At 42.9% G+C, this 243088-nt stretch overlaps 1 protein-coding gene across 2 annotated transcripts; it reads right to left on the reverse strand.

Moving 5' to 3' along the window:
• Nucleotides 1-23829: 23829 nt before the first annotated feature.
• Nucleotides 23830-233586, reverse strand: BCL2 (BCL2 apoptosis regulator). 2 transcript variants are annotated; one of them, XM_049900478.1, is made up of 3 exons: nucleotides 232790-233585; nucleotides 231764-232574; nucleotides 23830-30567 (listed from the first exon to the last, which is right to left on the reverse strand). In XM_049900478.1, the coding sequence occupies exons 2-3, from the start codon at nucleotides 232316-232318 to the stop codon at nucleotides 30433-30435; spliced, it is 690 nt and encodes a 229-aa protein (XP_049756435.1). In that variant the 5' UTR covers nucleotides 232319-232574; nucleotides 232790-233585; the 3' UTR covers nucleotides 23830-30432. The 2 variants fall into 2 exon arrangements, 1 of the variants encoding a protein (XP_049756435.1); XR_007519229.1 differs by having other exon boundaries at nucleotides 30485-30567; nucleotides 231162-233586.
• Nucleotides 233587-243088: the final 9502 nt, after the last annotated feature.

A 243088-nucleotide genomic window follows, 5' to 3' on the forward strand; every position in this document is an offset into this window, starting at 1 on the left:
CATCTCTTCCAGAGATCCCTGCTCCCAAAGCCTGACCTGGAAACAGTAAGGTCACCTGCCTTCATGAGATCACTGGGCTTGGGCAAATGGTGTCAGTGGTGACCACGTTGAAGTCGAGAATTTGGCTTACTGTCCATTTCTAGGCAAGAAACTCTTGGATTCTCCTGTCCTTGGGAATGGGAGCAATCCCTCTGCTAATCCAGAATGAGATTAAGTTTTCTTCAGTCCAGTAGGTGGAAGCCTCAGAGTCTCATTTAATTTGACTTAAAGCAAATAAAAATACATGTTATTTCTTACATATCCAAGTTTGAGGAATGATACTCATATACACTGCACAAGTGATCTCTATACTTCAGTGGAATTTAAGGAAGAATTTTCTCCATTTATACCTGAGGTGGTTGTCTGAGGGATGATCTGGTATATCCTGGAATGTTCTATGCAGAAACAAGGTGTGCTTGCCCCACAGAAGGGAAATTCTAGGTCTTCTGTGAGTTAGCTGCAAGAGGGGCTGTTCTTACCTTTGTATTTGGTATTCAGGAAATTGTAAAGCTGACGAGGAAGCCAAGGATTAGGAAGAAAATTCATAAGATGGTAAGAAGATCAAAACACCAACTCATGGGCAAAGTGTAGCCCATCTGTGAGCTACTTCCAAGCACTAGTTGTAGAAGGAATTTTGTTCCACAACAGGATTGAAGAGAGAGCCTCAGTATTTCATTTCATTCTTAGAAACAAGAGTAGAAATCAAGCCACTAGGTCTTGTTTTTTTAATGTTCAATTGACTTAAGATGTTTAGGGATATTTGATTCAATTTCAATGGCTCTGACTTTATCATTGTTAGAGAATCATTGACAGCAGTAATTTTATCCCAAAGCAATTCTGTCTTGGCAGGATCTAGGTGATTATACCTATTTATTTTCATTCAGACTCTTCCTGGTTGAGAGAGAGCTCTTTACTTATACTTGATAAGAAGAATTCCTACTCAGAAACAGATAGGTTACTTGCTTGGGAAAAGAAAGTTTCAGAAAATCAAATACTTGGAGTTTTTTGTTTTTTACTTGTTTGTCTATTTTCTAGCATACCTAAGCAGGGTTTTTCAAGGAGCCCTGGTAGCATGACGGTTAAGCTATTGGCTGCTAACAGAAAGGTTGACAGTTTGAATTCACCCAGCAGCTCTGCAGGAGAAAGAGTTGGCAATCCGTTTCTGTAAAGATTGCAACCAAGAAAACTCTATGGGGCAGTTTTACCCTTGCATATGGGGTTACTGTGAATAGGACTTGACTCAATGACACACAACAACAACAAGCAGGGTTTTCACACTTCTTCTATTGTAAGCTTATTTTTCTTGATGGGAAAAAGATGCTGGGAGTTAAAAAAAAAAAAAAGATTCAAACATTCCAATGATCATGAAGATGGCACAGGACTGGGCGAGGTTTCGTTCTGTATGTGAAGTTGCCAGGAGTTAGAGCGGACTCGACGACAACTAACAACAACAATAACAAAAGAGAAACTAAAAGGACATAATAAAGGATATGTCCATGTATCTCTACCTCCAAGAGTTGAAGAGTGAAAAAATCGGTAAATGAGCCACAAATTCCATGCAGTTTTAGCCAGTTGTCCCCTTTTGAATGGGCACCTGGACCTCTGTTTTGGTGCTATATAGACAGAGCAAGAAGCTCTTGGTTTACCTTCAATGCCAGTGATTCGTTCTAGGAATTTACTCCGGGTATTTCAGTGATGTCTTGAACTAGACCATCAAAAACAAACATTTTACAGTATTTTCCTGCAAGGGGGCACTGATGGACTGAAAACAAAGCATCCTTGGCAGCCAGTGTGAATCAAAGCTCCTGCCTCCAGCCCCCGGTGCCAATTAATAAACTGCCGATAGCATCATACCTACAACCTTTGTGGTTTCCATCTCTCACCTAGACTAATAAATGGATCTCTTGGAAATGAGCTGTGAGCACAGTTTTAAATTTAAATATTGTGTCACCCAGATTGAAAGTGCTTTCTGTCATGATATTAGCTCAATTGAAGGACATACTGAATTGGAGATCTGGATATGTTGGCAGAGGCCTTTAGCCTAATCAGGAAATTTATGGGCAGACAGCTCTGCTAGGAAGCCAGACATCTTCCCTAAATCTAGACATCACAAGTCATTTAGCGGCTGATCTATAGTGTCCCTGAGCTTCCTCGAGGTCAATTGGAGGACCTTATCCATTTAGTTTGGCTTTATGACTTTAACAAATGACTTACTTTTTTTCCTTTCCTTTGTTTCTTTCTTGGTTACCAGAAGCTAATAAAAACTTCATGGAGATTTAGAGACACCTAATGAAAGCAGGAGCTTTGGGTTCCATGCTTACCTGTTCCAGTTGTTTGGAAATTTCACATGCCCGGTTTTGAAAAGCAGAATGAAAACCCATCAAGGAATTGGGAGTATTAATGTCTAGCCTACATGGATAGAGGAAACATGGACAAGGATGAAGAGAAACACCATGGAATGTTTAATGTTTTCTAGTCTACACAGAGCCAGTTACAGATGCTATAACTTTTCTGACTTCTGCCTCTGAAAACATTCAGTAAAAATTGGTTGCTCGATTGGTTTTTCAGACAAAGAAATGAGGGCTTTGAGGCTGTAAGAGTGGCAGCTTTCTGTCAAAATTCCAACAAAAATAGTTATCAGCTCTTTTTTTTTTTTTTATAGAGTGTAGGAGAACTCAAAATTCTGAGTAATCCCACTCAACTAAGACTCTAACGATAGCAAGCCATTCTATAACACAGTTTATGTTATTCTTGGCAAGACTCAGATCTCAGGTGACATCAAAGATGACTATATGGCTATATATACAATGAAGTCAGCTTATAATTAATTCCTGTTAGATTTACAAATTCAATTTCATATAGGTTAAAAGCTTCTGTGCTACAGGGAACACCGTGAACAAGTAGATGGCATGTGACACATGTGAGACAAAAAGTTCTGATTTCCTTAATATACAAAGAGCTCTTAAAAATAAATAAAAAGACAAATAACCTAATAGAAAAAATGGGCTCTCACAGAGGTTACAAAAGTTTTAATCTGGTGTAATATTTGCCTTTGATCTTATTATTTTTGTGATTTTAACAGGTTTGTATTTTACATGGTAGAATCTCTATATTGTTTTCTTTATGAGTATTTCTATCATTTTAATGCTTAGAAAGACGTTCCTCAGTCTGAAATACATATATTTGATTTTGGATTTGGGGAGAACATTATTTTCTGAACCAGCTGTAAATGTTTTATCTTGCGCTTAGAAATAAAAATAGACTCACATTTTCCTAAATCATTAACCAGTTGTTCTAGCTCAGTTTATTGAGTGGGCCTTTCTTTCCCCACTAACGTGTAGTGTAAACTTCATCATATATTAAATACTTATGTGGGCTAAATATAAGAAGTAATTTCAGCCGAGTGCTGTGGATTAGTCCGAGGCCTCTACAGAAGGGTGTTCACAACATGTGAATGTCCTTCCCTTTCCCTCTGCCCCCACCACTTCCTCCCCAGAGATTGAAACCAGAGGGAAGGAAGCCAGGGCAGCATTAAACAAGGCTGCTGCTCTGGATAATGTCTATGGAGAAAAAGAGCAGGCTGAGATTTTATGATTTAAAAACGATTATATGCTTAAAGCAGAGCCCTGGTGGAGCAGTGGTTAAGAGTTACGGCTGCTAACCAAAAGGTCAGCAGTTCGAATCCACCAGCCACTCCTTGGAAACCCTGTGGGACAGTTCCACTCTGTTCTATGAGTCGGAATCGACTGGATGGCAAGGGGTTTGGTTCGGTATATGTTTAAAGAACCCTGGGAGGGTACCAAGGGTTGCCATGTGCTGACCACTCATGCTATGCCAGGCACTGTTGTGATGACATCACTTCATCCTTAGAATCACCCTTGAGGTGCGTGCTGTTATCATCACCCTGATTCTAGAAATGAAGAAACAGCCCCAGAGGGGTCACAGCATTTTCCCCAAAGTCATTCAGAAGGATCAAACCAAAAAACCAAACCCACTGTCATCGAGTTGTTTCCAATTCATGCAGTCTGATATGTCACAGAATAGAGCTGCCCCCTTGGGTTTTTTTTTTTTTTTTTTTTTTTTTTTGGCTATAACTTTACGAGAGCAGATCACCAGGCCTTTATTCCACAGAGCCACTGGGTGGGTTCAAACCACCAACGTTTCTGTTAGTAGTAGAGTGCAAACTGCTTGTGCCACCTAGAAGCCCCATTTAGGAGGACAACCACCCAAAATGTCGCTAAACCTGCCCATTAACGAGGGTGCCTGGATCGTTCGCTTCTTCAAAACAATTAATCTCAGTAAGGACGTCAAACATCAACAAACACACCAAGGAAGGTCCTTATGGTTGGAAAGTGGTCAAACCCAGAAACATGGGCCACTGTCAAGTTCTAGGTATTCATTTAACGCCTCACAGCAACCCTATATGAAAGAGTAGAACTGCCCCGTAGGATTTCCAAGGAGCACCTGATGGATTCAAACTGCCAATCTTTTGGTTAGCAGCCATAGGTCTTAACCGCTACACCACCAGGGTCCTATAGGGTCGCTGTGAGTCAGAATCAACTTACGGCAACAGGTTTGGGGTTTTTATTTAACTCCAAGAAGTCCCTGAGTGGTGCAAACGGTAAATGTGCCTGGTTGCTCACTGAAAGGTTGGCGGTTCAAGTCCACCTAGAAGTGCCTTGGAAGAAAGGCCTGGTGAGCTACTTCCAAAAACTCCAGACATTGAGAACTCTATGGAGCACTGTTCTATTCCGTCACACATGAGGTTGCCATGAGTATGAACTGACTCAAGAGCAACTGGTTTTTACAGATCTCTTTACAAGCATCAAGTGCGTGTGAAAGTTTCTTGAAGTGCCTAAGCTGCTAGATGCAAAGTTTTATTACTGAAAAGTAAGAAATACTGCTAATTAATTTTTTTTTTTTTTTAATTTTTTACCATCTTGGCCCTGAGTGACTGATCTGGCTGGTCCAGCTTTAACTGGCCAGTTGGATCCAAGTCAGACAGACAGTCTCTCTCTGCCATCTTGCCATCAGGTCGAACCCCCTAATGGGGAGTGGGCTGCCTCATTTTGTCAGTTCAAACCACATCCTGCCCATTTCCACTTTCCACACGACAGCTCATGACACCGGTGGTTTCAAGACACAGCAGGCTTCTTGGTGAAGCGATAGCAGAGGTCTTTTTCACAGAAGCAGAAACAATTCATTCTGTGGTTAACATGTCAGTTCTGAGCATTGAGTTTAACCCCCCTCCCCGCCAAACTTGATCCAGAACCCTGATTGGGGGGGGGGTGAATTCCTATTCAGCCTCCTATCATTTTCTTGACTACTTCCAGGTAAGAAATAAGTGTGAAGGCAGGGACCACATGCTGTCAGGCACAGGCATGAATCCAACTGAAGGCAAAGTCTTAGATGCAGTCCTTGGAAGGACCTCAGAGAGCTTCTGGTCCCTTTATACCAGTACCAGTAGCTGTCAAGCTGACCCTGACTCGTTGGGACCCCATGTGTGTCAGAGTAGAACTATGCTCCAGAGGATTTTCAATAGCTGATGTTTCAGGAGTAGATCACCAGGGCCTTTCTTACGAGGCTCCTCTGGGTGAACTCAAACCACCAAGCTTTTGATTAGCAGCCAATCGTATTAACCATTTACACCACCTAAGGACTCCTATTCGCTTTACAGACTAGAAACATCCTTATTTCACCACTGAGGAAACTGAGTCCAGAGAGGGCCGTGCTTCGTCTGAAGAAGACAGTCTATTAGAGCCAGGGCCTGGACTGGTATCTTCGCTTTCGGTTCCTGATCCATGTTTGTTCTAACACCAGTTGCAGTTATTTATCTGTGATTTAATGAACTTATTGGCACCACTGGAATTGGGATCTTGAGTTCTGGGTGAATGAATTCCATCCTAGTGACCAAGGGGCACAGTTGTAGTGGGAAGCTGTCTGCTAAGAGCAAAGGTGGGGCCAGACCTGGGTTATCGAACATCAGATTAAGTCCAAGTTTGGGTACCATCAAACAGGACACCCGGGGTGGGTTAACCAATAAGCACAGTATGCACTGGCTTATAGTAAGCAAGGTATGCACAGGCTTAATTGTGCTTACTTACTAATCTGTAGTGCATAACTTCACATGAATGCCTTGTTTATTGGGTAATCTATCCCTGGGGACACCAAATAAAGCAGATTTTTAAAAAGAATTTGACATGAAGAAGAAGAAGGGGAAGGAGAAAAGGAGAAGAAGAGGAAGCAATAGCAGCATTAAAATAGTCATCATGGGAAAATCAGAACTTTTTTGGAATTCTTGAATTTAATTTATGGTTTGGGATTATTTTTATTGTTTCAATTAAACAGTGGAGGATACCACAATCATCTGAATGTCTGTGGGGAGCTGGGAATGTAATAAGGAGAGCCTCAGCCTCAACCAGGTCTGCAGCAGAACCAGACTTGGGCTGTCAGAGTCCAGGAGAACGTCCCAGTCCAGTCTGATAGGCAAGTGTCCACACCATGTCCAATGGGCAGCCTGTCAGCACACGGATGCCTCTGTCTTCGTGCTTCCTCCTGGGAGGGTCTGGAAGGCTGAGGTGGCCCTAATCACAGACAACTTCTTTTTCCAAAGACATCTCCCCCAAGACGCCGACCTTGAACAATGTTTATCACCAGGCTGAGGGCTCGCCTTATCTTCCAAGGGTACAAAGCGGCTTGTAAATGCATAACTTATTAACTTGGCTTTGATTCTCATTGGGAAGCCAGGACTGCATGAAACCCTCCTGTGGGTGTGTGCACAAGGATGGAGCCCATCCTCCAGCATGGTGCCTTAGCCCACACTCTGCTGCACAGCGCTGTCCTGTGGCCTCCAGGAGCCGTGCCAGTCCCCAGCCTGGGCCAGGCAGGAACACAAAGTAGAGAGGGCTGCTCTTGTAACAGGTCCCTTTGAGCAAATAGCCAGCCCCTGGAGTGCCCGCTCCAGGCCTGTCCAGCTCAGCATTGACGCTCAGTGCAGGTCTGTTGCATGGAGACTCGTCCGTGTCAGTTTAACTGACAGCCCAGATAAGAGGCGCTGGGCTGAGCATCGAAGGTTGCACAATAAACCACTGAGCCAACTGAGGGGAGAGACAAACCTTCTCTAGCTCCTATGGTCAGAAATGAATTTCCTATGACTGTTTTCTCCACCGGCTCTTCTCCATCCCCTATTTTTAGTTTTCAAGCTGGCCTGAATTAGTTTTGCGTGTGTGTGTGTGGAGGGTGGTGGCTGATTTCCCCTCTTACCCAGTCAAGCACCAGCCAGTCTCTGGCCTATGGCTTCTTTTCACAGCTTACTGTGCCTAGAGCTGTCGTTCATCATTGACCATGAGTGTCCAGAGGATCAAGGCCACATGTCTCTCTTGTGGTGAGCAGATCAGCTCGGCAGTCTGCGGTGAAGTTGGTGTTGCAGCAAGTTCAGTAGATTCATGAAGTCTTCTGCTCTCTCAAGAAGGCATATTCTCGAGAGCCTTTACACGAACAGATGTACGCACACCCATGTTCATGGCAACACTACAATAACAAAAAATCGAAGCAACCAAGATGCCCATCAATGGATGAATGCATAAATAAATTATGGTATATTCACACAATGGAATACTATGCATTGATAAAGAACAATGATGAATCGGTGAAACATTTCATAACATGGAGGAATCTGGAAGGCATTATGCTGACTGAAATTAGTCAGTTGCAAAAGGACAAATATTGTATGAGACCACTATTATAAGAACTATTATAAGAACTCGAGAAATAGTTTAAACAGAGAAGAAAATATTCTTTGATGGTTACAAGAGGAGGGTGGGAGGGAGAGGGGTTTTCACTAACTAGATAGTAAGTAAGAATTATTTTGGGTGACGGGAAGGACAACACAATACAGGCAAGGTCAGCACAACTGGACTAAACTAAAAGTGAAGAAGTTTTCTGAATAAACCAAACACTTCGAAGGCCAGCGTAGCAGGGGCGGAGGTTTGGGGACCATGGTTTCAGGGACATCTAAGTCAATTGGCATAATAAAATCTGTTAAGAAAACATTCTGCGTCCCACTTTGGAGAGTGGCATCTGGGGTCCTAAACACTAGCACGTGGCCATCTAACATGCATCAATTGGTCTCAACACACCTGGAGCAAAGCAGAATGAAGAATACCAAAGACACAAGGTAGTTATGAGCCCAAGGAACAGAAAGGGGTACATAAACCAGAGACTACACCAGCCTGAGACAAGAAGAACTAGATGGTGCCCAGCTACAACCAATGACTGCCCTGAAAGGGAACACAACAGAGAACCCCTGAGGGAGCAGGAGAGCAGTAGGATGCAGACCTCAAATTCTCGTAAAAAGACCAGACTTAATGGTCTGACTGAGACTAGAAGGACCCCAGTGGTCATGGCCCCCAGACCTTCTGTTGGCCCAGGACAGGAACCATTCCCAAAGCCAACTCTTCAGACAGAGATTGGACTGGGCTATGGGATAGAAAATAATACTGGTGAAGAGTGAGCTTCTTGGATCAAGTAGACACATGAGACTATGTGGGCACCTCCTGTCTGGAAGGGAGATGAGAGGGTAGAGTGGGTAGAAGCTGGCTGAATGGACATGAAAATAGAGAGTGGAGGGAGGGAGTGTGCTGTCTCATCAGGAGGAGAGCAACTAGGAGTATATAGCAAGGTGTATATAAATTTTTGTATGAGAGACTGACTTGATTTGTAAACTTCCACTTAAAGCACAATAAAAAAAAAAAAAAGCATTTTCTCTCTGACAGCTGCAATCCCATACTCACACCCCAACACCTAGCCAATCAGGCCCCTCATCGTGCCACAAAGTACTCCCCATAGAACAGCAACAGCTACCCCCCACAATGAACTCTGCCTGCACCCCTTGCCAACATTGTCTGGTGTTGCTCCTCTCTGGGCAAGTGGACAGGTGCCATCCCCAGCCCAGGGGTGCTCTCCTGGGACAGACCAGGAAGCCAGTCAGCAGCACAGCCAGCCACGGGGTGGCTCTCAAGACCGACTGCTCTTCAGATCTGGGCCTAGACACTGCCAGTGTTGTCCCTGGACCAAGAGCAGGGGAGTGACCTGCTCAGAGGCCCCTGGCTCCTTGCTCCCTGCTCCTCTAGGCTTGGCTATACCTGCAGATGCTTCCAGGAGACAAAGGCTTTCACCAGGGATGGCAAGGCCTGAGCCCTGGGCAATCCTATCATTACTCTCAGATGTCACCGTGAGGCTCCACAGAGCACCAACTCTGTCACAAAACACGATCTGGCAGATTCTGTGGCCGTTCAAAGATGTTGAAGCTTCAGTCTGAATAAATGCAGTGTGGATCAAACCCTGCTTTAAATCAGCCTCTGAAGAGCACCTGTGTGTGTGATTGAACCCTGAATTCCCAACTCCCCCGTCACAGTGGGGAGACTACATGCATACCGCGTCCCACCTGGTGGGCACAGGTGAGCTGTCCAGTGTCCTGGCTCTGTGGGTTCAGGCCTCCCTCCACCTGGCCACAGCCCCTCTGTGGGCCACCTCTGCCCCCGTCCTGCACTGAGCCTGCGGCTAGGGAGGGGCTAGCCCTCTCTCTATCACAGTGAGGACAGCTTTCCCCAAGTGCCAGCGGCTACCATTGCAGAATTTAACCAGATGTGGCGGCCGAGGATGGCAGGGTCCCCAGCTGACCTCCCAGCTCCGCTATGCGTGTCTAATCCCCAGCTCCCCAATCGATCATTCCTGTGGCTGCCCACCTTCTCCCTCCTAAATGAACGGCCTCCAGTTGCTTACCAATAATTGGAAACTGTCTTTTGTGACAGAGACTGTAAGTGCTGGCAGTTTATCTGCTGTGCACACTTCTAAGAACTAAAGTTAAAAACATTAATCAAGAGAGCGAGCATGGATAATGCAAGAGTTCACCGGTAAGCTGCAAAAGGCTTCCTGGAATCCCTCTTCAGCCTGGGACTGGCTGGTGAGAACAACAACGTCTTCACCGTGCCTGGTTTCCTGTCCCATCTCTGGGTCTGTTTCTGGTTGGTGTTTCCCATTCCTCTTCAGGCTTCCCCAGCTTCTCCACTGCCACCGCCCCTCCCGGTGCTTCCCACCTGTGCCCCCTGGGAAGTCACGGCCCCTCACCGGTGCGCTGTGGGCAAGGAGATGAACATCTGTGGCACCAAAAGATCCTCCTCAGGCACAGCGGGTGGGAGGCAAGAAGCGCCCCACCTCAAACGAGCTCCACCATAATGAAGAGGTGCTGACAGACCAATGAGGAAACTCCAGCCTTCTCGGTCTTCCTGTGCGAAGGTGTCTACACCTGGGGTGGGAGGCTGGAGGGAGGACGGGTCACAGACAGAAACGGGGACTTGGTGAGCGACAGTGCATGTGTGTTGTGTGTATGCTTGCGTACGCATGTGTGTGTATGGCTGTATGTATGTGTGTGCACTTGGGTGCTTGTGCATGTGTGTATGGACTCAAACATACCAATGATCATGAGGATGACACAGAACCAGGCAATGTTTAGTTCTGTTGTACATAAGGTTGCCATGAATCAGAGCTGACACGACAGCAGCTAACAACAACCTGTGTGTATACATGTGTATGTGTATGCATGTGCATATGTAGGCATGTAGGCATGTATGCATGTGTGTGTGTGTGTAATAACTGCAGAAGAGAAGTGAGGTAGAAAAGTCCTGGCGTGGGCTGGAGCAAATTATTTCCAAGAGCTTGGCTAGTGATCAGAAGGAGACAGGGAGATGGAGAGGGACACAGGGCTGTGCAGCAGGAGCAGAGGGCTGCCAAGACAGTGGAGGAGCCGGAGGACAGAAGCTTCTTTGCTCTGAATAGAGCTCTTCTCAGGAGTGCTCACCGGGATTCCAACCATGTTAGGAAAGACCCGCTTTGTAAATAGAGGTTAGAAGGGTGGGAAGAGCCAGGAGCACCAAGAAGGCAGTCAGCCCAGGCCCACATCAGCAGAAACACTGCAGCTACTCAGAAGACCTCTTGCCAGGGACAGGCGGCCGAATCCATTTTTCTCGGGGCAGGGTTGGGGGCAGGAGGCCCAAGGGGAGCCCTTTAAATGATGAGAAACAGGACATCTTCCTCCAGGGTGTGACCCTGTCTGATATCAACTGGGAAGCATGTTTCTAAATGAAAAACCCTGGAAAAAGACAGGAGGCACCTGAGGTCTTTGTCCTGCTGCAGAGAGGAAACTCCTTGGCCTTTAGTCTTTGCTGCGCCTCCGAGACATGACCAGTAGGTGGCAGCACCAACGATGCCGTGTTTCCTAGGACTCAGTGATACTGTGTGTGGGTCAGACACAGCCTGGATGTGGGATTCCCCCACCCCATAGCTGTCCAGTCAATTCGGACTCATATAGGACAGAGTAGAACTGCCCCACAGGGTTTCCAACTCTGTAATCTTTACAGAAGCAGACTGCCATGTCTTTCTCCTGTGGGTTTGAACCGCGGACCTTTCAGTTAGCTGCTGAGAATTTAACCATTGCATCACCAGAGCCTAAGAAGAATGGTTAACACCTGTTGAGCTTCTCATGTGCCAGGCCACCTAAGGAGCCCTGGCAGCATAACCATTCTCCCCAGTCCCTGGTAACCTCTAATCTACTTTCTGTATCTATGAATTTGCCTATTCTAGATATTTCAAGGAGCCCTGGTGGCACAGTGGTTAAGTGTTTGGCTGCTAACCAAAAGGTCAGCAGTCCAAATCCACCAGCTGCTCCTCAGAAACCCTGTCTCTATAAATTTGCCTATTCTGGGTATTTCATAAGGAGCCTTGGTGGTGCAAACGGTTAAACGGTTGGCTGCTAACTGAAAGGCTGGCAGTTCAACTAACACTGGAGCTCCTCGGAAGAAAGACCTGGCGACCTGCTTCCATAAAGATTGCAGACAAGAAAATCCTATGGGGCAGTTCTATTCCGTCACATGGAGTCGTTACCAGTCACCCAACAACAACATGTGCTGGGCCACATATTGACTTGTATTGTCTCCCCCCATCATTTCAACAACCCCAAGGGTTAGGTATTATTACATTAATTTTGCAGATGAGAAAACTAATATCCAAAGAGGCTTGAACCATATGGTTAATAAGAGAAAGAAATGGGATTCAAATCCATATCTGTGTCTGAGGCCTTTGCTCTTAATCACAACCCCTCATGGGACCCACCTGGTGGGAGGTGAGAGTACAGAGTTGAGTGGGAGGATATGGTTGAGTAGAGAGGGTATTGATGTTGGAGATGGAGACGAAGGCAGAAGACTTCAGTCTTCCTGCAGACAGCAGTAGAGAGTCATGGTAGGTCTTTAATCATGAGATGGACATAGAGGAAGCATGTTCAGAAAAAAAAAAAAAGAGCTGAATGCAGCTTGCCAGAAGATAGCAGAGGGCAAGGAGACCACTTGGACATTGTGGACCTGGACCAAGGTGGAGGAGGCAGCAATGGAGAGGAAAGGACAATAGATAGAAGGAGACAAGACTTTGCCATTAAAGAGATCTAGGGGACACAGGGAAGTGGGGTAGTGACAGGAAAGGTAACACCATTAGCAGAAATGAGTCTTTTGAGAAGGGGAGACCACCCAGGGATGAGAAGATGGTGTCAGACACAGAGACCATGGCTGTGTCTCCCAAAGTGTGTTCAGTAGTAGAAAGGATACATAAATGATTGAGGGAGTCCCTGAGTGGCATAAACAGTTAAGTACTCAACTACTAGGTTGGCAGTTCAAAGTCACCTAGAGGTGCTTCAAAAACAAAGCCTGGTAACCTGCTTCTAAAATGTCACAGCCATGAAAATCATAGGGAGCACTCTGTTACACACTGCAACACATGGGTTGCCATGAGTAGGAATTGATTTTACAGCAAACGTAAGGAAGGAAGGGCAACAGATTGAATTTGGGGAGCATTGGGTTCAACAAAGAAAGGGTTCTTTATTGAGGAACTTCTTATAGCCTTTGATATGCCAACGTGACTCTACAAGAGGGAAACGTAATATGTGGTGTTTCTCAAACTTACTTGACAATGAGACACTATTTCTGCAATGCACCTCCTGGAGCTGGGGCCCTACAGAACCCTATTTGGGAAACCCGGTGGTAGGGCATCATAAACCATGGTGCCCAGTCCCCCTGTTCGTGTCACAGGGAATAAGGGTCATGTGCCAAACGGGTGCAAAGCAGAAGCTCTTGTTGCCCTGACCTCTAGGGTTTATTTTGTTTGGTTTGTTTTCTTAATCTTGCTTTATTTCTCTCTAGAAACTGGAATCTCTTCCTGGGTCTTCCATCGAGCGGAGCCTTGGGGTGATTGATGGATTGCCTTCATTGTGACTGGCCTATGGGTAGGAGTGGGCTCAGCCTGACAGTGGCCCTTCTCCGGCCTCCCAAACATAGTGATGAGCTTACCCTGCTTGCAATTCTGTGCCAACCCTGGGACGCAGCTCTCCCCAGTTGATGTAGGAGAGCCGCTCTCTGTCTGAATAACATTCTGCATTGGGGAAGACAACCACGGGGACTTCAGAACAGCCTGGGGGAATGGCCTGACAGAAGTGAAAATAATAACATGGCTTCTTTGCTATGGTGAGTCCCTGGGTGGCGCAAAAGGTCAAGGTTGGACTAACAAAAGGTTGGCGGTTGGAACTCATCCAGAGGTACTTCGGAAGGCAGATCTGGCAATCTGCTTCTGAAAGGTCACAGCCATTGAAAACCCTGTGGCGTGGGGTCGCCATGAGTCAGAATCCACTTGATGGAAACTGATTTGGGTTTTTTTTTTTTTTTTTTTTGCTCTAGAAGAGAATTCAGAATAAGAAGGGTCTTGGAATCCATCCAGGGGTGTTAGTTACAAAGGAACCAAAAGAACTGCTTTAATGGGGCTCACTGGCGTGGCAGTCTTGAGCCCTCAGGGGCTGGTACGTGGTGAAACTGGGGCGCACTTAAGGAGAAGGACGTGTCTGTCGACATAGTTACCAGTCACACAGCACCTCTCAGCAAGTCTCCACTGAGGACGCCAGCGTTGGGCTCTAGGGACAGATGGGCAGGTTGGCAGTCCAGAGACCAGAACTTCTAGCCCTGGACCAGCCACGCTTTGTGTGGTTTACTCATTTGGAAAAAAATAAAAAAGAGAGAGATAAAATCTGATCTCCCTCTGAGAGGTTGGTGGTGGTTTCTGTGTTGCTTTTTGTGAAGAGCAACTAATAAAAATGATACCAAACCCCTCTGAAAATAAATACAGGCTCTATGCATTTCTGGCAATAATAGCAAGTATTCTCATTGGGATTGTGGCTCAATTTACCAACGATAAAATCACTGGTAAATTTCTAAGAAGTTACCCCTTTGTGTTCATACTTTCTCAGAAGAAAATGGTTTTCTGTTCAAGGGGAGTTTGAGGACACTCCAAGTCAGTCATTTGGGGGTTTATGTACTTCCTTCCCCCAGGTGAATAGCGCTTTCTCTCCAGGATTCCATTTTGGTCATATTTCAGAAATGGCTGAACATCAGAGCCTGAACTCTTTCTTACTGACAAGGAGTTTAGAAAAAATGATGAGATTAGCAGATAAGTAAACAAACATTTTAATTGAGGTTCAAACTGTAGAATACTTCGGGCAGTATGGAATTACGTCTTTCCATAGCCTTTATTGGTCTGGATGAAACCAAAACCCAGGCGGTTACATTAAACATAATCACCAAACTCCACAGGGCTGCAGAAAGATTTTTTCATGTGGCAACTTAAAGGCATGGGATTGTGCAAAACACAATGGCATGGATGAATATTTCTGTTGCTTTTGTTTCTTTCAGAAAGGAAATTAGCTCCGGGGGAGCATAGAAGAGTACCAAATTTTGGATCCTCTTCACCTTCCCCCCGAAAAGGAAAAGACCCTGATGAGGTCCTCACTGATTCCTTAGGTAGGTGGACTTGAGTCCAACCTGGAATGAGAGCTTAATGCAGGTTGTATGTTGTTAGAACCTGAACCCTGGCGCTTGGGAGTGCTTCTAAGTTGGAAACTTCCCTGCATTAGTTTTTTTTTTTAATTTTATTTTGTATTTAATACGTAGGCTCCCATCTTAAAAGCTTTCTGATTGGTTGACTGCAGGGAGCCAGCTCCCTTATCTAACTGGACTGAGTTCCCACTTTTTCCCAGCTGTTGAGTTTTTGGTGCCCGCAGCTGCCCTGGAAATTAGAAAGAGAACATTCTGAAAGGCCAAACTGCACACTAGAAGAGGTCGCTTTGTTCTTTCATGTCTGATGTCATACGTTATTTAGTTGTAACTGAAAATCGTTCACCCAATTCTTCACCCTCTTCTCCTTTTGCTTCTCAGTGGTCTTATTAATTAGAAAGCAGGCATACAGTTCCTGGGCCCTACAGCCTCCCCTTCCTCACCCAGTGCTAAGTGTCTGAGTGTACACTTTTAGGAAAAGGAGTAGTTCACCCTAGTAGGCTAATTATAGACTTGGATCTCAAGGCCCATTCAGTCCTGAGACATCAACTCCCACTCTCCCTTTTAATTTTTCTTACATCAAGAAGGAAGGCCTTAGAGCTGCCCTGTGCAATACAGAGTTGCACGTGGCTATTTAAATTACATAACACTTAAAATTTAGTTCCTCAGTAACACGAACCACATTCCAAATGCTCAACAACCACATGAGGCTGGTGGCTACCATATTGGACAGCGCAGATGTAGAACATGTCTATCATGGCAGAAAGTTCTAGCCTCGTCCTTCATTTTTACAGGAAACTGAGACCCATAAAGCTTCAATGACTTTTCCAAGGATATCCAGGGACTTACAACCTCCTGGCCATTTTGGATTCCTTCATTTCACCCTTGATTTTTGAAAGAAATTTTCTATATCAAATGCATATTTGATTTTTGCAAGTAAAATGTAATATAAGGATGATCTTGAAAGACAAAATACTGGACCCTTTTTGGAGATTCTCAACACAGCTAATTCTGTCTAAATCAGTTTCCTATCCTTAGTGGGCTGTAGGAACTCACAAGAAAAAAGAAATCTGGATTAATTTTTGGACACCAAGAAAAATTGCTGTATGTATTTCCTATCTGGGCTTCTGCTAGTAATAATCTCAGGTTCCTAAAGACACTTTGAAAACTGGGGTCAGTTACGTGAGAAGGCCAGCAGGTCCACTGCCCCCAGAGTTACACTTTTCACTAGTAGAACATTCACAAATGGTCAACATAGTGTGTCAGACTCAGGGTGGGAGGGAAGACAGTGGAACTGGCTTATGGCAACACATGTGTCCCAAACATAATTTGTGCACACTCGACCTCACATCCAAGACAGACAAGAAACATCCCCCTTACTCAACCATGTCTGGGACTTATGCAGGTCACATGCAAGTTCTCACAGGGGACTGGAATTCACAGTAGGTGGGTGGGTTGGTGACTCCCCCACTTGCAGAAATCAAACACAAATAGCCATCAAGTATTAATAATGGGGAAGTCAGAAATTGGGGACTCTTGAAAAAGGCCCTCCCGTAGCTTGTTGTATTAGGTGGTTCGAGTTGATTTTCAACTCATAGCAACTCAATGTGACAGAGCGGAACTGCCCCATAGGGTTTCCAAGGTCGTAATCTTTACGGGAGGAGATAGCTAGGCCTTTTCTCCCGTGGAGCTGCTGGGTGAGTTTGAACTGCCAACCTTTATGTTAGCAGCCAAGCACTTAATCATTGTGCCACCAGTGCTCTTTATCCTCCCATAGAAGGGGACCAGAAACTTCCTCTGAGAGTCGTCTTTCCTGCTAGGCTTCTTTGTGTATGATCTGTCCCTATGGAGACCAAAGGGAACTCTGGGCAATTGTTATTAATTAAACAGATTTGATCAGCAATTATTATAACAGAGAACAGAAGAGAGAATCCTGGATGATCTGGGTGGGTGGGATGTAATCACAAGGGTCCTTACAAGATGTACAGTCAGGTCAGAGTGAGAGGAAGAGAGGAGGTGAGATGATGGAAGCAGAGATTGGAGTGATGTGAGGAAAGGGCCACAAGCCAAGGAATGCTCTAGAAGCTGAAAAAGCCAAGGAAATGGATTCTCCCCTAGAGATTCCAGAAGGAGCATAGCCCTGCCGGCCCCTTGATTTTAGCCCAGTGAGATCTATAAAACTCAACAATAATGGCACCCACCTCATAGGGGTATTGTGACAAATTAAGACAATGTATGGAAAGCACTTGACATACTGTCTGCCACACACTGAACCAAAAAACCAAACCCTTTGCTGTTGAGTCAATTCCGACTCATAGCGACCCCATAGGACAAAGTAGAACTGCCATAGGGTTTCCTAGGAGCGCCTGGTGCATTCGAACCACCAAACTTTTGGTTAACCACTAGGCTACCAGGGTTTCCTTGCCACACACTAGATGCCAAATAAATGGTAGATTATTTTATCATGTGGCTTTTTAGTTGTATTATTAGGGTCAGGGCTGGATCTCAAGTCTGACTTGAAGCGTGTCCACTATGCTACACTAAAGGCCACCTCCCAGAAAGATGCTTCCACATCTTTTGTCTCAGAAAAGACTTGTTTGGGACCCCCAGACTGGCCCCTGGGATAAACTGTTGCATCCTCCAGTCCACAGATATGTGAGTGAATTCCTGTGTCCTGGTGGCGAAATGGCTAAGCACCTGGCTGCTGACTGAAAGATTAGCAGTTCAAACCCACCCAGTGCTTCCAAGGGAGAAAGACTTGGCGATCTACTTCCATAAAGATTAAAACCCCTTGCCATCGAGTTGATTCTGACGCACAGTGACCCTGTAATACAGAGTAGCACTGTCCCATAGGATTTCCCAGGCTGTTTTTTTTAACCTTTACATAAGCAGACTGCCACATCTTTCTCCCACAGAGTGGCTGGTGGGTTTGAACCGCCGACCTTTTGGTTATCAGCTGAGCATTTAACCACTACACCACCAGGGCTCCTTTCATAAAGATTACAGCCTAGAAAAAGCTATGAGGCTGTTCTACTCTGTCACATGGGCCACTGTGAGTCAAAATCAACTAGACGGCACCTAACAAAAACAAGCTCCCCACACCCATGTCCTCGATAGTGGAGGTGGCACTGCACATGCACTTGAGACATCCTTTCAGATACTGTGGCAACAGAGACCGAAATGTCATAAAGCTGAGTGGCTGTGAAGAGGGGGAGAAGGACTCAAAGGATATCATTAACAAATCGCTGGGTGGCTTCCAGTGTGTTGTGTAACTCTGGTGACGTCATTTGATAATTTCCTGATCATTTATGTTTATCCCTTTCTAGGTTCTTGACATCCTGTTTTTTTTTTTTTTAAATACCACAAACCGTTGAGTGTGGATTTGGGGTGAGAACTTGATCTATGTTCTTGGACTCAGACAAATTTGGTCTTAGCTGATTGGTCAGTGACAACAACTGTGGCTTCTTTGTATTTGACTATGTGTGACTTTCCCTAGGAGTTGGAGGTAAGTGTGATTAAACAGTGACTACGTTTTATTTGAACTTGAATTCATTACGGTACGAATTGGGTGGAAAATAAAGGAAGAAATTAGTAAAGGCAAATGGGAAAAGCCCAAAACTGGAGTTTTACTTTTAAGTAATCCTTGGGAGAGGACAATTTAGGAAAGAAGACAACGTGTCTCTATTCCCTTGCACACAGATCTCATTTTAAAGAAAACAATGAGAAGGTAAGTTTAAGTGGTGTCATAGGGAATGTAAGAAGCTAATGTTACTCATCTGAAAGCTATCAGTGCAAGGAAATAGCCAGGTGGGTACAGGGCAGAGATATTGCAAAAACTCTCTGTAGACATCTTGGAAAATAAGATCCACGTGCCATGCTCTCGGCAGTGTCATTGTCAAGATCATTGCTATGTTTATTGCTAGGCATTATTAAGATGCGTCCCCCTGGTGTGTACCTGGCTCCAAGGCCCACAGTCAATTATTACTCCAGGGGTCATTTATCATTTTTTCTCTCTCTCTAAAAAATTAAAAGGCAAGGTTTGGTAGTGGTTAAGAAAATCGACATTGTGGGTAATTACAGGAATTTGCCTCTTTGACTCAGCTTCTTAGTTTAAATCCTTACTCTGTCTTTGTAGATATTGTGGATTTATTGTTTTCTGTGGCTGCACAGCTTTAAATGGTTTGGAATAATAGGTAATATTATTTTCCTTTTTCTGTGGCATCGCAGCCCTTCGCATTCACCATTTCAATCTTCCTCACCCACCATTCCATGAGGCTAACAGGACAGACGGTAGGATAAACGTGACACCCCCACTGAACTGATGAGAAACCTAAGACTCAAAGAGTATGCAGGCTTTGCCCAAGATCATCTGTGAGCATGCTGAGATTCAAACCTGGATCTGATACCCAGAGCTCACTGTCTACCAATAAAAACTAAAAACCAAACCAGTTGCCGTCAAGTCAGTTCCAACTTATGGCAATTCCGTGTGTGCAGAGTAGAACTACACTCCACAGGATTTTCAAGGCTATGATTGTTCAGAAGCAGATAGCCAGATTTTTCTTCTGAGGTACCCCTGAGTGGATTCGAACTGCCAACCTTTTGGTTAGTAGTCAAAGGGCTTAATGGTTGGCTCTACCAAGGAACTCCTTTTGAATTGACACAAATGTTTCAAGGATTCTTTTAGATAAGACTGGAAAAGAGGAGAGAAAAATGCTTTCCATCCTTAGGAACTCTATTAGCAAGTAGGGGAAGGGGGCATGCAAAGAAGGCCTCTTAGGGATACATTGTGAGCATGTGAACTATAAAAACTCTAAACAGAGTCTAGGCTCACGCCATCCAACCTGGTAGCTACCAGCCACACGTGGCTACTGAGCACTTGAAATGTGACCAGTCCAGATTGAGATAGGCGCCAGTTGCCATCAAGTCGATTCCGACTCATAGTGATTCCATAGGACAGAGTAGAACTGCCCCATAGGGTTTCCAAGGCTGTAATCTTCATGGAAGCAGACTGCCACATCTTTCTTTCAAAGGGTGGCTGGTGGGTTTGAACCACCGACCTTTCAGTTAGCAGCCAAGTTCTTAACCACAGTGTAAAATCCACATAGGTTTCAAAGACTTAGTATGAAAAAAGGATATAGACTACTTCCATAATTGTCATATTTATTTTGTTGATCGGACATATTGGGTTAAATAAAATATTAAAATTAATTTCGTGTGATTATCTTTGGATTTTTAATGTGACTACTAGAAAATTAAAAATTATATATGTAGTTCACATAATATTTCTATGGGATGGTGCTGGCCCAAGGTTTTTCTTTTGGATAAGACCGTCACTTGGTAGGTCAGGGTAAGTAGCACCAGGAGTCCAGTGGTGGCTCAAGGAGGACAGAGACTCTCTGAGCAGTTGTTATGTGCCATTGAGTCAATTCTGACTTATAGAGACGCTATAGAACAGAATAGAACTGCCCCATAAGGTTTCCTAGGCTGTAATCTTTATGGGAGCCGATTGCCAGGTCTTTTCTCCATCAGAGCTTCTGGTAGGTTCAAACCACCAAGCTTTCGGTTAGCCACAGAGTGCTTAACCATTGTGCCACCAACGCTCCTTCTCATAGTGGCCCTATAGAACAGGGTAGAACTGCCCCATAGGGTTTCCAAGGCTGTAATCTTTATGGAAGCAGATTGCCACACCTTTCTCCCACAGAGTGGCTGGTAGGTTTGAACTGCTGACCTTTTGGTTACTAGCCACGTGCTTAACCACTGCACCTCCAGGGCTCTTCTGAGAGAGGGGCCAGGAAAGCCATAGCCTGGTCCCTGGGAATGGGTCCCCTATTACGCAAGAACATTAAAGAAAGCAGCAAGAGCGCCATGTGGCAATTTCAATGGAAACACTTCATTTCTGAAACTTCATTTCTTTCTGAAACTCCACCCAAGGCAAAAAGGATTATTGCTTCCTGGAAACTGAACCAATGCACTTAAAAGTGTTTCATATTAAAAACAGAAAAACCCAAGAAGGAGAAAAATAATTATATTTCTAACAGCTTTTAGAACAAATGCTTACTTGTGAGAACTACTTTTCCTGTAAATATTTTATTCCTCTTTTTCTTTCTTTTGTTCCTCAGCTGAGGGGTTCCACATGGACCTAGGGGTGGTGTTTCGCTTGGGAGCCAAGATCAAAGCCACCGAGTCTGCTCGCTGCTCAAAGCTTTATTCACAGTCTTTGCAGTGTCTACCCCCACCCACCTGCAGGATTCTGCGATAAAGTAGGTTCGGAACTGTAGGCAAACAGACAAATGATGCCGGGGATAATCCATAGCTATGTAGCGTCCAAGCTGGCTCTGGGTTTGAACTGTATATGGATGTACATATATGTTGCTGTCAAGTCAATTTCGACTCAGGACAATCCCATGACTGTCAGGCTAGGGCTGTGCTCCATCAGGTTTTCAATGGCTGTGACCTTTCTGAAGAAGACTGCCAGACTTTTCTTCTAAGATGTCTCTGGGTACATTTGAACAAACAACCTTTTGATTAGTAGATGAGGACTTAACCATTTTCACCACCCAGGGACTCCTTTTAAGTTAGCAACTGAGTGAAAACTGTCCGGAAAAAAAAAACAAAAAACCTCAGTTAGTCTAAAGTCACTGTCTTCTCTCCTTCTCCCCTGAATGCAGGGTAGGAATACCAAACTTCCTTGGTGCTGGTAGGAAGATTTGTCTAAATAAAAACGCTTACGCCCTGCTCAGTCCACAGAGGAGGATGTGTATCTGCCGCTTCACCTGCTGATCTATCTGCCCTTAAGCCCAAAGTAAAACCAGAGGAGCCCAGAGGGAGCTCCCAGGGCAGTGGTCATCAAACAAGCTTGCTGGTCTGCCACCTAAAGGGAGCTTGAAAGATGTGTACCTGTCTTCCATATGTTTAAATTGACATTTAATTTTTTTTTAATTTGAAATGTAAATAGTTGCCCAGGATGTAATTTCCAATGCATTGTGAATAGTATGAGAAAGAAGATTGTCCCAAAACTTGTCTGTGACCGAGCTTTTTTGTAGGATATAATTTACAGCTCCTTCTGTGGTGTAATCACGATTTCTGACCAAATTCGGGATAGATTTAATGGGATTAAGAACTCTTGAAAAGTTAGGATTCCTCACCCAACCACCTTAATATACTTTAGCCATTCCTTTGTTAGGGCACCATTTCTTTTTCTCTATATCTGTCTCTCCTAAGAGAAAACCCCTGAACTGGCGTGCTAGGGGCAGCCTCTTCCCTCAAAGCCAGTTTGGAATGAGATTTTGACACATGCTAATCACGTTTGTCTGAGAAGTTACTTCAGCCATCGACATTTTAAAATAAATCTGTTACATCACTTTTTAAATGTATACAATGGAAGGGAAAGACCATAATGATTTGATATTCAACATCAACTACATGAAAAATGCAGGAAGGCACCCTCTATGCTTGGAAATCTTACATTGTTCCTTTTTCTCCTTAAATGTATATTTCACCTCCCCTGCCCCCATTTTATCCTAATGTGATATTTCTTACAGTTGGAAATTTAAAACTGATTAGTGTCTCATACTTTTCTAATACAAAAGTAAGTCCATGCATTTAAATAACACTTTGTGACCATAAGGCTTTATATTTTGTTCTTGGATTGAGTAATTATTCTAATTATTATTATTATCCAGTTGATAAAAATGCACAAGTGTTACAATTTTGATAAATAATATTTAACATAAAATTTAAATTTTATTGGAAATACATCTCTCAATGATATGAACAGGGCTGGTTTACCCCTCTTCCAACGCCCTCCTCCCCGCCATCCAGAAAGGATATTATCCATGAATAGAAATTATGTATTTCTAGGAAGAGTTAGGGTTCACTATCAATGCTAGTCTTACTTTTTGTTTTTATGGCTGAAAGCTCTGAGGGTTATACACATAAACAGGTACACAGGAGTGAAAGTTTTATTACAGCAATGTAACTCAACTCCTTGAACTTCTGAGTTATATTTAAAAATCACATAAAAAAAGCTTGATCAGCTGACTTTTTAATTTTGTTGAAAGCAAAGATTGGGAAAACCAATTTGCAAAATTCATTACAGTCTAATACTCTAGTATTTCAAATCATTGCTTTTGTAATCCAAGGGTTTTAACTCCACTGGGACTTACTGCAGACTTGAGTACATATAGGCATGGTAGGTGGGTAAGCTGGCTTTCTGGGGAAAAAAAAAAAAGTTTAAAGTTCTGATTTGTAGCATTCATTGACTACTGTAGTGTAAATACTTCCACCACGGCCAATTTCAAACTACCAACTTCACTCTACTGAATGTAGAGCTAGGAAGAGATAACGTACAGTTGGCTCTCCTGATGGTACGAGCTTGCTCCAGCACACCACAGCAGCACCCACAGCAAGATTCTGAATGGGTGAAATGGGACAGATGATTGTGAAAGGGGAGGTAGGAGAGAAGTGGCCTGACCTCAGGGAGGGTTCTAAAGGAGACCAGTTATGAAAAGTACCCACGGGCAGTGAGGACGTTGATGCCTTTAAATGTCCCATGCCTGTGTACTCCTGGGAAGGGCTGTGTCCCATGGTTACACGCGCACCAGTTTGAAGACTAATGGCCTTGAAGTCAGCCAGACCAGGGCTCAAATCCTGCCTCTGTCACTCACAATGTTTGAGATCTTGGGTATATCATCTAACATCTGAGTCTCAGTCTTCTCCAGAAAAGGAGAAGCCGACGCTTACCTTCCAAGGTCGTGAGAAGTGCTGGTGGAGTGCGTACAGTGCTGGCATGTAGCAGATGCTCAACAAATGGTATTATCAAAGTCCTTTTAATAGAGTCTCAGTTTGCTAGTGCTGCTGTAACACAAAACATAATTAGTGGGTGGTTTTAAAGAACAGAAATTTGTTTTTTCACAGTTCTGGAAGCTAAAAGTCCAAATCAGGATCTCAGAGGTGTGGACTCCTTCGCTGTTGGTAGCCCCAGATGTTCCCTCATTCCTTGGCAACCCTCACATGGTATCTGTCTTCCCACATGTATGTGAATCTGTCGTATCTGCTCTTTTTATAACTCAGGAGTGATTAGATTTAGAACCCACCCTACTCAGGTATACTCTAATCAACATACCAAACAAAAACCTACATCCAAACAGAATTACACTCACTGGTATAGGGGTTAGGATTTCAACACATATTCTGAGGGGAAAAATTTTAATCTGCAACAGAGTTTAAGAGAGGAGAGTTGGGGAGTTGAGGCTTAGGTCTCTGCAGCCAAACATAAGGGTTTACCTGCTCCAAAGCAAGTGGCTGCTTTGGTTATCATAAACTGTTAACTTCAAAAATAGAATTTCGGCTTGTTTCTCTCCTTTTCATACAATCCATCATCTTATGGAATGCAGAGGCTGGGAGCGCCATTCCACAAGGTGGAGAACACACCCAATTGCAACAATGGCTCTCTAGAGGTGTGGAACTCAAGGTGGTCCATCTTGGACCTAATCAGGAGGGTTAGTTACCAAGAAACAAAAGGCTTCCTTCTAAGGTGGTTTCACCTGTAAAGCAATCCCTCAGCCTGGTCCCTGAGGACTTCATTAGAGTGGGGTTGCTGGTGGTTATACAGGATTGGGTTGTTAAGAAAGCTTTTTAAAGTCTTGTTTAATGACGATGAATGGCAGGGCAAAATCATGGGAACACATTATAAACAATTACAGGGCAGAATCAATAATATCTCACACTGTGCTTTATTTTTCTTCACAATATTAGCTGGACAGACAAGAAAAATTTAGTGGCAATGTGACTTTTTCCAACACAAGAAAAATGCCATTGTATTTAACGGTGGCCAAGTGGAAATCACTTCAACATCCAAGGTAGGTTTAGCTTGTATTCATTTTTATGTTCAGTGTTGCAGATATTAAAAAAAAAACACAACTCTTTGCTATTGATCCTGACACTGCAACTCCACATGTTACAGAGTAGAAAGGGCCCAAAGGGCTTTCTTGGCTTTAATCTTTATGGAGGCAGTTCACCAGGCCTTTGTTCCTCAGAGCCGCTGGGTGGGTTCGAACTGTCAACCTTTAGGTTAGCAGTCAAGTGCTAACCACCAAGATATCAGCTACCCCTAAAAGGTATTAATCTGAAAAATAGCCTCATGAACACAAAAGTATAAAAATCTTGATTACAAAAGCTTTCAATACAAAACATTTTTAATACACTTATTTTATTTAAAATACAAATAACCCCAGTAAGTCAAAACAAAAGCAAAACTTGATTGCTTTGAAGACTTAAGACATTATAATAAACACAACCACCAAAGCTTCCACAAGAGAAATCTAATTGGCTATCACTCCTTCAGATGCTACCCTGTGGGGCGGGGAGGACTTAATAAAATGAGCTAGATGGAAAGCCCACTGCAGAATCCCCAAAAGGTTCAGGCACATGGCATTAGTAAGTATCTACACTACAGGACTTTTTCTATTTTCCACCCTTAGGATGTAACCTAACAAATTGTACCTTCTCACACATGACTGCTATACTCATCAGTTACCAGTCTTTTCAATTTTAGCCATTCTGGTGAGTGGTTATGCCAAACTTGTTTTTGTCTGTGGAGTCAATGCTGTGCTGACCTAGGTACACAAAACCACCTTGTCATCAATAGGATATTGACTGTAAGTTATTTTCTGGGGCAGTGGTGATGAATTGAGGCCGTACCACTCACACTCCATCTGGTTTTCTTTGTGCCCAGAGGGATGCATATTTCATGGTTGTCCAAGTCTATCCTGTGAGTACAGACGTAGCACAGAATGATTCTTTGGGTAAGGCTAAGGGACTTGAGTTATCATGTACCCAATTCAGTTTCACAATGTTATTTTTTAGATCTTATTTTGTTATTGTGCATAATATTTAAAAACACATGTCCTTACCAACCAGAACATTGCTATTAAATACCCTGTTGGTTAAAATAACAAGCTTTAATTGTTTAAATACCCATTAGTTATATCCAGGGTTGAAGTTTATAAAATTGATGGCAAATGTTTAAAAAAGCTTTGGGCCATTGGCACCGCCAAACTGAGCTGTGCTGGTATTTCTAGAATCTATATGTACCACGGAATTAAAAATGGTTCTCATTTCTTGCACAAGACTTTTCACTGACGCATCATGCTGACCTGGGCTTTCATTTCATACCCCACAGTGCTGGCTATTCTGAGAAACCTCCACTCTCTGACCCAATCTTGGGAATGTTTTAATCATTTAAAAATTCTTCCTCCCTCTCACCCCCGCAACAAATGTCCTTTGCCTCATAATAATTAAAAACAAAACAAAACCCTAAAAGATCCAAATTGACTAACAATAGAGATCTGATTGGAACCCTCATAAGCCTGACAATGAAGAATTGTATTTCTTAAAAAGTGTGTAACCACATTTGTCTGGGCAGCAAAAGACACCACAGAATAAGATCAGAATAGAATTTCAACTGACTCCCTAATTTCCTTAGAATGGCTTATATTTCAAGCCCTTCCTGTTATTTTTTTTTTCTCTCTGATAGAGTAGGTGTACATTACTAACTATAAGTGATAAGAAAGTATAAAAACAGCCACTGCCTTAGAAATACGATTGAAATTAGAATTTAAATTCAAATTTATAAATTACCTGTTTTAGCACCAGTCTAATTACAAACAGGAAACCCTGGCGGCGTAGTGGTTAAGTGCTACAGCTGCTCACCAAAGGGTCGGCAGTTCAAATCCGCCAGGCGCTCCTTGGAAACTCTATGGGGCAGTTCTACTCTGTTCTATTGGGTCGCTATGAGCAGGAATCAACTGACCGCACTGGGTTTGGTTTGGTTTAGTTTGAATTACAAACACAGACTATTTGCAATTCTGTTCATTCACTCGATCCTTGACATGAAAATTGGACACGTGTTGGGATGGTCCTAATGATTTACAATAATCTTGATTATTGTAACACCTTTTGATTTATAGTCACTTCCTTATTTTTTGTACTGGGCCAGGGCTAGGCCTTTAGATGATAAACAACCAACATTTACTAATGAAATAAAAGTCACATCTAAATGGAAGACCATATTTGAATATGCAGAGATAAATGGGCTAGGATGTTGATGTTTTGCTTGAACTGTTTGGAGGTGCTTCCTTCATTCTAAATGTGACTTTCATGGGAATCTTAAGCCTCCAAGAATTTTCAGGCCCTGTCAAATCCTCTAGGATGAGCTGTTTGCTAGAGGGTATGTCTGTTGTCTTTTGGTTTCCCTTTCAGAGTGCTTATGCAGTGAGGGCTTGAGAGGACTGAGAAGGTTCTTGAGTGCTTTTTACTTTGTAGACTCTTTTTTAGAGCTCTTGAACCCAATCTGGAAAGTGCTTGTGTTCTATTTAACCCTGGCCCTGGCCAACATATTCAGCATGCTTGTGGTAAAGAAGAGTTAATATTCAGATGGGAGTCCCTTCTCCATATGAAACAGGTAGAAATGGTTCTCTGTGTGCCGCAAAACAATTCAGACAATGAAAAGAGAGGAGGAGGGAAAAAATGACTAGTTGAGGTTTTTATACACATTCATTGCTTCTAACGTGTTTTTAACAACAAAAATGTAATATCAGCTACTCTTAGAGTGAGGGCAGCCACAATACTGTACAGTTACGGGGTCAGGTGGTCCAGTACATTTACGGTTAAAACCAGATAGTAAACCCCCACAGCAAAAGGAAACCAGCCAGAAGTTAACCACCATGACCTTTTTTTTATATATACATTTTTCAAATACTCTGCAAATCTCAGTTTAAAAAATAACAACAACAGTAACAAAAGACAACCAGGCTTTATATTAAAAATGTCCTTGCTCTTCATTGTTACTTCTAAAGCAGCTTGGAGGATCTCACCATTTGGAGTGTACTGCAAACTGACTCCATTGAAATGATCTTGGCAGGATAGCAGCACAGGATTTGATATTCCATATTTATCACTTTTGACAATGTAAACCTTTCATAAAATATTACTTTGCCAAAAAACTAGGATCATTCAAAGGTCTGATCATCCTGTTCCCTGAGGCCCGCCAGGAGGACTGACTTTATACCATGGGTATCCTGTTCTCTCTGTGGGTAACGTAAATGCCATTACATTTCAGGAAGGATCTGCAGGATGGCCATGGACAAGGACCCTGTGGAAGGTGGGCAGCAGGGCTCTATATGGGGGGTCTATGTTTAAACAGGCCACCTAAAGCAACTCTCTTAAAGGTCAAACCACTCATAGCCAGATTTTAATCCTCTGGTAACCTCCCATCTGGGTTTTCAACTGAACGAACTTCATGGGTTTAACTAAACATGCACCTGATCCTAAATAACTTTGAGTTAAATTCTGAATTGCCCAGGGATAGACAAGTCAACTTTCAAAGAATAGGTCAAAGGGACAACAGATATATCCCTCACAATAAACAATTGTGTTCAAATGGAAATGCACATAACTTGATTGAAGCAGTGTGCCTCAGTGGCCAATGTGCTCCAGGTTTCTCAGTTTCCTGAGCTGAGACCCGGGGCTTCTCACCTTCTTGGAAATGCTTTTGAAGAATTAGAGAGACAAAAATTTCAAATGGAAAATGATCATTTCTGCTAACAAATAGCGTGGAGGCCGTAACTAAATACAATTAGGAAAAATGATGAGATGCATGTATTTTCTTAAAGCAGCTTTTGAAATAACCATAGCATTAAACATTGAACATAATACATTCCGAAGTTAATACAGATAAATGGTATACAATGCAATAATGCCACAAAGTTATTCCATATGTCTCAAGGCTGAATCTAAACTTAAAAAAATAGTTGGCTAGTATATTAACTGGAGATTTTTACTTCTTTCGCTACACTGATTTTTTTTTTTTTTTAATTGCCCCAAGATGTACAGATAATCCCCAAATTCCACACCTGGAGCCTTTTTTTTTTCTGTCAGGTTTTCAAATAAAACCAAAAGACAATGACAAGATAATGTTTTACATCGTAATTCCACGGACTAATCCATGACACCTCGTTTCAACACTTCCTTTAGGATTTATGATCCTCCTCAGTCACTCCAAACCTTTCTTGAAACTGCAGCCCACAGGCCGCTCGGGGGCCCGCGCCGCTGGGGGCCCACCGTGCACTCCGTCATCTCCCTTCCACTAGTTTCGGTGGTGGCCTTCCCAGCATGCATCACGCCACTGCTGCCCCTCCAGGATCTGGGCCACACTTTCCCTCCACAGTGATACACTTGTCTGATACAACTTTACAGGTTGCTCCTTCAGAGTCAGTCTTAAGAAGTGGCAGAAACAAAGAACACATGGCGCCCAGGTTTCGCTCTGGGGGAAAATGGGCCCGATTTGAGGGCCAGCCCCATGGCCAGCAGGCCCAGGCGGAGTCCTGCTATTGCTATTACTTGTCAGTGGCGCGCTGAACTCGTCGGCTTGCAAACACTGGGAGACCATAGTGCTCTGTTTAAAAGCCCTCTCAGAGGCCAGCCAGTACCCAGGTTCAGTTCTAGGACGAGGCCCTCCTATTGGGCCGCGAGACAGGCCTGCAGGCTGTGGCCTCACTACTGAAAAGCAGGCACTTGTGGCTGCCTGATGCTTCTGGAAACTCTTGCCGTCTCCATGCTGAAGAAGTCATCGACAAGTTCATTTCCTCGCATGCCAAAGGATCCTGTTTCTTACTCAGATGGAGCCAGTATTCAGAGGGGCAGATCCGAGATAATAGGAATATACACATCAGGGCTTAAGGTACTGGATGATATTGTATTAATTGCTAAAATGCTTCTCGGCACAATTGGTAGCTTAAAAAAATACTTTCCTATAGTTTAAGGGCATTTTTTTCCCATCGCTGACCTTCGGCGTGGAAATCTCAGTGGACGCCATGTCCATCCAAAGCTCCCAGTGTTTTTCCTTCAACTGGGTTTGTACCATGTGAATCAAATGCGAAGGGTCTGCTCTTCCCGCAGGGAAGCATCTACTTCTCTCCAAGCACCCTGCCTCCATTAACGGCACAGCCCGAGGGCAAATCAATGCAAGTAGAATGAACACCTTCTTCCCAGCCTGGAGCAGTCAGACTCTGGCTTCTCTAACCATCAAGTCCTTTGCCAGTTTGTTTGCTCTTCAGATGAAGAATTAGTGCAGCCAACATTGAAAACAAATCCGTGTTTACAGGCACAGGAGATCCAGGTGGGGCCGCCGGAAGTGGGGCTTATCAATGAGGGGCGGTTTCCAAAGAAAGGAGGTTTGATGGGACTGTCTTAAATAAATAAATCTTTTTCTTAATAATGTAAAAAATAAATGATATTTCCCTTTGGCAGTAAAGAGCTGATTTGACCTTGAACCTGAAAGTCATTTTTTTGTTTGTTTTTTGATTTTTGTTTTAAAAGACCACAGCTTTGTTTCTTGGTACCTCACTGACGATGCATACTATTCCTACTGCTTTCGTGAACCTTTTGCATAACTGCAGCAGGCTGAGTGACTTCACTTGTGCCCCAGGTAAGCACCCAGGGTGATGCAAGCTCCCACCAGGGCCAGACTGAGCAGTGTCTTCAGAGACAGCCAGGAGAAATCAAACAGAGGTCGCATGTTGGGGCCATACAGTTCCACAAAGGCATCCTGGTGGGGGGAGAAGAGGGAAAAGAAAAAATAGTGTTAGAGTACAGAATGTCATCTTACAGAGACGGGGCACCGAGCAGCAAGGCCACTGTTAGAAGGGCAAGGGGAGAAAAAAAAAAAATGTTGCTGTCAAGTAGATTCCAACTCATAGCGACCCTATAGGACAGAGTAAAACTGCCCCATAGGGTTTCCAAGGAACCGCTGGTGGATTTGAACTGCCAACCTTTTGGTTAGCAGCCATAGCTCTTAAGCACCAGGGCTCCCAGGAAGGCAAGAGGAAAGGTAAAACAGGCACCCTCAGAAGGGTCAAAGGGAAGAGAAAATGCTTGTTGGGGCAAAGATTCAAGACCCTCTGTCATTTGTTCGAGAAATATTTATCGATCGTGTGGGGTTGGTAACCAATGGCACAGAATAGTATCTGTACTAGTTGTTTAATGAGAAGCTAGTTTGTTCTGTAAACCTGCATCTAAAGTATAATAAAATACTGATCAAGAAATTGCTTAATGGGTACAGAGCTTCTATTTGGGATGATGACAAAGTTTTAGAAGTAGATATTGGTGATGGTTACACAACATTGTGAATGTAATTAATACCAACGAATTATACACCTAAAAAATTGTTAAAATGGCATACTTTATGTTATATATATCTTACCACGATTCATTTTTTAAAGAGCATTAAAAAATATTTGTTGAGAACCTGTTTACGTGCTGGGCAGTAAATAAAAGAGACTAAAAGTTCCTATCTCAGGGAGCTTTTATTCTAGTGCAGTGGGATGGATAATAAACAAAATAAATAAACCATATGGTATATGAGAGTAGTAAGTGGTAAGGCGAGTCCCTTCATGGTACAAATGGTTCATGTGCTCAGCTGCTAACTGAAAGGTGGAAAGATCAATTCCACCCAGAGGTACCTCAGAAAAAAGGCCTGGTGGTGATCTGCTTCAGAAAATTCTGTCATTGGAAACCCTGTGGAGCACAGTTCTACTCTGACACACATGGGATCACTACGAGTCTCGAGTCGACTCAATGGCAACTGGTTGGTTAAATGTTAAGGAGAAAATGAAACAGGAAAGACAGTCAGGAAATACCATAGGTTTTGCAATTTTAGCTAGCCTGGACTTTAATAAAAATAATAAAACCTAAACAACTATTACTACTCTCCTTTATTGAGTGCTTACCATAGGCCAGGCACTGTGCCAAGTACCTGCTGTTGTATGCCATCGAGTTGATGCCAACTTCTGGCAACCCTATGTGACAAGAGTAGAACAGCCCCATAGGATTTTCTAGGTTGTAATCTTTACAGAAGCACATCAGCAGGTCTTTTCTCCCGAGGAACTGGTGGTGGGTTCAAACTGCCAACCTTTCAGTTAGCACCTGAGCACTTAACCATTGTGCCATCGGGACTCCTTACCAAGTGCCAAAACCAAACCAAACCTATTGCCATCAAGTTGACTCTGACTCATTGTAATCCTATAAGGACGGAGCAGAACTGCCCCATAGGGTTTCCAAGGAACGCCTGGTGGATTTGAACTGCCGACCTTTTGGTTAGCAGCCGTAGCTCTTAACCACTGTGCCACCAGGGTTCCTTACCAAGTACCTATCATGCATTATATTATTTATTCTTCATACCAATCTTATGGGTTCTTCTTATTTGTCCCTCTTCTGTAGATGAAAAACCCTTAGACTCAGAGAGGGTAAGGGAGTCGCCTAGTAAGTGGCAGAGTCAGGCCTTGAGCCCAGATCCACCCCATGCCTTAGCATGGTGGACAGAGATGTGTGCCTTTACAGGTAGGATGTTCAGCCTCTGAAGTCAAGATCAGAGTTCTCCCTGGGAAAGGAAGTTGCCAGAGGGTTCTGGGTTCTCTCCGCAGCAGCTAGACTGGACAACCTCAACGCTCAAGTTGTGAAGTTCATAAAATATGCAGCCAGTTACTGTCGTAGGAGACACAGATCTCTGAAGGAGGAAAGGGCTGTCCTCCATTTCTATCGTTGCATCTGAAAGTCAGGACTGTATCGTGCTTTAGCAGAGTTTCCCCTTGGATGGTCCCATACTGAAGCAATCACTTAACACTCATTTCCTACATTTTTTTGAAGAGGATTAGGCTTCATATTTGGACAGCCTCCTGAATGAGTATCTGAATACAGGAATCAGTAAATGAAATTCTTTTCACTTGGTGTGACTTTTTCAGGCATGAAAAGGAAAACAGGACATAGTTCCACACTACTCCCAACAGCTTTGAATCAAAGTACACGATTTTATCACAGGAGACAGTAACGTATGTGACTTCTGGCGTTGCTGCGAGGAGGAGGTTCTAACAATGTTCACTATGTTTTTGTCTATTTGGGGCAAGTATTGGCAGTAAGTATTGGCAGGAGCCCTGGTGGCACAGTGGTTAAGCATTCAGCTGCTAACCAAAAGGTCAGCAGTTCAAACCCTCCAGCTGCTCCTTGAAAGAAAGACCTGGATATCTGCTTCCATGAAGATTACAGTCTTGGAAACACTCTGGGGCAGTTCTACTCTGTCCTATAGGGTCACTGGGAGTTGGAATTGACTTGATGACCACGGGTTTCTAGTTTGGATTGGCAGTAGAGGGACCAGATACCATCTCTGTCTCCCTAGAGCTGAGCATGCCCCTTGGTACACTGTAGGAACTTAATAAATGTTTGTTCAATTAATGGTTAAATTTTTCTAAATTCCATCATAGGATTGAATTCTACCTTTGCCCTAAGGCTTCACCCAGATGCTTAATCTGCCTGTTTATCATTCCTTCTTTATTTAGCAACCTCTAGGAATCCTGGAGTAGTCTTGAAGATGAGAGCTTCAGGCATTGCTAGGGGAACTTTCCATACCAATATATACAGATTTATACAATTATTTTTCATGACTGCATAGTATTCCATTGAATGGAGATAGATAATTTACTTAACCAATTCCTTATTTAGGTTGTTTTAAAAAACTTCTGCTGCTATAAACAATATTATGATTCATTTTTGTACATTAATTCTTATCTACCTGCTCAGTTTTTTTTTTTTTGAGATAAATTCCTAAAAGTGAACTCACATTGCTTCCTGAATTCATGAAGGATTTGTGCTGACTCAGTCTCACTCTCCATTGTGACCAATGGCAACCGTTTACAAAAGGCAGGCAAGGGTTTATGGCAGTAGCTTTCAACCGGGGGTGATTTTTGCCCCCCAGGTGACATTTGGCAATGTCAGGGAACATTTTTGGTAGTCATGATCTGGTGGGGAGGGTGCTACTGGCATCGAGTAGGTAGAAGCCAGTGATGTTGTTCTTTAACATACAGGATGACTCCCACAGCAAAGAATTATCCAGCTTGTAATACCAATTGCGCTGGGATTAGGAGACTCTAGGGGAAACTCTGTGATCATGGGCCACAGATGACCAAATGGTCCACCTAGTGTGTCAGCAGCTAAATTTGGTCAAATTAGCACAAGGTTAATCAGTTAGCTGAGCCAAGTAACTGGTCACTAACAAGTAGGCTCTTTGTTCCTTTAGATTAACTTTTTATTACTATTATTATTAATATTTTATTGTGTTTTAAGTGAAAATTTACACAGCAAATTAGTTTCCCCTTTAACAATTTTTATACAAATTGTTCCATGCCATTGGTTACAATTTTTACAATGTATCAGCATTCTTTTTATTTCCATTCTATTTGCTCTGTTTCCACTGATCTGGCTTCCTTTTTCCTCCCTGTCTTCTCATCTTTGCTTTTGGGTAAATGTTTACCATTTGGTCTCACATAGTTAATTGTTTAAGGGAGCACATTACTCACAGGTGATATTGTTTATTTTATAAGTCAATCTATTATTTGACTGAAAAGTGACCTGCAGAAATAGCTTCAGCTCCATACGTAAAGCGTATCTGAGGGCGATAGTCTTGGGGGTTCTCTAGTCTCTATTGTCCAGTAGGTTGGGCCTTTTTTAGGAATTTGAGTTTTGTTCTACATTTTTCTCCTATTCTATCCAATTCCTTCTATTATGTCCCTTTTAGAACCGTTCGTAGTGGTAGCTGGGCACCATCTAGTTCTTCTGGTCTCAATTTAGAAGAGACTGTAGTTTGTATGGGCTATTGGTCCTGTGGACTAGTTTCTTCTTTGAGCCTTTGATTTCCTTCATTCTATTTTGCTCCGTAACAGTAAAGACCAATAGTTGTGTCTTAGATGGCCACTCGCAAACTCTTAAGACCCCAGACTCTACTCACCAAACTAGGATGTAGAACATCATCTTTGTGAACTATGTTATGCCAACTGACTAAGTTGTCCCCTGAGACTATGGTCCCAAGCGTTTTAACCCAGTAAACCAAAACCTTGAGTTGCCTGGATGTGTCTAGGAAGCCTCCTTAACTGTGCCCCTCTGTGGTTTGTTATATATGTGGACACATACGCAGTGCACACAAATGTGTATATACATATGCTTACAGACACACCTATACATGCACATGCATTTACTTGCATATGCCTTCCTATACACACATATGCATCCATATCTACTTATATAACTACACATATATTTTTTCATTGTACTGTTCATGCAAAATTGTATATGTTATAGCATTTACTGAAGGTGTCCCTTTTTCTCATGTACTTCTTAAAAAAAAAAAGTGTCTTTATTTACCTTGGTCAAGTTGTGTTGACTTCACCCATATTTGGGATTGCCTTTCCCATCACCAAAAGTAACAAGTGTCTACTATCTAGAAGGTGATTCCCCATCTCTCCTCCTCCCATCCCTGGTAACCATCAAAAACTTGGCTTTCTATGTGTGTATTTTTTCTGGACTTTTTATGACGTTGTTGTTGTTAAGTGCCGTCGAGTTGGTTCTGACTCATAGCGACCCTATGTACAACATAACGAAACACTGCCTGGTCCTGCGCCATCCTTACAATCGTTGTTACACTTGCCCTCATTGTTGCAGCCACTGTGTTAATCCACCTCGTTGAGGGTCTTCCTTTTTTCCACTGACCCTGTACTCTGCCAAGCATGATGTCCTTCTCCAGGGACTGATCCCTCCTGATAACATGTCCAAAGTATGTAAGACGCAGTCTCGCCATCCTTGCCTCTAAGGAGCATTCTGGCCGCGCTTCCTCCAAGGCAGATCTGTTCGTTCTTTTGGCAGTCCATGGTATAGTCAATATTCTTCGCCAACACCACAATTCAAAGGCGTCAATTCTTCTTCGGTCTTCCATATTCATTGTCCAGCTTTCACATGCATATGATGTGATTGAAAATACCATGGCTTGGGTCAGGTGCACCTTAGTCTTCAGGGTGACATCTTTCTCTTCAACACTTTGAAGAGGTCCTTTGCAGCAGATCTGTCCAAGGCAATGCGTCTTTTGATTTCTTGACTGTTGTTTCTATGGCTGTTGATTGTGGACCCAAGTAAAATGAAATCCTTGACAACTTCAATCTTTTCTCTGTTTATCATAATGTTGCTCATTGGTCCGGTTGTGAGGATTTTTGTTTTCTTTATGTTGAGGTACAATCCATACTGAAGGCTATGGTCTTTGATCTTCATCAGTAAGTGCTTCTCTTCACTTTCAGCAAGCAAGGTTGTGTCATCTGCATAACGCAGGTTGTTAATGAGTCTTCCTCCAATCCTGATGCCCCGTTCTTCTTCATATAGTCTAGCTTCTCATATTACTTGCTCAGCATACAGAATAAATAGGTATAGTGAAGGAATACAACCCTGATGCACACCTTTCCTGACTTTAAACCAATCAGTATCCCCTTGTTCTGTCCGAACAACTGCCTCTTGATCTATGTAAAGGTTCCTCAGGAGCACAATTAAGTGTTCTGGAATTCCCATTCTTCCCAGTGTTATCCATAGTTTGTTATGATCCACAGAGTCGAATGCCTTTGCATAGTCAATAAAACACAGGTAAACATCCTTCTGGCATTCTCTGCTTTCAGCCAGGATCCATCTGACATCAGCAATGATATCCCTGGTTCCATGTCCTCTTCTGAAACCGGCCTGAATTTCTGGCAGTTCCCTGTCGATATACTGCTGCAGCCGTTTTTGAATGATCTTCAGCAAAATTTTGCTTGCGTGTGATATTAATGATAATGTTCTATAATTTCCACATTCTGTTGGATCACCTTTCTTGGAAATAGGCATAAATATGGATCTCTTCCAGTCAGTTGGCTAGGAAGCTGTCTTCCATATTTCTTGGCATAGACGAGTGAGTGCCTCCAGCGCTGCATACGTTTGTTGAAACATCTCAATTGATATGCCATCAATTCCTGGAGCCTTGTTTTTCGCCAATGCCTTCAGAGCCGCTTGGACTTCTTCCTTTGGTACCATCAGTTCCTGATCATATGCCACCTCTTGAAATGGTTGAATATTGACTAATTCTTTTTGGTATAATGACTCTGTGTATTCCTTCCATTTATTTTGATGCTTCCTGCATCATTTAATATTTTCCCCATGGAATCCTTCACTATTGCAACTCAATTGCAACTCAACTCTTTCACTATTGCTTGAATTTTTCCTTCAGTTCTTTCAGCTTGAGAAACACCGAGCGTGTTCTTCTCTTTTGGTTTTCCATCTCCAGCTGTTTGCGTATGTCATTATAATACTTTACTTGGTCTTCTCTAGAGGCCCTTTGAAATCCCTCTGTTCAGTTCTTTTACTTCATCAATTCTTCCTTTTGCTTTAGCTGCTCAACGCTCAAGAGCAAGTTTCAGAGTCTCCTCTGACATCCATCTTGGTCTTTTCTTTCTTTCCTGTCTTTTCAGTGACCTCTTGCTTTCTTCATGGATGATGTCCTTGATGTCATTCCATAACTCGTCTGGTCTTCTGTCACTAGTGTTCAATGCGTCAAATCTATTCTTGAGATGGCCTCTAAATTCAGGTGGGATATACTCAAAGTCATATTTTGGCTCTCGTGGATTTGTTCTGATTTTCTTCAGTTTCAGCTTGAACTTGCATATGAGCAATTGATGGTCTGTTCCACAGTCGGCCCCTGGCCTGGTTCTGACTGATGATATTGAGCTTTTCCATCATCTCTTTCCACAGATGTAGTCAATTTGATTTCTGTGTGTTCCATCTGGTGAGGTCCATGTGTATTGTCGCCATTTATGTTGGTGAAAGAAGGTATTTGCAATGAAGTAGTTGGTCTTGCAAAATTCTATCATCTGATCTCCGGCATTGTTTCTATTACCAAGGCCATATTTTCCAACTACTGATCCTTCTTCTTGGTTTCCAACTTTTGCATTCCAATCGCCAGTAATTATCAATGCATCTTGATTGCATGTTCGATCAATTTCAGACTGCAGCAGCTGATAAGAATCTTCTATTTCTTCATCTTTGGCCCTAGTGGTTGGTGCGTAAATTTGAATAATAGTCGTATTAACTGGTCTTACTTGTAGGCGTATGAATATTATCCTATCACTGACAGCATTGTACTTCAGGATACATCTTGAAACATTCCTTTTGATGATGAATGCAACACCATTCCTCTTCGAGTTGTCATTCCCAGCATAGTAGACTATATGATTGTCTGATTCGAAATGGCCAATGCCAGTCCATTTCAGCTCACTAATGCCTAGGATATCGATGTTTATGAGTTCCATTTCATTTTTGACGATTTCCAATTTTCCTAGATTCATACTTCATACATTCCAGGTTCCTATGTTTCCAGGATGTTTGCAGCTGTTTCTTTTCATTTTGAGTCATGCCACATGAGCAGATGAAGGTCCCAAAAGCTTTACTCCATCCACGTCATTAAGGTCGACTCTACTCTGAGGAGGCAGCTCTTCCCCAGTCATCTTTTGAGTGCCTTCCAACCTGGGGGGCTCATCTTCCAGCAGTACATCAGACAATGTTCTGCTACTATTCATAAGGTTTTCACTGACTAATCCTTTTCAGAAGTAGACTACCGGGTCCTTCTTCCTAGTCTGTCTTAGTCTGGAAGCTCAGCTGAAACCTGTCCTCCATGGGTGACCCTGCAGGTATCTGAATACCAGTGGCATAGCTTCCAGCATCACAGCAACACACAAGCCCCCACAGTACGACAAACTGACAGACACGTGGGGGTTTTTATGATAGTGGGACCACACAACGTTTGTCTTTTTGTGGTTGAGTTATTTCACTCAGTATAATGTCCTCTAGGATTCATCCATGTTATATTTCACGGGACTCCTCACATTATTCTTTATAGTTATATGTATATGTATATACCACAATTTATTCATCCATTGATGGATATTTAAGTTGTTTACATCTTTTGCTATTGTGAATAATGCTGCAAGGAACATAGGTGTGTATATGTCTATTCATGTCACTGCTCTTATATCTCTAGGATATATGCCTAGGAGCAGGATTGCTGAATCATAAGGTATTTCTATTTCTAGCTTTTTGACAAAGTACCCTACTGTTTTCCATAGTGGTTGTACCATTTTACAATCCCACCAGCAATGTATAAGTGCTCTAATCACCCCACAACCTCACTAGCATTTGTTGTTTTTTGTTTTTCACACAGGCGAGATGGTATCTTGTTATAGGTTTGATTTGCATCTCTCTAATGGCTCTATGGCTCTATGAGTTGGAATCGACTCGACGGCAGCGGGTTTTTTGGTTTTAATGGCCCACCCAGGCATGCTCACTGGTAGCACAGTGGTTAAGAGCTCAATTTCTAACCAAAAGGTCAGCAGTTCAAATCCACCAGCTGCTCCTTGGAAAGTCTATGGGGCAGCTCTGCTCTGTCCTATAGGGTTGCTATGACTTGGAACCGACTCAACAGCAGCAGGTTTGGTTTTTTTTTTTTGTTTGTTTTAATGGCTAATGATCGTGAACATCTTTTCATTTATTCGTTGGCTGCCTGAATGTCCTCTTTGGTGAAGTGTCTGTTCATGTCCTTTGCCCAGGTTTTGATTGGATTGTCTTTTTGTTGTTGAGTTGCCAAAGTGTTCTATGTATTTTGGAAATTAGACCCTTATCAGGTATGTCATTGCCAAAGATTTTTTCCCAGTCTGTAGGTTCTCTCTTTACTCTCTTGGTAAAGTCTTTGGATGAGCATAAGTATTTAATTTTTAGGAGGTCCCAGTTATCTAATTTATCTTCTGTTGTTCGTACATTTTTAGTTTTGTTTGCTAAACTATGCTGGAAATTAGGTCCCCTAATTTTGACCCTGTGTTATCTTCCAGGAACTGTATAATTTTAGCTTTAACATTTAGGTCTGTGATCCATTTTGAGTTAGTTATTGTGCATGCTGTGAGATATGGAACCTGATTCATTCTTCTGCATATGGATACCTACTTTTGCCAGCACCATTTGTTAAAGAGACTGTTTCTTCCCCATTGAATGGACTTTGACGCTTTGTCAAAGGTCAGCTGCCTGTAGATGGATGGATTTACTTGTTGGCTTTCGATTCTATTCCATTGGTCTATGTATCTGCATTTGAACCAGTACCAGATTGTTTTGATTATTGTGGTTGTATATAATATATTAAGTTTTGAGATTGAAAAATCTGATGCCTCCTACTTTGTTCTTCTTCAACATTACTTTAGCTATTTGGGGCCTTCTTCCTTTCCATATAAAGTTGGAGATTAGTTTTTCTATTTCATTACAGAATGTTGTTGGGATTTGGATCAGGATTATATTTTATCTATATATCACTTTTGGTAGTATTAACATTTTCACAATATTAGGTCTTCCGTTCCATGAACATGGAATACTTTTCCATTTATGTAGACCTCTTTTAGTTTCTTGCAGTAGTGTTTTATAGTTTTTCTTGTATAAGTCTTTTACGTCCCTGGTTAGGTTTATTCCTGAGTATTTTATCTTTTGGGGCTATTGTAAATGGTATTGTTTTCTTGATTTCCTTTGCAGAGTCCTCCTTGTTAGTGCTGAGGAACCCACCTGATTTTTATGTGTTGATTTTGTACCCTGTCACTTTGCTGAATACTTCTATTAGTTCCAGTAACATTCTTGTGGAGTCTCTGGGATTTTCTATGTATAGAATCATGTCATCTGCAAATAAGATAGTTTTACTTCTTCCTTTCCAATTTGGATACCCTTTATTTCCCTTTCTTGCGTTATTGCTCTAGCTAGGCCTTCTGGTAAAGTATTAAGTAAGGACAGTGATAAAGGGCATCCTTGTCTTGTTCCTGTTCTCAAGAGGAATTAGGTTAATTTTTACCAGGAGAGGGCGCAAGGGTTTTCTTATTTTAATCTATTGTTAAAAATGTCTAAATTTGAGTCTTAGAAAAGACTGAAAACATAAATGAAATATATGTCTAGCACTCTCAGCACAAAGCTGAGGTGGCAATCGTGACTCAAGAAACACACTTTCTCTCTATATAATCAGGATAAGGGGCTCAGGAGTGAGCAGGACATATTTATGAGCAGGAGCAACTTGGCCTCTTGCAAAGTACACCTCAGGACCCCACAGACAGAGCTGCAAGTGTTAATAGCCCTCCCTTCCTCTGAGGGATGGGAGGGTGACACCCCGAACAGCCCCACCACAGGACAGCCCAATTCTCCAGGCTCTGGCATTGGTCTGAATGCCACTCAACTTGACAAATTAAAAAAAAAAAAATTTTTTTTGACAAATTAGAGACCCTGAAATCCTTTGGTTATCCAGGGCGTTTTCTGTAGCCAAGTCAGAACTGGACTAATATTTGCCTTCTGAGCTAAGCCCTTTCTGGACATGGAGCCATTCTGGGAAAGTAGAGGTAAGAAGGGACAAGTTGAGTTGGCACTACCTTCCGGTTTGCCTGGTGCAGAGTACTGGGGAGGGTGGGGCAGAGAATTGCCTCCCCAAACATCCTTTTTCCCCAGGGCTGATGGAATTCCCTCCCTGGCCCCCACCCTCTCCTGAAAATGACTATGCTTCTAAGGACCTAATGAGCCGTTTCTGGTGTGCATTATAAAGAAAAGGATGATTTGTAGAGTTGGATTGGCTAAGGTAGCAGCTAGTGACCTGAAGAATGGGCACTGCGGTCTGGAAAGGGTGCTGGACTTGTGGCAGAAGGTCTGCGTGAAATTCCTCTCTGATATTTTATTAGCTTATGACCTTGAACAAATTACCCAACCCTGAGCCTCATGTACTTCACCCATAAAATTGGTTGTTGAGAAGACTGAAGTCAGTGACTCAAAAACATTTGTCAGTGTGGCTTAGAACATGAAATAGTGGAAGAATGAACAACTCATCTCAAGCTCTACCCTCTTACAGACCTGCTACATACCTACTAAACCTGCCCTTCCCCCTTCCAGATGTTCCACTGAGCCTGATGTTTTACAGAAGCAATTTCCTAGCTCCCTTGAAGGAGGCAGCTTTTGGTTCTGAAATTGGTCAGTGGTTCCTATAGAAATTGTGAATTAAAATGTATATGTTACACATCCTGGCTGGAGACTGGAAGTGATAATACAGTGCCCGCCACGAAATACTACACTTCTCCACCAATTCTTAGTCTGTGGGATTGGGGATGGGATGAACCCCCATGAGTCTCAGGTTCCTTTTTGATTAAAAGAGGGAGGTTGAAAATGGTCCCTAAGCTTTGCCCACCTACGATCCCAAAGTGCAAAGTAAATTCTGTTGTCTGAGGACTGAACATCCTCCAAAGCTACTTTCATGGAGACTCTTCTTGCTTTTTCAAACATCCTGATTAGGGCGATTTCTGAAGACTGTTTGAACAGTCTGTCGTTATTTGTTTAAGTTTGAAAGCTGTTTTAAATAAACACATGCTCATTTTATGTATTAAAAGCAACAAAGAGGGGAAAAGAAAACCTGGGACACGGTCATGTGATTTGAACAAAAATCCCGGGCTATATATCTAGGAGGCACCACCTCCTTGCTCATGTCAGAACTGGCAAGGAGTGGAACCTGTTTCGGTGATATGCACAGGTTCAGGGAGGAGGTTTGTTTGTTCCCTTTCCTGGCCCCTCACATCAGGGGGGAGGCGGGCAGAGTCCTAGCACTGGATACTGGTTTGCAGAGAGCTTCTCCACAAACCTCCAAATTCACAGGCCACAGATGGTGCTTGTGCAACCCAGGGTGGGCACAAGGTCACAGGATGGACAAACTCCCAACCTCACAGCCTTGCTGCAGGGTAGTGTGAGCTGAAACGGACCGGAGTCAGGACTCCTAAGCAGATGTGTCATCAGAGTGTCCTCATCCCTCCTGCATTACGACCAGTGGTGGGACCACTCTCACTCGCTTCTCTTTATATATATATATATATCTGTCTGTCTGTCTGTCTGTCTCTCTCACACACATATACACACACACACACCCCTCCTGCTCTTCAGGCTGCCCACCCTCCAAAATTTTTCTTTTCCACTTCAGAACCTTTAAGATGTTTCCTTTAAACCTGATTCCAAGTAAGATGAGATTAAAAAACAGATGGGTCAGATTGGCAAACACTGAAGAGGATGTTAATACTGAGTGCTGAAGAGGATTGAAGGGGGCAAGAAGGAGGGGCTCCAGGACACCCTTATACAACTGAGGGACTCCCAGGTCTAGGCAAAGATAGACTTTCTGTTTGGCAATGTGTATCCAAGGCCTCAAAAATATTATCCTCTTATTGGTAATTCCATTTCTCGCTATTTACCTTGAAAAAATAATTAATAAAAGGCACATGTTTATAATTGCAAAAACCTGCAAACAACCTCAAGGGCTGAAAATACAGTAGATTGAACAATTTATAGTACATCCATACAATGGAGTACTATTCGGCCATTAAAAAATGTACCCCATATTTACTGGCAATATAAGATTTTCCTAACATACTGTTCAGTGAAGCAGGTGACAAAACAGTAAGCAAAACATGATTCCGTTTTCTGTGAAAACCTAATGTGTATGTGTACACACAGGAGAAAAGAATACAAGGCAACACACCAAGCTGTTGGGGGTGTTGCCTGCCCATCCTTCAGAGGAAGGGAGGGCTGTGAATGCTTGCAGTGATTATCTCTGATAACAGAAGTGGAGTGAGGAGATGGCAAGTACAGGTTACTCTTTTTCTGTCTTTGGTTATACATTAATATTTACTAAACAAAATTTAAAATATACTATATACATGCCCAGTGTTTACTGAATCTGAAAAAAACCAAACTCCATAATTTGACAGACAAAGATGTTGGGGGGTGGCCAGCCTGGAGGAGCGGGTGGGCTCCCAGGCAGCAGGGAGTGGCCATATATGGCCCCAAGTCCATGCAAGATCCCCAGGGTAATGGAATCCTCCTTAGACCTGGCCCCAGAAGAGCTGTCAGGGTTCCTGTACTAAGAGGCTCATGCCCTTGAGCTCACTTTTGGTCCTCAGATCACTTTATACATGGGAGACACTCAGCAGGGCTTGGCTGGCTGCAAACAAGCTGACTTGCAGTTATGATCCATAGCTTGTGGATTCAGGCACTATACAAGCCAGGGGAGGTATTAAGGGGAAAAAGCCATTCTGCCCTCAAAGAGCTTATAATCTAGAGAGAGATAATACCTCTCCGTGTATTTTAGTTAAAGTAAATGTGTGCCATCATTTTGAATTCTGCACCCAGCAGTAAAAAGAAAGTAAAGAGGAAAATTAGACAGTAGCAACAAGAAATCAAACACTGCTATCAAATACCTTTGATATTTCCTATTTTTCAAGACTCTGTAATTTTGTATCCATGGGGATCTTCCCCCTCAAGGTTAGAGAAAGGAAAGGACAAACTCATAGTCACACAAAACTTTGAGGTGGGAGAAACCTCAAAGCAAGCTCAGATTTCAGGCATGGGGACAATAATACCTAATAAAGATACTGTCCCTTTTACGGGGTGGGGGGCAGGGTGGCAAACAAAACCTAGATAGGTTAAGGAGATTACTTGCAGTAAGTACTAGTAAGCAAATACATGTTGTGTGCAAGTGTCTGTTGTGGGCGTGGGCAGCATAGAGCCTGAGTTTTATGTCTCCTGCCTCCTGCTCTTAAAGGTTAAGAGTATGGGCAAGCGGTTGGTTTACTGATCTCCCTGTGAAGCTCCTCCTGTCTACCTCAACTTGCTTCCTTCCCTCCCCCTCTACCTTCTGTGCCCCAACTCTGACTCCATCCCACATGGGCTCCATCTGGGCTCCCAAGTGCTGCTTGAGAAAATCGCCCAACCGTGCAGACTGGAGCTGCTCTAAATGCATGGTCTCCAAACTCAGGGAGTTCTTGAAACCACTCAGCAATCCTTCATCCTTGGCCAGATCTTTTCTCTGTTCCTTTCAGTGGCTGTTCCCAACAACCAACACTTTTCTCAAGTGTCCTGCTCACCTTTTATCAGACGGCGTCTCTCCTTTCTTTCTGAAGAAAACTAGGGCCACTGAGCAAGATTACCACAGGTTTCTATCCTTGCCCACCGATTAACTTATATCTCTATCTGCCTTTCCCTGTTCTTCTCCACCCTGTACCCTTATTCCACAATTTTCCATCACTTCTGGAACCTTCCTTTATCAATAGTCCCTGCTCAACTACAATCTGAACTTCATCTTTCTTTCTATCTCTTTCCTTGGCATATAAACATTCAGATTTCCTCAAAATGTCAGCTCTGATGCTGTGTTCCATCCTAACCATTATCCTCTCTCTCTTTCCCTCCCAGACAAACTGTTAACCCATGCTCACTGGGACTGGCTCACTTCCCACCCACATTTAACCCGCTTGGTCTGGCTTTTTTCTCTGGTGTGCCTCTGAAACCACCCCCACAAAGACCACCAGTACCCTCCATGTTGCTAAATTGGATGCTTTTAAGGTTGCATCTTGCTAGAAGCTTTGATGCATTATACATCAAGATCACTGAGAGTCTTCCGTGACTCTGTTCTCTTCAGGTTTTCCTCCTGCCTCCTGAGGAAATTTTTCTCTGGAATCTCTCCTTCACGTTTATGGTCTTAATTAAATACCATCCCACTAGGATGATGTCTCTGAAATCTTTATATCCTCACCCTCTTTGACTGCCAGATTACTATATCCACTTGCTTTCTGCAATAGACAATGCAATTTGTCCAAAACTAAAGTTATCATCACCACCCCCGCCCCCCACCTCACCAAACCAGCCTCTCTTCCTGCATTAAGTCCATGTGGTCAAGTAGCCCTAAAACCTGAGAGTCTCCTAGACAATTTCCTCTCCCTTCCCCCATACTCAGTCATCGGTAAATTCTACTGTCTTAGGTTAGGCTCCCCCAGAAGCAGACCCTAAAACAAAGATTTGAGTGCCATTAGTTTATTTGGGAAACGATCCCAAGAAATACTAACAGGGAAGTGGGGAACTGAGGTAACAGCAGCCATGGAGTACCTTATCAATAAAGTTACTCCAGCTGGCAACTGGAGCTTAATCCTGCAGGGGAAATCTGGGAGCCAGTGTAGAACATGTGCCTCATGATATACTACTGCGGGGCTAGGGAGCTGGCATCAATACCCCAGCACTCCCAGCCCATCACGCACACAGGCAGAGTGGGCTCCCAAGGCCAGAGATGCATGTGCTGATAGCTGGAGGGGAAGCTCGTACGCACTGAAATGGGAAGGGCTGGTGGCGCAGTGGTTAAGGGTTCGACTGCTAACCAAAAGATTGGCAGTTCAAATCTACCAGCCGCTCCTTGGAAACCCTATGGGGCAGTCCTACTTTGTCCTATAGGGTCGGAATCGACTCAACAGCAATGGGTTTGGCTTTGGTAGGGGATACGGTCAGGGCAGTAACCATATCTGCCCCACTGATTTTACCACCTCTTTTTCTTCCCATTACCTTCTCTCCCCAGGATTACTACTATGGTTTCCTATCTGATCTCTCCACCTTCAGTCCTGTGCCCTGTATGCAAGTCTCCCTGCCCAGCGCAGCCAGAGCAAGAGATTCTGAGTTAAGTCTGTACTTCCATGCTCAAGTCCCAATTCTCCAACATGGCTCCCAAGGCTCCCAATGCTCTGGCCTCACTTCCGCTCAGCTTTGGCCACTTTCATGCCAACTCTGTTCCTCCAGAGATTGAGGGCAATCATTTTCTCCAGGGACTTTCTTCAAACTGCTAGGTTAAGCGAGAGAGTCCTCAGCTGTACCCTGTGTACAGTATTATGTGAAGATCATCTGTTTACATGTCTGTCTCCCATAAACTACTAGCACCTGGAGGCACAGGGACCGCTTTATTTGTCTTGATGTCCCTGAAGCATGTGGCAGTCACATATGAGGCGTTCAGTCAATGTCCGTGGAACTGATTTAAAAAAAAAAACAAAAAACTGTAAGCAGGTTTTCCCAACATAACTTAATAGAGGCAATTTTGTGCCCAAAAGGCCAAATAAATGAGTGGATTAAACAAAATTCAATGGTTTTTTTTTGCAGTATCCCGTCTCACTGGCCAGGGTCCAAGCCATGCTGATTGTCAAATATTTTGGCTATCACCTGGCCTGTGATGCACTGTGAATCTTCACGAGGGGTATTGGTGGGGCAGCATTTGCCTGCCTCATCTGACCATTCCCCCTCTGCTGGGGAGACTCCTGCTACACTGCGAGTGTTATGATGTCTTCCTGTGAAACACATTGCCTACAGGTTCAAGAGCACCCATCCTCAGCATGAGCATGAGGGGCTGCTGGTGCCAGCTGAGCAGGATGGGAGCCGCCCATTGGGCAAAATCTGTTTTGAGACATCCCTGCAAACAGAAAGTGTCAGATAGTTTCTCGTCCTAGACGCGATTCCACTGAGGGGAGAAGGAAGGCGACATGACATTCCCAGTACTACCTATGACTCCTGCCAACTGTCAGGTGAAGAGAATGTCAGGAGCAGGAGGGGAAGGAGGGAGACATGCACAGTGGGATGAGAGAGCTCTATGAAGCCCAGGAAGCAAACCAGCCTCCACAAAAAGGGGAAGCCAGCCGCCTGGGCTGCTCTGAGCACTGGCCAGCCCAGCACACTCGAGGAAGTGAGACCTTTTTCTACCTGAATAAAGCAGCTGGTGAGGAAGTGACTCCATTTCCCCCTGGTCATTGGCTTGGTTGGATTTCCTCCGCAGTCACATTGTGCTGAATGAGGCCCGAGGGCTCCGTCTGCAGAGCAGGATGGCTGGGCCAGTTGCAAGCATCTGTCCGCTCGGGACTCTTCCTCCCTCACCCTCCCTTTGCTCCCAAAATATTGATTCCGGGTGTAGGGGAAAAGGAAAGGGGGAACAACATCCCTTGTGCCTGGAGCTGAAGGACACACAGCTGTCCGGCCTGCAGGATGTGCAGGGACCCGCCAAGCATGAGAAGCGGAATGATGGGGCGGGGGGGGGGGGAGGTACTCTTCTCCCAGGGACCTTCTCTGGTAATGGTGGCTGATCATGGGACACTTCGGGCCCCAGGGGGAGGGGTTAGTTGAATCACAGGCCAACCAACGACATAAAATGAAACCTAATCTAAGCATCATTTGGATGTAACAAGAGACCTGCTAGAAAAATGGCAAGAGATGAAAAACCCAAACAAAACAAAAACAAAGCTTCCCTGCCTACTACAGTTGGTCCAGGGGAGTTTGGGTGTATTTTGTTATGCAAATCTCACTGAGAATGCAAATAAGCCAGGGGGCCCCAGGAACTAGGGAGGCAGAAAAAATGAGAAGTCCAAAAGGTTCCTTCCTTTCCTGAATGAGGCATGGTTTGCAAGAGTCTGATGCTCAGGTGAGCCTGCAGCTGTGGGGTCAGGTCAAAAGATGCTCTGCCAAGTCCCGCTGCAGGAGGAGGCTTGAGCCAGAGAGCTGGCCATCTCCCAGGGCAGGGTCTGGAGGATTCTGTTAGTCTAATCACCATCAGGGCTGGGACTGGAGGTGCTGTCTGGAGGGAAGCCCAGAGACGAATTCCCCCTGCACTAGGTATGCAAATGTCGCAGGCAGAGGCTCCCAAGGCCACCTGCAGGCTCCGTCCCACCAGCAAGGAGCTGCTACTAGTCCAGTGCTTTGAAAGACCCACGTGGAAATGGGCAGGACATACATTTATGGCAACACATGCTACACTATATCAGTACTTACCCTGTTTGATATATCAGGTTTATAAAATAAACCAAAAGAAGAAACACCAAAGGCTTCGTGTCAGCCAGCCAGTTGCTGTTGAGTAAATTCTGACTCGTGGCAACCCCATGTGTGACAGAGTAGAACTGTGTGTCATATGGTTTTCAAGATTGTGACCTTTCAGGAACAGACTGCCAGGCTTTTCTGCTGGGGTGCCTCTGGGTGGTTTTAAACTTCAGTTTGTAGTCAAGCGCTTAACCATTTGCGCCACCCAGGGACTCCCTATCCATATTAGACCCTGAAATCTCATCTTCAGCTCTCTTATTCATTTAGGGGTCAAACAACATTTTGTAAAGAGCAGATGAGTCTCTAAAGCTAAACAAGACGCAAGTCCTGCCCTATTGTAATTGCTAGATGATATTCGGACACATCCACAGCAGCTTTAACTGGCACAAGACCAATTCTCAACACTTTCAAAGCACTCGGTGCATTTATCCTGCAGTGCTCTGGTGGGGGAGAAGAGACTGCTGTCCCCATCCAACACCATGCACCCTAAGCGGCGAGTTCCTCTTAGGATCCCAAATGTGGACAGGCCAGGCTAACCTGCTTTGTTTTGGCTTCAAAACAAAGCTTCTTCATTTTCTTTCTTACCTTCCTCATTCCACTACGTTCTTTTGGCTCTAAGCCTTGCAGTACCCTGTATTTCCTGGAGCTCAGCCCTTTCTTGCTTTGAGCTATTGCTATTTTCACTGCTTTAGAAGAAGTGCGGAGCCCTGGTGGGTCAGTGGTTAAGAACCTGGCTGCTAACCAAAAGATCAGCAGTTCGAATCCACCAGCTACTCTTTGGAAACCCTCTGGGGCAGTTCTACTCGGGTCGCTGTAAGTTGGAATCGACTCAACGGCAACAGGCTGGTTATGGTTAGAGAAAGTTTCATTTATTTATGATATTTTGTTGGACATGAAAGTAATTATTTATATTGAGCAAAAAAAATTATTATAACTCAACACTAAAAAGACTAACCCAATTCAAGTACAGGTAAAGAATTTGGATAGATGTTTCACCAAAGGAGATATACGAAGATCCAATGAACACATGAAAAGATGCTCAACATCATTAGTCATTCCAAACCAAAAAAACACAGTGCCGTTGAGTCAATTCCAACTCACAGCAACCCTACAGGACAGAGTAGAACTGTCTCATAGGGTTTCCAAGGAGTGCCTGGTGGATTCAAACTGCCAACCTTTTGGTTAACAGCTGTAGCTCTTAAGCACCAGTTTCCTCATTAGTTTAGGGAAATGCAAATCAAAACCACAATAAGATACCACTTCAGACCCACTAGCGTGGCTAAGATGAAAAAAATAGACAATAACAAGTGTCGACAAAAATGTGCAGAAACTGGAACCCTCATACATTGCTGATGAGAATGTGAGATTGTGCTGGCATCATGGAATACAGTGTGGCAGTTCCTCGAAAAGTTAAACATAGAGTGATCACATGACTTAGCAATTCCACTCCTAAGTATATACCCTAGAGAACTGAAAACATGTCCACACAAAACCTGTATGCCAATTTTCATAACAGCAGTATTCACAATACCCAAAAGGTATTCACAATACCCAAAAGGTGGAAACAACGCAAGTGCCCATCAACAGATGACTGGATAAACAAAATGTGGTTTGCCCATCCAATGGGGTATTATTCAGCCAAAAAAAAAAAAAAAAAAGGAATGAAGCACTGAAACATGCTATAACATGAATGAACCTTCAAAACATGCTCAGTGAGAGAAGGCAGGCTCAAACGGTAACTACTGTCAGCTGCTCTCCCCGTTCCTCTCCACATGGTCCAACTGGGCCATACTCCTGCTTCTACACCCCACCTGTCCTCCAAATCCACACCTGTCCTCAGAAACTCCCCATGTGAAATTCATCCTCTGGGCCTTCCAATCTGAGGTGCTCCTCTGACAGCATGGCAGCAGACCACCACAGCCTCTGATGTGCCTCTGTGCTCTTTCTCTTTCCTTTTAGGACCATGTCCCACAGGCCCTCCCCAGAACCTAGTGTGGAGGGAGCGCCTGGTGTGCCTCAGCGTGGGGAGTGGGTGGGGCTTTGCTTATCCTCAGTATAAACCTGAGTATAAAGGCTCAGTATAAAGGCTCCCCATTACCTGTGTGGGCTGGGAAGTCCACGGGCACATTAGTGTTTGGAATATAGCATTTGGGATCTGGTGCTACTGGTGGGATACCTTCCTGCCCCTCCCCAGGGTCCACACCTGTCCAGGTGCTTTGAGCATGAGCACAATCATTGTGAGCTCTGCGGGGGCGGGCAGGTGTGTGTGCTGTGCCTGTAGGTCACCCTTTGGCCCTTCCATGCAGCCTGTGCGGGCATGGCACCATGGCTACCAATGCCTCTCCCCGCTGCTGCAAGAGTTAATTCATGAAAATATGCCAAAAATGGGAACTGAAAGCAGATGCTTGCAAAGTTCTACAGCTTGGCCTAATCACTGTCATCGGGGGTGCTGCTCCCTGGGACTGGGAGGGGGAGGTCCTTCATTTATTAAACATGGAGGGCCATAGTTGGGGGCCTCCAGCTTGATTCTCACTTGTTTAAATCAGCAAGTGTTGACTGAGGTTGGTGGGGTGGGGAGGACAAAGAACCTGCATTTCCAAATAGGAACTTGCTGAAAGTGGCCTCAGGCCCAGAGAGGGGGACGTCAGAGTGAAAATAGCAAAGAAGAACGTGCTAGAGCAGGAGGCATCCTCACTGGGCATCACCAGCTGCCGCTACACCTCCCCGACACTTGTTTTCCAGGCCTAGCTCAGAAACCAGCTCGTGTCCCTGGATGGCTCCATGCCTTCCCTTCCTGGTGACCTACGCCAGGCACAGATGACATGGGTGGGAACGGACCTGGCCCCACGGGGCTGGTCTGGTTTTTTTCCATCTGGAGCAAGTCACTCATGAGCCCTGATTAAACTTCATAGCCCACTAATACCCCACTCAAAAGCAGCCGGAGATTAAAAAAAAAACCAGTTGTATGGCCCCACTTACATGAAAAATCTAGAAACATATACAGACCAAAGTAAACTGGTGGTGACCAGGGGCTGAGGGGGTGACGGAAAATGGGGAGTTATTGCTTAAGGGGCACTGAGTTTGTTTGGGGTGATGAAACTTTTGGGACTACATAGTGGTGGTGGTTGTACAACATGGTAAATGGAACTAATGTTACTGCATCGTACACTTAAAAATGGTGGAAATGGCCAATGTTTTGTTACATATACTTTACCACAAGTAAATATTTCAGAAAGCACCCAAGATCTAACCGGCCTTACCCTGTTCCCAGCCCCCAGTGCTGCAGCCCAGTGAGTTACTCTGTGGCAGTCAAGATGATGGAGAAGGTCCACAGAGAGGACCATGGGAGAAGCCTCCTGTCCACACCATCAATCTCCCACCAGGAAGAGGAGAACAGTATATGCTCTGTGGTCTGGGAGGCAGGGCTTTTAACTGGTTCATTCTAGTTCTACATAAGAGTCACCTGGGGGATCTTGTTGAACTGTAGATTCTGATTCAGTATATCTGGGGTGGAAATGCAAATTCTCAGCAGGGAATTTGTTAGAAATGCCAATTCTCTGCAGGGGTTCAAACTAGAAGTGGTTCGAAACCCTCCTGAAGGGGGCTAGAGGGATGCTGGTGATCTCTCGGAGCATGCTGCAGGTGGGTATGTTAGGAAAACCTGTTCTCATTTTGTAGTTTATGATTGAGCTCGGTTCACCTGGAAAGACTCAACAGGAGTAAAAACAGATGCATTTCCAGTTGCACTGCCGGGGTCTCTGACAATCCTCTTCATCTCAGACAGTTGCCCTGTGACCAGGGAGGGCAGCACACCTCTCCATCGCCAGGGAAAGGCAAAGGCAAAGGCTGTCAATGGCAGCAGTGCGAGTCCTGGTTCATGCCATACTGGGCAAGCTCAGAGCTTGAGATGTTTACTATGAAGGGCATCTGGCAGCATGTTTTCTGCTGTCAGAACAATTCAGCCACACACACGCACATGCACACACACACAAGAGGTCCTGACAGCAATCATGGGTAAGCTTCAAATGGGTGGAGTAGCTGAACAATTTTCCACCAGCAAACCCTCCAGGGGGACAACTGACAGCTGGATGACCTGCTGCATGGACCCCCTTGCAGGCAAGTGAGTACTTCTGGATATCAGCAAGGTCAGACGTCTCCATGTGCAACGCCCAGGCCTGTCAGTGCTGCTGGCAGTGGGCACTTCCTGAGCAGAGCGTTCCCCCTGGGAGCTCCACTTCCACAGCAACCACTGCTTCCTGGGCATCTGCTCAGCACAGGCCAGACATGCACAGCCGTGTGGTGGAGAGGCAGAAGAGGATCCACGGTATTTGCTGAATCTGAGATGGGATGTGCAGCTCACCCTTGGCCCTTCACACACAAACTGCTCCTCGGCAAAGGGAAGGGCCAGAACTTCACAGGTGGGACTGGCGGTTCAGTGGCCAATGCCCTTGCTGAAACCTCAGAGTGGATCGGCTCAAGGTGAATTCCAGGATGCAGACATTTACTTCATGCTCAGCATTGTGCCGTGTGTTGTAGGGGACACACAGGTGACATGTGTGCATTCTCCAGGGCAGGGATGATGTCACGCTTATCCCCAAACCCAGTGCAGGGCCTTACCCATACCAATGACTCCAGAAACACTCTTCCAATGGAGCCACTCAGAGCTGGCAGCGTCTCACTGGTGATACAAACAGCTCACTCCTCATGTCAGAGAAGAAGCTCAAGTTTGGGGGCAAAGGCTTCAGGAGGGACTTCAGGCCAAGCAAATTGTTATTTCCCCTCGAGGGAACCCCTATGGCAATCTTGAACCCACATACAACATGTGTCTCTTAATAACACTGGTGACAACTTTGGGTGGCTCTTCCTCACACCGCATGGCCCTTCTGTCGTAAGTCTGGTCCAGATACCTCTTGCTTTGGTCTAGAGTTTGGACATATCTGAATCAAGCAACCCATCCGCAGTCAGACCACCCATGGGAGTGTTTACTCAGTGTCTACTTCTGGCCCCAAATCTGGCATGAGGTGCAAGAACTAGCAGTGTTCGTTACCTTCTAAGTACCAGGCACCTGCACTGTCCCATCTAGTGGTCCACCGAACCCTACAAGGTAGCCATCGTAAAGGACATTCTACAGAAGAGCCTGTGGTCAGAGAGGCTACACACCTTGCCCAAGGTCACACAGCTCCTCGAAGCAAGGCTAGGATCTGAAGCTGGGACCGTGAGACTGCAATGCCTGTATTCTTTAAACCACACTTTGCTCCCCACTGGGAGACAAAAGCAATACGTGATCCAGTCCTTGGTGAGATGAACAGTATGCATGAGAGGCTGAATCAGTGGTCCTGGTGAGTGACAACTGGAAGGCTCAATAATCGCGCGAAGAGGTTTGAAGATGGGCTGGAGGGGACCAAAGGGAAGACATGGGCTGAGCCTTAAAGAATGTGAATAAGGGAAGAACACTTATTCAGGGCACGGAGTGGGCATTTGGGGCCGTACTGCGGCAGGTCCTAAAGCTGGCTGTTGTACACAGGCAGGGGGAGTGAGAATAAACAGGGCTAAAAAAAAAAAAAATTTTTTTTTTTTTTTTAATGTAACAGAAGAAGACCCTGGGACCAAGGAGAAACCACAAGTCACAGTACTCCCTGCCTCCGCCCCAGGCACTCCACATAACCTGATTCCACAGGGAGGCATGCGGCACACTCTGGAATCCCCTCTGTCTGCGGTTTAGCCCTGTTGGCTGATGCCACAAGTGCCACCTCAGAAGGATTTAAAAATGTTTTATAGATATAGACATGAATCCCAAAGGAGAAATTCTTTCCATATCATTCAAGAAAAGCTCTTCAATTTATAGGGCTGCTTCATGGGGAATTCTAGAATATGAAAGAGAGCCACATTTCCTTGAGTCACAAAAACAAATGCTGCTTGAGGACTTTTTATAATATTAAAATATGTGGCCCCAAAACCTCTACAGTGGCAACTGGACTTCAATCCTTTCAGGGGCTTGACTTAACTGTTCCTGTTGAATCAAAGCCTGTGTGTCCACACAGGCATGGGTGGGCACAGTTCCCACACCACATACAAAACATGCTCCAGGGGTAGACGAGTGGGGATGGGGGAGACATCTGTGCCACCCAGCCCCTGTCCTACTCCTGCTCAGGAGACGTAGGCCAGCCAGCAACCGTGTGGCTTTCTTCTTCCTGTAGGCATCATCCGGTACTTTTCCTTTCTAGCAACGGTTTCTCTGCTGACTTAAATTTTTTCATAATTTAACCAAGGCAGACCTTTAAATTAACAGGGACCTGCCCACAGTGCATTTTATAAGAACTTAATCTGTGCTCACTGACTATGTAATCCTTTAATGTCAGGTTTGTTTGTGGAAGGCTGCAAGTTGGTGGGGCAAGTTTGTGATTGTTGTCGTCAAACCAAACAAGTCAGAAACACTTTCTTTAAACCTTTAAGGAGTTGCATGATGAGGGAAAATGTGTTTAGTACAATGGCTCTAATACTTCAAATTGAAGATGAATAAATGAAAGCAGAATTACAGAGTCTACCATGCGTAATCATACATACGTTGGCTATAAGCCCAGCTCGATCCTCAGCACACCAGTTACCAGTTACTGTCGAGTTGGCTCAGACTCATGGTGACCCCATGTGTGTCACATTGGAACTGTGCTTCATAGGGTTTTCAATGGCTGAGTTTTTGGAAGTAGATGGCCAAGCCTTTCTTCTAAGGTGCCTCTGGGTGGACTGGAACCTCCAACCTTTGGGTTAGCAGCTGAACATGTTAACCACTTGCACCACCCAGGGATGCCCCTTAGCGCACAGGAGACCTCAAACCCCACCTCCTTGATTTACTGAACAGCAAGGTGCTGGTGTGGCTGCAAAAATGGGCTCAAACATAGCAATGATTGTGAGGATGGTGCAAGACCAGGCAGTGTTTTGTTCTGTTGTGCATAGGGTCACTATGAGTCAGAACTGACGGCACCTAACAACAAACAAGTTGCTGGTAGAAGAGGAAAAAGGCTGGACATGATGCAGGTTCTCCAAATTCTCACAACCTGGCTCCCTGTGACTTCACTGCAGCTCAGACCTGATGCGTTTATTACATTCCAAATCCCTTTCCTCCTGAGAGTCCCTTTTTTTTTTCTCCTTTGTTTCTTTTGCTTTCTCCTTGTCTCCCATTTTGTCAGCTGAAGTTTGGTCCTTGGTTCTGACTTTTTTTTCCCTAGTCTCTATTCGCCTGTCCTTTCCTAGGACAGGCCTGCCCTCAGTTTTTTGGAAGATAGCATTTCTCCATCCTCTCAGAGACGTAAAGGAATAAACTTTGGCTAAGTGGAAAGACCAACTGCTAGAAAAGGACATCATGTTTGGTGAAGTAGAGGGCCAACGAAAATGAGGGAAACCCTCAATGAAATGGATTAACACAATAGCCACAACAATGTATTCAAACATATCAATGGTCACCAAGACAGCATAGACCAGGCAACGTTTCCTTCTGTTATACATAAGGTCGCCATGACTTGGCCACAACAAACAAGTGGGAAAAGCAAGGCCTCTGCAGACACCAGAAGGGTTTGGGTATAGTTGTGTTTGGACCTTCCAGTGCTCCTCCTGGGGAAAAGACCCTGGTTGTGGGCACAGACGGGAGACTTTGAGCAGTGCCTGACCGTCCCAGGAAGTGGTGCGATACAATGCAGGCACCACTGTTACCTCTGATCCTGGAGGGCCAGGACACCAGCCCAGCAACCCTCTGGTGTCTGAGCCAGATGCCTCTTCTACAAGCCTCCCTAACCCTTGCAGGGGTGAACACCACCATCTTAGTTATGGGACAACTGGAGAGGGGTTTGTTCAGATAAATGAGCAGAGACAAAACATCTAAATTTTATGTCTTCTCTGTGTGTTCTCACCTCTGCCAAATTCTTGAAATTCTTCAGTCTTAAAATCTTACGTGCTTTTCATTTCCGTTTGAATCTGAAACATCCTAGGTTAGGTTATCCTAACCTTCTGAAACACCATGGAAAACTTCGAAAAAATACTAGGGTTGTTTCATACATACCAAGGGTTTTTGAGTGATTCTTGACTCAGAGCCTAAGTTCATGGTTGATGGGTTACAGATTCTAACAGGTATGTTTTACTACTTGGAAAAGACAATTTTATGACGGGTAGTTTTAAATGGTAAAAAATTATAATTTCACTGCCACATCGTCTACAATACCTTTTAGAACTTTTACTGTGGTAAAATATATATATAACAAAACATTTGCCGTTTTAGCCGTTTTTAAGCGTACAATTCAGTCACATAAATTATATTCACCATGTTGTGCTACCATCACCACTATCCATTTCCAAATGTTTTCCTTCACTCTACAATACCTTTTAATGAGAGAGTAAGAATTCTCCCCAAATACAATAATACAATCATGCTGGCTTCTGTACTTACCTATGTAGTTCCTTGTGCCCAGTTTTTTAGTTCCTTCATATGGCTTTGAGTTACAGTCTAGTGTAACACGTTACTGCCCCAGTCTTAACGTTTGAGAATGGAACACACCCTTTCAAAGGCAAGGGTGGGTATCCTGGCTCAGAAGCTCATCACGTTACGCAGATTTGCAGTGGTCTAACCGTCCTGGTCAGATGCGCTTGGTTCTATCACAACCCATGTGATGGGAGCTGTGGGACATGAGTGTTGACTGCTGGCTGCCCCTGTTTCAGGTCTTCTGCTTCCCATCCAGTGACTGACCTCTCCCAGTTTCAGGGGTCTCATTTGTAACGCAGGGAGATCACCCCAAGTATCCTCCTAAAGGCCCTTTTCTGGTTCTAATGTCATATCATATTTAGATTCTGGGACTCCATTTTGTGCTTGTGGATAAAAAGTGCAAGGATGAATAGGATTAAGCAATTGGGAGACTGGGAGAAACGGGCTGCGATGGCTTTTTTAGGAGCCCTAGTTTTTAGTGGCATAATGGTGAAGTGCTTGGCTACTAACTGAAAGCTTCGCGGTTTGAACCCACCCAGTGGCTCCATAGGAGAAAACATCTGGCAATCTGCTCCCATAAAGATTTTAGCCTATGAAAAAACCCTATGGGGCAGGTTCTATTCTGTCCTATAGGGTTGGTATGAGTCAGAATCGACCTGATGGCAAACAATAACAACAACAAGGCCTTTTTAGTTCTTATTAAAAGAGAGTTTATGGCCATAGAGTTGTGATCAGGTCTATACCTGAGGTCTAAGTTCTTGAGGTAGTTTTATTACAGGAAACCCAGATGTTACCTGTCCTAATACAGAGGCTAGTATTCTAGACAGCAGAAGAAACACGTGCCACAAGCCTTCATGGGACCAGAAATTAGAATTCTCCAAGGGACCCGAAATTAGAATTCTAGGGAGGGTTTATAAAGTCCCAACTATCTATTTCTGCTTAAGAATCCGTGTAATAGCTACGTAAGACCACAGTGGAGACAGAATGAAACCCATATTTCAGTAACATTGAGATTATCTTATTGAAAATTAAGGGATGCCTTCTCAAGATGTGTACTCCTTATCAGTTATAAAAATATTCATTAGGGATACCTTTAGATGATAAGTTAATACAGCAGCCAAAGAGGTTTTATGGTTTTCATCCCTGTTCCTAAGGTAACAGAACAATTTGTTACTCAGATGACCATGTTATTTCTCTTCCGTCCCTCCAGCATTTCTTGTATCTCCCACAGTATTCCCCTTGCACTGAAATTTTCCATCCTTAAGTCTTTTCCAGAGGGTTTCCTCCCCTCCTACTGCCCCTCCCCGCCCCCGGAAATTGCAACGAAAATCCATTCAGTTATTTTGAGTTACCAGACTGTAGAAAATTTGTTTTTCAAGCTTCAGAAGACAGTTGAACTGCTTGCCTCTTTTCTTGTTTTTTCTTAGTTCAGATAACTCAAGACTGGTTTGGATCGATTACATCAACCTTGGCATGGATGAAGAACGAGGAATGAGTACTTTGCCTTGTTTGGAACCAAAAGAGAGGAATAGCCACGTTCTCTCTCTCTCTTTTCTACTCTTATGAAGACAGTATTTTTTCCTTTTAGCTGGATGATGTATACTCTTAACATTCCAGGGAAGAAGTGTCAGTGATATGCAAGTCATAATAAAAGAAAATCAAAAGAAATGTAATTACAAGGAACAGGGAAGTTCATCATTTTTAGTAAGAAGTGCCCAGAGGAAAATCTAATTGCAAAAATTACCAGAGCCATATAAATGAGAAGAGAATATAAGAAGAGATTTGTTATTTTAAGAATTAGCTTAATCCTTAATCTTCCAAGCGTGCTTCAACATTTATCCTTATTTTTAAAGGCCAACAACTATAATTTGGTCATGGATAGGATGTGAACCTCATGCTAACGCAGTACAATATTATGGAGTGGCAATGGGTCTTTTTTGATCTCTGGCCCCGCTGCCTGGCACATAGTAGGATGCAACAAATGGTTGTTAAATGAAAGGAGTGAACACACATTAAGGGCAAAACAACAACCTTCTGCTTCCATTATTATAAAGGTGCCTTTTATAACCCAAAGCAAATCTTCCCACTGCACACTGTGATTTGTAAAGTGCTTCCACAGCTACCATCTGGCTTGACCCATGACAACCCATAGGTAAGTTATTACTCTGTCACCCCCATTATACAGATGACAGAGAACACGTAATTTTCCTAAGGATTCATAGTTAAATCAGTGGTGGAACCAGGGCTCAAAGCCAGAATTCTGACATTAAGTACCTCGCCTTTCCCCTGTGGCATGGCCTCCCCAAATGTAGTTACGACTCCCAGGTAAATGGATTTGCACAGGACCGGGATGTCATAAGCTTGAATACAGTGGTGACATCTTTATTTACAATATCTTTCTCTCTTTGAAAAAGTTTAAATTATGAGAAAAATTAAGCTTATTTATATACGTTGGCTGACATTAGAGGACTGTGGCTTGTTGCTTCCTATGTTAACTATTCTAGTCCAAGCAAGATTCAGTTCAGCTGCCCTCAGCCACACTCAAAGAAATGAAAATCATCTATTTAGAGTGAGAATCTAAATGATACTGCAATAACACACAGTCTTCTTTAAAAGCCTTTTTTGAAAGAATCTCCAATTTGTCTTCAGACATGAAATTATAGCAGACTGGTCAGCAGTGGGCAGGAGAAGAGAGGTCACTAATGATACTGATTTTGATCCCTGTCTCTTGTTTTTGTTTGCAGTCAAACACAGTGCTGAACAATTTGCCTCTCCACAGAAACAGCTCTCTTGATTTAAGGATTTTATATTCCGGGAAAGGATTCCTTTGTCCAGAAGCCATTTCTCCCCAACTTATTTGGGTCAGCCTGAAAAACTTCCAGCAATAGTTGTGTGCCCTACAGGGCCCAAAGAAAACTGGAAAATTCACTCTTCTTTACATCAGATATTGCCATGATTCTTCTTCTTTTACTGCTATGTATGTCTACTCTTTTGTCCCTACCTTATCCCTCTTGGAGCCTTGGTGGCGCAGTGGTTAAGAGCTTGCCTACTAACCAAAAGGTTGGCAGTTCAAATCCACCAGCCACTCCTTGGAAACCCTATGAGACAGTTATACTGTCCTGTAGGGTTGCTATGAGTCAGAATTGACTGGAGGGCAACGGGGGTTACCCCTCTTAATTTGCCACTCCCACTTTCTCTTAGCATTTTGCCTTGCTCCCACTGTCTTCTCTTGAGTTACATTCTCTCTATCCTGCAAAACTGCTGTCATGACTCCTTCTCTGTACCCCACACGCTCGGTACAAATTCTAGGACTAGCCTCTTCCTGTTCAGCCTTCTAGTGAGCTGTTTGAGTCCGATCCACCAGTCTCCACAGGGATAGAAAGGGAGATATAAATACGAATTCCTAAATACACTGAAGCTTAGCTAACACATTTTGGAGACTTTCTGGCAGAAAAATTTCTAGGAATGTTGGACTGCACCATAAAATTTGTTTAAGAAAGAATTACCCGGGTTGGGGTGGAGAGGAGGGTCTCGAAGCTTACTGAGTGATTCCTGCCATATTCCAGCTTGGTAGGCAACTGTCTTCAGAGATTACTAAGCCGCATCCCCACCAAGTAGGCAAATGGGCCTCTTCATCCTAACTGCACTGAACTCTCAACAAATTACCTCTTAAGTCATCTTAGTTTCCTCTTCTCTAATGCAATCGGGGCAGTCCCTGCTTCTTGCTCATCTCGCTAATTGCTAACAGGGAATTTTCCCCTGTCTTTTGCTTTTTCTATAAATTAGCCTTATAAATTGGCCAGATTAATCTGTTGAAATTTCCCCTGAAATTCCCTTCCCCACCCTGGACAGTGTCTGTGGTAACCCTAAGCTACGTTCACTTAGGGCCCAACTGTCTCCCACCCCGTTCATCCACCCTCCAGTGAACCATCCATCCCAGCAGGATTTCCCGGGCATCTGCTCTGTGACTAGCAGGCTCCAAGCTACTCAAGAGAAATGCAGCCCATTGCTCTCCCTCTGGCTGGAGACAAATAAGTGTGAAGCCAGTAGGGAGTAATGTGAGATGGAACGTCATGACATGGCACAATGTGTGGCACAGACACACTGACCATGAGGGCTCAGAGAAGGAGGAGATCACTCAGGCCAGGAGGTGATGGCTGAGGAGGGCATGGGGAAGGGTGGGCTTCACCAAAGCTGGGGGTGGAAACATGTGTACAGGGAATGAACACTAAGAGCCTGGCCTGCCTGGCGTGGGCTTCAAAACCAAATCTCATGAAAAAGATAATGGAAATGAAAGTCAGAGCTTATTAAATTTCTGTAGGGCCAACCCAATTTCTCATAGTTCTCAGTCATGTGGATACACGCTAATTTCCTTGGCAGCCTTAGATAAAGACTTTAATGTGATTTGAGTTCCTTAGAGATTAGCATTATTATAAATATAAATGTTCAAACACAAGCAAGTTGAAACCAAATGCCCCCCAAAACACTGGCTTTCTGTTATCTGAAGGTTTTCAGTGGTGTATTGAGTCCTTGGATAAATGAGCTAGAAAACAGAGTTAAATGGTCCCACTGGCTAATTTTCAAGGCCAGGGGAGCTCTGCAGAAAGGAACAAATGCAGTTGCTGCTCTTGATGTGAATAACCTACTATGCAAGATGGGGGCAGCTTTGGGTGAAATTCAGAGAAATACTGATTCAGAACTTCAAGAAGGGGCTTGGGTAGGAGATACTGCGACATTCATCAAGACAAACAGTTGTTACTCAACAGCGAACCTGTAAAAAACTTCTCTGTCATGTTCTTACTGCGTACACAGCTTACAAAAGAAAGGCTCACTAACAAACAGTTTAGACATCAGGGAGTTTGTTTATCTAACTAAGAGAAAACCCTTTTAAGGTCCTTTAGAAACATACATTTGACACCGAGCAATGTAACTGCAATGGGTGCCGACGTGGAGCTCCCCTCACTGGGGCTGGCACTTTGATGTGGTCCTTAGTCACTAAGCAGAGCTACCCTTTGGCAGCACCTTGTTTGTGCAATTCTAGGTACTTGAAAACGTAAAAACATGTCTCTTTAAAGAAAATTCTAAACGTGTTTTTCATTAATTTGTATAAACCTCCCCCCAAGTTAGTTGAAATGCCTGAAATTATACTGGACCATTCCTAAGTCAAGTCAAGAGAGAACAAAAGGGATCGCAATGACCAGATCTATTCTTTAATTTTCTAACATCTGTGCATACTGCTTTTGCCAGATTAACCAGCCAACGTATCTCAGAGCGCTACTCCTCCATGTTCTTACTACTAATGAATAAAGTGCAAAATATTCCTAGGAGGCAAAAAAAATCATAAGTCATGTGACTGTCCTCAGCACATACCAGGGGTTCCTTTCTTCTTGGAAGGTGTAATTACTTGGGTTTGGTGAAACTGTATGAGACCCATCATAATGGGATGGTGGACTGGTCAGACGATAACTCTCTGCTATCTCTTCTAGTATTTTCTACCTATTTGACAGCAAAAACTGGGCAATGAAAAAGGGAGACAGAAGAAGAATTGGTACATTCAAATTGCACTGTTGGCCAAGAATACTGAATATACCGTGGCCTGCCAGAACAAAGAACAAATCAGTCTTAGAAGAAATACAACCAGAATGCTCCTTAGAAGTGACGACGGTGAGACTTTGGCTCACTTACTTTGGACACATCATCAGGAAAGAGCAATAAAAAGGACATCATGTTTGGTAGAGCAGAGCATCAGGAAAAACGAGAGATACCCTTAATGGGATGGATTGAAACAATAGCTGCAAGAGTAGACTCAAACATACCAATGATCATGAAGATGGTGCAGGACCAGGCAACGTTTTATTCTGCTATACATAAGGCTGCTGTGAATCAGAGCTGACTCGATGGCAAGCAGCAACAACCACCTATTTGATAATGACTCCTTTGGGAGAGAATACATGAGACTTGTACTCCCAAATGCCTTTAGCTCTGATCTCAGGTAGGATCGATCAGCTTGCAAGCATCTCCTACCAGTAGACTCTCACCTGAGAAACTACCTCACTCAGCCTTCAACTCTGCAGCTCCTCCTGCCACCATTTTCTTCTCTGCCCCTCCATCTCTGTCAGCCGTTGAACTCACTGCTGCACATCTGTCTCCTCCTGGAGGGCAGTGACTGTGTTTTATTTATCTCTGTCTTCTCAGGTTCTGACAGTGCCTGGCACCTAGTCAAAACTGTGTATGTGTTTGCTGAATAAATTAATGGAAGTTAAAACAATTTAAACAGGTATACAAAGATGGTGTTATACTCAAGGAAGATGGTCCCATCACACATTTTTGAAGAACCTCAGGGTTGTCTGGGCCTGGGATTGCGAAGAGTATAGAATGCTGGGTTAGAAAGACTAGTTTGCAAGTCCAAGTCTACTGCTTCCTAGCTTTAAGCTCTTCGAGGAGATATCTAACTCCTCTGATCCTCAGTTTGTTCATCTGTAAGGAGAAGAGGATGATAGTGTCTACTGCTAGTGTGAGGATAATCTGAGATCCTGTTAAGTCATGGGGTCCAGAGAAGGCTGGCACAGAGGGGATGGGCTGTAAACGGCGGTGCCCCTTCATCAAATCAACACAACGAATTGAACATGGACTTGGTGAAAGGCACTGGGCCATTGTAACTCCTGCCCTCTAGGAGTGGGCAGGGAACATTAGGAGGCAAATATCCTCACTTGAGAAGGCAAGAACCCTACAGGAAGTCAAGACTATCTCGTGTCATGGGGTAGCACCCGATCAACAGCTGGTCAGTGTGAGGAAGAGCTCTGGGGTGGGGGGCTGCAGGAGGAGGGTCTCAGAAGGTGGTCTGTTGAGGTGGGAGGCATAGGGTTCCTAGATCATGGGCGAGGGCCTTGTTAAAAGATTGGCGTTGTTGCATTGTCTGCTGCTCTCTGCTGCCCCCTATTGGTGCAGAGAGGGAAGTGTGGCACCACTAGCTGAGCGGGAGACAGGGAAGGGGAAGCAGGTGAGGAAAATGAAATGCTGCCAACAGGAGCAGGTAGTGAAGGTGGGAAAAGAGGAAGCCTGCTCTGCCAGATGCTGTGTTTTCCCGGGAATGCTTGCCACACCCTCATGCTCCCTTCACTTCCTCTTTGCACATCCATGTCCCAGGACCATGGCCCAGGATGATTCCGGACAAATGCCAGGCTGGTGTGGAATCATGGTGTGACCGAGGTCAGGGGTACGTGCATTCCCGGGTCTCCTGTCCCTACTCTTCTTCTTGCCTGAGGGTGTGTCCCAAGTGAGGTCAGAACCATTTTAGCCCGGAATGCCTCATGTTTGTTGAGAAGCAAAAAAAAAAAAAAAAAAGGCTGAGGGGAGAAGCCTTAGTCAGGGAGAAGCAAAGATGCAAGAGTTAAAGCAAAGTCTTAAGTGATCAGCAGCCTCTTATCCAGCAATAGGCTGTCCCTTGAGGTAAGAAAAACAACTTGCAAGTAACTTTTCTCATTTGTGTCAGCTCAGTGCTTTCAACTCACAAAATATGACCCAGCTTTAGGACTGTGACCAGGGTTTCTCAACCTTGGCACAACTGACATTTTGGGCAGGACAATTCTTTGCTAGGGGTCCAGAGGAGGGCTGTCCTGTGCATTGCAGAATGTTTTGCCGCATCCCTGGCCTCTACCCACTAGATGCCAGTAGCAACCCTTACCTAGTTGTGACAACCAAGAATGCCTCCAGATATTGTCACTGTCCCCCGGGAGACAAAAAACTGCCCCATTGAGAACCACTGCCTTAGATGATTTTTAAACTCAGGATCCATTGATCCGGACTCATAGCAACCCTACAGGACACAGTAGACCTGCCCCATATGGGTTCCAAGGCTGTAATCTTTATGGAAGCAGACTGCCACATTGTTCTTCCATGGGGTGGTGCGTAGGTTTGACAAGCCAAGCTTTCAGTTAGCAGCCGAGCACTTAACCACTGCGCCACCAAGCTGTGCTTCCCCTCCTCACGCCTTACCTGAGCAAGAGTGACACAGCTTGGTGTCCACCTGTCTGTCCCTTTCACCCATGAATGGAAATAGAGGCTTCTTCCAGAGGTCCAGAAATCTCTTCCCAAGTCCCGATTTGCGAGTTTTCTCCCTCGCTCTGCTCAAGTGACTGCAAACCAGGGGGCTTTGTAACCGCCAAGGGGGGCTCTGCACCTAAAGCCCTAATTTCCTGGCAAACATACTCAGGTAGAAGCTCTTGCCCAGAGGTGGCGGGTAGAGGGTGAGCCAGGAACACTGCTCCACTTTCGGCCCTCCCCTCTCTACATACCATCGTAGGACGCTGGCACTGAGAAAATGCCACAGCAACTACTCATGTGAAGACGAATCTGGGGCCACCCTCCTTCAAATTCAGATAGCACCATCTTAAAGCTAAATACAAAGCCTTTGCACAAATAAACAATTAAGCTAATTGTGGGTCTGACAAATATTTCTTTTTTCCTGTGGAAGTAAGCACCCATCTGGGGTTAGACCTCCAGACTGAGCCTATATAAGAAACACCGGAATGTTCGAAGAAGAAGGAATATGGTCAAACTCTTTCATTTTTTAAGTGAGGAAACTGAATCCCAGAGAAGTGAAATGCCAGCCTGCAGCAAAGCCAGGGCCAGCCACATCATGCTTTCTCATTCTAAACGAGCCCCTACCACTCCCTTCCCACCTGTGGGGATGCAGAGCATATAGCCTGGGAGGGCAGCCTGCAGGGGGTCCCCAAAGTATTCATTACCCAGTATTTCTCTACCCCTGGAGATGGCTTGAGGGCAGTGGTGCTTCAAGGGTAGAATTCTCACCTTCTATACTTTCTTGGCTTGAATGCACCTCATGTGTTGCCATCACCTTTCTGTCAGTGAGGCTTGTATGTCGCTATGAGGTTGATGAGATTTCAGCAGAGCTCCCAGACTAAGAAGGACTAGGAAGAAAGGCCTGGTGATCTACTTTCAAAAATCAGCCACCTATGGATCACGACAGTCTGAGCCGAAATCGATCATGGGAACGGTGCATCATTCAGTTGTGGGTGGGGTCGCCGTGAGTCGGGTTCATGCAGCTAACAATAACAAAGATGGCTTATTTCATGGAAACCCTTCACCCGAGGCTGGTTCAGGAAACCACGGAAGTAGCAAATGAAATCCATCCCCTAGAGAGAGGGGCACCTATGGCTTGCTCTGTGACGTGGCTTTCAGTAAAAATTAGTTGTAGCTGTTTTCAGCTTTAACTTTATACTCCAGCTGATTTTATCATCTCCCATTTATTGAACTTACAACATGGAACACCGTGTAACAGTCACACCTGTGTTTTTATGCTACATGCCATCAAAACTCCCTGAAGAGAGCACTACGTGGTCTCCATCAGATCAGAGAAGCAGCGAGAGTCTGGCCTTCCTCCCAGCTACTCAGGACTCCCAGTCCTGTCTAAGGACTTAAAACATAAATCCAAGCCACATTCACCACTGCCACTTACGTCTGGACCAAGCACAATCTGCTTATTGACAGAGAAACAAACACACCTCAGCACCTGTCTGCTTTCAGGGGGACTAGGGAGTTTCCAATCTGTATATGAGAAAGCTTTTTACACTGTACCCAAACATTCTTTTTTTTTTTTTTTTAAAGCCAAAATTAGAACAAAAACAAACACATACAGGGCTCGACGTAGCAGGAAAAAGAAACTCAAAAGTCAAGAAATTTCATAAGAAAAGCTCCGGCTGGGTCTACACTCACCTGGCCTAGAGCCCCGGGGCTCCTCTGGTGGGGGAGGGAAGCAGGCACTCCCTCAGAGGCCTGGGAGGCCAGATGCTGTTCCCAGGGGAGCTGTCAGGTGGGAAGTCCCTCCTGTTTCCCCAGCAGGAAGAGTGGGTCTGGGTGGTAAGGACGTTGGGAGAGAGGATGCCTTAGGGAGAGTGGCCCAAGAAGGTATTTTTCTTGTCTAACCTACTGGTTGGTGCCTGAGGTACAATTAATAAGTAACTGCCAAGAACTACTCCACAGTGAAGACACTGACCCCACAGCCTCCCTCTGCCAACGCAGAAGAACCTGATACTGTTTACCTGGCTGGTGAGTGACCCGACCCAAGCAGGGATTTGACTAATTAGCATACTCCCTTGCCCAGCAGGGGCTGGCTGTCACCTGCTCTCCTACATTCCAGCTGCCAGTCTGAGGTGGGACCCAGGAGAACTCTAGGCAGCCTCCCTCCAGTGGCCTCTGCCCCAACTGTGCCGACCTGTCTACCTGCGAGCATCAGACACCTGCCAGTCCTGGTACAAGAATCCAAGGCCTACCGCCATCTTCAAATATGTCGTCTTGTCAAGCTGCATGGGGGAGGGGAGAAAAAAAAAGCTTTTCCTTTAAAATAGCCTGGCCTGGAACTGACCTGAAAACAGGGCTGCCAGCTTCAATCAAAGCCAGGCTGTACCCAGAATTGATACTATACGTTCACACACAAGATGCCAATAGAAATGTATCATCTGCCTGCCCATTCACCACTCAGCCAGTGGTGAGTCATTAACTCATATTGAGATTTACCAGCTTTTATAAGATACTAGATACATAATCATTTAAAATCATGTGAGCCCCTGGGTGTGGCGCAGTGGTTAAGTGTTCAGCTGCTAACCAAAAGGTCAGCAGTTTGAATCCACAAGCCGCTTCTTGGAAACCCTATGGGGCAGTTCTACTCTGTCCTATAGCGTCACTACGAGTTGGCATCGACTCGACATCAACGGATTTGGTTTGATTTGGGTAGTGCAAGTGGTTATGTTGGACTACTAACCTAAAGGTCAGTAGTTGTAATCGACTTGGCGTCAAGGGTCTTGGTTTTTTGGTTTTGAGTACAGATTCATACTCAGATTACCGACTTAAAAAAAAAAAAGCATTGATATTGGGTCCTCTTCTCCCAAGGAGTACAAATCATGTTATCCTCCTGTCGGCCCCAGCCCCATGCCCGGAAGGGAGCTGGGATCACACTTAAGTCAACAGGGGCCTAGCCAGAGGTAGGGCTGATCAGAGTGATCTTCACCTAAATCACAAAAACACAACTGAAAGAGAACTATTATTAAGAAAGACCCATGTACCATAAAGGGGAATTTCCAGAAGCCTCTGATATTAGCAATTCGACCTTCTATTCCCTTCCTCTCGAGTTTCAAGATGAGATGATGACAAGAAGACTGATTTGTCAGAAAAAACACAAAACTGCCTATATAAACAGGTAAATGGACCCAGGGCAATCAGTGGGAAATTCCACACCTGCGCTCCTCATTTGCCGCTGAGAGGAGGAGAGAGAGAGAGAGAGAAAGGGAAGGGTACCCTTGCCCCCGTTCACCCACATGAAGACATAATCATTAACTCTACTTTCTTACTCAAAAAAAAAAAAAAAAAAAAAGCTACTACTTATTGAGTGTGTGCTTTATTTTTCCTGTAAGGCCAAAAAAAAGAAAAAAAAAAGTTTTTCCAAAGTAAAAGTTCTGAAGTGGATTTTTAGAAGCAGAGATAGCTGGGAATTTTCTCAAAACTAGAGCAGATATGGATGTCTCCCCTTTCACTTTCCATTTTTATGTATGCATTTAAGGCCAATATGCACTGGCTAATTTCAACAGAATGTTCCAGAGAGAAGGGAGGCACTTCATCTCAGTGGGAGTGGACATTTATTGGGCACTCACTTTTTACAGGGACAGGGTGTTTGGGGTACTGTGGGGGAGTCGTACAAAGGAAATAGAAGACAAGCCCAAACAAATGGGGGAAATGAGCCCAACAAAAATGGACAGAAAGATAGAAAAAACACAGACGCTTACACATAACCGGCTGTGGTTCTATGAGCCACAGGTTGAACCTGCTCACCTTGCAAAGATCTCCCTGTACAATGGGGGCTGCCCACACACATATTTCTTAGTTTCTGCTGGCCAAGTTTTATTTTCGAGTCTCTTTAAATGGGGTCATCTACATCATGTCCACTTTTTATGTTTCCAAACTCCAGCTACTTTATTAATTTTTTTTATTGAGGTATAATATGATAACATTTAAAAAATCAATTATGTGCATAATTTATTTTGCAAAATGCACACACCCTGGTCATTTCCACCCCTCTAGAAAGATCCCTTGAAGCTTTTAAATTATTTGTGTCTGAATGTTTTTGTGTGGAGATGGTCAAGTCAAATGTGTGGGGAAGCCAGCCTTATCATCAATCATCTAATAAAACACAGGCGGTGAGGTTTTGAAGAGGGTGCCTGAGCCAGCAGACACACCTTGCACGGATGGGTCGGGGCCTTAAACGCAATGAGGGCCTTTCAGGGACAGAAACACACCCCTCTCCATAGTGCCGCTGGCACTTGACCATCTAGCAAAGACTGCAATGGACTGTTTTTCTGGTTTTGTTCTTTAGGCATCAGAGTTGACATGTTTAGAAAGAGGGAAGTTGAGGCTGAATAGTCAAATCTACCATATTCTCATAGGAGTGAATGTTTTCTAACTAGGAGCGTTCAACTACAGCTCAAAGTACTCCTTTCCAAAATTCTGCTGCAATGCTAAATGTAGCGATGAGTTCACGTGACAATGCAAACTAGAAGTTTTCTTAGCATTGCCTATTTCCAAAATCCTCAGAGGACATCTACAGGGAATATTTGGCCCAAGTAGCATGCTTCGGGTGAGGAAAAATGGTTACTTTCGGGTCCCCCCGCCTCCCTCCACCTTGGTGTGATGTTGCTCCAGTGGCCTGGCCAAGGTGGGAGAGTCGGGGCTGGGAGGAAAACTTTGGCCACGTGCACTTCCTTTGGGTAGGGTCCCTGCTCCAGTGGACCCACATGTCTTACTATGCTACGCGTCTTTCCATTACCACAATTCTGGCACCCGGATAAGGCATGAAAGACCAGACAGAGATGGAGCCAGGCACCTTTAGACTTCTTCTGGGCATTTGTTTCTCATACAAGACTTAGATCCCTCAGGGACATTTGAATTGTAGGTCCCCAAAGCAAAAACAAAATGAAAAATGTCCCAAAATACTATTTAGGGCATAGTTTTTGAAAGCTTCACCTTCCCAAAATGGTGCCCTAAGGTGACCCTCTCTTAAATCTTCCAGCAATCAAAACAATGTGGTTGAAAAAGTTGACAACTTAAAGCCCTTGAAAGGTCAGCTCCCTGCCTCACGCCCTCTTGCGCATTAAGAGTGCAATGGGTATTTTGAGTCACATGCATTGTTCTTTGTTCATTTGCATCTGGTGAAATCCCTCCTTTGGACCAATTTAGTAAGCAGTGCCTTGGGCTTCCTTGGTGACTGTTCTCTTGTCTTCTCTCTTTTTTTTCCTGTCAAAAAAATCTAGACTCTCAACAGATGAAATAAAGGTACCACCTTGGTCACTTGTGCCTTCTTTTTGCTCAGACCATCTTCCCATCTCACCTGGGATGGAATCCCTTTTATCCTGTTTCACAACCAAGACCTTCAGGATCCAGGTGACGTCTGTGTCCTCCAAGAAGCTAATGAGCTCTCAAAGGCCACAGTGGCTCCTCCGTCACCTGACCACCTATTGAACTGACAGTTCCCCTGGATGACCAAAAGGGACACTTCACCTTCTCCATATTCCAGGCTCCGATGGCTTGGTCTCCACTACTGCACTGTCCTGTTGAAGGGCTTAAGGAGTTCTCATGCCAATTAAGAAGTGAGATTGCAAGAGAAAGACTGGCTGGACTGAGAATTTATCCTGAGCCCTGCCTGCCCCACTCCAGGATTTCGAGATCCTCACCTCCAAATACATGACATGGCAAAGAGCTCTTAGGTCCCGTGACCCCTTTTTCCCACCGACTCACTGGGCTCGCAGTGCTCATGGGAGGCTCCAGTGCTTTATGAAGTTGTTTCCTCACCCCCCACTCTCAGCTCCACATGTAAAAGCACACAGCGCTGGCTTCTAGAACTGTACTTCTTTCTCTATGAGTAATTTAAAAATGACTCATCCTCAGCTTCACCAGCCAGCACATGTGACCTTGGGGCTGGTGAAGTATATCTATAGATGTGTAAACCAAAGCAGTTCTTAGAGCACAGATCCCCCCTCCCACATGGTGTTTATTTCCCTTCCCTTCGAGGGGAGAGAGCAAAGATACAGATGAGCTGGTGCAGACACCCCTCTGCACTCAAACCTGAACTTGCACGCTGGAGGAAACAAAGGACATTACTCAACTACACTTTAGGAGGGAGAAGGGAGCAGGGCCTAATGAACTTATTCACTATTAGTAGCTTATCAGAAAGCTCGAAGACACACCCACAACAATCTAATACAATGAGGATCATGTAAACAAAAACCATTGTAAGCTCTGTCTTCTTCTGAGCCTGTACAAATTTCAACTTAAAGAAGTGGAGATGAATTCCAAGACTCAGGATGCCACCCCCTGCCCCCTCCCACACACACCCTAATCAAGCAACCCACTAAATGTTTGCTTCATTTCTGAAACAGACAAGCATGCCTGGGGTTTGCTGTGGTTTGACCTGTCACTCACACGTTAAGATGTTTTTATTTCTCCAACTTGTCTTTACGTGAATAGCCCATTGCTAGAGCATGGGCAAAAAGCCCAGCTTGGGGACACTGCAGGAAGGACGTCGGGTGACACAGCTGCCATGCACTCTAGATAGTGTTTCCTACCTCCTTTCTCACTTCCTATTTTCTATTAAACCAAATCTTAACTCATTTGCCTGCTTTCTGAAGACCTCCATAATTGGGCCTTTTGGACCTTACTTCCTAGCACTGTCAATGGAAACTGGGCAATTTATCCTTGGCTCTGCCCAGGGCAGTGTCTTCATGGTCCCTCCAATGAGCAGAATCATTCCTGCCCCAGATCCCTCACCCATTCCCTCCCCAAACCCCACACACCCTTCTGCGTCACTCTCCAAATCTTCAACCTCATGGCAACCCCTCACCTTCTGTCATCCAAATCTTAACCCATTCCTCAAATTCACCTCAGCCCACCTGAAAACCTTCTAGAAGGCTTATCTGATCACTCAAGCTATCTTCAACATCTGTGTCTCCTAAACTTTGCCAATACTTAGTTACAGCTTCTCTTCAGTTTTTTGTTACTTGATTGATGTACGATAGCTGTGTCTCTCCAGTTTGATGGCACGGTCTCTGAGGAGGAGGGGACTCACGTATTTTATTCTTGTGTGTCCCCACAGTGCCTTGTCCCACAGCCATGGGCAAATCAAGCTTCCAGATTCAAAGAAGAAATATATATATTTTTTTATTTTGCCAAAATGGTATAACTTGCAAGGCCTTCCCTAACTTTTAGACCGCTGTTAAATTTGAATGCATGTCACGTGAAAGGTACATCCTGGTAGGAGGCTACAAAGAGAGTAGTAAATAAGTTGAGTACTCAACAAAATGACACACACAGGCAGTAAAAAGCATTTCACATTGCACTATGTACAAGCACAGAGTCCCTGGGTGGTGCAAATGATTAATGCACTCAGCTGTTGACCAAAAAGGCTGGAGGTCTGAGTCCCTCCAGACGCACCTTGGAAGAAGGGCCTGGAAATCTACACCCAAAAAATCAGCCATTTAAAACCCTATTTACAGTTCTACTCTGACACACACGGGGTGGCCATGAGTTGGAGTGGACTTGAAGGCGATTGTTTTATTTGTTTCTAATGTACAAGCATGGATCTAAGCACTTAACAAATACCAATTCATCTGAACCTCATACCTAATGAAGTAGGTATTATTACTATCCCCACTTCACACATGAGGAGACTGAGGTATAGCAGATAACTTTCCCAAAGTAAAGTCACATAGTCAGAAAGTGGCTGCACCGGACTCAAATTCAGGCCATCTGGTTTGAGTCTGTTCTTGGCCTCCATGTTATATTCTTGTTAAATGGTGTGTGTTTTTATGTGGCTTCTTTCACTGTAGTGAAGAGTAGTCTGTCTTCTACATGGACGCTATACTCCAATGTAAAGAAATGGTGATGGGAGCCGGGGCCAAGATGGCGGAATACACAGACACTTCCGGCAAGCCCTCTTACAACAAAGACCCAAAAAAACAAGTGAAACGATTATATTTATGACAAGCTAGGAGCCCTGAACATCAAAGACAATGTTAGAAAACGAACTGAGGAGCAGTGGGAGGAAGAGACAGTTCAGAAGCGGAGAGCAGTTACGGGACCTGAACAGTGGGGAGCCCTCAGGCACCATTCCCTGAAATGGCTGCAGCGGGCTGGTGGTAGCATTCAGATGCAGTTTTCTCAGGCAGAAGCAGGCAGCCACACAGCCTACTCACACCTCCGGAACAAGAGAAGAACGGCGCTCTTGGCAAAAGCTAAGTACTTGCATATATTTTACTGCACTCCCCCACTCCCAAGCCGGCTTCAGCGGCTGATTTCCCTGGCCTGAGATAGGCCCTGTTGAGCGCCTAGAGCCATCCTCCAGCTCCTGGAGAAGGAATAAACTCGCATTTGGGGGAAAAGATAATTTGCCAGCTCCACTAACCAGGGGAGCTCAGGATAGAAGTGGCTCCTGGCGAGGCATAAACCGTCTGTGGACTTTGAGTACCTTTCCCCTCTGCATGGACCAGTGTGGGCCTATTTCAGGGGAAAAGGCACTTGTTGGCAGACTACAACTGTTTCAGCTGTATGGTAGAGAGATGGGTGTTTGATGTTTGATACCGCTTTGCCTATTAAACAGGGACCTTACCTACCCACATCAGGGGCCTAAGGACTGGTGGCTCCACTCAGGTCACCCACCCATCTGCGACAGGGGTCCAAGGATAACTGGTACCTCCCAGTCCTTACAACCAAAAACATTGGGTGCCCATGGTCTGTCTGCAGAACCCACCCCCCTGTACACACTAGGGAACAGGGACACACTTTCCACAGAGACACTTGGGGGATGATTCTCAGCCCCCTGCCCTGTTCAAAGTGTAACCCCTTGCTGCAACCAGATACCGGTATCTACACCAATCACCCTTGACCCTCTGAGACTGTAGGACAGAGCCTGTACCACACACTTGATGATCAGCTACCTGGACACCTGAGCCAAATTCATACAAGAAAAGTGAAAGGGCTCCTAGACTGATATACTTGATAACTGCTCTAGCCACCTGGGGACAGGAGGTCAGAGCTCCAAAGGCGAAAATAATCAAGCTAGCTCACTCAAGCAAACCATCTGGGCATATCAAAACAAAATAAAGCAAGAAGCTAAGATACGGTAAGCAAATACAAAATAAACTAATACAATAATTTATAGATGGCTTGGAGACAACAGTCAATATCAAGTCACATAAAGAAACGGGCCAACAAGCTCACAAAACAAAGAATCAAGGGATCTTCTACATGAAATTGCCTTCCTGAAATTACCAGAGGCAGAATACAAAAGATTAATATACAGAACCCATCAAGACATCAGGAAGGAAATCAGGCAATATGCAGGACAAGCCAAGGAACACAAAGATAAAGCAGCTGAAGAAATTAAAAAGGTTATTCAGGAACATAATGAAAAATTTAATAAGTTGGAAAAATCCATAGACACACAGGAATCAGAAATCCAGAAGACTAACAATAACATTACAGAATTAGACAACTCAGTAGAAAATCAGAGGAGCAGAATTGAGCAAGTGGAAGGCAGAATTTGTGAACTTGAAGATAAAGCACTTGGCACCAATATATTTGAAGAAAAATCAGATAGAAGAATTTAAAAAATTGAAGAAACCTTAAGAATCATGTGGGACTCTATCAAGAGAAATAACCTACAAGTGATTGGAATACCAGAACAGGGAGGGATAACAGAAAATACAGAGAATTGTTGACGATTTGTTGGCAGAAAACTTCCCTGATATCGTGAAAGATGAGAAGATATCTATCCAAGGTGCTCATCGAACTCCACATAAGGTAGATTCTAAAAGAAAGTCACCAAGGCATATTATAATCAAACTTGCCAAAATCAAAGATACAGAGAGAATTTTAAGAGCAGCTAGGGATAAACGAACTCACCTACAAAGGAGAGTCAGTAAGAGTAAGCTTGGACAACTCAGCAGAAACCATGCAGGCAAGAAGGCAATGGGATGACTTATATAAAAAATTGAAGGAAAAAACAATTGCCAGCCAAGAATCATATATCCAGCAAAACTGTCTCTCAAATATGAAGGTGAAATTAGAATATTTCCAGATAAACAGAAGTTTAGGGAATTCGTAAAAACCAAACCAAAACTATAAGAAATACTAAAGGGAGTTCTTTGGTTAGAAAATCAATAATATCGGGTATCAACCCAAGACTAGAACACTGGACAGAGCAAGCAAATGGCAACCCAGATAGGAAGTCACAAAAATAAATCAAGACAAAAAAACGCACAAAACAGGGAAACAGCGATGTTATTATGTAAAAGAAGACAATGTTAAAACAATAAAGAGGACTAAGAAATGTAGTCATAGATCTTTCATATGGAGAGGAAGAGAAGGTGATACAGAGAAATAAAAGTTAGGTTTAAATTTAGAAAAATGGAAAAAAAAGGAGACAAACTAACCTACATATCAAAATAAAATACAAGAAAAAAAGAGATGCAGCAGAAACAAAATCAAAAACAACGAATACAAGGAAAAGACAATATATAAAGATGATTTACTCAGCACAAAAAATTAAGTGGGAAAAAGAAACTGTCAACAACACACAAAAAAAGGCATCAAAATGATAGCACTGAATTCATATCTATCCATAATTATGCTGAATGTAAACAGACTGAATACACCAATAAAGAGACAGAGAGTGGCAGAATGGATTAAAAAACATGATCCATCTATATGCTGCCTACAAGAGACACACCTTAAACTTAGCGGTGCAAACGAACTAAAACTCAAAGGATAGAAAAAAATATACCAAGCAAACAACAATCAAAAAAGAGCAGGAGTGGCAATATTAATTTCTGACAAAATAGACTTTAAAGTTAAATCCATCATTAAGGATAAGGAGGGACACTATATAATGATTAAAGGGACAATATACTAGGAGGATATAACCATATTAAATATTTATGCACCCAGTGACAAGGCTGCAAGATACATAAAACAAACTCTATCAGCATTGAAAAGTGAGATAGGCAGTTCCACAATACTAGTAGGAGACCTCAACACACCACTTTTGGCCAAAGGACAGGACATCCAGAAAGAAGCTCAATAAAGATATGGGAGATCTAAATGCCACAATTAACCAAATTGACCTCATAGACATATACAGAATATTCCTTCAACAGCAGCCAAGTATACTTTCTTTTCTAGTGCACTTGGAACATTTTCTAGAATAGAACACATATTAGGTCATAAAGCAAGCCTTAGCAGAATCCAAAACCCTGAAATATTACAAAGCACCTTCTCTGACCATAAGGCCATAAAAGTAGAAATCAATAACAGAAGAAGCACGGAAAGAAATCAAACACTTGGAAACTGAACAATACCCTGCTCAAAAAAGACTGGATTATAGAAGACATGAAGGATGGAATAAAAAAATTCATAGGCTCCAATGTGAATGAAAGCACTTCCTATCAGAACCTTTGGGACACAGCAAAAGCAGTACTCCGAGGTCAATTTATATCAATAAACGCATACATCGAAAAAGAAGAAAGGGCCAAAATCAAAGAATTATCCCTACAACATGAACAAATAGAAAGAGTGTAAGAAAAGAAACCCTCAGGCACCAGAAGAAAACAAATAATAAAAATTAGAGCAGAACTAAATGAAATAGAAAACAGAAAAAAAATTGAAAGAATTAACAAGACCAAAAGCTGGTTCTTTGAAAAATTGATAAACCACTGGCCAAACTGACAAAAGAAAAACAGGAGAGGAAGCAAATAACCCAAATAAGAAATGAGATGAGCGATATTAGACCCAACCAAAATTAAAAGAATCATATCAGATTACTACAAAAAATTGTACTCTAACGAATTTGAAAACCTAGAAGAAATGGATGAATTCCTAGAAACACACTACCTACCTAAACTAACACAAACAGAGGTAGAACAACTAAATAGACCCATAACAAAAGAAAAGATTGAAAAGGTAATTGAAAAACTCCCAACAAAAAGCCCTGACCCGGACAGCTTCACTGCAGAGTTCTACCAAACTATCAGAGAAGAGTTAAGACCACTACTACTAAAGGTATTTCAGAGCATAGAAAAGGATGGATACTCCCAAACTCATTCTATGACGCCACCATATCCCTGATACCAAAACCAGGTAAAGACACCACAAAAAAGAATATTATAGACCTATATCCCTCATGAATGTAGATGCAAAAATCCTCAACAAAATTCTAGCCAATAGAATTTAACAACATATCCAAAAAATAATCTACCATGACCAAGTGGGTTCATACCAGGTATGCAGGGATGGTTCAACATTAGAAAAACAATTAATGTAATCCATCACATAAATAAAACAAAAGACAAGAACCACATGATTTTATCAATTGATGCAGAAAAGGCATATGACAAAGTTCAACACTCATTCATGAGAAAAACTCTCAGCAAAATAGGAATAGAAGGAAAATTCAGGAACATAATAAAGGGCATTTATACAAAGCCAACAGCCAACATCATTCTAGATGGAGAGAGTCTGAAAGCATTCCCCTTGAGATTGGGAACCAGACAAGGATGCCCTTTATCACTGCTCTTATTCAACATTGTGCTGGAGGTCCTAGCCAGAGCAGTCAGGCTAGATAAAGAAGTAAAGGGCATCCAGATTGTTAAGGAAGAAGTTAAAGTATCTCTATTTGCAGATGACATGATCTTATACACAGAAAACCCTAAGGAATCCTCAAGAAAACTATTGAAACTAATAGAAGAGTTCAGCAGAGTATCGGGATACAAGATAAACATACAAAAATCAGTTGGATTCTTCTACACCAACAAAAAGAACATTGAAGAGGAAATCACCAAATCAATATCATTTACAGTAGCCCCCAAGAAGATAAAATACTTAGGAATAAATCTTACCAGAGATGTAAAAGACTTATACAAAGAAAACTACAAAACACTTCTGCAGAAACCAAAAGAGACCTACCTAAGTGGAAAAACATACCTTGCTCATGGAGAGGAAGACTTAACATTGTAAAAATGTCTATTCTACCAAAAGCGATCTGTAGATTTAATGCAATTCCGATTCAAATTCTAATGACATATTTTAATGAGATGGAGAAACAAATCACCGATTTCATATGGAAGGGAAGGAGGCCCCGGATAAGTAAAGCATTACCGAAAAAGAACAAAGTTGGAGGCCTCACTCTACCTGATTTTAGAACTTATCATACCACCACAGTATTCAAAACAGCCTAGTACTGGTACAACAACAGATACATGGACCAGAACTGAGAATCCAGAAATAAATCCATCCACATATGAGCAGCTGATACAAATACAAAGGCCCCAAATCAGTTAAATGGGGAAAAGACAAGTCTTTTTAAGAAATGGTGCTGGCATAACTGGATAAAAAAAAAACAAACCAAACCCAGAGCCATCAAGTCGATTCCGACTCATAGCAACCCTATAGGACAGAGTAGAACTGCCCCATAGAGTTTCCAAGGAGCGCCTGGTGGATTCGAACTGCCAACCCTGTGGTTAGCAGCCGTAGCATTTAACCACTATGCCACCAGGGTTTCCGACATAGCTGGGTATTCATCTGCAAAAAAATGAAACAAGACCCATACCTCACACCATACAGAAAAACAAACTGAAAATGGATCAAAGACCTAAATATAAAATCTAAAATGATAAAGATCATGAAAGAAAAAATAGGGACAATGTTTAGGAGCCCTAATACCTGGCATAAACAGTATACAAAACATTACTAACAATGCAGAAGAAAAGCTAGATAACTGGGAGCTCCTAAAAATCAAACACCTATGCTCATCCAAAGACTTCACCAAAAGATTACCTACAGACTGGCAAAAAGTTTTTACCTATGACATTTCTGATCAGCGCCTCATCTCTAAAATCTACGTGATATTGCAAAAACTCAACTACAAAAAGACAAATAACCCAATAAAAAAAATGGGCAAAAGATATGAACAGACACTTCACTAAAGAAGACATTCAGGTAGCTAACAGATACAGGAGGAAATGCTCAGGATCATTAGCCATTAGAGAAATACCAGTCAAAACTACAATGAGATTCCATCTCTCTCCAACAAGGCTGGCATTAGTCCAAAAAACACAAAATAATAAATGTTGGAGAGGTTGTGAAGAGACTGGAACACTTACACTTTGCTGCTGGGAGTATAAAATGGTACAACCACTTTGGAAATTGATTTGGCGCTTGCTTAAAAAGCTAGAAATAGAACTAGCATATGATCCAGCAATCCCACTTGTTGGGAATATATCCTAGAGAAATAAGTGCCTTTACAGGAACAGATTATGCACACCCATTTTTATTGCAGCTCTGTTTACAATAGCAAAAACATGGACGCAACCAAGGTGCCCATCAACAGATGAATGGATAAATAAATTATGGTATATTCACACAATGGAATACTACGCATCAATAAAGAACAGTGATCAATCTGTGAAACATTTCATAACATGGAGGAACCTGGAAGGCATTATGCTGAGTGAAATGAGTCAGGTGCAAAAGGACAAATATTGTATAAGACCGCTATTATAAGAACTCAAGAAATAGTTTAAACAGAGAAAAAAAATATTCTTTGATGGTTACGAGATCGGGGAGGGAGGGAGAGGGGTATTCATTAATTAGATAAAAAAAAAAAATTTTTTTTTTAGATAAGAACTACTTTAGGTGAAGGGAAAGACAACACAATATACGCGAGGTCAGCACAACTGGACTAAACCAAAACCAAAGAAGTTTCCTGAATAAACTGAACGCTTCAAAGGCCAGTGTAGCAGGGGCTGAGGTTTGGGGACCATGGTTTCAGGGGACATCTAAGTCAATTGGCATAATAAAATCTATTAAGAAAACATTCTGCATCCTACTTTGGAGAGCGGCTTCTGGGGTCTTAAACGTTAGCACGTGGCCATCTAATATGCATCAATTGGTCTCAACCCACCTAGCGCAAAGGAGAATGAAGAACACTAAGGACACAAGGTAATTACAAGCCCAAGAGACAGAAAGGGCCACATAAACCAGAGACTACATCAGCCTGAGACCAGAAGGACTAGATGATGCTTGGCTACAATGGATGACTGCCCTGACAGGGAACACAACAGAGAGCCCCTGAGGAAGCAGGAGGGCAGGGGGACGCAGACCCCAAATGCCTGTAAAAAGACCAGGCTTACTGGTCTGACTGAGACTAGAAGGACCCTGGTAGTCACGGCCCCCAGACCTTCTGTTATCCCAGGACAAGAACTATTCCCAAAGGCAACTCTTTAGATAGGGCTTGGATTGGACAGTGGGATAGAAAAAGTTGCTGGTGAAGAATGAGCTTCTTGGATCAACTAGACACTTGAGACTATGTGGGCAGCTCCTATCTGGAGGAAAGATGAGAGGGCAGAGGGGGTTAGAAGCTGGTGGAATGGACACAAAACGAGAGACTGGAGGGAAGGAGTGGGCAAGGTGTATATAAATTTTTGTATGAGAGACTGACTTGATTTGTAAACTTTCACTTAAAGCACAATCAAAAAAAAAAGAAACGGTGATGATGAGATGAAATCTTCCAGGGAAGCTCCACAAAGGAGAATGGTAGTGTGGGAGCTAACTCAATAGAGTCTTCTCTGAACTTCTGAGGGGATGCTGCAAAAGGGCACTACCCACGCTCTGAAGAAATACCAGATTTGAACCTCTGGGCAATCTTGAGATAGGATCCTCTCCAGATCAATATTACTATACACTCAACCAAATCATCCCAAATGCTTTATTTCTCAGCTTAAAGAAATGCAACATGGCCTACCAACAATGACTACCTTGACAGTGAACCAACAGTGAGTCCCTGACGGAGCAGAAGAAAAGTGGGGTGCAGACTCAAATTCTAGAAAAAAGACCAGACTTAATGGTCTGATTGAGACTGGAGGGACCCCAGAAGATATGGCCCCCAGACTTTCTGTTAGCCCCAAACTAAAACCATTCCTGAAGCCAACTCGTCAGAGAAAGATTAGACCAAACAATAAGACATAAAATGATACTGGTGAAGAGTGTGCTTCTTAGCTCAAGTTGATATATGAGACTAAATGGCCAGCTCCTGTCTGGAGGTGAGATGAGAAGGCAGAGGTGGAAATAAGCTGCTTAAATGCACAGGGGAAATCTGAGGTAGAAAGGAGGAGTGTGCTCTCACATTATAGGGAGAGCAACTAGGGCCACGTAACAATGTGTATATAAATTTTTGTATGAGAAACTAACTTGAACCGTAAACTTTCACTTAAAGCACAATAAAATAAAAAGCACATTTGAATGGAAAAACAAAAAGAAATGCAACACACCCTGGGTTGTCACTGCAGTTAGATTTGTTCACCATATTTTAAAGACGCTCTTGTAAGACCCATACATGGCATGCTTGTGAATCCAGATTAAGTACAAGCAGAAAAACTCCATCCTGGTGGTCAAATCGTGGCAGGAAGTGATGCCTCCCACAATTATTCATGTATTAGCAGCTGCTTAAGTGCCATAGGCTTTTAGGGAAAAGACTGGGAGGCTGTGGTTGGAAATGAAGCCCCATTATTAAAGTAGTCAAGCCATTCAGCTGGATTCAATAAAATAAAAAGCCCTGCCCAGACGAGTGTCTGTAGTAGGAGATGCTAAAAGCTGTTTTTTAAAAATCTGGTTTTATTGAATCCAGGCTTTAGACACAGCATTCCTTCTTCCTGAATGGCTGAAAATCATCCCATACATTTTAAACCCTTCGAAAAGAAACAAACTTCAGTTGCGTCAAGAAAGCACCGTCAGATTTAAGAGCGAGAACTTCGTGACGTGAACGCTGATTGAAACCTTGGTAGGCCTTTGGATCTATTGTCAAGGAAGACTGTGGGATCGTCCTTTACTAAGTCAATTCAGATTAAAAACCATTACTGGGTGCCTAGGAGTCCCCGAGGGAGCCCTGGTGGCGCAGTGGTTAAGTGCTCAACTGCTAACCAAAAGGTCAGCGGTTCAAACCCACCAGGCGCTCCACAGGAGAAAGATGTAGCCGTCTGCTTCCATAAAGATTATAGCCTTGGAAATGGTATGACTGTTCTGCCCTGTCCTGTCCTACAGGATCGCTAGGAGTTGGAATCAACTCAACGGCAATTGGTTTGGTGCAAGCAGTCAAGCACTGTGCTACCAAATGAAAGGTTAGTGCTTCGAATCTACTAACAGGCACATCAGAAGAAAGGCCTGGCAATTGGTTTCCAAAAGGTCACAGCCATTGAAAACCCTAGGAGTGCAGCTCTACTCTGAAACACATGGGGTTGATATGAGTCAGAATCACCTCAATGATAACTGGTCTATGTGCCGACCCCATAAGGGACCCTAAGGACATCAAGATGAACAAGTCACAAGCCCTGCTCATAAGGTACTTAGCACCCAGGAGTTCAGGACTGACAAGCATGGCGAGAAGTGCTTTAGTTTAGATGAACATCATTTGGTATGACTCTGTCAGTCTCTGTCTGTTCCTCATCCTGGACTTGCTGCTGTCACTTTTCACGTCTCTGGCTCTGTCTCCATTGTTCTCGGACTGTTCTGTACCCTCTCCCAGGCCTCAAGCGTCAGACCTCCCTGGCCTGCTTAGCCTGCAGGCATCGCCTGTATTTATCCCTCCAACCACATCCTTGGCCAGCTGCTACTCCTACCTCCACTGCCCTGCTCAGTGTCACAATCCTCACTGCCAGAAATGCTTTCCTTCTCTGATCCCAAATCTCTCCCTGACGACTTGGCTGCACAACCTGAAGTGAGGTCCCGGGAGGAATTCACTCCTTTGGTAAAAGCATCAGGCCAAGGAGCTTTACATTCACCTGTTCAACAGTTACTGGCTGCTACAAGCCCAGACATGGATGAGGAAGCAAAGAAGGCTAGGGCAAGACTTTCCTCAAGGATCTTATGACCTAGAGAAGGTGAAAAAAAGAAAATAAAAAGGTCTAAGCCCAATGGAAAGTCAAAATAACAAACAAATTATATGATAAAGTTAAAAACAGAGACAACTTCCAGGGAAGGTCAAATTGAGCCAGATAGTGATTATCAAAATCAAATACCCCAAACGGGCAGGGTTCTTGTGCCAGCCCACCTTATGAGCTCTGTGTCTACCCACTGCGAAGCAATACCAGTACCTTTTTGTTAATCATGGTCCTTCATCCAATATCGGTTATGGCCCGAGTTGCAGTCCCACAAGACACAGAGCCTGGCACCTCAGTTAAGAAGTGCTGCTGGCCACCGGCCTCAAAGGGGACAGTGGGCATGGCCGGCACTCAGGTCTGCAACAACTGCCCAACATAATGCCTGAGAATTGGGATGGCTGAGTGGGAAAAGAGGGGTGCCTTGGGTGTAAGGAAGAGAGAGATGGCACCAAGGGAAGAAGGAGGCTATTCTGTGGAGGAGGAGCAACTTGAACCAAACCCTGGATTGAGCCTTGAAAGCTGACAGGATTTGGATTTGGGCAGGAAGAAGGGAAGTCACTCCAGGTGGATAAGCTGCAGGGGGCTCTGAAGGAGGCAGGGATAGTACATGCCCATCTGACTGCTCAGGGCACAATCTTGGGCACATGGGATCACTGTGGAGTGGTGCCCCTAGCGTTACACTTGTCTCTCTCCCTCTCTCCTCAACTTCCTCAAACTTAGGCCTCCAGCCACAATTCCTTCCAGCACTCTTCCGAGTCTCACCTTCCAGTCTGTAGTGACATTGATGATGTCCTTCACCAGGTCAGAAGACTTTCCAGCAAACCAGAATACAGTCAGCTGATCTTTGCCCCGTTTCCCTGAATTGTCCATGATCATTCCCACACCTTTTGTCAACCATGTGTCAATGGCAGAAAGAGAGCCAGAGAAAACAGAACACAACAATGGCAGAGAGCTCACATGGGCAGAGGCCACTTAGGTATGTAGCAGTCATTAGCTGGGAGTAGCCCCCACAGTTTACCACACCAGGTCTTATTGGCCCACGCCAAACAAGTGTACTGGAATCATGGAAAACACACACGTACACAATATATAGGTACCCAATGAACTCTAAGGAAAAAAGTATTTTTTGGAAATTATTTCAGAGACAAATATAACAAATTGGTGTGCCTTAGAAGGGTGGTAAATGGTGGGGGGCGGGGGGAAGTATTAACAAATCCCTCCAACACTGGGAAGATTATATAATTGTATTATTGACTTCGAGTGTGATAGCTAACCGAGGGGAAATGAAACATCAGATAGGTTAATTTGGGTAGAAAACACAAAGAATGCAGCACTGGGAATGGTGCACATGTGGAAGGGGACAGTATTACACAAGCTCATCGTGTTAGTTGCCTGACTTCTTTCTTTCCTTCCATTGAGCATTGACCAGGTGCCAGGCACTGAGATAGATGCAAAAGGTCAAGATGTAATCCGTGCCTTACAGAGGGCACACTCCAAACAGGGAGACCAACAGCTAACAAATTCTGATGTTGCAACACGATAAGGTGCTATGACAGCGGTATGTGGACAATGCTATGGGGGCACGAGGGAAGGCGGCATTTGTTTTGAATGGGTTTTAGAGGCCTCTTCTGGCATATGATTCTGTAATAAATATCTCCCATTGCTGGGGGTTTAGCTGTCTCTCTTAGCCATCTGTTTGTCTATCATCCATTCATCCATCCATCCACCCAACCAACCATCCATTTAAATATTTTAAATCATATAACTTGCCTTTCTAAGACAGGCTGTTCTTCTTGCTACATGGAAAACCTAGCTACCAAAGATTATTTTGCCTAAGGGGCTTGGGGGTCCCTCCTCTGGAAGTATTTAGAAACAGGACTGGTTCTCATCTGGCTGGGACAGTTGGGGTGGTCCTGTCATCTAAAGGCAGAGGGGCCTACTGGAGGACTTTTCAGTGGCTCTGCTACATCCTTGTTCCTTCCTTTGCCAAGAACTCTTAAGCCCCTTTGGACCAGGGAGCAGCTTCTACCCTTTCAATACCGGGACTGATCGCCCAGGCCCAAAGCAGAAGTGAGGCATGGTGGCCCTGAGGGTACATTTCCATAGGACTTCTGGTTTACACAAAAGGAAAGATAGGCAGGAATGCTAACATGGGGTTGGTGGTGGTGGGGGCTGTGAAATCAATCAGGCTAGTAACTGTGCTTGCAAAGAGGCACCTCCCACGCATGTTGCTGTTGGCAGTTGGCTGTGCCTTATGTGTGCTACCCTAACTAAACAAGGAGAATTGAACCAGCTGGGTGCCTTCTTCCGAAGACTTAGAACCAGACAGATGACAATCCCCTCATTAGATATTCTTAGTAAATGGGCTTTTTTGAGAAATTTGAAAAAAAAGTGATTTACCTTTGAAATAATGTTAATGACATATTACGAATTGAGTGTTCATGGGATTTTCTCACTATTATAATTAACTTTTCTTCTATTCTGAACTAAAGTGGATTTTTTGGTGCAGGTCTAAAAACTATGCTTTGTCTACCGTATCCTTCAGACGTGTGTGATGTGTATCTACCACCCTGCCAACGGTCAGAGTTTACAATATACTTTTCATTCAGTCCCCATGCCAGCTTAATGGGTTTAAAAAAAAAAAAACACCTTAATTTCAAAGATCTGGCCTTTTCACCTTTTAGGAAATGAAAGGATTTAAGTAGCCTACTGATAGATCTCGTAGTGCTTACCCTGCAATTCTACTAGCACAGTGTGAATGAGCCTGATTCACGGCTGGGTTAGAGAGGTTAGCAGGTCCTGATAAATTCAGATGAAGTATACTGAAAACACTTACCAACTGATGGCCCAGCAGGTTTCAGGAAGTTTGTAAGAGAAAAGCACTCATAATCATGAGCTGAAAAGAGATGTTACTGACACCAACCAACAGACTGATAATGTAATTTATTCTCTTATAAGCCTACTTATATACATTCACAAAATACCTTCCTTTCTTTGGAAGACAACTGCTTAACATATATGGTAAACATGCTTCAAATTATTGGAGATGAAATATAAATATGATTAATAGAATAGAGATTTCAACTCTGACGTACAGTTGTTAGTTGCTGTTGAGTCGGTTCTAATTTATGGTGACTCATGTGTTGTTACAGAAGCAGAACTCCATACTCCATAGAGTTTTCTTGTTTTTTTTTTTTTTAATCTTAACAGAAGCAGATCACCAGACCTTTTCTCCTGTGGTACTGCTGGATGAGTTCAAACTACCTTTAAGTTAGCAACCAAGTGCAAACCATTTTCTTTACCCAGAGACCTGACCTATATTTAGGGTAACACATACAAGGCACAGATAACTACCACTGACTCCCATAATGCAAAGGGTTCTGAGCTCACTCAACCATCTTAACCCAGTTAAACACCCAGTGATGGAAAATTTCTAAAGATGGATGGAGTACTTCAGCAAATAATGGCTTTGTTCATTCTTCCACTCATCACTCACTCAGTGAATGAGGGTGATTAGTTACTTATCCATTTCTTGAGTAAGAGCAATACAGACACTACAGATCCTGGTACTGCTTGGCACTGAAGAACTGATGAGATGGATCTTACTATTTAGTCAAAATATAATTGTTTTCCCACCTTGGATCTTCAGAGAGTCAAGGATTAAGCTTGGAGAGTGCACGTTAAAATGGGAAGCGAGGAATTTTAAACTATCGATTCGACTTGAAAATTAAGATAAGCATCCTATCAGGTCATGAAGGCAGAGATGTCTATGTCTACAGTCCACCGAGAGACCTAAACAGCAGCGTTCATTTCTCTTCTAAGTCATCCTTTTCTTCACTTGCACCATGATCTGAATTTCCACCAAGTCTGTACAGGATGTCTATAAATAGTGATTAAAAACTGGGGAAAAGAGGCAGCATTTTGTCTAGCTTGAAATAACCTTTAAAAACAACACAAAATTTTATTTCCAATATAAAAGTTGTGTTCTTTAGTCCAGAAAGAAATGGACGCATCTAAGACAAAAAAAAAAAAAATTCTGTTTTCAGTGACTGTATTACCAGGCTTACTGTTAGAATATACACACATCAAAAACACCGGCTCTACCTGAATATTTTGGGTGTTATTTGTTTAAACATGTTTGTTTGCTTAGTTAAGCTAAAAATGTTTTCCCCTGGTATTTCTGAAGGGACATTTAGACTAAAATAAAAATAAATGATATTTTGAAAAAGTTATAGTCGTCAGACCCGGAGGGGAGTACAGAAAACGGATGAAGGAAGTGAATTTTAGGGCTGGTGTAGTAGTTTTCCTATTTTGGTTGCTCTAAATAGATGTAGAAAAACAAATGGAAAGAAAACAAGTACACCTCCACCCGGTACAAGTGAGGGCTGATCTACGAAAATGTATTCCTCATATTGAGTTACGCTTAGAAATAAATTAATGTGTATCCATATAAAAATTTTTCCTGTTATTATAGACCAAACGCTGCTTCTGTGAACTATGATAATTGTATAAAACCTCTTGCTTGTACCAGACTGTTCACCATTTGGCATACTCTTGACATAACTGGGCTTAGAATCTTAGGGGATGGTGATCATAAAGAGATGTTTATTGTAGAATATTGACTATAGTCAAATTTGAGCTACAGTTTTCTTTTAAGTAAGAAAAACATAATAATAAGAATTTTAGCATAGCAAGGGACATCAGATCCAAAAGAAAACTCTTTAGGAGACCCATGGCTTTGGGGAACCCATAAATATCCTGACAATATTAGGCTAAGTTTCTTGTGCTTGTGAATTTTTTTTTGGGGGGGGGGGAAGATACATAGCTGTAATTTAATTCTCAAAGGAATACATACACACACACATTTAATTCTCATAAAAACACTATAAGTACTATTTTGATCCCCATTTTACAGATGACAAATTGAAAGGTAAATGACTTGTCCGGGGCATTTTGTCAATTTGTAACATAGTCCATTCTAGAGCCCAGATGCCTATTTTCTAGTTGAGTAGTTGTTTCACTAAATGCTAAGGGACCCCGTCAAGACTATGAACCCAAAACACTATTCAATGAGAAACAAAATTGGAACTTAGAATTTCTAGCAGGTGCATCAGTAGGCACGGATGGGTGGATGGAGTGGATATTCACGGTTTTTGTTTGTGTATATATTTATCTATGTGTCCTTCCATCCACAGTCTGCCTTCTTCCAGCAAAGATTCAAGGTACTACTCTAGCAGATTTCAGTCTGGGGTAGGCAGTCTCTACTCTGGCTTAATACGTCACACGTTTGCTTCCCTACTGTCTTCTTATCATGTGGATAGGCGTGTCATTTCACATCCTAGTCTGATGTTAAATACCAAGACACACTTTTCTGAGATCCAACCAAGAATGAAACATTCATTCTTCAATTATAAGCAGCCTAACAAGAGGTTCCTGGCCTTCCCTCAATGTATTCATATTTCTCTGCCATATCTCTACCAAAACATTAAATTCTGTGAAATTCCACTGAGAGTCATAGAGCATACCCACTTTGAAAAGTATTATTTGCTATTTTTGCCTAAGATGTCACACTGAGCCACAATTCAAAGTTAAGGAGTAGCTTGACACTCTGTGGAAGTTGTGGGTTGAATTGTGTCCTTCAAAAAGATATGGTGAAGTCATAACCCCCAGAACTTGTGACCGTGACCTTATTTAAAAACAGGATCTTTGTAGGCATAAATACATTTAGATGAGATCATACTGGATTACGATGGGCCAAAATCCAATGCCTGCTGTCCTTATAAGAAGAGACACAGAGATGCAGAGACACACAGAAGAAAATGACACACAGAGGGAGAAACGATGTCAGGGCTAAGATTGAAGTGATGCAACTACAAGCCAAGGAACGCCAAAGATTGCTGGCAACCCCCAGAAGCTGTAAGAGGCAAGGAAGCATCCTCTCCTAGAGCCTTCAGAGGTAGCATGGCCCTGCCAGCACCTTAATTTCAGACTTCTAGCCTCCAGAACTGTGAGACGATAAGTTTCTGTTCTTTTAACCCACCCAGTTTGTGGTACTTTGTTACCGCAGCCCTGAGAAACCAATACACAGTCTACCAGATTTGGTTAAAAGTCATCTTCTTCAAAGACCGTCTTTATTCAAAAGGCCAACAGGCTTAGGCAGTTCATTCCCTAAAGCCACAGGAAGCCAAATCACTAGCAATCAGAAAAAAATACTGGATAAGAATGTTTGAACCAAAAAGTTGCAGTATTCTTTGCTGAGCCTCAAAGGAGGTAGGCAAATTAGAAGATTATTGTCAGTTGATTAAAAAAAAAAGTTACGTAAGAAATGTATTTTAAGCTAGATGTGGAAGTGGCAGACTACCCAAATGCTATAATCAGACAAGCTAACATTGCCTACAAACTCTTTCATATCATTATTTCCAGGAGTCATATTCAAAATATTTAACAACCAGCAGCATGGTGTGCACCCAGACCCATCAGAACAGGCTTCAGCTGGCTGTAAACTGCTAGCACCACTGGACTGAGGCATACCAGGGGAATTCCAGCCCTGGAGAGCTCATTTGAGGTCCCTGTTGGTACTAGCCAAAAGGTTGGCAGTTCGAATCCACCAGGCGCTCCTTGGAAACCCTACGGAGCAGTTCTACTCTGTCCTCTAGGGTCACTATGGGTCGGAATTGACTCGACAGCAGTGGGTTTGGTTTGGTTTTTTGGTTGGTACTAAGGAGGCCTGGTGGCACAGTGGGTAAGAGCTCAGGCTGCTAACAAAAGATTGGCAGTTAGAATCCACCAGCTGCTCTGTGGAAACTCTATGGGGCAGTTCTACTCTGTCCTATAGGGTTGTTAAACCAAAAAAAAAAACAAACCCACTGCTGTCGAGTCGATTCCGACTCATAGTGACCCTACAGGAGCACCTGGGGATTCCAACTGCCAACTTCTTGGTTACCAGCCGTAGCACTTAACCACTATGCCACCAGGGTTTCGATAGGGTTGTTATGAGTCGGAATTGTCTTGATGGCAAGGGGTTTGAGTCTGACTTTTTTTTTTTTTTCATATTGGTACTAAGGAAGCCCTGGGTGGTACAAATGGTTAAACACTTGACTACTAACCTTAAAGGTTGGCAGTTAGAGCCCACCCAGCAATGCCACCAAAGAGAGCCCTGCTGATCTGCCTGTGTAAAGATTACAGCCAAGAAAACCCTATGGAACAGTTCTACTCTGTAACACATGGGGTCGCCATGAGGTAGAATCAACTTGGTGAAAATGGGTATTGGTATTAAACCATTTTAATCCATGGGTTTAAGAAGAAACCCAAGGGGAGAAAATCTGGGTTCAGGAAAGTTCAGAGATGGCCTGGATCAGTCTGTTAGTAACTGGTAGGGATTAGATTAAAATTCAGATGTTCTGAGCCACTACACAGGTGCCCAAAAATGTTCTCAGGGAGACTAGGTCTCCTGGAGTCTCCTGCCACATCAGACAGGGAAGCCATGGGAACACTCAGGAGATGACCTATTTAGACACCTTTTTAGAGAACCCAGGGCCCAAGGAACGTGAACTCTGGATTCGAGCTTTCCATGGGGGTGTCACCTCTCAGAACAGAGTGGCCAGGGCTGGGTATGTCGGCCTCATTGTCATCACCATGGCCGGCAACGTGACAGGCGCTCACACTTGAAATCTGACCTGGGACAAGAGGAAGGTCGGTGAAAACTGTGGATGGCATTTTACACACAGGTAAATCTAAAACACTATCACAGTTCCAACCACTGTCACTGTAATTTGGTTGCGTACTTTCCCCAATGAGCTGTTCCATTTGCTTGGGTCAGCATTCTGCACGGTCCACTGACAGGGTATTACTTTATTGGGAAGAGGCATCGTGGCAGGAATGGAAACAAGTGCTTTGAGAACCGTTGCGATAAAATCATTTGCAGACTATTCAGTATTTTTCATAACGATGAGACCAGGCCTGAGAGACTGGCCTGTTTCTTGTCCTCTCTCCACACCTGTCTGACACCAGAGGCTCACCAGGAGTGCAGAGGGAAGCTCACACCTTCCTGCTGCTGGCACAGAATAGGATATTTGCCCACTGAGCACAGGGTCCATAGTATAGCAAGTGCTTGTTCAGAAAACATTTATTGACTTGACGAGTGAGTCAGTCAGTCAGTGAATGAGAGTGAATGAATGAAATAATGAACGAGTGAGTGAATGATAGCAGGTGTGTGGGTGAGTGGTCAGGGTCAGTGATGCCCAATCTTTTAGTTTGTTTCTGAGACCTTTCTGGCAAAATGGACCAAATGTGCTTGTACTAAGGGCAGGGAAGCGTTCACCACACAGCTGCGCCTTTGCGTATTTATCTAATTCTCCTCTACCAACAATGCCTATCCAAAAAATAAAGAGCAGAGCAGGAAGCACCCAGCGACAAGACAAGCCGGGCCTCTGAGTCCAGCTGAGGTCAACTCATGTTCACAGGATCCTCCCTCAGACCCAGCCACCCAGCCCATCTCTGAGTGTCCCACACCTGCTTCCTTCCTGCCTTTGGGCCCTTGCTTATGCTGCTCCTCACCTAGAAAGCCCCTACTTCTCGTCACAGCTTACCCAGCCAGCCCATCACAGAGACCCTGGACAAGTCCCCCTCCCCCTCTCGGTACTCATCATCTGTGCACCTCCCTGGGATTGGCTGAAGCCAGCTACGCACTGGAAGCTTTGGACATCCTTTACGGTGGGTCGCTCTTTCCCCAGGGCAGGGAGTCCAGCTTAAGGTTTGACAGATCAGTATTTGTTGATGAATAACAAAGACATTATGGTAAGTTTGACTTTTCCCTTCAGGAAATGGAGCTCTGTCCTCTGGTAAGATGTGGTCTTGGGCTCTCAGAGGGGCATGGGAAGCCAAGCAATACGACCACGTCTGCAGGGTTGGGCTTTCAAGCTGACTGAGTTTACAGACGCACTTAACCACGGAAGGGGCTGGATAGACACTCCCTGCAGTCTGCTTTCCCAGTCTCCAGGAAGACACAACAGGGGAGAATTAACTTGGGATCTACTTCTGAAAATTAGCCAGTGAAAACCCTATGAATCACAATATTTTGATGCACAGTCCATCATGGGGTGGTTCATAACTAAGCAGCATTTCATTCTGTTGTACATGGGGTTGCCGTGAGTTGAGAGCTGGCTGAAAAGCAGCTGACAACAGCAACAACCTCCTCCAAAGAACAGCACCCTCGAGCCAGTCTGCAGGGCTGTGCAGGTGTGCACACCTCTACACAGTATCTGGTGTCAGCCGCCTACCGACGCTCACAGGTGTGCATAGGAAGGGGAACAGAAATGGGGCCTCTGCTGTTCCAGTCCTGACCTTGTCCCCTGAGCAGGAGGCCTCGTGATAAATCGATAGGAGACTGGGCCATTAAAGCCTCAGTTGTGGCATAAACTACCAGCCAGTTGTAGTTTCAGCTACTTAGCTTACGCCTGGCACCAAGTAAGGGCTTTTCCTGGTTCTCATCTGCAGGAGACCATCTGCTACCTGAATGCGGCTGGCGCCCAGTAGGAAAGGGCTCCAAGATCCCCAGAGTTTGACAAAAAGGCATAGCTGTTGTTTAGAAATGTCAGTGGCCCTAAATTATAACCAGAGATGGGACTGTGACTTGGAAGAGGGCGGACATTCTGAAAAAAGTTCCAGGGCTGCTCTGTCTCTCCAGTGTGCAAGGCTGCACAGCAGCACCCAGACGGCTTACAGGTGTGGGGAGCAGGTTCTCAGCACAAAGCTCGTCCACTTCCACCGCAGCTTAAAGTACAGTTTGGGAAAACAATTACCTGCCTGGATCCTGGGAAAGTTAAACTTCCTGGTATCTCTGCCAGGAAGCACAGTTGTAAACAAGGGCTGGGAATCTCACAAACAACATTTGAGAAATGTATCCAAACAGCTGCAGGTCACCTTTGAGGAGCCCCAGACTCACTTGGGCCGAATGGATGTTGCAATACCAAGTTCGAGGGCTCCCCAGTCTGGTGCCAAGAGTCAGCGGCCCCGTGGGATAGAGAGAACAGTTGGTCTCTTAATTGGAGCAGAAAACAAAACTTCCTCCCCCTCACCCCACCTCCCTGCTTTGTTGTGAAATTGCCACTGTGCCTTTGAGGAGCGATGAAAATCCGAGCCATGTCCAATTTAAAGGGCAGGTTCCCAGGCAGGGAAGGGAAACGGGTTCAAGGAAAGAAAAAAAAAGTCAGTTCCAGTGAATTTATGGAGGATTTGGGGATCACGAAAGTCATGGGACTTGACTCAATTAAAATTAATGGAACAGCACAAACCCACCATTTAGAAGTAATAATAAAATAAATCTGCAAGGATACTCTGGCTTGTTTTCTGCGTCCACTTTTTGCTGGCTTGGAGAACTCAGAGCAGATTTCCTGAAGCCCAGCGTGGGTGCCGAGTGGCTGCTTTTACCTGCTTTCCTGCCCTGCACACATACAGATTCTGCAAGGAAGAGTGTGAGGGAAAGGTCCACCCACCACTGAATATTTCCTGAGAGCTGGTGAGGCACTCAGCAAAATTGCTGGAGTGGGAAAGAAAAAGTGATAAATTCTCATAGCACGGCAGAAAAGACCAGGGAACTTGAAGCAGGTTGTAAGAAAGCTGCCCTGGTTTGGCGACCTGGCCAGGTTCTCCAAGACACACTGGGCACCTTAGCTTTCAAAGAGGCAGCCTGGATTCCTCCAGAGCCCTTGGGTTTCTCGCATTTGGGACCTAATACTGATCTGTCAGGAGCCCCTTCACATGTTCTCTCCTGGCGCCATTTGTAAAGATGGGTGATACCGAAAGAGCACTAGTCCTACAGGCTTGGTTCCCAGAAAGCTACACACTGGGATGCATAAGAGAGGGAAGGTCAGGAAGACCCCAGCTCTGCCTTAAAGGGAGCACATCTAGGCAAGGCGCCTGCTCTGCCTGGTTGGAGTGTTACCACTGGTCTTTGGGGAGACACTGACACTGAAGACATATTCCTTGACTGAGCACGTCAAATGATTCTCATCATCAGTTCACCCTCATTTCTAACACAAGGATAATCACAGTAGCTAACACATAAACTAGTCGGCACTGGTTTGGTGTCTGGGTTTAGTTCAGGGTTCTCGTGAACACTGAGTCGATACGGGAAGTGTTTAGAAGGGATCCTTCGATGTCGTAGGTGCTCAACGATGCTGTTGTTGTTATTTGCCTTCCAGTCAATTCTGACTCATAGCAACCCCAATGTAACAGAGTAGAACTGCCCCCAATAGGGCTTCCTCGGCTTTAATTTTGCTACAGAAGCAGATTGCCAGGTCTTTCTCCCATGGAGCGGCTAGTGGGTTTGAACTGCCAACCTTTAGCAGCTGAGCACTTAACCATAGTGCCACCAAAGCTCCTTCTCAATGATGTTAGATTCCATTATTGTTGTGTATGTCATTATTCTCTGATTACTCACTTAGCTTTCTGCTTTCTCAATGAGATTTCTGTATATCGACACATGTCAAAACAGTATTTTGATGAATGCTTCATATATACTCCTTCGTTCATAAAAGAACTCCAGGTCCCCAGTTAAACAAGCAAATGACAATCCATGTTAGTAATCTGTCAATTAAGCACAATGCTTAACATGATTAAAAAAAAATTTTTTTTTCAACAACATTCCTTCCTTCCTTTCCCTTTTCTCCCTTCTTTTCTCTTCCCAATACGCTAAAGGTTCTCAGCAGGGATTTCATTAATAAATAACCCCTGGCAGCTTATGGAAAATGAATTTTAATAGTATGAAGATAAATGTCATGTAGTAAAGTTGTTTTTCTGAGTCAAACACTAGCACCCCAGCCAAGCTGTGAAGCGTACCATCAAGCTGAATCCTTGGTGTTGCTAGGAATTCTTGTCCTTAAGCAAAAACTGCAGCAGGAATCCCCTAGTTCCCTGTGTGAAATGGAAAATAAACCACTCCCCAGATTCCTTGCTCTGTAGGGCTCCTCTGGAGGCACTGACTCCCCCTGGAGAGAGGAGGAGGCAGCCAGCTTGGGCAGGCAGGGGCCTTTGGTCAGCTCCATTTGGGCTTAGTCTCCATGGTGTTTTCCACTTTCCCAGGCCCACCACGGCAACATAAACGATTTGCTGCCAGACTGCTGAGTTACTGCCCTTGGTGAGAACTCTGCCTCGGAGTTTGCTGTGAAGCAGTGTGTACTAAATCTACATTGTAGGTAGGACAGGTGGTAGTTGTTAGCTGCTGTCGAGTCGGCCGCTGGCTCATGGCAACCCCATGCACAACAGAACAAAATGCTGCCCGGTCCTGTACCATTTTCATGGATAGCTTGCAGACCAGAATGCTGTGATCCATAGAGCTTTCACTGGTTGATTCTCGGAAGAAGGTTCCCAGGCCTTTCTTCCTAGTCCATCTTAGTCTGGAAGCTCTGTTAAAACTTGTTCAGCAGCATAGCAACACACCAGCCTTCACTGGCAAATGGGTGCTGGCTGTGCCTGAGGTGGATTGGCCAGGAACTGAACCCGGGTATCCCACATGGAGGGCAAGAATTCTACTACTGAACCACCAAGCCTAACATAGAGTAGGTAGGTCTCCAGCAAACACTCTGAAGATCCCCTTCTAGCTGATGGGCTCTCCCACCTCCATCACAAGGCTCCACAGCTCCCAGCTCCCATTCAAGCTGGGATCCCAAGGTAGGTACTCCTCCGGGCAGACACGCTTGTTTTCCTACTAGAGTTGCAAGGCAAACAATAAGCAGTAACTCCACCAAGGGTCCTTGTGGACTCCATGGACCAACATTCTCACAGTGCCCAGTGGAGACCTGTTAATGTGTAGACCTTTGAGTCACTGAGATCCAAGGAGCTTTTCATGCCTTTAAAAATAAATATTAACCCTGAGAAGGTTCTTTGTTCTCACTTTGCACTTTCATAGCTGATGATCGAAGGCTCTAAATGAAAAGATTTCAGGACAATCAAGGACAAAAAGGGAGAAAGACAACTCCTTTCTCCCTCTGCAGTCAGAAATGAAAAGGTTTGCCCCCTGTCTGGGCAGCGGTTATTGATTCAAAGTATGCCAGTCTTAGAGTTCTATGAAGTTTGACTTGGAAATGAAAGATGGAACTGAGCCAAAAATACCCCACCATGTGGTCAGTGGCCCAGGTATGCCTCGCAGACCCCTCTTTTTTATGGTGAGGTAGGACAGAAGTTGACTGAAATCATGAGAAAGTTCTGGAAACTGGGAGTTAAAACACAGGCAGTAGAAGGTGGTACGTTACACTCCAGGTTGGCTTTGGGATTGCCATCATTGGGCACTTCCATGTCCTCATCCACAGAGAGGGTGAGGATTCCAGTCTTCCTTACAGCGGAGGTTCTCCAGCTTTGGCTGTATCAGATTCACCTGGGAAACTTGGTAAAAATATTGGTTGCCTGGGCCCTTCCATGATCCTGGGCTTCTGTATTTTTTATTAGCTCTCTTAAGCCAAAACTTCAGATTCACTGCCTTTTAGAATAATCAAAAAAAAAAAAAAAAAACAGTTGTCATCAAGTCAATTCTGACCCATGTGTGTCAGAGTAGAACGGTGCTCCACAGGGTTTTCAGTGGCTGATTTTTTTCAGAAGCAGATCACCAGGCCATCTTCTGAGGTGCCTCTGCGTGGACTCGAACCTCCAGCCTCTCAGTTAGCAACCAAGTGCATTAATCATTTGCACCACCCAGGCAGAGAGAGAAATAACTGATTAAAAGAGCTGGTAAACTTTTATTGAAGTATAAATGTAAATTTCTTCTGACGCTTAGAATTATTATTAAAACCACCATTTGCTGAATGCCCAGACTAAGCGAGACTACACTGTCATTCTATCAAATCCACATGGCAACCCTGCAAAGTAGATTCAATGTCTGCATTTTGTTGATGAGGAACCAGAAGCTCAGAGAGACTCAACTTAACTCTGTGTCTAGGGACACACAGCTGGTAAATGTCCGTGTGGTGGAAAGACCAGAAACGTCCTCCACAACGGAATCCTGTCCTCCTCTGACTTAATTCCTCCTCACATACAGTTCCAAGGGACAGGGGTCGGACCTGCAAGCAGCCCTCTGGCTGGGGAGCATCAGGCACTGCCTCCCTCCTCACAGCTGGGCAGCCCTTCTTCTTTTTTCTTCTTCCTGGTTCCATTCTTTCCCTTCTTCCTTTTCTCTGATCTTGCCTTGCCTTCACCCTTTCTCCTTTCCCTTAGAGAAGGTAAACTCAACCTTGCTACCACACTGAAATCATTCAGGGAGCTTTGAAAAAATTCCCTGTGCCTGGATCCCACTCCCAGAGGGGCTGATGTAACTGGTTTGGAGTGTGGCTTGGGTACCAGAAGTTTTAAATACTTCCCAGGCAATTCCAATGTGCAGCAAGGTGAGACCCCCAGCCTTATTGAGACACAGCCTGCAGAATTAGTAGGTTCACCTGGACATGCACAGGCTGTTGAGATGGCTGGCTGTTGGCCCACTGGTTTAAAGAGAACACTGGGAAGCACAAGGAAGTCCCCAACTGCCACATCCACTGCATGCTGACAAGATCTGGCCACCACCAGCTGACTATACAGAGTGGAAAAGCCTAACACCTGGATGGGTAAGCTGTATCCTTGACTGGCCTCTGTAGAGTGATCCTGGGAGGACACGTTGCTCCCTTGGGACCAGGGCATGTGACTCCCATGGGGGTGGGTAAAGGTAAGGAGAGGGGGTCACCACAGACTCCCTGCATATTAAACACCTGAAACAAGGGATGACAGTGCACACTCAGTTCTCCCAGTGAGATCCATGCCACCATAAACCTGGCTGTAAAACTGGCTTCATTGGCAAGTTCTGCAAATCTACACCCTAGTTTTATTACAAACGAACACATACCCCGTGTAGGACCAAACAGTTTGCCGAGAGCTCTGCTTTGCACCCATCTCATTAAGGACGTTCTAACCAGTACCTCAGACAGTAATAAATCCTCACGTGCCTGTCTTGGGCGCCTGCCTGAGGGCTAGCACATCTCAGCACCGAGGAGCTCCCTGCGCAACACAGGCTGGGGCCCATCAGGCGCAATAGCGCAGGAACACACAGAGACCACCAGAACAGCTGAAGGCTCTAGGGCTCTTTGGTAGGCACTGCACTTGGGTCTTTAGCACTTTAGCACTTGGCCCACATGGGTCGCTAATGACTCTCTGTTAATAATAAATGAGCAAATGCCTGTCACATCAAAGATGGCTTTTCAGCCCACGACTTGCCACAGAAAAGGACGTATTGGGGGGAGGAGAACAAACAGCACGTTCCCACCCAGGGAACAGCCGCTGGCAGATGGAGAGCAGAAGAGGCAATGGCTCCTGAGGGCAAACCACCAGGGAGGCACGAGGTACCCCTCCAGACAGCGTTCTCTCTTTGGCGGTGGTCCAGGAACGAGGAAGAGAAGGAGAGGTGCTGTGTCTGCTCCTCCGCCTCCCCTGTGAGGAACTGGAGCTCCAGTCAGAACAGGGGGCGGGAGAAATGCCCCCGATTGGTCACAGGGGACTTCACTTTCCACTGAGTGTGAGGGCAAAGCGGGCAAGTGGGGCACAGAGCTGCTAGGGACAGAGGCTTGCCCGTGACTCAGGACAGCTGCTTTTCAGAGAGACAGCTGCAGAGGGGGCCCCACACTTGACCACCAGCTCAGCTGTGCCCGGGGGTACCTCAGAAAGCCGAAAACAACAACAACAACAACAAACTCAAACCTGCTGCCCTCAAGTTGATCCCTACTCACAGTGACCCTACAGGACAGAGCAGAACTGCCCCATAGGGTTTCTTGGCTGAAATCTTTACAGGAGTAGATCACCACGTCTTTCTCCTGCAGAGCAGCTGGTGTATTCGAACCACCAACCTTTCAGTTAGCAGGCTAGCACTTAACCACTGCACCACCAGGGCTCCTTTCAAAAAACTCTATAAATGAGAGACGTTTCCCAGATCACAAGCGTTAAGCCAATTCTGAAAAAGGTGACTGAAAGACAATGGAAGACATTCGAATTGTTCATGTGCTACAGGAGTTGAGGGGGAAGGGAAATAATATCACTTTCTGGTTGGGTGAAGGGGGCTGCAAAAATGTGTTTGGAGAACTGTCTCAAGACATCTGTAACTGCAGAGTTCCCGTAGTAAACACAGGCTGTGAGATGCCTTTGCTCTCTTCTTTTCCCTATCTCTTGTGTACATTAAGCTGTGTAATTTATTTTACCAAGAATAACTGTGTTCCTTTCTTATTGCCCTACTTCCAGCTTCCTTTGAAGGCAGCTTGCTGGGGAGCACCAACACTTCATTCCACAGTGTAAAAAGCTTGCACTATGTTCCTGCCCCAGCAAACATTTGTCGTCTCCAGGACCACAGAGGCACAGATGTGTGACGACCAGAGACCAGAGCAGAAAATAAAAAGGTACCTTAAAGATAAGAACAGATCCCACTCATAAGATACATAATACAACCTGGCTGAACATGTTTAGGGATGACCATGCCGATCAGGACAGGGGTTTGTCAGTTGTTGGTCAGTGAGCTGGAGAAGACAATGTTGGCAATGTCCATTGCCCACCTCAGCCATGGAGAGGGTGCCTTGGCCAACTACTGAGGCAATCTTATGAGTTAGTGTATGGCATCATCTTGACACCAACCCATCCTCCTAACTTCCTTTGTTCAGATTCTGGGGTCACCAAGCAAGCTCCAAAGCCCATTTGACTTCCCAGAAACATCTGCCCACAGAGGGAGCATGAGCTGGGCAGGTAAGCATATGTATTCTAGGCTGAAATGTTCTCCTTCTGGTTTGAACACCTGTCTAACCTGTTGCTGTCAAGTCGATTCTGACTCACAGTGACCCTATGGCTCAGAGCAGAGCTGTCCCATATGGCTTCCAAAGGGCAGCTGGTGGATTCAAACTGCTGACTCTTAACCACTGCACCACCAAGGGTCCAAATGCATGTCCAGTGAGGTGTTAATGGAAGTCACCCCTTGGGAGATGGACCTGTCCTTGGGGTGTGGACAAACCAGGTCTCCGAAGTTCAGGATGAGGTTCAGACCTAAGACCACGAGGTACAGCCAAATCAAAGGGAGGTATGAGTCAGATGCCTGAGGTGGAGATGCTCAAGAAATGGTAGTTAAAAAAATCTATACAGAAGGGGCAAGAGTTAGGGAAGACACCAAGGAGGCGACTTTCAATGACCCTTCAGGGCCAGCTGCTTTACATACGGTACTTCATCTGATTCTCTCAGTCATGCTGGGAGGTATTTATTATTCTTCCCATTTTACAAAGAAGAAACCAAAGAGCAAGGAGGTTAAGTAACTTGTCTCCACCATCTGTCTGTTGTATTGTGTTGGCTTGTGTGTTGCAATGATGCTGGAAGCTACGCTACCAGTATTTCAAATACCAGCAGGGTCACCTGTGGTGCACAGGTTTCAGTGAAGCTTCCAGACTAAGACAGACTAGGAAGAAAGACCTGGTGATTAGCCAGTGAAAACCCTATGGACCACAACAGAATGTAGTCTGATATAGTGCTGGAAGATGGACCCCCTAGGTTGGAAGGCACTCAGAATACACAGTGGTCACAACAATGGACTCGAACGTACCAACAATCATGAAGATGGCACAGAACCGGGCAATGTTTTGTTCTGTTGTATATGAGGTCGCCATGAGTTGGAACTGACTCAATGGCAACTAAGAACAACAACAAAGTAACTTGTCTAAGGACAACTGGGTGGTAAGTGGCAGAGTCCAGACAGTTAATACTCTGTGGCTGGCACTATTCTACATCCTTCACAACAAGCCTATGAGATTGGCACTATTATTAACCTCACTCATTGACTGCCTTGTTTAGGCACAGAGAAGTTAAGTCAGTAAGTGACAAAGCCGGGACCTGAACCCATGCAATCTGGGTCCCGAGTCTGGAATCGTAACCACTTCACTTGACTGTCTTTTTCCATTACATATGACATACTGCCTCTCTGAGAACGGTATTTATTAACAGGCAAAATTGTCAAACAGCTTCGGTTTTTAGGATGAATATTTAAAATATTATAAATCCCTTGCTTGTAGGGGAGGGGCCGCCTGATAGTTTCTGCTGATCACTCAGTAATCTGTCCAAGACAGTGATGTGTGCACACTATTTCTGTCTCAGTTAATATGCAGTACCATATAAACATTGACTCACTGGAGAGCCTGAACAATAAATTATCACTTGCCCAAGTGCTAAAATAGCACTTGATTTTCTCTCTGCCTGAGCATGCTATCTATTTATACTTTGCTTACTTCTGCAGAGTTCAAAGTGCTTTATACACATTTCATCATAGTTATACTTATGGAGATTTATTGCCTTTATTATACACATGTGACTAATGTACCCTACAATGCTTACTATTTACTACAGCATTTTCATGTTTCCATTTTCAACTGGCTTTTTTTTATACGTGGTGTTCACTGACTGCCTTTAGTTTACAATTAGTGGAAGTTTGCTGACAATTAAAAGAGGAGCATTTTACTGTTTATCTTTTGACTAAATTCATTTTCATACGATATGACCATTCTTGTCGCAGAATATTAACCATATATTATTTGTTACCTTTTCCTTAGAATTCCGTTTCAGGGCTAACCCTGAGCCAGAATACATCTGTTATTTTAAAACTACTGCCTTTCTTACTCAGCTGACTTTCAAAGTCCAATACATATATATATATTTTTTCAGGTTAATTAGTGCATTGGCAAGCATGGATTTCCAAATTTGGTCACCTTTACAGTTTTAATAGGCAAAAAATAAATTTGGATAATGAAATAGAGTAAGGAAATGAATTCCAAAGAAAGCATTCCTTCACTAGCTGAGAGTGGAGTCCAACATGATGGCATAGATAAACCAGAAAACTAGGTTTATCCATTGTTTGGAGTGAATAGAACTTAAGATTTAGTAACATGCCTTAGTACTGGATGCATGAAGAGAAATGAAGAGCTGTCACTTGATTTTTCTGTCAGTGACAAATAAAAATAGCACAACCACTCACCCTAAGGAGGGACATTCTGTTTTCTTTTGTCCTGTCTCATGTGAATGCCCATCTTCATTATTGAAAACAGAAATTCCAGTCTTATGCATTGCCCTGTTTTTGCAAAAAGGATATTATACCACAGTCCCTTCTCAAGAATAGACTGCTTCCATTTCCTCCTACATGAGTCCCTAAAGTTTTCCTCTTGCTCTGATGTGAATTTAGGAAGACAGGACAGGTATGACCAGTTACAGGCAAGAAAAGGGTCATATACTCACAGTAACAATGACGGTGTTTGGGAGTGTTTAGAAACAAAGCTTTTCATGCTGGGAAGCTTTTTATACCCTAGTTGTACTTATATGATGAGCCTTTAACAAGGCCAAGTGTGTGACTAATCTGTAGCCAATATCCTCATTCAAAAGAGAAGGTTGGAGACTTGGAGACTCACAGCTGCTCAGATGCACTGTATTCTCTTCTACCTCTGAGCTCCGCACACAATGTTCTTTCTTCTCAGATAGCTGGGTGTCTCTACTATTTCTTCTTCAGAAATCAGGTTAGTCATCATTTCCTCAAGAAAGCCTTTCCTAAAACGAAGTTGGATGCCTACTTTATAAGCATAGCCCTCTACGACCAACCCACTTATCTTGTTGTTGCTAGCTGTCGTCAAGTTGGCTCCAACTCATGGTGACCCCATGTACAACAAAACAAAATGTTGCCCAGTCCTTTGCCATCTTCATGGTCATTGGTATGTTTGAGTCCATTGTTGCGGCCACTGTTTGGTGTTTTCCAACCTAGGAGGCTCATTTTCCAGCTCTGTGGAGGACAATATTCTGTTGAGATTCATAAAGTTTTCACTGACTAATTTTTGGAAGTAGATCACCAGGTTTTTCTTCCCAGTCTTAGTTTGGAAGCACTGCTGAAACCTGTCCACCATGGGTGACCCTGCTGGTATTGGAAACACCAGCGGCATAGCTTCCAGTACCATAGCAACACACAAGCCACCACAGTACAACAAACAGACAGGTAGTGGCCACTTACCCTACTGGGTTGAAAATGGCAGAAACAACTTCATATAACTACCATGTCTTAGTAAATAGCTGAATGAAAGAATGGATATAGGACGTCAGAAAAGCAAGGAGGAAGATGGGCTTGGAGGTGCCTTCCTGTTATTGTTATTTCTACACGTCCACCCAGGTTTACCCTATGGAACCATGGAAATCTCTTAAATCAAAAGCAGGCCAAGCCTAAAATTAGTTCAACTAATAAAAATTACATTACTTGAATGTTTTCAAAAGCAGATTTTGTTCTTTATTTCATGGAAATAAACAATGGTACGGAATTCTCATCTGAATCGGGTCCGGCACTGACTGTTGGAACAGTTTTCAGATTATGCTCTACTTGGTCCCTGCTAACAGAGAGCTGGTGTTCACTCCAGGGAAATATCAGCAGAATCAAATGGGTTTGAGAAGTTTCCATGAACTTTTTTAAGTGTATGATCAAAGTTAGGACAAATGTGAAACACAGAATAAATAATAACAATAACGATGGTGAGTGGAAAATGTTAGAAAGCAATGGTGATGCTATACAATTGAAAGCATGTTTTCTGTTATGTCTTTTTTTCAAAACCGACTCTCAGCAGAAATTAATTCACCATTACAGTATTTCAGACAGAATGATATGTGGAAATGGCATGGTTTTTGGCGTCAGACCTGAGTTTGAGTGCTAGCTCCAAAACTTCCTGGTTGTATGGCTTTGGTAAGTTAAGTTGGCAGAGCCTCCGTTTCCTCACCAGTAAAATGTTAATAATAAGGCCCATTTTCTGGATTTTGTGAGGCTTCAAGAAAATATAAAAGCGTGCAACACATAGGACCAGTTACCGTCAAGTCAGTTCTGACTCATGGCGACCCCACGTGTGTCAGAGTAGAACTGTGCTCCATAGGGCTTTCAATGGGTTGATTTTTTGGAAGCAGATTGCCAAGCCTTTCTTCCAAAGTACCTCTGGGTGGACTAGAACCTCCAATCTTCCGGTTAGTGGCCAAGCATGTTAACCATTTATACTACCTAAGGACTACAGCACACAGTAGTGGTTTAGTTAGTAACGGGCTGGTATGATCACCATCATCTTCAACATTGTTAAAAGCATCAGTTTGGAAATTACTATTGACCCTAAACTGGACTGAAGTTTTATCATGTATGTGACATGAATAAAGGCTTAAATAAGCAAATGAGAATATAAACAAGAAAACAGTAAATAATACAGAAGACAGTAAACTTAATTTAATAATACCTATTTTTACTATAAATAATTGGTATGTTTATACCAATTAGTCTTAATTTTTATTAAGTTATAATAATGGCTAATTTGTATTTATAATTTCATAATCGTCAAATTATATTAAATACAGTTTATTGTATATCCTTCCAGAAAATTCTATGTATTTACACGTGTATGTATATACCTAATATTTTTTCTCATCACTGGGATCATACCACCTATACAGAATTCAATCTTTTCATTCTACAGTAGGCTTTGAGCATCTTTCTATGTGAGTTCATACATGTCCACCACACTTTTTAACAGCTGCATTTTATTTCACAGTTATCAATTTATCATCATTTAGCCACGTTCCTACACGAACTTTCGTTTTTTTCTAGTACATCCTTATACACATGTAGGAAAAACTCCTAGAAGTGAGTCAAAGAGTATATAACCATAACATTTTCAAAGTAAGGTCAAACTGCCCTCCAAAAATTACAAGAATTTTCCTCCCATTAGTACCGTATCAAAAAAAGAAAAAAAAAAATTAGATTTTTTTTTTTTACACTTGCTTCTCCCAACTCTATTTACAGACTTGTCCCAGAGGAAGAGGTATGATCTGAAGTGGTAATAATTACAACTGATTGAAATATTTACCTTTCGGTATTGACCCTTAATTAATGACAGCTCACTGCAGTTCTTATCTGTAGCTGCTTAGTTTAAAAATGTGAACAATGCTGGAGGGCAGAAAGTTTCTGCTTGTCCCTGGTTAAGTATATCAAGTTCCTCCAGTTGAGGAACCCATGACTGCATAGGAAACCCATCCCAAACACACACATACACAAAACCAAATCAATCCCAGACAAACTTTAATATTAAAGCTTCCTTGCATTTGCTGAATGCTTCTCTGTTAGGCTCAGTGCTAGGTGCTTTCCATACATCATCTCATTTTAGGGTCTGTGTACTTTTGAGTGTTTATAAACCCAATAAAAAGCTTCAGAGATTGCTGTGGAGACCTGGAACAATAAAGAACTGTCCTTCACCTCAGGCGAACAAACCCTACTCAACAAGGTGCCGTTATCAGAGTTCCTTGAGAAGGGGACCCAAGTGCTGCTTTCAAACAGCAGTAACTGCTCTCTGGCCTCCTATCAGCCCCAAGTCCCTGGTAACTGCCACTTCCGAGATAACTGATGTTCTTTTTGATCACCCCAAGGCTTGGTGAGATTCTAAAATATCTTTTGAATCCTTGAAAGAAATCAATTTGTGTGCAGTATAGTCTTGGTGTTAAGTATGTTCTGTCGTTTTTGAATTCTGCAGAAGTCGATTACAGAAAAGTGGTCTCTCTGGCATCTCTAGGTTAACCACAGTGTTGTATTAACCAGAATACCTCACTCTTCTACCTAACTAAAGAATTTACTGTAATTAAGATAAACCAGGATTTACCTTATTACTCACCCCTGATTTCACACTTAAAACGTTATTCTTTACTTCACACTGACTGTCAAACTGAGCAAAAGAAAAGATGCACCTCTCCCAGGGAAAAAAAAAAAAACGTTGGAAAAAGAGTTATTTTCCATCATTCTCTCTAGGAAGAGTTCGGTGTAAGACTTTTAAATCCACCCTTAATAATAATCTCCAAGGGAACAGTTATACCACTGAGATTAGTGCAAATAAGTAATTGGCTTGGAATGCAACGCCTGACTAAACAATTTAATGCCACAGTCCATTCCCTGTGATTTGCTAATATACAGCAGTCCCTCATTTATTTAGTTTTTAAAAATTCTTTACCAAAAGTTTTTCAAAAGTCAGGCTTTCGAAAATCAGACTACAACCTCCCCCAAAATTAATGAGGTTAGTACAAGGTCATATTCGATGTATCCATAAATTACCAATAATATTGTGGAATTTAAGTCACCACGTATCAGGCTCCGTATCTCACTTTCAGATGTTAAGAACACAACTACCGACCCCTGTCCCTACAAGGACATCTCTGGGTGGTGCAAAGAGTTAACACACTTGGCTGCTAACTGAAAATCCACCCTGATGCACCTCAGAAGAAAGGCCCAGCTATCTACTTCCAAAAAAAAAAAAAAATCAGCCACTGAAAATCCTGTGGAGCACAGTTCTACCCTGACACACATGGAGTGGCCATGGGTCAGAGTTCACTTGACAGCAAATGGTTTAGTTTTGGGTTTTGGCCCCTGCAAGGGAACAGGGGATTTGCCCGTCTCCCTTTCTGAAGGCTAAGCCACTGGAGCTGGTTCCCAAGCCCTAGGACCATGGGGCTAGGGAAACTACTTTTGAGACTCTTTATACCCTTGGTCTGTCTATGACAGACCTGTCTTCAACTCAGTTCCACTTTCTAACCAGGAACATTTTAGTGTAGCTCCAGTACATTCCAGAACAAGTCAACTGTATTCAATAGTGTCACTAACCTATGCAAATGAAAAAGTGCTTTGTGTGTGTGAAGCACATCAAACTGTCTAAGTATCTGGGGCTAGTTTCTGGTGAAACCACTCATTGTGGGTCTCTTTGTGCATGAGCAGCTGCTTGCTGAAGAAGGGAAGCCAGCCTTGAAGGTCAGGATCAGCCCTAAAGGCTTCTGATGTGTTAAGCAAAGATCCTGAAATTGGCGCTAGAGAGCCAGGTTTTGGGGTAGCAGCTTAAAGCAGCAGCGCATATGAATCCCCTTAGGTCAGGCTTGTGCTTCCCCCAAGACAGACTTGTTCATTCTTCTGGCAGTCCCGGTATGTTCACTAATCAGTGCAATTAATTACTCTCTGACCAATCAGAAGTAGCTGAACATTGAGGTAAAATGTGGGGGGAAAAAAAACTGGACCTGGTTTTCAATTCTTTTACATTACTAAAAAATAGCCTAAAAATATAATTTGTGACATTTAAATCAACTACAATTTGAGCGCCTCCTTCCTTCATCTAACAGCTACTCACTCAACTACTCTGTGGTTGGTGGTCCTTCCGGGGCTGGGGGTGCTGAGAACGGTAAGACAGGCAGGGTCTTTGCTCTCACGGAGCTAAGACAACAAACACGCAAACCACTGACTGTATAAAATACAAAATATCCAGAAAATGAGGCAAGTGAGGTGAGACGGAATGACTCGTGGTCAAGAAGCACGTCTCTGATGAAGTGACACTTAAGCTGAGATTGGATTGGCAAGAGGGAGGCAGCCACAGGAGATGAGGGGCAGTGCAATCCAGGTAGAGGGTGCAGCTAATAGAAGGTTCCAAGGGAGGAGGCTGTTTTTTTGTTGTTGTTAGGTGCCTTTGAATTGGTTCCAACTCATAGTGACTCTGTACAGCACTTTACCATCCTCACAATCGTTGTCATGCTTGAGCCCACTGTTGCAGCCACTGTGTCATTCTATTTTCTTGAGGGTCCTACTCTCTTCCCCTGATGTTCTACTTTACCCAGCATGATGTCCTTCCCCAGGGACTGATCCCTTCTGATAATATGTCCAAAGTATGTGAGACGTAGTCTTGCCATCCTTGCTTGCTTCTAAGGATCATTCTGATTGTACTTCTTCCAAGACAGATTTGTTCATTCTGATGTGTTACAGGAGCAGAAATTAAGCCAGTGTGGCTAGTGAGCGATGGGCGAGTGTTAGGAGACGAGGCGCGAGAGGTGTGTAGCGGTCTGGTTACGTGAGGCTTTGCAAATCAGCGAGAGGAGCTGGGATATTATTCTATAAAAAAATAGGTGTTGGGAAATATTGGGGGTGACAAGACAAACTGAAAAGTATGATTCACACAACTGTTCTGCAAAGACCAAAAACTAGTGAGGGGACCAGGAGTGAGCAAAAGGTGTTGCTAAAGTGCACACACCTCCTGATCTCCCTCACCCAAGGAGCAAGGCTCAGGGGGTACTGATGGCAGCTGGGTTCTTGTCATGGTATCCCCATGTGACACCACCACCACGGCACATGCAACTTCATCAGCACTCACTTGACCAAGATCTAAATCAGCAAAAGACGCTCTCTCTCTGACCCGCCCCAGCATCCCTGACTTCCTCCAACCTCTCCCTCCTCCCCAGTATTTTCTCAGCATTTTAGACACACTGAAGGGCTTTGGCCCCTGAGCACTAGGAGAGTTCGTATTTCTCCTCTGTAACTAGTTTTTGGAGAAAAGCTCTGCCCCTAGTTGATGTCGAGTCGATTCCGACTCATTGCAACCTCACGTGTGTCAGAATAGAACTCTGCTCCACAGGGTTTTCCATGGCTGATTTCTCAGAAGTAGATCATTGGGCCTTTCTTCTAAGGCACCTCTGGGTTGACATGAACCTGCAACCTTTCAGTTAGTGGCTGAACACCTGTTTGCCCCACCCAGGGACTTTATCTGAAATTCTCAATTCATCTCATCGAAGAAATCAGGCTAATCAATTCTGCAGGCATCTATGTCTCCCGATATGAAGAGAAAAACTTCCAAATATTAGTACCCCGTGACGAACGTCACACTCAATCACTGAAGACTTATTTTTAGCAAAGTCTACCACGAAGCTGTGAGCCAACTGAAAGGTCATGTGTTATCTGAGAAGCACATGTTCTTATGGTCATCAAATAGCTAATCTGGGGTGAGGTATTCTAGGGAAGATGCTTGTTATGAAACTGGAGTATACTACAGTGATTATTGCTCTTCAAAAATTCAGATTAATCTACATCAGTGGGAAAGGAATGTAGGCTTACTAAATTTCAAATGACCTTTCAAATGAGTACAATACAATGACATTTCTTGATACTTTTTATTAACATTGATAAAATGTGCTCTAAGGTATTTCAACCCATTTTTCCATGATTGTACAGTGGTCCATCATCAAATACATGATTTTAAAATGATATGATCAGATGTAGCATGGTATTGGGGTCCTGGTGGCACAGTAGCTAAGAGCTACGGCTGCTAACCAAAAAAGTCAGCAGTTGGAATCTACCAGGTGCTCCTTGGAAACCCCATGGGGCAAGTCTACTCTGTCCTACAGGGTTGCTATGAGTGGGAATCAACTCAATAGCACCCAACAACAACAAATTATCGATGCTGGCCTACGTTTTCTCTCAGGTGCCCTCAGTTCAAAAGTCCCAGGATCGTCCTACGGCAGCCCTGGCCTGCCCAGCACGCGGCCTGTTATAACATGTGAAGCAACTGCAGATGACAGTGGGGGGAAGAAAAGAAGGGAGAAAAAGTCACCCTCTTTTCGAGAACTGGAGCCCTAGTGGCTCAGTGGTTAAGAGCTTGGCTGCTAACCAAAAGGTTGGCAGTTCAAATCTACCAGCAGCTCCTTGGAAACCCTATGGGGGCAGTTCTACTCTGTCCTATAGGATCACTATTAGTTGGAACCGACCAGGTGGCAACAAGATGCCTCAGGACCAAAGCTTGGATACTGGGGAGACAGCAACGAGTTTTGTTTGGTTTTTTCAAGAACTACTACTCACAGCTCTGCTCACATCTGGCACGCCTCAATGGCAATCATTTGCAAGGTTCAAAAAAACCTTGAACCTTGAAAGTAAAATAAGGAGCTTTATCTTCAAAAGGAAAATTAAAGACCTGGGGCAGACCACTGGGACCCTTTTTATTTCACCTGGATAATGGCAGGTATTATTACTCTATCCAGCAGCATGTTTTTATGAATAGGCTAACACATACCCTTAGGCTGTAAACTAGTGCTTTAGGATATAACATGTTGATTCAGATACAAAATAAAATACTGTTTGTATTGGAGGCTCTTAATGAAAAGTCTAAAAGCACTTATTTAACAAACCTTTATTTTTATACAGCCTGCCTAAAAAAGACAGCTTTACAAAAATCTACCGATGGGTGGTCTCACACCTCCATGAGGCACAAGAATCCTTTGTCAGGCTATGTGTCTTAATTTTTAGTGTGGAAAATGTGGTCACCATAATTACAAGCAAGAGAAAGTAAAGGTTTTATTTTTTATTCTATGCAGGAGGGGGACGCATATTTCGTTAGCATTCAATAAAACTGTAATTTAACCAGCCTTGAGGTATGCAGTAATCAGCATTAAAATTACAGCGCTTGATGATTTTCTGTCTTGCTTTATGGTGATTTGTTGAAGTGTCTTATTTCCTCTTCTAGACTTAAGCGCCTTAAGAACAAATGCCGTGTTTCCTATATTCCCGTAACCCCTACCAAACCTGGTACAAAGTTTGTTTTTTGTGTTCAGTGGACCACAAAAAATCTTTCAGGAACAACCTCAGATCAGGCAAGAAATATTTCAAGCTAAGGGGAAATCAATGCATAACTTGTTTGAAAACTATTCTCTTAGGCTGAAAAGTATTTCAGATACAGACTTTAAAAGGTTCATTTATATAATAAAAAAGTGCATTTGTGTAGGTTTTAAAATGGGACTGAGCCAAGAAAGGAATCAACAGTAATTAAGTATTGATAAAGGAGGACAGAAAAGGATTAGTTGTATGATTTAGTCACTAGGTTATGGTTATGGCTTAAAATGTGCCACCCTAAAAAAGATAGATTGAAGTCCTAACCCCTGCACCTGTGGATATGATTTGCCTTGAAAACAGGGTCTTTGATGTAACTGGTTACGTTAATATGAAGTCATATTGAGTAGGGTGGGTCCTAATCCAATCTAAGTGGAGTCCTACAAAAGCAGAGAAGAGACACAAAGACAGGTGGAGGAAAGCTGGCCATGTGACAATGGTCATGCTGCAGCTGCAGGCCAAGGAACACCTGGGGCTCCCAGATGCCAGGAGAGACAGGGAAGATCTTCCCCCAGAACCATGGAGACAGCCTGGCCCTGCCAACACCCTGAATTCAGACCATTAGCCTGCAAACTGTGACACAACGCATTTCTGTTCTTTAAAGCCACCCTGTTCGTGGTATTTTGTTATGGCAGCCCTAGCAAATTAATGGTTACTTAAACACTTTTCCTGATTGGACAGCATCATTAGGGCTTGAACTCCCCATACAGGAGGCAGATATAGACAATGATCACTCTCCTTCCACGTGGTCTTTATTAAAATGAAAAGAGCAAAGCCTAATCAGCCTATGGAAAAGAGTGAGCGCAGAACGTGGCATGCAGTTAACATACTCAGTTAGCTCAGGCAGCAAGAGAGTACTGCCAGGCCCTTCATTAAAAATACAGATGCTTCCACAGGCTAGGGGGAGAGTGGCCTGGAGCTCTCCTAGCCCTGGGAGGACTAGAGATATGCACTCCTCTGTGCCCAGATTTCCCAAATTTCTTAATGTCTTAATTATAGCTATGCAACTGGTCTTCCAACCATTAATATATACAGAAAATTCTGTATTTCAGCACCCAAACTCAATCTCACAACCAGAAATGGCAAAAAAAAAATCTTGAAATATTTTGATTTCTTAGATCAGAAAAGACGATGATTTTAAATACATGTGAGAAAAAGTAAAGTTTTCCTGAAATAGAAAAGCTTGGTTTGGTTACATGTGGCTGCCAAATACATACACACGTACATATGTATGTACATACATATATACATACATACATACATATATATAAGTTACACGGGTGACGTTGTTTTCAGCTGCCATCAAGCTGGCCCTTGACTCATGGTAATTTCATGCACAAACGCAGAACAAAACACTGCCCAGTCCTGTGCCATCCCCATGATTGGTTGCAGCTCAAGTTGTTGTAATCCATGGGGTTTTTGTTGGCTGATTTTTGGAAGGAGATTACCAGGCCTTTTCTCCTAGTACATTTTAGTCTGGAAGCTTCACTGAAACGTGTTCAGTATAATAGTAACACACAAGCCTCCACGGACAGATGGACCACTGCCCTTAAGGTGCTCTGGCTGGGGATCCAACCCAGGTCTTCTACATGGAAGGCAAGAATTCTACCACTGAACCACCAATGTCCACTAGATGGGTGATATATGGGCTAAAACAGGTTATCAGCTTCTTTCATAGATGTCGTCATGGTGAAGAGCGTGGACTTTGGAGTCAAATCTGGGTTCGAGACCCCTATCCCTTCCTAGGTGGGTGGCTGTTGACATATCATTCACGTTCTCTGAACTTCAGTTTCCTTGTCTGAAAATGAAGAGATTGCTCGTACCTGCTAGGGGTTTTCAGGCGCACCCTGAGAGTGCAGGTCAAGTGCTGAGCACGGTGTCTGTCATGTGGTGAGAACTCACCAGGGGGTGGCTATTTCCGTTAGATTTTCCGCTGCAATTGTTCCTGCTTGAAATGTACAGAGCACAATGCAATGCTAAACTATTCCTGTATTCTCAGTGAAGTTCCTCCAGAGGTAGGTACTTCAGGGGATAGTGCCTGGGAGGTGTCAATCACTTCTATAGTTGTGTACTGCATTGAATGGTGTCCCCTCCAAAATCATGTCCATCCGGAATGTCAGAGTATGACCTTATTTGGAAAAAGGGTCTTTGCAGATGTCATCAAGTTAGGATGAGCTCATAACGGACCAGGGCAGGCCTTAATCCCATGACTATGTCCTGATAAGGAGAGAAATTTAGACACAGATGCACAGAGAAGAAAGCCATGTGGTAATGGAGGTGGCGACCTGAGCCATGCTGCCACAAGCCAAGGACTGCCATCAACCACCAGAAGCTAGGAGAGAGGTATGGAGTACAGTCACCCTCTGAGCCTCCAAGAAGGAACCTACCCTGACGACACCTTTATTTCAGACTTCTGGTCTCCAGAACTAGGACAATACATTTCTGCTGATTTAAGACAACCAGTTTGTAGTGATTTGTTATGGCAGCCCTAGGAAACAAATATAAATTGGCTTTGCTTTTCCCAGCTGGTAAGTCAGGGGAACCATCACAAACATGAATTGAGATACAGCGGAAGAGGGAAGGGAGGTGGGGAGGGAGGGAGGAAGGAAGGAAGGAAACTTTCATTAAGATAACATAAAATTTACTCCCCATCCTTACCCTTCTCTCATCTTCACCAAATAAGTTAAATTCAAATGAAAACCATTATCAGTCAGATACTGAGAGGTGAAATGAGAGCATTCTTTAGTTGGCAAATTGGCAGGGAGAGGGAGCACGTGGGGAAAAAAGTACAAAACCAGCAAAGGACTCAAGTTAAATTGGTCTCTCTTCCACAGCCTGGTATGGGACCCCACATGGAAAGTGTCCATGTTTTTTAATATTGCATCATAAGGTGGGTTTTATATGCTCTTTTGAGGTTATTTGGTCTTAATTTTGCAAGAAAGTAGTTATGTTTGCTTTAATAATCAAGCAAAGTAGCTCCAGATTGAGGAAAGGGGAAAACTGTACTGGTGAAGGAAAAAATTTTAGTATGGCTATGCTATGTACTGGTGTACACACATACACATACACACACAGGCACACACACAGGTACACACACAGACACACATATACAGACACACATATGCAGACAGACATGCATAAACACACATGCAGACACAGGCACATACACACACAGACACATATGCAGACACACAAATAGACACACAGACACATATGCAGACACACAAATAGACACACAGATGCATACACAAATATATGCAGACATGTGTATACACAGACACATATATGCAGACACATACACACACAGGCACAGGCACACACACAGACACACAGACACAGACACACATTGCAGACAGACATGCATAGACACACATGCAGAGAGGCATGCATAGACACACATATGCAGACACAGGTACATACACACAGACACATATGCAGACACACAAATAGATACACAGACACATGCATACACAAACATATGCAGACATGTACACACACATACATGCAGACACACAGACACACGCACACACACAGGCACACAGATCCATGCACACACACACACAGACATGCACAGACACACATATGCAGAAACACACACGTAGACACACACAGACACACAGACAGAGACGCATGCACGCACAGACACACACACAACTTGCACGTAACGGCAAGGCTCTTCCCTCCTCTTCTGCGCAGTGGGTATCAGAAATTCTTATCTCTCCTCCCCTTTTTACCAAGAAAACCCTGACATTTCCAGCTACACACAGGGTAAACATAGTAGTAAGGACCAAAACCAAAACAATAACAAAACAAAACAACACCAGGGGGAAAAAAAAAAAAAGCATCTTTGCAAGCAAGCAGGCCTCCAGTGAAACTTTCAAAAATTAGCTCAAAATCTTTGTTCGAGAAGCCATGTCTTACTGCTTCAGACAGGTTTCTTTTCGGTTTGTTTGAGTTTATTTTTGCCTTCGTTCTGCAGGAAGCCTCACAGATATGACAGGGTGATTTAATTCAGTACAAACCTCGACTCCCTAAATTCTTAGAATGTAGATAGATACCACTACCGGTATTCTTAGAGTTAGAGTTACACAGCCTCCCACACCAAATATAACAAAGTAGAACCCACATTTCATTGGAATCCCTAGTTTTAGTTATTTGCAGGTTTTTCTTTACCACACGACACAGGAAACTGAACATGAGACACTTTTGTAGATGCTCATAAATGGGCTTCTAATATGTTCTTAATGGCTGGGAGAACAGTAACTGATTTATATCCAAAAAGGGAGACAGTGGCCATCTGCGACTCAGAAATGGGTTAGTAACAATGTCTCACACCTTACATCTTGTAGGGGCAAGTAAGATTCTAGACACTCTTTGGTCAGGTGTCAACATTTATTCATGAAAATAAATGCTGTTAAATGTATCTTTCAAGGGCCTCATAAAGATTTCCTCCCACCCTCACAGGTGGGGGCAGTGGTAGCTCAGCGGTAGAATTCTCTTTTTCTGTGCAGGAGACCCAGGTTCGATTCCCAGCCAATACATCTCATGCAAAGCCACCACCCATCTGTCAAAGGAGGCTTGCATGTTGCTATGATGCTGAACAGGTTTCAGTGGAGCTTCCAGACTAAGACAGACTAGCAAGAAGGGCCTGGTGATCTACTTCCAAAAAGCAGCCAGTGAAAACCTCATGATTACAACAGTCTGATCTGCAACCTATCATGAAGATGATGTAGGACCGGGCAGTGTTTCATTCCAACGTTGTGCATAAGTGGGGGTGGGGGATAGCAGCTAACAACAGCAGCTTCACAAGGCAACAAGATAAGTAACAGCCAGAGCTCACAGAGGGCTAATACCCATGTGATAAAAAAATAATAACAAAGCTTTGAATGAAGGGGTGGCACTAATATGAAGTTACTAAATCGTCTGATCCCTACCTTCCATCAAGAAGTGGGTGTTTGAAAGCAGTCAGGCATCTTCTGTATGAAATGGACAATCAAGAGGCAGCAGCCAGGGAAGCAGCTCAGTGGGTCCCTCTCTCTTAATGGTTTCTGCTCCGATTGCAACACTGAAATGCAGTTTACGAGAAAGCAAAGGGTACAGAAAGACCAGTCCTCGCCCCAGGCTGAATGTTCCCCACCAGGCTATCTGCACCTTGAGCACATAACACATCATTACACAAGCCCAATTTTATCATCCAACTCTAACATTTAAGAGTTTCTGAAAGATGACTAAAATGTCCTGAAACCCATTTTCCTCAAAGGCTTTCCTTATAAATTCCCCTTCCCTCCAGTCCCCACCAGAATGCACCTACGGTGATCTATAGTCTATACTGTTGTTGTTGTTAGGAGCCATGGAACTGATTTTAACTCATAGTGACCCCAGGTAAACAGAGTAGAACTGCCCTATAGGGTTTTCAAGTCTGTATTATGGAAGCAGATCGCCAGGTCTTTTCTCCCGTGGAGCCACTGGTAGCTTCGAACTGCCAACCTGTCAGTTAGTAGCCAAGACCTTAACCAGTCTTGCCACCTGAGCTTCTTATAGTCAATATATAAGTAAATTAAATCAGTTGTTGCTGAACGTGTTTGTATCCCCCAGGGACTCCATAAGTAAATTATTAGATGATCATATGTGGTTTTACTGAATGACTGGTTTCTAAATACATTTCTTCATTCATTCATTCACTTAACATTGGAAAGAATATTGGCAGCAAATTTTATGCCAACAAACTTTACTAAGGTTTAGAAGCTATGGCTCCATCGCTAAAACAACCTTAGCCAATTAATCTTTCTGCACCCATTTACTTAGTTCTAAAACGGCAGGGCCCAGATAAGATGATTTCAGTTCTAAGGTTACTTTCAGTCCTAACATTTTGTGACTGTATATTCAAGCAGATTCTACTCCGTAAAGATACTCTGCTAAATGCTACGGAGATAAACAAAGACATGATCCCTCCCTCCTCTGCGTGGCTTGGCTACATTTCTAAACTTCCATCCTAGGCTGCCTTGATTAGGCATCAAATGTCTACCTTTCTTCAAGTGCGTGCCTCCCTTTGATGCTCAGAGGTCCTTAGTCAAATGGAGCTCACTGGCATTTGCACAAGCTTTGGCTAAGCACCTTCCCATCCCCTTCACTTAACATTGCATTTACCTTCCCTTAACGTTTCCTTGGCAGCCATAGTTTCCTCAGCACCCAACACCATCAAGAGCTCTTGCAAAAGCACTACCTTGGCCTGAGCTGCCATGTTTCAGGAACTCTAGAGTGCGGGGTGATTCCTCATCCTGATGGCCTCCCCTGCTCCCTGAAGTGGATCCTTTTCTCCTTTCTTCCCTCAAGAACAAGCGTCCTGGCCCACAGCCCGAAGCCTGGGGACTAGCAACCTGTTTTAAAATCTGTGCATGTCGGACCTGTCAACATCCAGGCTCAGGAAAACAGGCTGCCCTTGGGCAGAACAGCTTTGCTAATCAATCATGCTTCAGGGAAGTGGGTAGTTTGTACATGGGGCCCACTTTGCCATGACCACACCCCTATGAAAACGTCTGCATGTGAATAAAAAAAGTCTACTGCTCATGTCCACTGCAGGAGGGCCAAGACAAGGCTTTATTTTAAAGCAAATCCTCTTTCCTGAAGGCTGAAAACAGCACTCAGGCTTAACAGGAATTTCTCCCTCAAAATTTGGCAGTGACAAGAAGCAGGGTCTTGGTTGGAGATGGATCCTCAACTGGACTACAATGTCATGAGCAAAAGGAGAGAAAAACTTGAGGGGTATTCCTCAAGTATTCAGAAATTAGAAATAAATAACTGTTTTTAAAAAGTCTCTTAAGAAGATATCAGAAACCCTGGTAGCAAAGTGGTTGAGAGTTCGGCTGCTAACCAAAAGGTCAGCAGTTCGAATCCACCAGGCGCTCCTTGGGAACCCTATGGGGCAGTTCTACTCTGTCCTACAGGGTTGCTATTAATCAGAATCGACTCATCGGCGATGGGTTTGATTTGGTTTTGGTAAGAAAACATCATATGTGGTTGTGATGATTATCACGGTAATTAGCAAGCAGAGCAAATTAATGTCATTTGACGCTACTCCAGATGTAAGAAACAAGTCTCTACTAATGAAAAGGGGTCAAGTTTGCTGTCACAGGGTTGGGCAGAATATCCTGGCTATAACTTGGTAGTTGGGGCAAGTCATGTAACTTCTCTGAACTTTTTAAAAAAAGATATATAAAATGGGGTCAATTATACCTTCAACTTATAGGGTTGTTATGAGAATTGAGATACTATAAGCAAACTTAAGATTTCTGTGGTGTAAACGAACATAACAGAAACATAAGTTATTGTTATAATCATGCTGTTATTGTTGTTGAGTGCTGTCAAGTCCACTCTGACTCACAGTAACCCCATGTGACAGAACAGAACTACCCGGTAGGGTTTTCTAGGCTATAATCTTTATGGCAGCAGATCATCAGATCTTTCCCCCACAGAGACACGGGGTGGGTTAAACCACCCTCCTGGTTAGCAGCCAAGCACTTAACTGTTGTGCCCCCAGGGCTCCTTGTTATAATAATAGACATGCTTATATTTATTCAAATAATACATACACGTTATTCACTCAAAATTATTTTACTTCTATTCAGGGAGTCAGCAGGGTCATGTTCTCTCCCAGGGCTCTAGGGGCTCTGGTAGCCCCAGGCACTCCTTGGCGGGCAGCTGCACCATGGCTATATTCCTTCTATCTGTATCTCTCTCTGTCTCTGCTTGTTTCTTGTAAGGACACCACTCAGATTGGATTAGGACCCATCCTACTCCAGGATGCCCACATGTGAACTGATAGCATCAAAGACCCTATTTTCAAACAAGGTCACGTTCACAAGTACCAGGAGTTGGGATTTCAAAATATCTTGTTGGAAGACACAATTCAATCCGCTACCTGTCTCAGTGTAGGAAAGAGGCAGTGAATGGGGCACATGGGGGCTGGGGTGAGTGAGACTGGTCGATAAATAGTAGTCTCAATTTTTTTAAGTGAAAAGCAGGCTAATACTAGATAGACATGACAAAGTTGGAAAAATTGTATTTCATATCTAGATTAGGCAAATGCATAAAGAGTTTATTAGTGGTTACCAGGAGCTGAGGTGAAGAGCGAATGAGGGTTATTGTTAAAGGGGTCTTGAGTTTCTTTTCAGGGTGATGTAAAACTTTGGGAAACAGACAGTGGTGATGGTAGCATAACATGGTGGATGGCATTAATGTCATTGAATTATATACTTAAAAACTGTTAAAATGGCAAACTTCTTGTTATATATGTTTTACTACAATAAGATTTTTTTTTTTAAGTTGACTTCTAAATTGATTATCTAACTCTACAATGAAGCCATCCTTTGTAACTGCCTTCCTCCAAACCAGAATACTTTCTTTGTAATATATGAATTTGCACACATATTTTATCTTCCCTCATGGACTGTAAGTGCCTTAAAAGCAGAGACCATGTCTCATGGATCTTTGCTTCTTCTGTAATCAGCAAGCATGGTGCATGGTGCAAAGTAAGTGCTCAATACGTATTTTTGAATCAAAGAAATAAAAACATCCTGACATCACTGAAAGTTTTGGTTGTTACTGCTGGTGAGTTCTAAATAATCGCCCACAGCCTAACCTCTTTTGTCTGTAGACAAACCACATGCCATCTTTCAGGGACAGGGTTAACATTCATTACGATTTCAGGCTTGCTTCTCTCATAAATTATTCTGAACTACTGGGGAGAGTATATAAACAGTACATTTGAATGCTGGGGGGAAAAAAAGGCAAAACGAACCTCCCATTAAAAAACAAACACTCATCTGATTAGGGGGAGTCTAGAAAAAGAAAGAAAAAAAGGACTTTTATTTCCCGTAAGAAACAAATTTCACTTCTGTGGTTGCAGTAAGCAGCACTCTGCAAAGCAAACTAAGCAATCCAGAGAAGCAGACGTAGGAATGTAGAGTCAGAGGGCTCCCCGACCCATCCTCAGACCTCCAGAGAGGTTCACACTCAAGCCACTGTGGGGTGTTGGTCTGTTATGACTTCAGCATTTCTAAGAACGACGATGCCCCAGTATTCTCAGTAATCCATTTCAAGGGTTTGACAAGTCTCCCTGGAAATCCTCACTTATTTTGAACCTATAGCTTTTCTGCTGTGCCTAACAGGCCCTTCCTCCTATATTATAGTTAGCTGTCTCCGAATCTGAAAGGTGGGGTCACCTGCATGAACATGTCCACATTTCTCTCTTGAAAGACGGGTGAATATGTGGACCACCTCAATCCCTGTACATACTGGACTGCTCAATCAAATAGCATCACATAGGCATGGTACTATATCTGCTCTGGACTAACACAAGACAAAACCTCATATTCAGGTAGATAAGTAAAGTATTAAGTATTAAAGGACATGTCAAGGGTATGTGTAATTAAGAGTAGAAACTAACGATAATTATCTTAAGACAGGTAGGGCACTTAAATATTCATTTCCACTATTAGCTTTCACCCTCTTTGTCTCTCCCAGACTAAGTAATTCCAATTCCTTCACTTCCCTCCTAGATTTCATTTCTTAATTCTTCCATCAGTTTCATGGTTCTGTACAATACTACACTTTCTCTACCACTAAGACAGTGGAGACTCTTTAATTGTGGAGTTCACCACTTGGAGGTTGTGTGAGGTCAAGATCTTAGAAAAAGCAAGATTAACAATCTAAATAAAATCCAGTGTCCTTTTGCCACAATAAATCGACAAGTGTTGGTTATGTGCCTACCATGTGCAAGGTGGTGGGTTTGAGATTGCTGGAGATATAACGGGTTAAGACATCATCTCTGCCACTTAAGCAGAGTGACGTTGATATGATGGGATTTAAAGAGGAGAATTCTGACTTGGATATGCAGAGTGTATTGGGTGGAGTAAGAAACCAGAGGGGAAAAGGCAGGTGTGCAGCCATCAGGACCAGGTAGAACGGGGCAGTGGTACTGGAGAAGAAGGAAAAAGCAGGTCTATCAGCCTAAAAGCTGAGAATGACTTAAAGATGGTTTCCAGATTTTGAGGCCTGGAAGAAAAAGGAAACTCTGAAGCTCTGGATAGAGGCAAAGAGCACTCATGGTGAGCTGGATGACCTGGGCATGTTGAATTTCAGAGAAAGTAAGAGGAGATTTAATACTAAACTTCAGATGAGAAAACAGGACTGGGAATGTAGTTTTATGATTGAAGCCATGAGAAAAAAAAACTCTTTCTGAGGGAAGAAGTACACAGGGATGAATAGGCTCCCAAAGAAAGAACCTTAGAGAATACTCATCAAAGAAGAAGGCACCATTGAGGGCAATAGAGTGAGCATTAGACCATGATCCCCTAAAAGGTACGGTCATAATTAATTCAATTTTGTTAGATCCATGGAACTGAGCTCAGGCTATGTAAATGTCTCACAAATGTTTACTGAAGGAAATGGAACCACAGGAGTCAAAGAAGTGCGAAGAAAGCCAACAACAGGGCCATGTTTCATGAATCAAAGGAGAAGAAGAATCCAAAGATGGCCCAGGGTTAATGCTGCATAGAGAATTCTGAAGACCAAAGGTAGCACCAAGTGTTCCAGGCTGCCTGGGTGCGGCAGGGTGCTGAGGTGGAAGAGCCAGTCCCCATGGAAGATCTGCCCCAACAGTACCAACAGGCCACACGGTATGCCATGGCGTAGACTGCTGTGTTTGTATGAAAGGAAAATCTCTGGGCTTTATGATATTCTTAATTTCAGTGTTGTTTTTATTTTGACTGTGAAATTTGGAAACTTCAAATATAAATCTGAAAGAAATTTGGAATATTCAAGCATGCACAGACTCCATGGACATTGTATATTTATTCTACCCTTGACTTGGGAAACTGGCGTGTGAATTTACCTTTTTTTTTTTTTTAAGAAAAGCCATTCAAAGACACTGGAAGCTTATTTAACGTCTGAGGGAAGGTACTTGATTAGAGGAACACTTAGCTAAAAGAACTGAAGAGCTAAATAAATATTACCCATCTGCTCCTGGTCCTGCCACCTGGCCATTATTATTCTGTTCCTTTGATAGGTTTTAGCCAATCCATTTTGTTTTAGTTTAGCAAATTGAGAAGCCACCTGTCGTGGAATATATTTACCCATTAAACAAAATGAACATTTCTTATTTCTGTGCTTCCTGTAATCATTTTTTTTTGATAAAACAAAGCATTCACTTTCACCTTAAACAGATTTAAGAAATGCTGACTCTAGAGAACAGTATAAATAGGCAATCTTTTGTTTACGAAGATTGTTAACAACTCACCAATAAAAGATCCCCCCAACACTGATGAATTAATCCATCCACACTTTTTTGCTTATTTCCCTGGAAGTTACGAGTTAAACTGAAGGAAAAAAGGTTTTACGAGGGGACAAGCTATATTTGTGCTAAAAACATGCACCACACGAATCCAGAGAAGGAAGCCAAAAAGGAAGTCCAGGCCCAGAGAACAGCATGAGGAAAACCAAGAGGAGGGAAGGGAGTTGTGTTTGGGGGAGAGGGCCAGGCAGAGTACTGGGTTGAGGAGTTGTAGCAAAGAAGGCTGGCAAGAGAGATAGATGATGGCTACTCTGTAGAGGGCTTTTCCCAACAGGATAAGAAAGGTCGTCTTTTTCCTGATAACGGGGCACCAGTGGGAGTTTTGAGCCAGGATTATGAAGGTCACAGATGTGTTAGATAGAATTGTACCGTGGTTGTACATGGCCCTGAGGAGAGTGGGGAGAGAGCCTGCAGGAGCCACTGCCACTGTGGGGGTTTGCCGCCATCTTGGACTGAACAAAGTCTATGGGAATGAGAACAAGGAAAGCACATGACTGCATCTGAAATGCAGAAAATGAAGATAAAGGGAGTGTTTGGATATGGAAGAAAATGAGGTGACGGAACCAAAGGTGACTGAGGTGTGGATACCAGGACTAGGTGTTCCCATGAGCAAAGACTGGTGACATTAGGGGAACGGGTTGCCTTGGGGGAGGCAGAAGCTGAGCTTTGTTTGAAAAGTTGGTAGATCATACAAGTTGATGTGACTGGCAGAGAGCTGGAAATATGGGATGGAAACAGGAGAGATGTAATGTTGGGAGAAGGGGATTCCAGGACAGCCTGTACAAAAGTTGAAAGGATTTGAGGGAGTAAATGGGATCTCCAAAAAAGAGGAAACATAAGGCCTGAGCTGGAGAGAATGTCTGAATTTACCCAAGTGGGGTAAGAAAGAAAAGCTGATGCAGTAGACAGCAATGGACTGGCCAGCAAGATTGGAGGAAGAATTTGGCTTGTGTGATAAAAGCAAGAAGGCCTAGAGTTTAAAGAGACATGTTGCCCTGGTCCAACTGCTACAGAAAAGTAAAACAAAATGGCTAGAATATGTCCACTAAATTCGGTGCATAATCTTACAAGCCATAAACTTACAAGCCATTTGATTAGAATGCTAGGGAGAGACCCATTGGAGCAGGGTGGCTGGTGATGAGGAGTGATAGGGACAGAAGAAACAGAGTCAAAGAGGAATGGTACAGCTTTCAAGCAGCTTCAAAAACGTGGAGGAAGAGATGGTGGTAGTCTAAAGGAGCATCTGAATTAAGGACATATTTCCCCCAGGATTTGGGAGGTGGAAATCTTCGTGGTGTAGTGGTTAAGTGCTAACCAAAAGGTCGGCAGTTCGAATCCACCAGGCGCTCCTTGGCAACTCTATGGGGCAGCTCTACTTTGTCCTGTGGGGTCACTATGAGTTGGAATCGACTCAACAGCAACGGGACCTAAGAATACCCTTGTGTGGAGTAAAGGAGAAATCTGGAAGATGCTGGAAGGTGCCGGAAGGTGAGGAATGGCCAGAGAGCCCTGGAAGGGCCTGGACTAATTGGAATGGGGGATAGAAGTTCAAAGGAATGGAAAGCGAATGTGCGCGGCAATTAGAGGTCATGGGGGTGAAGGCCAAGGAGTTCGCCTCTGTGGTTATAATCTTGGTAGGGATTAGAGGGCTCACATGGACCTCGGGCTCAAGAAAGAATAATTTTTTATTCTTTACATAGTGAATGTAAAATTACCATTAATTGAGTCCTTATTATGTCATCTTTGGTTTTTAATTTCATTCTCATATTATGCTCTCCAAGTATGGTTTGTTAGAATTTCCTTAATTAATAATATTTGAATCAGTGGTGATCTTCTATCCACAACTGTACATACTTTATTTAATCTATAACTATATAAACTTGTTTATATTTAATATATATAATTATACAACAGTAATGAGCTTAATTTAAATCTCTAGTGTTCTTCCATGAACGAAATAAAGAGAAACCAAACATTAAACTAATGAAAGACTCTGGGTTGAAAGATAATATTTTATCTGGGTCTCAGTTCAGTCATATGCCTCGGAGTGAGCTTATCTTTCCCATTGCCTTCTGCTTTCCTCTCAGTTCATTCATTTTTGCCATTCATACAGTGGTCTAAGTTTTATCTTCTTTCCATTCACTTCTGCAGAGCTCTGCTCATTCCGGTGCTTCGTTCTTAGCCGAATGTTGAAGATGCGGTGGCTCCTCCTGTTTGTTCTCCTAAAGCAGACTTGATCCTCGCTCAGCATCTGATTGTCTCCTGACCCAGTTCCCAGACTTCTCCAGCTCTTCTCTTCCTGTCACCTCATTCCAAGTATCAAGTCTTACACTCAAATCTTGCTCTGTTCCCTCTTAAACTGAATTTGTCCGTTCATCACTTAGCTGCTTAGATTTCTTCTCATCTTTCAAAAGCATTCAGCACGCTGCCATTCGAGAGGGACTGGTCTTGTTTTCTCTGGACTCAAATCCCCGTCTTTTACTGGTTCTCTGGACCCACAAGAGCCTCTGTGTGACAGCCTTTACTTACAGTTTTAAGCCATCTATATGGAAACCTGGTGGCGTAGTGGTGAAGCGTCATGGCTGCTAACCAAAAGGCTGGCAGTTTGAATCCACCAGGCGCTCCTTGGAAACTCTACAAGGCAGTTCTACTCTGCCCTATAGGGTTGCTATGAGTCGGAATCGACTCAAGGACAATGGGTTTTTTTTTTTTGGTTTATATTTTTTAAGTCTTCACCTTTAAAAATCTACACTAAAATTCTCGTTGGCAAGCATTGCGGTTTTGGTAACCCTTTACTTTCTGCTTTGTGTTGTTGTTCTGGCCTCGCTCTGGTCCTGTAGAAGTGTACAGTGTAACAGGGACTTGACAGTAATATATGTCGTTGAGATGTCATTATCATGCATCTGGCATTATTCTAACTTGGCTGCTATCTCTGTCTCTGAAGAGCTAACGAGGCATTTGCCAACACAGCATGGACCCACCATGTGACCGCCCCACCATGTGACGGCCCCTCTTTACCAGCCCCAGAATGAAGGGATAAAATCCTGGAAGCCAGGGGGCCCATCATGAATGATTTTCCTGGTCCTCGCATAGGTTCTATCATAATGTAATCAGGTTTTATCAAAACTGTAATCAGGTAGCTTCTTTCCGCTCTACAGGGGAAACTTTTAACGAATACAGTAGCAGCATACAGCATTTCTGTTGTTGCTGGGTGCTGTTAAGTCGATTCTGACTGATAGCGACCCCAGGTAACAGAATAGAACTGCCCCATAGGGTTTCGCACAGTGGTAAAGCACTCAGCTGCTAACTGAAAGGTCAGTGATTTGAACCTACCAGCTGCTCAGTGGAAGATGTGGCAGTCTGCTTCTGTAAAGATTACAGTCGTGGAAACCCTCTGAGGCAGTTCGACTCTGTCCTATAGGGTTGCTATCAGTTGGAATCAACTCTACAGCAAAGGGTTTAATCTCTACAGAAGCAGGTCGCCAGGTCTTCCTCCCACTGAGCTGTTGGGTGGGTTTGAACTGCCAACATTTCAGTTAGCATCAGAGCAGTTAACTGTTACTCCACCAGGGCTTCCTACGCACTTCTACTTCCTCCCTATTTTTAGAGGTAACTTCTAAGTGCCCCTAAAATAAACTGAACTTAATAGTTTTGAAAAGCCTAAGTTTCTTCAAAAGAAAGGAGAAAAGGAAGGAAGTTATGATGCTTTTAACAGCAACATGAATGTAGGAGACTATCTCATTTTAAAGACTAGAAAATCAAAGCTACAGAGTGACTCTTATGGTAATAAGTGACCAAGTCACAACTCGGACCCAGGTGTCCTAAATCTGAATTCCAAGATTTATCAAGTTTAGGTCACTACTTCTACACGAAGCATGAAAAAACAGGAAGGGAACGAAGGGAGGGGGTGTAAGAGAGAAAGAAATAGAGAATTTTCAAATTTGTTAATATGCATGTCCCCTATTTATACACTGCCCTTGATTTGGACGAAATGCTAAAGCCAGAAGTGACCTGAATTCTTGTAAGTTGTGAAAGTGAAAAGCAGGTAAACAGATTTATGCTGACTGTATATGTTACTTTCTTTCCCTCTCAAAACTATAAATGTCGGTTTCAGGTTCTCAAATAAAAACGTATGTAAAAACCGCACAAAACAGGCAAACCCCTTAGGCCTACAGCCGCATGTTGCCATTTGGGTGCTTTTCTTGGCAAATATTCAAATGTCATATGCCAGCATCACATGCTTAATGCTATTTCAGTCAATCTGATTTGTGTCAAAGTCACCTGCAATGTCAATCGGGTGACTGTTTGATCTTATTACCACCAACAGGCCTCACACTATAATATACCCCTCACCGTGGACGAACTCACAAGAAAGACTTTAGGAAACCAGCATTTTCTTAGAAAAAAAAAAAAGCAGTTCTCAGTAAAAGATAAACCACAGAGCTACTGTGTTCCGACTAGTGCACACATTAAACCACATACACATACAAAAATGATAACACAATAATGGTGAGGCTTTGTCTAATCCACAAATGTGAATAAATTCCGAATAGAGGAGTTAAGACCAGAAGTCTACCCAGGACTTTTCCTGATGTTGAGTGTATATATTGAAAAACTATAAAGGACATTCTGGATTGCCTCATTTGTTCTCCTTAAAGCTCAAAGGATCCATAATAATCCAGAGGCTCCTTGGTTTGGTGGGACTAGAATCACCGGCATTCTTTCTCAGAGCGGGCTGCTCAGCATTCTCTCCATGACAGAATCCATTTGGCCTATCTCAAAATAACAGGGAAGCCTCAGGCCTTCACGGTCCTCGGGGTTCCAAAGTGGTGTCAGATAAAGAAACTAAAGGGAGCAGGGGGAAGCATCTCTATCAGCTGAAGAGTCTACTGACAAAAAATTAGGGATGAAAATAGCTAAGGCAGGCCAATGACCTGGAAGTTGCACTCAAAATGAGGGAGGCTGGCTGGCTGGCTTGCTGGCCAAGAAATGCAATCTCAGTGACAGGCAATGGTTGCAAAGGCCAAGCCGCTTTGTGCGAAAGCTGAGAATCTGGAAGAAAGGAAGGGAAAGGGGCAGAAAGCACCTAGAAGAAGGAAATCAAGAAGGAGAAAGAACAGAAGTGGTGGCAGAGATGAGGGAGAGAAACCATCACACAGTCCATGACTTAGAGGAAGAGAGGCCTTGAGGAGGAAAAAGAGAACTCGACCATGCTGCCATCTTGGAAGGAGAGGATGGGACACATGCATCTCGGCAGAGCCAGCCCTTTTAACTGCTTCAGGGGTTCGCTGTTGTTGTTGTGGTTAGGCACTGTCTAGTTGACTCTGACTCATAGCGACCCTATGTACAACAGAATGAAACACTGTGCCATCCCCAGGGTGACCCTGCTGGTATTTGAATACTGGTGGCATAGGTTCCAGCATCACTGTGACATGCAAGCCTGCACAGTACGACAGACTGACACATGCCTAGAGGTCAGGACTTCTAGCACCAGACAAAAAAAAAAAAAAACCCGCTGTCATAAAGTCGATTCCGACTCATAGCAACCCGACAGTATACATTTATTTTTTTTAAGTGTTTAAAATACAAACCATGTTCATGGGAATTCTCTGTCAGATCTCACCTTGACATGTACCGATCTGTGTATTTTCAAGGCTGACTCAAACATTAAAAGTTGTGTGTGATATGTTCTACCTTTTGAGTTTTTGACCCAAACCATGAAGCAAATGAAAAGAGGAAAATTCCTAGCTGCCATGGACATCAAATAATGTTGGGTTTATATGTACATATATATATGCATATATCCTTCTAAGAATAACACCTAATAATAAAAATATAGGGTACATTTCTATAAATATTACTTCCTCAGAACCCCACTCGAATACATCATTGCCACCTCTTAGTGAATTCTTTTATGTATGTGATCATGATGGTCCAATTATGTCCCCATATTTGTCTAGCACTTTTGGATTTCAAAGGGAACCCCTCTAACCATCCCTTGCAATTTAGATGCATGGTCCCTTGGTGGTGGCAGTGTCACGGGTGCATGGCAAGGACAAAGGGAAAAGTGCTTTCATATACTGTGGACAGAAATATAAATTGCCATATTTTGGAAAGCAGTCTGGAAATAATCTGTCAAAATTTAAAAATACATAATGTCTTTGATTCAGTGATCTCATGTCATTATGGATCAGGGGATGTTTACTACAGCATTGTTTGTAGCACAATTGTTAAAATACATTATGCTACAGTCCCATTGAGGAATAGTATGCAGTCACGAAAAAGAAAGAACAGAGGGATTTCAATGATGTATAATTGTTAAGTGAGAAAGAAAAGCAAGAAAGCAAGATGCCGAGAGACACATATGATATTATCTGCTTTTTACAAAACAGTGACAAAGCTCACAACATACATGTGTGTGTCTATATCCACATCTATAGCTATGTTTGGTATGACCGTATGAGCAGGGAGCAAGGCAGGAAGGAGACACGTGAGGGTGATAACGCTGTAATTTGGGGGGAGAGGAAGTACGGTAGAAGGAGTGAGAGGAAAGAAGTAAATGAAAAATCAAAGAAGGTGTTGACCATAAAACAGCATTGATGGCATAATTATACTTACGTGAAATTATGTGCATGGACTTTTGCACACATATATAAAAAGATGAATGAAGGGGTGACCTTCAAAATGTCCATGGCTTCCATTTCTGGGTGTTGAGTTTTGTTTTTTTTTTTTAATTTTTACTTTCACCCTTATCCTTATATGCATTCTTTGAAATATTTACACCACTATGTATTATGTATATAATCAGAAAAAATTCACTGAGGGGGAAATATGAAACATCCTATGCGAGGCAGTATAAGGAACAAGAAAAAGTGGAAAAGAAAAGGTTATAAGTCAGGCTAGAAGCAAAATGGGAAGGTTCTGAGCGCTTGGCAGAGTTAGGACAGAAACAACTTGTAGGCTGCATACCAATATACGAAGAATTGTCTGTTTTGGTGGTAAATGACAGGTAATTTATTTCTTCCTTTTGCTTTTCTACGTTTTCCAACTTTTCTACAATAACCATATATTGCTTTTGTAATCAGAAGTATTTTAAAAAATTCATTAAAAAATAATGCAGTGTTTCAGGGGACATCTGGATCAACTGGCATAACAAAGTGGCGTCGGGAGTCTTAAAAGCTAGCAGTTAGCCATCTAAGATGCATTAATTGGTCTCGACCCACCTGGAGCAAAGGAGAATGAACACCGAAGACACAAGGAAAATATGAGCCCAAGAGAAATAAAGGGCCACATAAGCCAGAGACTCCATCAGCCTGATACCGGAAGAACTAGATGGTGCCCCGCTACCACCAATGACTGCTCTGATAGGGAACGCGACAGAGACTCCCTGAAGGTGCAGGAGAAATGTGGGATGCAGACCTCAAATTCTAGTAAAAAGACCAGACTTAATGGTCTGACTGAGACTGCATAGACCCCAGAGGTCATGACCCCTAGACTCTCTGTTAGCCCAAAATTAAAACCATTTGTGAAGCCAACTCTTGAGACAAAGATTAGACTGGACAATAAGGCACAAAATGGTAGTGATGAGGAGTGAGCTTTCTGGCTCAAGTAGACACATGAGACTATGTGGGCAGCTCCTGTCTGGAGGAGAGATGAGAAGGCAGAGGGGGACAGAAGCTGGCTGAATGGACATGGGGAATACAGGGTGGAGAGAAGGAGTGTGCTGTCACATTGCAGGGAGAGCAACTAGGGTCATATAACAATGTGTGTATAAGTTTTTGTAGGAGATACTGACTTGAATTGTAACTTTCACCTAAAGCACAATTAAAAAAAAAAAACAATGCAGTAAAAGTTTTTAAGGAGGAGGGGTAATTATTAAAGCGATGTTTTAGGACACTAATCCCTCCAAGAAAGAGACTAAAATTTATTTATGAAGTTGTGAGCTGGTAAAGGCCCTAAATAAAGAGGAGACAGTGGGAATGGCAAGGAACTTAGTAGGCACTCAAATATTGTCTCTATAAAGGAATGAATGAGTTCAGTGGTCCTTTGTAAAGTTTATATGGATGGCTGCAAAAACACACTCATATAAACATCAAAGTCGGCTGAGTTAATTAAAAAAATCATAGAGAACTGTCATTTTTTAGAGACTGACCCATTTTTAATATCAAGTCTCTAAATGCAGCAACATCTTGGAATCCATGTTAAGGAAAGGTGCAATACCCAGGGCAAAAGACTTAAAATAAGTGGAGAAACCACAGAAGCCAAAGATGAGTTTTATGATTAAAAAAATAGATGATGTAAAAAGCTTTCTTCAATACAGAAAAGACTTGCAGCACTGAAGAGTACTGCCCCAAACCAACACTGGAATTCTGTAGATAAAATAAAAATATCTGCACTTAAACACTGCTGGTGGGAATGTAAAATGGTACAACCACTTTGGAAATCGATTTGGCGCTTCCTTAAAAAGCTAGAAATAGAACTACCATACGATCCAGCAATCCCACTCCTTGGAATACATCCTAGAGAAATAAGAGCCTTTACACGAACAGATACATGCACACCCATGTTTATTGCTGCACTGTTTACAATAGCAAAAACATGGAAGCAACCAAGGTGCCTATCAACGGATGAACGGATAAATAAATTATGGTATATTCACACAGTGGAATACTATGCATCGATAAAGAACCGTGAAAGAATCTGTGAAACATTTCATAACATGGAGGAACCTGGAAGGCATTATGCTGAGTGAAATTAGTCAGTTGCAAAAGGACAAATATTGTATAAGACCAATATTATAAGAACTTGAAAAATAGTTTAAACTGAGAAGAAAACATTCTTTTGTGGTTACAAGAGGGGGGAGGAAGGGAGGGTGGGAGAGGGTTATTCACTAATTAGATAGTAGATAAGAACTACTTTAGGTGAAGGGAAAGACAGCACACAATACAGGGGATGTCAGCACAACTGGACTAAACCAAAAGCAAAGAAGTTTCCTGAATAAACTGCTTCGAAGGCCAGCGTAGCAGTGGCAGGGGTCTGGGGACCACGGTTTCAGGGGACATCTAAGTCAACTGGCATAATGAAATCTATTAAGAAAACATTCTGCATCCCACTTTGAAGAGTGGCGTCTGGGGTCTTACACACTAGCAAGCAGCCATCTAAGATGCATCAATTGGTCTCAACCCACCTGGATCAAAGGAGAATGAAGAACAGCAAGGACACAAGGCGATTACGAGCTCAAGAGACAGAAAGGGCCACGTGAACCAGAGACTACATCATCCTGAGACCAGAAGAACTAGATGGTGCCCGGCTATAACCAATGACTGTCCTAACAGGGAACACAACAGAGAACCCCTGAAGGAGCAGGAGAGCAGTGGGATGCAGTCCCCAAATTCTCATAAGACCAGACTTAATGGTCTGACTGAGACTAGAAGGACCCCGGTGGTCATGGCCCCCAGACCCTCTGTTGGCCCAGGACAGGAAACATTCCTGAAGTCAACTCTTCAGACATGGATTGGACTGGACAATGGATTGGAGAGGGATGATGCTGGTGAGGAGTGAGCTTCTTGGATCAAGTGGACACTTGAGACTATGTTGGCATCTCCTGCCTAGAGGCGAGATGAGAGGATGGAGGGGGTTAGAAGCTGGCAAAATGGACACGAAAAGAGAGAGTGGAGGGAGAGAGGGGGTTGTCTCATTAGGGGGAGAGTAATTGGGAGTGTGTAGCAAGGTGTATGTGGGTTTTTGTGTGAGAGACTGACTTGATTTGTAAACTTTCACTTAAAGCTCAATAAAAATTATTTTAAAAATCATCTGGCTTGTGTTCTTTCTATATTGTAGTCAATATAATGAATTTATTATCATTTGTTGTTGTTGTTAGGTGCCATCAAATCTGTTCCAACTTATGATGACTCAATATACAACAGAATGAAACACTGCCTGGTCCTGTGCTGACCTCACAACTGTTGCTTTGTTTGAGCCCATTGTTGCAGCCACTGTGTCAATCCATCTTGTTGAGGACCTTCCTCTTTCTCGCTGACCCTCTACCTTACCAAGCATGATGCCCTTCTTCAGGGACTGGTCCCTCCTCATAACATGTCCACAGTATGTGAGATGAAGTCTCACCATACTGGCTGTACTCCTTCCAAGACGGAGTTGTTCGTACTTCTGGCAGGCCACGGTATATTCAGTATTCTTCGCCAACACCATAATTCAAAGCCATCGATTCTTTTCAGTCTTCTTTATTTACTGTCCAGCTTTCACATACATATGAGGCGACTGAAAATATCATGGTTTGGGTCAGGCACACTTTAGTCCTCAAAGTGACATCTTTGCTTTTTAACACTTTTTTTTTTTTTTGCAGCAGATATGCCCAATGCAATACAAAGCAATATGCAATATGATCAGTTATGAGAAATAAATTTAAATATTTTTATTCAATTGTGGTTTGCCTTTTTCTAACATTCTGCATATTCTAAGAAGTCCTATTCATTAGCAATACTCTGGGAGAGGGTAGGTGGTGCCATGATGAAGAAAGCAGCAGTAGAAAGTTTCCAGGGAACTTTCCAGCTTCCAGTTTCTCTGATTCAAGATGATGTACCATGCCAACCACTGGATTTTATGCCTTCTTTCTCTCTGATACTCCAATTGAGGTAGTTTATTAAATAAACTGTTTATGTTTCCTTGCATTCCTGAAGCAAATGTAATAAAAATGAAAGCAAACAATTTTAGTAATGCAATTCATGCATTGCCATCTAAACACCACGTAATCACGAAACTAGAATGTTTACCAAATAATCAAAGACCGAGGCAGAGAAACCAAAGGGCGCTTTGTAAGACAGTAAGAGGATTTATTGTGAGTTATCCTGAAATGGCTCATCAGGAAAATTCAACGTAATCTGGTTTCTAATCACAGAAATGACCGGCCTGCTATTACTTCAAGTGGTCAAGAAAAAACACAGGGAAGATTGGGTTGGTTTTCATAGAGAAACGGGGCTTTCCTCTTAGAGTTTCAGGATAGGCTGCTCAGGAGGTAAGCGACATCCTTCACCAGATGCTCCCCGTATCTTACCCACGACACTTCTCCACAGCTGGGACTTGCCTTCAGCATTCATCGAGGTCCTTCTCTTTCATATCAGGCGGCGTGTTTGCTTCTGCCTTCTTGCTCTTGCCACTTTGCCCGCTTTCTCAACCCAACTGTCTCTTGCCCTTCCAATCTGGCTCAAAGCTCATGTCTTCTGCTTTGACACGAGCAAATCCTGATCTTTCCTCCTTTCTGAGTCCTCTTCTGGTTGGTACACTCAATTAACATGAAATCAGTTAGTAAGCTGGGTGTCAGCGGTAGCCCCAGTGATAGATTTCCACCAAACCATTGCCATCAAGTTGACTCTGACTCACAGTAACCCTACGGGACAGAGGAGAATTGCCCCATAGGGTTTCCAAAGAACAGCTGGTAGATTCGACTGCTGACCTTTAAGCAGCCAAGCTCTTAACCATCGTGCCACCAGGGCTCCCAAGTCCCCAAAACCCTAACTATCTTAACCTGTTTTGGTAAAATAGGGAGAAGGGAAAAGCTCCTTCCTCTTTTTCTTTCCTTCCTTTTTCTCTCTCTTTCTTTCAATTTAATGTTTATTAAAAATACCCACTTTATGCAAAGTTCTTTCACATGCTATTTCATTCAATCCTCTCACAAAACCAGCAGCCAGTTGCCTTAGAGTCAACTTGACTCATGGTGACCCCATGTGTGTCAGAGTAGAACTCTGCTTAATACGGTTTTCAATGGCTGAATTTTCAGAAGCAGACTGCCAGACCTTTCTTCTGAGGTACCTCCTGGTACCTCCTTGGTATTCAACCGTTCTTGACTGGCTCAATTCTGCTCCTTGCCAGCTTGCCCAATGTCTTTTCATGGCAGAGCCATTCACTCATCACCCACTCAGCTCCGTGGTGTCTTCTCCCTCCTCAGCCCCATAGCTAACCAATTGCCAATTCTGAATCTCACACCTGGCTCCTCCTTTTTATTCCCCCCCCCCCCCACCTTTCTAGATCTCCTGAACACCAAGGCTTCCTCGTAACTGGTGTCCTTACTTCTGGTCTCACTGCAACAAGGTTACCATTCTAAACCAGGAGGTGGTTGACAACACTCCACTCATCCAAAACCTTATGTGATTCCCACTGTCTACACAACATAATCCAAGTGACTTGGTTTGACATTAAAGGACTTGTAACTTTCCCATTCCATTGCCTAATAAACGGGGCTTCGAATCAGTTTGGAATGGTTCGGTAATCGCCGACAGAAACGGGGGCAGCATACTCACTGCACAGCAACCAAATCTGTTGTCCCTTGGATTCCGAGCTGAGGATGGTGCTCTGCTCAAAGATGGCAGCCAACTGTGCCGCTCTGAATGCATGTCACTCTCCACAGTCCTGCCAGCAATCCAATCTCCCACGTGGATCTCCAAAGTTTCAGGAACCTGATGCAGGAGATTGGATTATTGTCAGGACTGTGGAGAGTGACACACATTCAAAGCGTTGAGGTCGGTCGCCATCTTTGAACAGGGCACGGCTGTTTGTTTCCTAAAAAATTTCCTACTCAGGTCAAAATCCAACAAGCAACAGATTTCGTTGCTATGCAACACATATGCTGCCCTTGTGTATGTCCGGCAATGACTGAACTGTTCCAAACTGATTTAAAGCCCTGCCGCTAAATGTTATCTTCTAAACATGCAGGACTTGTCCTGATTCCCTAAATATTCCCACTGTGAGGTATGGCCTTCTCCACCTCTGTCCTAGAGAAAAATCTTGCTTTTCAAACCTAGCTCAAATGCCACTATCAAGTCAACACCGATTGCTCTTTCTTCTGAACTTTCTTAAACTTAGTTGTTTATAGCTCTGAAGCCATCTCTAGGCCATATAGTCCTGGAGAACAGTATCAATTTTTCTTTGCATTCCAACACCATGTCCCAACCACAGTAGTACTCCACAAGCAAATGTAGAAATGAATTTATTAGCACTAATAAATGGGTTTACTGCCACCAGTATTCCTCAGGAACTAGAGTTAACAAACATTTTTGAAGTGCCTACTGGGTACAAAGCACTCTGGCAGAAGCTACAGAAGCTACTGTGCTAGTGAGTGCTGGTGTTTATAAGTCTTTTTAAACAACCGCCTTGCCTTATTATGCTAAGCCACCAAACACATCATTATTATGAAGGTATAATCCAGTCTTGTGGATCAGCAATCATTCACAGACCTTCCCTCCCTCACTGAATATGCTAGGGCTATGATCGCTAGGTTTCAAAAAGCGTTCAAGAAAAAGGCTCAGAACTGGTAATCATGGCTTCTCCTTCCTTTTGGAACAGTAGGGTGCGTTGACACGGGAAAGGAAGGCATCCCCCACTCATTAGAACTACTCCTCAAATCCATAATCTACTTTAACTTCAGATATAACGAGCACCTAAACCCATCAAAGTGGCTGAGAAAATACGCATGTCTGGAAAAACTAAAAATTTTATTATCTATGAGCTTGGGCTGGTAGATGACAAATTTTGCAAGGGATGATCATTTTTTTGTTTGAAAGATTGGTATCTTGATAGCAGCTGTGAGAATTTTCCAGAAGAGCTCGAGGTGATCTATGACAGAAAGTGGCCATATGCCCCACCTTGTCAGGGAGAATTCCAGTTTACACCTGTTGCCCCTGCAAAATTATTAATGGTGCCCTCTTTTACTCTCAAAGCAGTCCCAGTTTGAATGATAAATTCTATGTCCACCCTATCTATGAGTGCTATCATCAGCCGTCTGTAGCTGGTCTGTCCAGAGGAAGATGGTTTGCCCAAGTGCACCAGGGAGCAGATGGAGAGCAAAGGGGCAGAATCCAGGTTTCCTGATACCACACCCAGGCTTGTCTAAAAGAATCTATTTCCTCTAAGTTGTTTCCTCATCAATTAATCAACAACAAAACCACTTTGAGAAATGGTAAAGACATGTAAGCCCTGGTTTCTGCAAACTTGTACTCACAATTTAGTTGGGGGGTTAAATACACACACATTGAATAATTAAAGAAGATTGAACATGTTCCTAATATGGTGTTAATTACAGTTCAAGGGACAATTTCAAAAGGAGTTAGAGAAGGGGGGCAAAAAAAAAAACTTCAGTTCAGAAGAGGGTTCTCTGGAGAATCTGACTACCCCCCCTAGAATCCCCATTAGACCTTAGGGGCTGACATGGCAAGTATCCTAATAAATGGCCTAAACAGACTATTTCACAGGGATGCTTGACTTCCACGAGCCTCAGATCTTCCAATAAGCTTATTAGTTTCTGACTCTTAAATATGAGCAGACAGCCATGGACTACCAGACATGCAAGGCCAGCTTCCAGGACTTAGAACACTCCCCTACAAATAGTATGCACTCAATAAATATTTGCTAAGTGAATAAATTAATTAATCTGATAAGATAGATTTCACAGCCAAAATCACTTTTGGGGAACAAAGAGAATCATGGCTTAGTATAAAAAGATATATTCACCAAGGACCCTTTTGTATACCTAAAAACACAGTGTCAAAATACACACAGCAAAATGGATTTAATTACAAGAAGGTAAAAACACTCAAAGTTATAGTGGGAGGTTTTAGCATACTGAAAGTGACAGAAAAAGATTTAAAAAAAAAAAGGAAAACAACATAAAAGATTTAAATAATGCATATTACAAGCTGCATCTAGTGGATATGGAGATAGATCTTCTACCCAATAAATAAAGAATACATATGAAATGTTGATAAAAATTAACCAGGTATTAGGCCACAGAACAAGTCTCAACAAATTTTTAAAAACTGCAATCATAGAGACCACACTGTCCAATAAAAATGCAATAAAACTTGAAATCAGTAACAAAACCACAGCCCCCAAACCTCAGTATATTCCGAATTTTCAAAAACACATTGCTAAATAATTAATATGAAATATTAATATGAAATCATAATGCAAGTAACAAAATAGTTAGAGCTGAATGATTATGAAAGCCCTAGGTTTCGGTAAAATGATTGTTCAGCAACAGAAAAACAAAACTGTGTAAAGAAATTAGAGAAAGAACAATAAAGTAAACTTAGACAATAGAAGAAAATTCTTTTTTCCACAAATGGGTAAATATAAAGTAATAAAAACCAGTTGTCACTGCATCAGCTCCGCCTTATGACTACCCCCTGTGTGTCAGAGGAGAATGGCTCCATAAGGCTTTCAGTGGCTAATTTTCTGGAAGTAGATCACCAGACCTTTCTTTCCAGGTAAAGGAAGGGTATAATAAAGATAATAATAAACCAAACCAAAAACAAACCAGTTGCTACTGAGCCAATTCTGATTCACAGTGACGCTATAGGACAGAGCAGAACTGGCCCACAGGATTTCCAAGACTGTAATCTTTATGGGCTTTTGTTTAATCTTTATGGAAGCAGGCTGCCACATCTTTCTCCTGTGGAACAGCGCGTGGGTTCAAACCACTGATGTTTCCATTGGCAGCCAAGTGCTCAATTAACCACTGTGCAACCAGGGCTCCTTAAGATGATAACAAATCAATAAAATGGCAACAAAGGAACAACAAAGAGTCGAAGCAAAACAAAGGGTGATTCTTTAAAAAAGACTAATAAAATAGGTAAATATTTGAAAAGATTGAGCAAAAATAAGGAAGGCACAAATAAACAGTATTAAGCATGTAAAAGGGCCATAATTCTAAACAAGGTAGAAAAGTAGAGTTTTTTTAAAGCATGAGAATTCTATTCTCTACTTTAAAGCAATAAATCTAAAAACAGATGAAATGGAAAATCTAGAAAAATACGTTCCAAAACTGACTCACAAAAATAGAAAAAGAACAAAAGTCGCTCAAAGTATTTTTATGAGTTCAGTCTAAACCTAGATTTTGAAATAGGCAAAGACAGTACAAAAAAGGAAAGCAATAGGTCAATTACACTTAAAAACATCCATGCAAAAATCTTAAAATATTAGCAAGCCCTATCCAATAGTGTAGTGTGTGCATAAATATATATAGCATTTCTTTAAAATATATAATTTTGATATGATATATATGTATATCATGTATCCTATATAACATGATAAACCAAAAAACCAAACCAACTGCCGTCAAGTTGATTCCAACTCATAGCAACTCTACAGAACAGAGTAGAACTGCCCCACAGAGTTTCCAAGAAGCACCTCGTGGTTTCGAACTGCAAACCTTTTGGTTAGCAGCCATAGCACTTAACCACCACACCACCAGGGTTTCCATATGATAAATACATATGATGTATATATGTATATGGATGTACGTGTGTATGCATCTGTGTGTGTGAGAGAGAGAGAGATGATCTAGTACTGTTTATCCGAGAAGGTCAAGGAAGATTTAGCAGTAAGAAATTTAATGTAATTAACCACAATAATAAAGACGGAAAACTATATATCATCATCTCGACAAATGCAGAAAAAGCATTTCAAAAAGTTTAGCACCCATTCATAACTTAAAAGTAGAATAAAATGCCTAGCCAACCAGGAACAGAAGGAAACTTCCCTACCTGTTAAAAGGTATCTACTAAGAACCTATAATAAGCTTTAGAAATATTTCCTTTAAAGTCAGGAACAAGACAAAGATGCCTTCTCTATCACCACCCCAGTTAACACTGTTGAGATATCTAACTGATGCAATTAAAAAAAAAGAAAAATGACTAAAAGAAATAAAAATTGGAAATGAAGAAAAAAAAAAGTGCTAACGTTTGCAGATGATAAGACTGGCTACAGAGAGAATCCATGAGCAATTACAACTCCTTAGAAGAAATAGCAGTTCAGTAAGGATGCTGGATACAAAACTAATATACAAACATCTGTTAAAAAAAAACAACAACAACTCATTGCCATCAAGTCTGTTCCAACTCATAGTGACCCCACAGGACAGAGTAGAACTACCCCACAGGGTTTCCAAGGCTGTAATCTTCACGAAAGCAGACCGCCATATCTTGCTCCCATGGAGTGGCTTAGGTGGGTTCAAACTGCTAATCTTTTGGTTAGCAGCCAAGTGCTTAACCACTGTGCCACCAGGATTCCTACAAACATCTCTGGCATCCCTATATATCACCAACAATCAGCTAGAAAATGTAGTTTTTAAAGATCCCATTAGCAATAGCAATAAACTATGAGGTAACTAGGAATAAACCTAAAGAAAGAGGTACCTCTTAATGTAGGAAGGACACATATTTATTGTTTGACTGATGATGAAGCTGAGGAAGGAGTGGACCCAGGAGCACATGATTTCTTGTCCTAGGACTCCAAGCCCTGGTCATCAAATCTCGAGGCTCATTCAGTAATTTACATAGCACAGAGAACTGGAACTAGATGCCATCTAAGGCAGGTGGGTGAAGGAGAAGACAGCCTCTTCCCTTCTGGGGCAAACTGCAACCTACGGAAGGGCAGTGACATCACTTGATAAAAGGGGAAGAAGCCAACTGTCTGGGTCATCTGACAGCTTCTCAATGAAACTCATTTGTGGAGGGGGCTGACCACTCACTATGCCTCTGGGGAAGATGAAGAAGGGGCCGGAAGAAGTGAGAAATGCGGCTTTGCTTTCAGCATCACTGTATCTTCAGAGCACATTACCTCCATTTAGGCGATCACCCTGAGATCTAGCCCTGGGTTGGCCCCAAGGAATCCCTTACCCTCCCTGGCATTTACTGAAAACCGAGGAGGCAGACTTCAACCTCAAGGCCAGTAAAATTCTGAAATCTATTTCCTTCCTATTTTTCAGGATTTTTTTTTTCTTCTAAAATCCAAAACAGGAGCTGCCACATTTAATATTTGCGCATGGTTTTCAGGCTCAGCCCTGGGCACGTCACAGCGACGTTCTTCTCCACCTGGTAGCATATATAAAACGCCTAGCAACGGTACCCGTATCTGGCAGCCTCAATAAATGCCACCCCTCTCCCCCAGTACCATTCTCACTCCTGTGGCCCAGTGACTCTTTGGTATGGAGGTCAAAGTGATTGTAGATTCAGCTAAAAAGTAAAAAACCCATGGCTGTGAAGTTGATTCCGACTCATAGCAACCCTATAAGACAGAGCAGAACAGCCCCACAGGGTTTCCGAGACTGTAGTCTTTATGGAAGCAGACTGTCACATCTTTCTCCCATGAAGCTGCAGGGTTCCAACTGCTGATCTTTCCGTTTGCAGACGAATGCATAACCATTGTGCCACCAGGGCTCTGTAGCTTTAGCTAAGTAACAAGTAAACGATGCTGTACCCCATCCAACATGCTGGGGGTAGGTGAGGGGTGTCCTGATCAATAACTTAGCTCCTGAAGCAGCACTCCATTCAAGTTTTAGCCAGAAATAAGAATTTCCTGAAAGTAAGAATTGCTAAATAATAGGGTGGGTCACCTGGAGCCTTGGTGGGCTTGTGGTTAAGGGCTACAGAGAGCCACGGCTGCTAACCAAAAGGTGGGCAGTTGGAATCCACCAGCCGCTTGTTGGAAATCCTATGCGACAGTTCTACTCTGTCCTACAGAGTCACCATGAGTTGGAATTGACTTGATGGCAACGGGTTTGGTTTGGTTTGATTCGGTTTAGGGCGGGTCACCAAGAAAGGTTCCAGAATCTCCTCTGAAGCACTTTAAAAATACCATACAATCTCACGTAGCTGAGATGATTGTTTGCAATCCTGACTAGAGACAGGTGGACTAGGTACCTTATGAGCCCTCGCCTCATCACATGATTCTACTTGCTTTCTCTTAACCCTCACAGTATTGTCTCGGCCTCTGGCCCCTGCTGCGTCTTTTCTTCCTTTCTTGAAGTGAGGCACGCTGACTGCAATCCCATGAACTTGTTTTCGTCCAGTTCCTTGCCTCCCAACACCTTTCCTTGTTATTTTATGGAAAGCTGGTCAAAGGTCAGAGTTGCCCAATTACCCACACATAGTTTGGTGGTAGCATCAGATACCCAGGCAAAACAAAGCTATGACTCCAACCAACTCCAGCATACCAAAGCCAAATCTGGATGCAAACAGAGAAAATTAGCTGTTGCTAACAATCCGTTGTAAATGAAAATATGATCCCAGTAATTGATTTTAAATAGATTTTAAAAGAATCCTTGGCTGCATTTCATCGAGAATACAGAGTTTCCACAGCGTTCATTCCAGGGTTTGATTTTTTCCCCCTTTCTTCTGGCTTAAACCCCAAATGGCCAAGATCCGAGTCTGAATAAACAGTGTGGGTGGTGACTGTTCTGTGGGGCCCAGTGGAGGATGCAATCACTTTCTTATTCGGTTCAGCATTAAATCATGTGAAACTAGCCTGATTACTCCATATAACTTTTACTCCGTAATGGAGGGCAACATAACGTGTATTCTTTCTCAGCTTCTCAGGGAGGGAAAAAATTAATTCTCCGCGCTGCGAGTGTTTAATTATGTATAAAGTTCACTGACCTCACAGGCGGCTGTCAGATGATCTTGCTAAGGCCTGTGAAAGGCATCTCAGGAATGCAGTGATGTGGGCAGAAAGGGAGTGAGTTCACGCCACAGAATGCTTTAAATAGGACCCAGTCAGCAACCATCCAGAAAGCCTCCAGGGAAAACAGAATCTTAGGAGAATCAGTCATTTAATCTCACCTAAGCATTTCTAGACCTTCCAATTTGAGCGTTCTCCATAAGAAACATAGGAGAAGTCCCATAGGGATGAGGCCCATGACGGCTGAAGTCACTGCTGCTTACTGCTGCAGCTGGCTGGAAATGGATGTATTTGCAACGTTCTTTCCCCATTTGAGAAGTAATGCTTTCTGACTGCCCTGCTACTGACATTAAAAGAAAATTATGAAGCAATCCCATTCATAAATACATGGTGAGATTTGAGAGAGACAGCAAAGCCTATGTTGATTTAGACAGTTTTGATGGACTCCAGCACTCACATGTATATGCAGGAACTATACCGACTTGTTGGGGAATGCCCAACACAAATGGCACAAATACACAAATGGCTGGCTTTTGGATTTTGCTCTGCAGGTCAAGAGGTGGGAAGGGGCCCAGCAAGATGGGTTTCCAGACATGTGGTTCCCTTTATAGTCTCTATCTGGCTACCAGGCTATTGGGAAAGCAGAACAGTGTGGGGACGTTTAAAGACACACTAGGACGTGCTTCTTGGTAATAGGAGGCCCATCCCCAGTGCACAATGTCATACAGCTAACTTCTGGGGCTCCTCTACTCAGAGTGTGAAGATGAGAACTGCTTAAGCTTGGTGCTTCCTAAGATATTAAAATTCTCTGACTGGGGTCCAATATTATTTTCTCTCAGTAGATTTCCCATCAAACATACTCACTTTATCAGTCAAAGTATCATGCTTTCAGTGGGTCAAACAAAACTGAGCTGCATTAGCTCTGGTATTTTTATTACCCCCAAATTCTTGAATCCTTTGCCATGTCAGCTGCCTAGATTTTGATTCACGTTCATTCAATTAATATTTGGAAAACACAAAGAATGGACTAGGTGATACAAAAGCCAAAAAGGTACAAGCCCTCCCTTTGAGGAGGTCACAACAGAAGAAGCAGACATCAACCCCAACTGGGAGGATTTGGAAAGACTTCCTGCATGGAAACTTCCCAGGGGGAGGTGGTATTTGACTGGAACCCTTAAAGGATTTTAGTAGGTCAACAGGAATTTACCAGAAGTTTAGTTCACACTTGTGCACTGTGGCATTCTGGATAAGATAAAACTCTCAGAGTCATGCTAATTCATGGTTAAACAAAAACCAAACCGTTGCTGTGGAGTCAATTCCAACTTATGGCAACCCCATGTGTGTCAAAGTAGAACTGGCCCATAGGGTTTTCAGTGGCTGTGGCCTTTCAGAAGCAGGTCACCAGGCCCATCATCCAAGGAGTCTCTGAGTAGGTTTAAACTGCCAACCTTTCAGTTACTAGCCCAGCGCTTAACCATTCATGCCACCCAGGGACTTCTAATTCATGGCTAGGTTTCTATAATTTTATATCCAATCCATCTGATATTTGAGAGGTTTCCCTTTAATATCTTCTAAGACTGATACCCATTGCCCATCAGTCTATTTTAGTTCATAGCAACCCTATAAGACATAGTAGAACTGCCCCCCATAGGGTTTTCAAGGCTGTAATCTTTACAGAAGCAGACTGCTACATCTTTTTCCCTTGGAGCTGCTGGTGGGTTCAAACTGCCAACCTTTCAGTTAGCAGATGAATGCTTAATCACTGTGCCACCAGGGCTCCTTCTAAGCCCCACAGCATTAAGTATTACTTTGTTCCAGTAATAGTAAAAGAGAAAAGGAATTCCCTGTCTTCCCACCCTAAAGAAGGAAGCCTTCCTTCAAATGTTTGAAAATTTTTCTAGAAATATGATTATTCCCATAGTTACAGGGGAAATACACTTCCAGATAAAGAAATCTGGATTCTAAGTAATATCCTAAATCATTTCCACCCTTTGGATACTACAATTTACAAAATTCCATGAAGGAAATGGCTCTTATTTCTCACGAAGGTCCCACTGGGAAATCACTGTGAGCCACAACTATGAAAGCAATATCTTTTCGCATATCCCAACTCTTAGCCTTGTCAGGTGCTCTTACCATCTCCAAACGACCACAGCAATTTAGTGACAGCTCGTCTACAGTATGTATTGCAATCTACCTTGTCAAATGGCTATTCGAGTATATGACTTGTCTGTATTACATTATAAGTTGTTGGATGGTAAGGACTGTTTTATTCATCTTTATTTTCCCCAGGGTGTCTTTAACAGAGTTGGTATTCATGAAAGAAATTAATAAGTAAATGAGTGAGTAAGTGTCATAAAATCTCTATGGCAGGGGTTGGAAACTTTTTCAGTAAAGGGTCATGTTACAGATTGAATTGTGTCCCCCCAAAATATGTGTAAACTTGGCTAAGCCATGATTCTCAATATTGTGTTATTTTCCACCATTTTGTGACCTGATGTGATTATCTGATGTGTTGCCCCCAGAGCCAACAGAGAGAAAGCCTTCCCCTGGAGCTGGTGCCCTGAATTCGGACTTCTATCTTCCTAAACCATGAGAAAATAAATCTCTGTTTGTTAAAGCCACCCACTTGTGGTATTTCTGTTACAGCAGCACTTGATAACTAAGACAGGCCAGGAAGTATTTTAGTCTATATGGTCTCTGTCACAACTACTAAATTCTGCTATCGTAGTATGAAACAGTCATAGACATACGTAAACAAATGAGTGTGCCTGTGTTCCAATAAAACTTTATTGATAAAAAACAAGTGACAAGCTGGATTTGGCCCACAGGCCATACTTTTCTGACCCCTGATTTATGGGGTTAACTTTCCCATAAATTTCAGTATATTCTTTAAATTTTCATATGGCACCTCTGTTTTTCAATAATTAGTTTATATCAATGCAAAAACCCATAAATCTTAAAGAGTTGTTTTAGAACTGCATGGTAAGGTATTCACTAAACCCCTGCCCCGAAAAAGCACATATAGAAATTAGCTGTTCTCTCAAGCATATTTCATTGTCATTTATTTTGTATAAGGTATATCTTTAAGAAGAATAATTACTATCCCAAGAAATAAGGGTAGTCATTCTTCCATTTATATCATCATTATTAAGCACACTTGATAAGACAACATCTCAGCATTATTGTTGCACAAAGAGCCTAGTGCTGGGGCATGGGGAACTTGACACTTTCCTGGGAAATGGGAATAAATGTTCTCTCCATTCCTGTTCTCCACCAGATCATCTGGTCTTTAATTTTACTGATAAGATCTTTCCAGAGGTTATTAATGCAGAAAATACTCCTTCTTCTTGATGACCTTCTGGAAAACATCCAGCTACAAAGAGCACAACAGAAATGAGAAAGTTCAGCAAGCGTGCTGAGACGTAAATGTAACTATGGGAATCTGATGAAAACAAGATGTTCCGGCCTGGTGTGAGAATGCCTTGCCCATCATTACTCCATCAGGTCACCTTTTGTGTAAAATACAATGAAAAAAAGGAGTTGAACTTGAATGGTGGCGGAAACCAAAAGGATGGAAAGTTCTACAATTGCTTGGTTTGGAAAAATTCAACAAGTTCTTTTTGAAGTATGAGGAAACGTACAGCAAACAATGGACAAATAAGCACCCAAGCTGACATTTTTGGCGCCGGGATAGACTAATGTTGGGGATCTTCAAACCACATCAATTGTCCGCAGGGTGTTATGAAGCAGTTCTAGAGATTTCTTGTAAGAAAGAAAAAATTAAATTTGAGCCTTTACATTATACCAACCTTCTCAATGCCAGACCAGATTAAAAACACAGAAGGATTCAGCACATTAAGAAGATGCAGATGTTCGCCCCTCTATATACTGCACTCTTTGGAAGGAAGTCACCAAACATAGTCTGTATTTAAGCACTGGGGAGTCCTGCTCCACCTCCTTGAGGTAGACCTATCTACATGAAGTATTTGAAATTTTTCTGTATAGCTTATTCTCTCATAGTTATTTTAAATTACCTGTCTGATAATTCCACCATCTGGGTCATATCTGAGTTTAGTTCTGCTGCTCGCTTTGTTTCTTCAGACTGTGTTTTTTCTTGCCTTCCAACATTCCCTGAGGTGGGGCCTTCATAAGAGTTCTTGTCCCTCCTCCAGATGTAATGCTGGATCTGGTATGTATTCCTGTCCCTTCTCCAGAGGTGGAGCTTCTTTAAGTCTTCCTGTAATCTTCCTCCAGCTACCATGGCTTTCCACTAGTGCCCTCAGATGACAGTTTCGATGCCCTTCTGTTATGGATTTAATTGTGTCCCCCCAAAATGTGTGTTGTAAATCCTAACTCTCATACCTGTGGTTATAATCCCATTTGGGAATGAATTTCCTTTGTTATATTAAAAGGCCATATATCCACGTAGGGTGTGTTTTAAGATGATCACCTTTGACGTACAAAAAAGAACAGATTAGAACATAGGAGCAAGCGGAGATGGGGGAAGACAGATGCCAAACTACACGGACATCTCCAAGGAACCAGGAAACAGAAGCAGAGTAGACAATGACCTTCCCCCAGAGCTGACAGAGAGAGAAAGCCTTCCCCTACAGCCCGCACCCTGATTTCGGACTTCTAGCCTCCTAACCTGTGAGAAAAAAATTGTCTGTTTGTTAAAGTCAAAAAAAGAAGAAGATGAAGAAGATGCCGGTAAGAAGTAATGGTAGGAAGCCAAAAGATCTGAGCTCAAAACTACCACATTCAACCTATGTGATTTGAGACAAATTATCTGACTTAAATGTAACTTGGTGTCCTAATTTTCAACCTAGGGCTGGGATATGCACATTCCTGAGGAGAAATCTAAAAAGAATAAAATAATAGAGGACACACTATACATGGCACCATTCATTTCAACAAATGTTGAGAGCCTATTAATGTGCTTGTCTTGGAAAGTGGAAAATGAACACAACCATGGATTCTGACCACAAAGAGCCAGTGAGCATTGAGTTAGCAGATCATCTTTTACTGCTTTCTTTCAACACTCCCATGCCCAACCATCCTTGGTTCTTTTCCTGTGTTTACTGAGTTTTCTACACGTCTAACCTTGGCCAAAAAAAAAAAAAAAAAAAAACAACTCACTGCGTCAAGGCAATTCCGACTCACGGCACAACCCCTTATCATCAGACATTCTTTATTGAAACATAGCCTCCTCCTCTCTGCCGCCAAACAAGGACGGTGTTCTCGTCATTACTCCAAACTGGGCTCCAGAAAACTATTAGGTACATGAAGTGATGTTATTTATAAGAATAATTAGATAAAATTTCAAATTGCTTAAAGCATGTGACAAAGAAACTGAAGAATCTTACTGCAATCTCGGTTTGGGGTAAGATAAATGAAAATAAAGGCAAGAGTTCAAAAGAGGGATCCTGTGGACCGGACAGGAAGAGTGAAGTCTCAGTACTGCGAAACTTCCCCAAAGGCTCATTTCGGACGATGATTTCAGACAACTTCCTACAGCTCAGGAAACCTGGATGAGGTCATTTAAGTTTTCCAGGGAGAAATCACTAAGGACGAAGCACGCATTTATAGGCACCCCAGTGTAAGGACTGTGGGGAAGGAAGATGATGTCCAAGAGCAAAGTATAAAACTCTACTCATAATTCTCTTCTACTTTGACGCAGAGAAACTGAGAACCAGCACATCTATGGAGAACGTGATCTCTCCTTTAAATCAACCTCCTTGGCTGTGTCTGTAGGATACAAATAAACGGTTCAAGAGAAAAAAATAATGAATAAGTCAAGGAACGCATTTGACATATTTTAAGAACTTCCTCATAGGGTTTTCTAGGCTGCAGTCTTTATGGGAACAGATCACCAGGTCTTTGTCCTGAAGAGCCGCTGGGTGGGTTCAAACTGCCAACCTTTCAGTTGGCTGCAAAGCACGTTATCTCTTCTGAATCTTCTTGAAAACATCTTTTTTTCTGGTTCCCAACTTCTTTAATACTGAGAACTTCTACTTGAAAATACAAAATATATGAAGAGTCTGCCTCAGGATTTCCAGAGTGGATGGCCCCTCCGATTAGTATGTCTAGAGTAATATGGGTAAAATGTCTTTTAAATCAGTCCTCCAAAGCTAACTTCGAAGGAATGTTACTTCGGCTTCAAGAAACAAGATCATATGAGTACATTTCATCAGTCCCTGGCAGCATCCTGGGCAGAGCAGAAAGAAAATCTCTAGGAAAAAAGAAACTTCCAGAGCCCTCTTTGGGCCCCTCCACATTCCTTTTTTAAGCATTACAAGATTGATCCTAGCCCACAGATGCAGCTTTTGGATGTCAGACCCAGCAGGCAGATGTTTTCCCTTAACTCTGTTGTCTCTCTCTCAATCTGTTTATAACATGTTTCCATTTCAGCCTGCACCTTGAGTTCTCACAGCTAACTGCACGTCCGAAAAGTTTCTTGCCTCTGCACAGAAAGTGGCAGTTTTCTATCATTTGTTCTGTGTTCTCTTTTCTATACAGAACATACCTAACCCCCTCAGGTAACCTGTTAACACTTCAGTGGTGTATCTGCTTCCTTTGCCACACTCAAGAAATGCTGCGGTCAAAGCTTCATATAAGTTATAAGTCCTTAAAGCTATGTGGCATCAGAAAGAGTTCTGTTCTACTTACAAGTAAATGACTTCATAATTTATATGAATGACTTCACAATTTATACTTATATACTAAGCTCATCTTTCCCCTCTCAGTTACTCTCTACATTATCCTTTCTGTTGTCTACTATCACCTAATTTTTTTGGCTTAATTTGTATATTGTCTATACCTCTGCATTCACATATGTGGCTCCATGACAGCCTTGTCTATTTCTCAGAAGCAATGAAGACAGTGCAGTAAGTATTTGTTGAATGAATCACTAAATAAATGAATGAAACATCTCCAAAGCAATGGCCCATTATTAGACTATGGCCATTCTCAAACACACAGATCATGATTAAATGATACAGAGCCATCATGATCATTCAGGCTGGTATATGAAGGTCATTTTCTGTTTGGCTAAAAGGATAAACATGACAAACTGGAGTAGTGTCTTTAATGCTAGCAGCTGACTTCAGCACTGTGGGGATTCAAACAAAAAGACATAATTCCTGCTGAATTTTCTGTCTGAGATAGAAACAGACCAGTGAGTAGATAGATGAATGGAGAGATATGAAAAACACGTATCTAAATGCACAGAAACACACACATTTTCTCATTTTCGAAGATGTAATCAGACCTTGACACTTCCTTTACCCTTGTCGGTCAACCTGCAGTGAATGAGAAATCCTCACTTCCCCATGGTCGGGGTGGAACGGAAAAGCCCAAAGGAGGCCGACTTTCTGGGACAAGGGAGAAGGGGCCCTCATGAGAAACTGTGATGTCCTGAGTAGCGTCACTAGCCACCACTGTTCGGACTCACCAGGGTCATGGGAGGTCAGCGGTGGGTGCTACCTCGTCAGCAATTCAAAGCTGAGCTGTCTCTCCCAGAACATGTCACAGCACTGCTCAAAACAGGTGAGGCTGAGGATGACCCACAGTGCCCAGATGTCAGGAGAAAACTCTTAGTACGCTGTGTCTTTAGGTGTGATGAGATGTTGTAAATAAGTCACCAACCTTGTGTGCATCTGCTTTCGTGAAAAAAATAACTCCCCCCAAAAGACTCCTTAAAAATTGTGGGAATAGGAAACCAGGAGGCCAATGAGCCCTTAACTCACAGAGAAGCAGCTTAAAAATTCGTCTTCTGATACCAAAGTCAGCTTGTGCTGACTGACTCCCCTTCATTTCATGCTACTCTTAAAAGAAAACAGCCTGGACTGTTTCAGTAAATAACAAAAGGTCAGAGAAATGCTACGCACAACATGAGCAAAATAACAGCTCAACCTGCCAAGACGTTTCCTAAGGCCTAACAGGCAGAAAAACCCAGTGGTGAAATAGTCCACAGACGTGACTGATGAGAAGAAAAGGTCCAATGCAGAAAAACATGCCAAAAACCGTCCAGTTCATATAGATTCTGCCACTGCATTTCAACCGACATTAAGTACCACGTACCTCATAAAGAAGGTGGTTACCTATGAACGTAGCTGTTTTTGTTTTCTGGCTCCTCTCCTCAGATTATATTTTGACTTTACAACCCAGTAGCCTTGGGGGCAGAGTCCTGGTGGTGTGGTGGTTAAGTGCTCGGCTGCTAATCAAAAGGTCAGCCATTCGAATCCACCAGCTGCTTCTTGGAAACGCTCTGGGGCAGTTCTACTCTGTCACGTGGGATTGCTATGAGTTGAAAATCAACTCAATGACATCTAATAACAACAATCAAAGTGGTGGTCAAGGGGCTATGACCTCAAAGGCAAACTCCAAAGAGTCAACTTGTAACAATCTTCTCTTGAATAAAATTTCCAGCTGGTTTAACTCCAACCACCTGAGAGTGGGCCCTCACATGTTCATTTTGTCTTTGTAATTTCTCAGAGATAAAGAGGATGCAAGTACCATTATAAGAGTTTGATACAGAGACAGAATAAACACATGCAAGGCTAAGCCAGAACTCTTCACTCTCAGGATACTGCTTCAACTGATTTTGAGTAAGTAATCTAGTGGGATAGTGTCTTCCCCTAATGCATTAATCACTGCTCTTGGCCATGTGCATCTTGAAGTCTTGCCGCCAGAGCACAGAGTGGATCTTCCCATCGCTGGCCTACACAGGACCCTGCAGGTGGTCAGTGCTTAGCACATTCAGTGGTTGACTCTACAGCATCCCTAGTCTTGCAAAGGGAAGGGAAGAGGGAAGGGAAGGGAAGGGGCCAGACACTTGCACTACATCCTCCCACTCAATTCCTGAACAGCTCTGAGTCAGGTGTTCTACAGATGAGGACGCTCAAGGCCACACAGTCAGTAAGTAGCTGCCCAGGATCGGAGCCAAGAACAGTTTGACTCCAAAACGTGCACTCACGTGCACTCCTGTGAGTATATTATGCTCCCTCTCCACAAAGATAAGAGCATGTGAATTATGGTCAAACCAGGAATTTGCAAATCTGAAATTAGCAGCACAGACACATCCCTGCTGCATGACAGAACACAAAGTGAGTTTTTGTTTTATCCATCAAAATGTTCTATCATTTGTGACTGTAAGGAAGATAACGAGTTTTTACTACTCAAGAAAAAAATTAATCAATTCAATCAAGTAATGAGAACTGAACTATGGTGTTCCTGACTATTACGAATAATACCTCGGCAACGTTTTGCATGACCATTTAACGTCAAAGTTCACTGGTTCTCCTGCCAAGTGCAAATCCACTTTGGTGTTTTTCATGAAATCAATGATGGACACAAGCCCAGTTAATATAATGATGATAATGATGGTGATGGTGGTGATAGTTTATTTTCATTTTATTTACAAAAACATATACTTTTCAAAACTGATACCATCTCATTGGGGAATGGAAACTTTCTCTAGGAAAAATCAACTGATAAACCACGAGAATATTCTTTTTCATTCCTCTTTCTGCAAACCAAGTTGCAGGAAAAAAAATTCAAACTTCTTTATTTCCATTTTTTGAGGTGTTTTTAACACCGGTAAGTGATTTTTTTCTGCTTAAAAGTGGAATTGCTCTTTATCTTTTGGAGAATTTCTGAAGCACACATGTGACCTATAAGTCCAAATAAAACATTAAAATGATGCCAAAAATAAACCAACAACAAATAATAATGGCCACAGATCCACAAATAATCAAATTAAATGTAATCCCAGTACTGGAGGACTTACACCGATCATTACAATAATTAATGTGCAACCCAGCTTATGGATGGATACCATGGTGTTTCAATACCGGTGGAAGAGGAAGTTTTTAATTTTAGTATTTAAAAGTGAACTCTGACTGTATAGGAAACCCTGGTGGCATAGTGGTTAAGAGGTACAGCTGCTAACCGAAAAGGTCGGTAGTTCTAATCCACCAAGCTTTCTTTGGAAACCCTATGGGGCAGTTCTACTCTGTCCTAGAGAGTTGCTATGAGTCTGAATTGACTCGAAGGCAAGAGGCTTGGTTTTTTTTTTTTTTTATGACTGTGTAACCTTAAGAAAAAGAGTGACTAACATAAGAAGGGTATTCTGTATTTGAATGTCAAGACAATTTTCTAGTCAGTCTTAGATAGTAAGCTTTAGCATAAGATTTACCATCTCCAATATAGAAACAAAACCACGAACGAGTCACAAGGGTGAATTTACATCTCTACCCATCTTAGGTTCCTCAAAGGTAAGTAATGATAATTTTCCTAACACCTCAAAAAAAAGACACCAATGACATCTTCATCCACTGGGATTATTAGATAAAGTGAAAAACAAATACATTTACAAGGAAGAAGAACTTGTTAAATATTGATCATCCAAGTCACAGCTTATCTACAGAACATCTTGCTTTCAAGTTCATTGACAGCATGTACTTGACTTAGTCACTTATTTACTCACCTTCTTCATATGTTCTGCAACTGAGTGGAACTTCCTCCCATACCCAAGTAGGGAATCCCTGGGTAGTCAAACAGTTCAGCGGCTAACAGAATCAAAAGGCTGGAGGTTCAAGTTCACCCAGAGGCACCTTGGAAGGAAGCCCTGGTGATCTGCTTCCGAAAAGGCAGCCATTGAAAACCTATACAGCACATTTCTACTCTGACACACACTGGGTTGCCCTAAGTCTGAGTCAACTCAACAGCAACTGGAGTTTGTGTTTTTTTTTTTTTTTTTTAAATCCAAATAAACTTGATAGCGTCCGTTCTGCATAAGTTAAGGAAAATCTATCATATGTAGATCTAGAATAGAATGGGTAGCAGGTAGCAATTAACGAGGAATCAAAATAAATAGCTTCCCTGCATCTGCTATTTCAGACCTGAATTCATAGACAATAGACAACAGCTCTATAAAAAAAAAAAAATATTTCAATGGTCAATAAAAATTATTTCTAGGATCAACACAATTTGGATTTGCTCCTCGTTCCCCTCATTGTGAAAAACAGTAGTTGCTGCCACTGCCATAGCGTGTTATGTGCCAGGCAACTTTCTAAGCACCTTATTCACATTAACTCGTCTAATTCTTACAACCTTATGAGGAAGGAGCTATTATATTATCATCGGCACTTTGAGATGAGGAAACCCTGGTGGCGTAGTGGTTAAGTGTTACAGCTGCTAAGCAAAAGGTCAGCAGTTCGAATCCTTCAGACGCTCCTTGGAAACTCTACGGGGCAGTTCTACTCTGTCCTATAGGGTCGCTATGAGTCGGAATTGACTCGACGGCAGTGGGTTTGGTTTGGTTTGGTTTTTGCAGATGAGGAAAAGGGGGCACAGAGAGCATCAGCTAGTCAAGGGTATAGCTGGATTCGAATCTAGTTGATCTGGCCCCAGAGTCTATACTGCAATCACATTACACTGTGTTGTTGTTGTCAATGACTCATGGTGACCTTAAGAATAACAGAACAAAACATTGCCTGGTCTTGCACCATCCTCACAATCCTCGCTATGTTTGAGCCCAATGTTGCAGCCACTGTGTCAATCTATCTCATCGAGGGTCTCCCTTTTTTCCACCAACACTCTACTTTACCAACCATGATGTCTCCAGGGATTGGTCCCTCCGGATGTCCAGAATGACCAAGACACTGTATTGCTCAATAATTAAGTTAGCTGTGTTTACTAGTCTGATAATAAGCATATCCAAATTAGTTACTAATCATTTCCTACCTAAGAACATATTGTAATAGTCAAAAAAGTGTTAAAGTATGTGATCCTACTACTACATCACATAAGGGGTTAGACTAATCACCTGAGAGACTCCTTGAACTAGGTTTCTGAATCCTATTTCAAACATCCGTGACCAGGGCACACCCTTCCCTAAGAACCCTAAGCCATTTACAGTATACGTTTATGGAGACAAACAATTTGACGTGGACTTTACTGATTCCTATTGCAAAAATCTGGTTATTTATTTTAAATTCTGGATTTGAATAATGGGAGAACTTAATTGCTAGAGTTAAAGGTTTGCCTGTTTTTAGGAGAATGAGTTTTTTTTGGGATTCCCCAGTATATTAGAAAGATGATTCTTAGTAAATTGTGGGCAAGAAGGAAATAATATACATATTTGTGGCTATGAGCAGCTAACCAAAAAAAAAAAAAAAAAAGAAAGAAAGAAACTGTCTGGACTTGTGTAGCTCCAAAAACTGCTGAATGTTTTTTTTATTTTTATTTTTTTCACCCTACTAAGCATTTCTCCCTTATCGAGGAGGATTCGTTTCCCACCTGGGTCTTTTACGTTCTTAAAATACACATGTTAGTGTCCCCCCCTCTCCCCGAAAACTTGTGCAAGTTAATCTTTCTTTGGTCTTTACTTTTAGGAGTCTCATTTTATTTGGAAAGCTTTGGTGTGAGAGAAAGCTTCCTTTTATGTACAGCAAACGTCTGACTATTTTATAAAGTTCTCTCAGAGAAAAAGGGATGCCTGTTTAAATGGCTTTTCTGCTTTATAAGAATTATCAGATACAACATGACTGAACAGAAACTATGATGTGCTGAGACTGAGTTCCATCTGCCTTTGACGAGTGCTCACGCTCTCATAGCTGGAACCATGATGATAAATGGCAGTTTTTTTTAGTCCAGTATTATCTGAAACTTCCAAATATTTGTATTATAAATGAACATGTATATTCAAAATGTAGGCTATGGAAAAGATACAATGGAGGGACCCATACCTTTGGGTTGTACTGCTCTTGTTCTTCACAGTGAATATTGCTGTTGTTAGCTGCTGTCGAGTCAGCCTCCGACTCATGGTGACCCCATGTACAATGGAATGAAACACTGCCCAGTCCTGCACCATCTCCCCATGATCATTTGGAGATCAGACCATTGTTATCCATAGGGTTTCCATTTGGTGAGTTTCAGAAATAAATCACCAAGCCTTTCTTCCTAGTCCATCTTAGTCTGGAAGCTCTGCTGAAACCTGTTCAGCCTCAGAGCAACATGGAAACCTCCACTGACAAATGGGTGGTGGCTGCACATGAGGTGCACTGACCAGAAATCAAACCCAGGTCTCCCGTGTGGAAGGTCAGGATTCTACCACTGAACTGCCAAGGCAGCTCACACTGAGTATTAGATCTCAACTAAAAAGGACATCATATCTTAAAGTGGAGCACCCCAAAACACAACCCTGCCACCACTCATTGGCTTAGTTATCTACTGCTGCTATAACAGAAACACCATAAGCGAATGGCTTTAACAAATAGAAGTTTATTCTCTCAGAGCCTAAGAGGCTAGAAGTCCAATTCAGGGTACCAGCTCCAGGGGAAGGCCTTCCTTTCTGTCGGCTCTGCAGAAAGGTCCTTGTCATCAATCTTGCCCAATCAAGGAGCTTCTAGCTCAGGGACCCCAGGTCCAAAGGACGCCCTATTCTCCTGGCTCTTGTTTCTTGGTAGTATGAGATCCCCAGTCTCTCTGCTTGCTTCTATCTTTTGTAGCTTAGAAGATATTAAAGATACAACCTAATCTTGTAGACTGAGTCCTGCCCTATTAACACTACTGCTAATTCCACCTCATTAACATCATAAAGATAGGATTTACAACACATAAGGAAATCACATCAGATGACAAAATGGTGGTCACACAATACTGGGAATCATGCCCTAGCCAAGTTGACAGATATTTTGGGGGGACACAATTCAATCCATGACACATCTGTAGAATATTCTTTGGATTTCTGCAAAAATCGTTCAATGAGAACGTATAAACAGGGAGGCATGAGATCCTTCCCAGGTCACATGGTAAAGAGGGTCAGATTATCCAGCAGGCAAGGTAAGCACGGTGCTTACCTTTCTTACCACATCATCTGTAGTGAAAAATTTCACATCTTTTCACCACATCAAGGATTCTGCTTCTAGGTATGGCTGGGATCTGTCTCTTTCCCAACCCCACAGCACCTTCCTACAGAATCAAAGCCTCTTTTCAAATTTATAGTCCTTCACAGAGGCAGATGACCCAGTAAGCAAGGTAAACAAGGGCTTACTTGTGCTTACTAACTATTCTGTAGTAAACAATATCACTGCAGACGATCTGGTAAGCAAGGTAAGCACTGTGCTTACCTTCCCTATTGGATAATCCCCTTCCGTCCAACAGCAAAGTACAAAAATAGGTCCTGTCTCTACCTGGATCTGGTCCTTGGACAGTGGAGCCTGCTATTGAGTGCAAAGACCTAATAATATATTGGCAAGTGTGATGCTTATTAAGGGCATTTAAAGAATCCAAGTATGGGAAAGTGAAGGGACTGGTCTGATTCCCCACCTTCAGGCAGTTAACGTTACCACTCCCATTTTACTGATGACACAGCCAAGGTACAAGGTAGTTATGTGACACAGAGCACTGTGGGGCCAACATTTGTCACCTTTTCCAGCTCCAGAAATCATAACCTGGCTTTTCCGGTAGTCTGTTGAACAGTTACCAATGAAACGGATGACAGCGTGGACAGCACAGACCAAATCATAACTTCCTAACCAACAGACCAAACTCGGTCTGTGTTTCAGAGCACAACCGCCATCTCTGCCCTCCTTTCTCAGCAAACAAAACCTCCACGGACGGCGGTCCGCATTTCTAATTGGAAAGCCACATTTGATTCATTCAAACGTTCAGTTCTTCAAAAACTGACGTGGCCTAGTATGAAATCCTGAACGTTGAGAATATGGACTCAGAGAGAGGACCACAGGGTGGCCAGGACAGGCGATGTGGGATTCAGAGCCTGGACTTCCTTTTCTCACTTTGCAACCTTGCCCAAGCTGAGTAAACTTGGGCTACTCACTTCTTAACCTTGGTCTGTCTTGGATTTCCCCCGGTTAAAAAAAAAAAAACGTGGGAAGACCGTATCTAACCCCTCTCAGGTATGTTGTGAAAATGGCCTCATTAATGTTTACAAATCACACGGTCCCAGGAAAGCCAGTGTGAGTTATATTATCCTCATTACAATCGCTTGCGGTTGGCTGCACACATGCCATTCTTACCAAAAAGAAAAAGGAAAAAAAGGCATTAATTCTGTTCTTATTTGAGAGGATTTCACAAAATACCATATTAAAAACATTAATATTCTGAGACCTAAATTCAATGGAATGTGACAAGGAAATCTACTAAACTTAGTAAAGGAGATATCCCAACCTACAAGTTCTTTAAGGAGAGAAAGAATTTATCCAAGTGGTTACTTAATCCAATATGTTGATAGGACAAATATAGTCAGTAAGCTCATTCTGTGTTAGATTTGGTTTAGTTTTAAGATACTCCAAAAATGCTATCATCATGCATTCGTTGACTGCTTAAAGTTTAGCCAGCTTTATTACCTCAAATTATAAAATGACCCTGGTAGAATATATATAGGCAGATGCTGTTTTGTGACCACTTTATGGGAAATGAAACTAAAATAGAGTTAAGGGGTGACTTACTCAAGGGCTACATGTATAAGGTGATAGACTTGGATGCATAGGCCTAAATTCTTCTCACCTGCTTCCTCTCACGTCCATCACACTTCTGAGACAGGTCAGCTGGCCCGGATTAGGGGCACAGAGCTAAGGGCATAGAGGTCTATCTATGGGTTGCGGCCACAGAACAGGGTGAACAAGCCCTTCCACTCCCCCGTGAAGCCAGCCTCATTGCCTCAGGCTCTAATGAATCAACAAGTCGAGGGAAGAAGTGGAGTAATTAATACTTATGCTCAAATCCATTAAAGTCAAACACATGTCCTCTAAAGGAAGCTTTTGATCCAGGACAAAGTTTTCACTCGTCTACAGCAAAACAGAAAAAAATCAGGTGGTGAGTTTTTCAAAAGTTAAATTCATTCAATTTTGTTCTCCTTTTTAACAATTTTAAAATCTTGTTCTTTATTCTGAGATTATTTCTTATATTTTGGGTGTTAAAATACTCTTTATTTTACCTGTGACAGTCAAATAGTAGCTGATTTCTTCATATCTTAAATTGGCAAAATAAAAAGTTAAGACCTCTGTATTGGTCCTTAAACTAAAAAAAAAAAAAGACTTCAAAATCCAAAAGTTTGGTTAGCACTGTCTTAGAGTGAATTACCTATTGCTAAAAACTCATAAAGAGCAGGGACACACCCAGGTATTATTTCATGTGATTTAACTTTTCACAAGACATATGCCTCATTTCAATACATCCTGCAAAAGGATTCAAGCTCTACTAATAAACGGAGTTCCCAAATTCAGAGTCAGAAAAGTGTGCTGTGCTCTGAAATCAAATGAAATGCAAATTCTAAAGAATTTAATTTAATTCTAAATTTATCTTATTTAAAAATAAAACCCACTGCCATCAAGTTGATTCTGACTCATAATGACCCTCAGGACAGAGCAAAACCACCCCATACGGTTTCCAAGGAGCGGCTGGTGGATTTGAACTGCTGACCTTCTGGTTAGCAGCCGAGTGCTTAGCCACTGACACCAAGGTTCTAAAGCACTGAACAAATACAAATTACATAATCATTCTTAAAGGAGTATAAAGTATTTTCATTAAAACCCACAGGGCATGCAAAGGCAATACAACCCAACATACACAGTCACAATAATAAATAATGAAAACCCTGTCTACTGGCTTCCAACTTTTAGATCCTATCTATAATATCTACAAATACAGATTCTGTAGCTGAGGATGAATGGTGGAGGACTTCACCAGCCAGTTAACCACAATGAACACAAATGCTATCTATCAGCCTTGGCAATGGCTGACAGAGACTGGAGGTGGAGGACAGAGGGGAGCTAGAAGAGCTAATGTTCTAATTTTTTAAATGGGTAGTTTAGAGACACTCTCTGTGGCTGACAGAGTAAGAAATGAAGTTTCAAGAATTTGTTAGAAATTTAAGCAATGCCTTAAAGTGGAGGGACTGGAAAGAATGACATAACCATAGAGGGTTGAATGTGGAGAGGCAGTAGGTCTGACTAAGTGAGAGAAACCCTCATTTACCTAAAAGGAAGTCAGCAAAGACAAACTGAGCAATAGTGGTATACATATACTATTTAAAGATACGGTGGTAATCTCCAAAAGAATGTAAAGAAAGGAGAATATAGTTGCCGTTGAGTCAATTCCAACTCATGGCGACGCCATGTGTGTCAGAGTAAAAACTATGCTCCATAGGGTCTTCAACGGCCGATTTTCAGAAGTAGATCACCAGGCCTTTCTTCCAAGGTGCCTGTGGGTCGCCTTGCACCTCCAACCTTTTGTTTAGCATCAAGCGCTTAACATTTGCATACCCAGGGACTACAAGGGAAGGGGAGGGAAGGACTAACAGGTGTGGCCTCTGGAAAATGACCCTAGGAGAGGGGAGGAGAGGAGGGAGGCAGGGGCTGTTATTTTTTATTAAAAACCTTCCGTACTATTTAGCTTTTAACCACACATGTATTGCTTTGATCTTAAAAATTTTTAAATAAAATATTCATGTGATATTATCAGAGCAAAAACAGGTCCACTTTCTCCAGAGCACAGGCTGTACTCTGAGGATTGATGGCGGCCTTCTGCGCTGTCCCTGTGGCCCAGCCCAGCTCTCCGGGCCCCCAGACATGGTGGCAGCGTCCAGAGAGAGCCAGAGAGGAGCCGCGAAAAGTCAGCTGGCTGTGCCACGGCGCATTGTCCCAGCATGTGTGCGCTCCATACCCGCAGTCCACATCTCAAAGGCAAACCCAGATTATGTCTGGGCTTTCTGAGAGCTTGTATCATCAATAATGGTTATTTTCCCCGTTGACTTGGATAATTACAAATTCACTATAATGAAAGCAGAGAATGGCAGAGATCTTGTCATCAGCTCCCTTGGTAGACGAAAATGCAAAACAATGCCTGACCACGATGCCAGTGATTAGATTACACACTATCAGAAAACCTCACCATAGAACCTCATCTCAAAAATTTCGCTCATCGAACTTTCTTTAGCCCACAAAAAGATGTCCAAGTGCTCCCCCACGGTCTGGACCATGCTTCTGGGCTGTGGTTGGGGCCATGACTTGAGCAGCCCTCATGAGTCCCATGCCCTTTGCTCACTCGGAGAAGAAAGCTCACATTGAGCCCAGTGGTCTGCAAAATGTTGTTGTCCCCTCCCACATGAACAGGCCTATTGACCACTACGGGGACTAAGTCCAAGGGCACCAGCCTTCACTACAGAAGGAGAGCAGGGCCATGACTGAGTGCTCCTAGCCTGTCCTGGGAGAGAGCAGCGAATGGAAAAGCCACGCACCAGTGTGTGTACTCAGCCTTTGCCGAGGTCTGTCTGTGCATCACTCTGTGGCTCTGGGGTGCACCTTGCCTTTGTTGGCGGGGAAGCAGCTCCAGGTGGATGCGAAAGGAATGAAATGTGGAACAGCTATTATATGGATGAGCACACAGGAAGCAGAACAAAGGGGCAGCATTTTATCAGCTGCAGAATCCTGATTGCAGCCATTGCCCAAGGGGAAACAGTTTGGTTTTATTTTCAGCTTCAGCTTGGGGGGGGGGGGTAATCCGTTACAGCCACCCAGGTGATTACCTTACCTGCATGCTTGGTTATCAGACGTCTAGACTTAGCAAGTGTTTTCCCATTCCACATTACAGGTGGCCAGATCACCTCGGAATGGACTTCCAAAGACAGCCGTGCGATGTGCCAACAAGAAACCAAGTCACAAGTCAAAAAACAAAAAGCTCACTGCATGAGGGAATCGATATTAAATAGAGAGAATAAGATACCTCAGTTTTTGTAATGTGACCTTGAACAAACTCTCCCTTCTGGCCCCTCACACAGAAGAGAGAGTGGGCCCATTGGAAGCCCACTGCATTCAACTATACACATCTGCTTCCTACTTACTACAGGGGCCATTCTCCACAGCCAGCCTTTTCTCCTTTCTTGCTTATCACCTCTCAACACAGTGTGATGACCATCAAACCCTTGGATTCAGATGTCCCAGAAATCTGATCTATTAGTCATGCTTTGGACATGCCTGGTTATTTCTCATCTGCTTTTCTCTTGGTCACATAAATGCTGCTTTAAACAAATTCTGTATTTCCAATTATGCTATCCCTAGTCCCTGGGTGGTACAAACGGTTAACGTGCTCAGCTGCTAACCGAAGGTTGCAGGTTTAAGTTCACTCAGAGGTGCGTTGGAAGAAAGGCCTGGTAACCTACTTCTGAAAAATCAGTCATTGAACACCTTATCGAGCACAGTTGTACTCTGACACGCATGGAGTTGTCATGAGTCAGAACTGACCCTACAGCAATTTTTTTTTTTTTTTAGTACGAGCCTAACGAACTATAGTACATAAAAATGGGATATCTCATTCTTCTTGTTACATACGCCACAGACATGCAGACACACTGAGCGATGTGTCATTTAAGGAGAGGCAGAGCTCCCCAGCAACTTACTGCAAATGTGCCAATCCCCTTTGGATCTCCAAGTTCTAGATTTATTAAATTGTTTAAGAAGCACATGATTGAAGGCTTCAAAACCCCATTTTACCAAAAAAGATTTTAGCAGCTACTACTGGATTTTTTTATTGGATAGAACTTTCTTACACAGCAGGGTACCTCTGTAAAGAGCTGCCCCGTTCGTGAGCCAGGCTAACCTTGGCCAGCAGTGGTGGAAGATGGCGCAGACCACAGGGACACACAGGCCAGTACAGCTCCTTAATTCCTCAGAATGAACATAACCCAACTTCTTAAGGGTCAGATTTATAACTAGTAAGGATTCAAATTATGTAACAAACCCACTAGGGAAAAGGTGACTATTACTGAAGATTTCCAGCAAGTTGATTTAAAATGAAAAAAATAGACAAAGTGCCCCTATCTTCTCTCAGTCCCTGGAAAAGGATGGGGGTTGATGTGGGAGGAATAAGAGGAACAATACTGCATAAACAAGAAATAAAACGCAAAATAAAAACAAACATGAGCTGGATCCGGACCAAAAAAAAGAAAAAGGCAGAACAAGCAGAAATGGTTTTTTGATAAGAACAGTATTACATGATACCGAGCCTACAACATGTAAAGCCACTTTGTATTACAAATCACTTTTTTCACAAAGAATGAAAAGAAACAGAATGAACACAAAAATCAATTAAGGGCAGAGACGGGCTCCACTCTCCCTTGAGGGGCCTGCTCTTATCCAGACTCTGGCTGACTAACATAGTACGGCCAGGCTCCCTGGAAGAGGGTCTTTTTTATTATCACTTGAGTTTGTTCACAGAGTGATTTTCTCAGTTTGCAAGGAAAAGTTAAATAGGAGAAGTCAAATGTTCTTCCACTTGTAAGACAATCCAATCCATCCCAGTGCATGAGGCTCAGGGAAGTCAAGTGGCCCCTGCGGGTATGTGGGCTCCCCAAGAGCAATCCTGGCTGTGCCGAGGACCAGCTGCTTGGATGTGGGCAAAACAAACGATATGGAGAAAGTCAGCAAAGTGCCTGGCACATCCAGTCAAGACCTGCTGCCACCAAGGAGATTCCGACTCATGGCAATCCCATGCACGTCAGTGTGGAATTGTGTGCCATAGGGTTTTCAATGGCTGACTTTTCGAAAGGGGATCATCAGGCCCTTCTTCTGAGGTGCCTCTGGGTGGACTCAAACCTCCAACCTTTAGGTTAGCAGCCAAGCATGTTAACCATTTGTACCACCCAGGGGCTCCACTTGGCATCACCCGGGGCCTCCGCTTGGTGCATAAACCAAACCAAACCCCTTACCGTCGAGTGGATTCCAACTCATACAGACCCTATAGGACAGAGTAGAACTGCCCCATACAGTTTCCAAGGAGTGCCTGATGGATTCGAACTGCCAATCTTTCGGTTAGCAGCCGCATCTTTTAACCACTACGCCACCAGGGTTTCCGCTTGGTGCACAGGAAGCACCAGATAAATATTCATTGAAGGAACAAGGAGCAAAAAATGTATCTCTGACACAAGGTGATGAAACACCAGAGCCAATGTGTTTTTTTTTTTGTTTGTTTGTTTGTTTTATTAAACACAAGAGAAACGTGCAGGGTGGCCTTGCTAGAACTTTGAACCTTGCATAATACTAAAAACGTTCTTGGTAGGAAATCACATTTTTCATAGGCAGTCTTTGCTGTTTAAGGAATTTGGTGATGAATTTTCTGAAAAATAAATGAAAATGTCCCTCTTCATCTGTCTTACAAAGCTGGCTTTTTATAATACTGGGTTTGCCTAAAGTTGAGAGCACACGTTCTCATTTTCTTTAGAGTAGAAGTACAAGTCCTTTGTGCAAGGACAAAATTAAGGAAGTCATCAGACGTGCTTTACGGTTAAGGTATTCGTACCAATTAGGTGCTGCTGGTCTGGCTGATCAGGTTCTTGAGGGGGTACGAGTGTGGCCAGAGAAAAGGAAACACAGGAGCTGCCTTTTAAACCACTTTTTGTAATAAATCCAAAACTTGGAGATCCAAAGGACACTGGCACATTTGCAGTTATGTTGCTAGGGAGCTCTGCCTCCCTATCCTTAAATGATATATTTTTCAGTATGTCTGTGTGTCTATCTGTGGTGTATAGAACAAGGAAAAAGAGATCTTCCATTTTTATGTACTATAAAGTAGTGAAAAACTTGTTAGGCTTATACTAAAAAAAAAAAGGCGTCTAGTCAATTCCAAAGCAGACCAGGGTCACAACTGGCTTCCATTCAGTTGTGCTGGTGTTCTGACCAAATTAGGCCTTCTTGGACCTCCAAGCAACCCTTCTGCATTTCCAGGGAGGAGGCGGATAAGTGGCTATTTTGGTCTGGCTGCCTATCTGGTCTCTTTGTGGTTGGCTGTTGGACCACTTAGCTCATAGCCAGGCCAGTGGATCAGGTACTCGCTCTGACCACGTAGCCATCCCACCATAATGTGGGCTACTCACTGGTGCCAGAAGGAGCTCCACAAGAAAGTTCCAGGGGCAGGCAAACACTAATCACCACCACATACGTACAATTCAGGTTCTGGGCCAGGAGCCTCCTCGTCATACATATAAAAGGGGAAAGTACATCAGAATTTGACAGAGGAACAAACACCAAACTGTTGTCCCCAAATAAAGAACTCATATCAACAGAGAATATAAAAATGTTATTTAGAACTTCTGTTCTCAGATGTTTAATACAAAGGAGAGATTGTTGTGCCAGGGAACAAAGTGATCCAATATTCACCAAGCGAGAATTCTCCCACTGCACATTTTGTTTCCAAAACATTTAGGAACACAGCAAGATTTCAAGTTTGGAGAAAGACGCTACTTCTGGAAACAAGAAAGGAGATAACTGAAGTCTCACAAAGAGGCTGAAAGTCTTCCAAGAAAACTCTATACTGGTAAGTAAGTGCCAGCATTTGGGGGCAGCCAGTGTGGACATTGAGACATCCCATTCCCAAATATGTGGAATAGATGTCAGATGAGGAAACCAGGGCTAAGGGTTTTTAAAGCTACAGAACATTCTAGTAACATACCATGGGAATGCAGAACCTCAAGCATTTCTTAAATTAACTCTTGGGGCCCAGGGTTCCAGGCAGCACCCGTGTAGGTTTACTTCCATTGGGATTGTTGCCAGAAAGGAACAAAGAAGTGTCCCTTTACTACATATTTTAAAAACCTGCTCTGTTACCTGCGTGTCAGGTCCTAAAGAGTCTTCTTCTATCGAGGTGGGGGTGGGGCACAGGATGGCTCAGAAGTGACCTTCCTCTCTTTAATGATCACCACGTTCAACTGCAAGGAACCCTGGTGGTGCAGTGGTTAAGCATTTGGTTGCTAACCGAAAGGTTGATGGTTCAAACGCTCCAGCCACTGCACAGGAGACAGATGTGGCAGTCTGCTTGCGTGACGATTACAGCCTTGAAAACCCTACGGGGCAGCTCTACTCTGTCCTATAGGGTCACTATGAGTCGAATTCAACTCGACAGCACGGGTTATGTTGAACTGCATCATGGAACGTACTGCCAAAAGCCTCAATCAGAAAGAAAACCTGAGGTTATCAATAAGTTTCTACTTGTATTATTTTTACTTCTTCTCTGAAAACAGTCGCATTGCTGTTTTTCACCCTTTACCCTTCACTGGACTGTACGTTCCGGGATGACAACGCAGTGTGGCACTGAAATGAGGATCACTCTGATCTTAGTCTTGGCGTCCCTCATCACTGTGTCATCAATGTCAAGGGACTCGACTTCTCTTAAACTTAATTTCCTTACCCATAAAGTTGGAATAAAGATGCCCGCCTTTTAGGACTGTTGTTAGCCGCTAAGTCAGCCCCTGACTCATGGCAACCCCATGCACAACAGGTCCTACTGCCATCCCTGTGACCAGTTACGGATCAGACCGCTCTGATCCAAATGGTTTCCACTGGTTCATTTTTTGGAAGAAGATCATCAGGCCTCTTTCCTAGTCCATCTGAGTCTGGGAGTTTCGCTAAAACCTGGTCAGAGCATTGGCTCAGGATCAAACCAGGGTCTCCAGCATGAAAGGTGAGAATTCTACCACCAAACCACCACTGTCCCTAGCACATCTTAAATCTAACAGTAGAATGCTCAGCACGCAGTAGACCCCACCTTTGAGATCGGGCCCTATGACTTACTCATCTCTGTATCCTCCAGAGCACCTTGCCCACCGTAGGGGCTCATTTAACTAACAAAATAATAGCACGTCGTATTTCCTCTTCTTTTCCCCTCCTCATAATTTGCCCTCTGCCTTTGCCCTTAAACTCTCTCTCTTTCTGGCACTGTACTAGTCTCTTCAGAGTAGTGATGATGAACATTTTGTACACCCCCCCCCGTAAAACTTTACACATATTTTAATTAATGACAAAGACAGTAGAAAAATTAAACATGAGATGTCCTTACCGACTGCTCCCATCCCTGGAACTTCAAAGGGCCATTGCTAAAATTAAGTACACAAAGGAAATATTCAAAGAGGCAAAGAGGGATAAAAGGAAGTCACAGAGATAAAAGTCAGGACAGGAAAGCCCAATTCTCAGTTCTGCCTCGAAATTACTAGTGTTTTTAGCCAACTTGCATAATACTGAACACTTTTAAGGAATTGAAATCTATGACAGCTAACTCAAACTTCAAAAAATAGTAACCGAAGCTGACATCATAGAAATTTTTAGGTGATCGTCCACTAAAAAACTTAGGACTTTGGATTTTTCCTTCCTGTGTCCTTGGCAGGAATGAACAGAGCCAAGTGACTTACGGCTCTTTCGATCACCATCTACATCCCGAACTTCTTAGTTCTCCCAACTCATTTGGTCAAAAATATTTACTACCTACCCTGTGGAGTATGGAGACACTGGGTGGCACGAACAATTAAGTATTTAACTATTAACCAAAAGAAGCACGTCAGAAGACAGGCCTGATGATCTGTTCCCAAGAGGTCAGAGCCATGAAAATCCTAAGGAGAAGTTCTACTCTGCACACATGGGGTCGCCATGAGTTGGAATCAACTCCAGCACAACTGTTTGTGTATGTGTGTGTGTGTGTGTGTGTGTGTGTGCAGAGTGAAGTCCCTGGGTGGTACAACAGTTAATGTGCTCAGCTAATAACTGAAAGTTGGGAGATTCAAGCCCAACCAGAGGCACCTTGGAAGAAAGGCCTGGCGATCAACTTATGAAAAGTCAACCACTGAAAACCCTACAGAGCACAGTTCTTTTGTGACACACGTGGGGTTACCGTGAGTCGGAACTGACTTGCAGCTCCTGGTAACTGTGCGGAGTGCACTGTGTCAAATTCTCAGAATGTGAAAGAGAAAAAGGAAAGGTACCAGCAACGGGAGATGGCACAGCTGTTTATTTACCCAACAAGAGCAGGAATATCCTCAGAGGAGAATGTGCGGAGCAAGGGAATCTAGAGGACGAGGGGCTGCAGGGGATTCAGAGGGAAGAACATGGACTCACTAATGACGCACAGAGAGAAACAAAGCTTCGAGGTCCTGCTAGGTGCCAGGGTCCGCAAGAGCCTGTGAGAACAGATGCCTGGCCAGTGAGGGCTGCATGGAGAAGCACCTGGGGCTCTCCAGGAGGCTCCAGTCAGGACTCCAGGCCTTTACTCTCTAATCAAAACAAGCAGTGAAGCAATCAAAACGAGCAGTCAGGCGCTACCCACAGAGCGTTGCACTAAGGTCTCGTTGCGGGTGAGGGTGGGGAGGGGGCATGATGGCAAGAGGAATGCGAAGGAATAGAAGAATGGGCTTCTGTCCTCATGGGGTTATTAATGGATCTGGACAGAAATAATCACACAATAAAGGCACTATCAGTAATTGAGTACCTGACAGTTTCCTATGTCATCTCACTTGATCTCCAGAGTAACTCTAGGAGGTAGATATTAATAACCCATTTAAAAAATGCATCCAAGACTACAAACGTAGTCAGAGGTGGAGCCAGGGCTAAAGGTTAGTTCAATTTCACTCCAGAACCTGTTTTCTAAACTGTTCTACTGATTCTCTATTGGAACAACACATACACACTTGCACATACAGGAGAAATTTTTAATCTAGGCATTGGGATGGCCAGCCTAACTATGACTCAAACCCCAGAGGCTATAAAAGAAACAACCGATGAATCTGATTACATAAAAATAAAAATTTCTGCATGGAAGAAAAAAACACCATAAACAGAGACAAAAGACAAATGACAAACCAGGGAAGTATTGAAAACATAAATCATAGACAAAAGGCTAATTTCTTTAATATATAAGAAGTGCCATAAATCAATAACATCCAACGAGCCAAATGAACAGTCAAATAATAGAAAAGGCAATCAAAAAAGTTCATGAACACATAAAAAGATACTCAAACTTTGGTCATAATAAGAGAAATGAAATTAAACATATTAAGATGGAAAACGTCAAAATATTTTAATATACTCTGCACTGGGGAGGATACGTGGAAAGAGGCACTTTTATAAATTACTAATGAGAGAATAAATGGATGCATCCTCCAGGAAGGACAACCTGGCACTATCCATCAAAATTATAAATGTATTTACCCTTTGACCCCCAAATTCCAATTCCAGAATTTTATCCTGCAGATAAACTCATTTGTGTGCTAAATGATGAATGTACAGGGCCAATCTTTGCAGCATTACCATTAGCAAAAGCTTGAAAACAACCTAAATATCCAACAAAGAGAACTGATTAAATAAATAATGGCATATCACTATAATGGCCAATTATTTAGCCATCGAAGAGAAGAGGAAGCTCCTTGGATGTTGATGTGGAACAAGCTCCAAGAAATATTGTTTAGGAAAAAAAGGCACAGATTATGAAGGGCAAGTAGAATATACTATTACAAATGTAAAACTAAAATCATATAGGTTATAGATATACATTTGTATGACTATGCCCTGGAAAGATACACAAAAGACTGGTAACAGTAGCTGCTTCTAAGGAGAAGTGGTTGCTGGGATAAAGGTTAGAAGGGAGATTACTTTTCACTGTATATTCTGTGTATCTTTCCAACTTTATAATATGTGCTTATATTGCCTACTCAAAAATTAAATTGTATATAAAACACATACAAATCAAAATCAAGAGCCAAACAGTGGCAAAGCTGGCTGTGGCCCAGCCTTGCTGTCAGTGGGCTAGGAAGAGAAGCTATCGGTGCACATCTAAAGGGTGCTATGTAAGACCAGTCTAGCCCAGTGGTCAGAATGTCCACTTTGCAGTGGGCTCCCCACTCAGTGGCTTTACCACTTCACCAGTCAGACAAGGTCTCAGTTTCCTCATCCATAAAATGGGGACAATAATCCCTCCTTCCTCCTATGACTTTGAGGAGCAAATGGCTGAATACATATGAAGCTCTTAGAACACTGCCAGACACACAGTAAACACATGCAAAAACCAAACCAGACCCACTGCCATCGAGTGGATTCTGACTAATAGCAGCCCTATAGAACAGAGAAGAACTGCCCCCACAGTTTCCAAGGCTGTTAATATTTTTTCAGTTAGCAGCTAAGTGCTTTAACCACTGTGCCACCAGGGCTCCTTATACATACACAAGTATTTATTAAATAAGTATACTTGGTTGGTCAAGGAAGGTATCTCCTAAGAGTGACATTTAAGTTGAGATCAAAAAGCTAAGTAGGAATTAGACAAGGAAGAAGGAAGCAAGAGGAAGGAGAATGGGCCACAGAAGGAAAAGCAAAGGCCTGGAGGTAGGGAAAGGTCCCAGTTCCCTGGACGGAAGCTAAGTCTGGTTGGGGGTGGCCAGTGAAGGTGAGCATGGTCCAGTCACGAAAGCTTCCCCATGGGCAAGGGGGAGCCCATGGAGAACTTATAGGCAGTGAATTCCATGGTTGGACAGACTTTTCTAGAATGATTTCTCTGGCAACAGTCTGGGAGACAGGTTGGGGACAGGCAAAGAGGCCAGCTGGCGACGGTTGCAGCAACTCAAGGAAGAAATGATAAAGTTAAGAACTAAAACAGTGGCAATGCGGAAGTGTACGTGGGGGGTTCAGGAGACATCAAGGAGGCAGAATCAACTGAGCCTGTTGACCAGCATGGGGGACGGGGTGGGAGAGAAGAGGAAACAAGGGTGCTTCCCAGGTTTCTGAGTTGGCCAATTTGGAGGACTGTGACACAACTCATTGAAAAAAGGAGTTCAGAAAAAGCAACCGGTTGGGAGACAGGGTAAGAGGATGGGCTAAGTCCCGGATTCACTGAAGTTAAACTCTCTCATAGGTAATCTGTAGGTGTCTGAACTTTTGATGAAGGGCCGGGGCTGGAAACAGATTTGGGAGGTATCGGACAAGTAGTTAAGAGTCAAAAGGCCAGGATTGCGGTTAGGGTTGCTGCTGCTGCTGTTGTTGCCATATTAGGTGCTGTCAAATTGATTTTGATTCATAGCAACTCTATGTGACAGAGTAAAACTGCCCTGTAGGGGTTTCTAGGTTAAAGTGGAAGAAAAAAGTAGCTGCCATCAAATAGCAATGTGTTTGCTGGTTCAAGCAGGGGGCTTTTGAGAAAGCATATTACCTATGATGCAGATAAGATCTCTGCTCCCTTCCTCCTTTCCTCTTTTCCTTCTCCCTTCTCTTTCACTCTCTCCTTTCCTTCTTAAAAATATAATAAAAGTACTTACAAGAGGTTTCCTTAAATGCTTCAGGTGAGGCAACCCATGTCTGCTCCCAGGTAATCAGTGGCGATGACTTTATTTTTCCAACAGTCTGCCCTCCTGTTCCTTTTCCCTTCACACATAGCACAGACCACTAGAGAGATGTCACAGTTGTGTAGAAGCACCCCAACACCAGAAAGAGACTTCATTTTTCCAAAAGGGAGTCATTTACAACCTGTCAATTAAAAAGATGTGCTTGCCCCAACATGAGTCTTTGGGTGGTGTGCATGGTTAACACACATGGCTGCTAACCAAAAGGCTGGTGGTTCAAGTCCACCCAGAAGTGCCTCAGAAGAAAGGTCTGGCCATCTACTTTAAAAAAATTGAAAGCCTTATGAAGCAGCTCTACTCTGACATGCATGGGGTCACCATGAGTTAGAAGTGACCTGACAGCAAATAAACTGGTTTTGCCCCCACTAGTGCACTTGTCTAGGTATTTTTTATAAAAGACATTCTACAGTTTTCTCTTCTGCTGAGGGTCTTCAACAAAACCAACCTCTACTTGAGGATCAGCTACCAAATGACTTTACTAAGAGATCTTAGAACCAATTTCTAAAAGGTCATATATACTTCTACTAGAAAAATCCTGTTAAAGCAAGATTTCTAAAGCAATTCAGCTGGGTGAGGTCTGGGGCAAGGATTCAAGAGGGCCAGCTTTGTCACTCACTCACTCACTCACTCACTCATTCACTCACCCACTCACTCACTCATTCACTCACTCACCCACTCACTCACTCACCCACCCACCCACCTACCCACTCAAACAACCCTAAACTTCTCTCAGCTTCAGTCTCCTCACCTCTAAAATTGGGAATAGACATTGGACCATCTCCAATAGCTCTAAAATTTTGGTGAGTCTAGATTTGAGGGAGGCTTAGTTTCATGACAGTGCAGAATATTCCAACAATTCAAAACTATCATTAAACACTGAAAGCAACTTCCTTCTGGAGATTGGTTGGATTCCTGATCGGGCAGTAGAAATATTATCACTTTATTGTTCACAGCATTTGTTGCAATGGGAAGTATATTTATCCCAAAGGGAAACTCCTGCTATTATGATCCAGCAGGTGTTCAGTTTTCAAATTTTATACTTGCCAAAGAAGCCATCTCTTTTCATGGCCTGAAGAAACCATAGGTGGGGACTCGCAGGGGAGAAAAAATGGCACCCAAGCCATGGGATTATTATTCAGTTTTTAACTGTGTAAATTATACGTTTATATTTGTAAAGGTCAATGACATAGAGGAAGACCCTCAACGAGATGAACTGACACAGTGGCTGCAACAATGGGCTCAAGAATAACGATTTTGAGGATGGCGCACAACCAGGTAGCGTTTCCTTCTCTTGTACACAGAGTCACTATGAGTTGGAACTGACTCGATGGGACCAAACAGCAATAACAACATATTTGTAAAATATAAGATAGGTCTACAAGAAATGAGATGCAATGGTGGTTCAACTGTAGAACTTCACTTTGCATGTGGGAGATCTGGGTTTAACTCCTAGCCCATCTGTCTGTGGAGGCTTGCGTGTTGCTATGATGTTAAACAGGTTTCCAGATTAAGACAGATGAGGAAGAAAAGCCTGGTGATCTACTTCCAAAAGTCAGCCAGTGGAAACTTTATGAATCACATGGTCCAATCCTGTTGTGCATGGGGTTGCCATGAGTCAGGGGCCAACTCAACAGCAGCTAACAACGACTGCCACCAAGAAATGGAGAATGTGTTTTTTCCCCATCTGTAGAGATCGGTGTGATTTTCATGAGGGTGAGTAAGCAATATGGACAAGGAGAAACAGCACAAATAACAGTCATTGCCTTCTACCTGGGATGGGGCCACAGGATCATCGAGTTATCACAGCAGAACAATAGTCATTAGAAATAGCCACAAGGGATTTCCATCCAGTGCATAACACACAGAATATCCTGGAGAAGGTGATGATTTTTATCTAAATGAGCAAATTTTCATGTCTGCCAAAATGTGCTTTCTCTAGAATCTGTGTACTTTTACTAAAAAGCAACATATGCCAGAGTTCAACTGAGCTAAAATACTGTATCTTTAGAAATCATGTAATGTACCCCTACAAATCAAAGCCTGATTAGATTTCTTTGAAATGAGCTATTTTGAAAAATAATTTTAGTTGAAATCTGATTTCAACAACATGTTTTTGGTAATCACATAAAGAACGATACTGGGCATCTTCCAACATATTTTACCCATATTTATCATTAATAAATACAGCACTATAGAAATCAGCTCTAAAATTTACTAGAAACAAAACATAACTTCCAGTGTGTTGAGGGGCTGGAAGGGAAAATGTAAAAAATCGATATCTATCTTTAAAATTTATACATATAAAAAAAAATACACACACATACATGTGTATGTGCGTGTGTGTGAGAATTTTTTACTTTAAATTGTTCAGTATACTCAAAAGTTTAAATTTTTGAGTGTAAAAGAGGGTAAGTTAACCTATAAACTGAGATAACTATTCCACCTATTATTTTCACAAAAAAACTCTGACATCTACTCACACTGCTGGCAGGGCTGTAAATTGGTAACTTCTGTGAAGTGCGGTTTGACAGAAACAATCAAAATTACAAACGTACTCGCTATTGGTTACATAAATTCCATTTCTAGGATTTTTTTCTATGGATATACATATACAAAATAATGTATATACAAAGATGCCCATGGCACCATTGTTGGTCCCAGCCAAGGACTGCGAACTGCCTAAGTGCCTATCAGTAAGGACTAGTTAAATAAATTATAAGGCTTTAATATAATGAAGCCATAATGAAGAGGAAGCTCTTTGCTTACTGATATGGACTGAATTCCAAAATGTATTTAAGTAAAAAGAGCATGTGTAGACCAGTGTGTATAGTTTGCCATCCTTTATATTAAAAAGGGGGAAATAAGTATATACGTACATATACATGTATATGTATACACACAGATACGTATATGCATAAAAAAATGCATACATAAGCATAAATATACACCCCCCAAAAACACCTAAATCCATTGCCATCGAGTCCATTCCAACTCGCAGCAACCCGATGGGAGAGAGTAGACTGCCCCGTAGGGTTTCCTAGGCTGTAAATCTTTTTACGGAAGCGGAAGAAAGCCACGTCTTTCTTCTGAGGAGACACTGGTGGTTTTGAACCACCGACCCTTTAGTTAGCAGCTGAGTGTTTAACCACTGCTCCACCAGAGGTCCTTGGAAAGGCAATTAAAGGGATATAAAAAATCATTAACCCCTTTTTTACCCCAATGAGTGGTGGATTCAAACTGCCAACCTTTTGGTTAGCAGCTGATCTCTTAACCCCTGTGCCACCAGGGCTCCTAAACATACATATACACACACCCTGCTACAAGAATTTGAGGAAATGAAACCATGTGACTGGGGACAGCAGCAGGGGAAGACTCATCCCTGCATACTTTTTTGGACCTTTTGAATTCTGAACCAAATAGAGATGTTACCTATCCAAAATAAATTAACAAACACACATAATAATAAATTGCTCACTGGTAAACACTATATAAGGAGCCCTTGTGGCACAGTAGTTAAGCACTTGACTGCTAATGGAAAGGTCAGTGGTTGGAAACCACCAACAGCTCCTCCAGAGAAAAGATCTAGCGATCTGCTCGCATAAAGACTGCACCTTTGGAAACCGTAGGCGGCGGTCCTACTCTGTCCTATAGGGGCGCTAAGAGTAGCAATCAACCCGGCTGCATACACCACCACCAACAAACGCTAAATACATAATCGTGTGTATTGCTACTTAATAAGGACTTTTAAGAATCATATTTTTTAACATTCAAACATTTAAGGCAAGCAAGGTTAAAAAAAAATCCATGAGTAAAGTGACAGAGAATAAAAATAAGATACTCTTCCTCTTCCCCATTCTCCTGGAAGTCTTATAAAACAATAGATTAAATGTAACCGTTTGGAGGAAAACCAATTCCCAAAAAAAACCCAGCGCTGTCGAGTCAATTCTTACTCATAGCGACCTTATAGGACACAGTAGAACTGCCCCATAGAGTTTCCAAGATTGTAAATCTTTTTATCGAAGCAGACTGCCACATCTTTCTTCCGAGGCACAGCTGGTGGTTTTGAACCACCAACCTTTTAGTTAGCAGCCGAGTGCTTAACCACTGCACCACCAGAGCTCCTTGGAAAACCAATTAAAGGGACATAAATCATCATTAACCCCTTCCCCTCGATGAATTACAAAGGGACACATGTTCTAATTAACACAGAGTAACACTGTGTACCAAGCAGTTTGCAATGGAAATGAACAGATGGCAAACAAGCACATGAGGTGTTGGGGAACAAGAAAGAAAACTTGAGCTGACTCTGGAAACTTGAAGCAACTGAAAGAAATTGTACCTGAAGGAAAACTTCTCTAAAAGTATGAATGTACTCACCTATGGAACTTTCCCTGGGTTTGAGGTGCGTCAGGCTTTGCGGCTTTATGAGTTCAATTAACAAAAGGCAAACCCTGTGCCAAATCCCATCCCATTTTCTACATAAGCAAACACACCCACGTACCAACCAACCAACCAACCACCTTTTTACAACAGAAAGATTTCCTATCCTCAGGCAGTGAATGCCTCAGTTATTTCAAACCAATCCAGCATTTCAATTCAACAAAAGGTTTTGGACTTCATCTTGGAGTTTGATGTAACAAGATCTGACCTGGAGGTTTCTGCTTTAACAACCATCCCTCTTCTTTCCTTTGAAACAGAGATTTATTACAGGAGAGACAGAGCGGGAGACTCCAGGGTTGATGAAACCCTCCTATACTTCACAGAGCAGGTACCAAGGCATCTGTGCTTCTGACTCCTCCTGCCTCAAAGGGGAGATGAGAGAGTTAGAAGTCAAGGCTAAGGCATCGCTGCCTCATGTTTTCAAGTCCACCCCATCTTTACACTCTTCTCTGTGGAAACAACGATGCCACAGAGAGTGGCAGCTGTACTGGCGGAGCCCTGACTCCACATGTGGTAAGCTTCAGCACAGCTGACAGATGCTATTTCTCCCTGTCCCCACTGACCCAGGCTAGGAAGACAGTCCGTTTCAGACAGGATGCCCTCCCAAGAGTCGTGATGCAACCCTGAAAAAAAAAATGTGTTCAAAATCCAACACCAGGATCTGGTTTCTGGCAATTCAGGACAGAGACAGTGGCTGAGACACTGGTAGGTACAGAACGAATGCGGAATAATTTATGGGCATTTAATAGCAGTATTCACTTAGTATTCTCCTGTCTTTCATTGTTTTGAAGCCCTAGTGGTGCAGTGGTTAAGGGCCACTAACCAAAAGGCTGGCAGTTCGAATCCACCAGCCGCTCCTTGGAAACCCTATGCGGCAGTTCTACTCTGTCCTATAAGGTCACTCTGAGTCGGAATTGACTCGACAGCAACGGTTTTTTTTTTTTTTTAAGTTGTTCTACCGACATATCGTTCTTTAAAATGTACTTTCTGTACTGAATAAAAGTTGACTAAAAAAAACATAAAGTTTTGGATAAACACCATTCACAGTTCTTGCTCTCCGTGAAAAAAAGCAGAAAAGTTCTTTATTTTGATTTTTGAACACCAAATAAATACTCAAAGAAAAAAGGCAGACAGTGGGCCAATCAGATTGTCTACAGCTCTATCAACATTTAAGGCAGAGAATTAAAAGTACGAATTATTTGCACAGGCCAGAATTTTGGACTTAAAACTCATACTTTAATTAGTGTGTTTGGAAAGGAATGTATACATACATCTACATATCTATATCAAGGAGTCCTGGTAGCACAATTGTTAAGCATTTGGCTGCTGACCAAAAGGCTGGTGGTGCAAACCCACACACTGGCTCTGCAGGAGAAAAGACCTGGCTATCTGCTTCCAGTTAAAGATTTAAAAAAAAAAAAACTGTCAAGTCGATTCCAAACTCATAGGACAGGGTAGAACTGCCCCCATGTTTCTAAGGTTGTAATCTTTATGGGAAGCAGACTGCCACATCTTTCTCTCCAGTGGCTGGTGGGTTCAAACTGCCAATCTTCCAGTTAGCAGCTGAGCACTTAACCACTGGGCCACCAGGGCAATTCCCGTAAAGATTACAGCCTAGGAAACCCTATGGGGTAGCTCTACCTTGACACACTGGGTCACAACGTGAGTCAGAATCGACTCAACGGCACCTAACAATAACAACATCTCTATCTCTATCTAAGTATCTATCCGCTGAACACATACACACGCAGCAGGTTTATGTATGTATTTTATACAAAGCAGGCAGCTTCCACTAAACCATTATTTGAGGTACTGGGATTCAAACTCAATTCCGTTCTCTATCTGACACAGCAGACATCTGGTTTGGGGATATTTTTAAATCTAAAAACGAATTATCCTATCTCACTGCCTATAAATTCAATTTCCATTTCTGGTGCTGCTTCTGTTGTACATCTCTTGGGTGTCCCTCTGTATTATGGCTTGTTTACAACCTTGTCTAAAATCACAGGAATGACAGGGATCAAATGAAAAAAAGAAGCCTCTCCACTTCTTAGGAGGCTTGGGTAATGCAGCGACATCGCCATAATGCTATAAAAAAGAAAATCAAGTCCATTTTCTAGGAGAGGAGAGTTCTTTCTAAGAGGCCAATTTTTCAGAGAAAATCGAGAGAGTATAAAGTGGCTGCATGAAGAGCAAGGCTAACATCAGAGTCACAGTGCTTTTCTAGGTTAAATTTTCCAGCAAAACCAATCAACCAGAGCACATGGAAAATGCATCATGCAAACTGTTTCAAGACCGGAGCCTGGGCTCTGCGTTGTGTCAGCCTACGTCCAAGGCCGAACTGGAAGGAGTCGCAGAGCGGAGGTCTGCAGTGTGAAGCAAACACTTCCCTTCCAATCCCACAGACTCCCTCAACAGAGAGTCCTTCACAAACATGTCAAGGAAAGCAAATTAACAACTACAATTTATGCTTACCAGCTGGGGTGGTGAAGGTCAAAAACAAACCAGACAATGATAAAGAATTCAAACAGCCTATGCTGTTTATCCTTCAGGTCCTTCCTACACTCCGAGTGTCAGCTACTTTTGCCTATCCAAAGAACTTCAGAAAGTTCTTCATCAAAGACGGACCCTTACGTGGTTAGCGCAGCCACCAATTAGCTGCGCAACCTCTGGCAGTCTCCTTAGCTATTTAGACCTTATTTTTCTTACCTATGAAATGAGAGAGTTGAACAAGGTGATGCTGAGGTTCCTTCCAGCTCTAACTGTCCACGGTTTATGATCAAAGGCTGTGGCTACACCCCCTAACTCTGACCCTCCAAAGCCTTGCTCCTGACTCATCCTTTCTCTGTCTACACAGTGTTTTCTTCACCTAGCAGGCAATGGTCGCAAATGAAGACGTGAGGTCTTTTTCATATCCTTCCTGATCAAGACGGTTTCTGTTTCTTGGTTTTATAAGCATCTTGGAAGAGTGAGGAGGGGATGAAAGAACGAACTAAGATTGTTGAGATGATATTGCTCAAAAAGGAAGGAAAACATATCTCTGAGAATAAAAGCCACTTTTGGAAACCATCAGAACTTGTATTTTTTTCCAGGAAGGAACCTCAGAAGCCGTTTTCACACTCTACATCCTTAGTCCCCATTCTTTAGTCTCTGACACTTCTTACTTATCTCCCATCAAATACCCATTTTTTTCTATCTTCTGTCTTAGCCAAAGTTGGATCACAACTTGCATTAGTTTCCTAGAGCTGCCACAACAAAATACCACAAACTGGGTGGTTTAAAACAACAGAGGCTTCTCTCACACTTCTCAAGGCTAGAAGTCTGAAACCAATGGGCCAAGCTCCCGCTGAAGGCTCTAGGGAGAATCCTTCCTTGTCTCTTCCTAGCTTCTTGGTGGCTGTGGGCAGTCCTTGGCGTTCCTCGGCTCGTAGAAGCCTCACTCCAATCTCTGGCTGTGTCATCACATGGTCTTCTCCCCATGCGTCTGTCTTCACATTTCCCTTTTCTTATAAGAAAACCAGCCATTAGACTGGCGCCCACCCTAATCTAGTATGACCTCATCTTAACTTGATTACATCTGCAGAGACTCTCTTTCCCAATCAGGCCATACTCACAGATTACGGGTGAACATGAATTTTTATGTTGGAGGGGGCATTATTCAACCCAGTATGCTTCTAAAACCAAACCCACTGCCATCGAGTCAATTCCAGCTCATAGTGGCGCTACGGGACAGAGTAGAACTGCCCTACAGGGTTCCCAAGACTGGAAATTTTTATGGAAGCAGACTGTCACATCTTTCTCCAGAGGAACGGCTGGTGGGTTTGAACCCCTAACCTTTTGGATAGCAGCCAAGTGCTTTAACTACTTCACCACCAGGGCTCCTACTAAAATCAGTAAAACCAAACTCACTGCCATCAAGTTGATTCCAACTCATAGCAACCCTATAGACAGAGTAGAACTGCCCCATAGAGTTTCCAAGGCTGTAATCTTTACGGAAGCCAAAAGCCACATCTTTCTCCCTCGGAGTAGCTGGTGAGTTCGAACTGCTGACCCTTCTGTTAGCAGACAAGCACTTAACCACTGCACCACAAGGGATCCCCCAATAATACTACTACATGCCTATAATTTCATACACTGATTTCAGAGACTTTCTGGTAAACTCTGATTACACCCATCTACCATAGGGGTTTTCGAAACCCTGGTGACATAGTGGTTAAGAGTTATGGCTGCTAACCAAAAGGTATGCAGTTTGAATCTACCAGGCTCTCCCTGGAAACCCTATGGGGCAGTTCTACTCTGTCCTACAGGGTGGCTATGAATCGGAATCAACTCAATGGGAACAGGTTTAGTTTGGTTTTTGGTTTAATAGGGGTTCACCTTTTTAAAAGATACTCTAAATAAAATTTTTCCCACACTGGATATTGGCAACAGTCAATATTTGAACTCTTCTCACTCTTGTATTTGAAGCAAAGGTAACCAATGGCCAATAAATTTTCTTCAATCTGCTACTTCTGAGCTAAGACACTGTGGACAGCCTGTAGTGATTTCTGCCACTATTCTCACTGCCCCCCAAATAAAACTTTCAGTTACTTGGTTAAATTCAGGAATTTGTTAACCTAACTGGGAAATATAAATAAAAGCATAATTTTTAAAGCCGAAAATCCTAAATCCAGCTATGCTCATGCTGTGAAGGGTATTTTTCTGCTATTATTACATTCAAGGGCCCAAGCATTCATTCATCGACACACCTAAGAACAGAATCGATTCTGCCTTCTTAACTTTGTGTGTGGTCCTTGAAAAAGTATTTTTTAAGCCACTATGGTACTCACGGAGACCCTGGTGGCGTAGTGGTTAAGAGCTACAGCTGCTAACCAAAAGGTTGGCAGTTTGAATCCACCGGCTGCTCCCCAGAAACTCTATGGGGCAGTTCTACTCTGTCCTACAGGTCACTATGAGTCAGAATCGACTTGATGGCAACTGTTTTTTTTTTTTTTTAAAACGGTACTCACGGAGTCCCTGGGCGATGCAAATGGTTAAGGTGCTTGGTTGTTAACCAAAAGTTTGGAAGTTGGAGTCCATCCGTAAGTGTCTCAGAAGAAAGGCCTGGCAATCTACTTCCAAAAACAAATCAGCCATTGAAACCTTATGGAGCACAGTTCTACTGTAACACACATGGACTCACATGAGTCGGAGTCAACTCGACAGCAACTGGTTTACTGGATAGTATACACATTCACTATTGTGCTCCAATAGCCTTTTATACAGAACAATCTGGAAGTAATTTTTGATGGCCACGGTTTGGGTGACCTAAAGACCATTGCACTTCTGAGACCGTGTTGAATAAGGTTAGGTTTCATTTTTTTTTTTTAGGAGCAATAACAGAGCCTTTCACTTCTGCCACACCTTCGCCTGGGCATGGCAATTTACAAACATCACCACTTTGTCTGTCTTAGTTATCTAGGGCTGCTATAACAGAAATACCACAAGTCAGTGGCTTTAACAAACAGAGATTTATTCTCTCACAGTTTAGGAGGCTAGAAGTACGAATTCAGGGCACTAGCTGAATTCTCTGTCAGCCCTGGGGGAAGGTCTTTGTCATCAATCTTCCCCTGGGTCTAGGAGTTTCTCAGCAAGGACTCCTGGGTCCAAAGGACTTGCACCACTCCTGGCTCTTCTTTCTTGGTGGTAAAACGTTCATCTCCTCTCTGCTTGCTTCTCTCTTTTATATTTCAAAAGAGATTGACTCAAGATAAAACCTAATCCTGTAAACTGTGTCCTGCCTCATTAACAGACACCTCACTCTCAAATAAAATCATAACCATAGGCATAGAGGCTAGGATTTACAATACCCAGTGCCGTCGAGTCGATTCTGACTCATAGCGACCCTATAGGACAGAGTAGAACTGCCCCATAGAGTTTCCAAGGAGCGCCTGGCGGATTCGAACTGCCGACCCGTTGGTCAGCAGCTGTAGCTCTTAACCACTACGCCACCAGGGTTTCCAGGATTTACAATGCATAGGGTAATTACATCAGATCACAAAATGGCGGACAACCACGCAATACTGGGAATCATGGCCTAGTCAAGATGACACATATTTGGGGGGATACAGTTCAATCCATGACACTGTCGTTTTCATCCATGGCTCTGAACAGATCGGTGGCTTCAAAGAGGATGAGAACTTGGACCTGCCATCTTCATTCTGTGCTAACTACGATATAGCCCTGACCCTTTTTTAAAACACATCTGAGAGCCCCTGAGTTTCATGACTAAATGAATTTCATTGTTGTAGAAAAATAAAAGACTTGCTTAAGTAGTTTCATATGTAAACAGCCTGGCTCAGAGAAGCATGCACTCCAGATTACGGGTAGTTTTCTTTTTCATTGTTTGCAGTTTCCAGTTTAGAGTTTATCCAATTATACATCTATTGTCTGGCAGGCCTGGCCTGGGGGATTCCAGTTACAGGAAACACTCGCAGGCCCCCAGGCCCCGTGCAAACACTGGAGCAGATGGTAGCAGGGTACGGGTGGAAGGGGTCAGGCTTGGAGGGAGAGGCCGCCTGGCCAAACACCCCAAGTGGTCAGGCTTGGAGGGAGAGGCCGCCTGGCCAAACACCCCAAGTGGTCAGGCTTGGAGGGAGAGGCCGCCTGGCCAAACACCCCAAGTGTGAGGTGTAACTACAAAAGTACTTCTCACCACTGTGCACAGATCTGTTACTTATCGCAGAAAGGGGAGTAAAAACGGATTGGGCATGTTTATGTGTGTGTGCATGGGTGGGTGGGTGATACTTCTGAAACCTGCTTGAGGTGAAAGCCAGCACCTGTACTTGTAAAGGACAACACAGATTGTACCAAGCTGCAATAGAGGGCAAGATTCCCCCGAGACACTCAAGAGACCCTGGCAGGTGATTTAGGCAGCCCTTGAGCAGGCACAGAGCCCCTGGGTAGTGCAAAGGTTAACACACTCAGCTGCTAACCAAAAGGTAGGAAGTTCGAGTTCACCCAGAGGTGCCTTGGAAGAAAGGCCCGACAATCTACTTCCAAAAAACCTCAGCCATTGAAAACCCTATGGAGCACAGTTTTGCTCTGACACACACAGGGTTGCCAGGAGTCTGTATCAATTCAAGGGCAACTGGTTTGGAGCAGACAGACTTGTGGGTGGAGCCTACGTCTGACATGAGGTAGAAAGGCAGAGGTCAGCTCGGGACCTCTGCAGCTCACATCCCAGCAGCCTAGTCCTTGCTAAGGAACACAGAGACATGTCTCCACTTCATCCCGTTTCCAGGCAACAGATTCCCTGAAAACCCAAGTGATGTCCAAAATCCCTGCAAGGGTCTACCAGGCCCTAATGGTGTTTTCTGTGGGAGCAGAACCACTCTTTGGTGCATTCTGGAAATCTTGGGGGTAGTTCTGGAAGTCACACAACAATTGAGTGTCATTGGTGGCATCTGCCACCACTGTCTGTCCATCCACCACCTGTCCATCAGTTTGTCAGATTGTGGGGGCTTGCATGTTGCTATGATGCTGGAAGCTCTGCCACCAGTATTTCAATACCAGCAAGGTCACCTGTGGTTGACAGGTTTCAGCAGAGTCTCCGGACTAAGACAGATGGGTGGGAGAATGAAGGCCAGGGAATCTACTTCCAAAAACCAGCCAATGAAAGACCTAGGGATCACAACAGAATATTGTCCGATGCAGTGCTGGAAGGTGAGTCCCTTAGGTGGGAAGGCACTCAAAATACACAGTGGCTGCAACAATGGACACGAGCATACCAACAGTCATGAAGATGGCCCAGGACAAGGCAACATTTCGTTATGTTGTACGTGAGGTCACCATGAGTCACAGTTCACTCAACAGCACCTAACAACAAGCGGCATTTAGGGGAGAAATGCTGGACAACCTGAAATGCATGGGACAGTCCAGCACAAACAAGAAATGTCCATGGCCCCTCTGACTTTCCAATGTCTGCAGGACATTCCTTCAGGTGAAACTTAGCACCGTTTTACATGGAAACAGAGTGTTATCTGCACAGATTTAATAGACTCTGACTTTCAGGAATGCAGTAGGGAATGATGTGCTTTATTTTATTTAGAACTTTAAAGAAGTAGTCGCCGTTTCAGAAATACCACATCACTAAAGGCAACACTGATTATGTTCTTTGAGGCTGCAATCTAACACATCTGCAGCTGTCTGTATTTATAGGTGTCGCATTCATGGTGATTCTGTGTGTGGCTGCAGAACATTGTCATGTCTTCCAGGGTAGCCATGCCTACATGACATATTGAAATACTATTTTACTATAAATTGCTCTGTTTGCTATTTCCTTTATATAACAGTTAAGGCATTATACTGATTACTTATAATTATGTGGTTAGGTAAGATCTATTTTCTATGAATTTCACTGCAGGAAAGTAAAAGGAGAATTACTAAATATCTATTATAAAAAGTGAAGTTTGGGTCTTAGGACATTAAAATTAAAATAAGACAAAAATTAAAAACTTTTTATCAAAAGATTCTACTAAGGGATTAAACAGGCAAATCACAAAGGGAGAGAAAATATCTTCAACTATATATACAAATAAATAAAATATATTCAACTATTATATGTAACTAATGAAGGATTTATATCCAGAATATATAATGAATTCCTACCAAACCATAAGAAAAAGACAGACCACATGATTGAAAAATGGGCAAGAGACTTGAACAGGCATCTCAGAAAAGAGGATAACCAATAAACATACAAAAAGGCAACTAGCAATCAGAGAAATGAACATTAGCCTGCAATGTGATATTACTACAAACACACCAGAATGCCTAAAATGAAAAAGACTGACAATTCCAAGTCTGGAAAGTATGCAAAACAACAGAAGCATAAATTTATACAACCATTTTGGAAAACTGCTTGGCTTTACCTACACAGCAACCCCACTCCTTGGCATGTACAGAAATGTGTGTACTACATACCAAGAAAAAAAAAAAAAAAAGGGACAGGTACAATGATGTACATGGCAACGCCACATGTGATAGCTAAAACAACAGGATGGATAGACTGGGTAAATTCTTATAATAGAATAAAACAATGAAAATGAACAAACTTTGGGTTCACTAAGGTTCACAAGTTCACTTAACTATGTGCAATAGCAACCAGACACACAAAAGTATATACTATAATTCCATTTATATAAAGTTAAAGAACAAGCAAAGACCGATTGCCGCTGAGTCAATTCTGACTCATGGAGACCCTACAGGATAGAGGAGAACGGCCCCATAGGGTTTCCAAGGAGCACCTGGTGGATTTGAACTGCCGACCTTTTTGGTTAGCAGCTGTAGCACTTAACCAGTATGCCACCAGGGTTCCCAACAAGCAAAAGGAATCTACATTGTTCAGGGATACATACTTAGGTGGTGAAAGTATACAGAAAAACAAAGAAATGACTACCATGTTAGCAAGATTCATACCTTTGGGACAGGGGTGGGGCTGTGGGTGTCAGAGGACCATAAGAATGGCATCTAGGTGCTGGCAACACTGTTTCTTTTAAAGTGATGGATGGTGGCTACCTGAATATATTTACTTCAAAATAACCCACTGGGCTACATACTCATACTTCATGTACATTTTGGTATGTTTATTATATTTCTAAATTAAAAATGATTTTTTTAATGAGGAAAAACAGATCTAAAAGGCAGAAGATGATCCATGAGATCACAGGCTTTGGGGTAAGACACATCTGGGTTTGAACCTGGCTCTGCCACTTGCTAACTGTATAATCTTGAGTAAGTTCTTTTAACTTCCAAAGCCTTGGTTTCTCCATCTATTAAATGAGGATGATAATGTCAACCTTCTCAAGGTTGTAGAATGGACTGAGATACTGTATATAAAGCACTTAGGAGATCATTTGGAATATTGTAAGGCTCAAGAAATGGAAGCAATTTATTATAAGCTATATCCACACGACCCTATAGGACAAAGTAGAACTACCTTACAGAGTTTCCAAACAGCGGCTGGTGAATTTGAATTGCCGACTTTTTGGTTAAGTAGCTGAGCTCTTAACAACTATGCCACCAGGGCCCCACTGAAAACCGAAAACAACACGTCCACCGTATGTTTGTGGTTTGCGTACTCATTTGGTTGTTGACAGTTTTTTTTCCCCCATCCAATAATGAATTAACAATTTGTCTAAGTTGTTTCATCTTTCAACATAAATACCAACAAGAATTTCCTTTGGTAAAGAAATTTCTTACAGTAAATCTTACAGTAAAGACTTAACTAGAGTTAATCCATAAACAGTAACTAATACCATCAGAATTACTAAGTATCCTATGTGTAACTTGACTGCAGCCACAGTCTTTGTTAGCTAAACTGAGTTGAATGCTGATCAGGTAAATTAAAGATTATAGTTGATTAAAAGAGTACTAATATTACCTGACTTAATAACTTCCAGTTAGGGCTGTCATGCCAAGTTCTTGACATGAGCAATTAAGGGAGTTAAATGCAGGTCACCCTCTGATGATGTTTAAGCTGCAATTCTGACTATCCTCAAACTGCCATTCCAGTCCGTGAGTTGCAACTAGTATTTATCTCTCTCACATTCCAAAGGATCAGACCTACTCTGGAATATAATCAGGGTTGTTTCCAAGTTTTAAAAACTCAGATTTGCATGCAATACCCTACTAAAACCAAAAAAACCAAACCCGTTGCTGTCGAGTCGATTCCAACTCATAATGACCCTATACAGCCTGCCCAAACATTCAGGCTAGCCTATGGTTTAAGCAATAAAGAAAAGGGACTTCATTTCTTTCCCCCTCCTGAAGTGAGGTCAAGTTTGCAAAGCACCTCAATGGAGGGGAAATCTTATTTTCAAAGTTAGCTTTACCATACATCTAAATACCATCTCAGATGTCATTACGGATTTCACCTACCCAAAACACCAGATAGTCGGCATCTTGACCCTTCTTCCACAATCTACTAATGACTTCTGTGAAAGACACTGAATCTTTGTAATCATCCAGAGCAAGCTCACAAATGTCAAAATACAGGCCCTGGTTCACAGATAAGGTTCAATCAAGGATAGTAAAAAATATAACAACAAGAGCTGTATGTGCCTGGTCTGTGTAAGCCAAACTTACAATCCCATTTTAGCTGGACAGATTTTAGAACAGTCAGTAATTCCACCAATTCAAAAATTCTTCTGAAACTCAATTCCCAGGCATTTGGCTTTTGTTCCTGGGATTTCCAGTGCTTTAGAGAATCCAACTTTGATGGGCTCCTTTCTGAGAAATTCTCCTTTGGTTCTGAGAAGTACTTTATTGAATGCTCCATTTAACTTCATTTTGCAATTAATAAAACTTTCAAGACATATTCCCTCCGCCCTCTTTTTTTTAAAATTCTAGTTTGTTTGCTTTTTTCTCTTTTTGTTTTTTTTTTGTTGTTGTTTTGTTTTTGTCTTTTGGGTAATTAGGAGCAGAAAACTACTCTTACTAGGAACTAAAGGCAATAAATACAGCAACAAAAACACCCAATGCCAAAACAAATGTCATTTTCAGAGTTCTGAAAACCATATCTCTCAGAATTAAAAACATTCTATGTTACCTTTAAAGGTCTTTGGTCACTAACTATCAAAGGGGTCATTTTCTAATTTCAGTAAAATTCAGCCAATAATGATGCTTTTTGAGTTTCTACCTTCCTTGACAAAAGTACTTAACCTTTTCCAGTCTGGGAGCCAAACTCTTCCTGCCAGTTCAACTCTAACAGTTTAGTAATAAAACAAACCACCAATTGAATTGTTTATTTTCCTAGCCTAAAAAGAGTCTGCGTGGTTAACTGAGTACAAACGTACTATATCTGCTCTTCTTCTTTTAAAGTTTTTAACAATCACTTAACATAGTCTTGTAAGATGGGTATTGCAACCCAGAAACACCCCAACACAATGGACTGCGATGTATGGGGTCTCACAGTCTCCCCCGAGTCACCTGGCTGTGAGATAGAAAACTAGTTAAATCACTTTCCCAGTCACCCAATGCACCACCCCGACATTTTCTGATCAGTTATAGCCCCAAGAGGTCACAGGGCCTCTTTGATAGTGGAGAAAATGATGAGGTTTTGTTCTGAAGAAGTAAAGCCACATTCAAATGTGAGAATAAACTGTTCCCCCAGGATTCTTTATACAGTAATACCTGGGAAAGCTGGAACCTACGTAAGGTGGAAACCTATCAGAGAAGGAAAACTCAAATATTTTCCACTAAAATGAGTGACAGATGAAAGAAGTCAATCACGAAAGGACAAGCAGTATATGAGTCCACTACTATAAAAAGTCAATAAAGGGTTTCCACACAGACAGAAACACTCTTTGATGGTTACCAGGGATGGGAGGGGGAGGAAAGAAAACTACTAACTAGATTATAGACACGTTCTACCTTTGGTGAAGGGAGCGATAATACACAATATAGGGGACGTCAGCACAGCATAACAAAGGTAAAGGAAGACAAGGCAACAACAGTAAATACAAATACATAAACAATCCTGCAGCAACAGTAATAACAAATAATAATGTATGAGTGGATACATAGGTAGCTATATAAGCTGAACAGGGGTGGGAGGGCATATGGAAGCACACATATATATAGTTGTACATGCTACAAATATACCCATGTATGCAACAGTACACACAGGGAACACAGTCATGAAAACTTCTTAGCCATAACCATAAACTTCCTGGGACTCAGACACTGGGCTTGAGGGCTAGGGGCCATGGTCTCGGAGGACATCCAGGTCAGTTGGCATACCATAATCCATACAGACAATGTTCTACTTTGGTGAGTAGCGACTACGGTCTTAAAAGCTTGCAAGCCGCCCTCTAAGACACAATAATTGGTCTCTTTCTGTCCGGAGCAAAGAAGAGTGAAGAAAACCAAAGATTCAAGGAAACGCCACATGAACCACGCCCTCTACTAACCTGACCAGAAGAACTAGATGGTGCCCGGTTACCACTACTGACCGCTCTGACCAGGACCACAATAACAGGTCATGGACAGAGCGGGAGAGAAAAGCAGAACAAAATTCAAACTCATAAATAACACCAGACTTATTGGTCTGACAGAGACTGGTGGATCCCCTGAGACTATGCCCTTAGACATCCTTCAAACTTGGAACTGAAATCACTTCTGGAGATCACATTGTTGTTGTTAAGGTGCCATTGAGTCGATTCCAACTCATATCAGCCCATGTGACAGAGGAGAACTGCCCCATAGGGTTTTCTAAACTGTAATCTTTACAGGACCAAATCGCCAGGTCTTTCTCCCAGGAGATCACATTATTGCCATACAATAGACAGTCCTATAAAATGAACGATAACACCAGTAAGGAACATACACCTCAGAACAATCAATTATACGAGACCTAAAGGGCAGCATTTACCTAAAAGTAAAGTTCAGAAGGGCATAGGGGCAGGAAAGCTGGGTGAATGGACACAGGGAACCCAGGGAGGAAGGGGGGAGAGTACTGACACATTCAGGGGTTTGTAACCAATGTCGCAAAACAAGCTGTGTATAACTTGTTGAACGGGAAACTAATTTGCTCTGTAAACTTTCACCTAAGCAACAATAAATGTTCAAAAAAAAAGAATGAGCAATACAAAAGTGGTGAGACTGTACCCTATCAAGGCGAAAAACTTGGGAAACCTGGAAAAACAAGGCAGTGTCATCGAGTTCTGACTCTCACAGGCTTCACTGCATTTTCTAGACTTGGGTGGATGAAGAGCACTTTTAAAATAAAGTTGGCATTTGCCTTCCTCTTCCAATGGAAAATCTTACTTCAGACTCTGCAGCGATACCTTTCTGGGCAACCAGACTGCAGCCTAGATCAGCCTAATGGTGCAGGTCACCACAGAGGTGCTCATATGCTGTTGAGGGCATTGATGAAGGTGACACTGGCAGCTGTAACCTGGGAAGCATCTGCGAGCTTTAAAAAAATACTGATTCCTGGGCCCCGTCCTCCAGCTACTCTGATTAAATGGGTATGAGATGTGGCCTGAGCACCAGGGTCTTTAAAGTTTCCCTCAGGTGACTGTAATGTGCAGACAAAGCTGAGAGCCACTGCTTTAGATAAATCCTGCAGAGAGGACTGCTGACCACCACACACTGAGCACTCCGCTGGGTGCAGAGCCACCAAAGCCTGAGAAGGTGATGGCGGACAGGACTGGGCTGAGAGTGATGGTCATTTGAGACAGGGAAGAACACACAGTCTACCACGTCTCCCTCCCAGCTAAGAAGCTAAGAGTCCCCAAAGCTGGGGGCTGGGAGGAGGGTGGCCATGGCCAACATGTAGAAGGGTTCATGCCAGGATCTCTGTCTGCCCTATTTGGGAGCCCAGAAGTAGGTTCTCCCAGGATCTGCAACAAGGCAGCCTTGAACTTATTGAAAGTTCCCTGTTGGACGTGGTAAGCAAAGTGTCAGGGCACACCTTGACTTCATTATTTTGAAATTTTACATTACAAATAGTGGAGCACAGGGAATTTCTAGGGCAGTGAAATTATTGGGCATGAAAACAGGACATTCTGCATTTGTCAAAACCCATAAGAACAGACAACACAAAGAGTGACCCCTCATGTAAACTATGGCTTTTAATTAGTAATAAACCCGCTGCCGTTGAGTCAATTCTGACTCATAGCGACCCTAAAGGGCAGAGTAGAACTGTCCCACAGGGTTTCCAAGGAGCGGCTGGTGGGTAAGAGCTCAGCTGTGAACCAAAAGGCTAGCAGGTCGAATCCACCAGCTGCTCCTTGGAAACCCTTTGAGGCAGTTCTACTCTGTCCAGAAGGGTCACTATGAGTAGGAATCGACTTGACGGCAACAGGTTTTAGTTAATAATAATGTATCAATATTCATTCATCAGTTATAACAAAGGTATCACACTAATGCAAGATGTGAATAATAGAAGAAACTGTGGGCGGGGGTGCAGAGGGGGGTATATGAAAACCCTCTGTACTTTCTGCTCAATTTCCTGTAAACCTAAAGTGTGGGTGGGGAAGGTCAGTCTTACGTGACTCTGGCCCCAGGCTGTGAGAATCTTGGAAGGTCGCAGGGGCTGGCTCCAATCAGGCTCCACTCCAGCAAGTGCAGACGCCAGGCAAAAATGGAAAGGAGAGGTGGGTGAGGAAGATTTCAGACTGGTTGCTGCCAATGGGCTTGGGAGCATTCCAAGGAGCAGAGGTCTCCCAAAGAGGCGCCTGGCTCTGCCTTTGGGGCTCCCTTCTCACCTGCAGCCACAGTGACAGAGGGAAGGTGCCTGGGACAGCATGCTCTCTCAGTGGAAAAATATAGACCATTGGGGAACTCCTCCTTGCCTGACAGTCCTTTGTACTCAGTGGCCTGCAAGCGATGAGGGTTATAGCCCCCTGCTGAAGACCATCACCCTGGAGATGGAATAGGGGGAGGAAGAATGTCCAGGCGATCTGTCCTGCTGGTTCTCTGACCTCAGGAGCTGAGCCCAGGACGGGGAGCCCTTATGGCTCTCCTGGCATCACTCCGAGTGTGTGGAGCCTTCAGGGGCGCCCTCTCTGAGAAGACAGCTGCAAAGCGCACCCTCCCCACTCTCATGTATAAGGAACATATGCAAACCCAAGAAGGGGAACTGCTGGTGAGGTGTTGGATGGGAGAAGTGTTCTAGAAGCCTGTGTGTGCCACCAATCGAACATATGTCAGCCATGTGGTACGGCTCTTACACAAGAATAAAGTCCTCAACGTGGCCGTCACGAACAGACCCACAATGTCTCTTCTCCGAGTGGGTATAGGAGAGATGGCGACTCCAATGGTGGCTCGAGTTTACATGGTGAAGCGCATGTTTACATGGGAGGGGCTCTTAATCTTGGCGTGGGCTTGGAAGGTGCTGGAAGCGCATCTCACTAAACTTTACGGGCAGGCACGTCTTTGGGTTACTGTCTTCTCTTTGCAACTTAAATGTGACAGGACACAAACTATTCGATAGTGATGGGGGTGGGGGGTGCAGTGCATCCAGCTCACTGCCTCCATCAGGGCATTCTCTGCCCACTTTCTGCAGCAGAACCTGCCGGACTGGGTCAGTGCAGCGATGCCCTCACTTCTCCTGGGTCTATCTAGGCTATGCCCTAATCCTGTGTGCACAGAAGGCCGTCTTGGGAGCTTGACCATGAGACAGTTGTTTGGAAAAGGATGGCCTGATGCATCCACCAAACCAAACACCTAACCCACTGCCATCCAGTCGATACCAACTCACAGCAACCCTATAGGTCAGAGTGGAACTGCCCCACAGGGTTTCCAAGGCTATAAACTTTACAGAAGCACACTGCCACATCTTTCTCTCACAGAGTGGCTGGTGGGTTCCAAGCACTGACCTCCTGGTTAGCAGCCAAGCACTTAACCATTGAGTCACTAGGGCACCCTGATGCATCCACACCTGCTGGGAATCTGTAAGAGTAAAACCCGCCTCACAGGAGGCATGTGACTTATTGATTTGTCTATAAAGATGGGAACACAACGAAAAAGAAACACCAGACCACTCCCTTTCCCACTCTCCAACATGCTGTGATTATCTAGGACTCAACTTCATTTTATCAAATATGAACTGAGAACCTTTTACACAGTTCAACGTGGGGGATAGAGACATACGTGAATAATTATGACACAAAGCCTACTAGGCTCTATGTAAACACGGGGGAACACAGAGGAAGGAGAGGCTAATTCTGATTGAAGGGCCAACAGAAGGGGTCAACAATGAACCTTGACTGCAGCTGGAGCAGGAGATGGGAGCAGGAAGCAAACAGGAGAGAGCATTAGTGGCAGGTGAGCTGTAAGTGGGTTGGTGCCAGCCAGAAGGTCCCTGGACAGCAAGTTACAGAGTCAGGATTTGGGGCTGATTTAGGGAGAGTGATGAGCTCTAAGAGGAAAGGGCAGCAGTGGTGCAGAGTGTTGGCAAGGGGTCAGCATGTCCATAGCACCTACACCCCGTCAGGCACAGTACCAGCTTGTTACATGATGTCTTCATGACAGCAGATGTTATTATCCCCATTTCAGATCTAACGTGAAATACTCTGGATCTCTTTATTCCCTTTTCAGTAGGAAGACCCATCAAAAGATACCCTGAAAAAAAAAACAATGATAGCCTGACACTGCTCTGGAAGGTTTGAGGTCATGCAGGTCTCCACTGCTGAGCAATGAAGGCATGGAGGAGATGACAACCACACCCCATGGCAAAACTCCCCCATACATCCTCCCCAAACGCTTCTCCATTGCCCCTACTTTGTGCTCCCTGTGGTACTTGTTCTCATCTCTTCCTCCCTTTCTCCTCCTTCTACACCCTCCCCTTTGTGTCTGTTGTTGTTGTTAGGTGTCCTCACTCTGACTCATAGCAACCCCATGGGGTTTTCTAGGCTGTACTCTATATAACTGGAATAGACTTTTATCATAATTATTCATGTATGTCTCTATCCATACATCTTCATGTATCCATACTCAAGTCATATCTGATGAAATAAAACTAACTCCCAAATAAGCACAGCAAGTTTGAGAATAGTAAAGGGAACAGGAAGGCATTTCTTCTATACTGTGCCCCCTTTTTTATGTCCAAGCTTCACAATAGCTCCAGTGGCCACCATTTCTTATTCAGAGTGACTTCCTGCTTTTCTGATCTCCCTATCACTCACCCTGATCAGCAAGACTCAGGGTCTTCCTCAGGAACCAACTTCCTTAGAAAGTACGGGAATTATTTATGCTAACAACTTTATAATCTCGCCCGGTCACATGCTAACAAGGAAACAGAAGCTCAGAGAAATTAAGCATTTCTCAAGGTCACACGTGGAACTAGCATTTGAACCAGACCTCTCTGACTCCATAGGCTCCATCCCTTCCTCTTCATCATGTGGCCTCAAAAACGAGAGGTTCTGTAGGGATGGAAGCTTCACAGTCACCAAGATAGAGTGGCCCAAGAAGGCAGAAGGGAATCACTATGCCTGAGAGCTATCTTTCGACCAGGAACTGGGCTCCAACCCACGTTCAGCCACTGCGGCTGACATTTTCCAAAGTTGACACAGGAGAAAACTGAGATGCTGAGAGATTAAGCAACTGATCGAAGATCACACAGCTAGTAACTGGTATGGTTAGGTTTGAACTCAGGTCTGTCTGACTCCAAAGCTCATGTTTTGTCAACCACACGTGAATAGAAGTGAGCCCAAAAAGAGATGTGTTTTAGGTAGATATTATGACATCAATGAAGAGGATAAGCTCAGGACAAGTGCTCGAAGACAGGGAGACCAATTTACATGGCATTTTGGAAAAGGCAAAACTCTAGGGATGGAGATGAGAGCAACAGTTGAAAGGGGCGAAGGGTAGGAGGGATGATTTGACTACAAAGGGGCCGCAAGAGGGAATTTGGGGGAGGCAAAGGATGGAGTGAGGTTCTGTATTCTGATTAGGATGGTGGTCGATGCATTTGACGAAACTATCAGAACTATACAACAAAATTAGTGAATTTAATTGCATATAAATTTAAAAATAAAGAAATGACAGGGAGATCAGCTAAGAGGTTACTGAATAGTCAAGAAGTTCTTGGGGGGGGGCGTTGGGCTAAGGCTGTGGCAAGATAAAAAAAAGCAGGGGAGAGATTTATGAGATGGGATTCAGATACGTGGAGAAGAAGGTAAAGAAGGAGCCACAGACCTACAGACTCACAGATTTTCAGAGAGAGACTAGCTCTATCTCACAGATGAGAACATGGTGTTGCCAACGATTTAAAGGTTTGGTGCTTTGTCTGGGTGGGGGATGATGTCATTAACCAAAGAGAACAGACATGGGAAGAAATAGCAGACTCAAGGAGGAAGCTGATGAGTTCAATTTTGGATATTTATGAAGTTGGAGTGCTCTGTTATCAAGCTTTCCTTTTTTAGTTTTTAGGAATTTAAGAACAAAAATTGTTGCATTTTGGCATTGAAAGCATTATCTTTCCACAAACATTGCTTCACTTCAACTACAATAACAAGAACTTGTGACTACAGATTCCTACGTGAAGACAGACCACTAGATTTTCCGTTTTTTTTTTTTTTTTTTTTTTTTTTTTTTGTGGCTGGTAGTCATTCATAATCACAGAGGGCATGATGCTGATCCAAGAAAATACTTTGGGCACATTCTCCATTAACGTGTTTGCCCATCAGCACTATCATATTTTCATGCATCTATACAACAACAAAGGAAACCCTGGTGGCGTCACTACAGCTGCTAACCAAAAGGTCAGCAGTTCAAATCCACCAGCTGCTCCTTGGAAACCCTATGGGGCAGTTCTGCTCTGTCCTATAGGGTTGCCATGAATCGGAATCGACTGCAAGGAGTCTGACTTTTTTGGTTTTATAAAGCTTTCCCTTCCTTATTCCTGATACAAAGAGCAACGTTGAAACAAAAAGTTGTTTTCCATTCTTACTGCTGCCAGAATGTAATTTGCTGCTGTTTTGTTTGTTTGTTTTACACTGTGTAGCAAATACCCAAAGGGAGACGCGCACCGACGCGCACCGGCCTGTGACCATTCAGGCTGGCACTGGGCAGCGGAGGTTCCAGTGCTGCACACTGGACTGAAGTCAAGGAGGCTTTTGTCAAAATTTCAGAGCAATTTGTAAAATGACTTGAACTGGTAGTCAGGGAAGGAAAAACCAGTCACCATCAAGTTGACTCGACTCTTGGTGACCCCAAGTCATGTGTGTCAGATTAGAACTGTACTCAACAGGGTTTTCAATGGCTGATTTTTCAGAACTAAATCACCAGGACTTTCTTCTGAGGTGCCTCTGGATGGGCTTGAACCTCTAACCTTTCAGTTAGCAGCCGAGTACATTAATTGTTTGAACCACCCAGTAGAATAGAGTTTTCAACACCCTCACAGACACTGGAATATGTAACCAGTTTTAAGAACCAGAACCTCGAAGGTGCAAACTCGCAAGAAGGCACGATGTTCTTGGCAGCAAAGGTTAGAATCACAGAATAACAAAAATACAAAAAAAAAAAAAAAGCTAGATTCAAATTCTAATAACATTTAAAATGACTGCTTACGTTCCTTCAAGAGCTGGGCAAGGTGAATACAAACAGGATAAGTCTTACTAAGAAACTAGAATGCAAGTACTTTCAGACATGGTCTTTGTTTTGCTCACTGGTATATCCCACATACAGGTCTGGTGGCACAGGGGTTAAGTGCTCAGCTGCTAACCAACAGGTCAGTGATTCGAACTCACCAGCCACTTCACAGGAGAAAGATGTGGCAGTCTGCTCCCATAAAGATTTACAGCTTTGGAAACCCTATGGGGCAGTTCTACTCTGTCTTGTAGGGTCACTATGAGTTGGAATTGACTCAACAGCAACAGTTTTGTTTTTTTGGTTTTTAGGCACAGCGTCTGGCACAGAATAAGCTCTCAGTATACTACTGCTGAATGAATGAAGCTAGGAGAGAAGTGAACAAGCGGACCTAAAGTAAGACAGGCAAAGCTACTTTACGTCATTCATTTACTCATTTATCTAGCAAAATGTCACTGAGCACTTACTAGTGTGAGACCTTATTCTAGGAATGGAGGTAGATACTCAAATGCAGAAGGCATGGCCCTGGGCCTCCACCAGTTCACACCTAGGAGAAGACATTTGTATATGCAGGCAGTATCAGGGAATATGTGGTGAAGGCTGGAAGGGTGGTAGAAATCTGCAGGTTAGCTGGCTCACTCCCAACAGGGGTGCCTTTACCTAGGAGGTGACACCAGATCTGAGCCTCAAAAGGATAGAGAATTTTGGAAAACTTGGATGGAAGCAGAGCACTCTGGGCTGTAAAAAAAGCAGGAAAAGAAGCAGAGAAGGGAGGGGTGTCTGAGAGAAGAGGAAACCTTGCTAAAGAGGAGCAGAAAATAATGCTGAAAAGATCATGTGGGTTGAAATGAAGGATTATAAAGGAATTTGATAAGCAGGCCAAGAGGGCATGAAGACTTCACCTTGTAAAGGTAAAGGAGCCATTTTTTTTCAATTAGGGAAGAATGTTAATCAAATCTGTTACAAAAGCTAGGAGAAGCTGAAGGGAGGAGAAACTAAAGAAGGTTAATGAAATCACCGGGGCCAGAGAAAATAACAGGTCGTATTTTTTTTTTTTAGGGCCCTAGGGTAGTAGCCTTGAGACTAACAGGGAAGGAACGGATGGGAGTACCTGGTGACTCCCAGCATATGGAGCTGAAGAGAAGGAGTAAAAATGCAACCTAAGTTCTGAGCCTGCATGAGCAGAATAATGGTGCTAACGTAAAAGAAACTGCTAACCCCAAGAAAGGTTTTAGAGGGATGATGATAAGTTTACTCCTGAATTAAATATTTGGATGATATGTTTAATTTGCGCTGCCAACAGGAAATCCAGGTGGAAAGGTTCATCAGGAAATAGCGTATAAGCAGAACTGGAGCTTGCGGAAGTCTCCGTTTGAGAATCAGCTGCATAGCAGTGATACTCAAAGCTGTGGGAGAGCATAAGGTCACTAGCAAGGGCGGGGGGTGGGGGGGAGGAGAGAATGAGTTGAGAAGAGCAGTATGAAAGGGCCCTCCCAAGCATTTACTAAACATAAAAATGGAAATCAGAGCTAGTTCCATTCCTTCCAAACACAGTTTTCAAAGCAAAAGGAGAGTTCTAAAAACTGATTTTTAACTCAAGAGAAAGAAAACACCTCACTCATAATAAGGGCAATGGCAGTAATTCTTTATGACAAAGCTAAGGATAAACTCCACTGCTGAAATTTCACTTGAAAGAGACATCATGACAGAAGGAGGGAAACATAACCCCTTCCTTTGAACAGATTTCCTTTCATAGACTGAGTTAATGCTTCACTCAGCAGGAAAAAAACGAAGGGCTTAAATAAGTACTGCTATTTGGTGGAAGGCAATGGAAAGGACTAACCTAATTCGTTTAACCTGCAGTTACCACAGATTTAAAAACGAGAGAGGATGTGCGTGCTGTGTGGGATGAATATTTCCTTCCTACTCCCACCCTCATCCCACCCGGCTCTCTCCCAGGTTACCAGCCACACATTTCAAAGCCTTCGAAGATGTTGATAAAGCAGTTCAACATCTGCCAGCTCCTCCTCCACAGAGAAGCGACGACGTGTCTCATGACCCGGCCTTCCCACCTTTGCATGGAACAAAAGCCGCGCCCACAGCTGTTTTCCACGAAGAGAAAGAACACAGCCAACCCAACGGCCTCTTTGAAGGTACGCCATCCTTTTCCTGTGGCCTCATTTCGCTGCAGATTGAAAGTGCAAAAAAGCAAAAAATGGATAAGAGTGTCTTAGCAAGACAAAGCTGATTTTCTTCCAATATCAAATTCTTGAGGAACATACACTTGGTTTTTTATTCTTCTTTGTTTAAAGAATCACTAAATTGTTCCCAAAATGTGTTATTATTTTGAGTGAGGAGATGGAAGTTCACAGTTATAAAAAATATGCTACATTTTTCAAAGAGTCATCACTCTTCTCACCAAAAATTCCCAATATAGCGCTGAGGAGAATGTTACCTAGTTGGGTAGCTACGGTCACGCACTGCCTTACGTAAGCTAAGGAACCATCATCAGCCCCGGGAACCACCGGTCAAGTATCAGCCCTGCACTGGGGATCACTGAGAGGACGTTAAACAAACATAGCTCCCACTCTCTTGAAGCTTGCTATTTAAGCCAAGGAGCACAATCCCAGTGGGTAAGAACACACGCAAGAGCACATTAAACAATACAGTTGCACAGCAAATAGCCTTGAATAGCTTAGCATAGCTGGGACCATTTTGTCACACTATCAAACAAGGACCTGGGATATTCATGAATATTCTTTTCTTTTCCTGCTCAATAAAATGGAAAAAACTGCAGAAGGAATTTTCTAGATGTGTTCTCTCATGTCAAAAACGGTAGAAGACAACCTTACTGAAACAGAAACAGAATCTGGTTTATATCCCTTCTTCCTATTTTTAGGATCTTAAAGGAATGAATTTCAAGAAAGTGGTTCAGGGAAATGGTTAAAAGAATCCCAGGGGAAGGAAGTTCAGTTAGAGCCCAAGAAGGCTCCAACCCACTTTAGAGCAGTATTGAGTTCACAGGAGAGCTCTGTAACATGTCATAAGAAAAGGGACAGCAGCGTGGACCATGAAGGTGGGGATGGAGACAGCCTGGATAACTCCTAGAGGAAGACTTCAGAGACCAACTTGAGTAGTTCTGAAGTTGCTGGGTCGTGCAAACGATTAACATGTTCGACTGCTAACCAAAAGATTGGAGGTTCGAGTCCATCCAGAGGTCCCTCAGAAGAAAACCCCGGTGATCTACTTCCAAAAAATCAGTCACTGAAAACCCTACGATACACAGTTCTACTCTGACGCACGTGGGCTCGCCATGAGTTGGAACTGACTCAACAGCAATTGATTACTGGCTTTTTTTAGAGCGGTTCTAGCAGATATGCTTTTAGAGTGGTTTATAATGAAACCTATGAAATAGTTCACTTGGTTTTCAGAAAAATACTGGAAGGACTCATCACAAAACCAACTGCCCTGTCCTTAAAAACATATCTATGTTCAGAGTTACCCCTAAATGTACCAGTTGGCCTGGGACTATCCCAGTTTACCATTATGCCCTTGTAAAATATTTAATATGCCTGTTTTCATTCTCGTAAGTATCCTAGATTGAACGATAAACTTTATGGCCATCGTAGACATGAATAATGGCAACCTAAGAGATTTTAAAGTGAACATCTAAACAAAATACTCTTAAAGGAGTCCTGGTGGTACAAACGGTTAAGTGTTCCACTGCTAACCAGAAGCTTGGCAGTTCAAACCCACCCAGTGGCTCCTAGGGAGAGACACATGGTGATCTTCTTCTGTAAAGATTACAGCCAAGAAAACCTCATAGGGCCATTCTACTCTTCACATGGGGTCACTGAGTCCAAACTGACTTGATGGCACCTACCAATAACAACAAGCAATTGTATCATCAGTGAATAATAAAATATTTTTAGAAAGCCTTTCCTTCTGAATTGCACATAATCTAGACTTTATATATTGTATTGGCACATACAACTCTGAGTTGGGGGTTGCGCACTGATAATAAATGGCATGGCTCACCCACCAAAGAAGGATCATTTAGTGCCTGACGCGGAGCAAGTGCCAGGTAAATGGACAGCAAATGAATGGTATTTGAAAGACAAGAATGAAAGACCCATGTCTTGAATGACTGTTTCTTCAGCCACATGATATGATATACTAAGGAATGGCTTAATAGTTCCTAGTTCTGTGGGTGAACTAGGTGGGGTGCATTGGTGGGGAGGGCCAGAAACCGTTTCTGGTGCAGAAGGGTCCCGCTCAATGAAGCGCTGTCTTATCAAGCACCAGAAAGGGAGAGCAAGCTCTTTACATGATGTCGTGGGCACACAGACCCCAAGATGGAAGACATTCATGGTCTGGGCCTTCTTCCTCCACGGAGGGTCACAGGTGGTGCTAATGATGGCTCTGGTACCAAGACCTGGCGGCTGCTGGGCCCTCACACGGCTGTGGGGGAAGTTGAGAAGAGTCAAGCTGGGCTTTAAAGCCTCATGTGAACATGTGAGATGTGCACCGATCCAGCCTGGTTAGACTCAGCCCTCTTAAAGCATCCCCCGCCCCACAACCAAACAGCACATAATGAGCAGGGATGGGGAGACTAGACTGAATAATATAAAATCAAAACATCTCTCCAGCCCGATTGTACTGCCCAGAATAAAATTCTCTCTGATCCACTGAACATTTTAAATCAAACCATACTCAAACCCTAAACATCGGTAGTGCTCGTACTTCTCTTTTTCGGGGTTGTGAAGGCAGGGTGGGGTGCTGCACAGAATAACAATTTTCAGCATAGGAAAATCCCCAATACACAGGCAGACACCTGTTTTTTCTATTCTCCCAACCAAGTCAAACCATCACAAACAGTTCTTTACAAAATCTCCTCTTCAGGTTCATAGCGGCGAGACTTGGAATAAGCCTGAAAGGAGGACCAGGAAGAAAATGGGTATGTGTTGCGGTGGGTGCGAGTGCCCCTAGGGACTGGGAAGGGGGTGCAAGGAACGGCAACCTGAGGGAGTGTGGTGAGTCTGGGGAACGCTGGATGTTAGGAGAGGTGTGGTGTGTGTGTGTGTAACAGGGTGGGGGAAGGTTAAGTAGGCACAGAAATCACCGTAACCAGTTTTTCTCCATTACACACACAAACACAATGGGAAATGGGATCAAGTTGTAACAGGCCACTTGAAAAAGTCCCGTTTAGAAATTTAAAATCAGATTTCAAAATGGAAAACTCGTCGGTAGCTCATGTAAACTTATGGCAACCTTTCCTTACCCTGCTCCTGATCTCTTACAGGTACCCGTTCTCAACAGCTCATCTTTAGCTCTTTTTAAAGAACTAGCTGGCTACCAGAGACCTTCACTCCTATGCCTTTTTTCTCAAATCCAGCATCTCCCTCCATGTGGTTTATCATGCTTATTTCTGGCAGAGCAAAAGCCTGTCATTCTGAAAACGTTAAGAGAATAATTCAGCGCCTTTTTTTTTTTTTTTTTGTGATCACAGAGAATACAATTAATACTCTGGCTGCCTTGGTATGTAGACCAAACCTTCTGCCACAGTGTTCTGTGGGGCTGTTGTCTGGGGCAGCTCTGCCAATCTTTTCATTCCAGCAGAAATGGTGCCAGCCTGCTCGGTGCTCAGCAAAGTACAATGAGGCAGAAGAGGTGGCTGGAACCCTCACTGGGGGAATGTACTCCTGGAATGATTCTCTGCAAAACTCAAAGCCATCCCAAGACCCAGAGGCTTTTGTCTCCCAACATCCACTAAAAGCAATTAAAACACAGTCTAGAAAACAGTGTGGTAGTGCCTCAAAAAGTTAAACAGAGAGTAACCATGTCGGTGCTGTTGAGCCAATTCTGACTCATAGTGACACCATGTGACAGACCAGAACTGTCCCATAGGATTTTCTAGGCTGTAATCTTTATGGGGGTTCTCTGGTGGCACAGTGGTTAAGAGCTCTGCTGTTAACCAAAAGGTCAGCAGTTCGAATCCACCAGCTGCTCCTTGGAAACTCAATGGGGCAGTCTTATTCTGTCCTATAGGGTCACTGTGAGTGGGAATCAGCTCAATGGCAGCAGGTTTGGATTTGTTTTTTTAATATTTACAGGAGCAGGTTGCTAGGTCTTTCTCCCGTGGAGCCACTGAGTGGATTTGAACCGCCAACCTTTCAGTTAGCAGCTGAGCACTTAACGGTTGTGACACCAAGATCCCTGAATTACCATATGATCCAGAATTCCACTTCTAGGTATATACTCAAAAGAACTGAAAGCAGGGATGCAAACGGATACTTGTACAACAATGTTCATTGCAGCACTTTTCACAATAGCCAAAAAGTAGAAACAACCCAAGTGTCCATCTACAGATGAATGGATAAACAAAATAATGATATGTGATTTTATATATATAAATATACACACAAACACACATACACATATATGTATGTAATATATACATTAAAAAAAAACCAAACCCTTTGCTGTCAAGTCGATTCCAACTTATAGCAACCCTATAGGACACAGTAGAACTGCCCCACAGGATTTCCAAAGATCACCTGGCAGATTCGAACTGCCAACCTTTTGGTTAGCAGCTGTAGCTCTTAACCACTGTGCCACCAGGGCTCCAAAATATATATATATGTATATATTTTTTATATATATATACACACAGCATAGTGGTTCAAAGATCAGTTGCTAACCAGAAAGTCAGCAGTTCTATTACACCAGGCGCTCCTTGGAAACCCTATGGGGCAGTTCTCCTCTCTCCTTTAGGGTTGCTATGAATCGGAATTGACGCAACAGCAATGGGTGGCTATAAATAATTCAGCCGTGAAGAGAAATAAGCTCTGATATATGCTACGACAAGGATGAACTAAATACATTATGCTAAGAAAACAGACACAAAAGGACAAATATTGTATGGTCTCACTTAAATGACATATCTAGAATAGGCAAATGGATCAAGACCAAAGTTTATTAGTGGTTACTAGGAAGGGGACATGGGGAGGTATTATTTAAGGGGTGCCAAGTTTCTGTTAAGGGTGATGGAAAAATGTGGAAACAAAGAGTGGTGATGGCTGCACAACACAGTGAGTGTAATCAATGTCACTGAACTAAACACTTCAAAATGGTTGAAATGGCACAAGTTTCATTATATATATTTCACCACAATAAAGTTTTTTAAAAAAACACAGCCTTTAAAAAGTAGCAAAATTCATATGTCATTCATCTACAAGCCAAAAGCTTTTTAACTCACAAGAAGTCAGGGAAAATACTTACAGAGAGCAAGCCACAATCTTACTAAAGCATAAGATCAATGTGGGAGAATTACTACTTGCATAACACTAAACTCTAAAGATATAAGAAATAATTATAACTCACGGAAAGTAAAGCAATACGGAGAACAGCCAGCCAGGAAAGACAAGGAAGTAAAGTACGCATGGTTTTAAATACTATACTTCAATATGTATGCACTGGCTGCAGCTAGGCTCTGCCAAGTTTCAGTCAGGGGCAAGCGAATGGGCCAGGCCAATGACATCATTTACAGTGGGCTTCAGTGCCCCCAAGTACATGGTTGTTGTCAGGTGCCGTCTGTCAATTTTGATTCATAGCAACCCCACGTTACAGAGTAGAACTGGCCCATAGAGTTTTCTTGGCAGTAATTTTTACTGAAGCAGATTGCTGGGTCTTTCTCCTGTGGAGCTGTTAGGTGGGTTCGAACTGCCAACCTTCTGGTTAGCAGCTGAGTGCTTAAGCACTGCACTGCCAGGGCTCCTTCCAACTACATCAGACAGTAGAAAAAATGGTAGTGAAGACCAAAATCTCTATAATTGGCAGCTTGTTGATACTCCTACTGATTCTCTGGGCTTCCAAACTCATAGAACCACAATATGTTGGTGAGAGACCTTCTAATCCAACTCCCTTGTTTGCACATGAAGAAACTGAAGCTCAGAAAAGTTTGTGACCTGCCCAAACAACAAGCTCCTTTCAGAGCAGGAAAAATAGGCCTGAAGGCTCTTGAGTGCCCTCAACCACATGTTGATCTCACTGAGGTCCTTGTCTGCTGTTGTCCCTAAAGTTTCTCCCAGGGCTATGCTCTGCTTCCCTAAAGCCGGACCTTGTCCCCTCCCTATTGCCGACTTCCTGGATCAGATCTCTGGCTTCTTTGGTCCAGGTACCTGCCTTGTCCTTTCATCCCAGCCATGACTGAAACTCAACCTCAGGCCTGTCTGATACATGATATCCACCAACCCTTCTTCGAACTGCCAGGAATATGACGTGACAATAGCTGACTTCCAACAAAACACAACATCCCTTGTTACAACACCATGCCTGCCATCCTGACCCTGCCTTTCACCTGACAGATCCCAAAATGGGCCATTATTCACACCTTTACATCAACTATTACCTACAGCCTTTGGTTAATGTGTTACACGAGCCAGCTGCAGAGCATGTTCGTGTGTATTTACACACATAAGAACACAAGGAAATATTTACTTCTCAATGAACGTGTTCTATTACCTTTGATATGGAAATAAAAATAAACATTTCCATGGGTAATTTTTGGCATATTTCTAACAAGCATTGGACTAGAAGTCCCAAGACTGAAGTTCCACTCCCTGCTCCCTGAGCAGGTGGGCAAGTGTTTCTTTTTTTTTTTTTAATTTGGTAAAATTTACCATTTTAGCTTTTTTTGAGTGTACAATTCAGTGGCATTAAAGTACATTCACAATGTTGTGTAACCATCACTACTCTCTATTTCCAGATCTTTTTTATCATCCCAAAGAGAAACTCTATACTCATTAAACAATAACTTCTCATTACCGCTCCCCAACCCCTGGTAACCTCTATTCTATTTTCTGTCCATATGAACTTGCCTATTCTAGGTACCTTATATAAGTGGAATCACACAATATTTGTCATTTTATTTCTGACTTATTTCACTCGGTATAATATCTTCAAGGTTCACCTATGTCATAGCCTGTGTCAGAACTTCAATCCTTTTTATAGCTACATAATATTGCATTGTATGTATATACCAAGGAGCCCTGATGGTGTAATGGTGAAGCGCTCAGCTGCTAACTGAAAGGTTGGTGGTTCGAGGCCTATCCAGTGGCTCTGTGGAACACAGACCTGGAGATCTGCTCCCATAAAGACTACAGCCTAAAACACCGTATAGGGCAGGTTCTACTCTGTCACATGGGGTCACTGTAAGTTGAACAGACTCGATGGCACCTAAAAACAACAATGTATACACCATATTTTGTTTAATCACTGATCTGTTGATAACTCCCTCCTCTTATGCCTCAATATAAACCCGTCGCTGTTGAGTCAATTCCGACTCATAGTGACCCTATAGACAGAGGAGAACTGTCCCATAGGGTTTCTAAGGCTGTAATCTTTACAGGAACAGACTGCCACATCTTTCTCCCATGGAGCGACTGGCAGGTTTGAACTACCAATCTTACGATTAGCAGCCGAGCGCTTAACCGCACGACCAGGGCTCCTTATGCCTCAATACGTTGTTGTTGTTAGGTGCCGTCGAGTTGGTTCTCACTCATAGAGACCCTGTGTATCCCAGAAGAAAACAATGCCTGGTCTTGAACCATCCTCACAATCACTGCTATGCTTGAGCCCACCATTGTGGCCACTGTGTCAATCTATGCCTCAATATGCTCACCTGGAAAAGCACTGCCAGCCTTCCTCTCCTCCTCGCTGAGCCAATGGTGGGATCAAACAAGAATATGAACATGCCACATAATATTCCAAACTATACCCTACCTGTGGAAAAGGTCTTTCCACCCCGATATATGGTGCCCTGGTGGCGCAGTGGTTAAGAGCTCGGCTGCTAACCAAAAGGTCAGCAGTTCAAATCCACCAGCTACTTCTCAGAAACCTTATGGGGCAGTTCTACTCCGTCCTATAGGGTTGGTATACAATAATATCCAAATGTGAAAATAAAATGGGAACTATTTTTATTAAGGGCACTGAGTTTCAACTAAGGGTGATGAAAAACTTGGAAATGAGCTGTGGTGATGGTTGCATAAAATGGTGAATATAACGAATGTCACTGAACTGTACACGTAAAGATGGCTGAAATGGCAAAGTGTTGTTACATAGATTTAAAAATATATGTATATATAGATTTTACCACATTAAAAAAAACTTTTTAAAGGGGACCACACTATCCAATAAATGATTAGCAGTCTAGACCAGTGCAAGCCAGTAAAAACATATGAACTACATACATAATTTAAAATTTTCTAGTATCCACATTTAATATATTTTATTTAAATCAATATTCCAAAATACTATCATTTCAACACAAAATCCAGTGTAGAGTTTACACTCAAATCACATCTCAGTTTGAACAAGCCACACTTCACAAGCTCCGTAGGCACATGTAGCTAATGACTATCACATGAGACAGTGCAGGACTAGATTTAGACACAGTGTCACGATTCCATACTCCATTGCTACATACACACTAGCCTTCTTCCAAAGCCTAGTGCCGAGAACTAACATTGAGAACTACTCCATAAACATGGGCAGAATGAATAGGTGATTCGGATATTGACTGTAATCATGAAAATCTCTGGGATAAGAGGACAGCCCTGGTGACAGAATGGTTAAGTGCTCAACTGCTAACTGTAAGGTTCAGGGTTGGAATCTGCCCAGCGACTCCACGGGAGAAAGACCTGGTTGGTGATCTGCTCCTGTAAAGACTACAGTCTAGAAAACCCTGTGGGGCAGTTCTACTCTGTCACATGAGTCAGAATCAACTCGATGGCACCCAACAACAGTAACAAAAGAAACATTTGTTTGGGTTGAGCTTTCCCTGTTCCCAAAACCTAAAGGTCCTGGCTTGCAGGCTGCCACAGGTAAAGCTGTTAATGGTGAAATTCCAGGTATAAGGTGTGGTGCCCTCTGATGGGGTGGGCCATGCCTCCTAAGATGCCTTTCACCTGCCTCACTGCAGACTTTCCTGTCTCTAAAGTGGCTGCTTCTAAAAAGCCTAGGGAGACTGCTGAAAACAGATGAGCACTTGTCCCTGGGTCCTGTATTACTGTGAAATCATTTGCATTCTGTTAACCAAATTTGCATAAAATTGGAGCCCAGAGAGCTTGGCTCAGTTTCCAGGCCCTCACTCTTTCTCCATGCTGCAACGGCCACCCCTATTTATCACCATTTACGAGGGTAGTAGAGCAAGACAGACCCCCCAATTAGAATCAGCATAAAAATGGAATCTCTTCCCCCACGCAGATGAGCAAATCGCTGCCCTCATGAGTAAATTAGTGAAGGAGCTCTAAGATGTAATCTGGCTGCTGTATCATTTGTTATGACAAGAGTTTATTTTATATGACTCTGACCTGTGTCGGGAAAACACAGCTTCGGTTGAGGTTGTAATGATCCATGACTGCACATACCTGAAGGCCACAGAGCCCGGATTACTCCAGCAGGCCACCTGGGAAACCCAAGTCACTATCCTTCATTCCAGAAAGCCACAGCCTTCTATCCCCAAAACAATGTTTAACTTAAAGGACCCCTTCTCCGCTTATCCAGGTCTGTTAAGGGCAAACTCAAGGTCAGGTAAAAAATGGTCTCTAGATGCCCAGACTCCTCTCTCCCTTCCGAACCAACTAGTGAGCCAAGTTACAATAAGGCCAATCTACAAATGGCAAGCAGACAACATGACTACACAATAGGGAAGGCTAAGTATGGATGGGACAGCATGCAGAAAACAGTTGTATGCTACCTTATATTTGAGTATTTTACCTCAACTGCCTCTTTCTAGTACTACTGCCTAGATAAATTCCATCTTCACTATGAAATGAGTCTCTTAGACCAGGGAAAAGGCTGCAGTATTGTTATTATTATCATTGTTATTTCTACAGAGGTCATCTCAGATGGTATGTCTACTGTAGATAAATGGTTTCCTAAACAGGCTTCTCTGCTTCCTGTCACTGGTTTTTTGCCCCATGTAGCTTCTGGGGCCTTTATAGAAGCAGCTTCCCAGAGACTCCAAAAGCAGAGATTACAGCATAATATTGTCATTAAGAGCACAAAGTACTCCAAGATCACGTGGGCTCAAACCCCAGCTCAATCAATGGAACAGTTGTAATTAGTCACCTCTCCAAGCCTCAGTGTCCTCATCTGTAAGACAAAGATACAAACCACACCAACTTCACTGGACTGTTGCACGAAATCAGTAAGTTAGTACAGGTACAACGTTGAGAAATCATCTGGTCCACAGTACACATCACGTGAACACTAGCTTTCTCATTGTCATGAGTATAGCTTGGGTGTCCCTTGAACACTGGCACCCCTGTCTGTAAGCCTCTACCCAGCCAGCTGTCCACTCATTCAGTCAGTCACTGAGCACCTACTATATATTTACAGGGGCAGTGGTAGTTTAGTGGTAGAATCCTCACCTTCCCTGCAGGAGACCCAGGTTTGATTCCCAACCAAAGCACCAATATGCAGCCACCACCCATCTGTCATTGGAGGCTTGAGTGTTGCTATGATGCTGAAGAGACTTCAGCAGACCTTCCAGACTAAGGTGACTACAAAGAAGGGCCCAACAATCTACTTCCAAAAATCAGTCCAATGAAAACCCTATGGATCACAACAGTCCTACCAAAACCAACTGGGGGGATGGTGAAGGACTGTGCCACATTCTATTCTACTCTGCGTGGGTTCACCCTGAGTTGGGGCCAACTTGATGGCAGTTAAGAAAAACGTACTTGCTCTGTGTGCTAAGCACTGAGTATTCAGTGATGACTAAATCGCATCCATATTCCTCAAGTCAAGATGCTAAACCTTTTGATTCTACATTGGAAATGCCTTTCATGTCTGCCCCAATCTGGCTGTTCCCACTGCCCCTGCCTTGGTGGACACTTGCCTCATCCTCCCATCTGGTCTCCCTGCTGCCCTTCCACCCAGCAACATACTGCTGCCAACAGGATTCCCCCCTCCCCCCAAAAAACTAATCCTGTCACTCACTATCCTGCTAGAAGCCTTCCTGGCTCTCCCCTGCATAAAGAATCCAAATCTGAACTACTTCATGGCGAACAGAGTCTTGGGTCATTTTCCTTCAACCATTCCCCAACATCATCTCCCTCTATTTCACCCCATAATTTCTATACCCCAGTCACTCTGACCTTTCTACCATTCCCCAAGTATATCAGGCTCTTAAGTGACTATTTATTTGCACAGGACACCCGTTCCCGTCCTCCACAGAGCAAGCTCTTACTTATTCTTCAAGACCCAGGCCACACGGCCCCTCCTCTGTGAAGCCATCCTTAACTTTCACTGGATTATATCTGTTTGTGTGTCTGTTTTCCCAGGAGACTGCCTTCCACAAAGCCAGAGATCATGCCCAGCAACCAAGTAGGCATGGAAACTGTCCAATGAACAAACAGTCACATTTTATTGTGCAGTAGTTTCAAAATGAAGTTGTGAGGACAATGCTCAGTTACTGCATGGCGAGGCAGCACCTCACACAAACGCCTCTGAGTCATGCAGCCGGCAGTCCAGCTATTCTAGATATGTGTAAAATTTAACTTATGTACAGACGGAATAAGTCAGTGCAAAAACTCTCCCAGAAATAACTATCTTTGTCCACCTGAGTCTAGTTTCCACTAATTCTCTATTCTGAATAGTGAGGTAGGAGAAGACAAGAAACCTAACAAGTAAGCAAATGCCATCTATGGCCTCCTAAAGGAGCCCCGGTGGCATACCGGTTAAGAATTCTGCTGCTAATCAAAAAGTCAGCAGTTCGAATCCACTAGCTGCTCCTTGGAAACCCTATGGGGCACTGGTACTCTGTCCTATAGGATCACTATGAGTTGGAAATGACTCAGCCACAATGGGTTTGGTTTTTGGTTTTTAACCTCTTCAATTTATTATTTTTTTTTTACACTGCTATTGCTTTGCTTTCTTTCTTTGACTACATTTTGGAATGAACCATTTCATATAAGTAAATTTTTTAGATGACTGAAGCCTAAACTTTGAAAAAAATTTAACCATTTGTTAATGGAGACATTTCTGGAACTTATTACCTACTGCCCCTGAACTCTTCAACTATTCGCATGGAAAATAATCCTTTCTTGATGACTCAGGGGCATCATTAGCAATAACTAAGACCACCCTGTGCTACAATCCAGTGATAACCTCAAGAGCTGTTGAGATCTCATTACCGTCGGCCCTACGAAAAAGGGCCTCAGACCACTGCGTTTTCTAGTCTCCAAGTTGGTTTTAATAGCATGTTGGTCTTCTCCTTGCAACCAGACTCTTAAAATCACTTCCCTAATAATTTGTAGGTCTCCAAATGGAGTCCTAATTTAACCTATTTGTTATTTCTTTTGGCTGGAGAAAAAACCAATTACCAATCCCATAAGAAAGTGTATTTTTTAAAAAAGCAAATCAGTTAAGAATGATGGCCTGGCTCTTAGGAGTAAAGGGCATGAACTTTAGCGTGGGAACGAGGTGACATTCTTCTGCACAAAAGGGGTTTAAATTACTTCCTAGTTCCTCGTTGTGTTTAGGATCTTCGTCATTGTCAGAGATCTCTGAAAGTGTCAGTGTCCTTTGCGGCCATAAAGGGTTTTTATTCACAAATTGCAGTACTGGTAACTAAAAAAAAAACTCATTGCCATCAAGTAGATTCCGATTCATATCGACCCCATTAGACAGAGCAGAGCTGCCCCACAGGGTTTCTAAGGAGCACCTGGTGGATTTGAGCTGCTGACCTCTTCGTTAGCAACCAAACTCTTAACCACTACACCACCAGGGGTCCCACTGGTAACTGGTAATAGGTAAATAAAGGTGGTATAACAGTGAAGTGCTGGGCTGCTAACTGAAAGGATGGTGGTTGGAACCCACTCAGCAGCTCTTTGGGAAAAAGACCTGGTGATGTGCTTCCATAAGATTAAACCTGTTGCGGTGGAGTGGATTCCAACTCACAGGGGCCCTGTAGGGCAGAAGAGAACTGCCCCACAGGGTTTTCAAGGCTGTAATCTTTACGGAAGCAGACTACCATATCTTTCTCCTGCTGTAAATATTACAGCCTAGAAAATCCTATGGGGCAGTTCTACTTTGTCACATAGAGTCACCGTGACTTGGAATCAACTTGATGGCACACGACAACAAATAGGTAAATGGGCACGCTTCACTTCCACGTGTACAGCGTGAACAATCTCAGGGAGAATTGAAGTCGATGAAGGACAGGGCTCTCTCTTCTTCACACTGGAAACCAGTGAACCCATCCTGGGCACAGGACCAAACCCACACTCTCCTCATCCTGAGACCTCATCCTGAGACCTCATCCTGTAACTAAGAGGTCATATGTAAAGCTCTTAAAAAACACAAAGAGCCTAATTATCTGTTCATTAGGATTTTAAGAATGTATAACAAATACATAACGCAGCCTCTCTCAATGTTATTCTATTGGGTTGTAACTTACAAATCATACATTTTAGATTACATTGGATCAACAATTTTAAAGCAGTCTGATCCACAAAAGAGAGAGGAAATAGCTGGTGGCTGTTTGGTTCAACTAACCCAGCGCCCAGGGTCTGAAGAGCTTGGCGTTGAACTCTGTCTCTCTTAATGAAAGGTTACTATTGTCCCTCTGCCCGAGTAAGAATCTCCCTTCCTTTTTTGCTTCCTCATGAAATACCATGAAGTTCTACTCTAAAAAATTATAACACACTGTGCCTGGGAAACATACTTAATTTAATTTTTCATTTACATGTGCTTTATTAAACAAGCCCCTCAAAACAATTTCTTCCCCCTTTCTGGACTTGAGTTACTTATCCTACATACGAACTTACAATTAGTTAAGTATTCAATCTGTATATGGTTAGTAACACACAGAGAAATAGATATTCATGAGAAAGCAGGGGAAACAAAAATCGGTTTAATAAGGAGGCTAGTAAGAGTTTCCTACCTTGTCAGACTTGAGTGTTTAAGTTTCTTTTTAAGAAAGTAGTTTCCTGGCCCACACTGAAACTCCCTTAAACCTGTGTATCAACACAGAAGCATCCTGTTCAAATGTTATTATGGAAACACTGTGCTGTTCTAAACCAAATGTATCCAAATGAAACTAGGGGGATGGAAATAACTTTCCCGGTGGTTACTGAAGGTGGGTTTGTTTATGACCAGAATAAAATTTACAGCTAAATATAAAAACAGATATATCATCATCTTTTAAACTTGAGTAACATGTCATTCCACCTCTGGACTCTGGAAAAAAACACTAAGGTCATGCCTAAAATAAGCCTCGTGGGAGATGAGGCTCACACTAGAGTCAAACGGCAGCCCTTCCCCACATTTTTATTAGGGCATTAGGCATGTTACAATTTGACAAAGAGAGATCATTTCTCTTGAACCAGGAGAGTATGGTGGATTCGTAATTCCAGCAACATACTCTGACCTCTCGGAAGGGGGCTTCAGAATCAGGTGTCTGGTCTTGGTATGAAGCAGTGGTCTTTTTTTTTTTTTTTATTGTGCTTTAAGTGAAACTTTACAAATCAAGTCGCTCATACAAAAATTTACATATATCTTGCTATATATTCCTAATTGCTCTCCCCCTAATGAGACAGCACGTTCCTTCCCTCCACTCTATTTTTGTGTCCATCTGGCCAGCTTCTGACCCCCTCTACCTTCTCATCTCCCCTCCAGACAGGAGATGCCAACATACTCTCATGTGTCTACTTGATCCAAGAAGCTCACTCCTCACCAGTATCATTTTCTATCCCATTGTCCAGTCCAATCCCTGTCTGAAGAGCTGACTCGGGGAATAGTTCCTGTCTTGGGCTAACAGAAGGTCTGGGGACCATGACCTCCAGAGTCCTTCTAGTCTCAGACCGTTAAGTCTCGTCTTTTTATAAGAATTTTGGGGCTGCATCCCACTGCCCTCCTGGCTCCCTCAGGGGTTCTCTGTTGTGTTCCCTGTCAGAGCAGTCATCACTTGTAGCCAGGCACCATCTAGTTCTTCTGGTCTCAGGCTGATGTAATCTCTGGCTTATGAGGTCCTTTCTGTCTCTTGGGGTCATAATTACCTTGTGTCTTTGGTGTTCTTCATTCTCCCTCCAGGTTGGTGGAGACCTCCTGATGCATCTTAGATGGCCGCTTGCTAGCGTTGAAGACCCCAGAAGCCATTCTCCAAAGTGAGATGCAGAATGTTTTCTTAATAAATTTTATTATGCCAACTGACTTAGATGTCCCCTGAAACCATGGTCCCCAAACCCCTCCCCTGCTATGCTAGCCTTCGAAGCATTCAGTTTATTCAGGAAACTTCTTTGCTTTTAGTTTAGTGCAGTTGTGGTGACCTCGTCTATATTGTGTTGTCCTTCCCACCACCCAAAATAATTCTTACCTACTTTTTTTTATCTAATTAGTGAAAACCCCTCTCCCTCCCACCCTCCTCTTGTAACCATCAAAGAATATTTTCTTCTCTGTTTAAACTATTTCTCCAGTTATTATAATAGTGGTCTTATACAATATTTGCCCTTTCGCAACTAATTTCACTCAGCATAATGCCTTCCAGATTCCTCCATGTTATGAAATGTTTCACGGATTCATCATTGTTATTTATCGATGAGTAGTATTCCATTCTGTGAATATACCATAATTTATTTATGAATTCATCCATTGATGGGCACCTTGATTGCTTCCATCTTTTTGCTATTGTGAACAGTGCTGCGATGAACATGGGTGTGCATATATCTGTTCGTGTGAAAGCTCTAATTCTCTAGACTATATTCCAAGGAGTGGGATTGCTGGATAGTATGGTAATTTTATTTCTAGTTTTTTTTTTAAGGAAGCACCGGAAACCCTGGTGGCGTAGTGGTTAAGTGCTACGGCTACTATCCAAAGGGTCAGCAGTTCAAATCCACCAGGGCTCCTTCGAAACTCTATGGGGCAGTTCTACTCTGTCCCATAGGGTTGGTATGAGTCCGAATTGACTCAATGGTACTGGGTTTGTACCATTTTACATCCCCACCAGCAGTGTATAAGTGTTCCAGTCTCTTCACAACCTCTCCAACATTTATAATTATTATTATTAATGCCAGCCTTGTTGGAATGATATGGAATCTCACTGTCGTTTTGATTTGCATTTCTCTAATGGCTAATGATCATGAGCATTTCCTCATGTATCTGTTAGCTACCTGAATGCCTTCTTTAGTGAAGTGCCTGTTCAGATCCTTTGCCCATTTTTTAATTGGGTTATTTGTCTATTTGTAGTTGAGTTTTTGCAGTATCACGTAGATTTTAGAGATCAGGCGCTGCTCAGAAATGTCATAGGTAAAAACTTTGTCCCAGTCTGTAGGTAATCTTTTGGTGAAGTCTTTGGATGAGCATAGGTGTTTGATTTTTAGGAGGTCCCAGTTATCTAGTTTCTCTTCTGCATTGTTAGTAAGGTTTTATATACTGTTTATGCCATGTAGTAGGGCTCCTAGCATTGTACCTATTTTTTCTTCCACGATCTTTATCATTTTAGGTTTTATATTTAGGTCTTCGATGCATTTTGAGTTAGTTTTTGTGCATGGTGTGAGGTATGGGTCTTGTTTCGTTTTTTTGCAGATGGATATCCAGTTATGCCACACACCATTTGTGAAACAGACTATCTTTTACCCATTTAACTGCTCATATGTGGATAGATTTATGTCTGGATTCTCAATTCTGTTCCATTGGTCTATGTATCTGTTGTTGTACCAGTACTAGGCTGTTCTGACCACTGTGGCAGTATAATAGGTTCTAAAATCAGGTAGAGTGAGGCCTCCAACTTTGTTCTTCTTTTTCAGTAATGTTTTACTTATCCAGGGCCTCTTTCCCTTCCATATGAAGTTGGTGATATGTTTCTCCACCTCATTAAAAAATATTGTTGGAATCTGAATCCGAATTGCTTTTTATCTACAGATTGCTTTTGGTAGAATAGACATTTTTACAATGTTAAATCTTCCTATCCACGAGCAAGGTTTGTTTTTCCACTTATGTAGGTCTCTTTTGGTTTCTTGCAGTTGTGTCTTATAATTTTCTTTGTACAGGTCTTTTACATCTCCGGTAAGATTTATTCCTAAGTATTTTATCTTCTTGGGGGCTACTGTAAATGGTACTGATTTGGTGATTTCCTCTTCAATGTTCTTTTTGTTGGTGTAGAGGAATCCAACTGATTTTTGTATGTTTATCTTATATCCCGATACTCTGCTGAACTCTTCTATTAGTTTCAATAGTTTTCTTGAGGATTCCATTGGGTTTTCTGTGTATAAGATAATGTTATCTGCAAATAGAGATACTTTAACTTCTTCCTTACCAATCTGGATGCGCTTTACTTCTTTATCTAGCCTAACTGTTCTGGCTAGGACCTCCAAGCACAGTGTTGAATAAGAGCAGTGATAAAGGGCATCCTTGTCTGGTTCCCAATCTCAAGGGGAATGCTTTCAGGCTCTCTCCATCTAGGATGATGTTGGCTGTTGGCTTTGTATAAATGCCCTTTATTATGTTCCTGAATTTTCCTTCTATTCCTATTTTGCTGAGAGTTTTTATCATGAATGAGTGTGGAACTTTGTCAAATGCCTTTTCTGTATCAATTGATAAGATCATGTGGTTCTTGTCTTTTGTTTTATTTATATGATGGATTACATTCATTGTTTTTCTAATGCTGAACCATCCCTGCATGCCTGATATGAATCCCACTTGGTCATGGTGAATTATTTTTTTGATATGTTGTTGAATTCTATTGGCTAGAATTTTGTTGAGGATTTTTGCATCTAAGTTCATGAGGGATATAGGTCTGTAATTTTCTTTTTGGGGGAGTCTTTACCTGGTTTTGGTATCAGGGATATGCTGGCTTCACAGAATGAGTTTGGGAGTATTCCATCCTTTTCTATGCTCTGAAATACCTTTAGTAGTAGTGGTGTTAACTCTTCTCTGAAAGATGGGTAGAACTCTGCAGTGAAGCTGTCCAGGCCAGGGCTTTTTTTTGTTGGGAATTTTTTGATTACCTTTTCAATCTTTTGTTATGGGTCTACATAGTTGTTCTGCCTCTGTTTGTGTTAGTTTAGGTAGGTAGTGTGTTTCTAGGAATTCATCCATTTCTTCCAGGTTTTCAAATTTGTTAGAGTACAATTTTTCATAGCAATCCTATATGGTTCTTATAATTTCAGTTGGGTCTGTTGTAGTATCGCCCATCTCATTTCTTATTTAGGTTATTTGCTTCCTCATCTGTTTTTCTTTTGTCAGTTTGGCCAATGGTTTATCAGTTTTGTTAATTTTTTTCAATAATCAGCTTTTGGTCTTGTTAACTCTTTCAATTATTTTTCTGTTTTCTATTTCATTTAATTCTGAAGCAGTGGTCTTCATGACTACTTATTTTTCAAAGGATATTTACACTGACAAGTGGTTAAGAACTCAGGCTGATAACCAAAAGGTCGACAGTTCAAATCCACCAGCCGCTCCTTGGAAACCATATGGGGGAGTTCCACCCTGTCCTATAGGGTCTCTGTGAGTTGAAATGGACTTGACGGCCCACAGCAACACTGGAGCCAAAGAGAAGAGAGACGCAGAAATATGTTTCATTTTGTTTTTTAACTATGAAGGAACTTAAAAATAAAATCCATGTTGTGAGGAAGATATCACTAGTTAACGAAAACAAAGACCACTGGTGGTGCAACGGTTAAGCACTCAGATGTTAACCAAAAGATTGGTGGTTTGAACCCACCCAGTGGCTCCAACCCACCCGGTGGCTCCACAGGAGAATGGCTATCTGCTCCTGTAAAGATCACAGCCTAGAAAACCCTATGGGGCAATTCTACTCTGTCACATGGGGTCATTAGGAATCGAATTTGACTCCAAGGCATCTAACAACAACTGGCTTCCTAAAGAAACACACAAAAAAATAAAAATGCACATGCAACAAATCCTTATTTCTCTTAAGAGATACATGTTTAAAAAACATTTTTTTTAAAACTTTTGGAGGACATCGATTACCAGTTGCGTTGCCAAAATAAAGGATCCTGGTTTTGCCTCTTAACAGGCAAAGTCATTTGACCTTGATGAGCCTGTTTCCTCATCTACAACTCCACTTCCTACCCTCACAGGGAGGCTATTAGGGTCAAAGAATCTTCTATTTGCAAAAGTGTTAAACTCTGGGCCTGGCACATACTGTGGTTCCATAAAAGCTCATTTGCTTCCTTCCTTCTGACTTTCAATGACTGTCACCAATGACCAATGTTGTGATAAATGGAAATGGGAAAAATGGAAGGTAAGGGGAAAAGTGCTGTACATTATTTTAGCCAGAAATAGTAGAATCTTCTTTAATTCTATATTGTACATAGAAACCCATTTTAAACTAATGCAAGGGCTATATTACACAACACATATATTAATTGTAATGTAGAACACTATGTTTTCAGCTGTTCATAAAGAAAAGCCATTAAACCTCCCCTGTGTGAACTGCAAGGAGCCCTGGTGGCGCAGTGGTTAAACCCTAGGGTCCTAACTGAAAGGTCAGCAAGTCAAACCCACCAGCTACTCCTAGGGAGAAGGATGTGACAGTTTGCTTCCATAAAGACTACAGCCTTGGAGACCCTATGGGGCAGTTCTACTCTGTCCTATAGGGTCACTATGAGTTGGAATTGATTCAACGGCAATGGGTTTAGTTTAGTTTGGGTGTAAACTGCAATACTACTCAAAGAACCTCAAAGACTAATATAAGAAGGTAATACTGTCCCATCAGAACCCTCCTATGACATTGCCCTGTTTTATTTTCTTTGTAGTCCTTATATTACTTGTTAACTATTAACCTGTTTACTGTTCTGATTTCCCCACAATGTTCACTTCACAAGAGCCAAGGCCTTGACTCCATGTTTTCTGTTAGCCCTCCTATGCCTAGAACACAGCCTGGCACACAGCTGGTCCTTTATAAATACCTTCCAAATGAATGAAGTTGACCTAATATAGCCACATGCCTCTTAGACACTGTGGAAACGCTACTGGTGAAGGCTCTGCACTCTTTTGATTCAACAAACACTTCATTCTCCAAACTTTTATTGGACACCTAAAGACAGGAGCCCAATTTTAAAATTAAGTAAAAATGCAGATTATTATTTAGATGCCAGGAAGAAAGGCCTAGCCATCTACTTCTAAAAATCTGCCAGTGAAAACCTTATGTGTCACAAAGGTCAGGTCCACAACCCAACATGGGGATGCCGCAGGACCAAGCAGCATTTTGTTCTGTTGTACAGTGAAGTTGCCATGAGTCAGGGGCCAACTTGAATGTAGCTAACAACAGCAACATTTAGATACCAAAAATTAAAAATAATCATCTAGCATCCACCAGCCTGAGCCCAGAAACACTAGATGGTGCCCGGCTACCACTGCTGACTGCTCTGACAGGCATCACAATAGAGGGTCCCAGACAGAGCAGGAGAAAAATGTAGAACAAAATTCAAATTCACAAAAAAATACCAGATTTAGTGGTCTGACAGAGACTGGAAGAACCCCAAGACTATGGCCCCCAGGCACCCTGCTAACCCAGAACTGAAGCCACTCCCTTAAGCCTACCTTTCAGCCAAAGATTAGACATGCCTATAAAACTAACAATAACACAGGTGAGGAACGTACTTCTTATTTCAATCAGACAGACAAGACCAAATGGGCAACACCCGCCCAAAAGCAAAGATGAGAAGGCAGGAAGGGACAGGAAAACTGGATGAATGGACACAGAGAACCCAGGGTGGACAGGCAAATGGGGAGAGTGCTGACACATTGCAGGGATTGCAGCCAATGTCACAAAACAATTTGTGTATAAATTTTTAAATGAAAAACTAATTTGCACTGTAAACTTTCATCCGAAACACAATTAAAAAAAAAAACCATCACCTGTCACATACACACCGATGTTCACTGCAGCACTATTTACAATAGCACAAAGATGGAAACCACCTAAGTGCCCATCAACGGATGAATGAGTAAGTAAAACGTGGTACATACATGCAATGGAATACTACTCAGCAATAAAGAAAAGTGAGATTCCAAAACATCCTGGAACATGGATGAACCTGGAGGATATTATGTTGAGCAAAATAAGTCAATCACAAAAAGAACACAAATAGTTTATGTTGTCACTTTCATGATAAGACATGAACAAGAAATACACAGAAGAAAAAAATTTTTAAATCATCCATGTTTAGGTAATTCCACTTTCCCAAGTTGAAAGAACGTCTCCCTCCACTCACAAGTGTCCTCGGAGTCCCACAGCCTGGATCACCTGGCTCACAAGCACACCCTCACGGGGTCTAGAGCCAATGCAGGGCCATCAAATGGCGAGCAGCTGGATTCTCCTCTGCCGTCAACATGAAAAGTACTTCAAAAGCTGAACCAAAGGAGGAACGAAAACCCCAAACCAAAGACTACACCTTCATATTCCTGAGAATTTTTGAGACAGGAAGCATTAAAGATATCATCTTCCAAAACTGAATATATTTGATGAAGTTTCTCTTGAGGACTCTCGTCTCACTATGAAAACACACCCAGAGAAGCAGCATGGTGTAAAGAAATATTTCCTAGATGCTGAGTCTAGGAATGAATACCAGCACCTCCTTTGCTTTCTGGCTCTAACCTAGCTTCTCGAAGCCAAAACTTTCTCAATCTTTCACGTGGGAATAAACATACAACAGAAAGGCTGTGGGAAGAAGGCAGAGAGACATGGGATATAATACCTGCCTTGCTCAGAGTTGTGCCGATCAAGTGGACCAACAGATACTGAATTTCCTTGGAAACTTTAAAATGCCACATGCATACATACATACACACATACACACACACACATACATACCATGGTTGAATTTTCCACCTGGAGGGAAATTTTATGAAAACTGCCTTTCATAGTGGAATTATTTCTTCAAATACACTTTTATTAACAAATTGTTAATGAAGGTTAATTACAATGTGAGTTCTAACAAAATAAAGTTTCCAACCAGGCAATGTTAATTTAAGAGAATGTGAAATAAGAAAAAAATACTTGTATACAACCAGAACATGACCATATTCTTTTCAAAATGATAATAGAAAAAAAAAAATAAGCAGTTGGTTATAGAAAAAAATCAGTAGTTGAAGATAAAATGAGCAATGTTTTGAAACCCTTAATCAATCACTGCATCTTCCTAAAAGTCTCTCCAGTCTATTCCTAATCATTGCCTAAACCCGTTGCCACTGAGTCGATTTCAACCCACAGAGACCCTATAAGACAGAGTAGAACTCCCTGTAGGCTATAATCTTTACAGAAGCAGACAGCTACATCTTTCTCCCACAGAGCAGCTGGTGGGTTCGAACTGCCAACCTTTCAGTTAGCAGCCAAGTGCTTAACCACTGCGCCACCAAGGCTCCACAATCATTGCCCAGTGCTATCCATTTCTGCCGTTCCCACTACCATTCCTCTAGGTCAAGCACATTACCCTTGCTCATTTACTGAAATAGCTCCTATCTGGTTTCTACTCTCTCTCTGGTCTCACTAATTATCTGAAGTATAGTCAGAGTGGCCTTGCTAAAATTAACCCTTCCTGGGTGGTCCGTCTCTGAGGGACACCCACTTGGACGCCTCGCGCCAGCCGGGGGTACTCTTCAGGTCCTCCAACTCCTCCAGGCTTTCTGGCCTTGGTTTCCACTGTTCTCTTTCCTGGACACACTCTTCTCCTCCCACCCCCTTAACTAGATTAACTTCTGCTCTTCCTCCAGGCTCCAGCTCACCTGCCCCCTCTCCTGGGAAGCCTTCCTTGACTCTCTAATGTAAAACCAGTTGCGTTCGAGTCGACTCCAACTCGTGGCAACCCCATGTGTGTCAGAGTAGAACTGTGCTCCACAGGGTTTTCAATGGCTGATTTTTTGGAAGTAGATCTCCAGGTCTTTCTTCGAGGCCCCTCTGGATAGACTCAATCCTCTGACCTTTAGGTTAGCAGCTGAGTGTGCTCACCGTCTGCACCACCCAGGGGCTCTGACTCTCTAACATATGCCCCTAAGACTGTCGCATTTCTCCTCCTGTAACTGGAACCATGCTCAACTGCAGCCGCTGCTGAATATCTCCACTCCCCTAGACTGTAAGCCAGGCCTGTCTTGTTCCTACTTCCCCATCCATGCCTGGCCTACTGTGTGCGCTCGAGATAAACCATGTAGTAGAAATGAATAGCCCCTCTCCTCTTCCGTATGCTTCAACTGTACGATTGAGTACAAAAAACAATTATTCACCAAAAAAAGAAAAAAAACTGAGACGCAGTGGTCCCCGATACTAAACACAAGGACACTCTTTTCCACCGTCCTGCCAAACCTGACAGGTGAGAGGTTAGAAGGCAGAGTCAGGTGCCTCAACGCGTATTAGATTTACCCAAATTCTCCATATTTTAAAACCACAAATTTACTCACTGGTCATGCCCTTTAAATATTCCTCAGAAAAAGCATCTTCGAATTTCACTTGACACGTACTTTCATCAGTTAATTTTTAATTTAGCCCAATATTAAACGCTCGCATTAACCAGAAGAAGCGTCGTGTGGAGCTACTGATTTGCGGTGACAGCTTGTGTTATTCTTACACACAGGCCAAGCGTGAAATAGAAAACTAATAACCCCTTAACTGTATTCTCAAAGTATCATTTATGGGAAAGAAAACTACATTCAAAGAAAACTTGTGCAATGGCCGTCATTTTTTTTCCCGGAGCTGCAAGCTGTTACAAAGCAAGGAAGCTCATTTTCTCAGAGATACGGACAAGCTCAAGAATCCCACTGTCACTGGATGTATTCATTAAGAACGAATCTGGCAGCAACACAGGGGACAGATACTTTGGAGAACAGGCCAATTATCTGGGTGTCCTTTATAATTTGAAGTTGCTGAATTCACTCATAGATAAGGCACTTGAAGCAGGGCTGGCAGTGCAAATATGAGGCACAGATGGCCACTGAAGAAATGCGAGGGAGGAAAGGATGAAGGGAGAAAGATTTGCTTGTGGTTTCATTCATGGGGACAAATCTGTAAGCTGACATATCCTTCTTTTTAAAAAGTCCCTGGAGAAGTATGGTCAAGCTTCATTACAAGTAAACAAATCATACAATCGTGCTCAAACAGATGACAAATGATGAGCAACGATACTTTGGGTTTGATTCATGCCAGGGGGTGAGGATTCTCAAAACAGATTCCACCAGTTCTGAAAACCACAGAAAGGTTGTGACGCTTGCCTGAGCCAGAGCAAAGAACTTAGCAAGGAGCTGTCAGGCCACTGATTTTCTCCATGAGTCCTCCGGGGTGTCTTTCCTGTTGGTCAGCATCTTTAGAAATGAAATCGCAGGCTCTCTCGGCTCTGGAACCTTGAGCTACACCAACTTCCACCTTCATTTGGCTGCCTTTTTTGACAGAGAACTAGGGGGCCATTTATTCTTGGGCTGTGTGTGCTGTAGTTCTTTTATATTTGAGCTTCAACACTCATCAGAGGGAAACACCACCTTGTTACCATAGTGAGAACCTTGGACAAGCCCTGTTTTAATGATCAAGTGATGAGTAATCTCAGGCTAAAACTTTCACAGCCTGGATTAGGTTTAAGGTATGAAACACAAGGAATGAGAGCCAGTACACACATATATATGTAGATCATATGTACACATTCTTTTGTTTGAACAGATACAATGTGACAACCAATAGGCTGGTGTGGGATTAGCATTAAGGATGAATAAATATTGAGTATTTAATATAAAACAAAATCTAGAATATTTTCCTTCAGGAATGAATAAACATACTTTTCCAATTCATTAGTAAAGGATGAAATCAAAACACTTAAGTATTTTCTTTTTTCATTTCTATTAACTATTTATGAACCTATAGGACATTTGGGACACACACGCTATATAATAAAGGGAAAGCTGTTTATGATGTGTTAGATGCTCAAAGTGCCTCTAAAATAATTAATTAATTAATTCAATAAACAATCGCTGTGTGCACCTGCTATTCACTATGCTAGGTGCTGGGTTTAATTTAATAGGAATAATATCTTATTAAATAAGGAAGTCCCAGTGAAGGAGAACACCTAGATTTTTAAGACCTAGAGACACAAAAGAAGAGTACTATTGTTATTGCTGTTGTTGAGTCAGTGCCTTTGAGTCAGTTCCAACTCACAGCAACCCCATGTACAAGAGAACAAAACACTGCCTGGTTTAGTGCCATCCTCACAATCACTGCTATGTTTGAGCCCATTGTTTGCAACCACTGTGTCAATTCACCTCATTGAGGGTCTTCATCCTTTTCATTGACCCTCTGCTTTACCAAGCATGATGTCCTGCTCCAGGGAATCATGATAATATGTCCTGATAATATGTCCAAAGCACATGGGACGAGAAGTCTTGCCATCCCTGCTTCTAAGGAGTATTTTGGCTGTACTTCTTCCAAGACAGATTTGTTTGTTCTTCTGACAGCCCATAGTATATTCAAAATTCTTTGCCAACACCATAATTCAAAGGCATCTATTCAAAAGGTACTATTAAAAAATTAGGATACTGAAATAGCATTAATTTGACTCAGGCTGAATTATTTTTTAAGTAGGCAACTGGTGGTAGGGAGCCAAGCTTTGAACCTTAAAGCTCTAAGACAATCACCTTAACCCAATCCATGGAAGTCTACACAGGGCTTTTGAGGAAAGGTGATGTGCGGAAGGCAGCAATAAAAGAAGGTAGAATCAGCAGGGGCTTTTGAAATGAAAGAAGAAAAAAGGAAATCCACATGGTTTGGGGGAAAAGGCATATTATATTGCAGCCTCAACTTCTCTCTTAAACTCCAGATCCTTATCTCCAACGGCTTACAAGACATTTCCACTTGGGTATTCCAACAGCAAGTCAAGTTGAAATTTTCCAAAATTAAAGTCATCACATTTATCCCACAAAATAGCACCTGTTCTTATCTTTTCTTTCTCTACTAATGACAACATCATTGACTGAACCTGCTGGAATCAAACTTGAGTCCTCCAGATTCTTCCCCTTCCTCATTCCTCACATCCAACCTGTTGTCAGCCCTTTGGCTCTACTTCTACATTGTCCCCCACATCTCCCCATCTTTCCCACTCCCCACCCTACCATGTGGTTCAATCTCCTACTTGTTTTCCATTGTCCAGCCTCAGTCATGCTCAATCTCCTGCTGCCTCCGCATCGCAGCTGGCCTCAGAGCCCTTTCAGCATCCATTTAACATCTACCACATTAAGTACAAACCTCTCAACTTTGGACCCAGGCTAAGTTCTCAAACTACAGACTTATCTCAGGAGAGATTGCTATGCTTCAGTCAATTCAGAGTCTTTGCAATTCCCCAAGCACACCTCATACATTCCTGCCTGCTTTGAGCCCTCCATTCCTGTTACCTAAAAAGCCCTCTCCCCACACTCCAGTCTGTTCTCCAAAGCTTGTCCCAAAATGATTTCCTGAAGGACCCTCTTCTTCTAGATCCCCTTCTGGTTCCATCTGGTCTCGGGGCACTGAAGATTGTCAAGGGTTATAGCTATTTACACACTCATCTTAGTCCCACTTAAAAAACAAATGAAAAACGCTGCCATAGAGTTTATTCCAACTCATAGTGAACTTATAGGACACGGTAGAACTGAACAACAGGGCTTCTCTCAGGCTGTAATCTTTAGAGGGATGGAGAATGACTCGTTGGTCTAGGGGTATGGTTCTCACTTAGGGTGTGAGAAGTCCCAGGTTCAAATCCCAGATGAGCCTTTGTCTTTTCCTTTGAGAAGCTCTGATGGCACAGTAGTTAAAGTACTCAGCTGCTAACCAAAAGGTTGGCAGTTCGAACCCACCACCTCCTGAGTCAGGATGCACTCAATGGCAACAGGTTTGGTTTGGAATCTTCACAGAAGCAGACTGCCATATCTTTCTCTTATGGGGCAGCTAGGTGGGTTAGAATCACTGGCTTTTCTATTAACAGCTGAGCACTTAACCACTGTGCCACTAGGCCTCTTTTTAGTCCCACTACCTGTTGGTAAATTCCCTGAAAGCAAAGGTTATCTTACGGATTTTTAATTTAATTAAACCACCTAGCATAGAGCTCTGCACACATTAGGCCCTCAACAAACGTGCTTCAATGAAAAAAGTTAGTATGCGAGCAAGAGCCTTTGTAATAACTCTGTATACTTCCACTGCTACCCTAGTTTCTACGAACTCAAAGTTTTGTGAACAACTGTTCATTTTCCTCGATTAAAACGTCTTTAAATAGTTTTCTTTTTGTACTACCACTTTAATATTTACTAAGCGGCTTAGTCTCACCAGCCTACATAATTTTGTTATAAAATACCTCAAAGCCACCTCTTTCGAAGCTTATTATTTTTTTTTAAATGCTGCCAGAAATCCACAAAGGAAATGGCTAAGAGATAATCCTGAAATTTTAGACCTAGAAGGGCTAACATTGGCATCCTTTATAGCTTGCTATTTTTTTTTTAAGAGATAAAAACCCAATATCGAAAGCTGACGATGTAACTTGTCATTTATTTTATTCCTACTCTAATTGTAAGAAGGCTACATATACTCAACAGGCATTGAAGTAAGACACTTAGGTATCTGTCCCATATTCTCTTGGAGAATTTTAAAGCAGCTGAGTGGAATACTTGATGCCAATTCAATTTCAGAGTTGTTACACAGATATTACATTCATCATGTTGTAAGGCTGGAGAAATTTTAAATATCTGCAAAGAAGAGGTGGGAGTCAAATAAACACAACCTGCAACAGTGATCCCTTGTTTTGTGCTCCAAGCATTAAAATTCATAAACTCTCCATACTCTTTTGCAGCTTAAGAAAAGCCAGCTAAAAACAGAAATACAGTAATTGGAGTTGTCACAAGAAAAGATATATTGGTCTCAATGGAAAAATCTCCCTTGAAAAATTAAAGCTTCACTTGACACTACGGACTCTCGTGTTGTTTTCAGGAGACATAATAAAGAGCAGAGTGGAGTCAGTCATAAGCTTCTGACTCATTACGTCGAAGCCCCAGAGAGCTGATGAGCTGATTATTAACTAAAAATGGAATACGGTTCTAGCTCCGAAATTCTGAAGGCAAAACAAGAAGCAGGATAGAAACACACATTTTCCAAGTGGAGCCACCCACTGTGGCTCGTGCTCCATGTGCAGTGAGTAAGAGAGGGTACACTCAGCTCCTTCGTTAACCTCCTCCTGGAATCCTGTCAAACACTCAAGAAAACCACCCAAGTCACTCTCCACATGTTGCTACAATTGGCCATACCAGTATGTCAGGGAGATTCCCTTTCTAACATGGTTAAGAGAGCATTTGGGGAAGTAGTCTTTACTATAAGCTATTTCAGTCAAGTTCAGTTAGTCAAATTTTAGCTAAGGCTCGAGTATAACCCCCACTCTAATCTTCTCATCTTGCACTAAAGGGATCAGAGCAAGTACAATTTTACCACCAGACATACTCCTTTTCCTGCTTAGGGTTGGAATATATGATCTCTGGAGGAAAAGAGGAGCCCTGGTAGCGTAGTGGTTAAGAGATCAGCTGCTAACCAAAAGGTCAACAGTTCGAATCCACCAGCTGCTCCTTGGAAATGCTATGGGACAGTTCTACTCTCTCCTGTAGGGTTGCTATGAGTTGGAATCAACTTGACAGCAAAAGGTTTCGTTTGGTGATTTTTTTTGGAGGAAAGGATATTATCTATTGACAGAATTCTACTTGCCCTTCTGCCTGGGGCAAGATTGTTCTTGTTGTTAGGTGCCATCTAGTCGATTCCAACTCATAGCGACCCCATGTGACAGAGCAGAACTGCCCCATAGGGTTTCCTAGGCTGTAATCTTTATGGGAACAGATTGTCAGGTCTTCCTCCTGAGGAGCTGCTGGCGGGTTCAAACCACCAACCGTTCGGTTAGCAGCCAATCGCTTAACTGTTGTGTCACCAGGACTCTTTATTAGAGTCGGGATTATACACTAGCTTGGGCTGAAGCCCATTTATGCCCATTCTTGCTGGTGTCTAGGCATATTCTCTGAGTTCGCTATTTTCTGCAGGGGACTCCTACCCTTCATGTGCTGGAAGGTAATAAGGAGCTATACCTAGGAGGTCTCCTTTTGGTGGCATAATGATGCAGGTAGGAGAGTATCATGGGGTGGCAGAATGCCTATGAGAAATCCCGAAGGCTTTGGCTCAATAGGAATTCTCATCCAATAGTCATTCTCACTGAAGGATGGGGTGGGGCATATCTTTTGTTTGGCACAGAAAGAGCAGAGAAATTGTATTGGCATGACAGAAGTGAGCATATATCAGAGCAAGAGGGAACCTACAAAAATATTTTCAAAATGAAAACAGTTTTGTTCTAATTTTAAAAGTTTTATAATCTCCAGGTAAAGAACGGGGACCACACGTGCAAGAACTGAGCAGATCTGCTCTACAGAAACATAAATGCTACAAGGAGTATGTCTGTAACGAGCATTTCAGAAGAGAAGCACAACAATACTATAACCTCAAAACAAAACAAAAGCTTTTTTCCTCCCAAAGGAAGAACCCCTACCTGGATCAAAACCTACCAATATTTTTCTGCATATAAGAATGATTTAATCAAGACAGTTCTTCAGAAATAAGCTGTTCTAATCATTCTAACCAGGCAGTCTTGATTCTCTTTTACTTAACAAGAATTGATGAGTACTTCAAAAAGTATAGATTCATGTTTAATAAGTCTCCACTTCATAAAGGCTGTTTAAACCCAGTGCCATCGAGTCGATTCTGACTAATAGCCACCCTATAGGACAGGGTAGAACTGCCTATAGGGTTTCCAAGTCTGTAATCTTTACAGAAGCAGACTGCCACAGCTTTCTCTTATGGAGTGGCTGGTATGTTTGAACCGCCAACCTTTTGGTTAGCAGCTGAGTGCTTAACCACTGTGCCACCAGGGCTCCTTACCCACACATAAGACTTCTTATTTAGCCGAACTGGATCCTTTTGAGTACTTTCTGGACCCCAGCTGTCACCTAATATGATTGCCTTCCCTTATAACTTTATATCCACACCAATTGATAACCATGCTTCCCACATCTTCATAAAAGCCACTAATGATACTGAATAAAAAGAGCTGAAGTCCAAGTATTGCAGCTGTTGTTGCTGTGTGTTGTTGAGGCAATTCTGACTCACAGTGACCCTGTAGGACAGGGTAGAACTGCTCCATAGGGTTTCCAAGCCTGTAATCTTTATAGAAGCAGATGGCCAGAACTTTTTCCTAAGGAGTGGCTGGTGAGTTAAGCCGAGTGCTTAACCACTGTGCCACCAGGGCTCCTCTAAAGGATGCTTAGTAGGTAAATATTTAACAAAGGGAACTCCTCCCGCCTTTCAGTTCTCTTAAGAGTATGTCTATGTTATTTGGTATTTTTAAAGTTGTCTACATTTCTCCCCCTATTTAAATCAGGCCTAATGCACACATGAACAGCCATATGGTCAGAAATAACTTTTTTAGGCAAAGATTGAAGTGTATGCAAAATAATATATACTTAGTTACATTTTTTTTTTTCTTTTTTCCTCTAAATCTGAAGAGTCTCATGCTTATTATGCGTGGTAACTGAGTTTACTAAAACACCTACGGCACTGGCCTCTGAGTTCATCCAAGGCAGGCAGGGAGCTCTCCTTCCTGTGCCCCCAACTTAACCCAGGGTCCAACACATATAAGACTTGGAAGCATGCTGCTGAATAATCACCTCAGTCCTTGGGTGATTTTCATCACTAATCCCGTTTAGATATCAAACACTAATTTTCTGTGAACCAAACCCAGAGGAAACTTCACGGTGAAGTAAATCCAGTGAGTGGTCCTCTATAGATGGCTGAGGGGAAAAGGCGACCAGATTGAGAAGTTACTGCTATACCTGAGTCAGGTGATATTAGATTACCTTAAAAAGGTTTAACGGAACCTTTGAACCTCAAATACAATACATCTCTGGGGGAAAAAAACTTTCTACTCGTGCACTACAAAGACAGTGTTGTTTTCTAGCACAAATGCACTTCTGCTGAAAGCTGCATTGCTAAACTATTGCTAAGACATGATGAGTGACCTTGGAAACAGGTACGTAGGCGTGGTGAGTGGGAGACACCACTAATAATACCCGCAGCACCCATACACCTGCTTTATGAGTTGGTTCATCAACCCTCCAAGACACTGAAGAGGACTAGAATAAAAGGTAAAGAAAAACTATAAGAGTTTGGCTTTGTTGTTGTTGTTAATCTGTGGCTCTCTGTTACCTGGTGGTGCTATATGGCCTCATGACATGTAAACAATCTGCAGTGTACCGGTTCAATCAAGGATTGCTAAAAAGAGGAATATGTTCTCACTAGAAAGCACAGCTCGAAGTAACAGGATGCACAAAGGAAACCCACGTTTTCAATGCACATTAAATAGCAACAAAGGCCCTAAAACAGAAGAGCACTGAGTGAACTATAATACGTTAAGAATATTCAGAAATATAATCACTCAACAGCACGAGACTGAACGCTCGAGGAGCAATAATGTATTTTTTTCCTACAAAATAGATTATTGAAAGGGGTCATGTGATTCTTAACAGGCAGAAAGATGCACTTTCTCAAGGAAAATTCATCATTAAATATATTATTTAAGACTGAATCATCTTCAGGCTATTTTTAATCCTATCATTTTGCTACTGAAATTGGCCATAAGCAGCTGATACTCAGTCTCGATAAAAATGATGCTCTTTCAAGCAATATGTACACTGGCATGAGAATGGTATTGCTTTCCAGTTAATCAAATGTTTTGCTGGATGTGGACTACATTTAGGGAAGAGAGCCGGTTGTAGAATGCTTGCTGACTAACCAATACAAAAGAAGCTAAGATCTATAGGGTGTGGAGAAGTTCATCCCCATCTTCCGAAACAACCAAGACCAAAGACCAAAAGATTTTTTTTAAAAAGTGGGCCATCATTTCATCAACAGAATGATGCCAAACAACCTCCTGTTTGAAACAGTTCATTCTTTTAATGTCCACATCCTACTGTCTTCTAAGACGCGAAGCTGAATGTTGTTACGCTCCCCTGTTTGGAGGGTGCCAACAATTTTCATTCACCATGAACTTGCCCAAATCTCAACCCTTTGTTTGCAAGAGCCCCTTTGTCCCAAGGAAGTCTCAAGGCCACTAAACTGATTTACAGAATTAAACTGTGTTACAAGGGGATAAAATAATAACTAACAGAGCTATTAAAAGAGCTAAACCTCCATCCTTTAATTGGAGTAGAAAAGCTAGCTTACTTTAATTAGGCCAGTGATGCCAACACAAATTGTATAGTCAAAAAAACAAAACAATAAACCCATTGCCATTGAGTTAATCCCAACTCACAGAGACTCTACAGGACAGAGCTGAACTGCTCCACAGGGCTTCTAAGGCTGTAATCTTTACAGAAGCAGACTGCCACATCTTTCTCCCATGGTGCTGCTGGTGGGTTCGAACCACAGACCTTTCAGTGAGCGGTCAAGCACTTAACCACTGCACCATCACTCCTACAAACTGTATAGCTACCAGGAAATGCATTCTCAAGAAGATGTGGCACATAGTAATTTATCTCCTATCTCACCTTCATTTCAATCTATTTCTTCTTAAGGTCAGCGAACTCTGGTGCATATCTGGGAAATATTCAGGATCCCAGGTTATGCTATGGACCTGTAGCACACTTGCAGGATTCCATCCCAGGTGGTCATTCTTTCCAAACAATGCCCCCAGGAATCAAGTGTCTTAGCCAGTATACACAAATCATCTGTGGATCTTGTTAACCACAGATTCTGACACAGGAGGTCTGGGGTAGGGTCTGAGCTTCTGCGTTTCTAACAAGCTCCCAGGGATGCTCGTGCTGCTGGACCATGGACCATATTTTGAGTAGCCAGGCCTTCGACATTTTCAAAAACTGCTACTCTCTTGTTGCTATTCCCTCCGTCCTGCCTTTCTCTGGATACCAAACAATACCTTACTCAGACTTAGGAATAAAGGTGCACTCCACTCTACAGCCTACTGTATACTCAACCTCTCCTTCAGTCTTTATTTCATTTGCAGGCTGCCGGGACCATCTATTGGAAGCGTATCACCCCCAGGCTCTGCTTTCTCTGCTGCAGAACACGGAATGCAAACCGTTTCTCTCAGCCTCGGGAAGTTGTGACTTTGCCTCAGCAGCAAAGAAAAAAAAAAGTGCCTCCAAGTCTAAAGTCCCCCTTAGTATATTATTCAGTACATACGCTGATCCACTGACTCCTGGGAACAGACACATCACTGTCACTGCGGAAAAAACACGTGAGCTCTCTTTTGAAACTCTACCATTGTTAAGACTACGTTCACACTGTAAGCTGCCTGCAACATATTAGAGATGCAACCCTGACTAGTGAAAATTTGGAGGAAAACATGTCTGTATGCCAAATTCCTAAAAGAAAACTTCAGATTAATAACGCAAATCTAAAATCATAGGCAAATCATTTGGAACTCTCAAATTCTACCAGTTTTTATAACAAAATGTCCATATCTGATTGCATTTCCTGTTATATGCTCTCTTTCTTGCCAAATTCCTTAGTATTTCCTATATAATCATCAATTTATGTGTTGTTCTGAAAACTACTACACATTTTACCATTAGCCACTCATGCATCTCTATGATTTATTTTTACATTAAGAGGTTTTATCAAAAAAAATTTTTTTATCGTGTTCTACAGTATGTCATTGTGGTTTGGCATCATAAAATGTAGCCTCTACATTCATCAACCTCAGATACCTGTGGACCACAGAGATACGCTCTACTATGAAAACGCTTATTTTGGAAGGAGGAAAAAGTGAACTTTCACTTAAAAAGAAACCTCAACTGTATGAAATGTTAATATACTGCAATCGAACAACAAAGATCAAGGTTATATCTTAGTTTCTATCATAAACATATGTCTCTGTTTCCCACCCTTCTATTAAGTTACTTGATAGATGGTAGTTACCACCTTGGATTTCCTCCAACTAGATAGAATATTTAAAAATATAATTTTAACTATTAAATACATATTCCTTTGGTTTTAAAACGACCTTTTTGGAATCTAAAAGTCCCTACCTCTTTGGCGATGATGGTTAAGGAAAAAAAAAAAAAAACAAAACTTCCTTGACCAAACATTGAACACAAATATTCTTTTCACCCTTTGGTGAATTCCTCCGGAATTACTAAAGATCTTATAATGTGGGTCTCGAAAAACAAACCAGGAAATAACTCACAAAGAACATTTAGATTTCAGAGATATAAACAAAGATATGTGAGTTAATTTTAAACACCCAACATGGGCATCAAAATTTTTGTCAACTTTGGTCAAAGTCATCTGTTTTTCTTGACCTTTTCTCTTTTGGGCCCCTTAGTATTAGGACACTTTGTAAAACGTAGTAAAACATGTAATGTGCTTCTTGAATTCTAAGCCACTTGTAGTCATTTCCAGACTTTTTGTTCTTCAGTCCTATACAATAATTCCATTAGTAATTCTCCCAAGGGACTGTAAGAGAAAGCAATGAATTGCATCCTTTTCCAAAGATAAGTCCTCAGATTAAAACAAAAGTCCTAAAATAACCTCAGACAAGAATTATCTTCTTTTATTTTTTCACAATTCATACATTTAGATATGAGATGTTGATTTGAATTACAATTCTTGAGTCATAGGATCTGCACCCCTCCCCCAAAAGAATCACGGAAAAGAACAACGGCATGGCAAAATCACGGAAGCTCTGTGGAGCACCGTACCAGAAACAAATCACCTCACAGGTGTTCTTCAAAGCTGCAGGTATCAATCACTTCAACTCACAGCAAGGCATGAGAGAATCCACAGCTAAGAATCAATTCTTCTACACATCACACAGATACCCTAGATGTAAGCATTTTTAGCAGAGGAGACAACAAAATTATGTGGATTCTAGGTGGTGAAAAGTAAAAGACACTAAGATTCTAATAAACTTTTAAATCATACACTAGTTATAAAAATAGCCCACGATGCATGCAGCCGATGCAAATTCTGTCACCAAGGAGTTAAGGCAAAACATCTATATCTAACATTCTTCAAGACAGACTGTCACGCCCACTGGGAATGTGATACACACTGTAGGCTAGTGTCCAAGGACTTCTGGAATGGCAACTTACCTCTTTACAAACACAGCTAAGTTTTCCACGGAAAGAGGATATATTTGTTTTCCTCTTTGGGTAAATTTTACTAAGTGATTCAAAGAAGACATCACCTTGGTCCTCTGGTGGAGTCTGTTCTTCTGTGTGGTTCTCAAATTTTGGCACACAGAAGAATCCCTCGGGGGAACTTGTTTAAATGCAAATTGTCAAGACCGAACCCTGGGGTCTGGTTCAGTAGGCATGAGTGACCCCTGAAATCGCCAATGTCAACAAGCTACCTGAGCCAGGTAACTGATTGGGGGAGTGTTGCCTGGACCACAGGCTTGAGAAACATTCAAGGGATCCCATTTACCACAAGAACCTACTGGAAAGCCAATGCTGGATCACTGAACTTCAACGGCTGACACTCAAGGAAAACCCCTTCGGCGGAAGAAATTATCACAGAAGGGTTGCCAGGGAAAGCCTTGTTAGGTGGAAGAAGGAGGGAAGCAGGGAAGAAAGTAACCTGGTTGCTTTCTCAACAGACTCCCCTTGACCCCGGAGTCCACCCACACATCAACCACTGCGTCTCCACCTCAGACCTCAAGCACAGACTCCCATTCAACCACACATGCACCTACCCATCCTCCGTTATCCTGGATCCAGGTGTGCAGGTGCCGGTTCAGGTACTCAGTCATCCAGAGGGCGATGTTGTCCACCAGGGGCGACATCTCCCGGTTGACGCTCTCCACACACATGACCCCACCGAACTCAAAGAAGGCCACAATCCGCCCCCAGTTCACCCCGTCCCTGAAGAGCTCCTCCACCACCGTGGCAAAGCGTCCCCTCGCGGTGAAGGGAGTCAGGTGCAGCTGGCTCGACATCTCGGCGAAGTCGCGGCGGTAGCGCCTGGAGAAGTCGTCGCCGGCCTGGCGCAAGGTCAGGTGAACTACAGGTGGCACCGGGCTGAGCGCCGGCTGCGCGGTCGGGTCAGCCTGGAGCGGCGAGGTCCTGGTGTCCGGGCCCCGGGGCGCCGCGGGCGGAGAAGAGAGGACGCCCGGCGCGGGAGCGGCCCCGGGGGGCGCGGCGCTAGCTTCGCCAGCCTCCCATTCGTAGCCCCGCTGCGACAGCTTATAGTGGATATACTTCATCACTATCTCCCGGTTGTCATAACCTGTTCTCCCTGCGTGCGCCATCCTTCCCGCTCGGCCCCGCTCCCAGCCCGCGCCCCCAAAAGCCAAGAGAAGAGTTATAATCCAACGATTTTATTGGATGTGCTTTGCATTCTTGGAAGAGGGGGTGTCTTCAGTCACGCGGAACTCGACTCTGGGGTTTCCCCCTTGGCATGGGATTCAGGAAATTTTTATTTAAATTCCTTTTGGATCTTTATTGCATGAGGCACGTTATTATTATTAATAATTATTGCACTATAGGTCTACTTCCTCCGTGATGCTGAAAGGTTAAAAAAAAAAAGACATAGTCAAAATCAGGTGCATTTTCCTTTATACACCGGGTGCAAGCGGGACATACACACTACAAGTTTCACAGCTCAAAAGAATGGATTCAACTGCCTGGAAATCCAACTTACTCGAATGCACTTAAAGTTAAAATCTCAAATGTTTCCATCAAAAGTTACATGAAGCCCATTTCCTGTGCAAAGAACTTACTTGTATTTTTTAGGGGTAGCATGATCCTCTGTCAAGCTTCCTTTTTTGTACAAATAAACGCATAAGGCAAGAATCCCATCAATCTTCTGAGCTCTCCAGTTAGAGCTGCTGAGAAACTTCCAGAGGAATCAGGAGTTGGGGGGCGGGGGGTTAAAAATCAGAAGAATTTCCAGAATGATCCCCAGACTTCTGCTGCACAGAAATGTCAACCAGTAGGAATCCCCAGCACGAGGGAAAAGGCAGCGGCGGCAGATGAATTACAATTTTCAGTCCGGTATTTGCAGAAGTCCAGCGATGTCCCCTCTGGGCAATTTCCACGCGCGCACACACACGCGCGCGCGGGCACAGGCGTCGCTCTCCGCGGGGCCCTGCACGCCTCCCCGGGAGAGGGACAGGCGGGGCGGGGACGCTGGAGGACCGGGCGGGGACAGGAGTCAGTCCTCTTCGGGTAAAACTGCGAGCAGCGAGCATTTCCCGGAGAGCCGCTGGAGCAACGCGGCGGCGGACGCCGGCCCGGGCCGCGCGAGCACAGCGCTGTGTGTGGTGCCGCGAGGGGTGGGGAGAAGGCGGGGCGGAGGCTTTATTTTTTCCCTCTTTTCCTAAAAAGGATGACGGCTACGAAGTTCTCCCCCCTGGACCCCCGCTTCCGCTGCACCCCACGGCGCACCCCGCCTCCAGGCTGCGCACCCTTTCTCCTCCGCCGCCTCCGGGCCCTGCGCGCCGCCCCCCGCTGCTCCCGCGCGCAGCCCGCTCGGAGCGGGGACCGCCGGGAGGCCCGGCCGCGCAGTCACTGGCGGCAGCGGCGGCTCGGCGGGGACCCCAGGGCGGCGGGCGGGCGCGCGGCGGCGGAGGGGGCGGGGAGGACGGCGGGCGGGGGGGCGCTCTGACTTCATTCTCCTCACAGACCCGCTGGTTTCCTGTGTGTACGTCACACTGTTCATTCAAAAAAAGAAGCCAGAGCGCGCCCGCCTCGGAGCCCGCTCCCGGCCCGGTTAAAGGCACCGCGCCCGGGCCCGAGCCGCGAGCCCGCCGTGGGCCTGGGCGCGGGGCCGCAGTGAGGGGCGTGCTGGAGGCCGCCTGCTCGGCCACCACCGCCCGCCAGCGAGCCCGGCCGGTGGGTGGCGCGCGACACAGGCCTCCCGCGCGACCGGGCGCGGTGGGTGTGCGCGGCCTCCTCGGGCCTGCGGCGGCCGGCTCTCGGGGCCGCGGGCGAGCGAGCGGAGCGAGAGGCCAGGGCGTCGGGGACTGCACTCTGCCAGCCGGCAGCAGAGCGCAGAGAAGGGCCGGGTGGTGCGCCATGCAAACAAGCCTTGGAGAAGCGCAGAGGATTCGCTTTGACCCTTTCAAAGCGTATGCGTGTGTGTGTGTGTGTTGTGTGTGTGCGCGCGCGCACACAGCGAGTTACCAGCGCTCGGCCCATGGCGGACCTAGGCCGGTGCTGACCGCAGCCGGGACCTCGGCGCTGCCCTCCCGTGAAGAGGCGACCCTACCCATTCCGCGCATTTGTTAGCGAGGGAAGCGCGGTAGCGTCCTGTTTACTTTCAGGTTGCTTCCTCGGTGTCCATGCAGCACACACACAAGCGCGCGCGCGCCTGCCGGCACCTAAACACATACCATCCGGCCCAGTTTAAACCTGAAGCCACTATCTGTGACCAAGGCCAGACATAACTTTAAGTGGTCCAGTGAAGGGCCGACTGGAGGATATCAAGGGCTTTCCAATAGTTAAGCCAGTGTTTTTTCTCTGCTCCTCACAATTTCGGCACTGGGTTAGGGCTAGATCCTGTGGAGGGCCACAGGGCAACTTCTAGGCCCACAGTCTTAACAGTGGGTTTGTGAAAGTCTCCACCTCTGCCAAGCAGCCAACCCTTGATGGCTACATCTTCTCAAATTGTATATCTGTGTATATATGTGTGTGTGTGTATAAACGCAAATGGTTAAGTGTGGTTGGCTACCAACCAAGTGCTACTAACCTAAAAGTTGGCAGTTTGAATCCACTAAGAGGCACCGTTGAACAAAGACCTGACGACTTGCTTTTTAAAGGTCACAGCCTTGAAAACTCTATGGACCACAGTTCTACTGTGACACATAGGGTTCCCATGAGTCAGAAGGACTGGATAGGTAGGTAGATGGAAAACAGGTAGATAGATAGATACTAGATAGGTAGATAAAGTAGATAGATATCTTCAAAACCAAACCCATTGCCTTTGATTTCTATAGGACAGAGTAGAACTGCCCCATAGAGTTTCCAAGACTGCGATCTTTAGGGAAGCAAACTGCCACATCTTTCTTGCATGGAGCCGAGTGTTGCTGTGTGTGTATGTATGTGTATATACACACACATACATGTTTACATACACATTTACACACACATGCATATATGTACACACACATGCATATATGTACACACACAAATATATGTACACATACACCCCACACATTTTTTTGTGCATAAGCACGAATAACCCCGAGACGAAAAGAACAAGAGGACAAACAAGTTGCACACGTTTAACTATTTTTATCTCTGAGAGTCTTTGACAAATAAAGCACCAAGAAACAAAATGTTTAGCAAAAGCACAGCAGCCTAATAGCCTCAAATGCAAATATATAGGGACATGGGGCTTATTATAGAAACGTGACAAATGATTCCTACAATGTGTGCAAATATGTTCTGACACCATCTTTGATATTTTTCTCATTTCTAGTAAAAAAAAAAAAAAAGCATTTATTCCTTTGCAAAATGAGCACACCAAATTGTTTTCATTTCTTCATTTATCATACCCAGTCAGCCAACGTTTAAAGGTCTTATATATAGGAATGGATGCCTCGTACGAACTTCTTACCCAGGCAAGGGGAATAAAGAAAGATGTTCCTTCCCACACTTCTGATGGCTCTGACAGAGAGTCCCCTTTGACCTGTGGGCAGTGGTGAGGAGGTGTTCTGGCTTGACATAGACACTGGGTAGAGATTGACCTTGAATATAAGTTCTCATAGAAATAAGTAGAAAACTGTGTTAATTCCACAACGTTATGATTTAAGGGGGGGGGGAGCAGTGGTGATTCAGTGGTAGAATTCTCGCCTTCCATGTGGGAGGCCTGGATTCAATTCCTGGCCAATGTGCCTCATATACAGCCACCACCCATCTGTCACTGGAGCCTTGTGTGTTGCTAGGATGCTGAACGGGTTTCAGCAGAGCTTCCAGACTCAGACGGACTAGCCTTTCTTGGCTTGGAGATGTATTTCCCCAAAAATCAGCCAGTAAAAACCCTATGGATCACAATAGTCTGATCCCCAACTGATCATGGGGAAGATGTAGGACTAGGCAGAGTTTCCTTCCATTGCGCATGGGGTGGCCATGAGTCCGGGGTGACTCAAAGGCAGCTAACCACAACAACAACAATGGTTTAAATGAGCCCATATGGAATTGTCTCAGAAACTTGTCTTAAACCTCAAAAATTTTTTAAGAAAAGAAGTTGAAAGCCTCAGTCCTCCTGAGACCCAGCTTATGAGTGAGGAAATGAGAGGGTAGAGCTAGAAAAGAGATTGTACTATGCAAAGGGCAACCGGAAAGAAATAAACCCCCTCTTCCCAGAGAAAGAAATGCTTCTGTATTTTTTCCTTTTCTTTGTTCCCATATAGCCTCACTTCAAGGATTTTCTCAGAGTAATTCCGTAAGTGACATCTTGATTCTAACCAAATACTTTCTCAGAGCAGGTCTGCATTATAGCCCTTAACTAGGGCTATATATTCGCTGGGGATGGTCTCTATACTCTTTCAATTGAAAGAATGAAACCATTCTTCCCTTCTGATTCCATGCTTATTGGAATCCATTTCAAACAAGGGAAGGTATTCCTAGAAAGGGTGTAAAATGAACTGTGTGCCTTTGGGTAATGGTGAGGTAGTGGAAGAAGTCCTGGGCTTGACTCCTAGATCATGCCTGAGACCATCAACAGCCTTCCAAATAGACACTCTCTCCAAGATGTCTTCCTCTGTTTAGAGCAAAGGGACGACCCTTTTGCCAGTTTTGCCTGTTTGGATTGTAAGAGTAAGGTGGCACCAGGAAGAGAAAAGAGCCAAGATGCACAGGTTGGGGATTGTATGAAGAGTCTAAAAGGCGTGTTTTCCTTTTTTAACCTCCAGTCTGCCAAACAAAAAGCTTTTTATTGCCAGTTTTCGCCACCTACTGGTTGGTGTTTAATCGAATAATTAAGAAACTTATCTTCATCCATCACCAGCATAAATGCTCCCGAAGTTTATTAAATTCAAAAAGAACATTATTCTAATGTAGACATACTTAATATATGTATCTATTAAATCTTCCCAACTATCTAACTTTTTATTTAAAACAATGGTATAAGCGGACCATTAACTTAGAGGGAACTGATAACTAATAAGATGAAAAATATAAAAACAGGAAACATGACCCCAAACCGTTTAGGCAGACCAACAGGGAGATAAATCCATAAACAAAACCAACTGACTAGAGAGAGCAAAAACAAGTAGTAAGTCAATTTAACTTCCAGAAAAGAAAAATGAACTATTTACAGTTGATATCTTACAGGCCTAGATAAGCACTCAAAAAAAATAAGCTTCCAATTTTAAGTATCTTATACATAATAAAGGTTTTTCAGGAATCCCTGGTGGTGCAGTGGTTAAGTTGAAAGTCCCAGTCCTCCTGAGACCCGGCGAGCTATGGCTGCTAACCAAAAGGTCAGCAGTTTGAATTCACCAGCTGCTCCTTGGAAACTCCATGGAGTTTTACTTTGTCCTATAGGGTCGCTGGGCAGTTCTACTCTGTCCTGTAGGGTCGCTATGAGTCGGAATCGACTCGGCGGCAGTGGGTTTGGTTTGGTTTTTTTGATACAGGATCGCTATGAGTCGGAATCAACTCAGCTGCAATGGGTCAGGTCAATGGGTGATGCAAACATTTGCACTAACCTAAAGGCTGGCGGTTCTAACCCACCCGCCAGCACCAAGGAAGAAAGGCCTGGCAATTTGCTTCCATAAAGATTACAGCCCAAAAAAAAAAAAACCTATGGAGCAGTTCTACTCTGTAATACATGGGGTTGCTATGAGTCAGAATGCACTCAGTGGCAATAAGTTTGGTTTTTGATTTATGACTTACAATCACTTATGCTGAATAGGGCCACACTCTTTACCTGGTCAAAGGATTTGAATATTTTGTAGCCAAACATCAGTCATATAAGCCCCAGTAATACTGTTTCCAACCAAATTCTGCTCTAGAGTCTGTCGTCTTGTAAGAATGACCTCAAACCATTCTTGTCTTAATCAGGGAACTCTTTTACCACATCTAAACCAATAAGCCCTGGCTAAACTTAGAAACCCACCTGATTAATTTTATGGTGGGTCATAAACCTCAGAAAATGTTTAGAATAATTTAACAGCAAATATTTAAGCTAAACAACAAACTACAGGCAAGTCATTCTGTTGGGCAAGTTTAGTGGCGGGCAAGTAATGTTTACTTTTGGTTTATAAAGGAAAGCAAAGGCAATTCAGTTGTGGCAAATTTTTCCTTTCAAATAAATAACTTGGCATTTACAGTGAAAAATACTAAGGAGGAGAACTTGTCTATATTTCTTTATATTTTTCATATGCCTAAAGGTCTCATTGGATTGAAACTCCAGTAATAGACCCAAACATGAGATGCCTTATGTATTGGCATAGTATCGAGGTGGAATAGGCAAAGCATTTGCATTCTTACAGACCGTAAACTAATTTTTCTTCTCTTAAGCTATTTGGAAACCCTGGTGGCATAGTGGTTAAGTGCTACGGCTGCTAACCAAAGAGTCGGCAGTTCGAATCCGCCAGGCACTCCTTGGGAACTCTGTGGGGCAGTTCTACTCTGTCCTGTAGGGTCACTATGAGTTGGAATCGACTCACCAGCACTGGGTTTTGTTTGGGTTTTGGTAAGCTATTTAGCACCTAGCACAATATCTTCCAGATACTAGTTGCTGAAAAATACAATTAGAAAAATCGAGGTTAATACGTACTTAATATGGTATCTTTCAAATTAATGAAGATTGGAGTGTTTACTTCAAGATCCAAAGGTTCAGCAACATAGAACTAAATTTCAAGGGATACCATTATCTTCCTCTTTTTAATGTAACATATTCCAATATTTATTTAGTAACAATACAGAATTTTAGTAGAGCCTCGTAGGTAGATGCTTAGGAATATTGCCTCTCTTGAATAACATCTGTAATCATATTTTGTTATACTAGGGGATTTGTATGTGAACTGTCATTCATAATATAGTTTTCTTCTTGTGTATTGAAGAATCTACATACTGAATGAGGTCTGTGAAACTAAGCATTGAAGCAATCTAATTACTTCCAAGATCTGGTACACAGGCGCTTACTGCAAATGAGTTCTGTCTAACTATCTTCTAGGGAAGATTTGTTATTGAAAACGAGGAGATACTCAAGGCAAGAACCTTGATGACCACCAATCCTTGAAGAATTCCAAGTGATTCCTTTCCAATAACTGGAATCCCAAAGGAAGTGTTTGAGATGTTTAACAAGGTAACTATGGTCAACCAAGAGAAGATCCTAGTCCAGGGGAAGATTGATGACAAGGACTTTCCTCCAGAGCTGACAGAGAGGGAAAGCCTTACCTAAGGGCTGATACCCTGAATTCAGACTTCTAGGCTACTAGACTGTGAAGGAATAAACTTCTGTTTGTTAAAGCCATCCACTCGTGGTATCTCTGTTATAGCAGCACTAGATAACTAAGACGCTCATAATATATAAAAGGCTAGTCTCAACCATTTCTTATTTACCAAGTATGTTTCTCAGACTCATTATTGTCCTTTATGATCACGTAATATTCCATTGTATGTACGTACCACAATTTGCTTTTTCATTCTTCTGTTGATAGGCACTTTGGTTGTTTCCATTTATTTGTATTGTGAATAAAGCAGCAATGAACATAGGTGTGCATGTGTCTGTTCGTGTCATTATTTTTAGATCTCTAGGTATATACTTAGAAGTAGTTCTATTTCTAGTTTTTTGAGAAAGCACCATACCGTTTCCCATAGTGGTTGTACCATTTTATGGTCCAACCATCAATTGGTAAGGGTTCCAATCTCCCCACATCCTAACCAACATTTGTTTTGTTTCGTTTTTTATCAGCGTAGCCATCTGGTTCTGGACATTTTTTCTTTGTCAGTGTTTTGATGATACCTTCAATCTTCTCTTTTATAATGGATCTGCTTAAATTTTCTACCTCCGTTGTATTAGCTTGGGTAGGTAGTGTGTTTCTAGGAATTTGTCCATTTCATCTAGATTTTCAAATTTGTTGGTGTATAATTTTTCATAGTGATCTGTTATGATCTTATCTCTGTTGGATCAGTTGTAATGTCATCAATTTCATTTCATAATTTACCTCTTCTTTTTTTTCTTTCCTTCTGTCGCCCTAGCCAGTGGTTTGCCTATTTTATTGATCCCTTCCAAAAACCAACTTCTGGTTTTGTTGATTCTTTCTGTTGTTTTTCTGTTTTCTACTTTGTTTATTTCTGCCCTGATCTTTATTATTTTCTTTTTTCTGGTGGCTTTTGGCTTTGGCTATTCAGGGTTTCTTTCTTTACCATATGACTTGCTGAAGTTGGTCATTAGTTTTTTCCATTTCAGTAAAGAATGTTTTTGGGATTTGTATCAGGATTGCACTGCATCTGTGGATCGCTTTAGGTAGAATTGATATTTTCACCATATTAAGTCCAATCCATGAGCATGGGATGTCTTTCCATTTTTGTAGGTCTCTTTTAGTCTCTTGCAGTAATGTTTTATAATTTTCATTGTACAGGCCCTTTATGTCCCTGGTTAGGTTAATTCCTAGGTATTTAATCAATTTGGGGCTATTGTAAATGGTATTGTTTTCTTGATTTCTTTTTTCAGAGTAGTCTTTGTCAGTGTAGAGGAATCCAATTTATTTTCATATATTGATCTTGTACCCTGTAACGTTGCTAGATTCTTCTATTTAGTTCCAGCGGTTTTCTTATGGAATCTTTAGGGTCTTCTGTGTATAGGATCATGGAGCCCTAGTGGCACGGTGGTTAAGAGCTACAGCTGCTAACCAAAAGGTTGGCATTTTAAATCCTTGGAAACCCTACTCTGTCTGTCCAGGGTTGCTATGAGTCGGAATCAACACGATGGCAACAGGTCAGGTCATGTATGGGATCATGTCATCTGCAAATAGAGATAGTTTTACTTCTTCCTTTCTGATTAAAAAAAAAAAAAACCCATTGCTGGCAAGTCGATTCTGACTCATAGCAACCCTATAGGACAGAGTAGAACTGTCCCAAACAGTTTCCAAGGAGCGTCTGGTGGACTTGAACTGCCAACCTTTTGGTTAGCAGCTGTAGCACTTAACCACTATGCCACCTTCTGATTTGGATACCTTTTATTTCTCTTTCTTGTCTTACTGCTCTGATTAGGACTTCTGGTAAAAATGTTGAATAGGAGTGGTGATAATGGGCATCCTTGTCTCATTCCCGTTCTCAAAGGGAAGGATCTCTTTTTCTCCATTGAGTATAATGTTGGCTGTTGATTTTGCATAAAAAACAAAAACCAAACCCCCTGCCGTCGAGTCGATTCCGACTCATAGCGACCCTAGATTTTGCATACATGCCTTTAATTATGCTGAGAGTTTTTTTTTCTTTTTTAAGCAGGAAAGAGTGTTGAATTTTATTGAATGCCATTTCTGCATCAACTGATATGATCACATGGTTCTTTGCCTTTGTTTTATTTATGTGGCAGATTACATTGATTTTCTAATGCTGAGCCATCCGTGTAACCCTGGTATGAATCCCACTTGATCATGTCTGTTTTTTTTTTTTTTGATATGTTGCTGAAGTCTGTTGGATAGACTTCTGTTGAAAAATTTTGCATCTATGTTCCTAAGGGATATTGGTCTGTAATTTCCTTTTTTTGTGATGTCTTTACCTGGTTTAGGTATCAGGGTTATGCTGGCTTCATAGAGAGTTCAGTAGTGTTCCTTCCTCTTCTATGTTTTTGAAGGAATTGAGTACGATGGTGTCAACTCTTTTCTGAATGTTTGGTAGAATTCTCTTTTCTATTTTATTTCTGTCCTGATCTTTATTATTTCCTTTTTTTCTGGCGACTTTTGGGTTCTTTCGCACTTCTTTTTCTATTTGTTGAAGCTGTCAGTTTAAGTTAAATGGTTTGGATCTTTCTTCTTTTTTACTGTAGGCATTTAGTGCTATAAATTTCCCTCTGAGTATTGCTTTTGCTGTATCCCAAAGATTTTAGCAAGTTGTATTTTCATTTTTGTTTGATTCTAGAGATGTTTTAATTTCACTTTTGATTTCTTCTGTGACCCAATAGTTTTTTAGTAGTGTATTATTTAGTTTCCATGTATTTTTTTTTCCTTATTTTTCCTGTTGATTTCTAGCTTCATACCGTTATGATCAGAGGTGATGTTTTGTATGGTTTCAGTCTTTTTAAATTTCTTTAGACTTGTTTTGTGTCCTAGCATGTGGTCTATTCTGGAAAATGATCCATGTGCATTGGAGAAGAATGTGTATTGTTCTGATGTTGGGCAGACTGTTCTGTATATGTCCGTTAGGACTAATTGGCTTAAGGTTTTATTTAAGCTCTCAATGTCCTTAGTGATCTTTTTAGATGTTCTGTCTATAAAGTGGTGTGTTGAAGTTCCCTACTATTATTGTGGATACCATGATCTTATAAAGCTAAAATATGGCCATCTCATTTTTTTGCTCAAAGTTCTTCAAAGGCTAAAATCTCAACTCCTTTGCATGGTGCAATCCAGCCCAAGCCTAACACCTCAGCACCCACCCTTTCCTTCCACATTCCCTTCCTAAAGCTCTATTAACTTTTTGTGGTTCTTAAAACATGTCAAGATCTTGCATGTCTCATGGATTTGTACATACACTGTTTCCCTGAAATGCACTCAACCTTTTCACCTGGCAAGTTCATACTTATTCTTCAAGTTCAGCCCTAGACCTTCCTCCTCTGCGGACCTATCCCTGACTTTCCCTGGGCAGTCTTGGATTCCACCTGCGCCACTAGAAGAGCAGGTTTAGTACGGAGGTTAGGAGCTCAGAAACCAGAAAACAGGCTTGAATCTTGGCTCCATTGCTCATAGCTGGGACTTTGGACTGTGCCCATTTCCTCATTTATAACATGGGGATAGAAATAGTATCTGCTCCAGAGTTAGCATATGATTTAAACAAGTTAAAACACGTAAGCATTTAGAACAGTGACCGGCATGTTTTCAGTGTTGGTTATATCCTAATCATAGCTA

The sequence above is a fragment of the Elephas maximus genome, chromosome 11 (assembly GCF_024166365.1).
Source record: "Elephas maximus indicus isolate mEleMax1 chromosome 11, mEleMax1 primary haplotype, whole genome shotgun sequence".
NCBI lineage: Eukaryota > Metazoa > Chordata > Mammalia > Proboscidea > Elephantidae > Elephas > Elephas maximus.

Coding starts and splice junctions, on each gene's coding strand:
- BCL2 (XM_049900478.1), bottom strand. CDS start 232,318: ATGGCGCACGCAGGGAGAACAGGTTATGACAACCGGGAGATAGTGATG. Junction 30,568..231,763: donor TCCAGGATAACGGAGGATGG/GTAGGTGCATGT, acceptor TCCCCCCACCAG/GATGCCTTTGTGGAACTGTA.